The following is a 288,358-nucleotide window of genomic DNA, read 5'->3' as shown; positions in this document are numbered from 1 at the left end:
TTGCAGTTGCTTCCTTGTGCTGCAGGGGGCGCTGTGATCCTTTCACGGCCAGACGGAATTAGGATTTGCATAATTAAAGTTCCTTTGGCCAGATGTTTCCTTCAACAACCCACGCCCAGGGGGCGAGTCCTCTTTTAACTCCAGGGAGCCTGCAGTGATGAGAGTTAACAAAACAACAGTGCACAGTCCCCCAGCCATGCAGGAATAGGCAGGCAGGCTGCCCCATATGGGGATCGAACCTGCAACCCTGTTGTTATCAGCACCATACTCTAACTAACCGACTGAGCTATCTCGGCATCGTACCACTTCAAACAGCCATGGCTTCCCTGCAACAGAATCCTGGGAGGAGTCGGAGTTTGTTAAAGGGGGCTGAGAATTGTTAGGAGACCCCTTTCCCGCTCACAGAGCTACAGTTCCCCAAGTTCCCAGGGAAGAGGTACCGACTGTTAAACCACCCTGAGAACTGTAGCTCTGTGAGGGGAATAGGTGTCTCCTAACACAAGCAGGTGGCGCTGTGGTCTCTAAACAACAGAGCCCAGGGCTTGCTGATCAGAAGGCCTGCGGTTTGAATCCCCACGACCGGGTGAGCTCCCGTTGTTTGGTCCCAGCTCCTGCCCACCTAGCAGTTCGAAAGCACACCAGTGCAAGTAGATAAATAGGTACCGCTCCGGCGGGAAGGTAAACGCCGTTTTCGTGTGCTGCTCTGGTTCTCCAGAAGCGGCTTAGTTATGCTGGCCACATGACCCGGAAGCTGTCTGCGGACAAACGCCAGCTGCCTCGGCCTATAGAGCAAGAGGAGCACGCAACCCCAGAGTCGTCCGTGACTGGACATAATGGTCAGGGGTCCCTTTACCTTTACCAACTCTCAGCGCCCTTTAACAAACTACAGTTCCCAGGATTCGGGGGGGGGAGCAGTGTCTATTTAAAGTGGTATGATAGGGTCCCATCTGCAGTACATATTTAAAAGAACTAACTGCAGTAGGGCCAGAGGTTCCCCATTTCTGGAACAGACAGCTAGAGAGGCGAGTGGCCTGACTCAAGGTAAGGTTGCACCTGGTGTCTAATATCCCCACCCTCGTCCTCCATAGTTTGCGATGGCTTGGCTTGAGGAACAAAGGGTGGGTTCCAATAAGCGCCAGTGATTTTTTTGTGGGGGTGGGGGAGAACCAATAATAGGTGTGAGGTAGCTAATATGGATTAATGAATCCGCAGCAAAAGAAGGATGTGGTGACAAACATTTGCAGCGTTTCTAATCACGGGGAAATTAGAAACACAAATCATGCCGGAATCAATGGGACAAGCTGGTCCTGAGTCGGCAAACTTAATTCCCTTGGATTTGAATGGGATTCATGCATGATAGGATCTCTTGCATTCTTTCCCTCCTTTAAGAAGCGGGTGTCTTGCTTACTATACGACGCAATGGCTTTTGTTCAGGGTTAGTAAAGTGTTAGCTTTGAAAGGAAAACACATAGACGGGAAGGATTTTTCTACCTATCTACAGTATCTGTAAAATCCTCCTACTCCCAAACATGCAGGATGGGAGTTGGAAGTTTTACTAGCATTGTGCGCGCAACAGTGTTTACTAGAAACAGGTGGGAAGACTTGGGGCATGTGTATATAGAAAACAGTAGTGGAGAATAATTGCCGTCTATGCTGCCGAGGCCTGTGATAGCTGCCTCACCTTTCTTCTACCTACGGTTGCTGATTATTGGTTCCACACATTCTGGTACCAGGAGAGATCCAGGAGGGAGGAGGAGGAGGAGGAGGAGTAGTTTGGGAAATGTCAGGGGACTGGGTGTGAGAGAGAAAGCCCCACGGCTGTCCTTGCCCTGACATGCTGCTCAGCCACAACCCGCCAGCGCCCCGTGAAGGGACCTCAAAGACAGCCTTTTTGCAGCCGTACGTGCAGCAGTGTGCCAAATTGTCCACTGGGGTTGAGCTGAACAACTTGGTGCTACAGTCTTAGCTACACTGGGCTCCCCCACACACACTTTTAAAAAAAGGGTTAATTCAAAAACCAGGACCAAATTTCTGGCTTTGCATGAAAAAGTCTTGGTGACTTACCCAGACTGTCAAGAGACTAGCCAGGACTGTTTGCTATTGACGTTGATTTAACACCCCAGCTGCCATTCTTCCAGAGGTTTCAAAGGAAGCTGCCCTTTTATGCATTGTCCCCCCAAAAGGAGGAAATTTGGGGTGCCTCCAATCCAAGACTGTTATTTATTTATTTTGTTCTTCATTTCAACAGTTGTGCGCCACCTTTCAGGGCTAACTCTCCTTAATTCTTTGGCGATCACTCATATCCGAGTAAGATTGTCTTCCATAAACACAGTTTTAACGATGGGCCTGTAAGTGACTGTGGAGGCCAATTCTGGATCCACAGATCCTTCCACAGTGAGGACATTGGTTTCCGGGCGGGAGTTAATCACGGTGTGGATTTGCCAAGCGTGCTTTCCTCTTAGCACGTTTCTCCCTTGCGTCCTGAGTTCGAGCGTCTTCAAAGCCCTTGACACCTTTGGTAAAGGCTGTTCTCCAACTGGAGCGCTCGCAGGTCAGTGTTTCCCAGTTGTCAGTGTTTATATTACATTTTTAAAGATTTGCCTTGAGACAGTCTTTTAAACCTCTTTTGTTGACCACCAGCATTACGCTTTCCATTTTTAAGTTCGGAATAGAGTAGTTGCTTTGGAAGACGATCATCAGGCATCCGCACAACATGACCAGTCCAACGAAGTTGATGTTGAAGAATCATTGCTTCAACGCTGGTGATCTTTGCTTCTTCCAGTACACTGATATTAGTTAGCCTGTCTTCCCAAGTGATGTGTAAAAATTTTTGGAGACACCGTTGACGGAATCTTTTGAGGAGTAGGAGATGGCGTTTATAAGTGGTCCATGTTTCACAAGCATATAATAAGGTTGGAAGTACAATAGCTTTGTCAATAAGCATTTTGGTTTCCCTGCGAATATCCCGGTCCTCAAACACTCTGCACTTCAATCGGGAGAAAGCCACACTCACAGAGCTCTCCTTAATAATAATAAGGAGAAGGGAGCAGCTTTTGCAAATGTGCAGAATTCCTTTCTTGCACCAGTGTATACATCACCTCTGAGTTTTCAGATTTCCAGACTGGAGGCTGTGATGGCCGAACAAATATGAGTCTTGGAATTTTAGAGCTTGGTAATTATGCAAGTGCCCAGCACCTTAAGATCCCACTTCCAGCCTGGAAGATTCAGGAGCTCTTGGTGTGAACGTAAAATCCAGGGCGCCTGAAGTCCAGTCTGGGATCCTCAGATCCCAGGAGGATAATAAGTGCTAACATGCTTATGTTCCAGAGAATGGAGAGAAAGAGAAGCCCCCGTCACCTATTCAAAATAACATGTGGGAATAAAACATGTATATGGGGTGTGCATGTGTGAACCCCAGGCATATCCAGAAAGCAACCTTTGGCACTGAGTGGGAGGTCTGCCGGAGGGCTTCTCTATGCTTTCAGGTAATGCACTGAATTCCCTCTCCCCCTCCCCCTCTCCCTCCCTCCCTCTCTGGTTAGACAACACATAATCTTTCCAGAAAGTGCACTTTGCACATCTGATGGGATAGTTTAGAAACGAATGGGAATCTAAGCAAACGACGAGGCCCCGTTTGTTCATTCATTTTCATTAGTACAAATGCATGGGAATTTGAGCCGATGGAAATGAAAAACAACAACAACAACCCAGTTCATTTGTTTGTTCATTCACTTTTAGCTGCTTTGCATCGGAGGCATTGTTTTGCACTGATGAACCGGACTAGAACACTATGTGCAGTTCGCAGGAAGGTCACACAGGGAGGGAGAGGAAGAGAGAGAGAATAGTGAAAAATGAGAGGGAAAAGCTTTTTTTTTTTTTTAAGAACCTCCGCAGGTCAAAGAAAGGTTATATAGGGTGTGTGGAAAGACAACTGCGAAGCTGAGGGTTTAGAATGATCAAGGATGGGCAACCTCTAGATGTTGGGGAACCTTCACCATTAGACAGAAGAAGCTAGAGGGACCTTTTGCTACGGTGCTAGCCTGGCAGCGAAGGCACTTCCTCTCTGAACAGTGCGGAAGCTGCAGCAGCAGGAACAGGGAACTTTGCACTGCAAACCCAGTTGCCAATCAGTTGTGCGCTGGGGACGGGACCCCCACAGCATGGAAGTACAGTGGGTGTCAGGGCCGGATTTAGGATTTAGGTAGCTACTGAAGGTAATGGGGCCCTTTATATGTCCAGCTGTCCTTTGTCAACAACAAATTGTTCCTGTTTTTTGTGTTGAATATATGCTATATGGTAATTTATGGACCTAATAGGCATCTAAAGCCATTTGCACATATTGCTATGCAACCAGTCGATGCAGAATGTAGGCACCCTATAGATAGAAATGAGCAAACCAGTGATATTTTAGGGAGCAGGCGAGCAGGCGGGGCCCATTACTTACATCATAGGAGCCTACACAACACAAAACACTGTTGCTGTATGTAGGTTTTATTTTATTTGTTTTTTATCTTATATTTTGGAAATGTACATCCAGTTTTTCCCCCTTTAATTTTTTTGGGGCCTTAAGCTTATAGCTTGTTTAGCTTATTATACATAAATCCGCCACTGGTGGGTGTACATGTGTCAGTGCACACATGTGGGGTGTGTGAGTGAGAGAGAACGGGTGGGTAGGTGTGTAAAAGGGTTGTGTATGTTTGAATACCTTTATTTAATTAAATAATCTATAGCCTTTTAAATGGTGGGAGGATGGAATTGTTATTGTGTGTTGTTATGCCCTGCGTTTTTGTGTTTTTACAGGCGTCTTCCCCCAACCTATGGGGGGGGGGTTATGCTCCTGGGTACATAAGTGAAATCGCACATAGCAGGGGACACTGCCTGAAAAGCCTGCAAACACCCTCTGGAAACCCTTGAAAAAAGCCTTTAAGAAAACCAGCAGCAGTTACCAGATTGGCATGAATAGTTGCAATACTGGCTCTCAGTCTTCCTTGTCACTGCAGGCTGGCATGGAAACAACGACAAGGGTGTCGCCACATAGGCCTTGAAGGTTGATGCAAAGCCTCATGGCATTGCAGTTGCAAAGGCTTCTGGGATTGCTAGCCATTTCCCTGCTCTTTTTGCAGCTTTTTTTTTTGCAGTTTCCCTGCTCTTTTCGGGCCCTTTTTTGTGGTTTAACTCGATTTACTTAATAATTTCCCGGTGCCACACAGGCACGGGGTTGAGCGCGAGTCGAATGCGTGGAAGTGTGGGGAGATGCCTGTATATTGTAAGCCACCCTGTGATACTCGGATGAAGGACGATATATAATAATAATAATAATAATAATAATAATAATAATAATAATAAATAAGAATAAGAATAAGAATTTTTTATTTATACCCCGCCCATCTGGCTGGGTTTCCCCAGCCACTCTGGGCGGCTTCCAACAGAAAATAAAACACAATAATCTATTAAACATTAAAAGCCTCCCTGAACAGGGCTGCCTTCAGATGTCTTCTAAAAGTCTGGTAGTTGTTTTCCTCTTTGACATCTGTTGGGAGGGCGTTCCACAGGGCAGGCGCCACCACCGAGAAGGCCCTCTGTCTAGTTCCCTGCAACTTGGCTTCTCACAACGAGGGAACTGCCAGAAGGCCCTTGGTGCTGGACCTCAGTGTCCGGGCAGAATGATGGAGGTGGAGATATAGAAATTTAAATAAATAAAAAGAAGGAAAGAAAGAAATGCGGTATGTGTGTATTTTGTGTGTGTGTGTGTGTGAGAGAGAGAGAGAGAGAGAGAGAGAGAGAGAGAGAGAGAGAGAGAGAACGAGGGTGTGACTGTACATACCTCAGTTTAAGTATGCTTCGGTTTGAGTACTTTCAGTTTAAGTACTCCACGGACCCGTCTGGAACGGATTAATCCACTTTCCATTACTTTCAATGGGAAAGTTCGCTTCAGGTTAAGTACGCTTCAGGTTAAGTACAGACTTCTGGAACCAATTGTGTACTTAAACCGAGGTACCACTGTATATTGTGTGCACGCTTTGGTTCCACCCTTTTAAGTTTTTTGACCCCCACCCACTGCTAGAATGTGGCCCTTGGTGAACGCTCCCCGGCTCTGGTTCATATAATGTAGTTCAGACAGCGGTGTCTCTTCTTCAATTGCCTATAAAGCGTGGACTCTTTGTTCTTTCCTTCTAAAACACTGCGGACCCTAATCCTTTGCAGGGTAGCAGAATGCCTGGCAGTTTCATGCCGGCAGGCGAAATAAAGAACACTGAAGGTACAAGCAAGAGATGCCTATGCACCTGGGTCTCCCGTTAAAAGTAATGTGAAGATTACAGGAAGAGCACCGTTTTTTAAATTGCCTGCGAAACAGGGGGGCCCTTTGTTCAGCGTGTCTGAAATCTGGCAGGTCTGATGGCCTGTTTGGGAAAGGAGTGCTAGTAGTATTTAATCCTGTTTGGATGGATAACAAGGAAGATACAGGCAGCAGAGGATTGACTGGTCTCCCATTAAATCAGCGGGAAAATAATAATAATACAGAAACAATGAAATGTTTGCAATGAAATGTATGGAATGTATTGGGGGGGGGACACACTTTAAAAATGAGAAGCAGATAGAAAAAAGTATTTGTTTCTCTTCCCACCCTGTTGGATGGTGGGGTTTAAGTAATATACTACTACTGCTACTACTACCAGTGGTGGAGCTTCATGCTCTGGCAGCACAGGGGGGGGGGGCGGAGAGCAGGCGGGGGCAGTGCTGGCGTGCGTCCCGGGGTGTGGTGTGTGCCCTGGGGGCCTGGCATGCAGCCTGTGGGGGTGTGGTGCCCAGTGGGGGTGGGGGGCAGCCGCAATGGCACCCCACTGGGATCGCGCCGCCAGGGGCAGTACGCCCCCCCCCACTCCTCTTCCTCCGCCAGTGACTACCGTACTACTACTACTACTGAGTCCGAGTTACTTTTCTGGCATGCTTCTAGAGAAGCTTTGTAGTGCTTCTCCCCCTCTGGCAGAGCTCTGGAGGAGCTGTCACCCCTGAAAAATATTATTAAACAGGTACATCCTCCTTGATCTCTGTAACTTAATGCTCGGACGAGCTACACCTGATGAACTTCTGCTCACTATGTTGCAAGGCTCCAGGATATAAAGTGGAACATGTTGCGACCCTGGCTTCCATCTTATTTATTCTACCTCTCACTTATTATTAACGAACTAACAGGGATGGTCTAGGGTAAACCAAGCCTCCCCCCCTATTGCTCCCCATAGCCTTTCTGTATTCCTTCATGCACTCGAGGGTTTTATTCTATTTCCTCTTCTTTTATACAAAAGAGAGTCCTCTTCCAGCACAACCATGGCCAGGTACCTTTTAAAGTTCAGGGCTGTACCTGAGACTATCCCTTGTGTCCACAGTATAGGGAGTTCTGCCTCTAAGAATCCCTTTCTGTAAAAGTTTGCCCCTTCCCTGAGGTAACTTTACGACGCCCTGGGTCTGTCTGCCTGGCTCGCCCTCTTGGTGCACCCCAAAGATACAAACTAACAGTTCCACTCTTGAAGGAAATGTTGTCTTTTTAATGGGTGTCCTCATGAATGAGTTTCATGTACCTTGGCTGGAAAATAACACAGACGATTTTCTGATTGGCACTTTAACACTGGACATGGACATTTTATTTCTCAAGAACGTAATGGTTGCTTTAAGGTATTCTTGTTGTACAAGCTTAGTTTCAACGGTAATAACCTTGTTTCTCATGTACTAGATAACCTAATGACTACCTAACCTAAACCTACTCTCCTAGATCTTCTTTACAACCACCCTCACCCTCCCGCTCCCCCAGCACCCTCTCAACTCACAAAACGGCTGCCCCTTCTCTTTAAACATTCAACCATTCCCCTCCCCTCATGCAATGTCCAGTCAGTCAATACGGAGTCTGAGTTAACCCTCGATGGGTCGGGTTGATAAGGCTATAACAAACAGCGTAAAAACGTCACGCATGTATATGTCTTCCATACCCTTTTCCTCTGTCCACTAAACCCCTCTCCCTATCTGAAAAGGAAGCATTTGCTGTGTACAAGGCTGGCTCCCCCAAAGTATGGAAGCACGTTTAGCGCTCAGCTCTTTGAACCTAAGTGATGGGTTCTGCAAGTTGCACTGGGAAGTCCTCTCTTGTTATACCCCAAAGCATAAGAAATGCCGTGCTGGATCAGACCAAAGGCGGATCTTGCCCAGCATCCTGTTTTTACCAGGGACAATCTTGATGCCTGCAGAAGTTCACTAGCAGGACATAAAGATATGTCCTCAGCGTTTGGTCTTCAGAGACTTGGGTCCCTTCTGCCCTTTACATATAAAGCTGTATCATACCACTTGGAGCAGTCATGGCTTCCCCACAATGATGCTGGGAAGTGTCGTTGGTTAAGGGTGTTGAGAGCTGCTAAGAGATCCTCTCGGGATCATGGCTTGCTCCTCCACAATGAGCCACAATTATTAGCCAACCTTAAGCCATGGTTTGTGGTTGGCTTGCCTTTCTAGGGAGTAACAAACAAACAAACCACAGTCCCTGGTTTGGATGCAATGAGAAACCAAGGCTTTGTTTATCCATCTTGTGCAAAGGGAGGAATGAGGCGGGGGAGCAATTGGGCGGTGCGCACCAGCATGTTGCACATTCACAACAGACCAAAATTAGCTGGAAAGACCGTGTTCTGTCATGATCTGTGAACACCCAAGAGATGTGCATGTGCTCAGAAGGCATTTTCTGTTATTGCATGTTCCAGAGCTGAGCCCCAGCACTGCTGGTTGGGTCTGGGGTCAAACCCCCCTCTCAGGTGAAGGCAATACCTGTGCCTCACCCCTGCCCCCAAGCTACAAATGGTGCCCAGGCAGGATCTAGACTTTGGATATGAATTTTCCTCTCTGCTGTTCCTCCTCTTTCTCCAGGCCTTTGATCTCCATATGTTTTGACATCAAACACGTGCCAGGTTTCTAGGACAGCGTGAGAGCCTCTGGGATGTATACAGTATAAACAAGAGAAATAGGAGTTGGGGGTTGGTGCTGGAGATGGGGGGTGGGAGGGAGAGAGAGGCAATCTATGCCATTTGTTTACTGATAAATTTATTGCTTGCTTAGTTGTTTGCAGATAAAACTTCACCAGAGGCAAATGGGAGAGTGCCAGCAACTCCCTGAGGAGGAGGAGGAGTGGGGCGGAGATAAAAAAAATCTCAGCAAGGGGATGGGATATTCCACTTGTGGAGAAGTGACAAGGGCTGCTACACACAATTGCCTCCACACATTGCGTGAAGGAATGAACGGCTTGCAGGTCCTTGAAGCCTAGTCCATGTTGCTGCCACATCCCCGGAATGAATGCACATGGGAGCCCTCCACACATGCATCTGTGCATGCAGAGATCTCTTGCTAATGAATGTCGGAACAGATGTTTGCCAGGGGGCGGAGGTGTTGGTGTGTAGGGATGGTGGTAGGTGGAGCAACCTCACGTGCTCCCCACGGCCTCCTCCATGTATTCATTCAATGTGTGAAGGCGGTTAAGTAGGACCCACCCTCCGTCTCAGAGTTTAACACTTATGACAGAAAGAGAAATAGGCCCCTTCTACACTGTACATTTAAAGCAGTGTCATGCCAGTCATGGCTTCCCTCAAATAATCCTGGGAACTGTAGTTTAAGGGTACTGAGAGTTGCTAGGAGACCCCTATTCCCCTCATAGAGAAACCGTTCTCAGAGTGCTTTGATTATCAATTCTCCTCCTTGGGGAACTCTGGGAATTTTAGAATATCATTGTTCTGTTTAAGAAACCATTGATAATTTCCCAAGGAACCCCATTACTTCCCCTTTTAGACCAGAAACAGGACCCTCTAATTGTTCTCAGCCATCTCCTAGCCCTCCTTCCAGATTCCACTTTTGGGTCCGGAGGGCCTGGTCTTCTCTCTCATCCCCTGGCCACACAGCCCTTAAACTCAGGGAATGTACAGCACCTCAGCCTTAGAGTTGCCAATTGACCAGAAAAAAACAAAATGGCGGGTGCTGGCCCATTGCCAGGTTTGAAGTAACGTTCAACTGCTGTCCTTCACCTCAGGCGGCAAAGTGTATTGGACCAGCGCCAGCCAAAGGCTGCAAGGCTTTTGTCTCTCGGTTTCCAACAAAACCGCTGGGACCCCACCTCTTGGCTCTACCATTTGACTTGCTTAGTTTCCCTGCAGGAAGCAATAATAATAATAATAATAATAATAATAATTAATTCAAGAGTTTAATCATTCAAGCTTAAATGCTGAGGAGCTAAGCAATGCCCTTTTACCTCAAGGCACATCAGAGGCTGGGCAGCATATACAGATAATGATAATTAATCCAGTTGTATATGCTGAATTCAGGGCCTTCTCCATATTTTGTCTTTGCTGAGTCCGTGATGTACCTCCTGCATTTTCTTAGATCAGGGGCAGGGAAGTTACCCTTCAGCTGGTGTTGGTCTCTCAGCTCCCATCATCACTGACCACAGGCCACGCTGGCTGGTTCTGATGGCAATTGGGCCATACCTTCCCCCTGCAACAGGAGTAGGGAGACCCAGGTTCAAATCCTGTTTCATTGATGAAGCTCACTGAGTGACACTGGGCCAGTCAGTATCTTTGAGCCTACCTTCAAGGGTTGTATGTAAGCATGTAGGCTTATCTTGTGCTCCTTTGAGAAAAGGAAACACACACACACACACACAAATGGTTGAACAAATTAATTGAGGGTGATATATCAATGACATTTAGAACTAAAAATGGAACAAACAAGTTGCATTCTACACAGAGCAGGACTCATTGAAATGAATGAACCAAAGTTAATCATGTAGAGTGGGTCTACTCTGAGCAGTACTATCATTGAATACCACCCTCTGTGTTTCAGGCAGGATTCGTTTGATGGCCAAATCCTGGGGACAGATTATTTCTGGCATGCTGTGACGAGCCAGTGGCATCTGGCTGGCCACAGAGATGCAGTGCCAAACCAGGTATCTGTCTGAACCCATGGGAAGCACCCCTTGTGATCAATTATGTGATCTAGTCCTGGTTATAGCTATTCACTGCTTCCTGTACCTGAACTATTTGGGGAGACATTTGTCACCTTGAATTAAACCCTGGGCATTCAGACCATGATTCCTCTGGGCGATTCCTCCAGCCAATGGGTTCCATCCTCTCTTCCTGCCCATTTTCACAACAACCCCCACCCTTTTTAAAATTGTTTGCTGTAAACCCTGATTTCGTATTCAGATAACATTCCATATTGTGGATATTTCCTTCCCTCACCCCTCACTTTGAACTCATTATAGGGGGAAAGTACGCAACAAGTTACAGTATAGTGAAGAGTACAAAGGAGCTATTTCTGAATAATAAAACTGGCGAGGCTCCCAGTTCAGCTCCCCAAACAAACGTCCCAAGTTAGCTCATCAAAACCCCAGAAGGGTTTTTTTTATTGGAGGCAGAGAGGGTCTCAGCTCCAGAAGCAAAGCCTGGGAACTGAATAAACTAATAATAAAGATGACTGTGCCCTTGAGCATGCACAGAGTACCCCTACGTCACCACTAAATAACCACAGCCAACCCTACAAAGTTAGGGATTACATAGGAGCAAGATTTCAAGGTTGGGGGTTGAGGATTTTAAGAAGGTTCGAACATCAGCAAATCTGTTTTGAAATTAGTCTACATCACCTTGATGCTGGGACTTGCTCGTGCTTTTGTTACAAACTTAGTAAGTGAACTCGTGCAAAAATCAGGATGTAGTGGGGGGTTTGGGTGTGTATGTGCGTGCAGGGATAAGGAGCACTATTATGGTAGGAGGAGAGGAATGGATAGAAGTCATTAAGCAACCAAACAGACAAGAAAATGAGCACCGGATCTGTTTGCAGATACTATGTATTGTGTACGTGGTTTCAGGTACCACATACCTTCACAGAACAATTATTTTCACATGCACGGCACAGCAGAAGGCAGAATTACTTTTCCTATTCATCTGGCAACTGGAGCACAAAAACATTCGTTTTGCCCAAATGCAATCATAGGAAAGTTGTTAGCTGCCAAAGCCAGCATATATGACTCATGCCCCACCGAGTCTCCTCTCTCCTTGGCCCTTTGCTGAACCTTCTTAGTCAGAGCGACTGCGTAGGAAGAAGAGCTGTAGAATGGATGCTTAGCACACCATCAGCATCCCAGAACTAGTAACACCCTGTTTTAAGATGAGTTTCTCTCAAGGTCCCTCATCCCTGGGGCCCAAAGTGACTCTTTTAGATTAAACCAGCTTCTCTGCTTCACTTCTCCTGATTGCAGGGAATCTGTTCCAGAAGGGGATCTTGCCCTGGTGCAGGATTCCACCAGGGGCCAAGGGTTCCTTACATGATGCCAGCTGCCACTCCATTGCAATCTTCTCTACCGAAGAAAACCTAGAACTGGAATGCACTTCCTTCTGGAATAGGACACAGTGAAATGTAATGGGGAGAGGGGGGAAGCTTTAAGCAATGTTTTCCCAACTCAGATTTTCTTTAAAAATGAATTTAGGATTCTCCTAATCAGAATTTTAGTGCTGAGTCATGGGTTTAGCTTTCATAGTGGGAGTAGAGAATTATCAACATTCATAACAGACCCTCTGAGGGTCCCTATTTTCCAGGTACATTCCTGGATTTACAGAAGCAGGAATGTCCTGGAATGTCCCGCTTATCCTTAGGACATCAGAGAAATGTTGGAGGGTATGTCATAAGCTGATAGGAAATGTAGCTGTTCTCAAATTCATGGACTGATATGTTGAATGGTAGTCCAGGAATGGAGGGGCAGGAGAAATTAAATTTTGTTGGCATTTTAATGGGAAGCTACCCTAATCCACACTTCTCGGCCAATATGCAAAACCAAACCACAGCTCCCCTTTAAAATTTACACTTCTTCAAAGTTCCCCAACCCACCAATGTCTACAAAAATGCATTTACAGTCATACCTTCAATCCCAAAGGCCTTAGTACTTGGACGTTTTGGCTCCCGAACACCACAAACCCAGAAGTGAGTGTTCCGGTTTGTGAACATTCTTTAGAACCCGAACATCTGACGGGGCTTCCATTGTTCCTGATTGGTTGCAGGAGCTTCCTGCAGCCAATCAGAAGCCGCGCTTTGGTTCCCAAACGTTTTGGAAGTCAAACGGACTTCTAGAACAGATTTCGTTCGACTTCCAAGGTACGGCTGTATTAAGGCAGGGGTGGGGCTGAAACCACCCCACCCCACCCCCCATCCCTGTAGTAGGTGAAAGTGTGCATGGCACAGCAAGGCACCTATCATGATAAGTAATACCCACAAAATCAATAGAGAAACATTCTTGCAGAAATGTACTTCAGGCAAAGCTCCATTAAAAAAAAAGTGTTTATAAGGAGAACTGTGCACTAACATGTTGATGAATTTTCTGGAGGATTTCTCCCCCCCATACAGATTGCAGACCCTCCTAAGTGTCCCTATTTTCTAGTGACTTCCCTGATTTAGAGAAGCCGTCCCTGTTTCTGATCTGATGCTGGAATGTCCTGCTTTTCCTTAGAACGTCCCTATTTTCATCAGAGAAATGTTGGAGGGTATGCAGTTATCTGACCCCCGAGCCATCTGAAGGCAATCCTGTATAGGGATTTTTTTGTAATGTTTTATTGTGCTTTAATATATGTTGGTAGCTGCCCAGAGTGGCTGGGGCAACCCAGTAAGAAGTCTGGGGTATAAATAGTAAAATTATCAGTGTGGGGGGTGGGGTGGGAGGACTGAGCTCTGTGTGTGTGCTCCACACTGACCCTCTTATGGTAGCCCACTGACCTCACATGTGATGGAGGACACTGTCTCATCATGGGGAGGGTTCAACTTCCAGTGCGCTCTCTTTCCACACATGGGACACGGGTGTATTGTCCTTGGCGTCAGGCAGCAAAATATCTTGAGCCAGCCTTGACTTGATGGGCAACTTCAAGTCTCCTGCTCACCCTTCTTAGCTTCTTTCTTTATATGCCAGACCTGAACCCGGACAGGGGCGTAGCGTTTTTGGGGGCGGGCCGCCCTGGGTGCCACCCTGGAGGGGGGGGGGTGACACTTGGTGCGCCCCTCGCCTCGCCGAGCAGGTGAGCGAGCAAGCTGCGGAGCGAGGCTTTTTACTGGGCGGGAGGGCAACGGCGCCTCCCAAGCCACCTGGTAAAAAAACTTGCTCCATGGCTTGGTCGCGGTTTGCCGGCGGTGCCGCTCCAGCAGAGGATCACGGTGCTGGAGCGCCACTGCCGGCAACCTGCTATGCAGCGCGCATGTGCAGTGTCACTACGTAGCAACGCATGCGTCGTACGTAGCGACACTGCCCATGCACGCTGTGTAGCGGGTTGCCGCTCTGGGTGCCTACGCCATCGAACCCGGACTGCCCTTCCAATAGAAGATAGTGTTCTACAGATTGCCGCTTGGGCTCTCCAGGGTTTAAGAGCAAAGGCCTTCTGAAAGATGCAGAGGACTGGACACATGCCAAGAATGTGGTTTGCCACTGAGCTATGGCATCCCCCGTACCTCCCGCAGACCTGCTCTATGAAGTACAGGTGCAATTTGCCTGTCTCCGGAACCTGACACCTGAGCTCTTGAACACGCCGGGCGAGTTCACTTTTATGATGCTGGCTGTGACGCTGCCAAAACAATCACACAATTGGGAATCGTCCGGCAAGAGGTGAGCAGCAGGCAACAATTCCACCCCCACAGCCCTTTCCCTCTTTTCTTTCTGGTAGTGATTGTCTGACTCGGAGGATTTACATAATGATACATTTATAACACTTCTCCGTAATACGGAAATGGTTCCAGCATGGTTGTGCAAGAGCCAAAAGAATTCTTCCTGCCTTATTGCGTCAGAACTCATTTCCCCCACTGACCTCCTACACACTCCAGGCAACTGTGTGTTTGATATGCAACAGTCATTAATACCAACACTGCCTCCGAAGTTAACCCATTGTGAGGCCAGCTCTCAGGAAGACACACTTTCAGGTGGTGGAATTGGAAGGCTTTTAATTGCCCGAAAGAGAGCTATGTGTAGTAAATTGGATTTTGAAGGGGAAATGGGGAGTCCCTGGTTTGAGGGGGGCCATAGTGGGTCCCTTCCTCTCTTTCTCGGGTCCCGGGAAAAACTTATTTGGGTGGGGTGGCTGTCGTCCTAGATCAGGCATCCCCAAACTGCGGCCCTCCAGATGTTTTGACCTACAACTCCCATGATCCCTAGCTAACAGGACCAGTGGTCAGGGAAGATGGGAATTGTAGTCCAAAACATCTGGAGGGCCAAAGTTTGGGGATGCCTGTCCTAGATGCAATGCCAGGTGAGGAGCATTGTGGGAAACTGGACCAGCTCCCTGGGGCCACTCAGAGCACAGGGCCAGAATTTTAGGCATTCCAGGGAGAGCACCAGCAGTGGGTCTTGCCTGGGCCCTGGTAATGGTCCAAGGATGCCAGGTGACAGCACCAATCCTGTATCACTGTCACAAATCTGCTAGGAGACCTTGGGCAAGCCGCCATCTGATCAGCCTCAGACACCCTTTCTACAATGTGAGAAGAACAAAGTCGACCTACTTTGTGGGGCTCTTGCGCCACAATGAGGGAGGCAAAGGGCTTTGAACATTTGATATGAGCTGCAGAAGTCTAATTATGATTCCCAGGACTAGTTCTGTCATTAGGATGGGTGGGGTGTTTGTGCGTGGATGGGGAGGACGTCTGCCAGAGCCTGGTCCGTGAAGGCTGGGCTGGGCTGTCCATTATCAGGACTCCAGGACAAGCTTTGCCCTTCCCTATAAAGGCATACGATGCCATGATTGCTAAGCAGTTTGAGGATAAAATACTCCGTATCTATCTTGACTCCAGATGCTGCTGTTTCTACAGATAAGTCCAGACCACTGGTTGCAACCAGAGCACCATCTAGTTTTATGTTTATGGCCACAGATTCCCCATCCCTGGATGCTGTGGAAGGCCAGTGGTCTGAGAAGGTGGATTAAGTGCTTGGAGAAGGTGTGGCCCAACCACATCTTTGGCTCACCTTGGCTTTTGTTTTTAGCAAGGTGCCTGGGTCCAGGTAAGTGCCTCACTGTGAAAGGGGCCAGTCCCGACTGCCTTGAAAAAGGTGGCTGTGTGAGGCCACTCCCTGGGTGGACTTCAGAGATTCTAACAGCTACCAGACAGTTACAGAATATCACCTTCTTGGGCAAGGCAATTGGGTGAATTGGTTGTCCTTCAACTTCAGGCCTGGTTTTGGCACAGTGCCTTGGCCAACCTATGGATGGAGGAGTGTGATCCTGCTAACTCTCCTGGCGCTACCTCTCTCTCTGTAGGTTTCACTATCATCATAGTCATGGTATCCCTGGGGAGAGAGTCTGCCCTCTTATGGAACTTTCTCCCTATGGAAGCTCACCAGCTGCCTATGTCAAGCACCAAGGACTCTCCATCACCAAGGAAAGAGACCTCTCACCCCAGAAGGCTTTTGCCACTGTGCTTTTCCCCTTCCAGTTTTTTTAATATAAATAATAATAATAATTTTGCATCTGCTTTTGGTATTTTCTTTCTACATTTACATGTATAAACCGTCCTGAGAATTGCACATCGGAGGGAGGCATTAAAAACAAACAAATCTGATAAATGAATGTCGAAAAAGTGCTGAATTTTGTTTTTTCCCAGTGAAGTGACCAAGCATACAGAAGGAAGTATTGGGGTTCGCTTCACGACACACCACTGAAGTGGGTGCTAAATCTGCCCCCTGGTGACACCAGCCATTGTAAACCAGCCTGTTTCAGGCTGCAACGCCCCATTCTGCCTGTTTTCTGTATCTTGGTCACACCAGAGTGTGACGGATTGCTGGATACCCTAGAATTGTGCTTGCTTTTAAGCAAGCCGCATGTAAATTCCCACCAGCGGTTCCCTTTCTAAAAGGGGGGTGTTCTGGAGTCCAAGCCTGCCAGGAAGACATTTCAGTTGACCTGAAAACAGCGAGAGCTGGCTGTGATAAATCAGCAGTGAAGGTAATGTGCCCTGCTCATGCCTAGAATCAGGGGCAGGCAACCTAAGGCCCGTGGGCTGGATGTGGTCCAATCGCCTTCTCAATCCGGCCTGCGGATGGTCCGGGAATCAGTGTGTTTTTACATGAGTAGAATGTGTATTTTTATTTAAAACGCATCTCTGGGTTATTTGTGGGGCCTGCCTGGTGTTTTTACATGAGTATAATGTGTGCTTTTGTTTAAAATGCATCTCTGGGTTATTTGTGGGGCATAGGAATTTGTTCATTCCCCCCCCCCCAAAAAAATATAGTCCGGCCCACCGCATGGTCTGGGGGACAGTGGACCGGCCCACGGCTGAAAAAGGTTGCTGACCCCTGCAAGCATTCACCCTTGCTATCGCTTAACATAGTCTGAGGAGGGAGGCTCACTCTGCATTCAGAAAGAAAGGCAATGCAACATCGATGGAGTCCACATTTTATTCAAACAATGTTTTGAGAAGATTCTGCTGTTTGTGTGTACACAAAGCTCCCTCAGTTATCCTGTGGCAATAGAGACTTTCCCCCTTCTGCACTGTTCCAGAAAGAGAGACCCTTTCTAACCAGCCTCTCTAACCAACCTATACAGTATCAGAAAATACAGAATGCTGGGTTAAAAAGTTAAGATTAAGGTTAAAAAGTAAATATATCCTATAATTTGAGAATTATAGGATATATTTACATAGGATTGAGGGGAAGCAGTACCAGAGTATATTAACTAAAGAACCTGAGATGGAGATAAGTAGAAGTCTACCATGGGAGGAGGAGATATAGGGGAAGAAATAAAGGTGTATGATTAAAAGGGAAATTGGGAACATAGCTGATAACTATAGGTTCATTTATTGGTTAAATTTATATGTTTAAATGTATTTTGATTATTTTGATTTTGGGTACGAATGTATGTCTGAACATATGGTTTTTGTTTTTTGCTTGTTTGTGTTTGCTTTATTATTATTATTATTATTTGAATTTGTATGTTATTATTTTGTATATTATATTATTATTTATTTATGATTTTGTATTATTGTATTGTATGAATTTGTTATTATTTTTATATTATTGTTTGTTTGGTGTGTTTGCGAATGTATTTTAATTTGAATTCTAATAAAGTTTATTTTATTATTATTATTATTATTAAAAAGCGGATCGGAAACCACAGTTTATCCTGTCACACAGTTTGCACCAGCAGCCAATGGAATATTATTGTTTTATTTTGCAATCGGTTTAAGCAGAAATTATTTTGCTCTTCCTGACTGCAATTACATTTACAAACATATGCAAGCAATTATTCTTTTATCTCCCTCCCTCCTTCCCTCTCTCCCTCCCTCCTTCCCTCTCTCTGAATGATTTCATTTAATAGTGATAGTTTGTTGATTGTTCAAAATGTATAGATAAGGGTCTAAAATTTATCCAACACTGCCCAATGAATCTTAGTTCCAAACAGGCAATTTTACCTTACTTTGGGGTTTATCACCCAGGTTGTTTTTACCTGCCTGGGCTTTTTCATGCTTCCTTCTCTGCTCTTTTGGACTATACACCCATGTCTCTCTTTAATGAAGTTGTGGGCTACTCTTTAAGTAAGGAAATGTGTCCTGGGTCCTTGGCACCCATCAGTTCCTCTGGTCAACCCAAGGAAAGGAAAAGGCTATAAAATGCTGTTATCCCAGGTATTTAACCCTCAGCCAATTGAATGGCATTTCCTTTTGAACACACCCACCTGGCCGGCAGGTGCATAAAAAGAAAAGGGATGGTCCCAGTTGCACAACAGCCACAGCCTGCTGCAGAGCTTAGACTTTCTTTTCTTTTTCTCTGGTATTTTCCTAGTCCATCATTTTTTATTTTGGATCCACCAATCATGCTTTTCTGGCACAGCCAACCTGATCATTACTGGCCAAGCCCGGGGGAAATGTATCCTTGCTCTGGAAGCAACATTATAAGGTGAGAGGCCTTCTTTTGTCTGCCTTGCCCTTGCTCTGCCCTGCCCTGCATTTCCCTTCCCACCCAATGCCATCAGCAGAGGTCGGGGAGGTGGAAAGTTCATGCAGAAGCCTGAAATTTATTCAGGAAGGGATGCGTGGAATAGTGGCAGGAGTTAATGTATTTTAATCTCTGTTGGAAGCCTCCCAGAGTGGCTGGGGAAACCCAGCCGGATCGGTGGGGTACTACTACTACTACTTACTACTACTGATGCTGCATAGAACCATTCAAACAGCCTCACTATAGACCAACAGCTCATCTAGCCCGGTTCCAACAGCAGGTCTTGTGAAATCTCACAAGCCGAGAGGGATCTGCTATTCAGAGGTAGACTGCCTCTGCACAGGGAGGCTCCACTTCGACCATTCTGGCTGATATCCCCTCCCACAGATTCACCTCCCACGGATTTGCTTGTGACCTATTTTAAAGCCACCTACACTAGCAGCATTGCTACGTCTTGCAGTAGTTAAAAGTTTCCTAAACAAATTCCAGGAAATTAAGCTTCATAGCACAGAAGCCAGATTCATCCATGTGAGGGAGACTTGATGGACTTGTGAATGAACCAATAATTTGGATGGATCTCCTGTTGCTTTCCTTCTTGGGTTCACCTATGTTCGTTGGCTCTTTGGGGGTGCTTTGTATCCCCACCTGTAAGACTGCTCCAGCATGCCTCGCCAGTCTCCTCCCAAACTGCTGTCCAGAGTTTTTCACCTCCTGGTTCTCTTTCCTCTGCCCCTTTCTTCCTTTCCTCTCTCCACTCTGCTGCTCTTGGCCACCTCTGCATCTTTCCTCAGCCTCCTATCTCTGCCTTCTGCTGTGCTTGCAACTCTCGGAGGGGGTCTCCTCCTCTACTCTGCCTCCCTCTCCCTAACCAAAAGCTTCCTTTGAACCTGCTCTGAAGCTCACCTTTCCTAACACCTCCTCTGCCACTGGTATCTTTCCTTCCCCCAGATTGCAACTCTGCATGCAGAGGTGGATTTATTTTTAAAGTCCAGAAAACCACCCCAGAGGCCTCTTCAAGCCCTGAGCGTGACGATTGAGCCTGTTGAAGTCTAGATTTTGCAGCCGCCCACTGTTAAACGGTTCCATTTAAGAGTCCAAGGTCAGAGAGATGCAAGAGCCAGGCAGAAAGGAAGACTTCTGTGACGTACGTCAGGTGGGAGGAAGACAGGGACTGACCCCAAGCCACCCAGAGAGCAACCTAGCTAAATGCAGAGGGTATTGTCGAAAGTGTTTTTGCAGATGCATGACATGTGAAAACTGGCTTGCACACAGAGAGACTCACCCGGCAGTCTGGGGTAAAGAATTGCCCCCAGGACAGCAGGCAAGGAAGGGTTTTGTCAACCAGAAGAGAGCTGTTTCTTTAATTCCCCCCTTTCTTTCCCTTCAGAGCTGTTAAATGGGCCACTAACAAGTAACTCAGCTGCATTTTGGCAAGCCGGCTAAATTATAAATTGGGCAGTCTAGTAACCTTTGCTTGCTTTATTTGTAAGACGGATGTGAATGTTGTCAGTGCAGGACAGAAGGTGTGAGAGAGATGCTTTCAGACAAAAGCTGTGTTCTACCTAGGGCACACTGAACATTCAGAAGTGGGACGAGGGAACAGCGACACCCCCTCCCCCCACGCAATGCCTTATGACTCATGACACTCCTACCGGTACATAGAAAAGTCAAGGATGTAGAAATTAGCAGGTAATCTGCACATAAACAACTAGCCATACTGCACCATCTATGCACTGGGAAGCCACTGTTGGATTCGGCACCCTGACATTTGCACACAGCATGCATGTACATATGGAGTTTTCAAGTGTGTTTGAATATATATATGTTGCATTTATGCCCCACCTTTTCCTCCAGAAACCACAAGGAGGTACAGTCGGTATACATTTAATCCTCACAATAAACCTGTGAAGTAGGTTAGGTTGAGAGGCAGTGACTGACCCAAGGTCTTCCGGTGAGCTTCATGGCCGAGTGGGGATTTGAACCCTGGGTCTCCCGGGTCTTAGTCCAACACTCTAACCACTACACCAAACTGGCTCTCTGCCTGCAGGCTACTTCCTTCATATACGTGATGTCTATGCAGGAGTTTCTCTCCTCAGCTGAGGTGTAAAATCACCATTTGTAAGTGCACACTGACTCTCCCATGTCCACACCCCTCTCCCTTGCTACCTGCAGGGAACCCCTGACTTTGCCATTCCTGAAACAGGAAGAACCAAACAGTATCTCCACGTCAGCCGAACAGCACTGCCCTTCTTTCCAGTATGTTCTATGTGCCGTTACATCTCCAGCTGTCAAGCAACACGAGGAGACCCTCACCTATCTCAACCAAGGTAAGGTTTAGGGCAGGTGTGTGTGTGCTGAGGATGGAGTGAACTTTGCCTAGATGCTGACCCCTAGCGGTGAACATAAGGCATGGACAGATGTGTTGCCTCTTCAATATACAGTACGCAGTGAATAGGATGGTAAGCATCCAAGAAGCATAGCTGCCAAGTTTTCGCTTTTCTCGCGAGGAAGCCTATTCAGCATAAGGGAAAATCCCTGTAAAAAAGGGATAACTTGGCAGGTATGCCAAGAAGCTTAAAAACAAACCAACCAACAGCTCAGGATGGCTTTTACAGCTCAGAATGCTGCTATGCTAGCAGTTTGCTGAGGTTTCAGAAGGTAGGTAGGTAATTTTATTTCGGCCATTGGCCCATATTAGAACAATATCAAACAATTCCATCGACTTGGACCAAAACAATATACATTTAAAACAGGTCACACAATTCAGCAATACCCAACTTAAAACAACAATTTAAACTACTATCTGATAAAAGTAATCAATATATCGAGTAAGACTCTGGATTCTCACCAATAAAATACAGTCTATTTCTAAGACCTTTAAATGATTCTTAATTAAAATTATCAAAGACACGCAGTGATCCATTTCTCTTCTTGTAAAATAAAATATTAATCAGATATTTAGCGACCGCAAGGGATCTGCTTGGATCTTCATCGTTCAGAAGATATATTAGTTGAGCATCCTGCGTTCTGTCAGTAATTCTCGATAAAAATGGCGACAGATATTTAGCTCGGGCTTCCGAATGTAATGGACAGCAGAAAAGTATGTGGTGTAGAGATTCTATAGAACCACTCTTACAGTCGCATAGGAGAGAGATCTGGCCATTGGAGAGTCTATTTCCCATAACATTTTATGGAAAAGCGTTGAATCTGGCCTTTATAAAGGCGTACCTGTGCCTCATAACGGATAAAGAGGATAGATAGGATGGTACTTTCAAGAGTGGTGTTAGACCCAAGTTTAGTGGCGAACAGGTGCCAGCGCCTGTTGCGGTGTTGTATTGGAAGCCAATTTCCTCTAATTTTTGGGTGGCAGATCTCTTAGCTGAAGCTAAATCCAGGAGGTTTTCAGAAGGTTTTGCATGGATGCAGACCATGCTGATGGGTTTTTACCTCCAGATCTTCTTGAACTCCCAACTTCCACCAGTAATAGCCAGCATGGCCAGTGGTGAGGGATGAAAGGAAATGTGGAGGGGAACATAGCAGGGGCGGGGGATCCTTGGCCCTGCTGGTGCTGCTGAACTACAACTCCCATCAGCCCCAGCAAGCATAGCCAGGGATGATGAGAGTTGTAGCTCAGCAACATCCGGAAGACCAAAAGTGCTGCACATGTGAGCAAGAGGCTTCTCATCCACGGTCCATGTAAAATTCCTACTATATCAAAGGTGCTAGACTAGAACTCAAGTGAAATTTCAAAATTTTCAGATTTTGCAATTTGGATTTCAGCATCAAAACTGACATTTGACTGATAGGCTTAAAATTTGATGCTTTCGATGGGATGTTTTCTGGTTGATTAATTATTCAGGTTAACATAAAATGTATTGCATCATATTGCAAGCTACCCATCAGATACTCTCAAATACTAAAGCTACAAATGTACACAGGAACCTCTGCTAGCTGAACAGCTCAGTTGGTTAGAGCGTGAGACTCATAATCTCAGGGTTGTGGGTTCAAGACCCATGTTGGGCTTAGATAATCATTGGTGAAAATTTGTCCCTGATATTCCAGAATTCTTGACCAGTTTTTATACATCAGCCTCCCATTCCTGAAAGATTCTGCTCTTTTCTAGGGCAATCTTATGAGATCCGGATGCTATGCAATCCCAAGATGGGAGAGTTTGCAGAGGGGCGCAAGTTGCTGAAGGTGAGGATGGAAAGGGAGATTTGACTGGCATTTTTTAAAAACCAAAAACCGGGATGTTCATAATGCATAATTAGCTGATGAAATTCATTGACACAGTATATGTTGCAAAGGTTTTTTTGGGGGGGGGGAACAAATAAATGAGTATATAGAAGATAGGTCCAGCCACTAAGTCATAACAACTAGATGCACAATCTCTTTGTTGAGAGAAAGCAAAGGTCCCAGATGTTGGGTGTCAACAGAGCAAGGATATTCCCACCATTCCTTGCTTGTAGATGCTCCCTTCTCATTCCTGCTATTCTGTTTGGATTTCTGTTTTCTTAAGTCTGAATGTTTTCAACATTCCTAATTGGGAGTGCTTTCAGACCTATGCATTTTAGGAGAAAACGATGCGTAAGTTGTGTTTGATGAATTGCACTTCCCCAGTGGTAGAAGTGGATCCTGGGAAATCTCTGACACCTGCTTCTCCCTGTCAGAGTGTTGTCAGGGTGGTATTCCATGACCGGCGACTACAGTATACTGAACACCAGCAGCTGGAGGGATGGAGGTGGAACCGGCCAGGTGACCGCATCCTGGATATTGGTAAGTAATGATTCATTTTTTAATTGGGCCCTGGAGACTTTGCGCCCATTTAAATACTTCTAATCTAAACCTTGCTTTTTTTAAACCTTCAACCTTCAACCTGACCTTCAATCTTCCGTAATTGGGAATGCTTGACGATGATTTTAGAGAAAATCTGATTGAGTTTTTTTATAAACGAAACCTAGTCAACAGAACAAGGTTAAATTATTGAAAATAAAATATTAAAAAAGGGGAGGCTTATTAGAGTTTTGCAATGTTTGCATTTATTTACAAATGTAGAATTGTGCATAGGTGGAGGGGCTGCTTGAAGACTCCAAAGTCCACTGCTCCCATATTACATTATAATTTATTATTATAAAAGTACATTATAATATAAACAACAACAACAACCCACTCTTTCCCGTAAGGTTCCAGGGCATGTTACAACAATTTTTAAAGAACATTAGAAGCAGTTTAAAACAACTTAGGATCACAAGATCTAGGGGTCAGCAAACTTATCCAGCAGGGGGCCGGTCCATTGTCCCTCAGACCTTTTGGGGGTCCGGACTATATTTTTTTGGGGAAAGAACAAATTCCTATGCTCCACAAATAACCCAGAGATGCATTTGAAATAGAAGGACACATTCTACTCATGTAAAAACACGCTGATTCCCGGACCGTCCGCAGGCTGGATTTAGAAGCCGATTGGGCCGGATCCGGCCCCCGGGCCTTAGCTTGCCTACCCATGAGGATCACAAGAATAGGGTGCATCCTAAAAATATACACCTCAAATGTCACAAGGCCAAGGGTGCGTTTTCAGCACTCACCAAAAACTGTGTGGCGAAGGTGCCAGACACACTGCTGTGGGGAGGGAAATCCATACCTTTGGGGCTGCCACAGAGAAGGCCCTCTCCTGGTCCGCCCCACAATCTTGAGGTGAAACATCCAAGAGCATCCCCTCTGCCAATCCCAGCACCCAAGAGGGTCTGTAGCGAAAGAGGCGGCCTTTCAGGCATTTGGGGCCCAAGTCATTTAAACGCTAATGTCAGCACGTTGAATAGGTGCCGAGTGCCTTCATGTCCTTTGCCTGAGGCAGGAAAATGTTTGGGGCCTACCCTGGAGACACATCACTGGAATATCTGCTCTATCAAGGTCTTTTGACAAGACTAAGAGGCCAGGCAGGTCTTGCCTCAGGGCAGCCCACATTGGCATTAGCTCTATTCACAGAAATCTGGTGAGAAACCCGCCAGGGAAATCTTTGTCCTTTTCTCATGCATTCTGCTCCTAACCTGGGGCTGGCTGAGATATATTTATGTCTCCAAATGCCTCGACTCCCACCCTGACATTTCAAGGTTTTCTAGAGCACGCGGTCCTGCTCAGCCACTGCTTTGCCAGCACCGCTTCATGTTTTCAGCCCTCTCCACATTTCTCCGATTCTGCATTCCACTGGCAGAGACTTCTTCTTTAGGGTGAGGGGGAAAGTGTATTTATACATGCAAGACTATCAGTATTTGTTTACAGGTAGGTAGCCCTGTTGATCTGGTGTTGTTGTTGTTTAGTCGTGTCCTACTCTTCGTGACCCCATGGACCAGAGCACGCCAGGCACTCCTGTCTTCCACTGCCTCCTGCAGTTTGGTCAGACTCATGTTGGTAGCTTCGAGAACACTGTCCAACCATCTTGTCCTCTGTCGTCCCCTTCTCCTAGTGCCCTCAATCTTTCCCAACATCAGGGTCTTTTCCAGGGAGTCTTCTCTTCTCATGAGGTGGCCAAACTATTGGAGCCTCAGCTTCACGATCTGTCCTTCCAGTGAGCACTCAGGGCTGATTTCCTTCAGGGTGGATAGGTTTGATCTTCTTGCAGTCCATGGGACTCTCAAGAGTCTCCTCCAGCACCATAATTCTGGAGTAGTCGAAACAAAATAAAAAAATTCATTCCAGTAGCACCTTAGAGACCAACTAAGTTTGTCATTGGCATGAGCTTTTGTGTGCATTCACACTTCTTCAATATTTGTGGCACTCTAAAAGAACATCATAAGGGAAAACAAAAAGGGGTTTTGAGTATAAAATAGTCAATGGGGAAAACAAAAGGAGAAAGTCAGGAGGAAAATGCAGTTACGTGGACTTAAAATATGATTACTGTTGGGAATAAGGAGCAAAAGATTCTTAAGGCAAAGTCTCCATGGGAAACTTGAGCCTGGAAGAGGGATTTGAAGAAGGGCAGTGGAGAGACAGGAGGTGACAGCCCAATTTCTGCTTCACTAAAATATTAGGAGAAGCAAAAGACAGTCTGTCTTGGGAGGTGATGGGAAATTCGCTGGGGACATCTAAGCAGAGGCTGGGTTGCACCGAGCAGGGATGGTGTTGTTGCATCCTGCACTGTGGACCCTGCTCTCAGCAAGGGGCCCCAGATGAGAGGATCCCCAAGATCCCTTCTATGATTCTATGTACACTCCCAGGGAGGGAGCTCCATGCGTTCCCCCTCCCCAAGGTGGATACCAAGCAATTGTTCCGATTGTAAGCTTGCCCTGAAATCCTGACCCTCCCCCCTCTTCCTCTGATGACCAACTACAGATATCCCCATGTCCGTCGGCATCCTTGAACCTCATATCCACCCGAACTTGCTCAACACCGTGGAATTCCTGTGGGACCCGACGAAGCGGACTTCTGTCTTTGTCCAGGTAAGCAAGCAAGATGGGGATACGCACTGGTAGGACTCATTGACTCCCACAGTTGCTTTCTCCTCCTTTAGGCCTTTATTCCCTTTCCCCTTAGACCAGTTTTGCTTCCTCTGTATTTTCCAATACGTACACCATTAGCACTTAATGTACAGGTGAAACTTGGAAAATTAGAATATCGTCGAAAAGTGCATTTATTTCAGTAATGCAACTTGAAAGGTGAAACCAATATTGCAAAGCAAGGTATGTCAAGCCTTTACAGTGGTACCTCTACTTACGAATTTAATGTGTTCCGAACACACATTTGTAAGTCGGAAAAAACTTGTAAGTCGAATCCCATAGAATGCATTGGGAGAAAAAATTCGTAAGTCGAAGCAACCCTATCTAAAAATTCGTAAGTAGAAAAAATCCTATCTAAACCGCATCCAAGATGGCGGACGGAGCTCCATTCGTAAGTAGAGTTATTCGTAAGTAGAGGTACCACTGTATTTGTTGTAATTGTAATTATTTGCCGTTAGGGCGGCAGGTCAATTATAAATGTAATGTAATGAATGAAATGAAATGAAATGTAATAGTGATGTTTATTTTTGTATTATTGTAACTATTTGTTTTATTAATGTGGAATTTCCAAAAGAAAGCATTTGTAAAAATAAAAATAAAAAACAATAAGTTGCATTACTGAAATAAATGCACTTTTTGGCGATATTCTAATTTTCTGAGTTTCACCTGTAAATTTCAGTAAGTGTAAACCAACCTGTATGCCTTCAGCAACTGAATAACAAGTAGATGTTGTTAGGATAATGGCAGTCAGCGGATGTGAGCAAACATGAGCGCATCGCACTTCAGGGGTTACACAGGGCACCGCACTTCAGGCGGTGCCGAAACAATGCTGTAGAAAGGAGTGTGTTAGACATGTGTGTGTGGTGCACGTGCTGAATTTTAGCGTCGCTGAAATTTGAGAGCCCAAAGTCCACCTCTGGCAATAGTACTGTATGTAGGAGCTGCAACAAAATGTCGCAGTGCAGAAGGACCGGGATTCCAGCCACTCTGTTCTTTTCCTGCTGCCCAGCAGTCAGTTAGTATTCTGTGTTCATTGAGCATGTTTAGCCTTCATTGGGCTGTTTCATGGAGCCCCCCCCCCCAAATGGATGGCTTTAAAAGAGGATCAGATAAATTCATGGAGGGTAAGGCTATCAATGTGTACTAGATCTGATAGAGACGTTCTTCCTCCACTATTGGAGGCAATAATGCTTCTGAATGCCTGTTGCTGGAAGAGAGGGTTCTTGTGCTCAGGTCCTGCTTGCAGGCTTCCCACAGGCATCTGGCTGGCCACTGTGCTCTTAAAAAGGCCTGCTGCACTTTTGCAAGCCTTAGGGTTCCCCAAACATTCAGGTGCTTCCCCTTGTTTGTGTGTGGCAATGTTTTTGGCCCCATAAACACTGGCACGGGTGCCTGAACATTGGAACTAAAAGGGATGTTTGCTACCACTCTGGCCTTGCACATGGAATGAGCAAAGTTGTTTTGTACAGGCTCTTGACTGTAACAAGGCTCCTTTCCACTCAGCTGCCCAAACTGGAAGAGTCCTTGCTCAACAAGCCTGAGGGATCGCTCAGTTAGTAGAGCATGAGACGATTAATCTCGAGGTTGTGGGTTCAAGCCTCACGTTAGGCAAAGAATAAAATAAAATCATTCCTTTCAACTCTACAACTCTCTGAATACCCCCTATTCCCAGTTGTTGCTGCTTACCCGTTTTTTGACCTTCCTCTTCCACTTTTTTGGGTAACAGGTCCACTGCATCAGTACTGAGTTCACATTGCGCAAGAACGGTGGCGAGAAAGGCGTTCCCTTCCGAATCCAGGTGGACACCTTCCGGTCCAACGAGAAGGAGGAACATGTGGAGCATTTGCACTCAGCCAGCTGCCTCATCAAGGTCTTCAAGGTAATGCTGCCTTGCCCAGCAGGAGCTGGTGATCAAACCTAACACCCCCCACCCCCAGAAGCAGGATCCTCCCAGCATAGAAGCCTTGCTATAGAGCTCCTCCTTCGGAAAGCTGAAAGCAGGTGTAAACAAGAGAGTGCCTGCTCTGTGTGACTCAAGCAAATAAGCCAAGTTGCATTAGGCTACATAAGGCAAAACCTGGGCCCAGTGAATTTGTTGGGAGCACCTAATAAACTAGTGTGCCGTTACTAAAACTAAGGGGGTATGAATCTGATTCGGCTTCTGGATGGGATGCCCTCTAAGAGGCCCTATGAACAGAAGGCGAGACCTTGTTAGTGGTGATGCCCAGTTGGGGGCTGATCTGTGACAGGGCCTTTTCAGTGCTGGTTCCCTATCATCATCATTAACTTTCAAGGTTGTTGTTCTGTTTTTTAAATCCTGTTTACCCATGAGTTTGGTGGCTAAAGAATTGCGATCACTGGATAAAAGAATGTTTTTGGCTGCTTTTATAGTTTTGTTTGTTTAAACTGTAACCGATTTTTGATGTTTTAAATTGTCATTGTTTTTGGAATATTTTAATCTGTTTTAGAATGTTTGATTTGTCTTTGTTTTGAATGGCACCTTTTGTTTTAAATGGCAGGCTTTTTCAATGGGTTTCAATTATGCGTGATTTCACCGATGCGTGAAATTAGAACGTAAATTGGGGGGGGGGGGCTACCAGTAACTATATACAGGACCATACTGTAAGTGTTCAGTATGTGAAAATCTGATTTTATAGATATAGGAAATGTGTACTTTTCAGCCCAAAGGAGCAGACCGGAAGCAAAAAACAGACCGGGAGAAGATTGAGAAGCAGTCCCTTCAGGAGCGTGAGAAATACCAGCCCTCGTACGAAAGCACCATGCTGACAGAGGTACGGGTTCCCTTTCTACAGCAGGGACTGAATAAAAGAATTGTTGAGTTGGAAGCAACCCCAAGAGCCATCTAGTCCAGCCTCCTGCAACACAGGAATCTTTTGCCCAACATGGGGCTCAAACCTGCGACCCAGAGATTAAGAGTCTCATGCTTTGCCAACTGACCTATCCCAGCCTTATAACTTGTGGCCCTTCAGATATAATTGGTAGGGCTGGGTGATATCAGCTTTTCAACACTGTGGAATATCACCAGCCCAGCATCGCGGTATGGTGATATGTAGTGATATTGAAAGAACAAGCTGCATTGTCCTCAGTTTGCAAGGTGCCGGATGCAATTGCCATAGCTCTCACTGTGGGAGCTGAGGTGGTTTCACCCCAGTGCCTAGTGGGCTGGGACGAGGCAGCTTGTTTGTCCGGCTCAGCTGGGGCAAGGCAGAGCCATCCTCGTTGCTCTCCCCATTTGTGCAGGAGCCAGCGCCAGGCTGGGGGATCCTTTAACTGCTCGGAGGGGAGCGGCAACCACACACTCCTCAGCTGAGCAGTTTAAAGATGCAGAGAGAAGAACAAGCTGTATTGGCGCCTTGCCAATGCAGCTTTTTTCTCCCTCTGCACAATAAGAGGGCAGAGTGGGGTGGCGGTTTCACGCAGCAATATATCGCTGGTGAAACCGCCACCACTCCTGAGTCCCTCTGCTAGCAACACTTGTTGGAGGAAGTCTCTAGCAGAGGGACTCAGGAGTGGTGGCGGGTTCACCAGTGATTTCTTCTCTTTGGTGATCACTTGTAGCCGAGTAAGATTGTCTTCCATAAACACGGTTTTAACCATGAGTCCGTAAGCGATTGTGGAGGCCAATTCTGGATCCACACGTCCTTCCACAGTGGGGACATTGGTTTCCGGGCGGGAGTTGATCACGGTGTGGATTTGCCAAGCGTGCCTTCCTCTTAGCACGTTTCTCCCTTGCGTCCTGAGTTCGAGTGTCTTCAAAGCCCATGACACCTTTGGTAAAGGCTGTTCTCCAACTGGAGCGCTTGTCATATTGTTATATTGTGAAGCCGACATCGCGGTCTGCTCCTCATACCGGTCCTGGGCGATATATTTATATATCACTCAGTCCTAATTACTGGACTGCAGTTCGTACCATCCCTGATGAGTGGTCATGATGGCTGGGGCTGAAGTCCAACAACAGGCTCCCCCCATCCCTAGCTTAGAGCCAGCTTCCCCAACCTGGAGCCCTCAAGATGCTTTGAACTACAACTCCCACCAGCCCTAGCCAGAACAACCATTCTGTCGGTGGCTGATGGCCCAGGTCTCTTTCCATTCCTCATAGCCCCTTAAGTCTTGGCGTCTTTGTAGTTCTATACATTTTCTTTATTCAAATCAAAGTTCCACGAGCAGCCACATTCTTATTTCACACTGCTTTTGCTAGTTGTAGGGGCAGGTAAAGAGTTAAGCAGGGCCTTGTCCACTGGGAATCCTCCTCAGCACCTCATCTAGCATCTAGGTCTTCAGTAGGCATTGCCCACATAACTTCAAGCCTACCATCACATCCATAAGGACTAGGAACTTGCTTCTTGAACAAAAGCTTTATGCAACCATGCAGTGCCATGATGCACACAGCCCTTTGATAGGTGTTGTCTGAAGTAGGAGGGCTATAGCCCCAAGGCACCAGAGGGTGGGCGAGTGTGTGAGTGAGATGTTGCAGCATCCAAGGTCTAACATTTCTCTCTTGGCCTTTGTTTCCTCTTAACTTTCCCCTCCTTTTCCAGTGTGCCCCATGGCCAGAAGTTGCCGGCAACCTTCAGAGTCCTCCGACCACCCCCGGCCTTCTCTCCCCCCATCCATACAAGTTTCAGACCCCTGAAAGGTAAGCTGGGCAAAGCAAGAGCCTGTAGTAGCATGATAAAAGAACCTCATCCTTTCGAAGCCCTGGACGACTCCTCCACCCCATGAGCTGCATTTGTTCTGACTTGCTTGCACAAAGCTCAGACTATCTCCTGTCTTTATTGAGCATTCCTTCCAGGGCTGTTAAATGACATTGAGGATCCGTCCCAATTTGTGTCAGCTGTGCTCATACGTCTTCCTGTAAACTGTTTATCTTTCCCACACTGTCCAGAGCATTTCCCCGTCACTTTCCTAATTGTGGCGGGTCTCCCCCCCCCCCCAATTTAGCGGGTTTGTTGTGCTAGGGTGACAGGGTGCTTCTAACTGCTGTAATCACACAAACCTAAATATCTGGTCTCTGTTTGAATCCCTCCTGCAAAATGCTGACCATCTAGAGGTGGGCCCTGGCCATCGAAACTGAATAACCCACTTTTGTTTCTCTGTTTGGCAGTGTGTGCTCCTCACCTGGCTACACCTTGGATAGCTCATCAGAGAGCACAGCAGAGGTAAGCAGGACGGGACGGGGGACACACCGATAGGCTGGCTTCACCCTCGTAAAAGTTTTCAACTCTTTTAAATTTTCTAGGCACTGGTGCAATCTTAAAATGTTTTTATAAGATACATTGAGAAAGCTGCTTCTCAGAAAACCAGAATTTTAGCTCCATTTTTCTGCAGGTCCCAGCTACTTGGGCTCACCATGAAAACCAGGAGGCGTATTCTAGTAGCCTGCATTCATTTTTTTCAGATTGGGAATGTAAGAGCAGCCCTGCTGAATCAGGCCACTGGCCCATCTAGTCCAGCATCCTGTTCTCAGTGTCCAACCAGATGCTTGTGGGAAACCCACAAGGAGGATTCGAGCGCAAGAGCCCTCTCCCCTCCTGTGGTTTCTGGCACAGAAGCATTACTGCATCCAAGCATAGCGGCGGAGTGCAGGGGGCTGGACTAGATGACCCTCGTGGTCCCTCCCAACTCTAAATCTGTGGCTAGTAGAGATTGATAACCTTATGCATGCACACGAAAGCTCATACCAAAATAAAAACTTAGTTGGTCTTTAAGGTGCTACTGAAGGAATTTTTTTATTTTGCTTATTCACAATGAATTTGTCCAATCCTCTTTTAAAGACGTCCAAATTGGTGGCCATCACCGCATGAAAAATGACTTTCTTTTATTTGACCTGACAGGCCGTATTCCTACGCTTAGCGTCAGCAGCAAAAAAAAGGTCTGGGTTGTTTCACACCATGGTTTTCAAGCAATGTTCCAGGTAGCTTGGGAAATTAACCAGTCTCTCCTCCTCTGTTGAAGAACTGCAAGGTTCCCCCACAAGAACCACCACCAACTGCTGAAATAGGCAGCTGCAGAAGCAGGCTGGGAGCCTGAGAGCTCTAGGTTAAGAGGAACAGTTCTAAGACCCCAAAAACCTCCTCTGGCCTGATAGGAACCGAGGGCAGATCCACACCATTCTTGCAAAGCAAAGGCACATTTAAAAGTACATGAGTTTTCTGGGAACGGTAGTTCACCCCTCACAGGGCAACGGCCCCCAACTTCCTTAAACTACAGTCCCCATAATTCTTTGGGGCTTTAAATGTGTGCTAGATGTGTATGGGGTGGGGTGGCTCTGCCCAGAGCTGTAGCTAGGTGATCCTGCGTCCCCTAGCCATGGACGAATTAGCTCTTTCAGTCTCTCCTCCAACCACCCCCTCCACCCATTCAGTTCACCCTCTATTTCTCTATTTATAGACATGGGTTTTTTTTGTGTGTGTGTGTGTGTGCTGATTTTGCACCCCTGGTGGGGGCCCACCTCACCACCCCCTAGCTGTGGTCCTGGCTCTGCCTTGAGTGTGCAAAATGCCTGACAATCCTTGGCTAATGGGTTGATTCAGAAAGGGTTACCTGAAGGCTGTAGCACTATTTGATGGCAAAGAGATCTGAACCCCGTCCCTGCCCCATAATCCCAGTAGGAGTTATGCTAGTTTGTGCCTTGCCTTGCTTTGTTTTCTCAAACATGGTACAAGAGTGACGCCCGGTGGCAGCAGATGGTTTCACTTTTAGCAGCAGGCATCTGAAAACGGCATATGCATGCGTCACTGTGCTTAGCAAAGGACACACCACACACAACAGCACCAGATAATTGCCAGTGGCTAGTCCAGGCCAACTTTTTCTTTGTTGGTGTTGCTCTTCCAAGCAACACCAACGGGAACTGAGGAGAGAGCCCAAAGGTTGTCATCCCCACGGCACTGAGTTCGAAACATGCCACCTGCAGCTCACAACACCTCGTCCAGGCCTCTGAACTGATTGCACACAAAGGCTCTTGGGAACAGATTTTGAAGATGTTCTTTTTCCAAATTCCTGCCAATAATTTTTCCCGCAGCAGCAATTAATGCCATTAACTGCCATCTCTTTTATTTCATGCAATTTTTTTTAAATAAAAAATTGAAATCCTAAATATTCATGCAAGTCATCCAGAGACTGGGGGGATGTAGAAGGATATAAATTAAATAAATAATAGGGGCTGGTGGCATTACAGCAACCCCATCTTCTAGGGTAGGGCTTCAAAGTTCCTTGGCTCAGTCCTAAAACATCGAAGTGACACTCCGAATCCAATCATAGATGGTGTTAAACCTTTTGGCACCAGCCAGCAAAGTGTGGAAGCCAAGAAACTCGATTGTTCTGATACTTGGGCTTTTATATACTGCCTTTGATGTATTTGATTCCCAGTGCCCTCTGGGTTGCAGCCGATGTTGGTTTCTCCATGTTTCTCCCACTCTTCCTTTCAGGCCTTGAGCCCGAGTGCTTCCATCTTGGAAACCCAACAATGGTTGCACAAAAACAGGTTCCCCAATTACTCCCGGATTTTCGCCAGCTATACAGGTGAGTATTCTCCTCTTCCAACACATAGCTCGCCTCCCTCCTTAAATGTTGATTCCACCCCCCCCAAGTGCCCTTTTCTGGTCTCCCACCAGAACAACCCCCACCCTACAAATATTTTTTTAAGGCATGGAGAAAACTCTCTCTCTCATATTTTTAAAGTTCAGAGAGAATGCCACCGCTATGCACTGCAGAGCAAGCTGAGATTTAGATTGCAATCTCTACAAGGCAGACGCCTGTCTCTGATTATGTGACAATGTAAAACGCCATGTACATTGATGGTGTGATATAGTCACAAATGAATTGGTTGTGCCAGTCCCTGATACCCTGGAAGTATTTTACAGGGTGGGGGGAATTAACTCCAAGGCAAATTGTGGAGTGAGCTTTCCTGAAGCTGTGATTGGCTGGACAAAAGCATCAGAATTGACACTGGGCCAACTCAGTCTTGAGCCCCCAAAAGCTCATTTGGTAGAGCATGTGACTCCCAATCTCAGGGTTGTGGGTTCGAGGCCCACAATGGGCAAAAGATTCCTGAATTTCAGGGGGCTCGACTACATAATCTTTGTGGTCCCTTCCAACTCTATGATTCCAAGTTATTTTGCTCCTACTGCTGTCCCAGGTATATGCACCATGGATTTTACAACTTCAGGGCAAATTTTGAGCAGGGACCATTTTGCCAACAGATTCCTCTCTTTAACTTCCTCCCACAGGAGCTGACTTGCTCAGGCTCTCACGCACGGACCTTGTGCAGATCTGTGGAACAGCAGATGGAATCAGACTCTCAAACGCGCTAAAGGCCAGGTATGGAATTACGTTAATTCCCCCCTCAGTTAAAATTGGGGAAGGGGGAAGCTAAAGGGAAGAATATTATTACATCTTGTAAAGAAGTTCTCAAAGTAGCTTAGTGTTGATAAAACATACACAAGGGGTTGGGCTGCAATCTTCTACACACTTACTTGGGAGAAAGTCCCATTAAACTCTATCAGGATTATGTCTGAGTTAGCTGGTTAGCTCACGGTGCTGAAAATGCCAAGGTTGCAGGTTCAATCCCCATATGGGAGAGCTGCATATTCTTGCACTGCAGGGGGGTGGAAAGAACCCTGAGGGACCATCTATGATTCTTGGTCTAGCCAGCTATTCAACACAGCTTCATGTTTGTTGAATCGGAGAAGGCAGCTGTGGCTTCGTTTATCCCACAACCTTCTCTAGCCTGCTGAAGCAAGCAGGCCTCAAATAGCAAGTGGGGAAATGGGAATAGGAGCAAAAGGAGCAGGTGGAAGGCACCACAGCCGACTCACCTCCTAGCTGCATTTCAAAGGTTAAAGGAAAATCTCTGGGCTGTAATCTGGTAGGCCCTTTTTATCATTAAATTTGCATCTCCAAGGAGCTCCAGGTGATGCATGGGGCACCATCCCATTTGTTAAGGTGCCTCTGGCACCCAAAATTATCTATGGGGCCAGGCACCAGCTAGGGAACCCTTAGGGCAGATGCCATCAAAGATGTAACCAGCAGCTGCCATCTAGACCAGTATAGAGGGTGATGTCACTGGGTTACACTGGATGGTGGTCCCAAGGGCAGGATGCTGGGAACCAGAAGCAGGGCCTTCTCTGTGGTGGCATCCCACTTGTGGAACACCCCTTAGAGGCACGGGTGGCTACAACACTAATGGGTTTCCCTTACAGGGCAAGCCCTGGGGATGGTGTTTAGTGCAGTGGGAAAGCTACTCTGCATTAACTCTGCTGATTTGGTTTGATGGGAGACGTAGAGGATCATAAATTCTCAATCTTTGCACTACACTATCTTACTAGGTATTGGTGGGCTATAAAACTTTGCCTCCCCTCAGGTGTGTGCGCCCTCGGCTCATCCTTTACGTGTCCAGGGAGGTGGAAACAAGCGAGAATGTCTCTCCAAATGCAGAGTCTGGTAAGCAAGTGTTACTTCCCCAAGTTTATCATTAGAGACCTTTATCTGGCTCCACATAGTCACACCTGCCAGTGGGCAGGAAAAACCTCTCTGTTTTTAAATGACATTTTTATAACATCCCACAAGGGGCTTGCATACCCTCCCTGGCAGCAATACTAATGTTTTGATGTTTGTGTTTGGCCTGAACATTTGTTTTTGGAGGCACAAATTTCAATCCCCTTTGTTTTTCCTTTCCCCAAAGCCCTGTACCAGGAATTGTATCTGGAAGAGCTGACCGCCAGCGAGCTGACCAATAAACTGGCAGAACTGCTCAGCCTCCCTGCCAACCAGATTCAGCAGGTTTCCAGGCAGGGGCCGACAGGAATTCACATCCTTGTCAATGATCAGGTATGAGCCTTATTTTCAAGCCTAATACCATGGCCTCCTTCGGACAGGGGGCAGCTGTAGAGCTGCCTTGGCCCAGTGTTTTGCAACAGTGTATTCAGAAGCATGAACTAGGGAGCTACAACTGACCTTGCAGCAAGCTTGAGTGGCATGTTTAGAAATGGGACTTCCCTCCATATGAAACCATTTTACTGTATCCAGCACTGTTGCTACAACACAGGAGTGGTTTTGCTTGTTTGTTTTTTAAAAAGAGTGTGCTTCCATTAACATTACTACAACCTTGTGAAGTAGATCACTATTATCCCCTTATTAGTTTGGAGGCAGGGCAGAGGCTGGTGAGTTGATGGAGATATTTCAACCATGGAATGTCTGGTGCAGAAGACCTGAATAGGCCACATTCTTACGATCAGCTGGATAATTTAGTTGGTTAGAGCCTGGTGCTGATAATGCCATGGTTATGGGTTCAATCCCCCGTAAGGGACAGCTGCATTTTCCTGTATTTCAAGGGGATAGACTAGATCAGATGTTTTTGACCTCCAGATGTTTTTGGCCTACAACTCCCATGATCCCTAGCAAGCAGGACCAGTGGTCAGGGATGATGGGAACTGTAGTCTCAAAACATCTGGAGGGCTGAGTTTGAGGAAGTCTGGACTAGATGATCCTCAGGGTCATCTCCAACTCTACACGTTCAGAAGCAGTGCTAAACTTTACAAGCCCCATCCAAGAACCCTTAAGCATTCAAACTTAACTCTCGTCAGATTAAATTTGCATAAATCTATTTTCAAAAACTAACACTGTCTGTGCACGTACTCACATGCACCTGTTCCAATCAGAGTGCCACCGGGTCTTACGCTTGCCTGCTATCTCTTTTGACACATCATGGCCATCTGCCACTGAGATGGCCTGAGGTCTCTAGGGTGCCTTTCTTACACAAACCCAGAAACTCCCAAGTTGACTTTAAACCTGCTACTAGGGGGTCTGGCCAGCTTCTAACCTTGCCTTGTTGTTCTCTCCTGGGTTGCCGCAGATGGTCAGAAATCTTCCAGACGAATCCTCCTTTGTAGCAGCTGTAACAAAAGGTGGGTGAGCTTCCCTGTAAAAAGGAGCAGAATCTTGTGGCACCACCTTATAAGCAAACTCATTTGTTGTGAAATTGACTTAAATGGGCTAGAGTTCAGTCAGATGTATGAAGTGCTCTCAGTTGGCATTCCCCCCCTTTGCACATGGGGGGGGGGACCCCAAACCAAGGAGAGACAGGAGTAAGGAGAAATTGGTGAAAATCTGACACATAGACAATTGTTTGCAAAAGCTTGTGCCATGATAATTTGTTAAGTCTTTAAAGGAAGCTACAAGTCTCTTTACCATTTTTGTTTTTAGCAGTTTATCTCTTGCCTTTCTTCCATCATGAAGGCAGATTTTCAGTCAGTCTTCCATGCAGGCACTGACCTCAGACTCATTTAGTCCAACAAGGGTGCTGTATCACATGCACTTGGTTTGCAAATCATCTTGTCTCTGTGCGTAGACAGATGTGTTTTCCAACCAAGGATAATTCTTTCTAACAAAGTGGGTTTTAGCGGACAAATCCTTTTGCCTCAATAAATGCTAGTCTCTCAAAGGCTCTTCCCTATTCTTTCGGTGTAGTGGACTAACATGGCTTCCTCACCCTGAAAAATCAAAATGAGACGTTTTGGAAAAACGGGGGCAGACCACCCACTTGAAGGGGGTCCCCTGTAAGCCCAGGAAAAATGCCATATATTCAGTTTGGTTTACAGGTTTACAACATATGGCATTATAGTCTAGTGATTATAGGAACAGGGATCTGAGTTCAAGTAATAGCTTTTAAACAAGGAGTAATTTGACAGCCTTCTTCAAGCTACTCCCCACCTCAATTTGCCACTCCACATGGTTAGAAACTTAAAAGGTGGTGGCGAATAGTTGGTACTAGCTGAATTGCTTGGGCGAAGGCACAGAACACTCCTTTGCTGGATCTTGTGCAAGGGCCCACAAAATGCCAGAGTTGGCCCCAAACCACCCACTTTGAAATGATCCCTAACAAGCCCAGTCTAGCCTAGTCAAGAAGTGGAGGTAGCTTCCCTGAAGTGGCAGCTAGAACCCCCAAGCTAATAATTCTTCCCCCCTGGATCTGTATGTATGAAAATATATGAAAGCCACCCATTCACTGGATGAGTAACAAACACTTGGAAAATGACTAATTTGTGTTGTGTGTCACTACAGTGCAGAACACAGAAGGTTATCACTTAGTTCTAAAATAGACTCGGACATTACAGAAGATGACACAACGCTGGCCTCCAAGAAGATGAGGAGCAAAGGGATGCAGAAGCAAGCATAATAATAGAGAGAGTTATTAAAAACCACAAGTTCACTGTATCTCATTGAACGCAAGATTTTGCAATGCTGAACTCTTCAAGATCTGGAGCCAAAGGACCAAGCTGGCTTTTGTTTGTAGCAAGAGAGATCTGCATCGCAACTGAACACAGAAACAGCTTTCCATCCTGCATCTGAAATTTGCAATAAGAGGGTGGGAAGCAAGTTGATGAGCAAGCAGGATGAGCAAACATGCTTTTTCTTGCTAAAGGAGGCAGCAGAGATGCTGTTTATACGTTAGAAAGTATCCAAGGCAGATATATTTGTGTATAGGATAAAATTAAGAGGTTTTTTTTTTAAAAAAAACAAAACCACCACACCCAAACCTCACAGGTTTTTTGCTACAGCACTGAAGTTCCACAACGGTGTCAATAATTGGTTAGCAGAACTGTTGCAAAAGACATATGGCTGTTTTTTGGAATCTGTTGTCCGTACATAACCATTTTCAGAATGGAAGAATGGCTGACCTGCATCTGCCATGAGGCCTTGGGAGCAACAGCTTCCTGACAACACCCACTGCACAGATGGGCGCCAGGGATCTAGCTGGGAGTGCAAGAGGTCTCCTAGCTATCTAAACGCTTACACTGCTATCCTTTATGTGGCAGGTCATTGGTATAATTAATCAGTTCTCAGGCGCAAGCACATCTTTAATCTTCTCCAGCTCCTGCTCTCAGCCCAACTTAACACAGGGCACAATCTACTGAATATCTTGCCCCCTGCAAGCAGAGGCCAATTGTATGTGCGAGGGAGGCACCACCACCCCTCCTCCCCAAAAGTGCTTGACAACAGTTTTAGTGTGCATGCATGTTAGACTGGTTCGGTGAGTTTCTGTTGGGCAGCACAATCTGTAGTTAGAATGTCAAGCTGGAGAGATGTATCACCACCACAACAACTGGAGAAGGGGGGTGGACAGCTGCACACTTGGCAGAATGAGAATCTGTTAATGGCGCATTTCTTAAAACACCAAATGCTTGACCTCCAGTATGTATTCTAACTTTCAGGATATAGTGAGGTTGCTTTAATAGCCAGACTTGTTTGTCTGGTGCTATCCACTTACAGGAGTTTGGATGTCAATTTCTCCAATCAAACATTGAAAGGAGGTGGTTCATAAAAATCTCATGGAAGCTTTAGGCTGCAATTCTACATACTTACCTGGAAGAAAGCCCCACTGAATTCAATGGGGCTCACTCAATTCTACATACTTACCTGGAAGAAAGCCCCACTGAATTCAATGGGGCTCACTCACAAAGTTGCATAGGATTGTGCCAATGGTTACGAACTTCAATGTTGCACTTGATCTGTAGACCAGAAACACAAACTATTCCAAACCACTAGCTTTCAAATGTTTTTTTTCCAAGAAAGGTATATGCCTTTATACTGCTTAAAGCATTTGTTTCATGTATTAGTATTAACTGCAATCTAAAAAAGAAAATCTATTTGTATTTTGATGTATTTGTCTATGCCTTTTTATATTAAAAAAACCAGCTGTGATTTACTGCCATCTGTTACCAGCTGGGTGTTTTTTTTTTCATTGTTTTTAATCCTTCCACACTATAGGGGAACAGTAACAGAATTATAAAGTAATCCAAGAGTGGCTATTTTTATGTCAGATACACATAATGTATTTGTGCAACCACACTTGTGACCTGGAATTTCTCCCCTTCCACATATGGGAAATCTTCTAATAACCTGGTAAGGCATTGTGCTGAGTGCACAAGCTTGACTAAACTGATTTATAGCCTCGGTTACAAGAACCATTACAACCTCCCAGTCTCGTATTTAAATTGCACACTCCAGTTATTTTAAGCACACACCACAACATATAAACCATGAATCGGACACACATATCATAAGGACACACACTTGCCAAGGACCTGTGATTGAGAGCAGGACCCAGATGAAAATAGGCTATAAGCACAATTTGGTGTGAGTGCTCCTCGGGATCACTCCACTGTAACCCCTTCAAAAGAGGACTGGGCAAATTCATGGAGGATACAGCTATACATGGCTACATAGCCATGATAACTATGCTCTGCCTTCATGGATGGAGGCAGCAATGCTTCTGTTGCTGAAACCTGTGGTGAAGTGGGAGAGAAGAGGGCACTCTTGTTTATGCTCTTGGTCCTGCTTGCAGCTTTCCTACAGGCATCTAGTTGGGAACTGGATGCTGGACCAGATGGGCTCATTTTATGTTCTCACAGACACAAGTCTTTTAAACATAGTATTGTGATTTTCCAGTCTTTGAGTGGCGGCATGGACACATTTGATTATGCAAGCCATCTCATATACAGGCAATGACCTAGTTAGGCACATCCAAATAACACACGATTGCGCACACATGCATGGCGCTGAACCCAGAAGTAGCCCCAAAATGTCATAAAGATGTCACAAAAAGGGGTGGAGTGGGCTTGTGGTGTGTGTGTGTGTGTGTGTGTCTGGAACACAACCCCCAGTGCAAAAACGAGGACCACCTGTGCCACAGCTCTAATCGCTACGGTACATGGTGGATGGATACAATCCTCTAAAAAACTTAATATTTCACCCAGAGTACTGCTTGTATTACAGCTCCTGTCAAATATATAATAACGGCTTATTCACAAAGTGACTCTCAAAGAAATCTCCAGCTTATTATTCTGGGCTTAATTAAGGTTCACAATAAGTTCTGCCGCAAGAACAAAGACAAATCATAAAAACAAAGTTCTCACCACAGGACCCTTCACAGCCGCAATTTGGAAACTTTTTCTTTTCTTTTCGTGGCCATTTCCCCACATTACATACTTAGCCGAAACCACAATATTGTAACATGGACAGAAAAAGAAAAGATTGAGCTACATATATACATACATATTTATATTTGCTTTACTTTTAGTTAATTGGCATTATTATATTCACAATCAAGTGTCCAGGAAAGGTGAAAACACAGTTTACAGGATCATAAAAGTAGTATTTTACAGATATCGCTGTATTATAGTTACGGGGGCTGAATGGCAAGGTTCCAACCTGGGCATCCAATATAATTTTTTATGAAGAAATGGAGGGCCTTGTTAATAAAAACGACGTTTGAAGATATGCTGGCTTTTAAAACTGCTCAACATCACATGGAATGTGAGAAGAACTGCACTGCAGCAATCAGAAGTTGTGTTTCTTTTAAATTTTTGAGTAAGAAATTAGGAGGAGTCACATGTGAAGGCTATCCTAATTTTTTTTTTTTAAAAAAGCACAACATTCCTTTAAACACACCAAGAATGGTGAGGTTTGTTTAATAAAAAGTGTTCACATTATAGTTACTGTGCCAGAGGTTTCCTGATAGTGGATGGTACAGTCAATTCTACTGCAGGGGTCTCAGTGCGAATGAAATTTAGTATTTAACTATCAAACATCCAGCCTGTGGAATACCAGCTGCATCCTTAATATGTCTAATACAATTATTTTTGAACTCTAATCACCCCAAACTTAACCAAAAGATCAGATCACAAATTAAGGGTAGCCCAGGGCTCTTACTATGCTCCTTCTCCCTTAAAACAGAACATCGCTGTGTAAGCAACCATGTCATACAATTCCCTCCCCAACACCTGTCGAATCACATAATACCATGGGCCAGCCATGCCTACCATATTCAGATTAAAAGAGGTGAAACAAATACCCCCCTGGAGTTCATAGTAATAGCCACTTTGGGAATGGTTTCAGAATTGTGACCAGTGGCTGCATTATTGTACCTTGAAATCTAACGAATTCGGTTGATCCAGCATTCCTCGAAAGCTTGAGGTTTTTCAGAGAACCTGGTTGCAGATGTTAACTTCATTCCTGTTGCCTTCACGCTGGTCACAAGCTTGTCATAATATGCAACAGGATATAGCAGAAGGCTTACAACACATATAGCTTTCACCGTGTACAACTTAATACGGTTCAGATACAGGAGAAGCCAATGGCGAGGCTGTTAAGTTTTGACATCTGGAATTTTCATGATTTCCAACAGGCGAGGAAGGTAAAGAGTAAAAATTAAGAGTGATCGCAATGGCCTTCTGACAACAGCACTCTTCATACTCAGTAATCAGGGCGAGCTGCTGTAGCTGGAATTTGCGGGAGCACAGAAAATGGCATTTTCCATGTAATTCTGGATTTGGCACATCTGGTTAGAACAGACTTTGGCCACAAGGCTATTAAATTCTCGCTGTGTTTCTTCAACACTCACCCTTCCCATTGACCCTAGCAATTTGACCATCAAATGCAGCTCTCTGCCCCTTGTCTCTCCCCACCCCAACTGATCACCAGCAACCAGGTAGTGGAGGACAGACAATTATTTCATCACAAAAATAGAGTCCCTTACAAAATGGGGCATTTTCATGACACAGTGCACTTCCAGAACTCACTGTATGTACTGTACCAAACAGTCAGTCAATACACAGGGAGTTAATACACATTACTACTTCCAAAACTATGTATAATAAAAATATGATCTGATTAATCTGTCCCAAAAAGCAGCAGCCAGATGCTCCCACTGAGGCGATGGTCCTTCTGTTTATTCCCAACATCTGTTATATTTGCCTCTGAAAAGGCATTATTGACAATCACAGCTAATTCTTGCATCAAGCCATCCATGCTAACAGATGGGTATGGTTGCTTCTGGGGGGCCTTGGCTCAATAAGAAGTTATTGTGCCTTTTTGTACTCGCTGAGCTCAGAAGGCTTGAAAAATTAAATCTGCTACTATTTACTTGCAGGTTTCGTGCAAGTAAAGTGGGGATTCTGCACATGTCATGGGGAACTGCTTTATATTGTAAGCCTTCAGGGTTAATCTAACAAACAAAGGGAACCCCTTCTGAACATTTATGCAGCTAATCTGGCTTGTGGCTGACACCTCACTGGGTGCACACAATTAAAAATGGGAACCCAGGTCTCTCTCTCAATATAGCTCTATGGATCAGCATGCACTGCTGGTTGCAGTGAAGGGGAACTCGGCCTTCTTCGAAGGTGGCAATGTTTATTTACCCTTCCCCAAGAGGCACAGCTGTCTCAATGCGTAATAAAATATAAAGTGACAGGAAGGAAGTACCTGGGACTGAACACCAGAAGACAAGAACACAGGGAGCTCTCATCCTATGCAAAAGCCATTCTTCTAACAAGACAAACTTAGAAAAATGTGGTTTATTGATGTTATTAATAAATACACTGACAAGGGGGGTGGGGAATAGAAGGATTTGATTATTGGCTTTAAAAATTCTCAATCAAGTGATATGAATCAAATTATCTTTCTGTTCTGCCCCTTCCCATGAAAATAACATGGCACCGTCACTTTGGTCTCAACTTCTCTACGTTGGGAAACGAACTGCTGGCAAATTAAGGTCCATTTCACACATTTAGAGAGGCATGCAGACAGTTGCCCTGGGGTGCTATTCCACCTAGTTGGGGAGGCTGAATGCTTCAATCTGGAGAATGATTTGGTGAAAACAACCCTGCAACCAGCCCTGTCCATATGGATGAAATATTCCCACATATGTACACCCCTCAGTGGTGCGCGACTGTGAGTAAGCAGTTTCCACAACATGACGCGCATGAGATTAAAGGCAGCCCTTACGGAGAACCACTACTTACGATCGAACAAATGCAAATACACTGCATGCAATGCAGCAAGCACTGCTGCTCTACAATTCCCATTCGTTTCAAGCGGTTTGCACTGGAATAAAGTTGGATGGACTGCACTCAAGCTTTTACTCCCCTCCTTCCATTCCTAGAGGAAGGTTCTACTTTCAAGAGCTGTGCTGAACACTGACAAGCTGGCAGGACGCACGCACAAGCACAAACACACACTCCTGGCTTGTTCAGGAAGTTCAGTAACATTGCAACAGTGAGTTGTTTCCACAATGTCAGCAATTGCCACAATGATGTCTGGAATTTGAAAGATGGAATTATGCTGCCAAGTTTTAGAAACGAGATGCACGAATCATAGATGGGAGGGGAAGACTATCAACCATATTTCTATGCTGGAGTCCGTAAAATGTTGTGTTGTGTTTGTTTTTTTAAGACACAAAACTCACAAGAATCATCAGTAGATATTTGGGTTGAAGAAACAAAATCAAAAGTTTAAAAAAAGATTTTGGGGGAAGGAAGGAAGGAAGGAAGGAAGGAAGGAAGGAAGGAAGGAAAATGCATTATTTTTAAAACAGGTTTCGCCTTTTCAGATCTTTGGTAGCAGTCTGAACTGCTGGAAGGCCTTGTGAAAAACCACATTGGTGGGTTTGGGAAATTTAACACAGGTGTGTTTGAGAGAGAAACCAAAGATTGCTGTGTAAATATGTTTCTCTGGGAGTACTGAGAAAACACAAATCCTCTGGAATCAAAAGAAATCGTGATTAGTGCTTTGGGAAAATGCAGAGAACACTTCACAGAACAATTTCCATAAAACAGCGCTGTTCTCCAATTATAGCTACAATTAAAGGTGCTTGCCTGAGGTCTGCGATCTTGGCGGGACAACAGAAAATTAGTGAATACCTAATCTCATCATCCAGCACCTAGGATGCTGTCTGGGCCATACACCTGTCCCATTATATCTTTGAGACCAGCTCATATTATTTGTGCAATTTGTGCTGGGTTCCGGCTTCCAACTTTGGATGGGGACCCTGACACTTAAAAACATTTAGGCCAAGAGTGAAACAGAGCATGCGTTTCCTAGAAAGCCTCACACTCTGCCTTAAGAATCCTCATGAGCACTGCTGTTACCGTGGTGGTCTTTTTTTTCCAAAAAACAAAACAACCCCCCCCCCAATCTTCTACTCTACGGGCTTAGACAATCGAGCTTTTGAATCCAACCAAAGTGCAGTGGGAAAGTTGTTTTACAAGCCATGCGTTGGACAGTCAGAAGCCAGCACAGTTGAAAACAAAGCAGTAGATCAGAAGTGGACTGGCAACAGGCTAATTAAAAAACAAAACAAAACCAACCACTCATTAACAAATGTGGATGTGCTCACAAGCAGAGCAAAGGATTGTACGTCAGCAAGGAAGCCAGATTCCTCAGGACAGAATTCTCATTATGAAGGGTTCCCCTGTGCTTTCTGTACAACAGCCAAATCGGCAGGTGCTATTAAGAAAAATTGTGTTTGGGAACTGTTAAGGCAGGAAGGGCAACTTGTGATAGGAAGGGCAACAGGCAACCAAAATGCTGGAATCATTCAAACTGGAGGAAACTGATCTGGTGCTGTGCCTCTGCCCACAAGACCTTTAAAAACCCACCCATAAATAAAAATAGCTACCCAACCTGGCCCCGCAAGACATCAAAAAATGGCTCCGGTGCTTTTGAAGAAACAAAACATACAGTTATTTAATGCTGAAGTGGAGGAATCTGGCCAACTTCCCTATCAGGGTGGTAACTGATTTGTAGGGGAAAACACAATGGTGCCAAGAACCTCACACCAAATAAAGGAGGATTTTCAGAGGTGGTTCTAATGATACCATTGCATTACTATGGCAAATTAATAGGGCAAACACAGGATGCTATCAGCCCCACTCGGACTGCGTTATGGGTTAAAAGAACCTAGAGAAGAATCTCTATAGAAGCAATTTTGCTTTCAGAACTTCATCCCATTTCACAGCTGTGATTTCAAAGCTTGCCCTAGCCTCCTGGTGGTAAAATACGCCTTTTAAAAAGGAAAATAGCTTAACATATATTTTATGTTCAGTCATTTCATACAATCTCAGAATGGTTTTTTAAAATAAATAAAAAAAACCCGAAAATCCTGGAGATACTGAAGAAGGAAGAGGGAGGGGAAAAAACCAAAAGAAAATTAATCAGACCTGACGTTACAGATTTCTAGCTTTATCGTCACAACAATCTAGGAAGCCTCTGAGCCAAATGCTATGGAAACACGGAAGAGAAACCGCTGAACCTTCAACATGAGCATGCTCAGTGGATGTGCCGGCACAGAAAACGAGGAAGTACAGAAGCGCAGGAATCAATGTCTCACAATGGCTGCTGTTTCAACATTCCCTAACACAAGGGTGATGATTTTTAAAAAGTAAAAAATATAACCATGGGCTTTTAAAGGTTTTACGTTTTTCTCCTCTCTGGACAGTGGGGTGTTGAAGATTCAGCGTCTTATTTTGTTCCCTTCCTTGGTTATCACCGCTGCTTCCACACTTGCATTGAAGGGTTTGTCCAGTTTGCTGTTTCCAATGTCAAAAGAACAACCCTCTCCCTTCCCGCCCTCCCCAAGCAACAGCAGTTCTTCAGATGTGCGTGATGATCCCCTACCTCCCCACTTTCTCTCCCACCCACCTCCCCATGATTTCTTCTGAGCATGCCCAGTAGGAATGGTTCATAATAATACCAATCCACCTACAAGAGAAAAAAAGGGAGAGAGAGAGAGAGAAGGAGCCCACTGATCCAGCTCCTAAACTCCAAGGTCCTTCAGTTTGCTGGAACAAGTAGGTGTGAGTGGGTGTATATACTGCAGTGTGTGTGTGTTTCTGTGTGTGGCTTATGGGGCAAAATGGGGAAGAAACTTCTGCGACCAGCTCCCCCTGCTTTGCTTTCTTTTCGAAAGGCCCTTGCGAGAGACCACCGGCATCACTTTTGTCGTGTGGAGATACTGGTGTCCACTGTTACTTCTAGAAGGGTAATTTAAATACTCAGTTTTTGTTTTGCACAAGGTAGATTGGCTCCCGCGTCATAGGATGATGCAACATCTGCAGAAGCGCTGTCTGCTGCCCCCCACAGATGGTGGTGGGGTCACGGGTGCGAAGTAGGCGTGGACTTTAATATTGGGTAAGTGGGTCTGAAAAGACAAACACATATATTTCCCCATTCAGAAAAAAAAATCAGAAAGATGGGGGAGAGCATGGGTTGCACACAGAAGGACGCTGGGCCCATGAGTTGCAAAGCAGATCTCTGTAAGGAACAGGGAGGCACTTCAGGGAAGGTGTTGGTTTTTCCTCATTCTTCCCACCCTTTCCCCACCCTGTAACTGGCATATCAACATTTGCCAGTTTTCTTCCTAGCCCGCCACTGAAGGGAACCCCTTAATTCTATATAGGCTTCTAACATATTGTAGATTTGTGGGGCTCACTTAGGAAAACACAGGTGGCTGCCAAGAACTGAAAAATTCCCTGAACTCTGCATCCCGTTTTAAGTAGGCTCATCGTTGATCTGCCTCTTCCTATTCCAGTCCAACAACAGGCTGAGTATATCGTGTGCGCCCCCACCCCACTACACCAGAAAGAAATGTATCATTTCTACGCCCAGGAAAAACCAAATTTCTTAGCTTAAATATTAGGAATGTCTGATTATATTTGTGGGTTTAGGCAAGGAGTTTTAAAGGAGCACAGAAGCTGCAACTCTAGACCTGCTCAGTCTGGCCACTGGTAAGAGTGGATACTAAAGTTGAGGGTGCACAGGAACTGAGCAAAGTGGCTCGGAAAAGAGGCTACATATTGTGAGAGACAGACTAGGCCTTCTCTAACGTGGGGAATTTCCGGGTTGAAAGTTCCCAGTTGTCAATGGGCCTCCAGGAGAACCCTGCAGATAATTCCCACAATGACACCACAGAGGGCTATGTGTGAAGTTCTTTCTCACTCCCCTCAAAACAAACTTAAGACTTTGATCTACTAAGCAGCATGTCCTTAGTCTTAGCAGGGGGTAGGGAGGTGGTGCAGATTTAACATAAAACCCCACTGGGCTTCCCTGGCATCATCTTCTGAAAGGAGTCAAACGGGCCCAGGAACTAGCAAAGCGTGCACTTGTGCCTACTTAAATAAATGCCTTTTTTTTACCCTGAGTCTCTTGATTCCAGCCCGTGAAATCTGTTGACAGTCGTACAACTCTATCCTCTCCAGGCTGTGGCAGCTCTTGAGGTGCTCCAAGGAGGCGTCTGTAATCAAAGGGCAGTTGTCCAGCTCAATCACCTCCAGGCGGTCATGGGCGCAGGCACCGTTGCCCAGGTGGCGAATCCCATCGTCAGTGATCAGCTCACAGTGCGATAAACTCTGCCGCCACAAAGGGAACAAAGGGAAAGCAAAGGAGAAAGAAGCAGGCAGCATTTGCAAAGGTGTTATTATGAGGTCATTTCAAGATGGTGGAGCTACGCCAGCCTGGCAGCGCAGAACTTGATATATGCCTAAGTTATCTTCAGCTGCAGAAATTCTCCAGCAACATCTGTGACTGTTGGACCACAGTATTCCAAACCTCGGCCTACGGATTTGTTGGATTCATGGATGCTCTCCTCATCGGACGAGCCCCCAACCCCAGAGACCTATGATGCGCCATGCTGCTAGGAAGAGCTTCCCCTTCTCTCCGAATCCCTGCTTCCTCAGCCCTCTCCATTGCCTACTGCAGAGGTGGGGAACCTTTTCCACCCTGTGGGGCCACGTTCTCTGCTGAGGAACCTTCTGAGGGCCACATGGCAGTGGAGGGCGGGGCCAGAGGCAAAAGTGGGAGGAGCAATGGATGTAAATGTTACCTTTGTACGGTAGGCTAGTTTCTACACAAACTCACACACTCCTCTTTATCCTCCATCCAGACAAGCAAGAGGCATTATTATACTTCAGTGACACATTTTAGTCAGGCAAAAACACTTAGGGTGCAAAAGCAAGGCCAGTGAGGTGTGTAGTCTAGGGAGAGTCACAAGAGCCTGACAGAAAGGTCTGGAGGGCCACATCTGGCCCCCAGGCACAAGGTTTCCCCCGGCCTACTGATTCTCCAAGCCACTCCAAGCTCACTTGCTTTGTGCTGTGTGTGTATTCTGTAGTTAGTTCTCTTCTAAACCCCCGACATACTTGCTATGCCTTCATTTAGCATTCGCCTTTCCCTTCACTTATTTATATATCTAATCCATGTTATTTGTATTGTAATAATGAAAAGTGTTTAATTAGTGGTCAAGGCACCCCAAATTATCTCATGAAACCTTGCAACAATCCTATTATTATGTACCGGTATCTATATTGCAGATAGAGAGGGACAGAAGCCAAGAGGTGGTGGTTTAGCTCAGGGTCACCTAGCAATTCCATAGCTGAGGCAGTGTTTTTTTTATCATTATTGATTAACTAAAATTTAATACAGTGTCCACAAGAAAAAGAATAATAAACATAGTGTTAAATTCATAGCGTCATTTTACATAATCTTAAAACATTAATGGTCAATGTAGGCTCTCCGCATACATGTTTGCAAAATTAGTGGAAAACGTTTGCTATCTATTTCCCTTGCATATGAAAAGAAGGGGCAGGTGGGTTTCATTAAAGGTGTCTCTCTTTACAACACTTTTTGTGACCCTCCTAAGCCCAGTTAGTTGCTCTGAAATAGCCACATCTCAGATACTGTTGAACCATGTCTCAAGGGTTTAGCCGAAGCAGTATTTGAGATCAAGAAACTTTCTGGCTTGTATATCTTAGCTACCATGCTAGACCAGCTCTAAAAGCTGGGCTGTCTTGTTGACAAAGCTGCTGTCCTGTTCACAGATCCATTATGCCAATGACAGGCAAGAAGGTAGAACACTCAGGAGTTGCTTCTTAAACAAGCTGTTGCTTTCTTAATCACACTCACAACTTTGAGCTTTTTTAATGACCCAAAAATTCTGCAGCTGAGAGAAAAGCACTCAATTTGAAACTCTGGCTCTACCACATGGTTTTGGGCAAGTCATTCTCAGTTCTTTTTTCCTATCCAGATACATAAAGCTTAAACAACAGATGACCTACCTCAAAGAACTTTGCATACGAGCACATTATTTAGGGGTTCATGCATTTCAATACGCTGAACCACACATCTTATTTTCCTTTCCGACTTGGCAATACGCTGAACTACACATCTCATTTTCCTTTCCGACTTGGCAAATAATATAGAAATACAGTTAACAACATGGTTAAAATCCATGATTGGGGGGGGGGACCCTTGAAGACTCACCAAAACCTGAAGCCGTGGACAATGTATGGAGAGCTGGATTAATGTGCTGTCTGTTATCTGAAAGAGATCAAAAGATACACACGTGAAGCTGAAAGGGTTTCAGAAGATATTGCCTTGCCTATCTTGTAGTAGTACTTGGTCAGGACTAACAGCAGAATAATGTCAAAGCTTGAGGTAGGCCTTCCAGATAAAGGCACATGGCTGCTGGGCGAGTCAACTGTCTTCAGAAGGCTCCTGGAGTTTTAAAATCCCTAATATAGACATCCCCTCTCTCATCAAGTACATAGAGAAGTTCTCAAACTGTGGTCTGCAAGCTGCATTCATGAGGCCTGCAGTAAAATTGTATCTGTGCCTGACCCTGCACTTCATTGATTTTTATTTTTTTTCTGATGGAGAGCAAAGCTGTTTTGACCAGGGATGGACTTTCAAATCAGCAAACAAGAACCTGGGGTCCCTGCAGGGCCTCTGATTTCCATGATACTGTGCCAGTTCGCATTGGGATACTGGCACTGAAGAAAAAATTATATTTTTACTTTTCTTCATATTTAATTCAGAAGCACATCTATCACATTAGAAATGAAAGCCTACAGTTATTAAAACATGAGCTGTGTGCGTGCTTTGGTTCACAGAACCAAACAAGTTCATTAAGTGATCCACCGAGACCTTCAGCAATTTTCAAGTAGTCTGAGAAAACAGAAGTTTGAGAATTGCTAGGCTGGATGTTATGGGAGCCATATGGCTACTGCAAAAAGCAGCACCTCTGCACTGCCTCTTCCTCTCTCCTGTGACGATATGCAGTAAGCGAGGTCATTGCACTCCAAGTCCCCCTCTTCTTGCATGCAACAGGCAATGAAGTAGAGCAGAGAAACCTTTAGTACAATGAAGCCCTATGGTACTTTAAAAAAATTATTACTGGGCAGAGAGAAGGTGGCGGAGCTAGAGCAGCTGCCACTCATCTTACAGCAATATTTTGTCCCACAAGATTTTATTTCAAACTAAGGGGCTGTTTTCATCTAAGCACTACTATGAGTAAACCTGTTGAAATTAATGAACCTTAAGTTAGCCTTATAAATTAATTTCAATAGGTCTACTATGAGTGAGATTAGAATTCAATACCACTCTAAGTGGATAGGATTAGTGAGACTATATACTACTATGTCTCAATATTACGGCGATAGGAAGTTCAAGAACATCTTTTCCTTTGGGGTGGGGGAATGAGTGACCAAGACCCTCACCAAAGCATTCTTGTGAAAATGCTTCCATGCAGGGATGGATCTCTCTTTCCGAGCACACAAAGAGGAAAAGCACAACTCACAAAACACTTCCTGCTTGTTGGAATGTGGACAAACAATCTCAAGTAAAGGCTTCTCTTAACAAATTATGGCATTCTCTGAGTCATGGTCAACATCCATGACATCCTGCACATGCATGCACCCCCACCCCTAAGAAATGGGATGAAGATATTTCATATACCTGAACGCACTCCTCCAGGTCCATTTTTTCAAGCTCATGACAATTCTGGGGAGAATCAAAAACAAAGCAAAACACACACAAAATTAAGCATTTGTGGTTTTTTTTTTTAAGCATGTATTGATTCTTCCTTCTGAACGCAAGGTAAGATGGCTATAGGCTAGTCCCATTTACTTCAATGGGATCACTCCAATGTAAGCTGCTGGAGAAATGAGGCCAACAGGTGTCTTAAAAAGAAACATTCTTTCCACAATCAGAGACTGCAAGAAGATCCAACTGCATTACGGTGCTGCCCTTAGTGCTGGCCACTCTGGAGCAAGTTTTGCTTGGTAGAGAAAGTGTACCGTATTATCTTCCCCTCTCCCTGATTTGGCTCCAAAGCAACCCCAACTCTGTAGTTAAGAACATATTATGCAGCTATGGAAATTGTCTTATTTAAATGGCTTATTCTGCTCCCATCAACTAGATTTCTCAACGTAGTCAGACCAGTTCCATCGATGGGATTTCTCTGGGGAGAGTCACAATAATCTCTGCATTTGAGGTCTAGAACAGGGATGGGGACCCTCAGCCCTACAAATGTTGTTGGACCACAACTCACATCATCCCTGACCGTTGATCCTGCTGGCTGGAGCTGGTGTGATTCCCCACCCATAAACTCAATGCTTCATGATCTGTCCTTCCAATGAGCACAGTGAGATGCTACCATATTGCAAAAGTCTGAAGAGGTGTGTGCTTTCAGACATCAGTCCTGCCAGGTTCTGGTGCTTGTTGAACCTCCATTTCCATGGCTGTTCAATCCAGACCTTGGCTTCTATCCTCGCCCTTAGGCTCTCTCAGGGACACAAACTGGATATGGCAGTGGCAGTTACATATTTCTTTTCACATGCCCATCCCCATTCACTTATACAGCCTTATACAGGGTGTGCAGAAAAGGGCGCCAAATCAACACATCACCTCCTCTTAGTTCATTGCTCAAACCACTCTTCTCTTTTCCCAGCTTGCTTATGGTATTGAGCCAGGTATGGCATGGGGCAGGGGTGTTCAGCACCTGTCTTCTACAAGTAAGACACCACTCACTGCTTTTAGTCTATGAACAAGAAAACAAAAGCATCAGATGCTTACCCGAGCCAGCGTGGTAAACCCCACATCAGTGAGCTGAGAACACCGAGCCACTTCCAATATTCTGCACAGAAAATAAAATACAGCAAATTAAGCACTTGTGCTTTTCAGAAATCCATTTCTGAAATCTCACAAACTTGGTGCCTGTGGAGAAGCAACCCCAAGACCACCAAAGTAGTTGAGGATCTTTCACTTGATGGGCTCACTCTATAGATCAGCAATCCTAACAACATAATACATCTTAAATCCCCCAAGCTACACATTTCCCCGTTTTTAAGATTCTTACACTTCCCATAATCGCTCCTTATATAGACAGTTTTTTTCCTGTTCTCTTTTTCTGCTTGCCTGCCTGTCATATTTGACAAAACTCCTCCAGCTCATCCTTATTTACTCTAAACCCTGAACCCATCAAACCCTTGCAATCTCACTTTCTGATGATCAATGTCGCACAACTTTGTGGGAGTTAAATTGCTTGAAGCCCATCCCTATTGTCCTCTTGACCTAGCTCTGGGAAGGGAAGCTAGGTTTATTAACAGTATTTTAGGCAACCTACGGCCATTAGTCTAATTTCAAAAGCTTTCTGTAAGCAATCAGTTCAGACCTTTGGGAAGAGTGATCTGTCCTTTTCCAGGCAGCCTGCTGGGCAGGGAGGAAGAAAGTGGGGGGTTTCCTCCTCTACTTTTTGCTCTGACTCCACACACTATTTCAGCTTGGTCCATAGTGAGCATGTGGCCCATGAGGGATTTTGGCCCTTAACAGAAAAATGTTTGCTTGCCCCTGTTTTAATTGTGGCACGTTTCATTCTGGGCAATGACATTTTTCACTGCCTTGAACCTATGAGACAGATTGTAAGTATAAACAAATGAATTTCCTTTTCTATGGCCCATCCCCTTCCACATAATATGTCAACCCCTTTCTGTGAGCTTTTGATTCCCCTCATGTTACCCATTCTTACCCAGCATGCACCCCATGTTCAGATGCTAACCTTGTATCCTCTCATGCAGTCCTCTAACCCAAAGCCTACTTACCTAAGCCTTGGACAGTTTTGCCCTAAAGCATTCAAGATGGCGTCGGTGATGTTGGAACAGCCAGAGGCGCACAGAGACTGTAACTTGTGGCACCCTCTACATATTGTAATGAGGCCATCGTCTGTTATTTGCTAGAGAAGGAGAGAAGGGAATCAAAGTCATTTGCAATGTGCGACAAGGTTTTGGTCTGTTTCATCTGGTGCATGAAACCCACAGGTGAAAGCAAACTATTGTTTAATGTGAAAGAGCAGCATGATGGACCCACTGCTCATAAAATTCCCGCAGCATGCTGTGGACAAAACAATCTGCATGTTTGTCATGTTGTCCAAACCCAGGCTAAAGGTTGGTTTTTTAGATCTAAGATGGCGGAGTATCAACATCCTCCCTTCTGACCTCCGTACTTTACTGGTTTGTTTTTAAGTTTTTTACTGTTTTATACCGTGTTTATATTTTATTTTCGTTTTATTCTTATCTACTTAATTTAGCTCAGTTTTAAGTTTTAAGTTTTAGTCATAGGTTTTAAGGAATTAAAGTACAGCAGGGAGTTGTTTAAAGTCTTCCTGACCTTCACTTGGGGGAGCGTCTGGGCCTCAGCGTTTTTTAAAAGAAGAAACCTTTCAAGTTGTGACTGCTCTTATCGTTATCTCCCTGCATTTACTCCCTGCTCCACCATTCTACTAACCAAGCAAATGAACTGAAGCGAGACTTTTACCAACCTGATTTTTACCAAATAAATAATGGTGACGACCCGGAGTGGCTGTAAAACCTCGGGCCTTCCTCGGAGTGATATAAGACCTCTCTCTAAAAGAGCTACTCTAAAGGAAGCACAAACAAAAATCACTCGGCCCTATAAGAATAGGGGCAAAGTGGAGCTGATTGAGAATCAGCAGAAAATTGAAACTTCCCCCCTCTGCACCGAGTCCTCTGCCAGCCACAACGAAGGGCCGGCAGTGCAGAGAGAGGATTGTGCGGAGGAATGCCACAACAATGGGCCGATAAAGCTCAAAATAAATTCAAATATAACTGGTACAGACACCGAAGTACTCCCGAAACAGAGACTTAAACCCCTAGCTTCTCCTGAACCATCCCAAGACCGAGAAGTGGAGGAACTGATGTTAAATCAAATTGCAGAGCTGTCTTCGGGGAACTCTAAAACATCAAAAGATTCTTGCTTCCAATCCCCTGAGACAAATGGTGAGGATTTATCCGTTATCAAATGGCTTGTGCTTTTAACTGAGGATATTGAACATATAAAATCCTACCTGGGCACCTGTACAAAAATCCTCACTATAATGATGGACACTTGTAAAATCCTCTGCAGGGAACCTGGCGGAGTGACTGCAGAATTGGAAAGTAACAACAACTTCCCTCCTACCACCTGCAAAAATAGATCATCAAGGAATGTAAAGAGATCCAGCAGGGCTATCGCCTTGAAAAGGAGGCCCATAAGTGCAAAAAAGAGCAAAAATGTTAAAAATTTCAAGGCAGTGCGCTACAAAAAAATGGATTTTAAAAAGCTCTTTAAACTCCTCAAGAGTTCCCCAATAACCGGGATCAGTGGGAACACCAAGAAACTTCCTGCCAGGAAGCCTTCTAAGCAAGAACTTTCTATAAACCCTTGCCCTGATGCTGCATTGGAATGCTTGGAACCCCTAACGCCTACCCCAACACCTAACTCCAAGGAAGACCTTTTGATTCAAGATCCATGGTCTCACGTTTTATCTGCAGATAAGACCAATCCCTCTAAGAAGAGGAACCTGACAAATAATAACTGGAATCTGGTGCTGTACCGAAACAAGCTCGTTCTATCAAATTATCCTAAACCCCCAGGATTCCTGTCACAAGAAGAGCGTAAAGCCCATCTATTGAACTTTCTAAAGCTCTATATGCCAGGTATCCTTAATAACTCTACTGACTTGGCCCAAGTGGAATATCTATACTTCGACGGATTCCTTGCCAGAGCGGTGGTCTCATTTTATGACGGGAGACTGGCAAAACTGGTGTACAAATGTAGAGAACACCTGAAGACAAGTGGTGTAAGAATCTCAAGGTACTTTAAAAATGAAGCACCCCCAATTCCACTTATTCCCCATACTGTAATTTTGCCAAAAACTCTCCAACATAAGATTGACCAACATGTTCTAATTGATATAAACTCTGTGGATGACATCCTTAATAACCCTACTGGTCTGGCAGCCAAGGACCCTCAAAAGTTGGACTCCCTTGGGCCCACGTATGCGGTGAATCAGGGAACCGTCCTTGACAGCTTTGAAAATAACTTACTTCATTCTTATAGTGCTCTCCCACAAGAAGCTCAGAAAGAAATACTCCATAAAATGGACACTCTCCGCCTTTGCCTGACAAAAGTGATGAAGGAACAGCTGAGACTACCTAAACAAAACATGCCTGACTGTGTTTCAGATTCTGCCCCATTCTTATACCACCAAGAGCTGGACTTGTGGGTTGGGAAGGCACCCACCCCTTCCAGCCAACAGGTTGTTGCTGAGATGAACCCACTCTTCCATAATCTGGAGGCGAAAACCTCTCCACCAGACTCATGCACCACGCAACCCCCCTCTGAGGCAAATATGGCCACAACATCTGCCTGGGATAAAATGAGAGAACTTAATGAGGCCGAATTGGGCTCTCCATATAAAGTGCCCTATATGAGTGCGCTTACTTGCAACTTTATTAACCCACTCTCTTCCAACGTGAGCAAGCTGAATACATCCATAGATATCATCGAACTGGTAACAGAACCAGCTGAACCAGCTCAACAAATGAGAGACGACCCTATTTTATTCTCAGCCCCGAAGAGTGATCTGGTTGAAGACCCAACGGGTCGTATTAACAAAATTACTCAAACAATTAATGAAAATCCAACTAGTGGCACTACTTCTGTTGACTTAATTTCTCTCTCCCTAAGTAATACCCCTCTAATTCTACCATCTGGCTCTGAAGAGCCAACTATTTTAGGCCTAAAACCTGCCTCTAGTGAGACGAGTGGCTTGATTTTACAGTCAAACCATCCCAGTAAATCTAAACGATTGGGATGTATAACACGATTGCCACCTTCTCAAAGAAAAATAACTGAATTTTTTGAAGCTGAAATTCCCCCGAACTCAGAATCCCATTCCCACTCGATTTGACTACCTAACGACCAACCTAGTCACCCTCTGATGTCATTTCTATGCTGGAATATTGCGGGATGGAGGGGGAAGAAACTTGATCCAGACTTCTTAAAATTTGTTAACTTATTCCAAGTAATTCTTTTACAAGAAACTTGGGAAGAGGAGGTGATTGATATAAACGGATATGATATTATTTTACTTCCAGCTTGTCCCTCTCTTAAAGGTGGACGCCCCAGAGGAGGTTTGGCGATAGCCATTTCCCTCAAATTGCAAGCAAAACTTACACTTGTGAAATCACTCCCTCCTTACGCGATCACAGGCTTGATTTCAGGAGGGAAATTTGAATTACTGGTAACAAATGTTTATTTCCCCCCTGGGGGGCAAGCAGCGGACCTCCACTCCAAATGGGAAGCACTTGAAGAACATCTAGCTTTCTGCTATACTAAGTATCCGAATACCTCATCAGTCTTGGGAGGTGATTTCAATGCTCGTACAGCTGCAAACTGGGAAGCGTTAGGCAAGGCCAAATGGTGGGTCCCCCCTGATCACCAGAACTTGGACCTATCCCCCCACGTACAAAGAAAATCGAAAGATAATAGGGTCAATGAAGCAGGCACCCTCCTTTATCAGCTGATTTTACGTATGAATTTAATAATTTTAAACGGGAACTGTCCCCCGGATATTCCGGGTGATTTTACTCATTTGAGCACACATACAAATAGTGTTCTTGATTATTTTATTGTCTCCAGAGATTTATTCCCAAATTGTTCTTATTTTAAAGTAGAAAACGTTCAAATGAGCGACCATCTTCCCTTGAGTGCCAAGCTTTCCCTAGACTGGCAGCCAGTCAAGTCTAGGCACCCCATATATATGGGAATAAATGCTGCAGAACAAGTGAGAGGAACAAAATGGTCTGTAAGTCAAGCCCAGAAATATACGGAATTTTTCCAACAAGAGATAGTTCAAACCCATGCTGTTTTAGATTTAGATCTGTATGGGTATGAACAAATTATTAATTCATTCTCTCTGCTTACGGAAGATCTTATGTCCTTTTTTACAGTACCAGCTATTCAGGTAAATTGGGCCCATTTTAAGACTGGTGCCCCCTGGTTTAACTTACATTGCAAACAAGCTAGACAGCATCTTTGTGCCATTTACAAAGAATATAAATCTTCTGGTGCTTTAGTATTACCTAGAAATTACCAACAAGCAAAAATAGCATATAAGGAAGCTCAGAGAATGGCTAAACAAGAGTGGCAACAAAATCGCTGGCAGGCACTCATAGTCGCCTCTAGCTCACGTAGTTCACGGCAATTTTGGCAATTGGTTAATAGAAGATCAAAGAGGTACCCCCTAACAATTATTCCTGCCCCAGTCTGGGAATCCTTCCTTAGGAAATATTTTGCATCAACAGAACCCAATACCAACGCTCTTGATGATGTATTTGAGCATCTCCCCATTTGGTCCCCTATTGATCCTGACGAAATCTTGGATCTAATTTCTAAACTTAAAATTGGCAAAGCCCCCGGGCCAGATTTGGTTCCAGTGGAAGCCATAAAACTACATTCTGACTGGTGGGCAAAAATCTTGGCTGTCACCTTCGATGCCATTAATGCAACTGGAAGGGTACCAAAAATATGGAAGGATGCTATAATAATTCCAATATATAAAAAAGGCTCCCCAGATGATCCGGAGAATTACAGGAATATTAGCCTATTGTCAATAATTGGAAAGATATACGCACATTTTCTGTTGAGTAGACTTACTCAATGGGCTGAAGAAAAGAAACTGATAGGCCCTGAGCAAGCAGGATTCAGACCGAACCAGTCAACAACGGACCATGTTTTAGTTTTGCACCATCTAGCCCGAAAATATTCTTCTTCAAACCAAGGCCAACTCTGTGCGGCCTTTATCGACCTTAAGGCTGCATTTGACAGCATCCCCAGAAGGTTACTCTGGGAAAAGTTGGTTCGATGGGGAATTGACAGACGACTTCTGTGGCTAATAATTCAGCTGCATGAGGGGTCGGCTGCTAGGGTGAGAATAACCCCAGCCGGCGATCTGACAAACTCTGTGCCCATCAACAGAGGAGTCCGTCAAGGTTGTATCCTAGCTCCTTTTCTTTTCAATTTATTTATTAGTGACATGAGGATACCATTGGCTGAATCTGAGACAACTATTCATGCCCCCCGTCTTGCAAACTATCGATGCCCATTACTACTCTATGCTGATGATGCAGTAATTTTGTCATTTTCAAGAATTGGCCTCAGGAGAGCACTTAAAATATTTGTTTCATACTGTAAAACCAATTCCCTTACTATAAATCAATCTAAATCAAAAGTACTAATCTTCTCAAAAAGTCGAAAATCCTATAAGTGGCAATTAGATGGAAAACCTATTGAACAGGTTTATAAATTTCAATATTTGGGAGTTTTTCTCCAATACAATCTGGGTTGGAAGGCGCATATTGCATATATTTCAAATAAGGCTAAAGCCCTTTCTTTTGCGCTTCTGCGCTTTTTCTTTTCCGATGGGGCTCTTCATGTGCCATCCGCCCTGAAGGTATTTAAAGCCAAAGTGATCGCGACACTGGCATATGCTGTCCCTTTATGGGGGACCGCAGTAAATTTGATGCCATTGGAGGTAATTCAAAACCAATTCCTAAGACGGCTGTTAAAACTCCCTCAGTGCGTTAGCAATGCGGCTATTCGCTTAGAATTAAAAACTACATCTTTAGAAAATACTCTTTGGAGGCGCAGCCTTTGCTATTGGTTGTCCTTATGGCATAGGCTCCCGAATCTGTACCTGATTCAATGTCTTTGGAGGGATGATTTTCCCAGCCCATGGGCAAGAGAGATCCATTCTAAAGTAGTGACCTATGGATTGTCCCCATCAGAACTATTAAAACTGGACCTAGCCACGGCTAAAAGAACCCTCATTCAAAAACTTGAGGAGATTGACCTCCAACAAAACACCATTCTGGGTAGTGGCACTTGCTCACCACTAAATCTTGGCATAGTGCCTTCCCAGCAGATACCATCTTATTTGACTTCCTTGTCTGTAGCGGTCCACAGATACGCCTTTATTAAGGCAAGATTTAATGCCTTTCCTTCCAATGTTATGAACAATAGATTTTCCAAAGGTCAGATTTCAGCTGTGTGTGTATGTGATAATAGATCTATTGAATCCTTACAACATATACTATTTTGCTGCCCACTGCATTCAGTTTCTAGGACCAGATTTTTGTTCCCTTTATTATCGGAAACCTCGGGTGACTCCTTGGAAACACAGTTAACACATTTACTGCAAGATTCTGATCCGAGTAGGTCCCTTTTTGTTGCCAGGTTTCTGATTACAGTCTTAGCTTATAAGAGGAAAAATGGATTACTTTATGATTATTGATCTCGCTTATATAATACTGATTTATAGTGATAATCTGATATTTTAAGTGCTGTATTGCTCTTATTTTAATGGAATCTAGAAATTTATGATTTTAGATATGTATTTTAATTTTATTAATTTTATTTTGTCATATTTGCTTTGTTGTACAATGTATATTGGTATTGAATATGGGCCTATGGCCGTAATAAACTATCTATCTATCTAAGGTTGGTTTCCACCAAACAACAACAACAACAACTGTTATTATTATTTATACCCCACCCATCTGGCTGGGTTTACAGAATATTAAAATAATCTATTAAATCTTAAACACTTCCCTAAACAGGGCTGCCTTCGGCAGACAAGCAGTCAGTCAAGAACAATTTTTGGTACTGCTTATTACTTTGCTGGGTGTAAATCAACCATGAACCAGGGTTCAGAACAGGATAAGCCAAACACTGGCACATTTTGTCCACAACGGGGCAGCAAAGGTTGTGGGGGAGGAGCGCAATAGGAACCACAATGGTGCTTGTTCCCATTAAACCACAGTTTGTTTTAAACTTTGGTTTGATATGACATTTGAACTGGGCTCCAGGGGTGGGAGAACCCTTCTGAGTCCTAAGATTACATGTTAAGTATTATTTCGTAAACTCATTTTAGCAACTATCACATGAAAAAAACAGGATGCCAACTACACACAGGCTCTCAAAATCTGTTCCTTTTTTGGGCTCAACATTCCATTTTTGGCACCACCACAAAATGGTACAGGATATTTTCTCGCAGGACAAAAATGTACTTCCTCTTCCAACTTTTTAAAAATACACACACACACACAAAAGTTAAATACGGAGACAAGAAAGCATTCCAACCCAACCAAAAGAATCTTTTCCAGCTTGCCCTGCAAACAAAATTTGAAACGCCTCCTGGCCAAGGGTGAACTCAGACCAGATAGATTTGTCACATTAAATGCTAACATTAGGAGAGTTCTTTACTATATCCAGAAGGTATCCATTGTATGGTCTAGGGTGGTGATATGGTTGCCAACTTGAGATTTTAAAAATATCCAGTCAGTGAGTAGAGTTGGCAAGCTCCTAGTGATCTGAGGGTGGAGTCCAGTGGATTTTGTAAGGCCAGAGGCCAGAGCAGAGTGATCAAGGTGCCCTCAATATGTTGTTGGACTGTAACTTCAAGCATGCTGGTAGGGCATGAGACTCTTAAATGGAGAGAGCTCTCTTCCAATATCCTTTATTTCACCCACAGGAACTATACAGGGGAATATCTCGGTTTTAGGAAGCCTTCAGTGGCTTTGGGGCACCATGGAAATTCTAATAACGTCTGTATGCCTAGTATACTAGGGGCATTGAATGTCTTGCTTAACATGATTGGAAGCAAAGGGTCAAGAATGGCTATAGGCACAGAGATGCAAGCGACTACAAACACTTGCCCATCCCCTCAGCTACTGACGATTTTTATAGCCAGATTTTAACACACATTCCCATCCACCACAGAGCTGGGATTTTGCCCCTGTGAAATAAGATGAACATCAAGCTACCAGGATTGCAACTACTCCAAACCAACAGGGAGAGGCATTTCTCGGGGGTGTGAGTGTCACTCTGCATAGTTCATGGCCTCTGCATGTTAAGAAAAACAGGAGCGAATTGGGTTTTGTGTGAACCAATTACTTACCAAGCAGGTCTGCAAATTCAAAGTCACCAGTTCAGGACAGTGTGCCCCAATGTATTTGAGAGCTTCATCCTCCAACTAGAACAAAAGTGTAATGGGAGGGAGGGAGGGAGGGAGGGAGGGAGGGAGGGAGGGAGGGAGGGAGGGAGGGAGGGAGGGAGGGAGGGAAGCAACTTGTTAAAGAGTCAGAGTGAAATCATATTTTGGGTTTTCTTTTTCAGGAGAAAAATTACTGAACAGATTTTCTTTTTTAAGTCTCAGTTTTTATTTTAAAAAGAAAGGGCTGGTTTCTCCCTCTCAATGACAGCTAAGAGCCCATATGGGTCTCTGGTGTCTCGTGTCGCCATGGGACCCACGGCATCTAATAGGCTTTCAAAGCTTGGTTTCAGCAGAAACTCTCAGCATCAAGGTTGCCATGAAGGAGGGAAGAACAAGAGAAATGTTGCATTTCCGCAAGGCCTCTCCCTACCCCATTCTATACTCCCATGAGTACTACACCTTTGTGGCATCATAGCCCCAGAATTTCTTTGGCTGGGTTCTCAAAATACTTGGCTTCATTATGGAGGTGTTTGAAAATCTCATAGTGTAACCACATGGTTCTAGAATCAGAGTTTCTGAATTTTATGGACTTAAGTGCCTTTAATAATAAGAAATTTTTAATATTTAAACTTTGTCCATCTGGCCGGCTTTCCCCAGCAACTCTGGGCGGCTTACAGTACATATAAAAACATAGTAAAATGTCAAGCATAACAACTTGTTGGTTTCACATGAGCATGCTTTGTTTAAAAGAGAAAAAGAGGCTCTTTTGTTAAAGCAAAAAAAGAGAGGCAACATCCAAGTTATTTCTGCTACTAAAGATGCTACGGATGTCCTTGAATCACGGAGAACAGATGGCAAAACAACTGATAACAAGTGCCTTGTTTCCATCAATATTCTTTCCTTAGCACTCCATAAAAAAGGGGAAAGGCTCAAGCTATTTTTAAAAAAAGAAATATGCACTATAAAATTATGGCTGCATTTGCTAAACCTCTCCACTATAGCTTCTTTCTTTTAATCATATCGGTGCAAATATAAACTGAACATCCTTTATCCATGTGGATGCCGATACAGATGTGGATGTATATCTCCTGATGTGCCCTGAAGCTCCCGGATGCATATTTGATGCGGATGAACATCCTCAATCAAGAGGCAACAAGCGGTAACATGTGGTTAGCTGCCCACAACTAAACCTGGATTGGGGGCCTAGAAACATGTATTATGCTACTCTATTACAATTCCAAGCTGCTCTAACAGATCCACAAAAATGTTTGCAAAAATACAGTACAAGGAAAACTGAAACCATGACAGTGAAAAGCTCCTGTCTTGCAACTGCCTTGTGCCACAGCTGCTTTATTATTTTGCCTGGGATTACTAACAAGGTTGGGATTTTTCCTTTCCCTGTATGAGGTGCCACAACTAAGTCATGTGGCCCATCTCAAAGAACTGAAATTCTTTGAGATGGGCAAAGCACACAGAGCAATGGCCCTCAACTAGTTGAACCAGGTCCTGCCCAAAGCTGAGATCAGGGGCCATCCTGCCCAGAACAGGATTCAACACACAGCCTGATTTCCAATTCAGTTATCCAACTTGCTATTTTTACTTTTTAAGCAATTTCTAATTTCAAGACAAAACTTGGAGCATATTTGGATAAAGGGTAGGATTGCGGAGTGTGTTTCAGAATTTCAAATAAAGTGGACGCAAGAAATGATCAGCTTTTCACTAAAGATGCCCAGGTTTTTGTTTTGTTTTTTCAAAAAAGGTTGGCTTGGATGCCTTGGTTCTCTTCTAGTCCAACACCTTTTAAAATGACAAATATCCTAGAACAGAAGTAACCAAAAGTTCCTATACTTAAAAGCCGCATGCCAAGAACTGCACGAAGTACAGTGTGTCTGTTCTACTTCCTTTGTTCAAAAGTAATTTCATAGATTTCCTCCCTTCTTCCCTATCCTCAGAGAAACTCGTGTAGTGCAAATTGCCATTCTACCTCTTTTGGATAGGGTAAAATAAATAAAAGAATAAATAAAATTTGTTCTCCCTCTTGCTTTCTATGTCACAATGTATGACCCACACTCAACTTCATTCTGCTCCAAGTTAAAACAAAATGCACTTCAAACTCAAGGTTTCTTGAAGCTGCTGTGTCCTCACTGGAGACATACCTGCGTGCAGCCTTTAAGAAACAGAGCTTTGAGTCCACCGCAGCCTCTCACCAAAGCTTGGATGCCATCTTTTGTCACTTGGTCACACCATGATATATTGAGCTGCTCCAGTAGAGGGCATCCCTCGCTTGAGAGGTGAGAAGGGGGCAGAGGGGAAAGGCAGGCAGAGATGTTAACTCTTAAGGGTAAAAAATTCTTGCTTTGGAACCAAGGGAAATTCACCCCTTGTTTGCCAGTAATAATACACTAAACTCTGCTCCCTGCCGCAGCTTCAAGGATGACCACCAACTGAAAACTATGACAGGAATTGGTTAGAGCATGGTGCTGATAACGCCATGCTTGCAGGTTCAATCGCCATATAGGACAGTTGCATATTCCTCCATGCAGGGGACTGGATTAGATGACCCCCAGGGTCCTTTCCAGCTCTATGATTCTACAAATAATGGAGTGGGGGGTGGCGATAGAAGCCATGTGGCAATACTGCAAGGAGAAAGGGAATGGGCATGTTTGTATATCATGCACAAGGGCTACTATATCAAAAGGACCTAAACAGGGCAGGGGCTGAGAAGGCACGGACAGCAATGCCACAGCGGGTCTCACATCTGAATCAATGGCAAGGAAAGACCATTCTATTTCTTGGATGTCAGCCTTCTGTGGCATCCCTGGTCCACGACTAATTGGGAAGCTCATCTCTGGGCCATGACTAATTGGGAAGCTCATCCCTGGTCCACGACTAATTGGGAAGCTCATTCTTTTCCTCTGACTCTGACCCTATGGGACCAGAAAACAGCCCAAGGTTGTACTGATTGTCATCTTATGCCCAGCCTTCCTAGAATGCCCCAAGTCAGACTAAGAAAGAACAAGGTGTGCCTCTACCCCACCCATCCACCCCTGTTCCAATTCTGGTCAGCTGCTATACCATTGACACCATGAGCTGGCCCAGAGCATGGTAAAATGAAGCAGGGGATTCCATCACAAAGAAATGTGATATTTTTACATCAGGATGGATAAGAGCTACACTCACCTCAGTGCTTTGAGGGACAGGTTGGTTATTGAAGTGCAGGAAGCTAGATCAAGATGTCGGAGTTTGGAGCAGAACTTACTAAGGCTAGTACATGTCCTGGAAGAGAATAGGACACACATAGGTTCATTGCTCAGTCTTTTATTTTTTTAAGTAGAAGAAGTTTAGTGATCATGTGCTTATATCAGAATGGGTTCCTCATTTTCATTGTAGTTGACTGAAATCTATTTGTTTAAAAGCACACTTAAGATTCTCAATATTCTTCTTAATTTGGATTTTTCTTTTTAACTACATATCATTATTAAGACGACACAATGTTCTACAGTTTATATTAAAATTTTATATATATATATTTGGGTGTAGTAAATGAGAGAGATCAGATGCTCAGCACATCTGGCCCAGCCTAACCATGTGCCCTCCAAGCTTAGCCTCTGATCCCTTGGCTGTCTGATATACGCACAGGGGACCACTGCAGGTTTGGTGCAGGTGATGCAAAGGTAAGGAAGGGCTTGCTGCGCACCAGATGTCGCCCCCTACAGTGGGACAGGGGTCCCTTGACAATTTCCCCTTTCTATCTACCCATTCACAATAAGAACGAATATACTCTGACAGCATTCAAGCAATAAAACGCGCGACCAAGAAAATGGGGGAAAGTGATTAAAAAGAGCTAAAGAAATACCACGGAGAGCTGAAATAAATGCCACTTACGCATCTGTAATCTTGGTGCAGCCATTCAAGTTCAGCACTTCAATATTTCTGCAGTTCTGTGCGAATATCCTTTGTGACAGAAAAAAGTACAGTGCTTTTCAGACTTTTAATGACATAAATTTTAAATCAGTGGCACCTGACATTTAAAAGGTCTGACACACTGAGGGGCAAATAATGCAGATTTGGGGTTGGTTGGGTTTTTTTAAGTAATACTTTGAGAATATTTAGGGACGATATCCAGTTTAAAAAGAAAAAAAAGAAAACACCATTCACAATCTATTTCATGTGCTGGCTGTGGTCAAGATGGTAATGTACATGTGGATCTCCCACTGCCAACTACAGAAGACAAGGCTCTACATACATACATACCATCCATGTACACTAGCTGTAGCCTATAGGTGTGCAAGTGCCAGGCAGGTAAGTACATGCACTAGCTCCCCTTGCTAGATCTCCAAACTGCTTTCTAACATTGCCTGGAAGAAGGTCCAGCATAAAGAGAAACCCCAGCGCACACATGTTAAATGTTGGACTGGGACTGGGAGACCAGGATTCAAATCCCCGTTCAGCTACGATGCTCATTGGGTGACCATGGGCCAGTCACTGTCCAGCCTACCTCACAGGGTTCTCGAGAGAATTGAGGGAAGCCATAAAAACTGGCCTGAGCGCCTAGGAGGAAGAGATGAAAACCTAACTGTTAACAACAAGAACACCTCCTCCTCTCTGAGCACTAGGAGGAGAGAAAGATTAACTGTTTTATAGCTGTGCTGCCAACATTCTGCTCTCTTTCCTTGAAGGAGAATCTTTGCTGCCACCATGCAATGTACCAGAAAAAGTGCAATGCACATAGCCCGCATTTCATTTCCCCCCCTCCATAATATTTCTTTATTTTTTCAATTCAGCAACAATTTTGTAAACATTTTCTATACATCACATAGAAAGAAACAAAAAATAGAAAGAAAGAAAGAAAATAATGTGAAAAAAGAAAAAAAACACACACAAAAACACTAACAATAAAAAAGATAATATATAAATAATTGAATAAATAAACCTCTGGACTTCCTGTTACCTCCAGCAGCTTGCCTTTTGTTCTTTCAATGTCAAATGTATGTACAATCAATGCTGTTTCTACTTTTGGTATCTTTTCACATTCTAATTCTTTAAGTCTCCAAGTATCTATTAAATCAACCTATATCATTAACAGTTCACTCAAACGCTATCATAGTGATTTTATCTTCCGTATATTTTTTAACATATTTCTTGTATCTATCCCATCTTTTAACAAATTCTTCCTTAACTTTTCCTCTCAAACTATTTGTTAGTTGTGCCATTTCGGACATTTCCTGCAATTTGTTTTGCCACTCTGTAATTTTTGGGGCCTCTCTTTCTTTCCATCTTTTGGCAATAACCAGGCGAGCCGCTGCTAAAGAATATGACAAAATCTCTTTTGATTGTGATGGAATCTCTGTTTGAAATGTTATGCTTAGTAGGAAAATCTCTGGTCTTTGGGGGATATTTCTCCCCATTATCTTTTGAATCTCGTCATGAATTTTATTCCAGAATTTCTTAATAATTTCACAAGTCCACCACATGTGAAATAGATTTCCATCGTTTCCTCCACACCTCCAGCAAACGTTTGGATAGCCCGCATTTCAAGTAACAAAAGTACCAGAACACTATATCCTATTTTAATTCTTCACAGTCTTTATCTCATCATCCTTACAATGATCCTTCCTGTGAAGGCACTTATGAAGTGAAGGCACTGTGAAGGCACAGATTATGGTGAGCCACAATCAATGGTTTACTGTGAACACAGGGGTGCCTCTTGCTTCATTCTTCCCCTTGTGCAGGGCTGGTGCAACAAACCACAATCCCAGGCATAGAGCCCTGACCAAACAAGCTACAATCCTTAGCCAGAGATCATGGGGCTTGTTGCTCAAGCTCACACTAAGGAAGTAGGAGCAATCCCTGCACATTCACAGGCAAACCATTATCTAACAGTTCACCTGTCAGGTAAGGGCCCTGAGCGGTCAAGCTGATAAAGCATGCACTCCTCTTGCCTCTGGTAGCAGAGCTCTGCAAAGCCCTGGGACAAGCTCTAGTCCGGTCCCATGATACTCAGCAAGTCCATGTCTTTCTGGAAGGTTTTGGAAGTGGTCTGGGCAACATGCATCTTGGATTGTTCTATACTACATTTCCATAGGACTTTAGAAGCAACGTGATCAGAAAAGGAAATAGAGGAAGTTATAGGGAAACTAAAAGGGGGGGAGCCCCAGGAGCAGATGGATTGGGAACGGAATATTGTAAAGTATTTAAAAATATATTGGTTTCTAAATTAAAAGTATTATATAATTCAGTAATAGAGGGTGGGAGGATCCCTCCATCATGGGAACAATCAATAATTATCTTAATTCCAAAACCAGGAAAAGATTTGAAGGACCCAGGATCGTATAGGCCGATTTCCCTAATAAATCAAGATGCTAAAATATTGACCACAATAATGGGAAAAAGGATGAATAATTTTATTTATAAATATATGAATAAAAACCAATGTGGCTTTGTGGCAGGAAGACAGATGTTTAGTTTAATAGGAAGGGTGTTGAATAAAATAGATATAAGAAGAAGAAATAAACTGAAGCATTGGATATTTTAAAGGCTTTTGACTATGTAGAATGGCTGGCGTTAAAAATGATTATAGAAAGCTTAGGATTTGGACAGTGATTTAAGGGATTAATCAGTCAATTATATCTGAGGAACAAGGCATATGTCGTAGTGAACAATAGTGTAACAGAACAAATAACACTAGCCCAAGGTACAAGGAAAGTCTGCCCCCTTTCCCAATTTTACTTGTATTGGTAATTGAAACTCTGGCCAATGTAATTAGAGAAGATGGAAATATAAACGGAATATGCAATAATGGAAAAGAAAAAAATTAACTTATTTGCAGATGACACCTTGCTAATAATCGAAAATGTTGGAAAATATGAAGGTAATAGAGGAACATTTGGAAAAAATTGGAGAAATAACAGGGTCGCAAATTAATTGGTTCAAATAAGAGTTGATGATATTTAACTACAATGAAGAGGAAAAATAAATAGTCTTGAAGGAAATAAAAATAGATATAAAATTAAGAAATGCAATAAAATACTTGAGAATAAGTATAACAAGAAATTTAAAATTTTTAGAACAAGAGAATCTTAACAAATTAAAGAGGGAAATTAAGGGAAAGCTAGAGGAATATATATAAAAAATAATCTTTCATGGTTTGGAAGAATAGCGATAATTAAAATGAAAATTTTGTCTAGTATAATTTTTTTATTTAGAATGTTACCAATTAAGATATTGGAGACAGAGATAAAGGGTTGGCAAAGTATGATTAATACATTTTGTAATGGGATAAGAAGCCTAGAATTAATAAAAGAAAATGGTATAACCCCCAGAAAACAGGTGGACTTTGTATCCCCAACATAAAGATATTGAAAAAGAAGCAAAAGAGAATACTTAAAATAAAGAAATGGGTGGAGAAAATGAGAAGCAAAGAACAAAGATGTTTTGTTTATTGTTCATGGCTACTTTTGTAACATCTGTAGTTACATAATCTTTTATACGTTGTAAGTTGCCTTGAGCATGGTTAAAACTTTGGAAAGGCGGCATGCAAATAAAATGTTTGATTGATTGATTGAAGAAGACCTAAACTAGAATTTGAACACAGGTTTCCTCAATCCAGACTCAGGGACTGAGAGTACGCTGCAACATTTCACTGCAGACACCCACTTCTGTTCTGTAATTCTGTTCAATGGACTGTGATCCAGCAACTGTAGAACCTACCAAGGGTGCAAACGTGAAAGTTGGTGGCTCATGAGGATAGGGATTTTCAGGAGAAAATGAAAAGGGAGTGTTTCTTGTCCTTACTCAAATATTTTCCCACTGCACTACACAGTGCTAAACAGCTGAGGTTTGGGGTTAGCTGCCAGCCATTAACTTGAATGCTTTATTTATGCCATTTAGCTAAAAGAAAGATAAGCCAGAAGGGTGGAAAACAGAAAAGAGGACATGTTTTCTTTTCTCTCTTGAAACCTCTTTCATATAAGAGAGGGGTTTCTTTTAACCTCATGGCACACATCCTTTCAATGGTAATCCCCAGTTCTAGGACACTATAAATTGTTATGGACTCAAGCAGGCAAATACAGTAATATGTTTCCCATACATTTCCTCATTATTTTCTTTCAATTGATGCTCCCCATGCTCTGTAGGACCTGAAAGTCACTCTTAATGGGTTCTTATAAATTCATTCCATTTATTAAAAATTATTTTAATTTGTGAATTAATATACTTCTATATAACCGAAAAGTTATGCAAGTATGCACAACCCCCACTATTTTTGGTAGGCCCATTTTCTAAACTGATAGAAATGGGACCACCTAAGTGTGATATCAATACAGGAGCCAATTATTTTGGAAATGCTATAACCTCATTTGAAAGTGGCTCACTGCCCCACCCTACATGTTCGGGTTCTCCGCTGGATAGAAAAATAAAATTATTTGTGCTTTTTCAGTGGCAAAGCACTTGACCTCTCTACCTTAATGCGTTGTCTCCCACACCTAGGCATCCACGAAGGCTCAGCTTTCGTAAGAAACCCCCACATCTTTTAGAAATATTCTCCACTACACGCCCCTGTAAAAAGACCAGGAAGAGAATTCAATTGATGTGACCTTCCAGAGTAATTAGCTTTGCTTAACTTTCCATGTGGTAAATAACTTTCTCATTTCTTTAGTAAAAGCATGAACTCCCCCTGCTTAACCCACTCCTTCCCGGTTGATACCCTCAAATCCTCCTTAAACTTGTGCATTTAAATTCTGTATTCCAGAAACCTGCGTTCTGTAGAATGTCTAAAATCTATATGTACTTGGTCCATAATAAGCTGAATCTAGGGCAAGGTCACACAATCCCTGTGTGCTGCTCAGATTCTTCTTTGCTTGTGGCAAATTGGTCATCTGAACCTACAGGCACAAATCATGATTTGACACGCCATCATTCAAGCCACATACATGGTTGTTTGCTGCAATATACTCTTTTCCCAGTTTGCGCTGGCAAAAGACAGCCCACAGACAACTATTTTACTTAACAAAATATGAGCTGACAGGAGCCATCAGCATGACAGAAAACCATTAGCCAGCCGTGCATGGGGTCCTGTCACTGAGCCACAATAATATTGGAGAAGTTCAAAGATAATAATAATAATAATAATAATAATAATAAATTATTTATACCCTGTCCATCTGGCTGGGTTTCCCCAGCCACTCTGGGCGGCTTCCAACAGAAATATTAAAATACAATAATTTATTAAACATTGAAAGCTTCCCTAAACAGGGCTGCCTTCAGATGTCCTCTAAAAGTCTGGTAGTTGTTTTTCTCTTTGACATCTGGTGGGAGGGCGTTCCACAGGGCGGGTGCCACTACCGAGAAGGCCCTCTGCTTGGTTCCCTGTAACTTGGCTTCTTGCAGCGAGGGAACTGCCAGAAGGCCCTCGGCACTGGACCTCAGTGTCCGGGCAGAACAATGGAGGTGGAGACGCTCCTGGTATGAACAGTATAGCTTTAAAATTCATGCCAAAAGTTCCTAAGTCATATCCGATGACACGGATCTGACTGCTGCAATGGGAAATTTGACTACATGAGAAAACAGGGAGCTGCCTTATCCCATATCAGACCATTGGTCCATCTAGGTCAGTACTGTCTACTCTACATGGACTGGCTGCGGCACTCCAGGATTTCAGACAGCCCTACTTGGGGTATTTGAGGTGCCGGGGTCTGAACCTGGGTCCCTCTGTATGCAGGGCAGATGTTCCACCACTGAGCTAGGGTTCTTCCACTTGGAAGCCACTAATGTGGCTAAGAGCCCCAAGGAAACAGAACAGGTTCTTTCCACAGCAATGGTTATCACATAAAGAATAGATTTTGTGCAACTAGAAATGGACCAAAATATTTTGGTGCCCGAGGAAGGAAATCCAAATGGCATCCTTACCAAATGGGTGTTTGTTTGTTTTTTAACCCAAATATTTTACAATATGCTGCCCTTAGAAGTACTCCAAAAAGCCCACCACCCAAAATACGCTGTCTCACCCATCCTAATGGTGCATTATTCTTGCAAGTGACCAATGAACTAATTGCCCAGATCTGCTAAATGGGATGTTACCACCCCTGGATCTTTCCCCACTAAAAATATTAACAAGTTAGGGATCCATGTCTTTGCACACAGGTGAGAGTTCACATATCCACAAACCTATGTGCATACCGGTAAAATAAGTTAGCACAGTTTCAGTATCTGAAACCCTGGAGCTAGAAACTAGAAATTAACAATCCTAGCTCTGGGGAAAGATGCAAAAGATTACACAGTTTATTACTGATCTTACATAGTGTTGTAATTACAGTTTAACTAGAGAAATTGCTTCTGCACACCACTTAATTATACCTCTATGTCCCTCTGGAAATCAAACAGGTCAATGCGTTGCCAGTTGCTGCCATCCAGGGCCAGGACATTCCACGCCTGCAGTGAAAAGGGAGAAGACAGAGAAAAGAATGTAAAATGTGGGAAAATATGGCGGAAATATAAAGCAAAACTTGGGGTTGATTTAAACTTGACATCAAAGCAGCTGGCCCTTAATGAGGTGCAGCTTCCAGTGGGATGCTTCTAGCAAACCCATGCGTGAAAGGCCCCAACCATGAACAAATGATTTTCAGTTTGGCAACAGAACTGCTGAGAGAATGCTTAAATCATTGTTTGTTCTGGCTGCCATTTCTTTCTCTTTAAAGAACCACAGACAGTTGGGTCTTCCACAATTCTGAAACAGCCACACCTAGTGATTACACTCAAATGCTCAGGCTACGGTGCCATACTTTGCAGTGAATGACATGATTGTCTGGGTCCGCCTTAGTACAGGTGCTAGCACCCTCTAAAAAAACAAATTGTCTAAGTGGTACATAGGCCTATGGAGGCACGAGTAGTTGCAAAGGACATTTTCCACAATCAAGAGACATGCCAGTGTTTGCGTCCGAGAGAGGTAACAGGAAAATAATTACTGCATATTCCTGCGTCTAAGACTACTTTTTAACCCAGGAAAATCTTCTCAAAAGTCGGGGGTCGTCTTATACGCCGGATCGTATTTCTTACGGCGAGTATATCCCAAACACTCTATTTTAACTGGAAAAGTTGGGGGTTGTCTTATATGCCCAGTCGTCTTATACGCTGGAATATACATATATTTGACAGGTTAGGGACCTTCCCTTTTGCTATGGTGATAACCTTTTACCCCATTATTCAGTATAGGGCAGTTGGCAGAAACATGTAACATCTCTTTGTGAATCTCTATCCTAGGCTATTTGAAAATCTCAAAATAGTAAAAATCCACCCAGTTAGACTTCGCTGGTCGAAACTAAGACAGACCTCAGCTGGTAATATTACAAGAAAAGAAAAGTAAAAAAAAAGGGGTGGGGGTGGGGAATACAACCTGTGGGGAGGATGTGCATTCTATGTCTCTGCACTTGTACAATTAAAGCAGTATTGTACCACTTTTTACAGTTATGGCTTCTCCCAAAGAACCCTGGGTAGTTTGTAAATGGTGTTGAGAGTTGATAGGATGAAAAATTCCTATTCCCTTCACGGAGCTACAATTCCCAGAGTTCTTTGGGAAGAGGAATTGAATGTGAAACCACTATGACACCGGTAGCTCTGCGGGGGAAGAATAACAGTTTTCAGCACCCTTGACAAACAAAAGTTGCCGGGAAGGAGGGAAGCAATGATTTTTTAAAGTGGTATGCTTTAAATATATAGCGCAAATGGGGCCCCTGTTGAAATATTCCTTCAAGTGGACACTTTCTTGGCTTTGCGATATGATTACAAACTGGAGGTGCCCAAGGGACAAGCAATTAAAACCTTACCAGTACTAGTTTGCAAACATTCTTACCCTGGAGACCTGAGCGCAACGGCATAGCGTGACCACATCCAGGAAGGAGAATATTCTGTTAACAAACACATACATACAAATAACTAAACATTGGGTCATGCACATGAGATTCTCCTCCCAAATTGTTTAGCAATAATTGGCATATTTGGTCTTGTAGCCTGTTTCCAGTGCCTGGGCTCAGCCCTGAAAAATTAAAAGTGGAATAGGATTTAACATTTGACCAGTCAAAAAATATGTAGCGATTTGACCAGTCAAATACCTAAAGCACTCATCTACTAGAACGGTAACAAAGATTTGATTCTTGGAATAACAGCAAATAATCAAATATGTGTTGTTTCTCTATTAGGGTTAATTCCTTATTATATGACAACTAGAATTAAGAGACACACTTACTACAAACAGCAAAATCACTTTACTGTTTAAAATAATGGCAATGAATTCTATCACACTATTTCACACATTATGTCTAATAGCAATATTTATGAGCTCAAACAATCCTTGTCAATACTGACACGTTTTGTTAAAAATGCAGTTAAATTAAAAAAGTAAAGTAAAACTAATAAAAAAATAGTAGTATGAACACCACATAGCAAGAATAAAACAGAGATTTTAAATGTGGTTGGGGATGAAAAGAGAGGCAGACAGAGATATGATGTACTCAGACCCTTGCAGGACTCTTGCCTTTATCACTGAATGGCACTTGGATGCAACTAAAATGTAGGCTGTCTTTGTGGAACACTTGACTGTATTGAGTTTTCAGCAAGCACTGCCCATCCATTTTCAAATACATCTTCTCTGTTTAAGGGCTAGCCACTCTTAAATTTGAAAGTGGAAAAATCTCAGGAAACTGGAACCCATTCTGCACCTTTTCTGTGCTCCTGCAGTGCTATGGCACACGAACAGCCCTTCCTTTAATCTCTTAAAACGCTATGCAGCATTTACGATACAGACCACAACTGCAACACGTTGGTAACACTACTTCCTTTTGAACGCATTCCTTTTTTCTGGGATTTATATCTGCATCTTCTCTCCCTAAATCAGGCATCCCCAAACTTTGGCCCTCCAGATGTTTTGGACTACAATTCCCATAATCCCTGACCACTGGTCCTGTTAGCAAGAGATCATGGGAGTTGTAGGCCAAAACATCTGGAGGGCCAAAGTTTGGGGATGCCTGCCCTAAATGCACCTGGATACAGTACTAGAAATCTATCCTACACCTAATCCCTCAGAAAAGCTTCAACAAGTATGAAAATCGAGAAACAGCAAGGATGCTCTAGTCATTAATTTAAATGCATCCGTATGCTCTCAGGTGGTTTATGATAGGGTTCATTTGCGTTGTATCTCCAGGGATAGGCAGATCTCTTTGGGTTAAGAAATCCATGCAAACTTTCCAAGGATATTTCAAGGACTAAAAACAGCACTGAAAGCTGCCTAAAAGCTCAGTAGGAATGCCCTTTTAGGCAAGCTAGAGCAGCTTAGAGACTCTGCAGGCATTGTTTAGTTACACACCCCAGAGCTGCAATGAACTGATGACGATGAGGATGCAGCTTCTTCTTGCCAACAGTGAGGTTGGAATTCCTCAGAGCATTCCTCAGCTAGAACAGGATTCCACAACTCCATATTCCATGAACCTGGCAAAACCATTGTGCATTTGCATAATTCTTTCCTTTCCTTTTCTTTTGAATTTTAACTTTCAATGCAAAATTACAACAAAAATTACAAACATAAAATACAAACAAGCAAGCAAGCAAGCAAGCAAGCAAACAAACAAACAAACACAAAGCAAAACAAACAGAAACAAAAAAGAAAAAACCTACAAAGAAAACCATGCCATCATAATAATCTTTACGTTCATATATACATATTGACTTCCTTCGTCTGTTTTGAGACCTCAAAATTTTTAATCTTTCTGAATTGTTGTGTCTAATGTAAATTACCTCTATCTTTATACCTTTTGCATCGTTTTTCAATTTCTTTAGCTCCGCAAAACTTCACTCATTACATACCGATATACTTACTCCAGAACAATGTTTTTTCATATATTCTTTAACACAATCCCATTCTTTTGCTAATTTTTGGTCCGACTGACCCCTTAAGCATGGTGTGAATCTTGCCAAATTTATATATTCACAAAGTTTAATTTGCCATACTTTTATTGATGGGATTTCCCCCCCTTTCCAGTTTTTTGCTATGAGCATACTGGCAGCTGTTGCCGCATAGAGGAATACTTCCCTTTGATTGCCAGGAATATTGTTTGTAATTATACCTAAAAGGAATGCCTCCAGTTTTTTACTAAAAGATATTTTAAACATCTTTTTGATTTCTTCATATATTTCATTCCAAAAAAATTTAATAGGTCGGCATTCCCACCACATGTGAAACATTGTTCCTATTTCTTTCTTGCATCTCCAACAGGTATTTGATTTTGATTTATAAATTTTTGCCAATTTTATCGGAGTTAAGTACCATTGGTACATCATTTTCATCAAATTTCCTCTGATTGTACAACATGCCGTAAATTTAATATCACATTTCCATAATTTCTCCCAATGATCCAGCTGAATTGTGTAACCTATATCACATGCCCATTTAATCAGAACTTCTTTTACTTCTTCATCCTTTAACTCCCATTCTAATAATAGATTATACATTTTGGATATACTCTTTTTCAAATTTTGTAGCAATGCTTTTTGTAATTTTGATTCTTCTTTTTCAAATCCTATTATTTTGTCCTGATTAAATATTTGGGCAATTTGGTGATATTGTAGCCATGTGGTGCAATATTGCGTCACCTCTTTGTATGGTCTTAATTTTAATTGGCCTTGTTCCTCCTTACCCAGACCTTATATAACAAATGATTACATGACTTAGAAATTCTTTATGCACCGCCACTTTGCTGTAACTTTGATAGGCATGCCAGCCATATTTGTTGTTCCATCCCTCTAAGTCTAAAATATCATTATTATCTAGTGTAATCCAATCTCTGATCCAACTAAAACATGCAGCATCATAATATATTCTCAGGTCTGGAAGTCCAAAGCCACCCCACTCTTTTATGTCTGTTAATAATTTATGTTTGATCCGTGGCTTTTTACCTTGCCAAATAAATTTTATTAGGTCCGATTTCCATTTTTTAAAACATTCTTCTTTACCTATTATGGGGATCATTTGAAAAAGGAACAGGAGTTTTTAGTAAGATATTCATTTTAATAGCCGAAATCCTACCCCAAAGTGTTAAATTCAATCTTGTCCAAATTTCCATTTCTCTTTTTATTTCTTCCCAATTTTTTATAATTATCTTTTAACAAATTTATATTTTTCATTGTTATTTGAATTCATAAATATTTACCGTATATGCTGGCGTATAAGGCGACTGGGCGTATAAGACGACCCCTTACTTTTCAAGTTAAAATATAGAATTTGGGATGTACTCCAGCCCTTTTTTGGCGGGGAGGGGAGGGGAGGCTGTCTTCTCCAGCACTCAAGTCTGCAGCCGGGGAAATGGTGGTTTGTTTGTTTGTTTGTTTGCTTAGTTATTGAGAGGGGGAAAGAAGCCAGAGAGAGGAGAGATAGAGAAGCAGAGAAATCGAGCAAAAGGGGGGAAAGAAACCATAGAGAGGATAGCGATAGAGGGGCAGAGACATCGGAGGCTCACACAGCCAGCGAAAGACGCTGAGCAGCATTGAAAGAGAGAGCGGAGAGAGAGACAACGAGGCTGGCTCAGTGAGCAAAAGGGGAATAGAAGCCAGGGAGAGGGAGAGGGAGAGGGAGAGGAGAGGGAGGCAGAGAAATCGAGCAAAAGGGGGGAAAGAAACCATAGAGAGGATAGCGATAGAGGGGCAGAGACATCGGAGGCTCACACAGCCAGCGAAAGACGCTGAGCAGCAGTGAAAGAGAGAGCGGAGAGAGAGAGAGAGAGACGGAGAGATCCCTTTGCTTTGCGCTGACAAAAAGAGAAGAGGCAGCAGCTTGACACCAATGAAATACACAAAACTGTATCTCTGCGCTGATCCAGGTGACAAAGCCATGAGGGAGCCATTCTCCCTGGCGGGGAGCAGCCCCCTCCCGAGCACGCTTCTTTGCGTTCATATGGTCACTGCATACAGTGGGGATGCGGCCGTTTTTGAGCTCCCCCCACCGTATGCGGTGACCGCAGATTCTTGGACCCAGCGTATAAGACGGGCCCCCAACTTTTGAAAAAAATTTCCTGGGTTCAAAAGCCGTCTAATACGCCAGTATATACGGTAACTTTTTTTTTTACAATTTGTAGTTAAATTTTTTCTACCAGTTCTCCTGATCTCCCATGTTTTTAACCATAAGTCTCATTTTCTCCTTATTCAAAGCAAAACCTGAAACCTTTCCAAAGTTTTCCAATTTTTCTATAGCCTTGGCGATGCTTTCTTTTGGGTTTTCGACCATTAGCAATAAATCATCCTCAAAGTGCATTTACATGATTCTTTTTGTGCTCTCCATCAAAATTATTCTCTGCTCACTCTTTCTGTAAAGCAGAAAAACGCTTCACATCACTAGTAAGTTAGTGAAGGGGAGGGGCAGTGATGAGAATCACAAAGATACAAAAAAAGAAGATAATAATATATTTTACTGGATCACCACCTTGATGTGAAATACATGCAAGTTTTTGATTTACACAGACTACATCAGGATGAATGAAGTGGTTAAGAAAGGGTGGGAAGCTGTTCTAGATATTGACTTAACCCTGGGCATGAATATTATCTAGAAGAAATGAAAGATCTTTTTACTGAGGTACAGTCACGTTCGTTATTAATATTTATACACCAAAGAACTTGGAATCTACACACTGGGGGGTGGGGGGTGGGAAACATATCCACTCCTTTGTCCCATTATCACCTTCTAGACTGGGAGTACTCTACTGCATATATAAACTGTGTGTTTCCAAACCAGAGTAGGATAGGCAAACAGAAAGTAACTCTCAGGCCTTATCCGACAGCTTTCCCCTTTCCCAGTATCCAGAAACCGCCCCACTGCCAAATATAGCAATCTTGGAGGAGGGTTAGACTTGGCAGGATGTGTGTCACGAGGTTTTAAAACTCAGCTCTCTATGAACCTTTCTTTACTTCTCACTCTTCAGAAATTTCCTCTCCATGCATTTATATGCAACAAAGCATGCAAGCATTATAACACAACATTGGAAGGTTTTAGGATTGTGAGAAAGAAAGCAAAAAAGATGCATTTTTGTACTGTGGATAAGTCCTCCACAGCAATTTCTCAAATGTGAAAGTGCTTTACTGGGTGCCCACCAGAGCTGAAGAATGAGTACCTCTACAAATGTTGCTAGACATTTTAATGTGAGATAAACTGTGGTTGCTAGGAAGCAGATTTTTAATAGGTGGCCAGTCAATATATATAGTAACAGTAATAATAATAATAATAATAATAATAATAATAATAATAATAATAATAATAATAATAATAAATTATTATTATTATTATTATTATTATTATTATTACTTATACCCTGTCCATCTGGCTGGGTTTCCCAGGCACTCTGGGAGACTTCCAACAAAATATTAAAATACAATAGTCCGTCAAACATTAAAAGCTTCCCTAAACAGGGCTGCCTTCAGATGTCTTCTAAAAGTCTGGTAGTTGTTTTTCTCTTTGACATCTGGTGGGAGGGCATTCCACAGGGCAGGTGCAAATACTGAGAAGGCCCTCTGCCTGGTTCCCTATAACTTGGCTTATCGCAGCGAGGCACTGGACTTTTAATATATTATTGCAAGCAAATATCGGGCCAGAGCAGGTTGTAAAGCCCCCAAACACAATGGTATATATTGTTTAATAAAACCTTCAGGGAGAAATTTGGTTTAAAAGTCATATGCTAAGAATGTAGCACTACCACCCCAATTACTGCCAAAAAACCCTAGGTTCCCATTTGGGTAGTGGCTTCTTCTAAACCACGTTGATCTACAAAAACCACCAATGAGAGCTAATTTTGAAAGTTGCAAGCATTTAATCATACCTACCTTTCACTGAGATATACAGTGGTACCTTGGTTTAAGAACAGCTTAGTTTATGAACAACTTGGATTAAGAACACTGCAAACCCAGAAGTATGGTAGGTGTTTTGGTTTGTGAACTTTGCCTTGGAAGCAGAACATGTTGAGTGTACTGTATTCCATTTGTAAAATGAGTCCCTTGCTGCTATGGGAAAGCACGCCTTGGTTTAAGAATGCTTTGGTTTAAGAATGGACGTCCAGAACGGATTAAGAGAAAACCCACCTCTATGTTGGCTTTGTGTGCTTGTGTGATCTCCCATCAGCAACACAAAGGCCGCCTTGCCATTAGCCATTTGCTCAGCTCTGCTTTTTAAGAGTAATACGATTTCAGTCCTTTGCAGGTTTAATTAACCTCCTGACCTCTGTTGCTTAATGCCTCTACTTAAATAGCTCACTTTAGGGGAGGGTGGAATATACTACAGTAAGTAGGAGAGAGATGGACTGATCAGCTCAGCTCCAAAGTGGCCCCAAGCCACAGTAGCGAGGAAGTACGCTTACTGATTTATAATTTCTTTTTTATACCGCTTAATAAAACTCTCTATGCAGTTTACAATAAAAACACATTAACACAAAAAATGCAAACATTATTCTATAAAATTACCCCCAAAACTTGCAAGAAAGCACTAAATGGAAAGAACCAGCATAACATCATACTAGACATCTGACAGTTTCAAGTGTTTTTTCCGTTAGTTTACACTGGGGCTTTTATTGTATTGGGTAATTGTTTTATTATAGTTATATTGTATTTAAACTTTTAGCATATTATTTAGCATTATTCACTGTGTTAGTGTTTTATATTTGTATGTACCGTGGTATTTTATGCACTGTGAGATGATTATTTTTATTGATTATACTTTAGTAATTATTCAATTATTCTCGAAGCTACGAACATGAGTTTGGCCAAACTGCGGGAGGAGGTGGTTGAAGGAATGGTTTTTACTAAACAATGCTGATGTGTTAGATCTGGAGGGTCATGATAATGCATTTGGTAGGCATGCATATTTATGGTATGACAAGGTTAAGGCCCATAAAGGCTTCAAAAATCATATAATTAGGAAATCATTGTTTAATGTATGGATAAGATATAAAGACTTGTTAGAAAGGAAAACTCCCAGATGGATTTCGCCTCTCGAGGCGAAGAAACCTAAAAGGACAAATATGGACGAGAACAGGCTGAAATACAATAAAAAAATTCCTTCAGTAGCACCTTAAAGACCAACTAAGTTTTTATTTTGGTATGAGCTTTCGTGTGCACATGCACACGAAAGCTCATACCAAAATAAAAACTTAGTTGGTCTTTAAGGTGCTACTGAAGGAATTTTTTTATTTTACTTCGATCCAGACCAACACGGCTACCTACCTGTAACCAGGCTGAAATACAGACATCTTGATTGAGGTGGGAAATCAATTTAAGTTAAAGCCATATGAACAATTTTTTTTTTACAATCTATTTTTATTAATTTTCCAATTAAAACACAACTATATCACATCCATTATTCCAAATTATACAAATCCATATCTATTAAGCCGAATATTATGCCAAATCTTATAAAATTTTGGAGTTCCCATGCTTCAAAAATTGGGGTTTTCTCGCAACTGTTTATTGCCGTCTTTGTTCTAAAGTCCAAATAATCATTCAAAATCCATGATAGTCACAATCTTCCCCTGCAGTCACTAAAATATTTTCTTCTTTCATCCAATTTTTCCACCGCCGCTGAAATAAGCATCAAACGAGATTTCCCATATATTCATTCTCCTGTGTGAGTTTTAATCAGTCCGGCCTCCCCATAAATCCCCATAAATCCTCTTTGTCTGGAGTGCTTTCCTCTTGCGCCGATCTTTCAACACAAAACAGCGCCATCTTAAAGAGCTCAAATCACTTTCGTTTTCTTCTCGACGTTATTTTGCAGACGATCATAGTAAAATTTACAGCTTTTCTGGGCATAGGCACAGCTGTCACATTATGTACAGACTCTTAATAAATTTATAGCTCTCCTTGCCCTATAGCTGAACTTAACTTCAGATCGCTGTTCAAATTCCAAGTGCGTCACACCTCATAAATCCAAACGCTTCCAGCCGCACTCCGATTGTCCAGTTGGAGGGGGGGCCCTCTCTTCAACAGTTTTACAACTTCTAACCATATAATATTGATAGTTTTATAAAGTCCAACTCACACAGTTAAGTTCCATTTCTCATTTGTTCCAAACAAACAGGACATCACGTCCGGGAAGGTATGATATAACTCGTAGAGTGTATGAAAAAAATAACAAAGACTCACTTCCCTTCTCGTGGGGTCCCAATCAATCTTTCTTGCCGATGATATACTCCCTCACTCCTCACACTCAGCAGCGAAAATTCCTTGGCAATAAACAGAGGTTCTGCCCTTCCTTTTTGAAGCGCGTCCATGAATTTAAGCCCAATTATCTTCTTTAATCATGGAGATCCCGCCACACAGGTAGGCGTCTGGGGAGTTCCGCTCCTCCATAAGTGCTTTCAGCCCTGGCCCCCCCACCCCTTGAACAGTCGGGGTGGGTTTAGGGGCATCCGCGGGCCTGCGGCCCCTCTCCGTAACCCCCGGAGAGGTGGGGAGGTTGCCATTTACTCCCCTAGCAACCGCCAAGTTCCTTATGAAGGTCGGAGGGATGGAAAAAGGGTCAGCCATTCCTGCAGGCGGAACCGGAACTCTAAAGCCATATGAACAATTGAAGGAGAAGATAAGTGATTGGTTTCAGTATGTACAGATAAATGAAGCATTTAAAATAGATAAAAAAGTTGGATTTCAAACAGAGAAATCAAAATTGGAAATAGAACTAATAGAGGCAAACAGTAAAAATTTGTCCAGAATGTATAATTTATTGTTAGAGTGGCATTTGAAGGATGAGCAAACAAAAACGGTTATGATTGAATGGGCCAAAGATTTGGGTCACAATGTTATGATGTCAGATTGGGAAAAGTTGTGGAAGAAGGGTATGAAATTCACGGCATGTACTGTATTGAAGGAGAATTTAATGAAAATGATGTATAGGTGGTATCTGACACCGGTTAAATTAGCGAAAATGTATCATAAGGGTGATAACAAGTGTTGGAAATGTAAAGAGGAAATAGGCTCATTCTATCATATGTGGTGGACATGCCCCAAGATAAAAGGCTTCTGGGAAATGATTTATAATGAAATGATATACAAAAATACATTTTTGAAAAAACCAGAGGCCTTTTTACTTGGAATAGTCGGGGAAGAAATCCCAAAAAAAGATGTCAACTTGTTTATGCACGCCACCACAGCTGCGAGGATTTTACTTGCGAGATACTGGAAGAAAGAAGAATTGCCCTCTCTACAAGAATGGCAAATGAAAATGTTGGACTTTATGGAATTAGCAGAATTGACAGGAAGACTCTGAGACCAGGCGGATGAGAGAATGGAGGAAGATTGGAAAAAATTCAAAGTATATTTAGGGAATTATTTCTGAGTAATAAAAGACTGACCATCTAGGGAAATACCGAAGTTAAGGCATTAGGGAAAAAAGGAAAAGATTATAAAGCAGGAAATTGAGTTATAAATATAAGATTGAGATTAAGATGAATTAAGAAAAATATGATGATGAATTTAAAAAGTAATGAGCTAGAAACTGTTACAGATGATTTTAAAATGAAAATCAGATAGAGGGGACTTGGGGAAGCAAAAGAGACAATGATTCAAAAGATGATATAAGATGAAATGTGTTTATTGTTTTTGTTGTTTTATATTTTTATGTTCTGTAGTGTTATATTGTTAATGTGTTATGTTTTTTAAAATGTTTTTATAAAATCTAATAATTTTTTTTTTATTTAAAGGAAGACAGGAGTGCCTGGCGTGCTATGGTCCATGGGGTCACGAAGAGTTGGACACGACTAAACAACAACAAATTATTCAATGGAATTGCTAAGAGTGAATTTTTGTTTAATTATTATTTGCTGGTATGTTGAGTTAATTTTACCGTGTACTATTATATTCTAATGTATTATTGCATACATTATGCAATAATACAGGTGGCGCTGTAGGTTAAACCACAGAGTCTAGGGCTTGCTGATCAGAAGGTTGGCGGTTCGAATCCCTGCAATAGGGTGAGCTCCCGTTGCTCGGTCCCAGCTCCTGCCCACCTAGCAGTTCGAAAGCACATCAAAGTGCAAGTAGATAAATAGGGACCGCTCCGGCGGGAAGGTAAATGGCGTTTCCGTGCGCTGCTCTGGTTCGCCAGAAGCAGCTTTGTCATGCTGGCCACATGACACGGAAGCTGTCTGCGGACAAACGTTGCCTCCCTCGGCCTATAGAGCGAGATGAGCGCCGCAACCCCAGAGTCGGACACGACTAGACCTGATGACCTGATGATCAGGGGCCCCTTTACCTTTTATTATTGCATATTACTTTATTTGATATTTTTATTGTAAAGTCCAATTTTTATCATGACTTTTTGTATTGGATCAGATTATTAAAAGGTGTGTGATCTTTGCTGTATACTTGGTTGTTGCAAAACCACAGTATAGAAAGGTGGTCTACAAATTAAAAGTGAAATGGAATGGAATGACATGACATGAAATGAAGGCAATGTGTAAACCAGTCCTTAAAGGTAAAGGTAAAGGGACCCCTGACCATTAGGTCCAGTCATGATAGACTCTGGGGTTGCGGCGCTCATCTTGCGTTATTGAGTCGAACGTTTGGGCACTGCAGCAGTTTTACGAATTGTTGCTGAGCAACTAGATGTGTCTCAACCTGCTGTGTTCCAGACCACAGCTTCTTTTTTTTTTTTCAATTTAAAAAATCAAGTTTATTAATCAATTTAAAACATAACATAGAACAGAGGCATAGACGGCAACAGTGTAAGACAAAAACATCCAATCTTATAAATCATGACCATTGCCTATATCTATGCATATCTATGCGAATAAAAAAATACCCCTTCCCCCTCCCCCCTCCCCTCTTTCTTTCTAAACCTTCCCTTACCATCATCCCTCCCTCCCCTCTGTTACCCTCTTTCCATATCGTACAATATGTATGTTATATATATATACAACAATTTCAGAACAAGAAGAGAGAGAGAAAGATCAATAAGAATCATCGAAACTATAAATGTTAACTCCTTCCTGCCATTTTCTAATGTATTCTTAAACTTATGCGAACGTACTACACCCAGTATATTTCTCTATTATACATGTCTAATACGTTCATTTTTCTTCATGCATCAAAAACCATATATATAAATTCAATTTTTCTTTCCCCTTTCTTTCTGTTTAATCAATTATTACCAAATTCAGTGCACCTTTAGTATAGTTTTGAACGTATAATTTATATTTTATCCAATTTTCTGAGAAGTTTTTTTGCGATTTGCCTTTCAGGTTGTTTGTTAATAGGGCCATTTCTGCCAATTCTTGTAATTTACTCTGCCAATCCGTCAAAGTGGGGGCTTCAGTCTCCTTCCAGCTTTTTGCTATCAATAACCTAGCGGCTGCGGTTGCATATAAAAATAGTTCTTTCATTGCCGTTGGAATTTCGTTTCCAATTATACTTAAAATAAACGCTTCCGGCTTCTTAACAAAGGTTGTTCCTAGCATTTTCTTAATTTCCTCATAGATTTGGTTCCAAAATGTTTTGATCTTTTGGCAGGCCCACCACATGTGAAAAAGGTCACCCTTGTTTGCCCCACACCTCCAACAGGTGCTTGATGCATTTTTATATATTTTTGATAGTCTATAAGGGGTCAAGTACCACCGATGCTGGACTTTGAGCATGTTTTCTTTAATAGTATAACTCGCTGTAAAATTCATGTTAACCCTCCATAGTTGTTCCCAGTCTGCCAACATAATGGGTCGCCCAATATCTTGCGCCCACTTTATCATATTGCTTTTTACAGCCTCCTCCATTACGTGGTAATCCAGTAATAATTTGTACATTTTTGATATAATTTTGTTATTATTATTTATTAAGTTGACTTCTAATTTTGATGGTTTTTTCTCGAATCCTAATTTCTTATCCTTTATGAATAAGTTATAAATTTGATGGTACTCCAACCATGTTGTGAAATATTTTTTAACTTCTTCATATTTTTTAATTGTTATTTGCTCATCCTTTTCTATTAATATGTTGTTATATGTTGTCCAGCATCCGTTCATGTTTCTTTTCTTGACCGCTGTTGCTTCCGTTGGGGATATCCATTTTGGGGTTTTTGGTTCTAAGTATTTTTTATATTTCCCCCATGTTTTTAGTAAAGGATATCTTATTATATGATTATTAAATCCTGTGTGGGACTTGCATTTCTCATAATTTAGGTAGGCATGCCACCCAAATCGGGTGTCATGCCCCTCCAAATCTAAAAGTTCTGTATTTTTCAGAATGAACCATTCCTTTAACCATACGAAGCACACCGCCTCAAAATAAATTTTTAGATCCGGGAGCCCGAACCCCCCCCTTTCCTTAGTATCGATTAATACTTTATGCTTTAGTCTGGGTCTTTTCCCGGACCATATAAATCTTGATAATTCTTTTTGCCAATTATCTAAAAATTCTAATTTTCGTATGATTGGAATTGTTTGAAATAAGAAGAGTAATTTTGGTAACACATTTAATTTAATTGCAGATATGCGCCCCAGAAAGGAGAGGTGAAGTCTATTCCACAGTTCTAAATCCTTTTTTATTTCCCCCCAAGTTTTCCGATAATTATCTTCAAATAGGTTTAAGTTTTTTGGAGTGATCCAGATCCCCAGATATTTTATTTTCGAATATATCTTTAAATTTGTTGCTTTTTCTATATTCAATTGTTCTTCCTTTGATAAATTTTTAATAGCTTTGTTTTTCCTAAATTTAATTTAAATCCCGAGACTTTCCCATACTCTTTCATTACTTCTAATACTTTATTCAAGCTTTCTTTAGGCTGTTCCGTAGTAATTATAATGTCATCTGCGAATGATTTAATCTTATATTTATTTTTCCCTAAAATTATCCCTTTAATCTCTTCTTCATTTCTTATTTTTTGACATAATACTTCCAGGGCTAATATAAAAATTAGTGGGGATAGTGGACACCCCTGTCTTACTCCTTTGTTAATTTCGCATTTTTGAGACACCCTTCCGTTTATTATGATTTTTGCTGTTTGTTTTGTATATATTGCTTTGATGTTGTTATTGTACTGTTCTCCAAATTCCATATGGTGCATTAATTCTTTCATAAATTTCCAGGAGACCCTGTCGAAGGCCTTTTCGGCATCGACCGCCATTAAGGCAGCCGGTTTCTCTATCCGCAAATCTAAATATTCCAATATATTGATTATATTTCTTGTGTTATTATAGATATGTCTCCCTGGTAAGAAGCCTGATTGGTCCCTGTGTATTAATTCATTGAGGACCTTTTTGGTCCTCTCTGCCAGTATACTCGTATACAGCTTGTAGTCATTATTTAGAAGAGCTATAGGTCTATAATTAGAAATATCTAAAATATCTTTCCCTTGTTTAGGTATAATTGTAATGTAGCTTTCTTTCCAAGAGTTTGGCATTTTCCCTTTTTGTTGTATGTTATTCATTACATTTTTCAAAGGCTCTATCAATACCTCCTCTAATTTTTTATAATAAAGTGATGACAAACCATCTGGGCCTGGAGATTTTCCTACTTTTGTATTTTTTATAGCCATTTGAATTTCCCGTGTAGTAATTGGGGCGTTTAGTATTTCTCTCTGTTCTTTTTTTAGTTTTGGGAGCCCATTTTGCTCTAGATAATGTCTTATCTCTTCTAAAGTTTCTTTCTCTTCCTTATATAATTCATTATAGAATTCACCAAAGCATTTTTCAATTTCTTTAGGGTCATTTATAATTTCCCCATTATTTTTTAATTTATTTATTATTCTTTCATTCTCTTTTTTTTTCAGTTGCCATGCCAAGATCTTTCCAGGCTTATTGGCTCCTTCAAAATATCTTTGTTTCATTAGTTTTAGTTTCCACTCCATTTCCTCACTTAATAACATTGAATATTGGGATTGGAGTAATTTGATGTTTCTCTTTAACTCTACGCTATCTGGTTTATTATAAAGGTCCTTTTCATTTTTTCTAATTTGTTCTATTACCTCTTGTTTCTTTTTTTCTTTTTCTTTTCTCTGAATTGTGTTTTGTTGTATAAAGTACCCTCTTAATACAGCCTTGCTGGCATCCCAAACAGTTTCTATATCCACTTCTTCTGACATGTTAAGTTTAAAATATTCTTTTAGTGTTTCTTTTGCTTTTTGTATAATCTGTTCATTTTTTAGGAGAAATTCATTTAGCCTCCATCTTGTTGGAGCTTCCCTATTCCCTTTTAGCCAGACCATAACTGCGTTGTGGTCTGAAAGCGTTTTTGGTTGAATTTCGGCTTTAAAGATTTTTAAGGTCAGTTCTTTTGTTACCCAGATGGTGTCTATTCTTCCTGCTGAATTTTTCGGATAAGAAAAGAAGGTATATTCTCTTTGAAATGGATTTTTACTTCTCCATGCATCCTCTAAACCAAAAGTTTCTATTAGCTTGAAGAAAGTATTTGGTAATTTCATTTGTTTTTTTTCCCCGGTTTTAACTGATCGATCTAGCTCTGGTGCTGTCACTCCATTTTGATCCCCTAATAAAATTATTTTTTCACCCACATTTTCTATTAATTTAGTCTCCAAATTTTGATAGAATTCACTTTTCCTTTCATTTGGGGCATATATTCCAATCACGATTATTTTTTCTCCTTGAACTGTCACCTCTATTACAACTGTCCTACCTTGTGTGTCTTTATAGATCAATTTTGGTTCTAATTTTTGTTTAGCGTAAATTACTACTCCTCTTTTCTTATTTTTGTCCGAGGAAACAAAGTCCATACCTAATTTCTTATTGGACAGAATTCTTACATGATTTTCTGCCACATGTGTTTCCTGAAGGCATATTAAATCGAGTTTTTGTTTCAAAAGCACATGTTCTACTTTATTTCTTTTAGTTTTTTCATTTAAACCATTAACGTTCCAGGTGACTATTTTTAAATCCATTGTTGCTTTATTGATTGGGTATTTGCAGAGTCTTTAAAAAAACATTTGCTTTATTACAAGTAAAATACAATAATTTCTATTATCTTTAAATCTTTCCGGTTGTCTTATTCTATTCTTCCTCTTTCTCTGAGAGGTTTTCCTCCTCCTCCGCCCTTCCGCCCAATTGTCTTTTCCCTCCTAGCTTATCTTTATATGTTCGCCAAAACTTGTCAGCATCATCCCAAGTATTGAAATTTCGTCTCTTCCCTTTGTAAAAAAAGGATATTCCCTCTGGGAATCTCCATCTATGGACTATTGAATTCTCTCTTAATGCTTCCACCAATGGCTTATATTTGTCTCTTTTTTTCAACAGCCTAACTGGGATGATTTTATGAATTATAATTTCTACCCCTTGGATCTTTAATTTTTTCTTGCTGCAAGTCTGTAAGACTAAATCTCTAGTTTCCATGTTTCTAAATGTTACTAGACAATCCCCTGGCCATTTGTTTGCTCTAGCAAGGGCTAATTTTGATCTATACACTCTTTCAATGTTTTGTGTCATTTCCTGCTGGTCTTTTCCCAACCATTTTGCTAGTTCTGAAATTATTTTCTGTTCTATCTGCTCATCTTGATCTTCTGGCACTGATCTAAACCTTAACTCCTTCTCCCTTCTGTGCATTTCAATCATTGCAATAGCATCCAGAACAGCTTCATGTGTGTTTTTCATTTCTGTTAATTCTTTCTTTGCCTTATCTGTCTCTCCCTTCCGCTCTCTACTTTCTTTCTGAATTTTCCTTACCCCTTCCTCTAGAGTTGTCGTCTTACCCTTTAAGTCTTGAACCGCTTGTGTCACCTCCAAATTTTTTTCCTTTAGGTCATTTACATTAACTGTCAAATCCGCCACCCTCTTAATATTTTCCTCCATTTTTATGCCCATACTGTCCAGTTTTTGATCAGTACTCTTTGCCTTTTCATTCAATTCTTCTATCTTCTTTCCCATCATGTCCAATTTTTGATCGGTGGACTTGGCGTTGTCACTCAGTTCTTTCCTCATTTCTGATAAGTCTTTTTTCAAACCCAGTATTAATTCCTTCATATCTACATTCATTTCAAATTCCTATGTTGAGTTTCTTCTGGTGCTGCTTAAACTGGTTGTTGTTGTAGTTGGGTTTGTTGATTTCTTGTTTATATTGGGCATATCAAGCCCTAGTCTTCTATTGTAGAGTAAAATCTTCGAAAGATCTTAGTTTTTTTCCCCTTCCTATAGGTGGCGGTGTTGTCTCACAATTCCTTCTTTAACCTTTCCCTTCTAGAGCGTTCTCTTCCTCTGAGGCTATACACTCAATGTCTGTAATTATTGAAACTTCTTAGAGTCACGGAAGTCTGGTTTCAATAAGTCAGCAGGTTTTCAACTCTCCTTTCTGGCAAGCTTTGAGTCCTTTTTTTATTTTTTTAGCCTGGGGACTGTCGCCAAGTTATTGTTTTTATTCAATTTTTTGCCACATGGAAACTCAATTTTTTTTATTTTTTTTTAACAATTAGCAGTTTGGAGCATATCTTTTCATCCCGTTTTATCTTGCTTGGGGCTTCGGGCGGTGGTGAGTTTGTTGGTGATTTCACATAATTTTCACCCCTTTTTTCCTTTTTAATTCTCTTGTCTTCTTCCCCAATTCACACTTATTTTAGTGTTCAATTCAATAGTCAATTTACAATTTACATATCCAGTAAAACTTTCCAATCCTCAGATCCAGTTCATAAATCAATGTTGTTGTTAATTTTTCCTGTATTTATTGCATCAATCAGCTGCACCGTTGGCATTTATTTCCTTAAGGTTGGGAATTTGATGCAGTTGTCTGAATACATCAGAATTGGCCCCCTCTTTTATTTTATTTCTTGTCTTCCCCGCTGTTTGTAGATTTTTTTCCCCAGGGCGGGGCTCCCTTCTGTTCTTTTCTGCTTTCTTCCGGTCTATTTGGAGCACTAAAGAGGCGTCTCTTAAAGATATATTCCCAAATATCCTTCACAGTGTCTCTTTATGTGCCTCTTTAGGATACAAAGTCTTTATATTTCTCAGATATAAAGTCTCTTACAGTTGTTTTACTGCAGAAGGGTGCACCAACCTTTTATGCAAGTCGCGGGTTTCTTCAGTCTCTCGGAGGCTTAGCCGCTTATACGCCTCAGTAAACAGGCTTTCTCAACGCGGGAGGGAGAAAGCTGCAGCCGGCGTCTGTGACTCCCCTCTGGACCTCGCGGTCCGTTGCGGGAGCCCTTCCAACGCCCGCGGCTTCTCTTGAGGCAGGGAGTCCCCCCTGAACCTCACTCAGGGTTTTGAAGCCTCAAAAACCCCGGTTTTGCCCCCGCGCTGAGTAACGCTCCCCCAGAGCTTCAACAGGGAGCGTCTGAAGCGGTCCGCGGCAACCCGGAAGTCCCCCCCCCCCCAGACCACAGCTTCAAGAGACGTATATGAAGGTCAAAGTTGAGGTAAGAGCTCACACTTTCTCTCCAATGTTCTGGTTACAGGTAGGTAGCCGTGTTGGTCTGGATCGAAGTAAAATAAAAAAAAAATCCTTCAGTAGCACCTTAAAGACCAACTAAGTTTTTATTTTGGTATGAGCTTTCGTGTGCATGCACACTTCTTCAGATACAGTGAAATGGAAGTTTCCAGGCACTTATGTAGAGAAGGGGTGGGGAGGGGTGGGGATGGGGAGGGGGCATCACTCAGAAGGGTGGTGGAAATGGGTGATTGACTGACTGATAGCTGTTGATGACTGCAAACGACTGCAAATGGTTTTGCATGAAAAAGCAAGGGTTGAGATGGCTGAAGATCGCTTATCATGTATAATGAGATAAGAATCCGATATCTCTTCAATCTCCCAGGACATTCTATACTAGATCTCAAAGTAGCTGTCTTACTACAAAAGAATTTCAGAAATAGACTGGAAAGAGAAGTTGCTGAATTGCAACTTATCACCAAGCTCAAAACCATGGAGGGACCTGGTTTGAACAGAGATATCGGATTCTTATCTCATTATACATGATAAGCGATCTTCAGCCATCTCAACCCTTGCTTTTTCATGCAAAACCATTTGCAGTCGTTTGCAGTCATCAACAGCTATCAGTCAGTCAATCACCCATTTCCACCACCCTTCTGAGTGATGCCCCCTCCCCATCCCCACCCCTCCCCACCCCTTCTCTACATAAGTGCCTGGAAACTTCCATTTCACTGTATCTGAAGAAGTGTGCATGCACACGAAAGCTCATACCAAAATAAAAACTTAGTTGGTCTTTAAGGTGCTACTGAAGGATTTTTTTTTATTTTACTTTCTCTCCAATGGCTCTAGATGTCAGAGTAATCTTTTTGTCCTTACCCATGGATAGAATCCAAAGGGGGAGAAAAGCAAATGTTGCACCCCAACTATCACTGGCTGATGAAGGGAATTATTTTAGTGGACAAGCATTTTCTAGTCCTAATTTTGTATATTTAACCGAGAGGGGGGAATAATTTCTGGGATTGCTAGCCAAACCACAAAGAGCTGCAGAAAGGTTCCATAAACCCTTGGTGTGTGCCAATACTTGCCCCTTCAAAATGAGCAATTTTACAAGCTGTCATAACTACAGCAACCCAGTAAAGGGAAGCTACAAACCCTTCAAAAATAAAGAACATATTAACTGAAACTAAAAATGGAAAAAGCAAAAACACCCTTGGCCTGGAATTCAAAGAAATCAAGGGGCTTTCCCAGTTTCCTGTTCTGATTATTACACCTCCTTATATCCTGCATTGGAGACTGAATGCTCTCCAAAGTTCCTGTCAGTTTTGAAAATGGCTTCTTGGGCACTGCAGGGAGCCATAATAGGAAAAACAGAGGCCAAGGAACAACTATACAGGAAGGAGCTCTTCATAGGGTGCATTGGATCATACATTTGAAACCAAGAGCACTGAACTTTCTAGCAATGACAACATAATGCTGTAGATCTTTGTGTGAGAACGGGAATCTTGGGGGGGGGATTTTGAATGCTATTCTTTTGAAACAGACTTAGTGAGCGAATGGGCAGTAAAATGGTAAATGAAATTCAGTGTAAACAAGTGTAAAGCGATGCATGTAGGGGCCAAAAAACAATAATCTTAATGTGACGTATACAGTCATGTGGGGGGTTGAGCTGGTGGTGACTGACAAGGAACGAGACCTTCGAGTAGAAGTAGATAGCTCAATGAACATGTTGTCCCACTGTGTGGCACGTCTTAAGTACAGTGGTACTCTGGTTACGAACTTAATTCATTCCGGAGGGCCGTTCTTAACCTGAAGCACCACTTTAGCTGATGGGGCCTCCTGCTGCCGCTGCGCCGCCGGAGCACGATTTCTGTTCTCATCCTGAAGCAAAGTTCTTAACCCGAGGTACTATTTCTGGGTTAGCGGAGTCTGTAACCTGAAGCGTTTGCAACCTGAAGCGTTTGTAACCCAAGGTACCACTGTACGTATCTGCCTAGCCATTCCTTGAACTGACCTGTTTTAATATCACTACTATATATTCACTTTTGTTCACCACACTCACAAATGCGAATGGCTCCCTCTTCTTTCTCCAATGCAAATATAGCTTCCGAGTCATCTCCAAAAACAAAACCAATCCCCTAGAGATACAATCAGGTTGAGATTAAGCAACAAATACTTAAGCAACAACAGAAAAAAACCAGCCTTTAAGGCCAAGGGCAAACAGACACAAAAACAGGATTTCCCTGAAAACTGGAGCAGTCACCAACCCCTCTTGTCCTTCTAACTGGGAACTCCAATTCCTCAGATCATATACAAAACAGTCAGCCAAACAATTAAACAAACACCCATAATTAAAATCTTCTGAAATGGCCATACACTACATATGGAGATAGTCCTCCATATGAAGGAAAAAATGAATGATTTGCCCAAACAGAGAAACCATTATTTTCCAAGTAAGCAAATTACCAAACCCACCCAAGCTGCCCTGTTACTGATAGGTATGTGAAGGCAGGCAAAAATTAACTGAGGGCTACGTAATTGCAATTTCCCACAAGGCTAGATTAAACAAAAAGCTTTCTCACAAGAATAAGAAGTGACAAAAACCATCATTATAGAAAAGTGCTGCATAGCTTGAAGAAGTGCCTACGGTAAGGGATCAGGAACCATCGAAACATGATCTCTTATGCAGGGATGGATGCCACTGTTCAGGTCTAAGCTCTGGCCTACATTTAATGGACTGACAACACCTCTAGTTCTCAGGTGTGCTGGAAAGCAAACAGTTTCCAGATCCGTTCGAATACTAGCACCGTAACTCATCAAATGTTATGATACAGTATTGTGTTTCCTTCTTTACCACTGCACATTTATGTGGCTGCCATCTGTGTTGAGTGTGTGCATGTGTGCAAAAGAGTTAGAGCGAGAAAAAACAAACAGTGTTGGCATGGTACTCCTATCTCCTATTTTCCTCCCTTGTGTTGCCAGAGCATGATGAAGTGGCAGCAGAAAGGGCAAACAAACCTCCAGTGTCAGACACAATGTAGCAATCCCAGTGCAAAGTCATCATGATTAGAGGCCAACCTGTTGTCCACACTACTGCAACTCAATGGGAGAAAAATAATGCTTTTCACTCAACACCCCCGTACATGAGACGTCAGGACATTCTTTGCAATGAAGGAATGAGGGAACAAGAATTTACACAGCAGGGCTGTATGAAAACACACCAGCCTTTGTCTGACAGAAACTGATGCCCATTTATAAGCCTGTCCCCTTGATAAGACTCCCTTTCAAAGGCTGCCCTGCCAATGTGCATTAATGAATTTTCGCAGTATGCACAACAGAAAGTTTCCAGGTCTCAAAACTCTTGCTTATGGTTTAACTTTTTATAAACCCAATCCTCCTCGTTTGTTCCCAAGAGTAAAGTTTGGCAGAACCCTGAATGCAGAACTCAGCTTCTCAGGAGGAATTCAGAAAGACAGCCATATTAACTTGCTGCTAAATAAATAAATAAGAAGTGGCTTGCAATACCTCTAAAATTAATCATTTTATTGTGGCAAAGCTTTCATAAGCAACAGCTTGCTTCTTTACGCATTCCTTAGATGTAAAGAGGTCTCCGGGCTTCTCTACATTTTGCCTTTAAGGGAAACATCATTCCGAGGCAACTCTATTTAATCTCGAGTATGCAGCTTTCCATAATAACTTTGCCAACTGCATGAAGGATTTATATGAGAGCTAGACTACAGCAGAGTAGTGGACTTTGATTTGGGTTCAAGTCTCTGCTCTCAGTGTATGCAGCCTTATAGAGTTGTGAGGATAAAACAGGATAACTCATGTACTGATTATTTCTAAGGAGTCAGTTATACCCCTGAATATCTGAATTCTCTGATTGTAAAGAAATTCAATGAACATTTTTCAGGAGGATTCTAAAACACATTAAGTTAACAACTAAAATTTAACCACACAATTAGGCTATGAAGGATGCAACCAGGTTAGTCTCAATTGTCCCTACCTTCCCCAGCTGCAAGCAAATGGCTTGCTAGTGTGAAAACTCAGGTAACTGTTGACCCTATGGCCATACCAAAGTGTTTGGTAAAACAGAGCACATCAATAACCTCATAACAAAAAGCTGGGCAAGTAATATACAAATACATGAGCAAACAGGGGTGTTTTTGTGGGGCCTGCAAGACCAAACCCCCATGATCAGTATGGAGATTAACAAACATCCAGCAATGGAAATATATGAAAATGCAGTTTTATTATTTATATCTGAAGAGCTTCAGGCAAGTTACAATACTTAGCAAATCCTCAAAGCAACTTATGTGAAGATTCAGCTCAGAGTGTGTGATTTGCTGAAGGCTAGTCTGATATGCTTCACTGCTAAGTTGATCTTCCATATCCAAAATAAACAAACCTTCTATCCCCTTGATCTGCAATGTGGGCTAAAGTTCAAGAAACCAGAGATAACTTTAATCACCTAACGTTTTTGTACACTGTACTAGCAGAGAGGTTGGAAAAATGTTTGAAATTCCCAGAAACCAGCTCCAAAAGTCTGGGAGACAGAATCCAATATTTAAGAACTAAACAATCAGTAAGTAAGCTTAAGGTATTGACTACAGTGGTACCTTCGACTTCCGAAGGTTTCGACTTACGAAGTCCACAACCCCAGAAGTCTTTTCGCCACGCATGCACACAACGGGCGCTTTGACAACCGAAGACCTCGACTTACGAAGAGCGCCGCGGAACGGATCGCCTTTGTACGTCGAGGCACCACTGTATTCTGCTAGATGGAGAGAAAGGCCAAGTGATGCTATCTAACAGCCAGTATATGATGTCACAAGCTTTAAAACTAGCTGTAACAATGTAAAGCAGCCTATCGCTGAATTACCATGTCTGTAACCTAAGCTAACTGGATTGGCAAGTTTGTTTTACCTGTTCTTTTATCTTACGTTTAACATTAGAGTCCACCACTTTACACTTAAGCAGGTACCTGCTACTGCTCACTGGTATGCACACATACAAGCCACCTTAAAAAAAAAAACTGCTGACATTTAGTTGGCAAAGAGGCAGGTAAAACTGGTACAATCTGCAAGCCTGATGAAAGATGATCTTTTCTTCTCTCTTCTTCTTTCCCCCCTTCTTTTTCTCTTTTCTTTGTTTTTTTGCATTATTTTACATAAATAATTGTAATTTGCTGTAGTGTGTGTGATGAAAAATGTTTGTATTTTGTGTAAGGAATTTTTAAAATTAAAAAGAAAGAAGAAAAAAAGAAAGCAAGAAAGATTAGACAGGTTGGAGTCACAAGATGGTAGGTTGAACACGGTAAGTATATAGCTGTCTCTTTAATATTTTCACACTTTCATAAGGAATATAGTATCTGTCACTGACTTGATAGAATCAAATTTTAGGCAGTAGAATAGAGCATACAATCCATAAATCAAGATTTGAGAGACTGACTCAACTCCTCCTATCAGTTCACACATAGTTTATGATTTCTGAAAAGGAGAATTATAGGGTGAGTGAGTAACATCCACTAGGAAGTATGAAAATAGCATGAATGTATGTTAATTCAATAGTTTTAGAATATGCCAATATACCACAGCTCTGCATCTTTACAATGGATTTCCAGTGTCAACTTTAATAGCAAACGTTTCCCATCCCTCCTCTATTTGCATTACATTTCCCATCCCTCCTCTATTTGTATTACCAAAAGCTAACAAAATATTATATACCACTAATAAACATTTTTCTTTGTTTGCTCTTTAGGCTACGTGCATTCTTAATTCCTGAGTTTATTTGTGTGACATCTTCAGGTACCGTATATTCTGGCGTATAAGACGACTTCCTGACCCATGAAAATCGTCTCAAAAGTTGGGGGGGCCGTCTTATATGCCGGGTACTAGAATCTGTGGTCGCTGCTTATGGTGGGGGGAGCTCAAAAATGGCCGTGGGGCATGGCACAGTTTCCCTAAAGGAGCCCCTGAAGAAGCGCGCGCGGCTCCCTCATGGCTTCGACCAGATTAGCGCCTCTTCATCTAGCGCCTGAAGTGAGGGAACAAAAGGGGGGGAAGGGAACAAAAGGGAAAGCTTTCTTACACTGTCGGCTCCTGCTTTAGAGAGGGGGCTGAGCTGGGTGTGCTCGGCTTGCTAGGGGTTAAAAGGAACTGAGCAGGAGTCCTAGAGAGGATAGCCCGCTCAGCCCAGCTACCCGAAGCCTCGTTGCCTCTCTTCTCTGCAAGTGCTGCCTTCTGGGTGGGTGGAAGGTGCTAGCTGGGTGCGTTCGGCTTGCCCAGCCACCTGGGAAGGCTTTCCTGCAAGGAGAAGGCTGTTGTCTCTCTGCTCTGCTGCCTTCTGGGTGGGTTGAAGGAGCCCCAAAACAGGGGGGGGGCAAGAAGCAGTGGCGAAAGGGCAGCTCTCCCAGGAAAGGATGTGGAGAAAAGGCCATCGAGTTTCAATGAAACCCAGTTTTCCCCACAGGAGCATAGGAAGTTGCCTTATAGCTTATAGGCCACAATATGTCATTGATATACTTATGACATAAGATGATGAACAGGAGGATTTTGAAGGCTTTTAAAGGGAAACTGTCAAATTAAAATTACCATATTGAAATCAAATCTGATGTTTCTTTAATTTTTATTTGGTTGCGGTGCGGTGGAAGAGGGGTAGTCTTACACGGCGAATATATACCAAACTCTATATTTTAACTGAAAAAGTGGGGGGTCATCTTATATGCCCAGTCGTCTTATACGCTGGAATATACGGTACCTTGTATGTGCGGCAGAAGAGACACATTTAACAATAGTTCCAACTAGGGCTGCTTGAGGAATTCCATATTATGAATTCTGATATGAACTGACACCTCCCAGACTAATGTGCAGTTCAGAATTTAGTTTCAACAATTTTTACACTCACTTTCCTAATGTTACAATGCTGTCCTTAGCTCTAAAAATGCACCAATATTTGTTAGAATGTGCATTGTGCAAGAAAATGCATTTAGAAATGAGTGTTTTGCGAGATGCAAAATTTCATGCAGATCTTTAAAAAAAAAACAGATCAATGTGGAAACTGGACAGAAGCAACTGACAAGTGAACACATGTGAAGTGTCACAGACTGGAAACAGATTGATTAGTCCATTTGTAGTTCCAACAGTAAACCAGTGGTCATCCACTAAAGGATGGTCAGGAACTTAAAAACAACAACACTGTAATATTAACCATCCTGAATGGCTGGGAAATGATCCCCCTTGTATTTGGAAGCAGATGGCAGTGGCATAAAAATCTATAAAGTTAGTTTTAATTTCCTCATTCAAAGATTTGAAAATTTTGAGCTGCGAGTTGGCTCAAACTGAAGCACCTTGACCACAGTTGCTCTCTTTGGGAATCTAAAGCAGATTAGCAGTCATGCTGCCTTTCTTTTTAGGAGTCTACAGTACTTGTTTCTAATACACTGTTGCATATTGGTATATAGATTAATTACAACGACCCCATAGTCTCCTGTGCTTTTTTCAGCCAAAGAAAACCAAACCACATAGTACTGTCCCTGAACATCTCATTGCTTAAGGAAGCGGTATCAATATACCATATTTAGGTTCCTAATGCCTGTTGATTCTGCACGGCATAACCACACTCAGTAAAACTAGTCTGACTGACAGATTAAAATATTTGGGAGATGTTTGCATAATTCTGCACCACCTTCAGAATTTGTTGAATTTACAGATTTTATTGATTTATTGTCAACTATGGGCTCTGCTCACTCAGCTATTGCCCAAACTCCTAGCCTTGCACAAGCCAAAAGGCGACTTACCGAAGCAGCAGTTCTTTGGGAAGTTTTTTGTTGATTGCAGCCTCATCACTGTTTGAGAACATCTGCAACAGAGAAAGCAACAACATGCATTTACCCTGTTGTGTGGATCATTATCTCTTATAAACTTGGGGGAGCATGGCAACTTCATAGGGGAAAGCTATTTTTCAGGCAATCTGAAAAGATGGCATTTGAAGACAACATAGTGCCTTGCATGTTTGTTTTAAAAGGCTGGTATTAAAATATAGTGCAACTCACACTGAACATTTGGGGTTGTGTTGAATTCTAAATGAACTAGCCTGAATAATAAATGGCAGTTTATTTTGGTTTCTCAGTAACAGGCCATACAGCATATTGCCCCCCCCCCCGGCAAAAAAAACCTCAAGTGTTTCCCTCTTTCCTGCTGGATTATGTGGATGTGCAACAGCTAGATACAGACTGAAAAGAATGGATCAGAATTCCAAATACAATTTCCCTTTTATTAATTAGGTGTACAGGTTCTAGTCCCCTAAAATAATTTCCCTGTTTCAGATTGAACCTTGATCCTGGAGCATGTTTACTTCCTCAAATGTTACATCTTGAATCACTTGCTTGAGTCATCTTTAAAGCTTTCCTCTGAAAACACCTTGGTGTGCTGCTTGTTTGTTTGCCCCCTATCTATTAATGGAGCACTCTCTTATAACAGAGCTATAACAGATCTTGAGATAGAGAGATGTATCCATATTTTTCGTTCCATAAGACGCACTTTTTTCCTCCTAAAAAGTAAGAGGAAATGTCTTTGCGTCTTATGGAGCGAATGCATGGTCCCTGGAGCCAAATTGGCCAGGGGCTAAAGGCAGATAGTGGTTTTTTTTTTAGAAAGAGCTAAAGGCTAACAAGAGGGATAGAGAGCCTTGAAAGGAACCCACTCAGCAGCTGATTGCAAGAGATAGGGGAGGGAGACAAGAGAGCAAGCTCCCTTCCTGGCCCCTCCCATCCCCCTTGCCTAGGCATCAATTGTTGTCTGCAGAGGGAGACATGTGACTGGCTGATTAGATTATCTGTCTGGAAACTGTAGAAATGGGTCCCTTTCCTTTCCTAGAAGCTGCAGAACTTGAGTTGAACCCCATAAAAACAGGATTTTTTCCCTTAGCAAGGAAACTCAGCAACTTTGAGCTGATCCTAAAAAATGGAACTTCCCCCCTTTGCAAAAAAACTGCACAACTCTGAGCTGATCCTTTAAAAAATGGAGCTTTCCCCCTTTGCAAAAGAAGCTTCCTCGAATATTTAATGGGGGGGGGAGGCAAAGGCACCTAGGCTCTAGGAGTTGGCTGCTATGCCTAGGACAATTCAAGAAAGCAAAATATATTTTTTCTTGTTTTCCTCCTCTAAAAATCTAGGTGTATCCTATGGTCAGGTGTGTCCTATGGAGTGAAAAATACGGTACTTCTAGATACAAGAAGTCATTTATCTCCAAGTCACATCACTCGCTCATCTAGTAGGTAAGGGTAACCCTAACATATCAACTGTTTATTATAACAATAATAATAATATATTTAATGTCTGTGTCACGTAACAAGTGTGACTCAAACTAAAAGCAAAAACATACAATGCCACAAAAACCTATTCATTGGGGTTGGTTTGTTTTAATAAAAAATACACCAACACAATAAAGGAGACATCAACAACAAAGTACCATTTTAAACAGAAAAACTAAATAGACAGACCCCTCAATCAGCAAATAATAACCCCAATGAACAGTAGTAATCCACCAACATTTGTCAAACTACGCTCTTCAGGCTTTCATATCATAAACCATTTCTCAGAGCATATGGCGTAGTAAATCATGCTGAAGCTAAACAGGTCTGGGTCTGGTCAGTGCCTGGATGGAAAAATGTCTGGGAACCCTATGTACACTTCTTTGTCTTCCAATATGGAAGAATGGTGATATATAAATAGAAATGCAGGAAATTGTGTAGTCACTACAGTGGAGGGGAGCTGGCTGATGGTAAACTCAGTAGTGTGGGCCATTTCTTTGGCATTTGGACTTTGCACTCCAAATATGGAAAGTTGGCATAAGCAGTGGAAGTTTGCTGGGCATACATCAGCTAACAGTCATGTGTTTCTCTCAGCATCTGTATCCCCATCAGTGCCACATTCACATACACTCTTCACTTGGAGATCTCTCTAAAGCTACAACAGGCATACAATTCAACAGTTCAGATATTTCTACACAAACAGGAAGGAGTATGCAAACAGGGCCAAGAACTGAAGTAGTGGGCCAGCTCATATGACTTCACCAGCCATTGAAATCAGGAATTTTTAAAATCCATGTGTAGTATGTATTAAGATTTCAGCTGGCATATAAAAGACACAACCTGGCTTAAGAGAGCAAGGGAAGGGAACAGGACAAGAATTATTTGCTTCGGGTTTAAAACAGCCCAGCACGCCAAGCATTTTTTATGTGTGAGCATGCAGGTAATCTGTGCATTGTGGTTATGCCTTTGCAAGAATAGACAAATAGGAACACTGTTTCCATAGAGTTATACTGCAGGTAGGCAGCATTCGTGAAAGGCTGAAAAAAAGAGAGTTATCAACATATAACCACATCAGTTACCTAGAATTTTGATGCCAGTTCCTAAAAATTCCCCCACCGACCCAAGAAAATCCCAGAAAATGGTTTGCTCACCTGACAGAATTGGAGGCCCAGTTCAGAAAGCACATACCATGGGCTCATTCCTGATACACGGTTCCCTCATCCACTTCCTGGTTCTCTTATATTTGCTGTTAATAGCCAAATGAGAAAACTTGGGTTAGCACCTTGCCTCCAAACCGTGATTTGAAACCACACTTTGAAAGGGCTTTGTAAATCATGGTTTGGAGTCAAGACACCAGCCACATTTTGCCAATTCAGACCTCCTGCTCTCATCATCCTTGGCCATTGTCCATGTCAGCTGGGGTACATGTGCGTTGGAGTTCAATAGCCAAAGTGTAACAACAGATACCCCCACACCCAGTTTACTATGATGTTTGAGTACGTAAAAAGTTAAATGAAGAATTCCCTTGTGGTGTAATTAAGGACAGAGTCTTGCCCTTGGGGTGTAAGACCTGGGTTCATATACCCACCAAATTCAGTGGGTGACCTCGGGCCATTCACTCTTTCTTATAGGAAAACTTCTTAAAAGAGGGGGTCAATTGCCAGAAGGAAGGAGTGCATCAGTATTGTCTCTCTTTAAAGTGCTTAAAGATCTTGCCCCAACAAACCCTAGCGAATGCATCTGAGAAAAGAATACAGGTGCAATGCAGACTGTACCCCATCCAGTAAAAAAATAAAAAATCAGCACCAAAGTTTTGTTCTGCTCTCTTCCTCATGTTAAGAGCTCAGGTTAGGTCTTGCTGTATCTTATTTTACCCTTCATAAATCTTTGAAGTTGATCTGACTAGGAGCTGTTAGAACTGAACACTGCTTGATGCTAGGTCTGCCAGGTTCAAAGTCCACTGCTCTATTTATTACCCCATTTATTACCAAGCAGCAGAACAGGTTGCTACTTTCCCCACAAAAGCTGTCATTTTTTTTAAAAAAAATATATTTTTATTAATTTTCCAATTAAAACCAATTATATCACATTCATTATTTCAAATTATACACATATATATCAATCAAACCGAATATTATGCCAAATCATCTAAAAAAATTTTTTGGGTTCCCATGCTTCAAGAAATTGGGGATTCCTCGCAACCGTCCACTGCCGTCTTTTTTCTAAAGTTCAAATCGTCTCTCCAAGTTCATAATAATCCGAATCTTTCCCTTACAGTCACATAGATGTTTTCCACTTTCAACCGATTGTTTCCCAGCTGCTGAGATAAATATCAAACAAGGTTTCACAAATGTTCTTTCTCCTGTGTGGGTTAATCAGTCCAGCCTCCCCATAAATCTTCTTGGTCTGGAGCTCCCTGTTGCGTCAACACGAAGCAGCGCCATCTTAAAAAAAACTCAAAACACTTTCGTTTTCTCTCATAACCGGGTAGATTAACGATCTTTATAAAATTTACAGCTTTTCCAGGCAGAAGACCCAAACATCAAACCATAGACTCTTGGTAAATTAATGGATCTCCTTGCCCTATAGCTGAACTTAGCCTCAGGTCGCTGCTCCAATTCAAAGTGCGTCACAGCTCATAAATCCTCCGAACGCGTCCAGGACTCCTTCCGTCCAACTAGAGGGGGGCTTTTCTCGTCGGCAACTCCACATCTTTAAAAAATATGCTCAGTAACAACAGTTTATAAAGTTCAACTCACACAGTCTTTTGCTTCTCTTTCACTCCAAACAAACCAGGACATCGCGTCTGGGAAGGTACGAAGTAACTCATATGAAGAAAAATTAAAAAAAAACTCACTTCCCTTATCGCTCCGTCCCCATCAATCCTTCTTTCAGATGAAATACAGCCTTTGACTCCTCTCCCTCAGCAGCATAAATTTCTCAGCAGTAAACAGCGCTTCTTCCCCTCCTTCTGAAGTATGTCCATAGATTTAAGCCTAATTATCTTCTTTAACCATGGAAATCCCCACCATGCAGATTAGCGTCCGGGAGTCCTGGCCCTCGTAAGTGCTCAGCCCAAGCTCCCCCCACTCCAAAAACAGTCGGAGTGGGTCTGGGGGCATCGCGGGCCAGCGGCCCCTCTCCGTAACCCCCGGAGAGGGTAGGGGGTTGCCATTTACTCCCCTAGCAACCGCCAAATTCCTTACGAAGGTCAGAGAGATGGAAAACAGGTCCGCCATTCCTGCCGGCGGAAACCGGAACCTACAAAAGCTGTCATTTTAAAGAAAAAATTATCAAGAAGAATCTCTACAAGCAGAAGCCTCACCTCATACGCTGTATTGATGCACCAGATGTTAACACAGCTATATCAGCTATATCTACTTCAGTGGCACCCAGGTAAGCAAGTTTGCTTACAGCTAATCAATCATAAGGTATGAGCTTCCAACTATTTATTACATGTCACTTCTGCAGAAACCACTTCATGCAATTTAGTCAAGAGGAATCCTTCTCCCTGGACTTGAGGCCAATTTGTAGGGTAAAACACATGTGCCAAAATTATGAAGAGGATGACACCATATACAAGTGTTATATGCTAAATGCTGGAAGCTTCTAAGTCAAGATGAGTAGGCAGCAGTGCTTGGTCTTAAGAGAAGAACATAGCTAAAGCAGACATAAAGTAAAACTAGTGGAATGGAGAGAACCAGTGGGGCACAGTTATATCTGGATACAAACTACAGCAGGGGTGTGATACTTTTTTCAGCTCAAGGGCACATTCCTTTCTGGCGACTTTCTGGGGGCAACATGCCAGAGCTGGCTGGGGCCAGACACACACAAAAAGGCAGAAAAGTGAATGTATATGTTGCATTTGTACAGTCAGGTAGTTTCTACACTTACTCACACACACATCTCTATGCTTCCTCTAGGTATTAACAGAGTCCAAGGACAGACACAAACACTCAAGGGTGTGTGTGTGTGTGCAAGATCTAGGGAAAGTCCCAAGGGCCAACCCTAGGACCTCAGGGAAGGGTGTACTGGAGGTGGTATCAAAGAGAACACAATAGTTCAACCATCTAGAAGTCACACAAAAGGCAAACTCTTCTACAAAGATATCTGATTTAGTTCAGGGAATGTATGATCACCCCCTCCCAACTAAAATGCCCAGGGAGACCTTGAGATGGAGACTGAAATAAAGGGGGCACCTAAAGGATGAAGTGTCGTAATAACTGCCAACTTCAACTACCCTCATAGACTAGAGGCATTGCATAAACCCAATCACAACCAAGAGGTAAAATTAACAGATACCCTAAACGACTCTGCCCTAGAACAGTTTGGGTCATGGAACTGACCAGAGAGATGGCAACCCTCAACTCAAGTGGCACCCAAGACCTTGTGTGAGATGTAAGTGTTGCTGAACCAATTTGGAACAGTGATCATAGTCCTATGTAAGTTGACAATTGCTAAGAAAGTCCAACATGGTCACATTTGACTTCAAAAGTGGAAACTTGCCAAAAAATGAGGGGTTGCTTAGAAGACAGTGGAACGGCAAAGTCAAGAGGGTCAAATCTCTCCAGAATGGTTTGGAGCTGTTTAAAACCACAATAACAGATTGGCTAGAATGTACAATCCAGATCAGTAAAGGTACCACCAGGGCCAAGAGGATGGCAGCATAGTTAATTAGCAGAGCCATGGAAGCTATTAGAGGTAAGAGGACTTCCTTCAGAAAATAGTTCTGTCCAAATGAGAAGAACAAAAAGGAACATAAACTTTAGCAAGGATTGTGAGTAGACCGAGGGATTAAAAAAAAAAGAATTGGATGAACACTTCGTTAAAAACATAAAGAGGCCAACAAGTAAACATTTTTTAAATACATGGCTGTTGGATAACAAGTGAGTCAAAGGTGTGCTGAAGGAAGAAATGTAACTGCAGAGAAGCTGAATTAATTCTTTGCATCTGTCTTCACAATGGAAGATGTAATTCTCCAGAGTTTCAGACAGGAATCTTTACCAGTCATAACTAGAGATACCAAGGATTAAACATGGGACCTTCTGTATGCAAACAAGTGCCCTGCCATTGGCTATGGTATCTTTCTTCGCTGTGTGAAGCATGGAATATTCATTGCCTGGCTCAAGTAAGGTCAGAACAGATATTGATTTGCTGGCAAACTCAGCTGCTTCTCAGCTGAGACAGAATCAGGACTTTATTTCCTAAAAAAAAAGAAAAAGATGAAGAAAAGAAAGCTCACACAAGCCCTTATGATTAAAAGAATCAATGCCAAAATCAGCAACCAGCAGAAACTGCTAGTCTGGAAAGAAGACCTTGACATTGTAAAGAAATTATTCCAAAGACAAGGTTGCAAAGGAGAACTGGTCTGAGAGCTTTCCATGGGCTGGAGCTGGGGGGAAAAAAGCATTGCAGCTTTGTGCTGGCACATACAGATGTAGAGGTATTCTTCTAAGGTTTTTTGTTGTTTTTAATGGGGGCATTGTGGATGAACTGTTACAGCTTATAGCATTCTGGAAGATGTTTAAGAGCCTAGTTAAGTAATAGAAACAGAACTTAAATATAGGGCAGGATCTAGTATATACAAACCCTTAAAATTTGTGCAAGTCAGTGTCCAGGGAAGAAAAATGGTGAGAGTGGGCCATGAAATCAGAAGCAAAGAGACTTCTGAGTTTTCAAAAAGTTTTCAAAAAGGGATATTTTACTACCTGCCCCAATAACCTTTCAAGCAGCCTACTACAGGTACCACAGGCAGGGAGAGTTAATAGCACTCTTGGATTCCAGGAAAATATGAGAATCCACAGGCTGGACTTGACATGGCCTGCAATTCTCCTGCTTCTCTCTCATGTCATGATACTCCTTGCTTTTCAGTTCTGTGAACCAGGGGCCAAGCCATCTCTCCCAAGAGACAGAAAGGGTGCGGAAACTTGTATTATAGCTGGGATTGCTAATCGTTGGCCCTTCAGATGTTACTAGACTACAACTCTCAACTATTGGCCATGCTTGGAGGTACTGATGAGAGTCAAACAACATCTGGAGGGTCTAAGGTTCCCCATCCTTGCATTAACTAGGATGGCCCACACAAGAAGATTAAAGCATAATAAAAATCAGAATGGAATGCTTATGTTCTTTACACTCTCTTAAACTAACTTACATATATATATATATTTCTAGTCAATTATAAGTAAATAGTTTTCCACTGTAATACTCTCTTGCTGCAAAAGTTTTCCTGAGATGCTGGGTCAAGTGCATTGCAGATGCAGAACAGCTAAAATACTTTTGTGATCCATTTTTTATTCCAGTTCCAGTATCTATATCTTTTACTTCAAAGAGAACTTCCAAACACTCCAAAATATTTATAGACTGAAAGGATACAAGTGAAATACAAGGTATCCTGGGCATATACAGAAATACATTGCGTTGAAGAGGCCTTTCACCAAGAATGTGCATGGTAGACATCAGACCACAAAATAGCTTGCATATTTTTGCCAAACTTAAATCCTACCATGGAGTACCAGTCCCAAAAGAGCAACCATGATTATTCTTGCTGCTATAAACTCAAACTACCTGTAATGATCTCTTTCGCCTTTGAGTACAAAAAGAGACTGCCTCTTCCACCATGTACAAATCGCAAAATCTGAGATTAATGAAGTTATTGCTTGGTTTCCGCCACTCTTACATTCAGAAAATATAAGGGAAATGCCCATGGTCTGCAAGAGAGGGGCACTGCCTTGGAGACACATGCTTCCATCTAATCAGGGTTCTCTTTCTAACTAGGATTTGAAAAGAGAGTTTGAAGTAGTTTTACACATCCTAACTGCATCAGTGAGACATAAGCCACAGGTAAGTCAACAAGGAGAGGGATGTAATATGCACTCCCATGGCTGGTTCCTGATTTATAGATCATGGTTTGCAGGGAACCAGTGTTGGGCTTGCTTGCATCAGAACTTAATTTGCATGTGACACTTAAATCACTAACTATAACCCATCCTGAGCCTAAGGAATTGGCTTGGACTAGAAGTCTAAAAAGAAAAATACATTTTGCCCGCTATTAGCCACCCAACATGCACACAGGGAGTAACAAGAGTCTATATTTCTGTTAATGGTGCTGAAATAGTTCTTCCACAAATTGTATTTTTAAAACCACCATTCCTCTGGGAGGAGCTGTATGATGAATATTGTCCACAGCAATTTATATATAATACAAACAGTTCAGACTGTGTGAGCTTTCTTTAGAAGCTTCCCTGCTGTCCAGGGACTTCTATTTTCTTTTCTCTACTTTCTTTTTTACAGCTCACTTTATAAACTGTGTTCTCTCTGGGAAATGTGTATCTGCAGACTGCCACAGCCATGAACAAAATTATTAAAAGTCTGGTGCCTCTGATGTCTGCTCCAAGCACAGGAGTTATTAGGCTGATGGATGGCCGATTACATATACCAAACAGTGTTCGAAACTCCCATTGTTCTGGGCACATTTTGCAACAGAGAATTTCATTAGCATGAGCAGTTTCTGAGCTCTGGGTGCGGTATTGAGCCTAAGATTTCAGAGAAAAACTGCAGAGTGGAATGAATGGAGGACCTTCTTATGCCTCCCCACTTCCAGCTACTCTCTGAAGACTGAATAGTCTTAAAAAATATTAGGGGGTTGGTGGGCAGGGGAAGGACCATTTGAAAAATGAACATAATATTTTAGCTGCAGTTCATTAGTTTTCAGCTTTGTATTCTTGTTATAAAAAAGTGTGTCTTTCACATTCCGTTGTTGCACCTACAATCTAGGTTTAACGTGCCATTTAGCTCCTAGCTTTCATATCTCAGTTTCTAACACTGATACCAAACCCTTTCTCTACAACTTCTATAGGCTTCCTGAAATTATGGTGTGCGTGTTGGGCAGCAACCACAAGAAGGTCAGAAAAAGATGAGGGAAGAATCAATGAAGCACCTTGCAACTCCTGAGCCATTGCCCTGCTTGCTCCATGTTGTTAATTCTTTGGGAACAACAAGCAATTCAGGCCCAGTGTTGTAGAGCAGATTGAATACTGGCATTTCAATGGGGAAACCCAGATCCAAATACTTTAAGCCACTCACTATGCTACCCTCAATGAGCCAACATAGGGGAACAAACCTGGGAAGGAAAAAGAGAGCAAGCGAGTCAGGGGAAAACTGTGGCAGAGATCTGGCCTACCTTTAAGCCTGTTTTCTATTAAAAAACTCACAGTATACTCAGCATCTATCTACTAGCGTTGGGCATACCACTGAATCCAACCAAGCTGCCAATACAACAAGCTGTAGGAAGTTTGTAGGGAAGCTGAGTAAATAGTTAATACTATGTCAGCCACCCACCACCCACATTATCCTAGAGCCCCTGGCCATTCCCCTCAGCTATGTGCTCTGTCTGCTCAAAGCTATCTGCCTATGTCCACCTGGGCTAACAGCCCTTAGTAATAGAATGCTGCCAAGAGTCTCTTTATCCATCTTATCCATTTTACACATCACTTGAGAAGACAGGTGAACTAATATCAGTGTACTGGAAGAAGCAAAGATCACCAGTGTTTAAGCAATGATTCTTCAACAGTGAGCAGTTAAAGGCACCCCAATGCCTGGGCTGTCTCAGCTGGTGGGGGGGGGGAGAGAACCTTCCCTCCCCCAGCTGAGCGGCGCAAACAAGCAGCATTGTCCTGGCCTGTGAGCATGGGTGAAACAGCCTCAGCTTTTGAGGTGAGAGCTGAGGAGGTTTCACCCAGTGTCTCGCAGGCAGAGGCCAATGCATCAAGTTTTTTCAACACTGTGGTATACTGTCAAACCTCAATGTTTGGCTGATGATACACCACAATGTTGAAAAGCTGATATTGTCCAGCCCTAGACCAGTTAGACCAATATTATGGTATTTTCATTTTGATAGCAGATACTCAATTTTTCTCCACCGCCCTCCGTTGCTGATATGCCTTTTGAATAAACTGCTTAACTGGATTTCTGAGCTGTGCTGGTTTGTTAACACACTCAGAGGTTGGTTGTCCCAACCACCACTCCACTGCTGGCTGTTAAAATGCCTGGTAAAACATGAGGCAGATAGGATGAGTAGGCAACCAGGAGACAGTGGGAATCCTGCACGTCTTGTCCTAGGTAACATATAAGCATGTAGTAACAAGCAGAGAGAGAGAAAAAGCTGTTGCAATTTATCTCTTTTTAACCTGGAAGTCCTTGTGAGAAACTAACATCATCATGCAAGATAGATCTCAGGGTCTTATGGGTGGAAATGTAATTCACAAGAAGAGCAAAACAAAGGCCAATGTTTTTTGCTCACCTTAATACACATACACACACACCCCACAAAAAAAGGCTGACTTAGAGGGTTGTAATCTCCCCTGCTTTGTTTCAAACCCTCCACAAAATTTGCCCAAGAGTTCTCCTTTAACATTTCACCCCAGATCACAGTTAAACATTAAGGAAGAATATTTCCACTCCTGTGACAAAAGAAAATGTGTATAGTTATTGGGGTGGTGAAAAGTATGTATCAAAATTGTGACTCATTCTCGCTTCAAGTACTTTGAGATTATCCTATTTTATCCTCACAGCCGTACTGAGAGTTAGGTCAGGCCAAGTAATAATGCCTTGTCTAAAGCTGCTCACTAAGCCTCATGACTGCAAAGGGATGTGAACAAAGACCCCATAGACCAAGCCCAACAGTCTATCCATTACAGCATACTGCCAACTTTTATAGGGGTAACACTCATCCATTCTCTTCCCTACCCCCATTGCTATTGTGGGACTAGTCATTCTGAATGCAACAACTGTCCACACCAACACTGGCTCCTCTGGGATACCCAGAAGATCTGAAGGAGTGCTATTAACAATTCAGAATACCAGAACACCAGCACAGATATGCAAACTATATTGGTGTCAGAGCATTGCTGCTTCTAGTAGGTGTTCTAACAATGGTGTGAACTCTCCTGCTATTTAAGAACCAAGATGACTAAAAGTATTGTACAAAGCATTAAGCAATCCCTGTGTATAAGGAATGTAACCTGTATTTCACAAACAAGACAGGAATGTTGTCTGACTGAGAGATGGGTACACAGTAGCAATTAGAAAAGGGAAAAGGCTGGGCAACAGGTCTAAGGAGTAATCTTAGTACTTTATTGATCTACTGTACGAGATTAATTAGATTTATGACTGGCTACACACAAAAAGAATCCTGAAGCAATTTATATGGGTAACATACCACATACAATAAAAATCTATTAAAACTAAATATACTGAAAGTGTTCATCCAAATAATCCAACAGCTTCTAGAAGAAAAATTTGAGAGCAGTGCAGTAAGGAACTCCAACCAAAAGGTAACAGCAGAGAGGCTGCAGCAACTGGGCTCTAGGGCTGGGTTATATATCAATATATCGTCCAAAACTGGTTTGAAGTTCACATTGTGATAACTGTTTCATAATACAGTGGTACCTCTGGTTACGAACTTAATTCGTTCCAGAGGTCCATTCTTAAGCTGAAACCGTTCTTATCCTGAGGTGCGTTTTCGCTAATGGGTCTCTGGCGTGCAATTTCTGTTCACATCCTGGGGCAAAGTTTTCAACCAAGAGCAGCTACTTCCAGGTTAGCAGAGCTCGTAACCCGAAGCATTTGTAACCAGAGGTACCACTGTATTTGACTTGGCAATATATCGCGAATCACAATGTGTGTGAGGACTGGGAGATATCTGGTTTTCAACATAGCGATATATCACCAGCTAAACATTGTGGTGTTATCACCTGGTCCATGCAGAACTCTCTGCAGTCCTCTTCCTCTTTGCTGCTGTAGCAGTCCTCAGAAGGGGGGAGACAGCAGTTCCCCCAACAAGCAACAGGAGTCTTCACGGGGGGGGGGGAGGTGACAGTCCCCAATGAGGGGCCACAGGGCTGCAGGGTCTGGAAGGTGGAGTTCAGGATAGGCAGGCTTTATAATGCTGCCCCAGCAGCTGGTCTATGCCCAGCAGGGGCAGCAGCTGTTCCCAATGGGCCTGCCCAGGGACCTGGTCCCTGCAAAACTCTCCAAAGTCCTCAGGATGGGGGAGACAGCAACAGCAGCAGGAGTCCTCACAGCAGTCCTTCATAAAGAGACCCCCTTCCACCTGACCTGCTCTTCACAGGCCACTTTTATTGGGGCAAACCAGCATCAGCACTCTGATTAATGAGGAGCTACGGTAGCTGACGAGCAGGCACAAGTGGCCTGGGCACCCTTCCGTTTGTTAACTTATTCCAACAGGTAGGTAGCCGTGTTGGTCTGGATCGAAGTAAAATAAAAAAATTCCTTAAGTAGCACCTTAAAGACCAACTAAGTTTTTATTTTGGTATGAGCTTTCGTGTGCATGTATCTGAAGAAGTGTGCATGCACACGAAAGCTCATACCAAAATAAAAACTTAGTTGGTCTTTAAGGTGCTACTTAAGGAATTTTTTTATTTTATTCCAACAGTTTACAATAACACAGAGAGCATAACTCCATTCAATATGCAAATGAGTGTTGCATGCTGGGTTCTGACAGATTTCTCTGCACTTTTTGGTTCCACCATTGGGTGGGGTATATTCTTTTCTCTACAACTTTACACTACCCCAAAGCCCAGAATAAGAAATGTATTTGCTTGGAGATGGAAGACCAACCAAGTCCTGCAGATAGCATCCCACAAATGCAGAGTTGGGTGCATAGAGAACACCCTCTTTACAACGGTTTGAAAGGGATATATCTAATGCTAGTCAAACACAGAGTAGATCCACTGAAAATACTTGGGTCCATTAATTTCAATGGGTATACTCATAAACTAGCTGGGTACAAACCAAAGCTCTTTCACTATTCTCCTTAAATTAGTAAGTGTGAGGAATATAAAAGGACTGAAAGTGCTGACCAGTTGACAAACATGACCAACCAAGTGAGATACACCTACCCTCTTTCAGGAAAAAAAAACCTCCAGTGCCAAAATGTTGTCAATGTTCAGTTCAAACAGACTGATGAAATTTAGATATATATATTTTTGCACTTGGATTCAAGAAACTGTTACCTTTATTAACACCGGAAAATGATTTATAATGAAATAAAGCAACATTAATTCTAACCCATCAAAGATATGTAATGTCACACCACAAGTCCCATGATGAACTGATAATGTTTTTTCTATTGTATGGTGATCTAATCCAATGCAGCATCATGAAAAGGGCACAAAAGGGAAGAGATCTTCACAACTGCCCTCTTCCTGGAGAACTGCCAAAGTAAGAGCTTGAACATCTTCCAGAAGCATTTTAAGACTTTCCTTTTCAGGCTGACTTTTTGTGGCTAAGGTTAAGCCGGCATGGTGAATAAGGATGTACATACTTAAATGGGGTTTTGCAATCTTGGTTTCACTATGTGTGTGTGTATACCGGTATGTGTACCGGTATATATAAATGATAAATACACTCCGCAGGTTAAAATGTTCCTTTAAAAACATAATTACCAGGGTTGTGTGCATGCCATCATTCAATGTAAGCATGGGTTTGTTAAAAGGATATGTAGTCTGCTTTTCAATTAAAAAATGGAGAGTTAACTAATACAGAACAATAAAAACAATACAAAGGATTGACCCTTAAGAGAGTGCTACCCAAAGGCAGAAACAACAATCCCCCAATACCACCCATCAATGTAGGAGAAAAGGTTTAAGGAAAACCACTGCAGTGCAGGGTCCCCACTTCCAACCTATACGTCCAATCTAAAAGGATGCAATCATCAACGGCAACAGTTCACAAACATGCTCACTGTTCACACTGGCCAATACATCTTCCAATCAGTATCAGGGTGAGTCCCTATCCTTCTCCAAGCCTAAAGGACAGAACTCTTGCTGATGGCATGCAAAGATTTGGAGTCCTCTGAGAAGCAGCAAGGCGTCTTGCTGCTTTCTGAGCATCTCATAGACACATTATGTTAGGGGAGGCAGAGGACAGGGTTTCACCAACTGCAGTCAAAGTGCACCTCTAGGTCTGTATTTGCCAGTTAAGACCTCACCCACCTTAAGTCAAGACAGTTAGTGGTGAACACAAATCTTGGCTGGCGAATGACAAGCAGAATTTATGGACTTCTGATAGATGGTACCAAACGTTGCTGAGAAATTAAGGGAAATCAACTTATCTTTCTCCCAGCAAAGATCATCAGCCACGGTAATAAAATTAGTAGGAGTCCCAAACTCCAGGAAAAAAAACTGACTGAAGAGGGTCTTGTTAAGCAAAGTCATCTTTGGAATTGATGAGTTTGGAATTGATTGAGTCTGGAATTGCTTGGCCAGAGCCTTTTTGATCATTCTTGGTCATAAAAGCAAGCTGAACATTGGCTTCCCCAGGCTCTTTATCACTAGCCTTGATGGATAGGGGTCAGATAGGCACGTCAAATGTACTGATCCAAAAGTCCCCTTCACATCCTTGGCTGCCAGCACTTGGAACTCCTCCAATAAAACCTACCCAGACACCCATGCGGTTGACTCAGAAAAATGGGTGGAATCAATTTGGAATGGATGCAAATGATTTTATCCACAGAACCTTGGCAACGCTGTCATAGAAGGCCATGAGTTAAGCCTTCCAGCGAAGGAGACACAGAATGGTAAAGCTCCAATTGTACAAAACCTTGCACTCAGTGGTGGTGAAATCCACAGATTTCTACTCCACTGTCACTGTGAGGAAATAAACCTTTCACCGGGCTGTTTGATTGGCATTACTACAACTTTTCACCCAAGCGAGTTCAAGTACATTCCTGCCACCTCATTATTACCAGCTTGGTCTGCTTGCCAGCTATGACCATTCATGTACATGGATAGCCTGACCATGGCAGTCTGTGCACTGGCAACCTCAAAGCTAGATTACTGCAATGCTTCTATATGAGGCTGCCCTTGGACCTGGTTCAGAAGCTCCAGTTGGTGCAAAATGTGGTGGTCAGTCAGCTGATGGAGCAAATGGCCAACAACATGTGGCATCATTGTTAAAACATCTGCCCTGGCTGCCCATCTACAACGGAGCCAGGTTCAAGGTCCTTGTATTAATATTCAAAGCCCTGAACAACTTAGGTCCAGGGTACCTTAGGGACTGCCTGAACCCTTAACATCTGGTCATCCCCTGAGTTGGTGAGGCTCATCTGACAGTGACATGACACTGAGCCTTTAGCATCACCTTCCAAAAAGAGATTCAGCAGGTGCCTTCTGCTTTAACCTTTAAGTATCTGCTGAAAACTTTTCAATGCCACCAAGATTATGCATACAATTAAAAAACCATATTCCTGTAATAGTTAACTGATTATTACATGGTTTTGCATGTGTGTGCGCGCACGCATGCGTGTGTGCATGCGTTATAAACCACTTTAGATTTTTTAAAAAATGAACAGTGGCATACAAATATTTTTATAAATATATAACCCACAGTTTTCCATTAACCACCACAAGTTCACACTTCTAAAGCCACTGAATCTGTTCAGGGATAGCACACAGTAGCTGGTCAAAGGTCAGACTGGCCTTTGTCCCATGATCAGATACTGGACAATACTTTTCAACACAGCTTTTGAATAGCAAATCATTGCTACAATGTGGCACATAGCCAGACACTCATGGGGCTGTAGCCAACGAAACAGATTTGCTAGTGCAAGGATTTCTGATTGTGCAACAGAACCTCCTGCTCATGCCTTCCCTCACTGGAGGACACAGAGGGGGTGCAGGGAGAGAAAATGGGAAGTTCATTTGTGCAAGGGCAAATCCTTGTGGTGGTGGATCTATTTAGAGCAATACAGCCAAAGATAGAGAGATCTAGGCATCAGGGCTATGGAGACCCTTGAACAGAGACATGAAATTATGCACCCCTGTAATTCAAGTACTACTGGGTTTAGAAAAATGTCATCATTTAATCAATTGATGATTTGGGGTGGTATAATTACCAGAGCCTAGGAACTGCCGATCAGAATGTCGGCGGTTCGAATCCCCGTGACGGGGTGAGCTCCCGTTGCTTGGTCCCAGCTCCTGCCAACCTAGCAGTTCGAAAGCACATCTAAGTGCAAGTAGATAAATAGGTATAATTAGAAAAAAGACCTTAATTTAAGACGTCATACAGCCACATCAGAACCAAAACTTAAAGCCTGGGCAATGTTCTTAAACCAAGAATGGTGACTCTGCCACTGCTGCCAGACCACTGCTGCTTCTGCCACTGCCTCCCGCTGCCGTGGCAAGGCCTTGCAGGCTCCAATAATAATAATAATAATAATAATAATAATAATAATAATAATAATAATTTATTATTTATACCCTGCCCATCTGGCTGGGTTTCCCCAGCCACCCTGGGTGGCTTCCAACAGAAAAATGAAATAAAATAATATAATAAACATTAAAAGCCTCCCTAAACAGGGCTGCCTTCAGATGTCTTCTAAAAATCTGGTAGCTGTTTTTCTCTTTGACATCTGATGGGAGGCCGTTCCACAGGGCGGGCGCCACCACCGAGAAGGCCCTCTGCCTGGTTCCCTGCAACTAGGATTCTTGCAACGAGGGAACCGCCAGAAGGCCCTCGGTACTGGACCTCAGTATCCGGGCAGAACGATGGGGGTGGAGACACTCCTTCAGGTATACTGAATTCCTACTGAATTTGCTGTCACCGCCAGGCCACTGCCACTGCTGCCGCTGCCTTCTGCCACCGTGGTGAGGCCTCGTAGCCTGCTATTGATTTTGCTACCACCGCCAGGCCACTGCTTTAATTGCCACTGCCGCAGCAAAGTCTCATAGGCAGCTACTGCTGTTGCCTCCCATCACCATGACAAGGCTTTGCAGGCCATCAGCACTTCTGCTACCACTGCCATGAGGCTTCACAAACCACAGCTGTGACTGCTGCCACCAGGTTAAATATTATGAAACAGTTATCATGATGTAAACTTCAAACTGGTTTTAGACGATATATCTCTATGTCACTGAGTCCTTGTGAGCATCAAAATCTCCTGCTAAAACAGAGGCTTATTTACCATAATTTTAGCAGGTGACACCATGCAAATTTGCATAGCACCCCCTGCAAATGGATGGAGAACGACTCCCTTTTAGCAGCACTTTGCAAGGTGTTTTGAAGTCCCCTCTTCAGGACTTCAAAGTATCTTGAAAAGGTGGGTGACCCTGCACACCTGTCAAATTTAGTCTGCAAAGCAATTTGGCCCATGGAGCCAATTATTATAGATTTTGTGGACCACAGTCCGTTTATTTGATGCATGAAGTGTAATTGTGAATTGGTAAGCACTGGCAAACACATGGCTGAGGAGAGCAAAGTCAAATGGAAATGAAATTCATAATGACCAGTGCCTCAAAGCAAGATAATTACAGTGACCAATTAACAAAGCAGTGTTGATGACAGCGCCAACATCCTGTCATTGGTATCCAATTAACGTATGTATTGAATTGTAATTCATCTGTTTCATGCTGGACTTTCCCTTTAGAGATCTTTGGGTTTTATATTCCTGTGTGATTTACATCTAATGCTACTTCAGCCATGTCAATTAGCCACAGACCATTCCTTAAGTGACCAGGGAGAGCTGCCACCCCATTGATTTTAAAGAGTTTTCATACTCCTGTTCCTATCTCACCAATTCCCCTCTCAGTTCTGACAGTATGCGAGTTACAGGTGCATATGCTCAACTATATCAACATGGCTTCTTCACTACTAGAGTGGAATAGAAACAATTAAGTATTGGTTTTTCTCTTGCTGTAAGCCGAGGCCATTGTTAAAAAATAAGGAGGCAGCCTACTGAGCAGTACTCTATTGTTTGCTTTGCTGCAGAGCTAAGTGATTATTTTCTCCATAGGAGCCACACCTTCAGAACAGACATTCTTAACAAATGTTCTCATTCTGGTACAGAGACCAACTAGCTTTCTTCCACAAAAGAGGGGAGGAAGGGGAGGGTGTTCATTATTACTGTAATGACCTGATTGTGACAAGCAGGCATGAGGAGTAGGAAAACAATGCTTAATGGACAGCCCATATGGTATCAATTCATGATGTAAAAATAGATGATTGCCCAACAGGCTTGTAAGCATAATATTATTTTTAAAGTGTCTTGAAAACCACCTGCAGTTTGAAATATTTCACTTAACCTCTTAAGTGATTGGGAACATAAATTTCAGGAGATTTGTGTATATAACGCCATAGCTTTCAAAATATATAGACAGCCTCATAAGGGACTAGGTCACAGAAGTTAAGATTTCAGAGAGTAGACTACAATGGGTAGTCTATGACTAGACAATACATCCTGCGGATCACCAATTTGAGGAGAGTGCCTTGCTTTAAGCAGAGGCAGGGCACACATACAATGCAGTCAGTCATACCCAGCTTGAGGACTACATCTGCAAAGATGATGTCCTTGGTTTGAGGAAAAACTACTTTTAGGTGAGGCAGGGAAGGAACTGGTTTAAATTTGTATGAAAGCAGGATGTTTGCCTCTGACCATTTTCTACCCCTGCAATCGCACTTCAAATGGATGGCTAATACAATTACTCCTTTCTGGAGGAAGGTTCCACAGTGGTGCAGCTATGTACTTATAGACCTTGCACTAAATGGTCTTACGGGGGGTGGGGACACCTTATATGACCATGAGTATCATCTCTTCACCTTGCATCACTTCAGTTATTGCAAGTGGTTAAATATTCCAGGTATGTTAGAGCAAAAGCACACACAAAGCAGCTTGACAACCTTGATAAAATAAGAAAACAGAGAACATGCAGTTGTGTTATTTAAACTCGCTTAAATCACTGCACTGGCAGGACGTGGGTGGCGCTGTGTCTAAACCACAGAGCCTAGGGCTTGCCGATCGGAAGGTCGGTGGTTCGAATCCCCACGACGGGGTGAACTCCCATTGTTCCGTCCCAGCTCCTGCCAACCTAGCTGCTGGCAGGAAGTTAAATGGCGTTTCCGTGTGCTGCTATGGTTCACCAGAAGCGGCTTTGTCATGCTGGCCACATGACCCAGAAGCTGTACGCCGGCTCCCTTGGTCAGTAAAGCAAGATGAGCGCCGCAACCCCAGAGTCGTTCGCAACTGGACCTAACGGTCAGGGGTCCCTTTACTTTTAAATCACTGCACTATCCTGACTACAGGAAGAAAATGCAATTTGATCCTGCTGCCTTGATGGGAATGCACAAACTTTGTTTAGAAAAAGAATATTGTATATTTTAAAGTTGAAAAAAGAATCAAATTAGCATCTGCAATCATGTACTTGTCTGGTCAGCCACCTCAAGCACATAAAAAGCTTAAAATAAGTGGCGGGATGGAAGGATGTTACAAATCTAGTATCAGGCCTGGTGGGCTTTGGCATGCCCATGCCAGCCCAGGTGTTGATACCTGGCTTCTTTGCTACTGGGGGATCAATGGCTTCTATTCATATAGAAGCCTTTGACCAGTCCAGGAGCAGTCACACCATGCATTTAAAGCACATTCCACATCCATTTAAGGCACATGGCTTTCCCCCCAAAGAATCCTGGAAACTGTAGTTGGTTAAGGTTGTTGGGAATTGTAGCTCTCCGAGGGTGAAACTAGTTCCCAGGATTCTTTGGGGGAAGTCATGAATATTAAATGTACACTAAATATGCTTTAAATGTATGGTGTGGATATGCCTCAGGTGACCTTTCTTTTAATTCTGAAGATGTTTCACTTGGTTATTGTTTGAAATTATTTTATTGTCCAAGCATTAACAGATTTTTATGGGCTCTTCAATTCACAGGCAAAGTGTTATTTGACTAAAGTCAGTCACTGATTTCAATGGTTCTTCTCTGAGTATGATTCTGTTGGATATCACCCATCATTAAGTATTTTTAGTGTGCTTTTATTCTGGTTATTGGCTTCCTTGAGTCTGTGGACAGAAATGAAGGATACTGAAAAAACAAACAATTTCTGTCAGATCATCAAACATACGGAGAGATGTACTACCAGATGGCAGCTTCCCCTGGAGACTCAAATTCTGACCATCTTTCTGAAGAACTATTTACTCAAGTTATCTTTGGTGGCAACAGGCAAGGGTTCGCTTGATTAAAGGGTGGGGCTTAAATGTACATTTTATCTAGTTGTCTGAGTACCTCTGTGTTTTGTGTTAAGGGCTAGTACAGTGCAGTGGCTAAAATAGTGAACCTCTTAGTTTAGACAACAATGCTCTGTGGCCTCAGGCAAGCCATTAGTCAAAGCACAGTATCTGCAAAATGGGAATAATACTACGGACTTGCTGTAAGGCTCATCAAGATGTTTGTAAACACTGACAAGCTCAAATGCACACAAATGTATTGTATCTGAGGAGGACACTGTACCCAACTATTGCCTCTCAGAACTATCTAGAGTGGTGCCTCGCTAGACAAATGCCGTTAGATGAATTTTTCGCTATACGAATAGGTTTTGCAATAGGAGGTTGCCTCGCAAGACGACGAGGTTTTCTATGGCCGCCGCTTCGTCTTGCGAAGTGTGGCCATAAAAACCTCCGATCACAAAACCTACAGGGCATTCCTCTAGCGAAAGGGGAACAAGCTGTAGCGTGGGAAGAAGGCAAAGGAAGATGAGCTGTCAGCGCCTGTCAGCTGATCTTCCTTTGCCTTCTTACCGAGCTGCAGCTGGTTCCCCTTTGTGTTCTGCTGGTCTCTGCCGGTTGCTGCGAGCAGTGAGGGGCAACTGGCAGAGACCAGTGGAACACAAGCGCGGGAAGAAGGGGGGGAGAAGCGGAGGAACGGATCCGTTCCTCCGCTTCCCCCCCCCCCCCGCCTGTCACACAGCCGGAATCGGACGAGGCTTCTGAAGCCCCGTCTGATCCCGGCTCTGTCGGGCGGGGTGGGGGAAAGGCAGAGGAACTATCCGTTCCTCCGCCTTTTCCCCACCCCGCCTGTCACACATGACAAGCCCCGGCAAGTTTCAATGCATTCCTATGGGAAACCGCGACTCGCTAGACGAATTTTTCGTAGGATGAATTGAGTCTTGGAACGAATTAAATTCGTCTAGCGAGGCACCACTGTATACTGTCATCTTCATGCCAATTGACTTTGGATGCTCAGAGGTGCCACTGGCTTTCCCCACAATATCTACCAGTGGGAGAGGCGCTCAAAGGGTATGCTTCCAAAAATACATACCATAAGTGATCAAATGCCAAATATGAATGATGCTCTGGGTACTTCAGAACATCTTCCTATCAGCTGGGCAGACACACCCTGCAATTGCCTTGTTATTCAAAAAGTGGAAAAGAGAAATTATAACTGATTAATTTTACTCAGTTTTTAACACTTATCTGAGGAAATCGTCCCAGAAAACTATCTACAGTAAAAAATTTTTTTACAATCACTGTGAAATACTGTGAAAAATAACCTCAGTGTATGTACTGACAGATAGTATATATAATCCTTAAAGTTCTACTCAAAACCCTTTTTGAAAAGCAGTGGCTCACAGCCTCAACTATTCACACCACACTACTATAAAGATAAACTGCAAAGAACATGTATCAAGCACACATATTCATAAATTATATATAATCTCTCCTATCACACTGCTCATTTTGCACCATTCCACCTACAGCCAATTTATAGAAATCATTGTATGTCTCTAGATCTAATATAATGATGACTCATATATAATGGCTAGTCTTTTATGCACTATTCCCTACTTTCAAGGGTTATGTAGAGACTAAATGGTAAAGCAGATTGCAAATCATCTTTCTTTGAAAGGCTTTAAAAAAGATTCTATGAGAGATACTTTAGAAATTCCCTCTCCTCCTCTGACATCAGATGTTTTCTATGAACACAGTATTTTGGAGGAGCCTGTGCAAGTAACCTACTCCCTTCAGTAAGGTTAGTTTGTTAGAATTACTGTTTACAAGGTTCTCTTCAATACTAGATATGTGACCATATTTTCTGCCACAATTTTCTTCTTTCAACACCTATACCTGAATATGCCTTGCATAACTCAAAAGCTCAAATCTTGAACATTATCTGGTACTTTATTTTTTAACCACGATACTGTCATTGATAGCTATTTCAGCTAGCTATTGTTTAACAATAAGGGAGGGACATGATCACAAATCACCCTCCCTCAACCATGGCTTGATCAACCATGGCTTGATGTCACATCTGATAAGAACACCCCCTAAACACCAGTTAACCATGGTTACTATTTTGGGAACATTATGCCTGCACCCCTTATGACTCTGATCTGGCAGAGAGACTTATTACCTGGTTTATTTTTACTGCAATAGAGGTATTTAGTTATTACAACTGAGGGCAAAACATTCCCTAGTTTGATATGTTTGAACAGATTTGGTGATAAATGTTTTGTGATCAAGTCAGCATCTCTGGGGTTCCCTGCTGCCATAAAACAATGGGAGATCTGATTTAGTGTGTTGGTTTCACTTACATTGAATGAACAAGACTTTAAAAAGTATGTCATGCTAATTTTATGTACCAAGTACCGGTATCTGAATAGTTTCTCCAAAAGTCAGTTAGCTGAAGTATTTAACTGGAGAGAATTCAAGCTGCTACATTCAATGTGGTTTAAGTGTTAGATTCAAACAAATTTGAATCTTTATTTGGAAATTATCTTTATTAAACTACTTTTAAATAATTTATTAAAACAACTCAGTAACATATAGTCAACTCTCAACTTATGTGGGGGTAGCGCATAAAGCCAAATCATGTATAGGCAAGACACACACTCCCTGCACCTCCAAGCACTCTCCCAAGGCGAGTGCAATGGCAAGTGGGATTGCCAAAGTTTGTCTGTTTGTTTGTTTGTTAGTTTGTTTTAATGGATGCCTGCTCCTATTCGTTTAAGTTTAAATGCATTTAAGTTTATTGCATAAAATTGTATTGTCAATTGTATAAAATTATAAAGAAAAAAAAGGTACTGAAAACTATTTTTCCATATCCCTCAAGAGCTGTGTGCATAAGCGTGTGCTTTCCAGGGCTGGTCACTTCATATATAGCCAATTACAACCATGATTTTATATTTCATTAGTATGATATTCATTTCAGTTGCCAAAACTGCACAGTACTCATTTCTAAAAGTGGAACATTTTCCATGGAAAAAGTATCACTTGAAAAATTTCCAGAAATGTTTTCACCCCACACCACTGTAACAATATATTTGGTCTACAAATATTTGCATTAGTAAGTAGTCTCTCTCTGTATACAAGCTGGAAATTAGCTATCATTCCATTGTATCTAATTACATGTTCTACATAACTCAAAGACTAAAATATTCATTTACTAACAGAAATTGGTCCAACAAAACTCTCTCATATTATTTCCGGTTTCCATTTTTAAATATACCATTGTATGCACATTTCCCCAACTGGGTTATGCCTCTTTTCCTCTCCCTCACAAGAATACCATGTAGACATCTATAATTAGAATAAGCAACCATAACACACATATTTGAATGTTAAGGTTCCCAACTGCACATCTCCCTTGGACACCGCTTTTGGAAAAAAACATTCCCAGTGCTACCCAAAACACTGTTCATCAGTGGCAATACATACTTTTCACAGGGGAAAGGCCTGGGAATAGATTCCCCTTCTCATACAATTAAACAATTCATCTCAATAAAAAAAAGATACTAGTTTCAAATCACACGAACCTCTCCATGTATCTAAACTCTCCCCTCAATCTTCAGATTACAAGATGGTGTAAAAATAATGAAATTGTTATGTGCAGCTGCTTCTCACTTCTGTTCCCTGGAAGCCACAAAACCTCAGTTAGTCACCTTTTTTATTTGGACTCAGTTACCAATCAACATTTTCCTGGGCTATTTGGTCAATGGAAATTAATTCAATGAACATGCACTCTTTTTGTTTAGTTTGCATCCAGCTTCCAATAGTACCCATTAAAAGTAAGAGAATGAAACCAAAACATTGTTTTTACCTGTCTCAGTTTCTGGATGAAGATGCCACTCTTTTTCATACTGCAGAATTTATCACCTTGTGCCATACGCTGCCTAAGTCATCCAGTACTTTGACTCAGTTACTTTTATTTTTCCTTTCTAGACCAGAAAGTAGAGAAGTAGCTGTGCCCAAAGCAGAAGTTCATTTTGAGCTGAGCTAGTCTCCTCCCTGTATTCAAGTTATTCCTTGGTCACACTGTTGAAAGATTACACTTGGGCACTTTATTTTCCTCCCTCATGAAATCCCCACGAAAAGAGACTTGAACCGTCTTATTGCTCTTATTTGTGTCAACGATGCTGCCTCCTCCGCACTGTGGCTATCAATTCAGGAAAAGGGGGGGGACAGCTGTTCTGACAAAGAACTGGATGAATCTCTGGTTAGATAGGGTGCTTTTGTGTGTGCCACGTTTTCCTGAATAGTTCTTTGTTTACCCTTTGCTTTCCCTGTTTGCACTTTTTACAGCATCTTCATCCTTCAGGATTCTCCTTTTCAATTTCAGAATAGTAAAGCAACAGTAGTCCTGGACTGTACCACATTTATCTATTCTGATATTAAACACATGCACCAACTACCAGTCATGTTTCTTTTACAGCTATTTAGCCATCTGTTTTGCATAATATCCACAAACACACAAGCTCAGCACCACACACTGCAAACCAGTCACCCATCCTGTCAAAGAGCTACAGACTCCGCAATGCCCTTCAACCACATTCACATTTGTTACTTCAAAATACACCAAAGCATCAAAGGTACAGGATCTTCCTTACTCTGAACCCACTATATTGGCCATATGTCAGAGCACATGTGTGTGCTCATGTGCATACCTCCCTGACCACCGGTCAGCGTCAGAAAACAGTTGTGATTAATAAACAGCTGTAATTTGCTAAGCTGATGTGACCAATACTCATTTTGTCAGCCTACAATTCAATGAACTTTAGTCCCACATGGACAGATATACCTATTTACATATTACTTTAAACCCTCAAATTTTGCTCTTTTACAAACACACAGAAATAGACAATGTATTCCGCATCCTGGAACACTATGCTCCTCCTTTCTTGCATGTCCTTCCTTTTTTCCTTAGCTGCCCACCTTCCTTTTCCAGACCAGGAGGATCCCCTTTGTCTATATATGAATTAGGCCCTTAGTAGCCATAAACAGGGTGGGCTCCCGTTGCTTGGTCCCAGCTCCTGCCAACCTAGCAGTTTGAAAGCACGTCCAAATGCAAGTAGATAAATAGGAACCGCTACAGCGGGAAGGTAAACGGTGTTTCCATGTGCTGCTCTGGTTTGCCAGAAGCGGCTTTGTCATGCTGGCCACATGACCTGGAAGCTATACGCCGGCTCCCTCGGCCAATAATGTGAGATGAGCGCGCAACCCCAGTCGGTCACGACTGGACCTAATGGTCAGGGGTCCCTTTACCTTTTTAGCCATAAACAAACAGCACAAAACTGGTCATGCCAGCAGCATTAAGACTGGTTCCTGACCCTACCCTCTCTATTTCATGCTTTTGACCTTGCATGATTCCCTCCTCTAATCCCACACCTTTCTTCTGCTTTATCTCCCCACTTAAGTGGGACAGAAACTGGGAGAATATGACTTTTTCCTCCAGCCAGGTTAACTAGCCTCCTGATAAGACCTTTTCCTGCCACTACCTGTTGTAAATTTTAAGGTGTGTGTGTGTGTGTGTGTGTGTGTGTGTGTGTGTGTGTGTGTATATATATATATATATATATATATATATATATATATTGTTCATAAACATGTACATGAATGTACAGGCACATGTCTGAAGCAGCACAGGAAGACAGGCCTGACACCATTTTGACTCTCTCTGACCAGAATCACACACACATTTCCACATGACTATCAACTTGGGAGCCATAATCCTGTAAGCCGGAGGCTCTGCCAACTGGACATTTCCCCATCAATTGTGCAAGACTACTAGCCATCTCATTCACAAGAAGATTCCTCCAAACAAAAGATAGTGATCAACTTTTAGGAAACTTAATTTCTCTTTGTGTTTAGGAATTCACACCTGGGAGGGGTGTGAGGAGGACTAGGAGAGGTGTCAAAGGTGCTCAGATTTCTACCTTGAACCCTCCCTTTTCGTGAGGTATTGATTATGTAGCTGTGATGTAGGAATGATGTATTTTGGGGTTGTTTCTTGGTGATGGGAAAACTGATAAAAGTGGAGGTTCTCTTTTGTTCTGGGTTCCTTCCTTGATCTCTTGTGTGAGGGGAAGGACCCTGTTGCAACAGCAAAAATAAAGGCTTTGCTTCTCAAAATTCTCTGGTTGGCCTCTGTTATATTCTCCAACCGATGGAGAACCCAATAAGGGCTCTTGTGTACCCCCATAAGGGAATAAGAGCAGATTTTTGCTTATTACATACCTAGGAACTGCAGCTTTTATTTTTTTTTACATATACCAAGTAAAGGTTATCTAGACAAAACATTAGAGCTGTTGAATTTTCCACTGCTATGCTTCCTGTGGATTGCCTATATCTTCAACAACAACAACAGCCTGTGTATAAGAGTGCACTTAGGATGCACTTGAGGATAAATTGAAAATTAGTTGGACAAGTAATTGAAAAGTGCCATCCCCTTCTAGCAGTCTCTGAACAAAGCTAGAATCTTAACAGTACCTTCCAACCCTCAAGAACCGCTCAGGAGACTGAGTATATCTGTAATATGCCCCCTTTTAAACAGCCCTGGGAATCTGTTTACACACACACACACACACACACACACACACACCCTTCCCTTCATTGGTAGGGCATAAATTATGTGGGTAAAGTGTGCCTGCCTTAACACTGTTAAAGAGCCTCCACATGCCTACAACTTGTTTCTCTCCCAATTCTAAGCTAGTCCCTCCCAACACACTTCTACAGCAATTCTGCAACCTTCTTCCACTCCAAACACATACTTTCTCATAACTGATTTTTTTCTGGGTACAACCTGCCAATTCATCCCCATCCTTAAAGACCTGAAGAATAGCATTTTCAGGTCAGACCCTGCTCCACCTCACAGTCTGCTCTTCAAGTTCTTGTTAATTTCACCCCACACACCCAAAATAATAATAATGCATTAATGTCCATGTTCCTCCACTGTGTATACTGTATAATCAAGGCAGCCCCAATCCTGGGACTTTCACTGCCGCTCCCAGAGTGTGCTTAGGCTCCTCCCCTTCCTCTTCAAGCTCATTCTCCACCCATCCTGCCCCACTCCCAGTGGAAGTGGGTGGGATCCCAAACTCTGTTAACGAACCTCCTCGCACAACTTCCCTACATGAATGTACCGTGGTGCCACTAAGCACACACACCAGACTTCCTAACGTAATATTTCCTTTCCCCTCTGGTGCACATCCTTCCCACAAGCGATATCCCACAGAATGGCACGGACGGGCGGGCGGGCGGGGCGAGTGAACCCTTCTATCTGCGTAACCTATCACGACTGACTCCACCCCACCCAATATACACAGTGTTTCCCTCTTATTTGCCTCTCTACAGGCTTACCTATTCAAAGACAACTATATACACCTTTCCCAGTTTTGTTCGAGGGAAAGGATCTCCTTCAGCGGAATGCCCTCGCGTCGACGGGAGAAGAAACCACCTTACACTTGTACATGTAATCTCCCTCATTGTAATCACGACAGGCAAGCCTCCCACCCCCACCCCAAGCACACTTAGGGGAACTTGTCGCCTTCTCCTTCAGCGGCCAGTTTTCTTCTCTGGTGTCTGGTAGGCGAGGAAAGGGAATTTCCTTCAGCCTAATCTAGTCGCCTCCCTTCCCCCATTTAAAACCCTCCCAGGCAGGCTCTGGGGACCCACAAGCAGCGCTCCATCTTTTCGGCCACCGCTTTATCTCCCCTCCACATCTGGGGTCCCCCCCTTTCCTTTGAGGGGAGGAGGGAGAAACGAGAATAGGGGAAGGGAATCTCCTTCGGTGAAATCTAACGCCCCCCCCCGCCCCATTCACAACCGAACAAACCAGCCCTGCAACACCACCTTCCCTCTCCCCACCCCGGGAAACTTTGGAAAGGCCCAGCCGATGCTCCCCGCTCACCTCAAACCGGCTCTTGGTGACTCCGTTCATTTCCCTCCTCATGGTGAAGGCCCGGCGGGGGTCGGCTCGGGTGAGAGCAGGCCAGGCCGAGCCGGGCCTGGCCCCCCCGGCTCCTGAACGGCGGCGTCAGCAGCGGCCGCCCGCTCAGCCCCGCGGCCTCCCTTCGCGCTGCAGGGCTGAAGGAGGCGCAGCAGCCGGGGAGGCAGGAGGCGGAAAGCCTGTCGTCACCCGTCTGCCTCCCTGGACCAGCGGCGAGGGCCCGGGCGGCGTTAAGGCTCCTCAACGGGTGCGGTTGAGGGGGGGGTGTCGGCCGGCCGGAGCCCCCTCCGCCGACTAGGCCCACTCCAGAAGGGAGGGGGAGCAAAGAGAAAGCGAGAGAGAGAGAGTTCGGCCTTCGTCAACTACAACTACTACTTCTTCTCCTTCTACCCAAAACAAAAACACTCCGCACCTGCCAGCAACAGCGCCGCTCATTGGACGAGGGCGGCGCAGGCCGGGGAGGGGAAAGAGCACGGGCGGCGCGCGCCTCTGCGTGCGCGAGTGGTTGGAGGGAGGAGCGTGTGCGCGCGCCCCCCTGCTCCCGGGGACAAAGCAAAGAAGCCGGGAGGGTTCTGGTCTGCCTCCCCCCCCCCCGCACCCTACCCTTCCTCAACTCTCTGGTCTTCTTGGCAGGTGAAGCGACGGCCTCCCGTCGCCAACCCTGAACCTATGCACGTTTCAATGACGGTCGTCGCATCGCGCAGGATTTCGGTTCCGATCCTACGCACGTGCGCGACTCACGGGTGAAGCCGTTCGTCCCTACCGAGCTCGGTGAGGCTTGTTTTCAGCTCGCGCGCACTGGCACATTTCGGTCACGCTCAGCGGTGGGGACATGGTCCCAAGCAGCTCTAGTGACTGGCATCCTTATTGATCTTTAACGTTGTGCTGAATGGATCAACAAAAGGAGCTGCTTCTTCGTTGCCATCAGTTAATATGCTTCAAACGCAGCTAAACCTTTTCTTTTCTCTTTTTAATTTTCTCTGCCTTTCCTCTGGTTGGAATTATTATTCCCTGTGGTGCCCCCTTGCAGCAAGCTTCAGCATCCCATCAGGTGCCTTCAGATCATTCTCTTGAGCAACAAGACGAAAGCTTCCAGTTAAGAAGATTTGGCTCCTTTGTTCTTTTTTTGGGGGGGGGGGATAATTCCTGTGGTATGGTTCTCATCCAACGATTTTTTTTGTAAAATAAAAAAAATCCTTCAGTAGCACCTTAAAGACCAACTAAGTTTTTATTTTGGTATGAGCTTTCATGTGCATGCACACTTCGTCAGATATTTTTGTGTGTGTGTATGTGTGTTGGGGGGATTCTCTAACCAGGATAAATGGCTGCCCCACTCCCTTGAATCCAAATTCTGCCAATATCTGATGGATTGGTAGATTGAGCGAGTTGTGGACCACCTGCACTCACTAGGTTGGCTTTCAGCAAAACGATTATGCTATCAGCTCCATATACATTTTGGTAGGGAAAAAAACATACATATATAGAAGATGGTTGCCATATACTGGTAGTGATGATACAAGCAGTTTGGCAGTGGAACCGACTGTTTTAAAAGTTTAGAGGCTTTAAAGCAGAGAATGGAAGACTAGCTACTGGGGTGCAACAGCAGAGGATTTCTGCAAAAGCAAGGGGTTGGACTAAGGTTAACTTTGAGGTCCCTTCCATATGATCTTACTAATTTGCTGCACAAGGGCTATTGTAAGGATTATTGAAACGATTGCGTGTGAAACTGCATGTACTGGAAAACCTGAAATACACTGTATAAATGTCACACATTCTTACTAGTGCTAATTATTAAACAAAACTATTAGGCTTTTACTCCGATAGCATGCACTGAAAACGACCAAAACCAATTAAACGATACTTTTGACAGTTGTTTACTCAAACGGGAACAAAAGAAGTCGATTAACATTTAGAAATTTATCTTATTTGTATATGAACCAACAGTTCTTCTACAAACCTGCATTTTGTTTCCACTCTATATTTCCCCCACCTTTGACTAATGCAAACATTTTTGTTAAGTCAAATTGCTGGTCTGCCCTGGGTTCGTTAAGTTTCCTCTAGGACAGGGGTCCCCAAACTACGGCCCCCGGGCCGGATGCGGCCCAATCGGCCTTCCAATCCGGCCCGCGACGACCCCCGCCGCCCGCTGCCGCCGCCCGCTCTCACGGCGCGCGGCGCAGCGGCGATCTGAAAAATCGGCAAAAAATCGCAGAAAATCCTTTGTGCGCATGCGTACGGGCCTCTCCCGACCCGGAAGAGGTCATTTCTGGTGCACTTCCGGGTCGGGGGAGGCCCATACGCATGCGCACAAGCGATTTTCGCCGATTTTTTTTCCGCCCGTGTGCGTGTGCGCATGCGCACGGGCGCGCACTCCCCCGCCCTCCGGCCCGCTGCGCGCGCACTCCCCTGCAGTCCGGCCCACCGCGCGGTCGGCGCGGCGGGCACCGGCCCGCCGCTCGGTAAGTCTGGGGACCCCTGCTCTAGGAATCAATTTTGGAAATAGGAGTACCTGAGGACATAGGTGAAGTCATCCAAGCACACACAAAACACTACCTTCTCTACTATAACAAATTCAACCCTGATCTGTGATTAAGGCAATAGGGCTTCTAAGCCCATTTTAGAAACCAAGTCTGAATATTGCGCCATGTTAACTAACCCATCTGATTTGGGAGATGAAGAGAATCACACACACTTACCTAGCTAGATACCTTCCACTGTCAATACTCAGCATTAGTCCCACATATGCCATCTTCCAATTAAGAATTTCTGCTCTCAGGCAGCAACACCCTATGACCAACTATTCTCATATTACGCAAACTCCCAAAATCCACCCAAATATCTATCTACACTGTCCTTCTCAAAGTTCCCCAGAACAGTTATAATAAACCAATAGGCATTTGTACTGTACGGTATTTGTCTTCATCATATTGTGGCTTATATTCCATCCACATCAACTTGTAATGCAAATCAAAGCCTTCAGGAACTAATAGGTGACTAGGAATTAAAAGAAAAAAGCACTGAGAACTTGATCATGTACAAGGTGTGACAAACAAGATGTGGTCCTCATCTGTTCAGCATGGGCAGAAGTCCAAGAGTCTGGGCAAGCAGACTATTAGACAACTGAGCTTCCTAGACAAAAATGCCAATGAATGTTCCGCATCTACCAGTTCCTGCTAATATAAAACAGCTATGGTCGTGAGGTAAATGCACTACCAACTTTATAAGTTTTGAAACAGAAGTTTCAAAAAAGGCTTCCCTCTTTCCAAAAGAGCTCTTTCTTGACAATCCAGGTAGAAGCAAACTTTTTAAGTGCAGAAATTGAGCTGAGGCAAACATTTCTATCAAACAAAATTTATTTGCATGTAAAACAAACATGTTATTTGAAGTACCATCAAAAAACTTAAAATGCAGTCTATTCCTTCCCCACCTCCTCAGTCAACAGAAGCAGTATTTACACAATTGTTCACAAATTAAGAGTAAAGGACCTACCATGTACATGAAAAGAACCAATCTTAATCTCAGGTGAAGTACCTTCACCTGAGATTAATAGGTTTGATTCTTTCCTATTTTCTGTTTGTCTTTACAATACTGAAAGATGTAGGGTATTGTGAACAAATAAACAAGATATTTTAACACAGAAAAGGATTGTGTGATACTGGTATGTGTATTCCCAATTTTAATTTGTGGAACTATTCTTTGAATGGTTTATCTTTCTTCATTCTGTATGAAAAAAACCATCACTGCTGGACAATAAAAGGTATGTTGTATTAAAAGTAGAACTTTATTAACATCCTGCTTGGATAAGATTTTTAAAAAACCACACAATTTTGGAACCTGTTAGCATGGTAGACATTAGACTTCCATGGAACTAAAATATACAGTAACTTAATCCAGTTTATACACAGAGGACTCATAGGCCACAATAAACCTAATCTCTCCCCTCCTTCCCACATATAATTGAGTGTTCAGCATTTGTGGGAAATGGAAGGCTGGTGCATCATCCTCATCCCTCATATGTGCCAGGGAAAGAGCCATTATGACTGATAAGGGAATCCATTCATGAGCAAATTCTGCACCTGTCATACACTGGATCAAGGCTCGTTTTTATTCTGGAGAACCTTTTTGCATAACTAAAAAACCTACTACTGGCCAAGATGGATGTCCACTGAAAAACAGACAGTCTCAATGCTTGTTTAACTTTGGGACCCAAAGAATAACCCCTCTAAAAGATCTGGTAGAATTCATGGTTCAAGAGCCATTACATCTTTTAATATTTTAGACACTGTCCATACCTAAGAATTGTATTACATTGCTCCTCACAGCCTTCATCCTCCAAATACTTTCAGCAATTCCATTCCAATTAGAGGATACCAGAACTATATTGTGCGTTCCATCATGAAAACACCACTCAGATGTTGCTGCTGAGATGCAGCAAGATGTCCAAAGCCTTAAACAATAAAGCTTCTCATTTTGAGTTGCACACTGCTTTTCTCAGAACCCAGCTTCCCTAAATGAAAAGAATACTGTAAAAACCATCATAATAAAGAGAACTGCTGTGGCCTGAACATACACAGTTACATTCTGTGATGTGGCTATCACAAAAAACCTCTCAATGTTTCAAAGACCTTGTACACACCCAAGTCGTCTGCAGTTATAGGTCCAGCAACATTTGGATGGCCACAGGTTCCCCATTATTGCTGCATACTCTAGTATACCACGTGGAATTCTATGTGACCAGGTGCTACCCTATTCTCTTGAGTATCAGGTTATGTTCCATGTGAAGACGATACTGGAGAGAACAAGACATCAAGGTGCAAGACAGAGGGTGATATGCATATAGTTCATGGCCTTCAATGGAACACAGCAAGGCAAATTCTAATGGCAAATCTTAATCCACTACAATACCATCTCTATCTGGTACTATGTTGTTATGGAAAAATTCTAGAATGTTTTCCTTGCATCTAGGTGGGAGTTGAAGTGCACATTCACTAAGCATATATTTTGACCACTCACACATTATAGGCTCCTTCTTAACAGGTCTCGAACCCTATATTACGTCACTGGCCTGTGAGCTGCTCCAGTATGCTGTTCCAGTAACTGTTGAAGTCATGTGAGAGGAGTCAAAGATGCAGCCACTTCACTCTGCCTAGGATTTGAGACAACTGCCAAGGGAAGTACTTGCACTCCTGATTCCTCCCATATGACCTCAAGGTTCCTACTTTTCTGGAGTGGTATGTAAAGGAGCCATGCTGCAGTGGATCTTATACCAAGGAGGAAACTGATCCCACACTCATGCCAACAAACTACACTCACCAAGGGAAAAAAGTGTCACTCCCACTTATTTTAACAGTATTCTCTCCTAGCTGGGTTTTCAACCTACCTCAAAATTAAAGGGGCTGAAAAGTCTTAACAATCTACACTCACAGCACCAAATCCTCACTTTCTTCTTCCCCACTCAGTTTCCATCTTATACTACCCAGTGGTAACACAGGAGACATGCACGGAAGCCAACAGTTTCCATGGAAGTAAAGAAATCAATTTTATAATACAAAGATTAAGTGAAATGGCTGTAAAAGATGTTAACACATCTATGTCAAATACTTCACCACCTGCATAAGGGCCCAACTGGTGCTATCCACTGAACAGTTCCATTTCAGATTTTATTTTTAATAGGAGATGGCAGTCAGCACCTTGTGAACTAGGGGAGATACCAGGCACTGAACCAATTCCGCTAATTAATTTTTGGTGTAAATTTCAGAGTATGAATAACAAAACCCAAACAAGCTTAAATCCTGAACACTAAAAATACTCTCCAGAATGGAAATGTTCCTAAAAATGTGAAGTAAAACAAATGAAATGTTTAATATCTGCCCAAGTTTCAATTCTATCTTGCAAGTCCACAGGCATGTAACTCTGGGACAAGTGACAGAACTGCACCAAATAGCTTGGTGCATCAATTCTTTGTGGTGGAGACTCTGATTAGATGGAAGTATGCATGTGTAAGAGTCCACGTAAACTTCCAAGAATTGAAGAATATTTTTTTCACTATGCTCCATTTGTCAAAAAGGACAGCCAAAGAAAAATGCTTGTTTTTACCTGAATCCACAAGGGTGTTGTTTGCACTCACAACTTTAAAAACATTTTTAAAACAACACTAAATGAAACATTTAGCCCAGCCCACTCCCCACCTGCCAACCTTGGCTAAATATTCTCAATTTCTTATCAGGGCAACATCCATGAGATCCTCATCTTCGTCCCCAATCAAAAAATCAGGGCTAGGCCTGGATGGCCTTTCTGACGTAAGAATGGCACTGCTTGTCATAGACAAAGACTGTTCAGAAGAGATAGGAGATTTAGACCAGTTCTCCGTCTTAATGCTGTGAGTTTTCTTTTTGTCTCTCTCTTTGTCACGATCCCTATCCCTATCCCGGTCTTTATCTTTTACTTTCTTCTTTTCTTTTTTGTGTTTCTTATGCTTTTCCAAGCTATATTCTGGAAGAGGCCTAATTCCATCATCAGAGCTGGGGCTGTTCTGATAGGATTTCTCTGCTATGGATGATCCCGATTCACTCTCGCTGTCAATGTTTTGCGGGGTATATGCTGGAGACTTACTGTGACTGGGAGAACAGCGCTCATGCTTTGGAGTAGACCCACTTATTAGTGGCGATCCATAGCTTTTGGAAGATGTCATCTGAGGCCTTAAGCCATCCCCACCTCCTTCCCCAGGCTTCTGCAAGGTAACTTTGGCTTTAATGCTAGGAGAGCCACCGTCATGTTTGCTGATGATAATCTTGGCCACTCCAGTGCTTCCAACATTCTTTGAATCAGATGCCTTTTTGGAAGAGTCAGAGGAGCCTCCTGAAACAGAGACTTTGGATTTCTCCTTGTCACTCCTTTCCCGCTTCCCCTGCAATTCACCTCCAGAGAGGTTGTGTTTGGAGGACATGGAGTGACTTGAGGAACTGGAACTCTGGACCATCTGTCCATCCATTGAGTCTTCCCCACCAGGGCCACTGGTGACTACACCATGCTTGAGTTTGTCAATCACAGCTGTCAAAGATGGCTTTTTGTTCCGGCTTGGGGACTTGCCTTTTGAACTCCCGTGCTGATTCTGAGACGAAGACATGGAAGAGCTGCCAGACGAGAAGGAAGATGAAGATCCCGCTGAAGAATTTGAAGAAGGGGGTGGCTTCTGGGACATGGAACTGGAGGATCCCATCCCTGAAGAGGACTTCATGCTTGAACTTGATCCAGTCCCAGACATGTGTGAGCTTCCAGAACCGGAACTAATAGGGGACTTTGCTTTAGACGACGGGGGAGTACCTGGAACGGGTTTCATCGGAGAGGCCAGCTTGTCAGAACCGCCCGAGGGTCTAGAATGAGAAGGAGAAATGTTTGGTTTACTCATGGAAGGGTTCATAAGTGATGAAGGCTTCCCTTGAGGTTTGATCTTGGTACCTCCAGAGCCGCTGCTGAGGCCGTGTTTTGTGATGGGGGAGGACCCGGGCTTTCCCACTGATTGGGTGGAGCTTTTGGACTGACCTGATCCAGAGCCGCCTTGGCCCGAGTAGAGGCTGCTGCTCATCTTGGATCCAGAAGACCCATCCGACTTGCTGCTCTTTATTTTGCCCGAGGTCGATGAGGAAGACGAAGAGGACGAGGATGACGATGAGGAGGAGGAAGAGGAGGAGGAGGAATGACTGTGATGACTTTTGCTGCTCAAAGAGGAGACTGAGCCGCTGCTTGTGTACTGCCCATGGGAAGGTTTGCCAACAGTCACTGTTCCCTTGGGAATCTGGATGGTGATTTTGGGTATGGGAGGAGTGGCTACCCCAGGGGGTGTTTGAGACCTGCCTGAACTTCCAGGAGATTTCGAGCCGCCTGTGCTTGCTGGTGGGGTGAAAGGCCTGGTAGACGAACTATGAGAGGGAGATTTGCCTTCTGGCTCCACCTTCCTCCGCTTCTGGACCTTTTCTTTACTCTTCCCATCGCTGGATGGGGTGCGACTGCGTTTTCCACCCTTGCCATCCAGCCCAGGGCCCGTTAAAGAACTCCCGGATCCATTACCCTCTTTGACCCGCTTCTGCGACTTTTCCTTCCCCAAATCTCCCGTGCTCAGTAAGGGGCTCTGGCTTCCACTATGATGCTCCATGACATCAGAGACCCCCAGAGCCTTGCTGGCAGCAGTGATAATACTAAAGTCGACTGTGTCCGCTTGGCTGCTTGCCTTGAACTTACTCTCCCCTCCATCTCCCCCCAGCACTTGCACGCCCAGAGTACTTATCGTTTGTGATGCAAAGCCCTTGAAGTCATCAGCGTCTCCACTCTGGCTGCTATCATCAAAGTACTCTTCTCCAAAACCGCTTTGGCTCTGGCTGTTCAGGAGGTCAGGGTTGAAATCAACTCCATCAGGGAAAAACTGATTTGAAGAGTCACTGTTTGGGCTCACGGTGGCATCAGCAATCAGGTCAGCTGGATCAGTGTAAGGGTTTTCACTGTTGTTAGACTGAAAGACATCAGGATCAAACAGGGCACTTTGGGAATGCCCTGAACTAGAGGAGTCTCTTACTGGTGTTCCAATAGGAGGGCAATCTTCACTGGTGCTTGGTAGCTTGGATGCTTCCTCTGCTATGTCAGAAAGGATATCTGTCACATCAGCACCAATGCTGTCTGAGCTGGAGAGCCGAACCATCCTCTGAATACTGGGCTGGGTATGAGGTATAGACTGTGGATACGTTGTCGGTGGAGTGCTGCACTGACTGGGAGCTGGAGTAATATGAGGGGTATCTAAAGTGTCAGTGGTCATATTGACATCAAAGATGGGATTCTGAGAGTCAACATCCATGGAAAACAGCTCTCTCTGGAAGTCATCTTCAGTTTGATGCTTGGGTTTCTCCACCAGGACACGTGATTTTTTCTTCTTTTGCTTGTTGCCCCCTGGACCCATTTCCATCCTTGGGGAGCCAGAAGAGGAATTTTGCCTCTCAAGTGGGCTGTTTCCATACAGCGTTGAGAAATCTTGAGCTGGATTGTCCTTCAACAGGTTCATGAGCATGGGATGGTTCTTGGTGTTGCTTGCAGGAGATGACACAGGGGGAGGGGTATGGTGTGGAGGTGTGGGACTGGATCCAATAGTGGAGCCCACGTTGCCTGTGATTTGTAGCAAGCTTGTAAGGATAGGGTTCTGGGACACTTTGCTGAAGTCTTCCCCATGGCCCACTGAATCATGCCGTTCTTTTATACCCATGCTCATCGTGAACAACGTGGAGATGGGTCCCCCCGGGAAAGTGTTGGTTGGGGTGGTGGTGCCACTCATTGGGTTGTTGCCGGTGGTCATGCCATAACCTGGGCTGCTGGCAGGGGGAAGGTTCTTTTTCACCATGTCTTCAACTGTCTCAGCAATGAGGGACAAGGCTGGTGTGTCTGCTTGGATTGTTTCAGCCTTTCTCCGGATGGCTCTCATGGTCACAGGTATTGACATGCATCTATAAGGCAAGGTGGAGAAAAGCTGGTTTAGTGTCATCCTTGCCAGCAGTAAGTTCCCCCATGAAGCTAAAAAGCTGTACTCATTATAAACAATTATGAGCAGTGTTAGGTGCACCTCTACAGAGTGAGCCTCACTTCTGTACTACTCAGGCACACTATATACAGAAATATAAACTTTTGCTATTTTTTCTAGAGGCGAATTCTCCACCACCACAACAAAGTAGCAACTGAGGAGTAAGGAAGCCCTACTCAATTCACTAAAGTTCTCATGAATAAATAGGTGAATGTAAAAGAGTTCCTACTTTATCTTCTTATTCCAAGAACATGACAAAATCAAAGCATGTTAAGGCTTTGCTGAACTGAAGAGCCTGTTCAAGTAAATATGGCCTAAGTAAATATGCCACATTTTGAAAATGCTAAACTGAAGAACTGGCCTTGTTACAGGAGGGATGTGGGACCTGCAGTCCTTCAGATGTCCTACAACTCCCATCGGCTATGTGAGGTGGGTCTGAAAGGAGTTGGGAAGTCCAACATCTGGTGGTCTATAGGTTACCCACCCCTGAATTACAAAGTAAAGTACAGGACAGACAGAACTAGGCACTCCTTTCATACATGGCTATGCACATTAATGAAACCCAAATTCTGAACTTCAAATAAATCATTTCTATTCACATCAAGATAAATTTGGTTATTTTATTCAGTTTACTCCTTTCTCTAAAGACTATAGAGATGGCTTGAAGGCCCAGAAGAGATAGAAAACACAATTCTTCAGATCCAGTTAACAGAAGACATAAATTCTACATGTATCATTTCAGCATACAGTACATGAAAGTGTGCACAACATATAAAGACCACCATGGGTAAAAAACACATGCCTATTTTCCAGGGGGTCACTGGTTAACCACAGCTAAATGCAAGCTGTAAAATATAAAGTGCATGCACTTTTCATAAATTGTGCACATGCTTCATATACTTCTTCCTACACAAAGTGTACAAAATAGCCTTATGTCACTTTTGCATGGTCAAGCAGCTGTGTCAAACTTCTGCTTCTGGAGGAAAGCTCCTTATCCCCAGCAGTAAAAGCAACCCACAGAAGACAGGACTGAGCCTTTTCCTTTTGAAAGATAGAAGGGAGCCCAAATGCCTTTAATAATTAGAAATCAGCAGCTGACCTTAAATCCAACTCTAAATTGCAGAGAGCTTTTAATATCAAAGTACACCATCCAAGACAGCATAGTCTGAGTTGATAGGTAAGGTCTGTCAAAGTGTGGGCATGAGAAATTTTGAGAAAACCACAGAAGGATGGACTTGCTGCAGTGCCACATATCTCCATGAGGATTATTGGACATAAAAGGTAACAGAAGTTCTAGTTGCCTCTTTCTACTTTTATTTGCCATCTATTATATTATAACCCAGGTGGCGCTGTGGTTAAACCACTGAGCCTAGGGCTTGCTGATCAGAAGGTCGGCGGTTCGAATCCCTGTGACGGGGTGAGCTCCCGTTGCTTGGTCCCAGCTCCTGCCAACCTAGCAGTTTGAAAGCACGTCAAAATGCAAGTAGATAAATAGGAACCGCTACAGCGGGAAGGTAAACAGCGTTTCCATGTGCTGCTCTGGTTTGCCAGAAGCGGTTTTGTCATGCTGGCCACATGACCTGGAAGCTATACGCTGGCTCCCTCGGCCAATAATGCGAGATGAGCGCGCAACCCCAGAGTCGGTCACGACTGGACCTAATGGTCAGGGGTCCCTTTACCTTTACCTATATTTTGTTATAAATATATGTAGATAAATAGATAAAAGAAAGTGAAATGTCGAGATGGAAAACAGGAGCTCCAAGTTAATTTTGGCTGAAAGGGAAGATAGTGACTGCAGTGTGATGGAAGGCATGTGTCCCAAACATTTAAAGCAATTACCTCCCCCCCCCCCAAAAAAAGGAAAACAAAAAGGTTCAGGATGCCATTGCTTTAAGGATTAGCACAGAAACTTTCCTCCCTTGACTGGGGTAGGCTCTCATTACTGAAGAAATTTTTTTTGTGTGTAGACCTTTACTGCTGTCACCATTAGAGAAAAATATAAAAAGGATGGTAGGAAAATGTTACTGTAAAATTATTTTTCCCTTGGTAAAACTTTAATGTAAGTGGCCTCTGAGTTACCAGGTTTATATTTAACCACTGTCTTCAAAGATCAGTTTTTATTCTGGCTTAAGCAGTATGACATACCTTTGAACAACTTTAGCAATGAAGTCATCTGTGCAGATGAGTGCATCAGAGAGCCCTTTATACAATTTGCAGTTCACATGTGTAGAATCTTGCACATCCATTACCACTGAAAGACACAGAGGAATCACAGGGAGGTCAGTAAATAAAAAATGTGTCCATCTTCATTCAATGACTGTTTATACATACATTTTTCTCTCTTAAAACCCTCCATCCAGCAACTTACCACAAACTAGAGAGTCATTTACAGGATGCTGAAAGGACACACTGAAACAGGAATCCGACAGAGGGCAAACTTCAAACTGCAGGATGCCTGGGGAATCTGGAAAGACAAAGAGCTTGCTAGCAAAGGCCATGAGCTTAAAAAGTTATGTTCACCCTATAGATAAAATAAGGGAAAGAGAGAAAGATGTTCATACTATTCTTTGCAGCTCAACTAAGACATGAAAAAATACCAGTAGGCCAGGAAACATCTGATGGTACATGGGATGGGTAACAGCTAACCTAATATTTTCAAAGTTTATGTTTATTATGTTAGCTGCTTCAAGTTTACTGTGGGAGGAAGTCTTCTATTAATTTCAATAAAATAAATATTAGTTTGGTGCACTGTGGGCTTTGCCTGCTAACTGCCATGTGAGCAGTTTGCTTTAGGGCCTGCCTTCTTTTGTTTTTTATACTCTTGCTTAGTTTCCTTACTAACTGAATGGAAACCCTGAAGCAACAATACTAAGAGTGAAAGTATTACCGTACATAAATGGATAGAGAAACTGATCTTCCTAGGCGAGTGAAATAAATTGGAGGAAAAGCCAAAGGAGTCAGCTGCTGTAGTGATTCAAACCTAACAATATCTGGAGAGGAATGACATATTATAGAGACCAATATGTTTTTTAAAAATACGTCAGACAATGTACAATGGGTAGCACTCACCTTCTTTTAAGACTGTTCGCTTGACACAGCTGCCTATCAGAGTGTTGTAGGCCACCTGATGCCTGATCAAATTGAGGATGAGAGGAACCCGACTAGGATGGTGGAAAGCAATTTTGCTGAGCAGAGTTCCCTGAAGACTTCGTCCATCTGGCAAGGGGGCATCTTTGTTGAGGAAGTAGCAGTGCTGCTGTCCTGGCAAAGCCTGTTATGGAGGGGGCACACACAAACTCACATTTACTACTTGGTAAAGTATGGATGGGTGCTACAAAATCATGCATAGCCAGGAGAGGAAAACCAAACTACTGTTTTTGAAGAACAAAACTGCATTAATCATATACTTTATTCCACCCTTTCCCAAAAAGTCCTACTAGTGGCAGTGGAAGGCGAGTAATGGCTCTAACAAAAACAAATATACAGATACAACAAAAGCATTGTGTGTCCACATTAAAAGAGGTAGGAACCAGTGTTATGCTAGGCCAGGGTTTCCCAAATTTGGGTGTTTTGGGACTACAATTCCCAGCAACCCTGACCATTGGTCCTTGTTAGCTAGGGATGATGGGAGTTGTAGTCCAAAAACAACCCAAGTTTGGGAAACTCCGCTAGGTTGTATTTGCTCTCTTTGGGGCTCAATTATATGGCTTGCCTAGGTAAAGGTACTGTAAGGGGACCCCTGACCGTTAGGTCCAGTCATGGACGACTCTGGGGTTGCAGTGCTCTACTTGCACTTTGACGTGCTTTCGAACTGCTAGGTTGGCAGGAGCAGGGACCGAGCAACGGAAGTTCACCCCGCCGCGGGGATTTGAACCGCCGACCTCCCGATCGGCAAGCCCTAGGCTCTGTGGTTTAGACCACAGCGCTACCCGCGTCCCATATGGCTTGCCTAGTCAATCCTTAATCTTCTGGTACTGGGATTAAAATAAGATCTCATTATATACCATCTCATGATATATTTTTTCTAGACACCAGTATAAGTTTAGCAATATCAGAATAATTACTTTGTCTTTTGAAGAGTCAGTTGAAATTATTATCAATACATAATGCCAAAAATCCTCTTTTGCAGATCACTAATCATATCATATGAGGTTCTTAGAACAGGAATTGCCTTCATTCCTTTCAGTCCAAGGTTCAGTTTCTCTACTGCACTCCTCGCAATAATATTCTCTCTTAAAAGCAAACTTGAGTGGTGGAGCATCTATCAGTTAGGAAACAAAGTGGGGCCATCAAAATGGCTTCGTATAGGTCTCACAAGTGATCATTGGTCCAGCACACAGAGCAGGGCATACCCTAGATTTAGACTTTTGCTCCCGGTGGAAAGGGTGATGGTCTGGAAATAGGAGGGGTAGATTTCCCCCCATTGTCATGGTCAGACTACTTCCTGTTGAGGTTTGGACTTGCAGCAACAACTCTCCCCTACAAGGGTGGAATGCCATCTAGGATAGTCTATCCTCAGGGTTTTCTCAATAGATCCTGCTGAGGCCCTGGTCTATACAGGCAATTAAGAAAACAACTTTCCATAATGGTTAGTTGATGGTCTTTGACTTTTAAATTAAGTGTTTTCATTATACACAGATATGGCTGTAAACAGCTTTGATTTTTTATGAGATAGCAGGATGTAAATATTTTTATAAATAAAATAACTGGGAAGATAAAAAGGTGTCCTGGAACCACAGCCATGGGATTCCCTGTTCCAAGAAAGCTTGAGCCTATAATAGAAGTGCTCTAGTTAAGGGGTGGAAACACACTGCACTATTTTGTAGCAAATCCCCAGTTAATGTGTACTTTATGAATACTCTTCCCTGAAGCCTCAAGATAAAGAACAATGGTGGGACCTCACCATAATTTATACTGAAGGAATCATCTAAACCTACCACAAATTCTCTAACAATGTAAAGTATTCCAATGAGAGAACATAGATTTTCTATAGTCAGATCGTATAACCTGTCTAATCATGAAAAGCTATATATAGGATCCTGTATTAAAATTACTGATATTTAGCTGAATGTGCACCTAGAATTTACCAATCTTCTCACACTCTGTGGGTGAAGGTGATTTATGAAATCCCCACTCATAACTTACCGCATAAAAACGCATATTATGATTCAATGGTCCAGGGTCATCTTCCTTGGATAGCTCAAACTGCGTGATAAGCTCATATAAGGGGACATACGTTGGAGGGGTTTCAAACAATGGAATGCCTGAGAAAAGAAAGAAAAACTATAACCACCCACAGATTTGTCCTCTCATAAAATACATGTGGCTGTTACCCACAACTTGTATTTGCACTATAGGGGATCTTAATAATTTTCACTACAACTTGACATGAGAGATGCTTGTTGCAGCATCAAATTTCTATAATCAGTTATCCAGAAACCACTTGTGTTTAATATATTCCAATGTGGATATTGAATGCTAGGAACTTTGAAATTCTTGACATGGAGTTAACATGAAAATCAGTGTGATCTTATGGAGTACTGCACCTGGGAGAGATGGGTTCAAATACCTGAACACTAAATAAATTACACTAGGAATCTTGAATAGGCAGCAGGATCTTAAACAAGTATATGAGTGAGATATCCCCCCCCCCTGATCTGTGTGAAGATGAATGAGAAGAATAGTAGCATTAAAGGCAATTTTAAAAGGCCTGAGAGTAATCCAACCTCTGTGCCATTGAAAGCCATATACTGGTCCCTCCCCAATTAGGCAAATTACATGTTTTCCTGTATCTGCTTGCTCTGCGCCATTTGTTTGACTGAAAAATTAACGTCTCTAAGGATTTGGCTTGGATTTAAACAAACACAAAAAACTGGTAACAAAAACAGATTGAGAAGATTAGCTTTTAAGTGGTCAGTAGGGATATGGGGAAAAGGATGAAGACATCCATGTGCTCTCATTAATACAAGACTCTGCTTAACATTACTCTGAGTTCTTGCCTTTCCCCAATTGTATCATTTGGGTTAATCAGTTCCATGATTAACATTAGGCACTTTGTGTGATTTTTATTTATTTAAAAAAAGAGGAAGACAGTCTGAAGCTGCAGGTATATATTCATATCAACCCAAAATTTAAAATGCTTTGACTGCTGCCCTCTAGGTGTCAGGTTATGGCACCAAATATGTCACTGATGCTAGGAAAACTCTATCAACAGCTTATCTGAAGACATGACTGACCTGTGCAGTTCTGAAGTTTCTGAATGAAAGCCCGAGAAACTGGAATAGGCCTTGGGAACTTCAAGAAGAAGCAAGCTGGCAAATCAACACTATTGGCACTGGTGATTGAGGAGAAAGAAGGTGTCCTAAAGAAGAAGAGATTACAATAGTATTACGTCTGGGTTCATGCAAATACTTTTTTAAAAAAAACCAACAACAACATTAGGAAGGCTGTAAATATACTTTTATTCCAACAAGCCTTTGTTCAGTTCTGAGTAACTAATTTATGCCATTAATCTGTTATCAACTGGTGAAGAAAACTAATATAAGCATTGTCCATCTTGGATGACCTTATGGAATCATTCTAATTCATTATGGTAAAACACCATCAACAAGTAACCAACAAATAGTGCCTGTTTCTTACCCTTTGTTGTCCACCGGATGAGATCCCATAATGAGAGGGGCAATTGGAAGTTTGTTCATTGTCAGCGTTCCCTCAATTGTAACACATATGTTCATACCCAGGTAGCGAGGAACTGAAAGCGGAAGTGAGTGTTAACTTTTCAAACAGCTGTATTAAATAAAAATAAAAACCCACTGCACAGCAATGGGTAATAAACTGGATGTTATGCATTGCTTATCAGCATTATGCACTAAAACCTTGAAAAGAATTGATTGGGAGGGCCATAAGTTTCTTACAACTGCGTTAAGGAATAAGTACTTTAAAAATTGAGGGAGGGCCTATTGTACTCCATTTCTCTAATTTGAAAGACCATCAGGTGTGGTGCAATCAGAATAAGAGGGAAGAAGAATGGGGGCAGTGGCAGCAAGTTGGTCCAGGCATGGAAAAACACAAATTGGTTCAATTTGTCACTTGGCTGTTTACTATTTAGTCTTTGCAACAAGTGCAAACAAGTACTGACATTTAGGCTAGATAATTTTCAGGATACTCCATCATGCTCACAATCATTAACCAGAAAACCAGGGAGTACAAGCTTATGTTTCCTACTAATAACCATTGTCTCTTTAAAAATACTCTACTACTACTACAGTCATCTGAACTCATTATTCAACTGCCTCACTGTTAATCAAGACATGCCTGGAGTCTAGAAAAATTAATAATCCACAGGAATGTTAATAGGAGTGCTTGTTGATAAACATCAGAGTGTTGGAATATAAGAAGCTGTCAATACTCAACTGACTATATAATATACTATTTCAATATAGAAACATTGGCAGGAATATCTATACTTAGTAAAACACAAATAAACCTTATACCAAAATAAAAGAAATCTCCTGCTTGGGGTTCAAAGAAAACCTTCAATATAATCCAAAGTGTGTTCAGAATGCACATTTGGAAGCAGAAAGCATGTCTAGAAACATACCGTTGTTCTCATTCAGAATAATAGGAGCTCCAGTACCTTCCTCAATCAAATCATAGGGTGAAACATAATACTTCAGATTCATCAGGTGACCTGAAAGAAGAAAGCTTGTTAATGGGAAAGGGAACACAATGGGAATGGGAAGGTCAGAAGTGATGCCTAAGTGTTGATCTGGACATACAAGATTATGTCCACCTAGCATTCTATGTAATTAGGAAGGTCACAGCTCTTAGGACAAAGATACACAAATTTTAGGGTTTTTGGATTAATTTTTCAGACTGCACACCACCTTCTATTCTCTTTTGCATGAAGTTCCATGTTGTCCCAAATCTCATTCTCTTATCTGTGAAGCAGAAACCCATCACTATGACTTACAGATCCCAGCAGCCCTGATCAATGGCTATGCTGGTTGGGACTTTGGGGAGTTGTAGACAAAACTCAGGATTGACATGGCTGCTCTACCACAGAATAAATTCTGTCCAAACAGCTGGCTTTTTGCTTCAAATAGTGTCTTGGTGGAACAGTTCAATAAACGTGGGAAACTAAAGGTCATCAACTACATTCCTTTTCCTCTCATGTCACTTAAGATGTGGCTCAGCCTTGAGAATATGTCACCTTCATATTATGACCTTCTTACAGGGAATTCAGGGTGGCATATGTAGCTTTGTTTTTATTCTTACAACAATCCCATGAGAAAAATTGCCTTCCTAGTATCATCAAGCAACTTCATAGAGTAGGGATTCCAACAACTGGAATCAACAGAGAAGCCACAGTCCTATACTGGCTATGAGCAAAAAAAAAAAAAACCCCACCCAACAACCCAGTAATTTATGATGTGGCTCATGTATACCTAATTTACCAAATATGTCTTCAGAAGCTCTGAAGGTTCTTGGTCCTGCTGACAACTATACCTGGGGTTGGGAAAGAATTTTCCTTGAAAACACTTTGGCTGCAGATTCTGAGAATATTTTGCCTTTTCTGTTAAGAGGTGGATCACTTGCATTTATGGAGCTGTTTGCTTTGGTAGCTAGCAGTCTTCCAATATGCATCTTTTCTCTGCTTATGGCATACTGGATAGGCTGAGCTCCATAAGGGGCTAATATATGGGTGGGTATTTCAACACTTTTAACAAAAAAAAAATAGTCTGGCACCATTTCACAAGTCATCTTTCAAGGGGGAAAATGGGCAGTATTGTAAAATGGACCCCTCTTCTTTCACAATATACAATCGCCTACCTCCACTCCTTGGGGTGAGATAGCCAACACTGCCATGCAGAATCTTGTCCAAAGGGCTTGCATTGGTGGCTTGCCTACAAGCAGACAGAATCATAGACTTACGATAAGCTGGTGCAGAATTAAGACCCAAGACCGCCATAGTATAAATCTTTTGGATTGTTAAGACTGAATTTGTAACATGCCCAAACTGAACTTTTAGGTTTGCAACACTAAGATTAAAAAGAGGAACCCATTTTTCCTTCTGACACAAATTTTCCCTTTTTACTACCATATTGATAGTGTAGGTCACAGGACAGACAGTTAGACTTGGATCTGGGAGCCTTGAAATACAGTATCACCTCCTCATTGGACTTTAGCAGCCAATCTTTCAACCCCAGTTCCTCAAAAACCAAAGGTAGTTGTTGAGTTTGTTTGTTTTTTCTTTCAGTTTTAAGACTCTGGATTCCATAATGCTACCTTTGGAAACTTAAATAGCAATTCAAATGAAAGAATTGTAATATACAAGCTTCTTTATTAATAAGCATCTATTTCTATAGACTGCTTTAAGGTACACTGAGTTTGGCTGTGTTTGTTGCATTCATCTTCATGGAAGCCCTATAAACTTGATCATAATCTGCTATATTTACAAATGATGGAACTGAGGCAAAGATGTTGTGGCTTGCCTGAGAATATATAGTGGATCTGTGATTCAAGTAAGATTTGAACTCAGTTCCTTCCAAGTTCAATGTTCTACTTCCTGAACAATATTGCTGCTTAAGACATCAACAGGCACATGGTGGGTTCATTCAGTAAGGCAAACTTCTCTTACCAGTACATCCCTGCCATCTTTGAAAGATCAAGCTCCAAAGACTGAAGAGCCAAGTACATTTTGGTTTTCAGTTTGCTAAGGAGAAAAAATAAAGTATTATTTTAAAATTGGTACAGGAAAAAAGACAAAAAGATGCTTTGATCTGGCAACCCTATACACATTAATCTGGGAGTAGGTCTCTTTGAACTCACTGGGACTTCCTTCCGGTAGCTTTCCTATAAAAAAATCCCTTTTTGACAAAATGAAGACAACATTCTAAGACTGGAAGTACTTCTAAAATTTCCAATGCACACAAAGGATCCAACCTTGGCTGCACAACTCCTCTTTTTAAAAAGATGCTGATTTTAGCCCCTTTTGTGTTCTTTCTAGAGTCAGAAATACTGCAGTTCTACTTTGGCTTCCTTTTTCGAAGTTGGGAGAGATAATGGTAATGCAGTGGTAATGCAGGAAAGGGATGGGGGTGGCACATAAAGTTAAGGAGAAAAGGAGCAGGTAGACATACAATTGGGCAAGGTTTCAACCACTATATGCAATGCTCTAACAAATATGTGATTGCAGGTGCTGCCATATCACAGAAATTATGACATATAGTGGAATGCTTACTTGTCACCAGGCAGTTTATACAGATTGACAAGACCCTTCAGATGCTTAGAAAATTCTTCAAAATTTCTCTCTCTGGGAAAGAAAAACATATCAATTTTAGAGAATCTGGAGGAATCATACATGCCAGAGATATTTACAGTTAGATGCACCTAAGAGAGATGGCGAAAGGAGTCCATTTCATCATTTTATCTCCAAAAGCACATTCTACTACAGCACTCCTCCAGAAAATTCCAAAATGCATAATACAATTCAAAAGAAAAATAGAGAGGCATACACACACACAACATACTAGAGGGTTGCGTACTGAAGCTTCCCTTTCAGTAGCCTTACTTTGAAAAGTTATGGCCCAAGCTGCCTGCCTATGGTGCTGTGCCCTCTCAAGCTGCATGTAGGCTTCAGTGCTCTTTGTTGGCTACTTGTCCTCCTGGGCCTTCTCAAAACTCTCTGAGAGGACTTTTTCCTATGTGACTTTCATAGCCCTGAAACCACTATTCTGAAGGAAAATTTCTAAGAGAGAAATCTTTAGAACAAAACAAATTATTGTGAGGCCTAGGTTTTTGCCAACAACCCTATTCTCCTCATAGAAGAGAAATGACCTATATGACAATTTCACCAATGCAGTGCCTGATGATGTCAATGTGCCTGCCAGTATCTATGGCATCTGCCAAAGGTCTCAGAAAACACCCCTTCAAAAATTCACAATGCATGAGAGATATTTGCTCTTCCCCCTCCGTTCCTATTTGCACTGGCTTAGCCTCTCCTAGAAACGCACCCAGCAGCCATTTTGTGCTAGACTATGCCCCTCCGGTAGCCATTTCATAACTAACATTCACAGTGCTTTCTTAAAATTCCAAATGGGCTCACTGGCTGAAAAATGTTGGTGATCCCTATGTACAGAGTGATGCCACTCCTAACTTCTTATTAAAGACTCAATCCTGCCTTCTTACTTAGGAGCAAAAGAGTTGGCCTCTCCTCAGTGGATGAGAACAGTCTTCATATAATTCCAAAGAGGAAGTAAAGACCTTCTGCTGAAATCTTACGTTTTTAAAAACCCCAAATGTGCAAGTTACAGTGACTTATCCAATGCATTTCAAAGACCTTCATGGATAAATAGGGACCTTTCAAACATGAGCTTGAAGCTGCTTTACAATTCTGTTTGGAGGGCAAGACAAGCAGCTATTTGACAATTTGGTGGTAACAGCAAACTATGGTTTGTACTAGGGAAGAAGTAACTCAATGAATTGGAGAGCACATGGGGAGGATGGAGGGCCTTATCATAAGACCCATTCATATAACACCAAACCCGACTTGGTGTTGTTTGAACCAGCTCAATGAATACAGAATATATATTGGGTTTATGTTGCACCACTGTCAACATACTCTTCACCTGTTGTGAGAGATTTGGGTCAGCTCTACAAGGCTCAAGTCATAGCTAATTAGCCCACAAAGGCAGGAGCAACATACTACAACTTAAGGAAAACTGCATGCTTAAAAGGCTCATTTTGGCAGGGTGGTGCTTTATAACAGGAAAAGAGAACTGGAAAAAACCCTGATTAAGGTGCCCCTAAAAATTCCATATTGTCTGGATATTGGCCTTTTTTAAAAGCAAGTAAATACCGGTAAACATTCTGTTTCATGGTCTCTGATATGGGCTATTTATGCTGTTTTTTAAAAGGGCCAGAAACTGAAAACTGGATGAATATCCTCAGCTCATATACACCCACTGTTTGTTGTTAAATCTAAGCAACACTGATGCCCCACCCAGGTCTTCAATTCTTGTTCATTCCAAAATCTTCACCTCACCCTACAGAATTCCTGAAAAGCACTATGGTTGAGATCTGTACTCTATGTTCTAAAGTAGCCAATATGGTGGATGAGTAAGCCACAATAAATCCAGAATGCTGTATATAAATTGTACAAGAGACATTATAGGAAATGGAGAAATGGTTATCAACTGTTGGAAAACTGTAGCCATACAACAGAACTGCACAGGGAGAAGGTATGTAGCCAGTAATGAAAGAGACTTAGTACTCACCTTAGATGCTGCACCAGCTCTGGGCAACTCTAGAAGGGAAAATAAAAAATGTGTGCCACAACTTCATTTGAAACTGTTGCAGTTATTCAGCACAATGGTGCTGGCTTAAATTGTACATGACTATAGGGAATGTCAGCTTCATGCAGGTACAAAACCCTAAAAACTTTCCTAAACAGTCCTACAGGATTTTTGGACAATGCAGAAGGCAGGTCAGAGAAATCCAGTGTTTCTAACACTGGGTGATAAGTAAGGATGATTAGAAATGACTACAAGCATTTCGAAGAATGAGACTATAAAGTTAAAAAATGATCTCAAATCTTTACACTGCTTCGACAAAGAACAAAAAATAAGTTTGCGGAGGGGGAGAGAATTACAAATGGTACTAACTTGGTTAGCAAGCTGTTTGTACCACACTAGTAATAGGGCAAAGGGAGCTTTGACTTCTCTCCCTACTACTGAGGGAGCCAACATTTTATTAAAGGCTGGGAAATGATAGCCTTGGTTTTGAAAGAGTAGGTAGAATGTGAAAATGTGGCAGCTTGTGACTTTTTTGTTTACAAAGGACTGGCTAAGAGGACTTAAAGGGAATTGGGCTGAATAGATCACTTCCTTTCTGGAGAAGTGTAAAACTAAATGCAGTAGAAGAGATATCTGAATTTTAGGAAGCTGTTAAGCTCAGGGTTGATACATACTGCAGACTGCCCTGTGCTCTCAGAACAGAGTGGGCTGTAAAAACATGTTTCTACAAAAAGTAGAAGGCAGAAATTTGGTGTGACCTTCATACTCTACGTACCACAGGGTTTTCTCCATGATGGGCCACCTTAACATCGCACAGCTGTCCTGTAGGATCCAAATGGACTTCCACATAGAACATGTCTGAAGTTATGTAACATTCAGTGCCATTTGCACTAAGATGAGATCCAAGACTTACACACAAGGAGAAAAAAGATATTCACACATGAAAAGCTTTATCAAATACCAATCAATAGCACATCAATTAATCTGTTTGGCTGGAGGCTTATATCCTGGTCTCCCCTGGAGGCTCAAGTTTGATAATAATGGGCTGCATACAGGTTAGTAGCACTGAATTTTTACTGAGGCTGCAATCTTAACCTTGCTTTCAGGAAGTAAGTCACATTGACTTCAATAGTTCTAAACAGCCATAGATAGGATTGTACTGTAAGTCTTGATTAACTTGTCCCTTTAATTCCAATGAGAAATCTTGATTCTAGTCCAACGTGTAGAGTACATACCTCTTACATTTCTCTTTCTACATAACCACCATGTGATTGCTATTTGGCAGCATTCCTTTCCACCTGTCCAGAGCAGAGATGGAACTAAACTAAAATCTAAGTCTAATTAAATCAAACATTTGATTTGCTGGACCTGACTAACAAAAACTTGGCTTCTACATTCTTAAGTGTGTAGTATAAACAATGAAAAAAAATACAAAAAATGTGATTGGTTGTAGTCTCAATTAGTATTAATCTTACTCAGTGGTGGGGAACCTATGGCCCTCCAGATATTGCTGGACTAAAATTCCAAACAGACCCAGCCAGTGTTGCTAATCGTCAGGGAACATGGGAGTTACTCACCCATTTTGTCTTGCAATAGACTCTAAGCGATCTGTCATGGCAGGTAGTGATGTCACTAGGAGGAAGACGAGCTTGTTTAAAGCCAAGTACATAAGCAAATTTATTCAAGCCCCAATAGGTGATATCCAACCAAGCCATACTCAGAATAGACCCACTGAAATCAATGGACAGTTGATCTGAACTGAAAGGGGATGGCAGACATAGAGGTTTATATTTCCATCTGCTGGGGAGCTGGAGCTTTAACTGCCTGAGAAAGCCAGCTCACCTGCACAGCCCCTTATCAACTATGAGGTAGAGGCAATGGCCAAGGCACTACTATTTGTCACTGAACTTATGCCACATTCCAAAGATGCAGCCCAAAGACAAGACTCTGCCTCTTGGTCGACCATCCTACAACTGTAGACACTTACTCCAGAATTTGTGGAAATAAGAGTAAAAATTTGATCCTGAACTGCCCTCAGATGTGTACATAAGAGGCAACTTCTGTGTCTGTACTAATTTAATTAGTTATTTGATTGATTACAATTGATGTCAGAAAGTGACAGAATTGCCACCTCACAGCAGTGGCTGTTTTAAAAGGTGGACAACCAAGATATTGAACTATGCAGAGATTCAACACACATTAATCTGAGTGGGAAATTTCGGCTCACATGAGCCTTTCGCTTACCCATTTTTCCCATTGAAAAAAATGAGAATTACTAAGGTACAGGCTGCAAGTTTTGGTAACTGCCTGAAACAGGAACATAAACAATCTTTCTTCTTTAACCAGGCACCAAATGGTTAGGAGTGTGTAACATTAAATGTGACTATACAAACAGTGGTAATTGATTCAATTAGTCTATTGAACATGAGCATTATACATTCCCAGTATGCAGCTTACCCATTGTTTTACAGCAACACAGAGCCTAAGAATGCAGTTATAAAGATACAATGCCATGGGTTCCATTAAATACAATAGGACTTCTGAGTAAGCATGCAAAGGGCTGCCCAAAGATCTTTGAGGGTATCATAGTAATTTTTTGCACCCATCTAGAACAAACCATAGGGACGCGGGTGGCGCTGTGGTCTAAACCACTGAGCCTAGGGCTTGCCAATCAGAAGGTCTGTGGTTCAAATCCCCATGTCGGGGGTCCCTTTACCTTTTAGTATAAACCATATAAACACCTTGATTATTCGAATGTCATTTCCTCCTAGACTTTTTTTAAAAAAACAAACAAACCCACAAACACTTATTTATGTTTCAGAAGCATCTACCAACCTTTTAATGCCTTCTGCAAAGTTTCTAAGCAGCTGACAAGATTCTGGTGACCAACAGAATTCATTACAACTCGCTTTTCCTATGTTCAAAGGTGATGGAGAGAAAAAATAGAGAAACTGTTCATGCACATTCAGCAAGGAAAGCTATAACTAAAACATTGGAGCATTCAACTGCATTCCTGAAGGCATCTACTGTTTGTTCTGGAAAATCAGCTCCTATGGGTGCTGTAAATAAAAAACCCTCCACAGATGCTGGCCTTGTGCAATTTAAAGCTAGACCATTGTATGAGTCACACCAACTCAAACCAATGACAGCTTAGAATTGTTCTACTAAATAATAGCAATCAAAAGAATTATTATTCAAAAGCTAGATTGTTTTGACTAATACTTTCTGTGTTCTAAGAGTTACTGGGTTTTTGATAAAAGAATCAGCAATGACAGTTTCTTTGCAATTGTGGCCCATCACTGCCAGTCTTCCCATATAGTGCATAGTTGCAGAGGAATGCTAAGCTCCTTCTAGGGAGTATTCACAATTGATATGGAACAGCAGTGAAGACAGTGCTACCAGAATAGAGAGCATGTCATAGAATTCAACCCAGAATCCTCTGTAACTGCTGGGATTCTGTGAAAGATGCACACCTATCTCTTGGCAATTTACTGTTGACAGTTGTCTCTAAGTAGACAATCTTGACAATCACTGTTTTATGAAAATGTGCAAGGAGATTTTACCAAGTACTCCCATCTAAAATATGCTAAATCCTTACCATAACTTGCCGGACAAGCTTCATGGTTTCTGTCCAAGGTCTACTGTTAGGGTTAAACTTGACATGAAGCCTTTCTAGAAGGGAACTCATCTTATTCAGTTTCTCCGTTTCTATAAGAAAAATTGCAAGTCAGTGAAGCATACGCTATATTTGAATTTCAGGTTCACCTTCAATTTCCCTGCACAACCCCCAGGGAACATTAACTTGAGCTATGTGACCATGAATAGACTAAAGTACCTTGCAGAATAGGACCGTGGTACATGCAGTCCAGAATTCTTTACAATATGTACTGTCAACATTAGGTAACCAATGGAAGATACTGATCTATGTTCTCCATATTTCTTACATACAGGTGTAGAAAAGATCAATACTGTCATAAGTTAAATATCAAGCTCAGGACACAATAAGAGGGCTTAATCCCACATCAGTGAACAAAGCTAAAAGGGGCCTGCTTCATATTATTTAACCTCAAAACTTTCTTTATTTAAAATCCTATGCTAACAATGGAATGGCAAAATCAAATGGAGGAGGAGTTCAAATAGTTGTTGTTTTAAAGGGAAATATAGCTCAGTGGGTTTACAAGCAGAAACCCTAAAGTTTAATATTTTGTTTCCAGTTAAAGGACCTCAGGTTGATACTTTTCTATCTACTGGGGTTGATATATTTACGATTAATAGTCTCTATGAATGTGTGATTATTAAGTAATGCATCCCTTCCTGAGATATTATAAGAAGGCAGGTTAAACAGGCATTGTTTTCAGCTATCCTACTGGCAAACCAACAATGCTGTAACTTCTAAAATGCACACTGCTGCCACTTTTAACATAGGAGGCTTCGCAAGGGAGCAATTACTTCAATATTTTTAAACCTCAGAAAGCAAATTAGGCAGCATCATACATAATGAGCAAAAGATTTGTAAAGAAAGCTGTAGCAAGTATATTTACTTTCCTTTTCTCAATGGAAAGTTAAGTAACCTTTAACACAAAGCTGTAAATAGCAACTCACCTGACTGCCTGTTGTGAAGTAAGAACTACCTCCAGGTAGCAAGGCAGGAAAGCTGTAAGCCCACAAATGACTAAGAGGTGCATGTTGGCAGGCAGCCTAGAAATTTTTTATTTGAAATGATTTCTTTTTGGGTGTCGCTATTTTTCTGAAAAGCTTCAGAAATGCAGAAAGTATCAACACCCCTAAAACCATCTCCATTTAATTATGGGTATTATGTATGTCATTTACAGGGCTGGAAAAGTTTCAAATTCTTAGGCAGCTGCTGAGTGACAAGTGTTGACAGCATATTTCTAGGTCATAACACAACTGCATTTTTTTCTTTCCTTGACATTTCTACCAAGATATCATCTTTCTCCAATTTAGGATGATCATCTTATATTGTCTTATACTCAGCATATAGATCCATCTAGGGCACTTACTGTCTACTGATGGGCAGCTAAGCCTCATGTTATTTTTTGGTCAGACAAAGGTCTTTCAAAGCACTGCTAATGGTCTTCTAACTGGAGATACTAGATATTGAATTTGAGATCTTATGCACATAAAGCATGTACTTTATTACTCAGCTATGGTCCACCCTCACCAGAAACCTTAAAAACCTACTCTTCACTCTGTGTTTTGAAAAGCAACAGATCACTCCCTCTAGCATGTCCTCCATACACATCCCTGGGTCTGCTAGTCACTACTTGCAGACAAAAGGCCTGGAAGAACCTTTGGTTAAACTCAACATGGTGGTTAGCATATGATAAAGAAACAACATCCAGCTCCTTTCTGAGGTTTAAGTCCATGAAAACCCCTTCTTTTCTACAAAGCCCATCTCTTGCATGATGGAGGACTGCAAAGGCACAGCACCATCTGGAGGCCCATAGTTTTCTCACCCCCACCTTAAAAGCAAGCAGCAGAGAGAGATCGAGCACTAGCTTAAGTAAGGAAAAGCAAGCCAAACTTGTTTCCCCCTCCCCTTAAGAAGCATTCAACTCTTGCATACTTTGCAGATAGTACAATAGGAGCAGTCTTCTAGCCCCCCCCCCCCGTTGGCAGGTACCGCCATTCAAATGGCATGCATGTGCTGGATCTTGTGACTGATTGCGTTTCACCCTCACCCCCATATTTTATAATAAAAATAATAGTGATAATAATAGTTTTATTCAAGTCGACACCCCTGGATGATACATTTAAAGGGGGGCTTCTTTAAACTCCCTAACTCCAATTTGTACATAACTCCCAGAGAAGAATTCATGAATGAGGTCCGACGTCTTCCCGGAAGCTCTTTCCTCCAGTCCATTGAAGGAAAAGGAGGCGATTCATGAACCTGCGCCGTAGCTCTCTTTGAACGAGGAGCAGTGAGGCCCTTCTGACCTCTTCGCCAGAGAACTTCCGATGCTTTTCCGCAGCCCAAAGGATTGGGCGGGCGGGGGGGGGCACCTTAATGAAATCTACAAACCGCCGCTCGTACTCCCGTCCCGCTCCCACTCCGTCTAAGGGGCCTGGTCTTCCTATGTAACTCGAGAGCACCCTCACCCGCAGCATTTGCCAAAGAAAAGCGAGAGATCTTGACCCCCACCCCCGTCACTCACCCTCGGCGCCCCCTTGGGCCGCCTTCATCCCTCAGGAGCGTGGTGGGGCGGGAGAGGGGCTAGCTGCCCCCCTCCACTCTCCCTCATGTGGAGGTGGGGGGGAGAGGGCCTCTCCCGCTCTGAAGAGGAGGAGAAGGAGGCGGCGAGGCCGGGGCGAGAGCAGCAGTTGGCCTGAGATGCTACCCCGCAGCAACCGCCATCCCGCCGCCGGCCGCGCGAGACCACGTTGCGCTTCTTCTCGCGGGATTCGAAAAAAAGGACAAGGGGCGGGGAGGAAGTTCATAAGGAAATCTCGCGGTGCGGCCAACAGGCAAAGTCTCGGGGTACCTCCCGCGAGAGTTGGACACAGCTACACGCGCGCGCGCGACCCCCTTCCACCGCTTTTTAAAAGGACGCACTTTTTAACTCTTTCACGCGTATAGCTGGGCTTTGTTGTCGTCGTTTGCTTTAAACATGGAAGACTTTTGTCGAAGGATGAGAAGGACCAAGTTTGTCCACCTCTGTTGCTAAGCTGTGGTGTTTTGTCATGGTTACCAAGCGGCCCAAAAAGTATTCGCTGAAAAAGCTGAAAGTGAGAAGGCGAAGAAACGGCAATTCATAAGTTTGTTTGTTCCTGTTGCCAAGGGGGGGGAAATAAATAATAAAGTTTTGTTGAAAGATATATGTCCCCAGAACTACAGTGTGAGAAGTTTCAATAAAGTTTGTTGAACGGTACAGGAAGAAATGAATGAATGGAAGTTCATGGCCCCTCCTTATAAAAACAACATTGCATTTTCCCTTATTAAAAGTTGCCTTCCTCAGAAATGCTGTAGTCTGCGGTGACAATGAAATAAAGTTTTGTTGAAAGATAAAACCACTTCCCGCGAGATTACGAAATTTTTTTTGCTTCATCCGCCTTCCAGTCCCCCCACCCCACCCCCGCTTCCCTATTTGCTTCCAGCGCCCGGCGTCGCGAGACTTCTCGAGCCTCCTCCTGCGTTCCGACCGTGTGCGCCTGCGTGCGAGGGAGGGCGAGCGAGCGCTCACACGCGCGCATGTGCGTGTTCTCGCGGTATTTGGAGAAAGAGGAGCAGGTAGAGAGGAGTTGGGGGAAGGAACCCCCGAGCGGCTGCAAAGGAAGCCACGGCATCGGCGGCCGGGAGGACGGCGGCGGCGATTTCTCCCCACGTTCTCGCGAGAGTTGGTGGCTAACCTTCTCCCTTGCTCACTTTTCTACCTTTCCTCTTCTCCCCCAACCCCTCCCCCCACCTGAACCTGGAAGCGGCTCCGTTTCGCTCTGGGAAGTACTAGGAGAAAGAGGAAGGTCGGGGTCCCGGCTTGGCGGCCTCGCTTGAGACTCAGGCTGAGGGCAGGGGAGCCCCCTCGGTGGGAACGCCTTGGCCCAGGGGCCCAGGGGTTTTCCCACACAGCCAGGCTTTGGGGCGGGTGGAGGTGTGACCATCTCCCCGCCCCCGTGCTCTCTTCTCAGGAACTTAGGGGGTGTTTGAGGTAGGAGCTAAGTCCGACCCTCATCTTTCTTTCCACGGGGGCCTTGAGTTAGTGGGGAGGAGGTACCCCTGACCAAGAGGAGCACGTTGCTTAAATATTTGAGTGGCTTAGAAACGAAAGGGCCTATTGTTTGGGAGACCCCTGCTTCAGACAACTGGGGGTGGGGTGGGGTCTTTTTCTGAAGGTCTCTTTTTGTGGGGGGTGAGCAGCAGGTTGGAGAACTCCCAAACTCCTTGCCCATTTACAAAGGGACCTAAGAGCATCTTAGTGCTCCTGGCGTGTTTATGTTCTGAAACTGGTGGATAACTGAGGTAGGGTACTTGTTCAGGGTCTTAACAACCCACTCCTTCCATCCTACCTTTGAAGTCTAAGAACAGGGGACATTCTTGCCATTGCTGCTTGTCCCTTATTCAGAGGGTTGCGGGTAGCCTGTGGGGCGACTTCTCCCGTAATATACTTTGTCGACCCAGGTCCTTGTAAAGAAACCACATTCAGCCCCATGTAGGAGAGAGAAGGGTGGGTTGAATGTAGGAAAAGGTAACGAAAGTGAAAGCAGCCCTTCTGTTTTAGAAGCGGGTAAGTTGAGGTTTAGACTTAGGGGGTTTTGGAGGTTTCCCCCCTCTTTTCAAGCACAGTGGAGAAGGAATGCCAAACCCAGAGAGACATGGGGGTAAGAAGGATTCAGGAGGAGGGGGGTCCTTGTATCAAGAAGCAGTGTCCAGCAGTGGCAGTTCAAACAGCAAAGAGAGGCACCGACTCTCCAAGCACAAACGACACAAGTCCAGGCATTCCAAAGACTCGCCGATGGGGGCCCAAGAAGCTGGAGCACCACTCGGCAGCATGATCAAGCCATTGGTGGAGTATGATGATATCAGCTCGGACTCGGACACCTTTTCAGATGAAGCAGTCGTCAAGCTGGAACGCAGGGAGAATGATGAGAGAAAAGGGACATCGGAAAGGAGTGACCGGCTACACAGGCATCGGCATCATCAACACAAGCGAGTCCGTGAGTTGATGAAAAGCAAGCTGGTAGACAAGGAGAAGAGGCTGGACAGGAACCAAGACTCCTCAGGCAAGTTGAGTTCCACTAAAGAAAGGGTGTCGGGGGCCTCCAAAAAGCTGCATGAGGAGAATGATGACCATTCATCTAAGTCACTCAAGAGCAGCAGCAAGGAGTCCCGGTCAGCCAAATTGCACAAGGAAAAGTCCAGGAAAGAACGAGAGACAAAGTCCGGTCACAAAGACCGTAGCAAAAGTCATCGGAAAAGGGATGCTCCTAAAAGTTACAAATCGCTGGACAGTCCAAAGCGGAAATCCAGAAGTCCCCATCGCAAGTGGTCAGACAGTCCCAAGCAGGATGATAGCCCCTCAGGAGCATCTTACACGCAGGACTATGATCTCAGCCCTCCACGCTCACACACATCCAGTAACTATGATTCCTACAAGAAGAGTCCCGGTGGGTCTTCACGGAGACCATCAGTCAGCCCACCATACAAGGAACCTGCTGCATACCAATCCAATATGCGCTCTCCCAGCCCTTACGGCAGGCGGCAGCGGTCGGTCAGCCCATACAGTAGGAGGCGTTCATCAAGCTACGAGAGGGGAAGTGGGTCTTACAGTGGAAGGTCGCCTAGCCCATTCAACCGAAGGCGCTCCAGCAGTCCTTTTGTTTCCAAGCGGTCGCTGAGTCGAAGTCCTGTGTCCAGGTGCGTGGCCTTTATCCTTAATCAAAAGTGTTTGACTTCTTTGGTTCAGATGGTGCTAGTGTCCTGAAGTCAGATAAGAAAAATATTTGCTTCTACCCTGTAACGTGATTTGTTTAGGGTACAAGGTCTTTGTTGCTTGTCTTGCAGCACTTTTATGATTAGATAATTATTATTTTCACTTTATTTCATTGGGGGTCTGAGTTTGAAAGGTAACCAAATCCATTCAGCCAATGAGACATTGGCTCAGTTCAGATGTCACACTGAATCATTGTTCCCCAGCCTGGTGCCCTGCAGATTTTTTTAGGCTACAACTCCCATCATTCTCGAACTTTGACCATGCTGGCTGGGGCTGATAGGTTGGAATCCATCTATAACTAGAGGGAACTAGTTTGGGAAAGGCTGTGCTAAACCATAGTTTAGCATGACAAGAATGAGTGCAATGCACCTTGGAATAACATGCTTCCTCTTCCTGCTCCTGCATGGCTTTGAGGAGATGTTTAGAAGTTTTGGTTTAGATTAACGAGCTTGTCTGGTCATCTGAACTCAAGAAACAGGCGCTTGTTTGAAACAAAGTAACTTAAAACCATGTGTTAAGCTGCCTTGTTGAAGCAAATCATAGTTAGCACCAACCACAATTTAGGATTCAGATAAAGCACTGAACTGTGGTTAATGAAAATTGGAAACAAAAAAGCTCTTTGGAGCTACACCAGAAGAGGAGACAGGGGAAATGGAAGCTACTGCAGCTCATCCTCATCATACTAAACTAGAGTTAAATGTGACCTCTGAAAGTGAACCATGATTTGGACACAATTTCTGAAGTGGCAAACCATGGTTCCATTTTGTGGCATGTCAGTTGCTAATCTATACAGCTGGTGGAGATGCACAGAATGGGAAAATTGATGGACACCTTTTACTAAATCTTGCTTATGTTAATTAAAAAAGTAAGGTTTAGAGTTGCAGAGAACTGTTCCATCCTGATCCTAAGTATATTGAGCAGTAGAAAGTGAGGTTGAAGTCAATAAAACCAAAGTCTTAAATTGCAGTGGTATCCAAGGTACCTATTTCTCACAAGATTTGTGCCTGTTATGTGGTTACCAGGTTCCACTGGCTTCAGTAGAACTTGGTTTCAATTAAATCTGCCTTGGATAGCTGCTTTTGTCTAGGTCAGTGGTTCCCAACAGGTGGTCCGGGGACCCCCAGGGGTCCGCGAGCTATACCAGAGGGGTCCGCAAGATGCTATTAGAATGAAAAAAATATTAAATATATTTTGTATGATAACAGATTTTTTGTTTTGGCCGCTTCCTGCATGAGCAGAGTCTAGCGCAAAACTAGAATTAGATAGAGGCAGTAGTTCTGCTGTATGCCGTTAGGTGGCGCTTTACAAACACTACTATTTTGCAAAGAGGCAGCGCGCGCATTCTACTAACGCTCACCTCCCCAAGATGCTTTGCGCGCGTCGGCTTCATTTGTGCGCTACTGCGCAGGTACCCTGTCTTCTCCATTCCCCTCCCTCCTCCCTGGCATGCGCTGCCTCTTTGCAAAACAGTAGTGTTTGTAAACAAAGCGTTGTTTTTCGCGGAAGCTACAGTTCGCGTAGTTAAAAATGGACCGTTGGTTAAAAAGTGGTTCGTTAAAATGACAAAGGCCTACAGATGAAGAGGAAGAACTGTAAAAAACGTATAAAATATAAAAAGACTCTTAATTTGGCTCTCAGTTTTTAATTTTAGGATTAGGAATTAATGGGGGTCCTTGTCACAATAGCGGCTCGATGAGGGGTCCTCGAGAAAATTTTGTTGGGAACCCCTGGTCTAGGTAGAATACCGGTAGGTGAATATGAAATCTCCCTATACACGTTAGAGAGTTGTGGTATATGTAACCCAAATCTCAAGATGTGTGTGGAAATGTTTGATTGTGATCCATTACCACATTCACGTTAGATGTCAGTACTGTACCTCAGAAATCCCTTTTGAATACAGCTAGTGATCACCTTCAAGGGAATCCAGGCATCCTACAATCTGCTTAAAGTGACCTTGTGGGCAGTAAAATGTTTTTAACAATCATAAAAGGGGATCTTGAATCCACTACTAACATCCTTGCTCATCCTTTTTCAAAGCCAGTCAACACCTTTCACCTGTTCAGTTTGCTTAGAATGAGGTTGCATTTTTGTCATTTCTGAAACTTAGTTATTTCATAACAAAATAAAAAAAAATCCTTCCAGTAGCACCTTAGAGACCAACTAAGTTTGTCATTGGTATGAGCTTTCGTGTGCATGCACACTTATTCAGATACACTGAAACAGATGTCACCAGACCCTTATATATAGTGAGAGGGTGGGGAGGGTGGGAATGGGCTGATAGGTGTGGTAAACCTGTTGACGACTGTTAACAACTGCAATTGGTCTTACAGGAAAAAGCAAGGGGTGAGATGGCTAAAAATAGTTTTATCATGTATAATGAGATAAGAATCCAATGTTAGTTATTTCATAATCTGGATGTGCGGAACTGCTTTGATCACAGATCACCACAGATCACCCAACAGTTGCTCAGTGTTATAAACTGAGATATAAAAGCTACGAACTAAATGGCACCTTAAACCTTGGTTATGGACACACCAAGAAATGTCTAGGTGCGCTTTTTATAATAAGAATACAAGCTGAAAATGAATGAACTGCAGCTAAAATACTATGTTCATTTTTCACATGGGCTAGTCCTTCTCCTGCCCACCCCACTAATACCGTGTTTCCCCTTTTTTAAGACGTAGTCAGAAAGTAAGCCATGGCAGCATTTTTTAGCATTAGTGAAATCTAAGACACCCCCCGAAAATAAGACATACCTCCATGCGAGACCGCCGAGCGCCCCAGCCAGCCAGAGGGGCCTGGAACCGGCTGCTGTTGCTGCAGTGAACGCATGGAGCGCCCTGCAGCGCCTGGCCTCTTCTTTTCTTTTTTTTTTTTTTGGGCTGCCCGAGGCCTGCTGCCCCGCCACCGGAACCGGCGGCTGCAGAGCGGAGCGCTCCGAAGCAGCGAGCGCTCGGAGCGCCCTGCAACGCCTGGCTTCTTCTTTTGTGGGGGGGGAGCTGCCTGAGGCCTGCCGCCCCCGCCGCTGTAACCGGCGGCTGCAGAGCGGAGCGCTCCGAAGCGCCGAGCGCTCGGAGCGCCCTGCAGCGCCTGGCCTCTTCTTTTTTTGGGGGGGGGAGGAGCTGCCCCAGGCCTGCCGCCCCGCCGCCGGAACCGGCGGCTGCAGAGCGGAGCGCTCCGAAGCGCCGAGCGCTCGGAGCGCCCTGCAGCGCCTGGACTCTTTTCTTTTTGTTTGGCTGCCCGAGGCTGGCGGCTGCAGAGCGGAGCGCTCCGAAGCGCCGAGCACTCGGAGGGCTCTGCAGCGCCTGGCCTCTTCTTTTGGGGGGAGAGCTGCCAGAGGCCTGCCCCCCGCCGCCGGAAGCGGCGGCTGCATAGCGGAGCGCTCCGAAGCGCCAAGCGCTCGGAGCGCCTTGCAGCGCCTGGCCTCTTCTTTTGGGGGGAGAGCTGCCCGAGGCCTGCCCCCCGCCGCCGGAACCGGCGGTCTGCAGCGCCGAGTGTCCGGAGCGCCCAGCAGCGCTGGGCGGAGCGCCGAGCCAGCAGCCTGCCGCCTCGGTGCCGCGCAGAGCGCCCAGCAGCACCCCGAGCCAGTGGCCTGGCCCTTCCGAGGAGGCCTTAAGGTACAAGACATCCCCTGAAAATAAGACACCGTCTGTTTTTTTGAGTAAAAAAAGTTATAAGACGGTGTCTTAAAAAGGGGGAAACACGGTATTATTCGCCAGTCTTCACAGAGTAGTTGGAAGTGGGGAGGAAGAAAAAGGTCTTCCTTCCTTCCGCTCTGCAGTTTTAATATGAAATCTTAGGCACAGTACTGCGCCCAGAGCTCAGAAATTGCTCGCACTTATGAAATTCCCTGTCGTAAAATGTGCGTAGAACAATGGGAGTTTCGAACACTAAGCTTGCTGTAGGGCTTTGAATGTGCAAAGTTGCCATTTGACTATAAGCTCCTTGTGCTCTATCTAGTGCCCCTAGCACCTTGTCAGTGCTAAACAAACATATAGTCACCATCTTGTTGTTTTGGCTATCTGGTCACTAGATTCTAGTGGGATCATATCTGCCAAGCCATGAACTCTGTGGATAGCCTTAAGCAAATCCCTGTCTCTCAAGCACCATTCCCCACCTGTACAGTAGTAACTTCTCTTGGGTCAGGCAGGTTGATTCCTCAGTCCCTGGCAGCTGCTTCTAAACAGTGTAGAGCAAGTGCACCTGCCATTTCCTGCTCATTAAGGAGCAAGTGCTATCAGAAAATTGTCTCTAGCATAGAGCATCTCTTTTTAATGAAAAAGAACTAGATAATGAGAGCTGATTGCAAGCACTTGGGGTACCTTAAGTACTTTTAGGAAACTGCTATGAAAAGGATTGCATGGTGGAGCCTTTGTTATGTACTAGGTAGAGTAAGCTTGAACAGAGTAGATGTTTAAATATTTAAATATATGAACCTAGGAGGGGGAATCTCATTCCTGTTTGTTTTCATACACCCTTGTTCATCTCTTTGGCTTTGTCTACTCTAGACTTGTTTTTTTCTTTATGTGTATGCTGCGTTATCTCACCAGGTGCTTAAAAAAACCCTTAACTTGCTCCAGTTCACCTCCTTTTCCTTTTGGGAGTAGAAAGTTAATGTTCCTTGATAGAAAGCATGTTCTCTTGCTTCTGGACTGTTTCATTGGAACAATAAGAAAAGACCCCTTAGGGCTAAATAAATATTTCAGAATTCAAAGAAGCCCAGTATCAAATGAGCTGCCTGCTTTGGACAGGACTGGGGGTAGGGGTGTGGATCCAGTTTCTAGCCAAATTCCTAAGTGAGCAGAGACAGGTATGCTGTTTAATGAGAGTGGGGTTGAAGATCATGGGAAATACCCTACCTGTAGGAACACTTTCCCCATTGGCCCATCTACTGTGCAGTTCCTTCACACTTCAGAGGATTCTGGGAAATGTCTTAGCATACATACTTGGATTTATGGACTGCAAGTAAGGCCTGCTATGTGTAGCCATCACCTCACTGAAATTAAAGTGTGCCCGAGAATACTGCAGTGCTGTGTGCATTCCAGGGAAATACTGGTTAATGGTGAACAAACGATCTTTTCAGACAACCGTTTCTAGTCTTCTTATTGTGGAAGTTCTGTGGAGCACTCTTTTGAAGGTCCGCTGTTATAAATTACTTCTTGAAAAGTTTGAAAATGCCGATGATGGAATTCCTCATTGTCACAGTAGGTTTCTGAGGGTCGAGAAAAGATGCCCAGACATTCCACTTGCAGTTCTTTGGATGTGTCTTAGTCAAAACAAAAGGGAGGGATAGAGTTACATGTCGACATAGAGCTTTCAAACAGCCTGAAATTTTTTTAAAAAGCTCTTTTCCAGTGTATCAAAGCTTCCCTGCTTGATTGCTTGAAAGTGATTCTTACTCGGCGTGGAAAGCTAGGCAAGTGGATATTTGCATTTATGACTTGGAGGGTCCTTGAAGGAGTTACAAGAAAACATCTGGTGATTGTGTGTGTAGGATAAATGGATGTCCCCAACAGAGATGGTCATCTGCTCTAGGGATGACAATCTGATTTGTGCCCCAGTCAAGGGAGGCACACCCAGGGAAGAACCTACCCAGCAACTGGCTGGTTTTTTCCCTGATGGAGGCTTTCAGAATAGCAACTGAATAGTGAGCTAATAGTGACCAAGAGCCCAACTGGCGTTTCCCATGTCAGAGGCCATTCAGAGAGTTTGAACAGTTTGAAATGGCAGGTATGCCTGTTGTAGTTACTTATTGACAGTCTGATGTGCACACAGATTGAAGTTAGAGTGACTGGCCTGAAGCTGAATTCAGTTTGCTCCGAGAGGGGCTGCCTTCTGTGTGTGCCCTCCTCCCCAGTCTCCTGGTCTTTGCACAGCCAAATATCAGGGCCTAATTCAAACTGTCCCTGCTTGTCATAAGCAGCAGTGCATTCAGTCCTGTGCATTTAGTGAAAAATGCAGCTGGGATTTTTCCAGCACTGCCCGTGAGTCTCAAAAGTTATGCTGTCTTTCAGAAGTGGTTGTAAAATATATGCCCAAACTTTCAAATTGCCTGTAAGTAATAAGGCAACCAAATAAAACTTCACTATCTTCAGGAAGGTTACATTTTGAGCCACTAAAATGGCTCTTAGCATCATCTTGTCCTTGCCAGCTAAGACAGAGAAGTCTTGCAGTGCTTCTGCTAGGTACCAGGATTTGGTTGAGTTTTAGTACATATTCTTTTACAGTACTCAAATTCCCCCCCCCTTATGTTCCTTTCTTCCTGTTTAAGAATGATTTAGATTACGGTGATCAATTGACCTGAGATGTGATCTGCAGAACTATTTTGTCCAGCCTTAAGTGGACAGGAGGCAACCCATGGGTCATATCCCACCTCTAGCATATTCCCTCTGTGAGGAGTGGCATGAGACTCTCGGGCATGCTGTGCTGAACTTGGATCTTGCCATCTTGAGAACCAGAAACCAACACAGCTCATGGTCAGTGCAGCACACCCGAGAGTCCCATGACATTTTTGAGTAGACCAGTTCTCCTTATTGCTGAAGGAAGTAATACCACAGTGGTTTCTGTGATAATGTGGAGGCTGGGGCAGGGGTGGCTCTTAAGAGGTACCAGCAAGACATGGAGAGGAAGCTTGAGACGAGCAGTGACCCATTCAGAGGCAGCTCTGCTCTTCAGCTTATTTCCTCAGTTGTCTGGTGCTCCTTTCATCATCAATGAAAATAATACAGGAAAGAATTCTGCAGGCAAGTGGTCTACCTTGCTACAGAGGACTCTGGCACATGCTCTCCCTTTAGTGCTGAGATTTTTGTTTCCCAAAGCCTTTTCTCAGCCAAGATGCCTAGTGTGTATCATGCAGTGATACTACGGTCTAGTGTTTCTAGCCCCCAGGCAAGTTGGCTAGGAGCCGAATACACCATGGCCAGAAGTTGTCCACCTCTACTTTGGCAGTGACTGATTGTTTAATGTGTTGTAAAAAAATAATAATGTGGCTGAGAACCTCTAATAGAAGCAAATGGGGAAGCCGGTGAAGAGTTAAAATGTTCATTGGAGCCACAGGATCACAGCCATGTCTAAACACTTCAAGTATGCCCCCCACCCCTTTGAGAGCTAAAGGTTTGCGTTTTTACATAAAACGTGACTATAGCGTTCTTTGGAGATTCTGATTTTCCTCTTCTTTTTCCGCAGGAAGCCAGTGAAGTCTCGAAGTAGAAGTCCTGCTTACTCGAGGCACTCATCTTCGCATAACAAAAAGCAGAGATCTGGGTCCCGCAGTCGGCATTCCAGTATCTCACCTGCCCGGCTACCATTGAACTCCAGCCTGGGAGCTGAACTGAGTAGAAAGAAAAAAGAGAGGGCTGCTGCTGCAGCAGCCGCAGCAAAGGTTGATGGGAAAGAGAGAAAGGACTCTCCTAGTGTTTTATCTAGGAAAGAAAATAGTTTGGCTGAAGTTAAAGAGCCAGCGGTTGAGGCCAAAAAGGCAAAAACGGCTAAACCTGAGAAGTGCCCTTCTGACATTGAGTCAGCAAATGTCACACAGCACAACACAGAGACAAAAACTACTTCTGAGCCCCTAAAAACAAAGGCAATAGAGAACCACGAGAAGAAACCTCCTGCTTCAGTTAAAGACTCAAAAGCATTGGGAACAAAAGATATGAAACTTGCAGGCGGAAAGGAGGAAACTGTGACTCCAAAGGAAGCAGAGACAGCCAAGCAAGAGGTCCCACCTCTTTTGCCTTCTGTTAAGTCACTACCTCCTCTGCCAACGTCGTCGCCCCCTGCTCAGGCTCCTCCTCCGTTACCCCCTTTGCCTCCATCACCAGTTATTCCCCCTCTGCCGCCTGCCCAGTCACCTGCCACTCACACCCCTCCATTGTGTCTGCCGTCGTCTACCCACTCCAGGACATCTCTGACTACTCAGGCTAACACTCAACCCACCACGCAGTCCTCCTTAAAGACACATGTATCTGTGACAACTGCTGTTCCGCATCTGAAAACTTCAACGTTGCCTCCGCTTCCTTTTCCACCTGTCTTGCCTGGGGAAGATGACATGGATAGGTAAGGGGAATAACCATACCTCTTCCACAAAGGGTTGGTAATATTATGGACCAGGAATTGTTAGAATTCGTGTATCTGCTCATTTCTCATTGCAAATGAAAAAATCTGGTGTTTGAAATGTGATTTAGCTTTCTGAAAATGGCACAGATCGTGAAGAAAAACTCAAGGCCCCAGATGTAGAAAGCAGCTTTGGAATGTATGGAGAGGATACCAGGTATATGGAACGTGTAAAACAGCCTTCTAAATTAGTGGGATGGTTAGGATTGGGGCTCCCTTGCAGGAAATGGAAGATTAGAGCATATTGAATAAAAGATCTTTGCTTGAGTAACAGAGCTGAAAGAGGCTTTAGCCTGAAATTCTGGACAGCTGTTGCCAGTCAGGATAGTACTGGATTTAGCTGACATGAATGATTGGTTGTACACCAGCGCTATTCCTTGTATAGCATATATCAGGGGTCGGCAACCTAAAGCCCAAGTGCCACAAGCGACCCACCCAGGTCGTTTAACCAGCCCACTAGCCGCCCGCTTGGCGAGTCCCCACGCACTGTGCTAAACCGGCATGCCACGGGGACTCACTTTTGCTGTGCTGAAAATTGCGTCTGCACATGTGCAGACGGCAGAAATATCTTCTGTGCAGATGCAGATGCCAGAAATCGCGTCTGCGCAGACGCAGATGGTGGAAATTGCAGGTAGGCACGCTTATGCGTGCGCACAATCAGGTCCACAGAGGGATCTCCGCTGGAGTGAACTGGGCTAGGCAAGGTAAACCTTGCCGACCCCTGGTATATATAAAGCTACATTTTTGTTTGGGTGTTGGTCCCTTGTTCAGAATGCCTCACTTATGTGGCCAGCTTGGAAAAAAATCCCCAGTTAGCAACAGTTTAAGTGCGTCAGGTTTATGCTACTGGCCTCAATTTTGTCTCTTTAACGGACTTGGCAGTCAGGTTCAGACTACCTTGCCTTGGTTCATTCATCTGAGAAATGCATGACTGTTTAGCCCTTCAGTTTGCTGCTTTGAACAGTTAAGCTAGGAAACTTCTTGTTAACCCTAGTTTCCTATTTTGGTTTAAGACAAGCCAGCATATTAGCCTGGCTATTGAACTATGTTTAATATCCTAGCTTGTTTTGAAATTTGTAACATAGTTTTCCATTTTGGACAAAATGGGTTCAACAGAGACTTCCTGATTTAATCGTGCCAAAGGAGCTGCCTGTGCACTGAGAGATTATCATCAGAGCACGGACAGTGTGTGGCATTTGCTTCACTATCAATGTTTGATTGCCATATCTGGGGTCAGAAAGAATATTCTCCCAATACAAAGTCTTGAGTTTTTAGGGAGGTTGGGCTTCTTTTTTAGTGAGTCCTTTGGCTCGTTTGCTTTAGCTCATTTGCTTTTTCTGGATAGGTTCTCAGCCTGCTTATCAAACCAAGGCTTGTTTTAGTCTAACTCTAGTTTGTTAAAACTACAATCCCCTGAATTTGTAGATAACCACGTTCAGATGTAATGCTAAATAATGGACAAAGCTGAGGTTTTTGTTCTCCCCACTCCTTGTCTGGTGTAGTTGTAAGGAGATAAGCTCATGCCAGTCTTTGTTAAAATATTCCTAAATATTGAAGTAACTCTTAAGTCTTGAATTAACCATGAACATGGAGATTGCCCGTCTTTTTGGCCTGTGAGGTGGTTTTCCTTTCTAAGGAGCATGTACTGTGATGTCATACGCACATACAGGCAGAGTAGTTGGAAGTGGGGAGGCAGAAAAAAGGTCCTCCTTTCCTTCCAGTCTGCAGGTTTAATCTGAAATCTTAGGCACAGTACTGCACCCAGAGTTCAGAAACTGCTCGCACTAATGAAATTCCGTGTCACAAAATGTGCCTGGAACAATGGGAGTTTCGAGCACTGGATGTGGGATCTGGTTTTGTCTCTTCTCTCCAATTCAGCTAGAGCCCATAGAGGCTTCCAAGAGAGAGATTGGAATGGTGCATTGTGATCATATTCTGCGCTTGTAGAATCTAATGTTCTATTTGGTGAAAGTTATGTAAACCAGTTTCAAACAATTGAGTGGGGGTTTGCTTCATTTACAATATTGTTCTTTTTAAAAAATAACATTGACAGGACTAGGGGAGAGAAGATAGGGAGGATCAAAGGTTAGTAGGGTGGTGATGTGAGGGTCATAGTTTATGCCTGGCAGCTGTGTTGAACCATATAGCCCACCTTAGAATTGTGGGGCTGGAATATGAGAAAGAAGCCCGAGGAATCCTGCCCAGAGGAAAGGCCTTCAGTCCATCTGATCAGCTGTGTAATTAAGCAAAGATCTAGTGCACCCCTGAAAGAGAGTTTACAGGGCAGTAGATCTAGCTGACTTCGGCCATCAGAAGTCTCAAGTTCTCAGTGTCACTAGCCAGACTGACTTTTAGGGAGGGGCTTCATGCTGACCTCAAACAGGGCAGTTTGTTGGACCCCAGGTATGAATTTTTGCTAGGCTTAGCTCGGCGTTGCTCATTTTCTGTGTGTGCACTTCACACAGGGCTGATTCAAAGTTGCATATATACATTACTTGACAACTGGTTACAGGCGGCGACCACTTCACACTGGGGTTCTATTCCCACCCCTTGTGCTCGTCAGCAGAGCACATACAAGGGTTCCTCTTTCTGCCTTCTTCCGGGTCTAAAAGGACCCATGTGTTGGCCATCACACATCGGTTGGATGTTCTGGAAATGATCACTGCCTGTATTTCAAAAAAGCATTGTGTTTGAAGTAAAGTGAAAGTTCTTGTCTGTAGGCCATGGAGGAATTAAGGCCACTTGTGGTTGCTAGCATTGGAAGCAGTATGCCTCTGAGTAACAGTTGATGGGGATCATGAGCAAAAGAGTCCTTTAGTACTCGTGCCCTGCCTGCTTGTGGGCTTTCCAGAGGCATCTGGTTGGCCATTTTGAGAACAGTATCCTGCACTAGATGGGTCTTTGGTTTGATCCAGCTGATCTCTTCTTAACTAATCCTACATATGTAGTGGTGCATTCACACATGCACATTACCACTTTAGGTTGTCCTGATGACTCTGCACACGAACCAGCCTGTAGTTCTGATTCAATTTGGTGATGGTGAGGGGTGTCACACCTGTAACACCAGGTAACTGAAGACGGATGAAAATTAAATTTTAACTTGTGGAGAAAATTGTTTCATGTAAAAAGCTCATATATGCAGCGGTCAGAAAGTCAGCCCACTCCTTATAAGCAGAAATTAATATTTGCAAGTAACAGCTGGGGTGTGTTTCTCTTCTCTTTTTCCTATCTACCCCTCCCTCCCTCTCACCAACCATGGCAAAGAGGGCTCGAATTTTTCACATCTGCTGGGGGGGGGAGACAATGGACCCCAAAGGTGGCGTCCATTTCAGCCCGCAGTGCGTTGATGGAGCACGTATAAGTTTTGACTTCTTGTTTTGACTTCTTCTGGGCCCAACAGGACCCCGCATCAGCGATTGCGTGTCAGTTGGATGCTCCTAAAATGGTCTCCACCTGTATGCAGGAGCAGAAAGGGGTTAGATGGCCAGTCAATCTAAGAGATAACTTGCAAGGGAGGAAAGGAGTACCTGTGCAAACCAGCCTTTTTCTGGCTTCACTAGATATTGCCTACTCATTTTGGCCCCAAAGTTGTGACCATGAGTGTCAGAGGGACTCCCTACAGGGAGCCTCCCCCAGTCATCCTGACCAGCACTTCGCCCAGCCATAGCGTCAGCAGCGGGTTAGAAGGGAGAGAGGAGGGCTGGAGCGGTATGGAGGGAGGGCTCCGAGATGTTGCTGAGCCCTTGCACTGACTCAGATGGCCAGTAGAGGAAGGAAGGCTTAGCGACGCAGCAGAGTCACAGCAACGTCCCAGCCAACAAAGGGGAGATGGGACACAGCCCCTTCCGGTGCCCGATTAGAGGTGCGCACCCAGACGTAGGGTGAAGGGGAGGCGTTTTGGGGTCCCCAAGCTCTTATGTTGGACCAGAAACCGGAAGGCGGTATTGCCGGATTCTGGGAGCGACTAGGCAGTCATGTTTTCTGATGTATCTGCACTGTAAATAGTATGCACAATAAAACTCTTAAAGACAGACCAGACTGGAGCGTCTTTACTCGGGAGTAGCCGCAACAATCCCCTGACAATGAGGGTAGATGCTTCCTAGTGTGTGTATGTGTTTGTGTGTTAAAGTAACTTTGGATACCAAAATTGATGCCAGATACTAGATTTGGTTCTTGTATGGCGCATCACTTGGATGAGCTAAATAGCAACAAATACTCACTGTCAGTAAAGTTTGAATCCTGGTGGCTATCACATTGCCATAGCTGCCAAGTATCCCGTATCCGCCGGGAAAACCCCTTTTTTCTTACCGTTTCCCGGCGGTCTCCCGTTTGGTGAAAAATCCTGGTATTGTCCCTTAAATTGGCTTCTGCCCGGCGGCCATTTTTCTGGTGCCGCTTTGCCCTTCTATGGGCACCAGAAAATGGCGGCGCCGGAAGTCGCTTCCGCGCATGACCGGAAGTTGCGTGACGCGACTTCCGGTGGCGCTTTGCCCTTCTATGGGCATCAAAAATGGCGGCGCCGGAAGTCGCTTTTACGTGTTTCCAGTCATGCGCGGAAGCGACTTCCGGCGCTGCCGCTGCCATTTTCTGATGCCCATAGAAGGGCAAAGCGCCACCGTAAGTTGCGTCACGCAACTTACGGTCATGCGCGCACTGCCGATCCCGGATCTTTACGACCCGGACTTGGCAGCTATGCACATTGCTCCAAAAAAGAAAGCTTTTGTCAGCTTTCTGTTAGAGGGTGTTGAGATGTGACAAGTGTTTGCTCTAAATAATTCATAAATATGCCCTTCTTTTGTTGTTGCTGTTGTTTGTTTTCCTGGTGCTTTAGCCCAAAGGAGATTGTTCCCTCAAAACCTGTGAAGAAGGAGAAAGACCAGAGACCACGACACTTGCTCACGGACCTCCCACTTCCTCCAGAGCTTCCTGGTGGAGACCCTTCCCCTCCAGAGTCTCCAGAACCAAAGGCAGCCACACCACCTCAGCAACCATGTAGAAAGAGACCAAAGTAAGTGCGGGAAGCTTCTGGTCATTTTGGTAAGGTTTGGAATTAATGGGAGGAACCATAAGAAACCAGATGAAGATAGACACTTAGCTACTCACCCAAGTTGTGTAAAGCAGTTCCTTCTAGGAAAGTAGAGCTTGCCAGATCGTTGCTCAAGCCATCTCATGCCATGTTTTAGTAGTGATAAGAACAGTTGCCATTTATGTCTTGCATTCTCATTCATTCTGAATCACCTTATAGGAACCCTGTGTGACAATGGCCAAAGGCTACATAGTGTGTTGAAGGCAGAGGCAAGATTTGAACTGGGAACTACTGGTTCCCAACTCAGTTACCGTGCCATGTTAGCTGTCATGTGCAGACTGATAAACCTGTTTTTTAATTGATATACGTGATTCCTATTTAATGATTAAAAATAGAATAAACATTGCATATTATGTTGAGATTCACAGTTCTAAAATAACAATAGAAACAGTGTGCCTCCTTGGAGGCACGGTAGAATTAAAAGATCTCATGAAGCAGAGTAAAGCTTAGAAGATGCTAACCTTGTGTAGATCACAGGGGAGAGCATTATGCAAGCAAAATGTCACTACTGAAAAAGCATTGCTGTTAGCAAGGAAGGCATCTGACACAGGGCTCCACCAGAAGATGTTAAGACACAGGGAAGGTCATTGAGAAAGATGCATTTTCTATATAAATACCTAAAATATAAACTATCATGGCCTAACCAATGTGGAACCTTAAAATTCAATGTTGACACCTTACACTTCAGCTCAGAAATAGATTGGTAGCCAGTAAATATTTATTTAACTCTGGTATAACTGAGTCTGGCTGACTAGCACCAGTAAATAACACTATGATTATGTTGCAAATCTATATAAAAAATATTTTTAAAGGGAGAGGAAATGGTAGAAGAAAGGGGTTCATAAAAGGAATCCATCTCTTTGCACATAAAGAGTAAGTCTTTAGGAATCTTTTTTTAGGTGGCAAGAGAGGGAAAAGATTACTACATGGAAGGTAGCAAATGGCAAATCAGAGGGCCACTGATTTTTGGTGTGGTGCAGGAATCAGCTGCTGGTATCCTAACTAAAGGGAAGAAGCAAAATTCCCAGAGCAAGTTTATTTTCTTTGTGTTTATTAAATGAAATAAATAAAATAATGAAAACAATGGACACAAATTTACAGAAGCAAAACAAATAGCAAGCAGCTTACTGAGGATTCACTTTGTAAGAGTGCCAATGCAGAAATAGTCCAGCAACATCTGTAGAGCCACAGATTCCCCATCTCTGTGTCAAAGGAACTGTGGTAGCAAGACTGAGAAAGATCTCTCTCTGAGACTTTGGAAACCCAGTGCTTGTTGGAATACTACTGGATCAATAGCTAAACTCTGTATAAAACAGCTTAAATTATTCTCATATATGTTTAAACACCTAGTCCTGTAATGTCTCAATGGAAAATTGCCCTGAAACCATGTTTGAGGTACTTCGAACTCCTCAGAGGAAGTGTGGAGCATAAATGTACAGTAATAAATAATATATCGGATTAGAAATTTCAGGCAGTGTTACAACTTGCACGCATGCATGCTGTAAAGAATCTGTAGTGTCAGGTGTTGATATGGGCACCATGAGGGCAGATAATCGGACAGGAAGATCCACCAAAGCTTATTACTCAGAAATGTTTTGTCCAAGTCGGTAATTGGGATTTTTACGGTGCTTGTGTTTCTCCTACCCAACTCCCATCTCTCTGTCTCTCAGAATCTGTTGTCCTCGTTACGGTGAAAGGAGGCAGACGGAAAGTGACTGGGGAAAGCGCTGCGTGGACAAATTTGATATCATTGGTATTATCGGCGAGGGGACCTATGGGCAAGTGTACAAAGCCAAGGACAAGGACACAGGTGCACACTATTTTCTTTTCTCATTCATTCATTCATACATACATACTTTTCAAATTTATACATTTTACTAATTTTATACATTTCACTAATTTTACAGTCATTTTGACATTTCAAAGCTTGTCTTCCCCCTCTTTCTGTGGTTCCTTAAATTTGGTTTTAATGTCTTCTACATAACTAAATTAATTTTATTTGCTCATTTATTCATCCTCTTTAAATATATACCCTTGTAAAACTGCAGGTTATTAAAATAATCCTGCTAGTGTTTTTATCTCTTTATGAGTTATCTGTAAATATTCAAAAAACCATTTCCATTCTTTTATTTTTAAAAAATGTTACCTTGATTTCTTATTCTTCCGGTAAGTTTCGCCATTTCTGCATATTCCGTACGTTTCCACTCTTCCTTTGCTGGGACTTCTGCTTCTTTCCGTTTTGGGGCAAGTAACATTCTTGCCACTGTAGTAGCATACATAAATTAAGTTCCTATACATTTTAGGTCATTCTGTCCCTATAATTCCCAAAAGGTCATTTTAAACATCCTTTTCATTTTCATAGAAAAGTGCACACTATTTTCAGTCCGTTTTTCTCATACTGAATTCACTGGATTCAGTAGCTGTCGCAGAGCGTGCCGGTCAGCCTTCTTCCCTTGGGGGTTCCCCAGTTGATTCCTTCCCACCATTCCTCTGCATCCAACCGGTCCATGGCAGTACCCTATAAAAAACACACCATGCTGTCTAGCTGCTGTCACATTTGTTGACATCAGCTGTTTTCGTGTAGGCAGAGGCAGTATGCTTACGGATACCAGTTACTAGAAACTGCAGGAGGGGGAGAGGACTGTTGTGCTCATGTCCTGCTTGTGGGCTTACCATAGACAAATGATGCTGGACTAGATGGGCCACCAGCCCTGATACAGCAGAGCTCTTCTTACAGGGATGTGGCCGGTGGCTGTGTAATAGGCTGCTGCTTGGAGGGCTCTTTTTATTCATCATTTCTTCAGAATGTAATGCCAGTATGCTTTCTCACGTTTTCTCAAAACAAACCCTGTGCAGTACGCCACGGTTGATACCACAAGAAGAGGCCCAGGGATGTATCCAGGCAGAGAAGCTGAATTTCCTCCTTTGCTCCCCAACACTAGCCATGGCGCCACAGTCCAAAGCAATAGTCTTGCAATGATTTGTAAGAACGAAATGGGCAAGATGACTGGCAGTAGACAATAATTGTCTTCTTGGTGTCAAATTGTATAAGCGTGCAAATAACAAAATGTATCTCTTACCACTGCTACTGCTAATTATTAAATTTGTATACTTGCCCTTCATCCGTGGATCTCAGGGTGGTTTTTTCACAAGGTGAAAACACAAAATACATAATATAAACAAGAACAAAACAAATCAATAACCCTTACTTCCCCCCCTATCCCAAGTCGTGTTGGCCTTATCTACCAACCAGTGTTGAACTTGTCAAAGGTCCAGCTGAGCTGATTTGTGTAACTTGGAAGGAAGGGCTGCGTTTAAGAGGACCAGCCTTTTCGCGGCTCATTTTTATTGCAAGTGGTTGCCTGCCTTCTTACCGACTGTCATTTGTGTTTTGACAGGCGAGTTGGTGGCTTTGAAGAAAGTGCGGCTGGACAATGAAAAGGAGGGCTTCCCCATCACAGCCATCCGTGAAATCAAAATTCTCCGGCAGTTAATTCACCGCAGTGTTGTCAACATGAAGGAAATCGTCACAGACAAACAAGATGCACTGGATTTCAAGAAGGACAAAGGTATCGAAGGACATTGTGCTGAGAAGTAAGATGAACATACTTAGCGTATAAAAATGCTCCCTCCAGGTAAAGGATTCTGCGTAGCCTTGCTTCAGTTTTCGCCAGGAGTGCTAGCATGGCAAAGGCTTGTTTTGTCACAAACATTCATGTTTGCTTTCCCATTTTGAGGGTCTTTCGTGAGATACTTAGAAGAGTTTCAGGCTCTCCGAGTCCATCCCTTCTACTTGGGTGTCATAACCTTGGTGAGCAGGGAAGGAAATGTTTCTCTCCTTAGAGATCAGTTCATTGCAGTGACCTATATGATTCCAAGGTGAGTGATGGGCTGGCACATGCCAATTTTAACACACACACACACCCCAAGAAAATCATGACAATCTTCATAAATATTAAGTAAGGCAGAAAAAGGAGGGTTTCAGCTGTAAATACAGAGTCAGAGCAGAAGCTGCTCTCGCCTTTTCCTGCTCACACCATAATCCATCTTGGAAATTTCACAGACAAGTGTTTGGGCTAAAGCGCCAAATTGTGTACTTTGACACCGTCAGTATTAACAGGCATTTTCTCCTCCCCCTCCCCTTCTCCCAGGTGCCTTTTATCTTGTATTTGAATATATGGACCATGACCTCATGGGATTGCTAGAATCTGGATTGGTGCATTTCTCAGAGGATCACATCAAGTCTTTCATGAAGCAGTTGATGGAGGGGCTCGACTACTGTCACAAAAAAAACTTTCTACATCGAGACATAAAATGCTCCAACATCTTATTAAACAACAGGTAACTGCCCTTCTGGCCAGACCAGTTCAATAAAGGAAATGTGACTCCCAATCCCTGTGCTTTTTAAAGCCAAAGTGGAAAGGTTTTTGAAAGTTGCAGCTCATATAAAATGCAACAGCCAGGTTGCTTTGTGGAATATACGTGGTGGGTGATACTACACCAGCCCTCCACCAAAAGCACTTTCAACAAACAGTTGAAAGTGCTAGTTGTTACCTATAAAGTCCTAAACATTTTGCAGACAGGATATCTGAAAGACTCCTCTGATACGAATCTGCTTCAGGGGATTAAGCTCTTCTTCAAAGATAGGCTTCACTTAAAATAAGTGGTGGGATATACAACAGGGCTTTGGAGGCCCTGTTGTATATCCCACCACCAAACGAAACAGAGCCTTTTCTGTAGTGGCACCCCAACTTTGAAATGCCCTCCCTGAGGAGGCCTTTAAAACTTATTTTAGTTCTATGTAGCATTTTGACTAATTTAAATTTGATTAATTCCACTGTTTAATCCCCCCCCCAATTTGTTCTTAAATCTTTTTGTTATTCTGCAGTTTTAAATTGGGTGTTGCATTTGGGGTGCCTCATACATTACTTTATAAAAATGAATAAATAGAATTGCAGTGGAACCTCCGTTTATGAACACCTCGGTTTACGAATTTTCGGTTTACGAACGCCGCGGACCCATCTGGAACGGATTAATTCACTTTCCATTACTTTCAATGGGAAAGTTCGCTTCAGTTTATGAATGCTTCAGTTTATGAACAGACTTCCGGAACCAATTGTGTTCATAAACCGAGGTACCACTGTATAAGTCATTAGGAATTGGGCTGTAGCACTCGGGAGATTCTGCCTATATCTTGTTAAAAGTTAAGCCTCTGGTTTAGCTGTTTTTTAGCCTCTGGGATGAAAGATCCATGCAGCTCTTCGATACTCGTATTGGTGAAATGAAAGATCATTGTATTTGTCTTTTGGGGGCAGGGAAGATATATATATTGTTGGTTGTTGTTTTTTTAAAAGAACTTTTTATTTTCATTTTTTTGAAGAAAAGGCTTTGTAATAAAATTGGTCTGTTTCTTGGTTAAAAAAAAAGTTCTGAACTTGTGCGTACAGATAAAGCAGCTGCTTCTCTACCGCGTTCATGCGCAAGTTCCTTCATCGGTCCTTCTCCTATGTCTGATGTACTATGGTTCTCACCCACCACTGTCACTTGAGGAAATGGTAGGGGAAGCAGGCATGAGGCACAGTTTGGCCGCCTCCAAGCATTTCCAAGATATAGGCAGGGTTTCAGTTTGAAGCAGAGATGTGGTTGTGAATGCAAGACCACAAAATGATCTTATGTTCCTGCTTTTAGTTCTTAGAAATACATTTCCAGGCTTCTAGCCTGAAAGAAGCTATGCCAACCTGCAGGGAATCCAGGTGGTACGTTTCGTTGGGGTGAGGGGGACCAGCTAGCAATCATACATATCTCTTAAGGCTAGAACTGTTCCACAGAAAGAAGAAATGGGAATCTACCAAATAGTTCAAATTAGCAGTATTCGTAAGTTCTGCCCTTTAAATTTTAAATACGGGAAGAAGCCATTGTTAAACTTTGTTTAAAAAAAGAGCATTGCAGACGTCTCTTGTAAATGTGTGAGCTTTTTAAGTGCGAATGACTGAAGCTTCTGTTAATTTTAGTAATTCCTGTTCATTTTCTGTTTCCTATTCGTGCTTTTGTGTAAGCCATTGTTAATAAACGTCTACTTCCGCCTTCTTGTTGCAGTGGGCAGATCAAGCTGGCCGACTTTGGGCTTGCCCGGCTCTACAGTTCAGAAGAAAGGTAAGGTGTCTGCTGAGAAAATGATAGGTGTGGATTTAGCTACACCAGGATGGAATCTACACACACATATAAAAAAACGCTGTGAATTTTTTTTAAAAAAAAAGTTTTGAAAAATATATTGAATTTGCCATAGCTCACCATTGCCATCCAGTGTCACATTTGTATATTGCACTTTAGAACACACTTAAAATATTTCAGTTGCAGCTGTATAGCTGAGTGCCAGGACAGTCTTCTGCATAAATGTTAATCTTGCATGTCTGCCATCTGTCTCAGTGAGACTTATACAAGAGACAGTCCTGCTTGGGTGAACATCTCAGTAATGCCTTGGGTGAACATCCCACCTCAGTCTTGAACTCATTGGAAGCCCTCAAGCAAATGCTTCTGAGCCTCTGGTCCCTGTTGATGAAGTGAAGACTGGTGCTTTTATTTTAAACCAAAGAGGTAGCTCAAACCTATCTTTCTCTGACCTTGGAAGCTCTGTGTTGTGATCAACTAACCTTTACTCAGAGTAGACCCATTGAAATTGGTGGCTGGGAGTAGGTTAAAGGTAAAGGACCCCTGACAGTTAAGTCCAGTCGCGAACAACTTTGGGGTTGCGGTGCTCATCTCGCTTTGCTGGCCGAGGGAGCCGACATTTGTCTGCAGACAGTTTTTCCAGGTCATGTGGCCAGTATGACTAAGCCACTTCTGGCAAACCAGAGCAGTGTACAGAAACACTGTTTACCTTCCCGTCGGAGTGGTACCTATTTATCTACTTGCACTTTGACGTGCTTTCGAACTGCTAGGTTGGCAGGAGAAGGGACTGAGCAACGGGAGCTCACCCCGTCGTGGGGATCCGAACCGCCGACCTTCCGATCAGCAAGCCGTAGGGTCAGTCAGTGGTTTAGAGCACAGCGCCACCCGTGTCCCATTTCAGTGGGTTCGCTAGTTGAACGCAACCCCTTCTCCCTTGATCCCTCAGTGTGTGGAGGCTAGTGGTGGTGAAGGAACAGTGTTTTCACAGGTGATCAGAGGCACTTCTATTTCTGCTTCAGATGCTCCTGAGCTCAGTCTGTGGCAGAGTAAAGATGCCTTCCTGAGCGACACCCTAATTCATTTTGGTTCAAATTCTGTGCTGCCAAATGGCACTTGAGGGTGAAGGAAGGAAGGATCGCAAGTAGCTTGGCACAACTGAAAGTGCCGTATAAACAGCAATAAAAACAATAATTTGAATCCTTGATATTGGTCTTACATAAGCTTGACTTTCAGGATATTAAGCGCTCTCCATACACCACAAGTATTCTGGGGATAATTTATCCTACCAACAGCTTGGGGAGCGGGGTAGGTAGTTTTATCCACAGAGTGAATATCTGTGTCATTTCAAAATAGCTTGAGGCAAATTGTATTAAGTTCTGGACCAGGAGATTGGGGTGGGAATAATTTGGAAGTGATAACTGAGATGAAATGAGCATGTTTCTAATGCTGGTTGCTTTTACAGTATTTTGAAATTCTTCATTTCAGTGTCTGAGTAATGTTTTTCCAGCATTATGCACATTGGAGTGCTCCCTTTTAAAATTGCCACAATCAGAATGTTTCTCCTAGAGGAGCCAAGCCTCCAGGCTGCCCTTATGGGAATAGTTGTTACCTGCCACCACCATAAGGAAGCAAAGCTTGGAAGCTGTCCTTCTCTGGGACTAAAAATAGTATTATCCAATAACATGCACCTTTTTAAAGATTGTGTAAGTCCGCTTCCAGTCCAACAAGTGGCCTAGAATCAAGCAGATGGGCATCTGATTAACCCCTTAGGTGGGAGGCCATTGGCCTCCTGTTGCGGCATTCTTTGTGTTGCATATTTCATTGTGTAAACATCACTCAAACTTTTATGCATCAGGTTGCGTGCCCTATTAACCTATAAAGCATTTTTTCAAGCAGCGTTCGCGATCTGATGACATTTTACACGCATGACTTGTAATAGCACCTGCGACACACATCTGGACGAAATGTTAAAATCCCCCTTTCCCATTGTCTGGATTGAGCAGGTGTGGCTGTGAGAGAAACCTTCCTTGGCCTATCTAAAGCCCTTTCACACACACACACACAGACCCCACAATATGGGATGTGACTATGGAAAATGATTCCTACACAGTTCATTTTGTTTCAGCCATTTGAATCCAACCCTGCTGGGTTTGAAGCTTCAGCCTTGGCCCCAAACACGGTTTGGCTGCCCCATGCTCGCTTTTGTATGTATGTTCCGATTCGTTACAGAAATATCTCAACCTGAAGCATCTCTTTTTCCCCCCTCACTTAGCCGTCCATATACCAATAAAGTCATTACATTATGGTATCGACCACCTGAGTTGCTGCTAGGCGAGGAACGTTACACTCCGGCCATTGATGTCTGGAGCTGCGGGTAAGCCATCTTTCTAGTTTCTGATACGAGTTTACTGTTCTTGCTGAACGCTTCCCTGTGTTGTGCTTTTTCAGTGGCTTGTACGAGTGAGTGAGTGAGTGTGAACTAAAAATACTTTCTAAACATTTAGGCATACTGTGAAAACTCTGGTGGTGCCCACATTTGATGTAGATTAGAAAATCACGCTATAGGCCAGGTTCTGTCATTTGCATCATAATGGTGCACCATGACAGTGTGTGTGAGAGAGTGCCCATGGGTTGTTGTTTTTTATTATGTGATGCATCCCATTGTTTCTTTTTAAAATTTGGTAGCCTGGCCCTTTTATTACAGAAAGGGTCTTCTCAGTGTTCCATGAGCCTTGGAACTCTGAGAAATAGAAGATTCTATCTTCTATGAGTTCCAGCTTCCATCCCGATCCAACGTAGAAAATTTTGGACACCTAATTGGCGCAGAGGCCATCACAACACTGATCAGGCTTTTTGGATTTGTTTTATAGCCATCTTTTTGCATGGTAAAGGTGAATGTGTCACACATCTTCCCAATGCAAGTGGAAAATGTTGATCGTAGAGGTTGATAAAATTAGACTTTTTTTTACCGTTCATATTTGACTGGGCACTTCCCTCTCTGTTTTGGGATTCTACCACACCTCCTAAGCAACCACCGAGAGTCACCCAACTCCCCATTCAAATGCTTCATTCAGTTTCTGCTGTTCATTTCAACCTTTCTTTGTTCCTTTTCCCCTCCCAGCTGCATCCTTGGGGAACTATTTACAAAGAAGCCTATTTTTCAAGCCAATCTTGAGTTGTCCCAGCTTGAATTAATCAGGTAAATCATTCTGTGTGCCATCAACAGGAGCGTGTGCAAAGAGAGCTGGGTGTGCTGTCTTGGCGATGCCAGCAGTCATTTTGTTCCGAAATGCTAGCAGTCACCTTATGTGCAGGTAACAGGGGCCCCCCTCAGGTAGTTTTTTTTTGTACAGACAGCGGTTGTTGGCAGCTAAGTGTCAGAACGATGTAGACACAAACAGAAGCAATCCTTGCAATCAGGATCTCAGTGAGAGAGAAGAATTCTCCCTTGACTTCATTCGAGTGCCTCACCTAATTGGCACCAGATTAAAGGGAGGCAAGAATACCAGCAGCCTCCATCATAGAAATTTAGGGCTGCTCAGAGCATATAATGCCCTTAGCCTAATGTTTCACCCTTTTTTAAAAACTCTGGTCCTTACCTAAACTTGCTTCTACCTTCCAAGGCACCCTGTCTTAAGATGGAATTATTTCTAAACTCTGCTATGAGGAAGAGCCTTCCTAAAAGGACAGCAGTAATCATGGGAGTCCTTTAAAAGTTAGAAAAATGGGCACTTCTGTGCAATTAACCTGACCTTGCATGTAAACAAGCCCTGGAAACCTTTATAGAAATCTGTTTCCTTTGGATCTGCTGTGTGTCGTGTCTGTTTTGTGGCCTATTCTCCTGCAGGGGGCAGGGGATCTTCAGATAGGCTCCTTTGCCGGCGGGGAACTGTCTGTTCGAAGATCCCCTCCATTCCCTGCAGAAAATGGACCTTCACAGGAGGTCCGGTGTCACATTTTTATTCCTGTCCATCCTTGATGGGAGGCCCTGTCTCATCTACCTGCAATGTAGGGTGAGGAGTAGTGAGGGGAGTGGGAGGCTGCATGCAGGCATGTGCAGAAATAGCTTTGAAGCCATTTGACCTCACTAGATGAGAGGGAAAATCAGAAGAGGCTTAAGCCATCCACATCTTCAAGGCTGAAGAACTAAATGGCTTCTGTTTGAGCGGTTTCATTTTGATGGATGTTTCACATCACATTTTATAGTCCTTTTAACTTGTGTAAACCACGAAGAAATCCTGGACAACATGGCAATATAGAAAGGCAATACATAGTTGTGTTCATGCTCTCCCTTTTCCAAATCTCCTGCAGCCGCCTTTGCGGGAGCCCCTGTCCGGCTGTGTGGCCAGACGTCATCAAGCTACCTTACTTCAACACCATGAAACCTAAGAAGCAATACCGAAGGCGCCTACGGGAGGAGTTTTCCTTGTACGTCCTGGGTAACGGTGTTGTGTGCCTGCAAATCCTCATGTCTGTGATATCTCTAAAAAGCACTGAATTTGTGTACAACCCCGCCCCACAAGATGCACACCCCAACATTTTGTGTGTGTGTGTTAGCGATAAGGGTGGGGATTGAGAGACATGGAGAGGCACCAGAAAAATGATTTGCTGCTGAAAAACAATCCACGATAGAAATGCAACGAGGTGCTTGTGATATGTGCAGCAAGGGATCAGCCCAAAATGAGGTGGTGCTGAAATATAGAGTATAGCCAGTGTGATACCCCAATGAGAGAGTCCGTTCTGAATGTGAGATATCCAGGTTCATATCCTTGCTGAGCCATGAAGCTCGCTGTAGTAACCTTGGCCAAAACACAGTTTCTCACCCTAACCTACATTGCAGGAAGCTGCCAGGCTAGTGCTCCCCTCTAAGCTTTGGGAAGAGTAGGTGAGGTGCAAATATCCTAATCAGTACAGTGGTACCTCTGGTTACGAACTTAATTCGTTCTGGAGGTGCGTTCTTAACCCCAAACCATTCTTAACCTGAGACGTGCTTTCGCTAATGGAACCTGCCGTCACGCCGCGCAGCGCGATTTCCATTCTCATCCTGGGTCAAAGTTCTCAACCAAAGGTACTACTTCCAGGTTAGCGGAGTTTGGGTTACAAAGTGTTTGTAACCTGGGGTACCACTGTAGTTTCAAAGTGACTTACTATCTAGAAACTGTGTGCAGGTCATTATGGTCTCTCAACTCAGAATGGATTCATCATCAAATTTCAGTTTAGCTAGAAGAATACAGTGGTACCTCGGTTCTCAAACTTTTATCTGTTCCGGGAGTCCATTCGACTCCCAAAACTGTTCAAAAACCAAGGCGCGTCTTCCGATTGGCTGCAGGAGCTTCTTGCACTCAAGCAGAAGCTGCGTTGGACATTCGGCTCCCAAAAAACGTTCGCAAACCAGAACACTTCTGAGTTTGCAGCGTTTGGGAGCCAATTTGTTTGGGAGCCAAGCCATTCAAGTACCAAGGTACCACTGTGCTTGGGTTGTATTGTGCAAGCCACTAGCTCAGTCCGAGGAGTAATAATACTGGCCTGCTTTTAAAGGGTAGGGGTATGGATTCAACTAAGTCCTACTCAGAGGAAACTGGTTGAAATTAATGAACCTAAATTAATCATGTCTCCTAACGTCAGTGGATTTATTCTTAGTAGGAGTAGTGATGAATATCACCCAGGGTACTGGGGACAGGGAATTAAGAGATAATATGTGTGCAGAAGAGCAGCGCTTGTTATTGTCATAATGGGGACCGTTTGTGGGTGGTGTTGGTGGTGGTGGTTGTTGTTGTTGTTGTTGTTGTTGTTGTTGTTTTCTTCATTTTCTGTCTCTTCTCCCAGCATCCCTTCTACTGCTCTTGACCTATTGGACCATATGCTCACGCTGGATCCCAGTAAACGATGCACAGCAGAGCAAGCCTTGCAAAGTGACTTCCTGAAGGATGTTGATGTCAGCAAGATGGACCCTCCAGAGTAAGCACCTCACTGTTCCTTGGGAAAGGGAGCCTGCAAGGTGGGGGCCGAAATATGTCCTAGTCTTTTAAAGGTGCACTGAGAGTGGAGTGCTTGGATTCGTAGCAAGGCAGGGCTTGCTAACCCACAGATCCACACGGAGCGATCTGCACAATTCAGACCACAGAACGCTACTGGCAGGGAGGAAGCATTCACCAACAGGTGCCCACTTAACCATCGCAGCAGAAACTGCATACTGTGGTGACATGTTGCAGTGGGAAGGTAATCTCAACCCTGGTTTGTGAGCCAGTTTAACCTTGGAGGAATTGAATGGCTTTTGTTATGTGTTTCAGCCTCAGTGTATGCTCCTTCTGCATGCAATGAGAAAGGATATCACCTGCCTACCTGCCACCCCAACCCCACCTTGTAAGGCAAGAAGATCTAGGAAATGATTTTTTTGCTTCCTGTCTTTGTCTGCCTCATTCATATTCAGAGGCAATGGGAAGACTTCAGCCTCCACACACCCAAGCATATCTGCAGCCCCAAAATTGATTCTGCAGCACAGCTCAAAGTACATCTCTTAAGTCTTCATGAAAAGGTTATCTGTAAGAGTTCCCTAAATTTGGCTTAGCTTACTTGTGTTACTGACCTGACCCAATCCTTTGCGTCCCCTGAACCCTTTGCCACACATAGAGGACTCTGGGAAGGGTTGTGTCATATTGAGATTTTGGGCAAAAGTTGTGCAAATCTATCCTTTTGTAAGGCCTGTCAGGTAGTATGAGACTGACCTACCCTTTCTCTAAGTTCTCCATTCATGCCAAATAACTCAGGATGGGCAGGGTTGGTCTAATCCCTGAGATAGTAAAAGCACACCTACCCACACCCAGTTCTCCACAATGTGCTAAAGCTTGGGAAAGAAAAGGGAATCTTTGTGCTGAGCATTTGGGACTGGTGTGGCATCAGACAGGCAGGGGCGGTCACCCAGTGTCAGAATTTGTCTTCCAGGCTTCTGCCACAACTTCATTGCTCCCTTCTCAACAAATGTCCATTTGCTGTCTCTCTGCAGCCTTCCTCACTGGCAAGACTGCCACGAATTGTGGAGCAAGAAGCGGCGGCGGCAACGGCAGAGTGGGATCGTGGTAGAGGAGCCCCCCTCGGCCAAGGTTTCCCGAAAGGAGACAGCCTCCGTAATAAGCACAGATGCTATCAAGAATCACAGCAGTCCTGTACAACCACAGCCTGCTCCGATCAAAACACAACCTTGTGTTGTAGATTCATTCGGTCAGTGTATAGCCTGGGGTAACAGCTGTAACTATGGTTAGCCAGACTGGGCTGTCTTCTTACTACCCTTGATTCCTTTTTGCTATCCAGCTGGCTGCTGGTTTCTTTTGCTCCTTTAGACAGAGGCAACTGTGCTGAGCTCTAATGTAAAATGTGATATTCTGAAGCCAGATCTCCAGCCCCCACCCCCACCCCAAAAAAAGTGACAAGGGGAAAAACCATAAGTTTGGTGCAGGACCCACGTAGCAGGAAGCTGGGGCAGCAAGCAAAGATGCAGACAGAGATGCATTGGCAGAAGGACTGTCAACTAATTAATCAGGACTTCCAACTTGGAGAGTGTTTCCAGAAGGCTATCATGGTTGATGATATGGAAGTGTCCGAGAGGTCCAGGGGAATCAGTAGGATCACTCTCCACGTGTCTCTCTCCTGACTTAAGCCATTCACCAGGGCGATCCTATCAGATTCTTGGACAGAATGAGTCAGTTGGTCTAAGAGATCTGAGATGACAAACCCAACAGGTGATAGCTGGAGATAGCATGGACTAGTAGGAAAGTGAAATGGGCAACCCAGTCAGGTGGGCAGGATATTATTATTATTATTATTATTATTATTATTATTATTATTATTAAAAACTGGGTTGAATAGAAAAGATTCCAGAGTAGCGCTAGGTCTGTGTCTGTACAGGAGCAAGACTGAAACCACCTGTGGCATCCTGTCCACACCTGCTATCCCACCCTGTATAGTCAAACCCACGAGCAGGGAACAGAGCACTTCCTGGTCTGTCAAATGAGGGGGTACTCATCCTGGGAATGGCTCCCCACCCTGTCTCCATCCTTGGACTCTGCATGCCCTTAATAGCTCTGGTTTTGGCTGCTGTTGTTAGTCTCTTGTAGAAGGCGGAGGGAGGGAGGTGTCTGATTGCGCATGTACAGTAGATGGGTGGTTGCTTATGGACTCCCTTCTTCTATTCCATTCCTAACGCTTTGTTTTGTTTTTTGTTTTGTTTTGTTTTTGTCCTCTGGCGGCCTTCCTTGGTGTTTGCAGCAGGCCTCGGTGACATCACGCAGCAGCTGAATCAGAGCGAGCTGGCTGTCTTGCTGAACTTGTTGCAGAGCCAGACGGACCTTAGCGTCCCGCAGATGGCTCAGCTGCTCAACATCCACTCAAACCCGGAGATGCAGCAACAGCTGGAAGCCCTCAACCAGTCCATCACTGCACTCAATGAAGCCACCACGCAGCCTCAGGACTCTCAGAAAGGGTCCGAAGAGGAAGCAGCTGTTGAGGAGCCGCCCCCGCCAGCCCAGCCGTCAGAAGAGCAAGCCACCCCGGAAGTGGCGAACACTCAGGGAGACATGCAGAGCATGTTGGCGGTTTTGCTGAGCCAGCTCATCAAGACCCAGGAGCCGGCAGGAATCGTGGAGGAGAACAACGGGGAGAAGAGCAGTGAGCTGCGGGGGCCGCGGAAGACCCCCACTTTGCCTCAGGAGGAAACTACAGGTAAATAATCGCAGCACACACACACACCCCTTGCTCCTGGGACATAAGGAGGGAAAGGATGTGGGGGCTTTCCAAGCGGTAAATAAAAAGCACTTTGAATATTCTTTAACCAAGCCTGGTAGTCTTCTCTTTGAGTGTGTGTGGAATCTGGCAGCAAAATCCCCATCAGAAGTTCTTGGTTAGGCTGCTCCCTCCTGCGTTAAGGCCAAACAATAATACAATCTACTTCTCCGCGTGGCTTTAAGAGTAGGAAGCCATTTGCACATCAGAATTGCCACCTGAATTTAAGTAGCGGCAGCCACTGTAAGACCTATCACACAGGGCTGGTTCCAACATTCAGACAGACAATCTCATGTGGATTCTACCACATTAGAAAGCAATTTGGGGGCTGACCGTAAATATTCTCCAGGCCTAAACTCCCGTACACGTAAGAAGCTGACATGGCAATGAGAAGGCAAGGCTAGAGCACTTGTTCTGCCTATGCTGCCTTTCCATGTGCAAAGAAAGCATTTTCTCCCCCCGCATTCTGAAATGATAGTCACAGGAGGCTATCTGCCATGTGGGTTCCCCCCACCCCACCCTTAATGTTTTGATCGAGTGTTGCTCATACCTCTTTGCTTGCTACATTGCGTGCATGTTTAACGTACCATAACTTTCATCTTTAAATGTCATAATGCACCCTGAGATTAGGATGGAAACTCTTAAAAATTCTTTTTGAGTCTGTGACTAAGCTAGAAGGAAAAGAGGAGCTGAACTTATTTGTTGGGGAAATGGGTTAAGAGGAAATTTTACCCCACCTGGATGAAGGCACAAGTTTTCTTCCTTTCGTTTCCTTTTTAAAGGAGCAAGTTTCTACTCCTTTTGTTTGCAAAGATACTCTTGAAAGCATGTTGGCAATATTTGCTGAATCCTCAGATGCCAAAAGACGGGCTCAGCCTTATTTCCTGCGGGTGGGACTTTGGGGCTCTGCCTAGGACTTTGCAACTCCCCATGACCAGCCATAGTAAAATGAACATAGTAATACAAAGCAAATAGAATAACCTTTTTTCCCATTTCCCCTTTTTCCATTTTCTATTCATGTCACACAATGTGGGTTTCCTTGGTTGATTAAGTTTTGTTTCTGTTTCTGTTCCTTTAAAAGCATCAAGAGTACAAACACCTAGCCCTACTTAGAATTCTGCACCTCCTGCCATTTCCCTGACTTAGTAGCAGCTCTCAAAGATCTCTGGAAGAGGCCTTTCAAGCCTTGCTATCTCAGAGCCTTCTAGTGGGAGCTCACCTGGGATCATTTGTACGCAGAGCATGAGCTATGGCCCCCCTCCCCATGAGTCCATGTCTGAAATGTTTTGATGTTTGTTCACGTGTGACTTTTTAAGACGGTGTTTAAAAGAAGTAACCATTCCACAGCCTGTCCTCACATTCTCCCACCAGAGAAGAGACCCCCCGAGCCTCCAGGACCTCCTCCGCTGCCGCCGCCGCCGCCACCCAACCTGGCCGAGGAGAACACCTCCAACGCAGCTCAGGACTTTAACCCGGCCGTGACGGCCGCCCTCCTCCACCTTTTATCCCAGCAAGAGGCAGGGTTGCCGAGCCAGCCAGAGCACGAACCCCAAGCTGTGAGGCCTTCCTCGGATTATACCCGGTCGCAAACCTCATCCAGGACTTACAGCACCGACGGGCCCGAGGGAAGCAGCTTCGATGTCGACGAGCGGAATTCCAGCCAGACTTTAACAGCGGAGATGTCGCCTCAGACCTTGGGGAAAAGTAGGACATTTCTGGGCTCCACAAGTCACCTTGGGGAGTCAAGCAGCTACCAGGGCGCAGGATCGGTTGAGTTCCCAGGGGACCAGGATCTCCGTTTCGCCCGGATCCCCTTAGGGATGCATTCTTCCGTTGGCCAGTCCTTCATCAAAGCCACCGAGGGGAGCAACAACACACTGGTGCACCCAGAGGCCAAAATTCACAACTACAGTGAGGTGGGAGTGGCAAACGCTAGTTCTAGTGACACAGGAACAAGTCACACGTGGGGGAACCCGGTCCCATCCGCTGCTTACGGAAAAGCCTTTCGCGGGCAGAGTAGATTGCCTCCAAGAGGAGGTCGAGGAAGAGGGGTACCTTACTAAAAATGACTGGAGAGGGGGGAATTGGTACCTTTTTTTTCAGTGGTGTTTTACCGTCCTTTTCCCCTCTTGACCTTTCCAGCAGCCAGTTTGTTGGGGCAAGCCATTGCCCACCTCCAGCCCACCACAGAAATGGTTTATTGTTGATACTTTCCCTTCCTGCTCACCAGACTGCTGCTGCTGCTGCTGTTCGCTCCCCCACTCCACTGTGGGACTTTAGAATGAAGACCTTGGCCTTTTCCCCCTCTTCCTTTTTTTCTTTTTTTTTTACACATCTTCCCATACCCAAAGACCTACTGATTTGGGTTTTCCCCACTCAAAGATGGCGGGAGAAGTAAAGAATCCTTAAAGAAGTCATAATAATAAATTGGAAACATGAACCGAATGTGTTTGCTAGCCTTGAGCCATTTATTTGTGAGAGTGAGCCCCGCTGAGAGTCTGGAAAAACTGAATTGTTTCATCTGCAGCAGAATGAGGTGGCAGAAAGAGCCATACTGCTCCAGATTGCAGGCTGGGGAACCTCCCTTTTTTGAATCCATGCGCACGAACACACACTACAACTTGCCTCCCTGCACACAGAAAGGCTAACATACCTGGGAGTGAGATTGTAGCCCAGTCCCTCTCTCCATTGTGCTAGTCTTGTTGTTTTCCAGGAGGCAAAATGATGGGTTTTGGGGAATAGGAGCATTCAGAAAAGGACAGTTCCCCCCAATGGTAAAACTCATTCTGCCTCATCGTTCCGCTGTATGTGTAAGATCCAGCCTCAGTATTGCAAAGGCAATGCGTTGTTTTGTTTTCCTTTGCCTCCTTGAATTTCAAGATTTGTCAGATGGTGCCTACATACCTTTTATACTGAATTGGGAGGATTTGGTTTATGTTCTGTAAGATCCGGATATTTCTCTCCCCACCCCCTTCTTAGCCACATCTTCTTCACATGATGAAAAGACAGGATGCTACCATTCTTCTCCTGGCTAGCTGTCCCTTGTTTTACTGTGAAAGGCCTCGTGCTCTCTCATACTCGCCTTCCAGACCTTTAGCTGAACTGAATTTCTGTAGTGTCCACGAGTCCGTTGACTTTTGGATGTTTTCTTTTTTTAAAATTTTCTCTCTTAAGAATGGTGAGTGTCTTTTTGTTGAAGTTCTTAAGGCCAAAGTAAATGGCTAAAAATAAAGTAAAAACCAAAAGCTTTGTAATCCTTAAGTTCTTCGGGGTGCAGTGAGCTTAAGATCGAAGCTGAGAGCGGTCGGGGCAGACGGGAGCCCAACAAGCAAGATCAGCGTTTTCAATCTTCTGAATGGTTAACAAGTGTATACTGTCTCTTGTGCGATTTCGTTGTTGTCAATGTTAAAAAGCAGCCCTATCCGCAGCTTTCCTCACTGATACTGCAGTGAGGATCAGTTTATATTTATATACTTTTAACGGCTTTAGCAGTTCCACCTGCTCTGGTTAATTCCCCCCCCCATTTTTTTTGCAAGACATAGATTTTTACTGTGAAGGGCAGCAAGCCTGTTTTTTTTTTTTGCAAGGGGGGGAGTAGAAACTTGGAAGGGTGGCTAATTTCTTGGGGGGGGGGGGCAGGGAATCATTCCCCTTTTAAACTTGACAGTGTTCAAAGGGGAGAAGCATGTCAGAAATTGCAGGGGGCAGAGGGAGTTTTCGCTCCAGCTTCTGGTCTTTACAAAAGAAGAACGGAATCTTCTTGCTTTCATATAATACAAAAGGAAAAGCTGCCTCTGTATAGCATACTGCTGCGGAGGGCAGGGGAAAATGCCTTAAAACACATGGACAGGAGAGCCTGGTGTGGTACAAGGGAGTTGAAACGGCCTTTAGAAAGAGTTCTGTGGAGGTTGGGGTAGGCACTGTTAAGTATATGTGCCACCTTGTATTGACAACCCACAACCTGCTTCTTTCAATTCTGCAAAGTGTAGTAAGTTTGCAAAATTCCAAGTGTAAATTTTGTATGTGTGTTTTTTTAAATTCAGTTACGAGTTCATGCCTAACATGCAAAGAGAAAAAAGAGAGAGAGAGTACTGTACATGCAGAATATGGTAAATAAAAAGGAGAGACTTCTCCCAGGCATTTATTTAAACATTTCTCTTTTTTTCTTTTCCCTTCTTCAGTTTCCTGATGTTTGGGGCCTTGGCATTTTTAAGCTGTCATGGAGTTCTCAGACATGTCTCTCCTCTCCACCTCCCTTCCTCTCTCCAGGGGAAAACACAATTGCTGCCATCCAGCCATGTGGCCATTAATTTTCTTTCTTTTTGCTCTTGTCATAAACCTGCTCACCTGAAAGAATTTGACCACCCCTTGCATGCAGGGTCTTGCAGATTCTGACTTAACAATGCTTCCTTTACTGCCTCAGATCCTCCAAGGATAAACTACTTAGGAAGGTATACTTTGGTATGAAGATTTTCTCCCCCCTCCCTTCTAGTGTTGAGTCTCAGCAGCCATAATGTGTAACCTTTACCCAGCTGAGGAAAGTATGGAGTTTGCAGAATCCAATCACTTTTGAGTATTTAACCCAAAGTAAGGTGTCACCTTGAGTTTCAAGGGAACGAAGGGGGTGCAAAGGAGCTAGCTGATAATAAACCTCCCCCTCATTTTGGCCCCAGAGTTCCCAGCAGCTGCGTTACCAGTTTTCATACATGATGGGGTTATTATTATTCTTTTAAAGGCCCATGGTGACATTTCTTGAGCTGCTGCTGCTCAGTTAGAATGTCACATGGAACAACTTTGCACCTGAATTGTTTACTCTTGGGCCACAGCTTACTTTGAATCTATGCTAGATGGTGGGCCTCCTAAGTGTTCATTGTCACGCATCCTTTTTGGGTTGTGTGGAAAGGGTGCATCTTAAGGAGTCGTCGCGCCCAAGTTTAGCGTTTTAGGAGGCAAGAGAGATTGAAAGGGGAGTAAATATGTCCTACACATGAGGATCAGGATCCTAAAAAGTCCCGCTTGGATAAACTTGGGGACCCTCCTTTGGAGGATCTATTTTAAAAAATTGTGGGGAGATGTCTGATCCATCAGATGTGGAAAAGTGTACCTATGCTGTATTGGGCCAATTTTAGTTGCTTAACAAAATTTGAGTAGCACAAATCCTGGCTTCAGAAAATCATGTTTATGCGTGCACTATTTCTTACCTGACAGTCACATGGAACAACTTCACCCCTAACCTGTTACCCCAGGTTATGGACTTGTGAAAGACCTAACGCATGTAACAAACAGCACAGGTAGAAGTTGGTATGGCTTGGATGCAGCAGTTGAAAGCATTCAGTTGACACACGCACAAACAGGAAATAGCTAATATGTGTACAACCTGACAAAGCATGGGCGGACCTTGTCTATCAGCAGGTACAGCCTAATCAAATCTCTCTCTCTTTTTCCCCCCCAGCTTCCACTACCGTACTGGTTAATTAACACAACAGTTTTACTTGTGAAATGCCAGCAGCTGGGCAGTGGAAACCCTAATGGAACATTGCTAGAGCTCATTTTCAAAAAAATTGCACAAACTGGGGGGGGGGGAGAGAGAGAGAGAGAGAAGAAAGATGTCTCTCACAGATCCCAGCTTTCAGATTCCCGCCCCACCCTCCTTTTAAAAATACATCCCAGAATGTGGCAGCTAGACTGGTGACTGGGAGCAGCCGCCGAGACCACATAACACCGGTCTTGAAAGACCTACATTGGCTCCCAGTACGTTTCTGAGCACAATTCAAAGTGTTGGTACTGACCTTTAAAGCCTTAAACGGCCTCGGTCCAGTATACCTGAAGGAGTGTCTCCACCCCCATCGTTCTGCCCGGACACTCAAGTCCAGTGCCGAGGGCCTTCTGGCGGTTCCCTCGCTGCGAGAAGCCAAGTTGCAGGGAACCAGGCAGAGGGCCTTCTCGGCAGTGGCACCCGCCCTATGGCACTCCCACCAGATGTCAAAGAGAACAACAACTACCAGACTTTTAGAAGACATCTGAAGGCAGCCCTGTTTAGGGAAGCTTTTAATGTTTAATAGATTATTGTATTTTAATATCCTTCTGGAAGCCGCCCAGAGTGGCTGCGGAAACCCAGCCAGATGGGCGGGGTATAAATAATAAATTATTATTATTATTATTATTATTAGATACATATGAAGTTGTGCAGGGTCTGTCGGCAGAAAACTTCAATGTACTATACAGAGATGGCAGCAGTTTTTAAATGGAATTCCAGGAAACTCCTTGGAAAGCTCATTGGGGTGCCTCACTCAGAAGTTCACTGGTGGCAACCAAGCTTCCCTGAAATACAGCTGGCTCTCTGCTTCTGATTTTTTTTCTATGCAACATACAGATTTAGAAGAATATTGGGTTGCATTCTCAGTTCATAGGAGGCAAGGACAAGACCCAAAAGATGAGCTCGGTGCCTCACATGAACTTGGCCAGGAAGTTAAGAGCTAAATTTGTGGCTCAGCTTGGTTGTCCTTTATAGTGAAACAAATTACACTATTACACATGCATGTGTATGAACTAAGTGTGTGCCCTAAAACATAACCCTCATTTCTCTGGTACATGCAGGAGAACATATGTGTAACTCTGAAAGAAGTCCCTGAAGATGCAAGGTTTGAAAGCCCTTGTCTTGTAGCTACTTTCCCACAATAAGCTGCTGTTTTCTCCTTGAGTTGTACACAGCTGTGACCCACCACATATTCACATCTCTTCTGTATTGCTAGAAATATATTCAGCAGGCTACCAAATTCCGGCTAGTAAGTTCACAGTAGCCTGCAAATTGAAGCAGGGGAGAAGATGCAAGATGCACAGAGTTTCCATTTCAGTAGAAATGATCCAGGTGTAACCAGGAAGTATCTCCTATCTGCTCTACTAGGAATGTACAAGCCTGCTTTGTTGTCCAAGATCCTTGTGAATCCTTGGCCAAGGCCAGGGGTCCCCAAACTTACCTCGCCGAGGGCTGGTGCCGCCAGCGCCAATCGCACTGTGGGCCGGAGCACACGCCCATACGCATGCACACGCGATTTCTGGTGCAGTCCCGGGTTGCTGGAACACCGGAAATAGCTTATGCGCATGGGCCTCCTCCGGCCCGGAAACATGCCTGACATGATGCTTGCGCATGCACACAAGCTATTTCCGATGCTCTGGGGACCAGGAAGTGGGCAGTCGCATGATGCAGCGCCGTTAAGAGGGGCGGCGGGGGTTACTGGGGGCCGCATAAAAGAGCCTCGCGGGCCGCACCCGGCCCCCGGGCCTTAGTTTGGGGAAGCCTGGCCAAGGCCGTGTGTACACTGCATTTTTTTTTAAAAAAAGTAAATTTGTGTGTGTGTCCCCCACCAGAAAACACCCCCTACATTCTAACTTTGGTATAAATTATAATGCAGTATTTACTAATATATAACACTGGTTTTGCTAGCCATGGGGACGGCAAGGAGATCTGCAGGGCACTCTGCTCATTGCAGATCTCATATCTCATTCAGCTGCTTCGGTGGGTTCTGAGATTTTTGCCAAGCATTGTGCGTGGCATACTTCAAAAACAGTAATTCTAAATATTAACAAAAAGAAAAACCACAGGGAAATACAAGTTAGGCTCATAATTAATACCTAAATTTTATATCTTATACCATAGAGCTGCTCCCCCCCCAAAAAAAATTCCTGTGTTCATTGTTCGCCCTATCTTAAATGTGTATATGTATAGTTAGCCAATGTTGCCAGACTCCAAGCATTAACACAGCAATCTTCTGTATCTCTATTCAAAATAAGCTTGCTGCTTTTAGAAGTGGTCTGATACCCTTGGGAGTGACCGGGAACTCCTGAGTGTATCTGATTGCTGCTGAAAGCAGCCTGTTAGGGTAAGGCACCAAATTCAGACAGTGCCAACTTCAAGTCATGACTGCAAAGGAACATTCCCTTGCAGCCTTGGCTTTCTGTGTCCTGTGCCTGATGTCAGATGGGCATGGCTTGGCCCAAATGGCAAAGCAAGCCAAATTAGGAGGGCTGATCTACCACTGATTTAAAATTCAAATGAATTTAAATTTTAAAGGCAGGCTATAACAGCATCAGATCAATTACATATATATGATCTTCCCATATGCATTCACAAGGGCTAGAACGGGCATCCCCAAACTTCAGCCCTCCAGATGTTTTGGACTACAATTCCCATCTTCCCCGACCACTGGTCCTGTTAGCTAGGGATCTTGGGAGTTGTAGGCCAAAACATCTGGAGGGCCGCAGTTTGGGGGTGCCTGGGCTAGAACCATGCTTCTTTTTTTTCTTAAATGAAAGTCTAGAATCTCAGGAAGCTGAATTCTGTGCCCATAACCATATGTATTTAGCTGCTCCCGTGGAAAGAGCCCTGCCCATAGTTTCTCCCAGCTATCTTCCCAAGCTGCTGTTCACTGGTGCAGCACTTGGTGCAGCCTTACACTGGGGCTGCTACTCTTGATTTTGCATTATTTCTGTCTGCAGAATTAATTTTCCTTTATTTTAATGCAAAAAGCAGTTATTTTATTGTTACGGTTCTCGACCAGCATACACATATATACACAAAACAATCCAAAATACAATCTAAAATATAAGCAATAAATATAAACTCTAACCATTATAAAAATTATTAGATAAAAGAAGGTATCACTACTTGGGAGGGTACAGCAAATGGTAGCAATGGATCATCTTTGGCTCTGTCCTGAAATTTTTGGGCACTACTAACTAGGTCAGCTCGGATTTTTATGGCTCTAGCACAGAACTTGGCTACCTTTGCTGTCACATTAGAGTTAGCATCTGAAAGAAGCAGTGTGCATATATTCTCGACTGCTGACTGCTTTTAAGAAACCAAATAACTCTGTAAATGTGTGCAATTGACATAATGTCCTTTGCTCACTGAAATGTTGGTGAATAATCTGTGCCCTCCTCCTGGAGCTGGGGGTGTTGGAGTAATGGAGTGTTCATCCTGAATGTATCTTCTTGTTTCTTCCATGGATCTAATCAAATGAGCTTATCTGGGTTGCAAGAGTCTCACTGTAGTGAGGCTCAACCAGAAATCAGATTTCTCAAGAACAAGGACTGTACACATTCTGAACAAGTTCATTAGATATTGTTTCTTCCATCACTTGGAGCAGGTCCCCAGCCCCCCAGCCCACCCTCGAAGGAGATCACTATCATGTAATTTTCTTCTCTGGCCTATCTCCTGCATGATATCTTGTATGTGTTGAACATGTTCATTCTTCTCCCACAGAACCGGAATGATTTGTCCCTCCATAATATAGATATTATTATTTTTTTATTTTCATTATTTATTATTTATCCCCCGCCACTCTGGGCGGCTTCCAACAATTACCAAAATACATTAAAATATCACAGATTAAAAACTTTCCTAAACAGGGCTGTTTCAAATACCCCAACACTGCTTAGAGCAGGTATGAAGAAACTGAGCCTCCGGATGTTGTTGGATTCCAACCTCCATCAGTCTTGGCCAGGATCACCAATGGATGATAGGAAGTGGGAGTCCAGGAACATCCGGAGGGGAACAGGTTGCCTGTCTCTGGTTGAAAGCATTGTCTCTCCCACCCCTCCTAGAAAACTGGTTCATCCACTTTTCAGATCTAATAAATAATAAATAAACCTAATAAATAAACCACTGCTTCACAGTAACTTGTTCCTGGTTTTGTTTAGCTGGATGGTATGCTGGGGACGCGGGTGGCGCTGTGGTCTAAACCACTGAGCCTTGGGCTTGCCGATCGGAAGGTCAGCGGTTCGAATCCCCGCGATGGGGTGAGCTCCCGTTGCTCGGTCCCAGCGCCTGCCAACCTAGCAGTTCGAAAGCATGTCAAGTGCAAGTAGATAAATAGGTACCACTCTGGTGGGAAGGTAAACGGTGTTTCCGTGCGCTGCTCTGGTTCGCTAGAAGTGGCTTAGTCATGCTGGCCACATGACCCGGAAAAACTCTCTGCAGACAAATGCCTGCTCCCTCGGCCAATAACGCGAGATGAGCGCCGCAACCCCAGAGTCGGTCACGACTGGACCTAATGGTCAGGGGTCCCTTTACCTTTACCTTTTTATGCTGGGTTTATAGAAATCCATAGAAAAGATGAAAGATATACCGCCAACAAGAAGGGAACTCAGTCTTGCGAGCTGTCCTGCGGGCAGAAATCACATGTGGTAAACGTGGCACAGATCTTGTAAAACACCATGACTTTCATTTTGGAAAAATGCAGAGGGGCTGGTTTGTTCATTCTTCCGTACTTCTTAATCCTGTTCCCCAATGACACATGGTGTATGTTCTAGTCCAGGCATCCCCAAACTTTGGCCCTCCAGATGTTTTGGACTACAATTCCCATCTTCCCCGACCACTGGCCCTGTTAGCTAGGGATCATGGGAGTTGTAGGCCAAAACACCTGGAGGGCCACAGTTTGGGGATGCCTGTTCTAGTCTTTTGCACTTATTCTCATTTGTTCCTCTTGCCATTGCCATCCTTGCAGCACAATTCAGCTTGCACAGCCCTTTGATAATATTAATAATCAGCCTCCACCACCAACACACACAGAGATATTTTGCCTCCACAGTTAACAGTCAGTGTATGAAGCGAGTTTGCCCTACCCTAATCACTGGGCTGGATCACAAATGCATGTGCATCGCTTAATGACTGTACACTTGAGGGTGGCTGAATGTGAGAACTGCCTCCATTGGCCAATCAGAAAGTTCCACCTGTGCTGTTTAGACCTCCGACAGCTCCTTTGTATGTGAGAACCCTCCAGCAATTTTGCAGTCCTCAAGTGATGAATGTACGTGTGAGAATGAACCAACCCCTGGCCTGGCATGGGGACCAGTGTGGTGGTGAGTGTTGGACTGAGGAGACTGCTTCAGATCCCTCCACCCTCAGTCATGAAACTCACTCGGTGACCTAGGGCCAGGTCCTGTCATATAGTGTAACCTATTTCACTGTGTTGTGAGGATTTAAAATGAAGGGGTTGGGGAGGGGGCATTTGTGCTGCTTTGATCACCCAGGGGAAAAGGCAGGATAGAGATGTAGTAAATTAATAATCCTTGATTTCTCTAGGCACAGACTTCGCAGGGATTTTGTTCAGAATGTTTTCAGCCTCTTCTTGACAATGTCCTCCAATATACCTGGTTATTTGTTGACAATGCTTCGGATGACTTGTTGCAAGTTTTGAAAGCTTGCAAATGCTTTAAAGCAGCTACAACTAATGCAATGAAAGTGATGTTAATTTACATTTCTTATTTTATCTTCTAAAAAATTCCATTTTGCCCACCATGGCTCCATAAAGCCCATAATACATATATAGCTCTTAAGCGCTTGGAGCAGCTAAGTGCTCTCGGTAATCCCTCTAATCCCACTGCAACTAAGGTAAGGCAGTGTTGTTACACCTGTACAGAGTTACCAGGTATCTTGAGAGATTAGGGCATGTAGGCCAAAAGCAGAAAATGTCACCTGGTGACTCAAGTGTGGACCTTGGTGCCCATGGCATCAAACCAGTGTGGTGTAGTGGTTAGAGTATTGAACTGGGAGTGTTGGGGGACCAGGATTCAAATCCCCACACAGCCATGAAGCTCCCTGGGCGACCTTGGGCCAGTCGCTACCTCTTGGACTAACCTACCTCACTGGGTTGTGGAGCTGAAAAGTCCCAACTGGGGACTTCTGGTTCATAGCTCACGCTTTTAACTCCTAAGCTCATTGGTTACATCTAGCTTATATATTATAACCACCCTTGCTTTTTCTCACTGCAGGTGGCCATGCCCTGGAACCGTGTAAATGACCATGCTCTTGTATGCCTTATCTCAGCTCATTGAGGAGGCTCCTCCCTGATCTTCAGTGAGAAAAGAACCAAACTTTGTAAGTAACGAATGTGACGCGTTGCCTTACAGACACTTCAAAAAGGCCTCGTGCTTTGATACAGTGCAGTGGCTCTGGAAAATGGAGTCCCTGCTTTGGTACGCCTTGCCTACATTTCTGATTTGTTGCTGCCACTGCAAGGCCATCTGGTCAAGTCGCCATCCATATAGAGGCTCATCCCTTCCCAGTTTAGCTAACACAGTCCAGATTATGAACTGCTCACCGATCAAACACCACTCAGGCAAGTGAGTCAAGCTGCAGAAGTGAAAGAGAGGAGGAGGGTGGAATTTAGTATGAGAGGTGCCCATTAGGGTGATGACTTTTTCATTTTTTCCCCCTCAAAAATTATTTCCTGTGGCACAAATGGATGAACTTTTGACTCTTAATGACTAAAATGAGGTATATTCCATTGAAATATTTAAAAAGGTTACGCACAAACCGTTTTTATTTTATTTTTTTGTATGCCGTTTTACCATTTCATAAAATTGTATTAACAATTCTATATATATTTCGTATCAGATTTGGACACAACACCACATTCCACAATGGGGAGTGTTCTTAGCAACATAGGGTATACAAATGTCACACCTGCGCAAGGTAAAAGCCCCTTTTGGGGACCTTAAAACTCAGCCAGCAGACCCTGCCGGGCATGCTGGGGAAAGAACCTACAGGAAAGGTAGCAAAACATCGTCCTCTAGTGGCGTCTATACTGTTACTGCAGCTAAAAAAAGCTTCCTTGTGTGTTTGATGACCCTATATAATGTTGTATATATGTGACTCTAAAGCTTGGGTTCAATTTTATACAGTAGTACCTCTACTTACGAATTTAATGTATTCCGAACGCACATTCGTAAGTTGAAAAAATGTGTAAGTCGAATCCCATAGGAATGCATTGGGAGAAAAAATTTGTAAGTCTAAAAATTAGTAAGTAGAAAAAATCCTATCTAAACCACATCCAAGATGGCGATGGAGCTCCATTCGTAAGTAGAAACATTGGTAAGTAGAGTTATTCATAAGTAGAGGTACCACTGTATCTGCTTACAGTGACTTCAAAAATGGTAAAAAAAACTGATAAATAAATTTTTTAAAATCATTTTGTGTGTGAGGGTTTTTTAAAAATCAAATCTCTTTGAAAGTAAGATTTTATCTAATCTTTAATGAAAGCTCATCAAATTATGATACAGGGAAATGAGGTTGTAAAAAAGTCATCACCCTAGTGCCCATCCTAGATATTTCAAAGCAGGGGAGGCACCCTTTTTCATTGTTGCAGGCCCCACATATCAATGGTGCGTGTGACCAGAAGCACAACTGGGTGACGCGATGAAGGTAAATTTGACCTTCGTATGTAAAAATGTAAGGCTGACCTGCTGGATCAAGCCCATCTAGTCCAGCATCTTGTTCTCACAGTGGCCAGCCAGATGCTTGTAGGAAGACCACAAGCAGGACCTGAGCACAAGAGCCCTCTCTCTTCTCCCCCACTGTGGTTTCCAGCAACTGGTATTCAGAAGCGTTACTGATGTCTAGGCAAAGCTTTAGACATCATGGCAAACAGGCCAGTTTCTTCACAGGCTCCCGCACCCCTCTCTAGTCTCCGTCCAGGCAAGCAAAAGCCATGACCAGCATTGTAGGGCACTGTCATGGACTGGTTGGACGGAGAGGAATGTCACTGGGTGGCACCAGGTGGGGAACCCCCAAGGAAAGAAGGCTCAGAGCCAGGGGATTGGTGGTGGGACAACAACGAGTAGTTAGAGGGAGAATATTTTTGGGGGGGGGGGAGGTGTTGGTAGCTGAAGAAGTTACATGGTTTAGTGAGAAGGGAGAGTCTGTGGCAGAGAGAAGACCAGAAGCAGAAGCAGGAGGGGAAGGAGGCCTGGAGGCAGAGTTGACTCAGGCTGGTGAATTTTCAAGCGTATCTTCCCCTCCCAGACTTCCAGTCCTGGGAGAGGAGCGGGACATTTCTGCTGAAGTTGAATACATGCATAGCAAGGGGCACTCCAACGCATTGGACAAGGACCCCCCTAAGAGAGCCAGGAATTGTGTTGTTGGTTTGTGTTGGCTCAACCAAATGGGCAGAATTGGCAGGTGCTGGCGGCAGCAGTGGTGGACCTACGTTTTGGGGGCCCTGAAACTTGAACTGTTACGGGGGCCACTTTGCAACAGTGTCTGCATAGCCACTGTTATCTTCTTCGGCGGGGGCTGTTCCATGACAGATCACCACACCTTTACAACATTGGCTCTCAAAGTTTTGGAATTGTTGACATACAGACAGCAAAGAATCAATCGATTTGACTTGTGACATTCAAATGGGGTCTACTAGGCCCAAATTTTTAAAGCAATGTGGACTGACGTTGTTTCTGCCCCCCCCCCCTGAGATTAGGGGCCTTGAAACCAAAGCTTCATTAGTAAATGCACCCCTGGATGGTGGCACAATTCGAGGGGAGCCTGCAGGCTGCACTCTCTTATCGTCTGAGCTTTTGACACCACCAACTTACTAGGGAGATTGAGAGTGTACCCCAAAAGTGACACCACCCCCTGGGTTTCTGCTATCTGTTAAGGGTGCTGCTGAGAGGAGACCCCTATCCCCCTCACAGAGCTACAATTCTCAGAGTGGTTTAACTGTCAATCCCTCGTCACAGGGAACTCTGGGAACTGAAGCTCTGTGAGGGGAAAAGGGGTCTCCTGACAACTCCCAGCAGCACCTTTAACAAACAACAGTTCCCAGGATCCTTTGGGGGAACCCATGAGTTGTTTTAAGTGGCACGATTTAAATGTATGTTGCAGATGGGGCCGTAGTCATTAATGGGTATTGTTGAAGGAAAGACAGCCACCAGATGGCACTCTATAACCAAAGTAGAGCAGTGGAAGGTTTAGGTTTTCTATCCCAATTCGCCCCAGGGCTGCCTCATCCATAGCAATCCTTTGCGAACGTGTGATTGCAGAACGCGCACACTGCAGTTTTCAAGTCCATGCAGAAGCAGCCTTGTAATGGAAGGCTATGTCTACCCTACAGTTTGAAAGCAGATTAAAACCTGGTTTTAGCCATCATGGCTTCCCTAAGAACTTCTGGGATTTTGAGGTGTTATTTTTGTAGAAAAAGAGGTGCCAGAACTCACTATGAATGCCTCCCTTGTTCTCTTATAATAGCAATGGCACCCAGAACTGAGTTCTGGGAGATTTACTTTTAAAGGACCAGTTGACCCACGGGGTTGCTTTCAACTCTACAATTCTATGATTTTATTCCAGCCGTACAGAAACAAAAACGACAAAGGTAAAAACATCAGAAATTATTATTGTTATTCTTTATTAAATTCGTATGCCACCCTATCCCCTCAGACCTCAGGACGGTTCACAACATACAGTATAAAAAACACAAAATACATAATAAAAATAAGAACAGAAACAAACCAATAGTACTCTGTCCCACAACACATTTAAAAAGGCATCGGATGTCACTCAGCCCAAGGCCTTGTTTTCACCCGGCACCAAAAGGTGTATAAGGAAGGCACCAGGCAAACCTCGTGTGCATTCCCTTAATTTCCCACATTGATAAGAACCAAAGAGTCCTGGAGGTTAGTTGTGTTAGTATATGAATATAATAAAGTCCCACCACATAGCATAAAAATGTCCCGAATCTTCCAAGCCTCTGGAAACTTTCAGTGCCAGATTACGTACATGTTTTGGTTTTGCCACAAGGATATCTGCAGGCCTTGTCCTGTGTATATGCTAGTTACTGCCAACAGACACGGTGCCAACTCTCTTTAGATTGCCATCTTTTGAGTATGACCACCCCATATATTTAGAAGTGAAAGCTGTAGAGCAGGCATCCCCAAACTTTGGCCCTCCAGATGTTTTGGACTACAATTCCCATCATCCCTGACCACTGGTCCTGTTAGCTAGGGATCATGGGAGTTGTAGGCCAAAACATCTGGAGGGCCGAAGTTTGGGGATGCCTGCTGTAGAGTCATTTGTATGGTACTCTTTCAAACAGCAAATACTTCCTGCTCATGGGCAACTCTGGAGGGTGGTTGGGGCAGGGCAAGGCCCCTCCAAACAGGGAGCTTTCTCTCTCTCCCCCCACGTGCCTCCCCCCTCCACTGCTGGACTCCTGTCATCCTAGACCAGGTATCCCCAAACTGCAGCCCTCCAGATGTTTTGGACTACAATTCCCATCATCCCTGACCACTGGTCCTGTTAGCTAGGGATCATGGGAGTTGTAGGCCAAAACATCTGGAGGGCCGCAGTGTGGGGATACCTGTTTTAGATGCTCGTTGGTAGGCCTGATCAGGGTGCCTCCACCTTCGGAGGTTAGCGGATGGTCGGAGAAAGAGACTTTTCTATAAGGGGAGCTGAGTCTTTGGATTACCATCTCCAGAGATACCTATTTAATTATTTGATTAGTGCTTATTGCTTGCCCCGCCCTCTCCACTCATTTTAACCATTGTTGTTGTTTAAATTGTTTTGTATGTTTTATTTCATTCATTCAACTATCTCTTTAAAAATGGCAACAGTTGTTTTCAACATTAGTAATGGAAAAGCAGGCTGCAAATGCTTTAAATTAAAACATTTACAAAATAAATAAATGTGGCTGTCCAGCCTACCTTACAAGGTTGTTTGTAAGAACCATCAAGATATCACGAGGTGCATTATGAGTGCATTAGAGAGAAGCGCTGCCTAAATAACTGTTGTGCAGTTAAATACGGGCCTTCAAAGCTGGCCAGATGGCTGGTTTTGCTCTTGATGAAAGCGGCAAGCTTTCTTTAAAAGACGCAAGAGGGCAGCACATGCCAATAAACCTTCTCAGAATTTCATGGGGGGGGGGACTGGTCTGGCTTCCCTCTTTTGGGTTATCATGGCCTGTTAACCCCATCTGAGCTCTGTTTTGGTTTCATTCCCTTTTATCACTTGCTGAAGGGAGACCTTTGAAGCCAAAGAAGTCAGCTATACTGAGACAGAGGAGTTCTCGGAGTTTCGCAGTGCAGCAAAAGGTGCTCATTTCTTGCTGGTTGAAGGCATCCTCGCAATAAAATCCGAATCTGGTTCTTGAACCAATTATTGCCACGTAGCAGGGGGCATGAAAAATTGCCTGCCTGTTTCCTGGATTTTATATTAAGGGAACATAAAGTCAACCATTGAGTCAACTGCATTCCATTCTAAAAAGTATGAAGAGCAATATGTTTTATATTCAGATTATCTGATTATTTATAGAGCACCATCCGTACACAGCATTTTACAGAGTTTCCTATGTACACTGATCCAGGCAGGTCCCTGCCTCCAGTGAGCTTACAATGTAACGTAAGCAGTGGGGGAAGACCCTGGGCCTAGTCTGAGGGCCGTGGTGCAGCTAAGCAGGACTTGCTGTGGTCTGTGTCTGGATAGGAGACCTCCTCAAAACTCCATGTTGAGCCGAGCTTGTGACCTTGAGTTCCACGATGGAAGAAAGAGAAGAGAGATGTACAATATTAAAACAAATAAACAAGATGGGAGGGACGCGGGTGGCGCTGTGGGTTAAACCACAGAGCCTAGGGTTTGCCGATCAGAAGGTCGGCGGTTCGAATCCCCGCGACCGGGTGAGCTCCCGTTGCTCGGTCCCAGCTCCTGCCAACCTACCAGTTCAAAAGCACGTCAAAGTGCAAGTAGATAAGTAGGTACCACTACAGCGGGAAGGTAAACGGCGTTTCCATGTGCTGCTCTGGTTCTCCAGAAGCGGCTTTGTCATGCTGACCACATGACCTGGAAGCTGTATGCTGGCTCCCTCGGCCAATAATGCGAGATGAGCGCCGCAACCCCAGAGTCGGTCACGACTGGACCTAATGGTCAGTGGTACCTTTACCTTAAACAAGATGGGAGGGGAAGAGATGATAGGTAGCCATGGATGGATGTGAGGAAATGCAGTTGCATGTACTTGAGCATAAAGTTGGGCATAAAGATTAAGAAAAATACTTGATTGAAAAGATGAGGGTTTGAGGAGGTATTGTAAGGAAGAGAAAGAGATGGGGCACTACTTATGTGATCGGGGGCCAGGTATAAGGGGTGGAAAGGAGGCTGGGGAGAGTCAAGTTGGAAAGCAATGAGACTGTCAGGCAACTGAGGGTGAGGCATGCTTGGCATGCTTCTGGGGATATATTTTTTTTAATGAAAGTTGTGAGGTCTATTTTGTTCATTGATTGATTGATTGACTTGCCTTCAATTCGGATTCCAGCTCAGCGTTTGATTCACAGCGCTGCTTCGGGGGATATTGTTTCCTCCCAGACTACGTTTCCCCAATCAATAAAATGGGACCTTGAGCGTTCTGGTTCCCAAGATGGCGGTGAAGGTAAAAACGAAGGAGAAGGAGGGCGGGGAGCCATTTTATGTGCCAAAAAAGAGCTGCACAAATTGATTGCTGATTACTGTACTTTCCATTCATTTTAAGTTCTTTTTTCCCCTTTTTTAAAAAGTATACTCTACTCCTTGCTGAAGGCTCAAAATGGGCAGGTGTCAAATATGAAGAGTATTCTTAAAAAAATAAAAAAGTATCCAACACATTTAATGCTCCACACTAAATAAATACAATTTAACAATATTTTAATAAGCATAAATATATTGCATGCTCTTTGATGGTTGCTTTGCATCCTATCACTGTGTCTGTTATGCTACACCCTGTTAACTGGGTGCACTCAGCAATCACTTTGCCACATTGACCAAAGTCATGTTAGAACTGCTTGTCTTCCAGCTCAGTACTGAAGTTCTTGGCTAAATATATTTTGTCTTGGGGTTACCATACCAGTTAGCAGGGAGAGAGAGCTATGTACGAACGGATGTAAAGCAGATTTGTGCCATTGACAGAAAACCCCTAATCATGTTTTACTTGATAAATCATTTGCAAAGATGACCTACTGAGATGCACAAAACTTAATAGCTAACCAGCATGAAGGTCTTGAGTTGTTTCTTTCTTACCTAGGTTCAGCCTCTTGTTATAGAATCGTAGAATTGTAGAGCTAGAAGAGACCCCAAGGGTCATTTAGTCCAACCCCCTGCAAGGCCAGAATGGAGGACTAGGCCCAAGAATTTGTTGAACTACAACTCTCATCGTCCTTGTCCATTGGCCATGCTAGCCAATGCCATGCCATAGGTTCTTCAGTGCCGCTGAAATAAGTGATGCATCTGGGAATGACATGTACCATAGAGCTATATCTGCACCACCATAGGCCTATACTGCTTTAAAAGCCATTCACTCTTTTCAGGGATCATTGGGACTTCCGAACGGTGTCTCTGGTGTGACCACATTGTGATTTCTGTATAGATTTGTTCCCTCATATCTGGAAGGAATGTCACGGAGCTGGAAAACATGCTGAAATGGGCCGTTTGAATGATCCGAGAGTCAGAACAACTTCTCTGTGAGAAAAGGCCTTAATGATTAAGAACTCTGTAAATTTATTTATTTGGTTTTTCAGATTAAAGTTTTACAATCACATATGCAACATGCAGCATAAAAACAAGATTGCAAAGCATCTCCAGGACCTCCCTTTGTGGGTCCTATTTTTAGTCATTTCCTCCTGCATCTTTTAATAATAATCCAAATCTTTTACCTCTCCACTGTGTCCAAAATTCACCATTAAACTACAAGTGTTATTCCAATCCTACTAACGATTTTAGCTGTTTACACAATGGTTTTTGAGATAAATTATAAATGTTCCCCATTTCTTATTAAAATTTTGGTCTTCCTGATTTCTGATTCTTCTGGTCATTTTTGCCATTTGGGCACAATCCATCAACTTAATCTTAAACCCTATGCATGTCTACTCAGGATCAAACCCCATTAATTTAAACCATTCTGCCCCCAAATTAGCATGCATAGGATTGCAGCCCAAAGCAGAAGAATGGGAGAATGTGAAGCACAGCAGCCTTGTATTTAAGCACAAAAGCATAGATGTAGGAGTGGCCAGGTGCAAAAGGACAGTTGTGCAGAAGAGGATATCTCAGCTGGTATGGCTTGCATGGCAAGAAGACAGGGGCTCCTGAACCTTTAAATTTCAGCAGGTACGGCTTGCCATGCAGGAACTGCCTGCTGAAATTCCTTCATCTTCACAACCATTGAAGGTGAAGGTGCTCTTTTTCACCTGGCCACCTTCTAGAGGCAAAAAAGGGATTGCATGCAAGCGAATGAGTCAGCTGCTAAAGGCTCTGCACCTTGGATTGAACCAAGCAGATCGTGAGAGGAGGGGAGCGCCCTGCTCTGTGCCGTAGCGCAGAAATGCAGAGCGTGCCTAGAGGAGGCTTGTCGCGAGTAGAAGGCTGCTAGTAACTTTTCAGGCTAGAAGCATTCGTGGGCCTACTTACAAGGCGGTGAGAAAGGCTTATAACATTGGGAAAGGTGAATGCGAAGGTCCGTCCCTCTCTCTTATAACACCACCACCAGTTGGGGTCACCACCCTTTGTCGAACCAAGGAGGCCAAAATAAAGTACCGGTACTTCTTTATACAACGCGTGCCTAAACTGGTGGAACCTGCCACTGTAAGATGTGGCGGTGGCAAGTGGCTTTTAAAAAAACTAGGACAAACTCTCCGAGAAATGGTCTCTTGCCAACAATTCTTAGTTACCCAGAATGGCTGGGGCAACCCAGTCAGATGGGTAGGATATTATTATTATTAATTAGCCTTGGTAGCTGAAAATGGACCTTCTACCCGTATGGCAGAGGCAGAACGATTTTGATTTCCTGGAAAAGTGGAGATGAACAGGGGATGGTCCTCTCCGTCAGGCCCTGCTTGTTGACAAGCGCAAAAGGCGCATAAGCCATCATGACTGTATTTCACCTCCCAGGGTCAGCGACAGTGTTCTGTCTATCAGTTCAGGTCTCCTCCCACAACTAAGTCCTTCTTTTGGAGGGCGTGTGTGTGTGTGTGTGTGTGTGTGTGTGTGTGTGTGTGTGTGTGTGTGTGGACTCCCAAGCCCTCACCCCCTCCTCCCCTTGACTTACCTCCCCCTCCCCTTCCCCAGTTCTACCCCACCTTCCCTGCCAAGATGGCTTGATTAAAAAGCCGCTGCTCCTGGAATAGCTGCACAGCTGGTGATCCTGTCAGCACCCCTGAGCAGAAAGTCGCTGAAGATTAAAATCTCCAATTAGCGGGAATGTGAAGCCGGCAAGAAATGCGGCAGATTCCAAAGCTTGGGAACACCTTGATAGGGCTTCTTCTGCCCAGGATTGGGAATAAGCCCACTTTCCGGCCTAATGGCCGGATTTGGTGTTCCATGTTGGTTTATGCTGCCCACTGTTGGCGCGGATATTTATGCTATTGCTACTTAGTCTTCTCAGACATGGCTTTGTTTTCACCCTGGGAGCCCCTTTCCAAGGCTACCACTTTTAACTCTTGAAATGTGAGATTATTAACGCAAACGTTTGTTTAAAACTTGGGCGTTTCGCGGTCTGCTTTTCTGCGAGTTGCATTTCTGATCCTGGCCAGATTCTCGTGCCCCAAAGCCTAGTTGAAGGTGCAATCCTGTGCGTGTTTGCTCAGAAGTAATTCTCGCTGTGTTCGATTGGGTTTACTCCCCGGAAAGGGGACATAGGATTGCAGCCTAAATTGCTAATCCTTGTGAATGTAAGGAGTCAACATTATATTTTAAAAAGTCTTATCGAACACTTGAACCATTAGCACAGAATTTAAAACCATGGATTCCGCATGATACCTTACAATTAGCTTGGAATATGAGCCCCCGAATGTCTTGCTCCATCCTGGAGAGCTACTATAGCTGTTGTGGGTCACTGTAGATTATTGTGTGTTGATACAGAAATAAAACGTTGAAATGGAATGTTACGCAGTTTAACGTCCCCCCCCCTTTACTTCAGCATGGTTAAAGGACAAAAGCTGTCTTGGATTTGTGCCATTGACAGTGACACAAATACAGAATATCAAGAGCTTGCCAGAGTGGTGTGCATTCTGCCACAGAACCTCTGCGCAAGAGTAAATACTGTATTGCACCTCTTTCCTTCCTGCTCCCAGGCTGTTAGCAGGTTGAGGGTGATTTAAGCTGGAGGATCGGCATGAGGGAAAGGGCTAAACTAAGCTCCTTCCCTCAGAACCATAGTCCTGATCCAAATCTCTGAGTCTTGACAGCTGCTTTTAACCAAAGAAAAATATGTAGTGAGATCAAATCATGGATCTCTTGAGTCAGGTTTATTTTGGTCCAGAGAATTTGGACTTCAATGGATTGGGGTTGCGTATATAGCAGATGTGGAATAGGAAAGCTGTTAAAGATGGATGCTGAGAAATAAGGCTGGGGCTTGGGCAGGGGTGGGGCGGGTGGGGGGAGAAACTGAAGTTAACATCTTGGTTTGAAATGACAACACAAATCTTTGCTTGCAGACCCCGTCTCAAATGGAATCTGTTGTTGACTTAGCAACTGTTTCTCTGCTAGAGAATCTGTTTTCTTTTTTACTCCTCCCCTTCCTAGATTCAGGCTTAGTTACTTGGGAGAAGGAGTGCATAAAAATGGGGCCAGGCCGCAGCTGATGAAATATAATAACGCCAACCACCGGCTATGGATATCAGTCTGCCACGTCTCTTGTGCATATACACACGCATGCACACACACACACAGAGCGCTAGCCGAACAGACTGGCATGGCCTTGTGTTGGCACAGGTTCAGAGAACCCTCCTGTAGCCTCTCTCTCCCTCTCCCTGCATCTCGTTCGAATCAAAGCGCAGATGAGCCAATCGTAGCAGGATAAGGAGGGAGTTCGTGTGGCACGTCCTCACCTGCCATTTAATTGGATGTATTTTTAATTAATAGCACCTCGGGGACTGACATGAGACGCCGCCGGTCTTTGAATAGGGACTGGGGAGGAATTGGGGAACGTGCAAGGATTGGACCGCAGGGTGCTCTTAGTGGGCAAACACTGCCATCAATCAAGGGCCACTTTGGGCTGTTTGGATGGATCTCAGCACGAAGGGAAATGGATAGTGCGCATGTGTTATGTGTGTGTAGGACAGGCGAGGAATCAAAGGGAATAATTCGTCCTCCGTACTTCTAAGGACAAGCCCTGGCCGACTGGGAGAGGCGCCAGCCTCAAGAGGTTATCTTTACCTCCAAAGAGATGAGACTTTTGTTCGTTGGTAGTTAAGCCTTGTTTAAGACTTCAGGGGAAGTGGCATCTTATCATCTAGAAATTTTCATTCCTCAGTGCCAGGTGGGTGGCAGCAAATGCTCAGTATCAGGAGAGAAGCCTCAGAGGTGCCCTGTTTATACCAGGGGTGCCCCTTCTGGAATTCAGTTGGGGTGAAAGCAAGCAAGGCAAGATTTTCATCAAGGCCAATTGGATGTGCAGTATTCAGTATGAAATTGCAACCAAGCAGTGCATGTTAAGAAGAGTGGGGTATTTTATACACACAACCTGTAAGACTGCGAGTGACTACCCACCGAGGCCAAATGGGCACCATTTTTACATGCACACTTAATGCATTTGCCCTTTGTATTGACAAAATTTCTGTGGAGCACTGATCCTCTTAATTTGCTTGCGAGGAGATCAGACAATGGGTGCTTCTAGGCTGTTGTTATATTCGGGCAGGATTTCATAGAATGATAGAATTTGATCACATGTTGTCCATGCAGATTGCACAATTGATGGGGAGGCCCTGTTTGAGTTAAGGAAAGTGACACTTGCTTTGATGCAATGTTGTCCATCCTCCCAGAAACAAATCTGGGTCATTGCTCAAGGAACAGGTCGCCTAGAAGCTCCAAAAGCTGCAGATTTTGGGAAATGATATATAATGAGTTGAGAAAGATGTTTAGGTACACCTTTCCCAAAAAAACTGAAGCTTTTCTATTAGGATTAATGGGAGAGGAGATAGCAAAAGGAGACCAGAAATTATTTATGTATGCCACAACCACGGCAAGGACTTTATTAGCCCAAAAATGGAAATTACAGGAGATACCGGCAATCGAGGAGTGGCAGACGAAAATGATTGACTATGCAGAGCGGGATCCGTAACCAGGCAGAGACAAAGTTCCAAAAAGAATGGAGTAAATTCGTGGACTATATGGAGAAGAACTGTAGAAGTTTAAAGACACTTGCAGGACTGAAATAACTCCTACGAATTGGTAGTAATTAAATGGACTAAAAGGAACTGCGAGATAAGAGTGGGAAAGAAAACTGAATGATGGGAGGGAGGGAAGTCAAAGCTCGGCAGAGCAAAATGAATTTCAATAGATGAATAGAAGATAAAATGCAAAAAAAAATGTTTTTGTTTGTTGTTGTTGTTTGTTGTTGTTTATTTGGAAATTTAATTTTAAAAATCTTTTTAAAAAATAGAAGCTCCAAAAGCTGCATTGAGCAAATATTGCCCTACACTTTCCAGTGCATTTTTCAGTCACGTTCCTATTATAAGGTCCGATTTGAAGTGGGATTGGGTTTGCTGCTGGTGTGCGATTGAATCCCACCCGAAAATGGTGACAGTTTGGCCGTGCCCTCAGAATCCAAGGACTGGATCAAATTATAGGTCAGGTGTGAGGAACCTTTGGCCCTCCTGATTTTGCTGAACTACAGCTCCCATCATCCTTGGCCATTGGCCATCCTTTCTAGGGCTGATGGGAGTTGTAGTTCATCCTGAAGGGCCAAAGGTTTCTTCCGTTCCTGCTATAGGTGCTTTTAAGGAATAAGGACATGTTGGCTGTAATGTGGAGCAGGAGGAAAAATGCTGCCGTCTTCCCCCTAAATGACATTCCTGCTTCGTACGTTCAATATCTAAATGCTGGCGTTGAAAACAGGTTCGGGGGTGAAGCCATACATTCCAGGGCTTGGCTCTGCCAAGCTTCCCTGAGCCGTGAATCATGACCAAATACGCCTGGAAGTGGATTGTATTACTTGTGCAGACATACCCTAAAATCTAGCCAACTATTTGCCACAGGCAGACTCAGGGCTCTGTTCCCTCAGGCAAACAGAAAGTATTCAGAATATTGTCTCCAGCTCAGCTCCCTGGCAATTTAAACTTTCGTTAAAAGAAGAAGAATGTTTCTAAACCTTATGGCTGCGACCGTGTGCCAGAAAGGTGCCTGAACAAAATATTCAGCTGCCATGGGTACAGAATCGAGTTTTCGTTGGTACAGAATTTGAATTGCCTGGGTGCAGAATCTTAATTTCTTTTTTAAAAAAAAGAAAAGTGCAAGTACTCAGAGTTCTGGGCATACGTGTGGAAAATGAATGTACTTGTGTTAACTTAAATGTCTGGTTGCAACTCCCCCGCCCCCCCCCCCAAACCCACCCTTTGTTTTAAACAATCGCTGCTGTTTGATAGGAGGAAATTCAACAGTGAATGTGTTTCCCATCACTCTATATTTCTGTACAGCAGGAAAAGATTGCCTGCTGAATGCATGCAGCTTGTAAAAGGCATGGAAGCCCTTCCATGGGTCAGTGCCTGTGCATGAGGAGTGTGCATGTGTGCATACATAAGAGAGAATGCTAAAATGGTCCACAGTCCAGCATGATGATGCAAACCTCCTCCGTCCATCCTATTCTTTCTGCATGCAGTTTTTTTCTTCCCTACCTGGATTGCTAAGGCTTGAAATAGAAAAATGCTGGTTCCCAGAAAAGTCCCAAGTGGCTCTGGTGGGGAATGGACCTAAGGAGTGCCATGCAGAGATTTCTGGCAGGCCTGGGAGAGAGCGCAGGGACACCAAAGCCATCTATTCACCTGATTTGATGTACGGCTAAACATAAAAACAGCTTGGGGCGGGTAGAATAACCAGCCTTGTCCCTTGCTTTTCTGGCAGCTGGACTAAAAGCAGAAACGAGCGCTAGAACCCGGTTGGACCACTATTTTTCTGGTTGGCTGGCAACCCTGTTCCCGCTTGGAGCGGGAAGAAAATCTGTGCACCCCAAAAAGAAGAAGACCCCCCCCCACACACACTAGTTTGGCTGCTTCTGATCTTACTCGGTTGGGCAAAGCAATAGTTGGTCTTCCAAGAAGGTCTAATTAACTCACCTACAAAAAACAAAACAAAAACACGCACACGGCCGTTTCCCCCACCCCTTATTCTGTCTTCTTTTTTTTAATTTATTGGAAATGCTGTCTTTCCAGCCTTGACTACCACTGCCTCTGCAGAAGGGCGGCAAAGGAAGCCTGGGCTGGAAGAGAAACCTCTGGAAATGAGTGCACAGCTGTTACGGCTCTCCTCCTGCTCAGCTGCACCAGCCCCCCTTTGCCTTCTGGCGAGTCCCCAGTTGGCGGTGGTGGGGGGGAAGGGGGTGGCGGGGAGGGGGGAAGGCGGAGGGGAAGGGGAGGGAGGGTTCCTGCTGGTAGAGAAGATGGTCTCTGCGGTGATGCGTGAGGGCAGCTGCCCTGCAGAAGGAATGATGGAGAGGGAGCTGGGTGGGGGGTGGGTGGGTGGGGAGGGAGGAGAGAGTCAGGTGCTTGTGGTTTTCAATGTAGGCCACTCATTAATATTTAGTGTCATTGGAGGACTGTGGGGAAAGGGTGAATGTGTGACGGGGAGGTTTAGCCTTGCTTGTGTGGCAGCCTCCGCTTGGCCTTCTCTGCATTGGAATTTGCTTTGAACCCAGGCAAGGATTGAGGCCTGTGAGCTGCAAGGCCCGAAGAGGCCTCGGGGCTATTCTTTGGCCCAAAGGCTTTTGGACAGAGTGGGGAAAGTTGCCGCAGCTATTACTGAACGTTATTTTACCCTAACCGTGGGTGGCTGTGCTCCAGACAACCCCTTTTTTATCAAGGAGTAATAAACTATCACCTTGCTCACAGATGACCACACAAACACACACCGTCCAAGCCTGCTCCTGTGCTTTAAAACATCTGCTATATCTGCAGGGTTGAGTATGTGCAGCTTTTCATAGCGACGAGAGAAACAGTATGTCTTGCTCTACGTCTGCAGAGCAAGCCGCTGCTACAGGCAGAGGAGCAGGGGCTGGTGGGGGAAGTTGGCAACCTGACATACAAGCGTGTGCGGAGCTGGTTCTCGGTAGCACCGCTCCAGAACTTTGTCATGTGCCAGCTCTTCTGTATGATAACAGGGACATGGTAAAAGTCTTTTTACCGTCTTGGCAAGGGCTACGGACAAGCATTTATCCAGATACAAGGTAAAAAGGTAAAGGACCCCTGGATGGTTAAGTCCAGTCAAAGGCGACTTTGGGGTGTGGCACTCATCTCGCTTTCAGGCCGAGGGAGCCGGCGTTTGTCCACAGACAGCTTTTGGGGGTCATGCGGCCAGCATGACTGAACCACTTCTGGCGCACGGAGGACCATGATGGAAACCAGAGCGCATGGAAACGCCATTTACCTTCCAGCCACAGCAGTACCTATTTATCTACTTGCACTGGTGTGCGTTTGAACTGCTAGGTTGGCAGGAGCTGGGACAGATCAACGAGAGCTCACCCCGTTGCGGGGATCCAAACCGCCGACCTTCTGATCGGCAAGCCCAAGAGGCTCAGTGGTTTAGACCACAGCCACAGATACAAACACCACTCTAAGTTACTGATAGGTTTAGCATCGTCTGTATTGACTTGGTGCATTAGCAAGGACTTAATAGAACGAGGATGTGCTGTCAAAGCCAATTTTCACTGTCCATCTTCAGCCCTGGAAGATGAATTGATAGCACTCGAGAGGAGCGTCAAACATTAGCCGAGTTTATTGTCTTCCTTACTAAAACCTGCTTCACATTTCAGAAAATCCAGGTATATGTTATGCAATGCAGGGTGGCAAGGGCAGCTTACTGCATGTAAAATGTAGGGTGTGCATTTGGCCAATCCTCTGAGATAGAAAGTCTATGGGGACCGTGGTGCACCCAGTTCACACTTTACATTGCGTGCATAGCAGGGAGGCTGTATCCCACCATGCATGCAATATTCCTAGCTCCGAGAGGTATGTCAACCAGATGGAAGTAACCCATAGTCCAACCTACACACTGGTGGGATTAGAAAATAGGGCTTTGAGAAAACGGAAGTTCTAGTTTCCAGTTACTCCAGAGCCTCTCTTTTTAGAAGATAAGCTCCAGTCTTAAAAGATGCTGTACAAACCACAGATTGGTGGGGTTTGAAATCTACTTTAGATGAGTGTGATTGAGGGACTGAAAAATAAGTAGAGAGGAAGGGGAGAAAGATGTGTCGGGAAGCAGGGGGGAGCATGGAATGACCACTTCATTTGTGCGAGGCATCTCCAGCTACTTGCCAACGTTGCACTTTTCTGCAATGACTTGGTTTCTGGTTTGTGGCAAACTGCCCTGGATTGCATGTGCCAGGGGTTCATAGAATCATAGAATTGTAGAGCTGGAAGGTTGCCAAACTTTGGTCTTCAAGCTTCCATTCCATTCCTTGGAAAGGCTGTTGAACAGTAAAGAATATCTGTATTTGACACTGCACTTAATTCGGTCCCCCCACCCACCCCCTGATGACAGAGATCAAGGCTGTTTTGACCAGGTCAGCAAAAAAGGCTAACAAGGTTTTGGCAAAGGGACCATGATTTTCATAATATGGCACCGATACAGTCAAATTTTTCCTTTAAAAAGTTTCCCTTAAAAATTCATCAGCTAAGTGTAATTTTGCTGAACCTGACCTGAGAAACTTTACACTGAACTTCACAGAACTTTGCTCCCCCAAATAGGCACATCAATCACATATTAAAGTATGTGTATGTGCTTTGATCTCTCATATTCCCCCAAAAGTTTACTAACTGTTGCACCGAATTCTCCAGCAATTTTCAAGTGGCCATCCTCCTATTTTAAAAAAAGAATTGATAGTGGGGTTGGGGGGTCTCCTTTCAGCACAGGGCTGAACTTAAATGATTCTCCTAACTGTGGTCCCATGAATAATTGCAACGACAGGATATCTGTGGCTCTCAGAACTGTCATGGGGGGAAATAATATTGCCCCTGATATGGGAATGTTAGGGATGTGGATTAGGATATATTATTAGATAGATCCTATCCAAGCTTGTGTTAGCAAGCTTCCAATATCAGCAGAGTGACATTCCCCTTTTGTGCGCAGCAAAGCATGTGCGTTAGATTCGCTAGAATCTCTATAACAATATTACACTTTATAGTTCAATATTACACTTCCTGGCAAAGGTCCCCTTTGTCCCTCTTAAAAGAAATACACAACACAGTGTTTATAAAATAAGATAGAGTTTACTTACAGTTTCATCCTGAGTTACAGCATAATCTCAGAAAGGCAGGCTTGCTTAGAAAAGTTACAAGTACATATATATCTAGAGACTACTTAGTAAAGTAAGACTCCATTTGGTCTCACTCTTGGCTGCAGGCCTAGAGTGAGAACCATGCTAACTGGAGATTCTCTGGAGATGTGTCCCCATCGAAGGAGGAAGTAGCTAAGAGAGAGAGTGATTGCAGGCTAGGGCTTTTGTCTAATCCAACTCATTTGCATGTCTGAGGGAACAGGAACTGACCTGTAGTCAGGTGTCCCTCCAGGTGAGTTCCTGTTAGTGGACACTCTAGGAACTGTTGTGACTTGTCTGCCCCAGTGTTCCATCCCACAAACCCCTTCTCAGGCAATTCACAACATTCATTACATACAAAACAAAACATAAGCAACTTTATTCAACCACCCAAGAGTCCCAGCTTGACACGCAGGTTCTGGAAACTCTGTCTTGGCAGGGGTTTTGTTAGGATGTCTGCTGTCATCTCCGATGTGCAGCAGTACGACAGTTCGACAAGTCCATCTCGTATCATCTGGCGAACGTAGTGGTACCTGACCCCAATGTGTTTTGAGCGTGCTAGGAACTTCTCATTCTGCGCCAGCTTTAGACAGCTTTGGTTGTCCTCCAGCAGGCTTATAGGTTCCTTTCTCTCCACGCCAAAGTCTGTTAGGAGTTGGTCCAGCCAGGAAATCTCTCTGCACGCTTCTGTAGCTGCTACATATTCGGACTCTGTAGACGATAAAGCTATACATTTCTGTTTATAACTGCCCCATGTGATAGCTCCGCCCCCATACATAAAGACATGCCCGCTTGTGGATTTATAATCAGAATTATCACCCGCCCAGTCAGCATCAGTGTACCCAATGAGCTTAGGGTCACTGACAGCTGGTAACTTTAATTTACAATCCATTGTACCCTTAAGATATCGAACCACCCTCTTCACACCAACCCAATCATGCTCAGTGGGACTACTCACTTTCCTGCTGAGAATCCCTACTGCATTGGCTAAATCAGGTCTGCATGTGGTAACTAAATACAAAAGTTTACCAATCGCTGAACGATACTCGGTGTTGTTTGGCAGCAGCTTCGAATCCTCTTGGTTCTTTAAGAAGTCTGTAGCCATCGGGGTGTCGACGGGTTTTGCATCCTGCAATTGCATACTCTCCAACAGTTCAATTATCTTTTGCTTCTGATTAAGTAGAAATGAACCATCCTGTTCTCTTTCCACTTGAATCCCAAGGTAATACTCAACTGGTCCTAATTCCTTCACTTGCACTTCCTTGTTGAGGTGCTGGACTACATTTTTATAATCCCTGTCATTTGACGTTGCGATTAAAAGGTCGTCAACGAAGGCAAGAATATAAGAAAATTGTCCATTACTCTGTTTAGTGTACAAACACTTGTCAGCTTCACCTTGCTTGTACCCAAGTTTCACCAGCATTCCATGCAATTTCAAGTTCCAGGCTCTGGCTGCTTGTTTTAAACCATACAGTCCCTTTTGAAGCTTGCAAACCAAATGTGCCTCATTTGGCTTTATAAAACCTTTAGGCTGCTTCATGTAAATTTCTTCAGAAATTTCCCCATGCAAAAACGCAGTAGCTATATCGATGTGTTTCACCTCCATCCCTTTAGATGCTGCGATGCTTAAAAGTAATCTTACGCTACTGTATCTCACTGTCGGTGCAAAGACTTGGTCATAGTCGTGGCCATATTGCTGTGAAAAACCTTGTGCCACTAGTCTTGCTTTGTAACGTTGCACCTCCCCTTCTGAACCCCTTTTAACCTTGAACACCCATTTGCTCCCAATTGCTTTCTTACCAGCAGGTAATTCTGTGAGTGTCCAGGTCTTGTTCTTGTGCAGTGCGTCAATCTCCTCCTGCGCGGCTTTCCTCCAGAGACTGGCTTCGGTGGCTGGCATCTGCTCTACCTCTTCCCAAGTGGAAGGTTCTGGTGGAGACGCCGACCCTGCAAAGTAGGACAGTCGTAGTGGCGGAACGCCCTTGTTAGTTCTGGATGAGCATCTGACCTCTGGTTGTGCAACCGCATCAGCATCCTCATCCTCCTCCAACGCTGGCATGTCCACGTACAGCTCCTCCTCTTCGTCTCTGGTGCCGCCAGGGGTCTGGACCTCTGCGTCTTCTGGGGTGTCGCCTGTAGGGGGTGTTGTGACACTAGGAGGTATATTAGTTCCTTGTGCTAAAGGAAAACTTATAAACTCTTCATCTGGTGACTCTCTAGAACAGTCAATAACTGTGTTCTTTGTATCAAACTTTCCCTGTTCATCAAAATGAACCACATGGTATGGGTCTACTCTGCCACTCTTTGGATCTAGAACTCTATATCCCTTTCCTCCAGGAGCATATCCAACCAGGATACCTGCTTTTGCTCTGGAGTCAAGCTTGTGTCTGCGCTCTTTGGGCACGTGGTAATAACAGACACTTCCAAACACACGTATGTGCTGCAGACTTGGGACTCTCCCGTGCCAAAGTTCAAATGGTGTGCGTTCTGCACCCTTTGTAGGCAATCTGTTTTGCAAATAAATCGCCGTATTCGCCGCTTCACCCCATAGCTTCTGTGACAAGTTGGCCTCTTTTAACATGCACCTTGTCATCTCCATAATAGACCTAAACTTTCTCTCAGCAATGGAGTTCTGTTGAGGCGTGTAAGCAACTGTAGTTACATGTGCTATGCCTTCTTGTGCCATGATGGCCTTCATCTGCCGTGAGCAAAACTCTCCACCATTATCCGAAATTAAGGTGGAAGGAGCTCTCTGGAATTTGTTCTTCACCATGTTTAAGTACAGTTTGAACAATTCCGGTGTCTGACTCTTTTCTTCTAGAAAATATCCAACACAATATCTTGAGAAGTCATCTATAAATATCAGAATGTACTTATTGTTTCCTAGGGAAGGTACATTCAGCGGACCACATAGGTCAGTATGAACAGTGTCCATGACTTTTGTGCTTCTCTTCTCTGTACAACGTGGGAAGGAAGGCTTGACTGCCTTTTCAGTTATGCAAGTTGTACAGTTTGGCATTGGTGTACTGCAATTCTTTACCTGTAGACCTTTTACCAGATTTTCCTTCTGCATTTTCAGGATAAGGTTGGTATCCCTGTGTCCAAGCCTCTTGTGCCAGAGTTCCAGATCTGGTTGATCCTTTCTGCTGGGTTGTGCAACCCTTGCAGACTCATTCTCTGAAATATCAATCTCATACACATCATTGATTAGTTTGGCTTGAATAAACACTTCACCATCTTTTATCACATTGCATTGTCCATTTTTAAATATAATTTCAAAACCTTTCTTGTCCAAGCTAGACACACTTATTAGATTACAGTTCAGCTTTGGTGCATACTTAACATTACTCACTGTAGTATCAAAAGACTCATTGTTCACTTTGAAATTCAAGTTCAAAGATCCTGCACCTATTGACTTTATAACATTTCCATCAGCAATTTCAATCTCAGACTGTTTATTATTGTCTATTTCATTGAAATATTCCCTTTTATAACAGAAATGGCTGCTTGCTGCACTGTCCAGAAGCCACTTATTGTGCTTTCCTTCACAGCTCTGGAAAGCTACATTTCTTTCTTGCAATAACATTGCACGCCCACGACCCCCCTTCTTTTCGCCTTTTGGTGGAAAGGGGTGGGATTTATTCCTAGGTGCCCGGCATTCCTTCGCCATGTGCCCTTTTAAATTGCAGTTAAAGCAAATTATTTCCTTTGGCGTTTGTCTGGACCTTTGAAAATGCTTGGAAGCATAATTAGTGTCCTTTCTCCCTGTATTCCTTTCTAAAGAATCAAGGTAATCTCTGCATTCCTCTCTCAAATGATCAATCAGTTCTTCAAAAGTCAGGTCCTTTTTGTGATCCATGCAACTCTTGAATGAACTGAAGCTTGGTCCTAGAGATGCTATCAAAAATGAAACCTTTGTTTCTTCATCAAGGGCTTTAGGAGTAAGATCAATCCTCTGAACAATTTCACTAAATTTGCTGATATGGTCAGTGAATTCTTCTCTTGAGTTCATCCTCAGCGCAGTTAATTTGCTCATCAAATTCCTGTAGGAGTTCTTAGTAGATGCTCCATACCTGCGCTCAATATCTTTTAAGATTTTAGCTGCATCATCTTTGCTATTAACTGATGTTAGATGCCTGTTGCGAAGTCCACTCAAAATTATGTATCTGGCCTCGCTGTTCATGCGTTTCCAAGTTGCTATCTTGGCTAAATCCTCTGCTGTTGTGCCAGTAGGCATAGGTTTTTCAATGGCATCCAAAACATTCCTTGCATCTAAAAATGCTATCAGGCGTTGTTTCCAAAATACATAATTGTCATCATCTAGAGCCATGAATCCTGGCTTAACTCCACTATCAAAATCTGCAAAAGCCATCTTGGAATCTCAAAATTCTAAAAATTTCTCAAAATTCAAAAATTTGCCAAAAATTCCAAAATCAAAATCTCTAAAAATATCTCAAAATGCAAAATAATCTTCACTGCCTCTGAGTTCTCAGTGCTGTAAACTCTGAGGGAGGGGAGGGGTAGCTAATCCCCTAGGCACACTGGAGAACAATAGACCATGTGCTCACCAGGAAGTTCTAACTGAAAAAATCCTACTCAGTTCAAAATCACAATCCAAAGCAATCCTTCAAAAATACACAAAAATACGCAGTCCTGGGCCGTAATAACCCTTTATGGGAATGTTAGGGATGTGGATTAGGATATATTATTAGATAGATCCTATCCAAGCTTGTGTTAGCAAGCTTCCAATATCAGCAGAGTGACATTCCCCTTTTGTGCGCAGCAAAGCATGTGCGTTAGATTCGCTAGAATCTCTATAACAATATTACACTTTATAGTTCAATATTACACTTCCTGGCAAAGGTCCCCTTTGTCCCTCTTAAAAGAAATACACAACACAGTGTTTATAAAATAAGATAGAGTTTACTTACAGTTTCATCCTGAGTTACAGCATAATCTCAGAAAGGCAGGCTTGCTTAGAAAAGTTACAAGTACATATATATCTAGAGACTACTTAGTAAAGTAAGACTCCATTTGGTCTCACTCTTGGCTGCAGGCCTAGAGTGAGAACCATGCTAACTGGAGATTCTCTGGAGATGTGTCCCCATCGAAGGAGGAAGTAGCTAAGAGAGAGAGTGATTGCAGGCTAGGGCTTTTGTCTAATCCAACTCATTTGCATGTCTGAGGGAACAGGAACTGACCTGTAGTCAGGTGTCCCTCCAGGTGAGTTCCTGTTAGTGGACACTCTAGGAACTGTTGTGACTTGTCTGCCCCAGTGTTCCATCCCACACCTGAGAGAGAAATCCTACCACTTATTTGTCCCTTTGTGAACCTATAGCTCATATAAAGCCACAAGGCAAACCAGTCAATCAATCTTGAATGTGTTTTTCAAAACACGATAACTGCAAGAGTTAAACATTCAGACGTTTGTGCAGCTGTTGTTGTTTAGTCGTTTAGTCGTGTCCGACTCTTCGTGACCCCATGGACCATAGCACGCCAGGCACTCCTGTCTTGCACTGCCTCCCGCAGTTTGGTCAAACTCATGTTCGTAGCTTCGAGAACACTGTCCAACCATCTTGTCCTCTGTCGTCCCCTTCTCCTTGTGCCCTCCATCTTTCCCAGCATCAAGGTCTTTTCCAAGGATTCTTCTCTTCTCATGAGGTGGCCAAAGTAGAAAGTTTGTGCAGTTTGTGCAGTTTGTGCAGCTAGATTGAATTAAAAAACGCTTGTGCATGAAGTGGGGCAGGGGAAAACATGCAATAGTTGGCTGGTGTGTTTGGTGTCTGAAAAGTGATCTGTAAGCAGGGCAGTCCACCCGCTCACAATGAGGTCTTGAAGAGGGGTTTGAAGGGAACTGAAGCAGAAACTGACGGCAGGAGCCCGATGTGGGATGTAATCCACTGGGAGCAGTCAAATACAACTTTCCTTGTTTTGCTAGAGTGGACATGCAAGGGAATGTTTGGTCCTGTTCCTCCTGGCCTGGAACATCCTTCCTTGCATGTGACTATAGGTGGGCGTGACCTTTCCAGACCTGGTAAAAGGCCAAGTCACGCAGCCACCTCCCTCTCTTCGATCTTTTTCATCTCACAAACTTCCTGATTCACCTGGACTGGACTGCTGGCTACCAACCAGCAGCCCCCCAGGTTATCTCCCATGTGGGGTAAACCTGTTCGTACATGTTTGTAACTTTAAGCCTAAAGCCTGCCTTCAGGGATCACACTGTGCTATGCCTGATCGTGAGTAAAACTACTTTTTGTTACTTATGAATAAGACTGCTGTGTCTTTATTCTTTTAGGAGGTATCAAAGGGGGGGGGGTCTTACCTGGAATAATAGAACATATCTCAATCTGGGCAAGCCAGATTGAATTGTTTATTGTCTTAAGAGGCTCACACGAGTCTGCAACCAGTTTTCTGCTGTGTAAGAAGGGGAATGCACTCTGCTAAGTGAATAAACTTGCTAGCGCAAGTTAGGAAAGATAATAATAATCAGTATATCCTCTCCTGCCACCCTCAACATTCCCACAACCATCCCAGGCACAAGGTGGGCAATAAGACAAGAGTGGGACAAGGGAAGACAAAGAGGGGCTGATGAGCTGGTTTGGAGGCAGAGGAATGTGATATCTAAGGTATGGGGGAGGACTAGGGGCTAGGGGAGGAGAGATGGAGAAATATATATAACAGAGAACCTGGAATAAACCCAGACTATCTGGGTCAAACAGTGACAGCTGGCAAGGAGGGTGCCACAGGGAAGGACAGCTGCCATCCATCCATGACCTGCACACACAGAGAGAGGAAGAGAGAGTGTGTTTGTGAAGCCTTCTATTTCCAATATGTTGGCAATTCTATGGCGATCACCCTTGGAAACCTATTTGTTCTTCTCATACCCATCTCGTAGAGGCTGGAGCCCGTTTCTCACAAATGTCGCAATTGCCATGTCTTCCTCCGCTTGCCTTTTTCTCCTTTCTGTGTGGCGTAAAAGAACATTGCGTATCGTTACAAAACAAACAAACCCAGAATGCAGCGATTTTGGCAACACTTTTGTTGAGGGTTTTTATTTGTGACTTTTTACTTTTACCCTTGGTAGTTAATATTTACTGGAGCCAACGACATACATTGTGTCCTGCAGGATGTTCGACTGTGGGCATCTCTCAAGCACACACACCCCACTACCACCACCACTATAATCATAATATTTGAGAGTGGGGAAGACACAGGGAAGGGAAGAAAATTAAGGTGTGTGTAGTGTGTGTGTGTGTGTGTGTGTGTGTGTGTGTGAGAGAGAGAGAGAGAGAGAGAGAGAGAGAGAGAGAGAGAGAGAGAGAGAGAATGTGATTGATCCAGTTATGTCTACTTAGGCTGAGTTATGGGTGATGAGGGTTGGGTTTAAGACAGGCATCCCCAAACTGCGGCTCTCCATATGTTTTGGCCTACAACTCCCATGATTCCTAGGTAACAGGACCAGTGGTCGGGGAAGATGGGAATTGTAGTCCAAAACATCTGGAGAGCCAAAGTTTGGGGATGCCTGGTTTAAGAGGTTGAGTTAAAGAGGCTTTGTTGAAAGGCTAAGGAGGGATTTGAAGAAATAGTTATGTCCTCACAAACATAATTGATGAAGGGGATTCTGGACAGCAAGGGAGACTAAGACAGAGCAAAAAGAGCACAAGACTGTCAAACAGTTGAGGGCGGTACAGTTTCAGAATCCAAAACATAGTCCTCAAGCCTGATCTGGCCCTCCTAGCAATTTATTATGGACCCCAAATAATTTGACTGTGGAAACAAGGTACCATGGAGAAACCATGGGCAATGCAGATTTGAGCTCTCAGGAGGGAGTGCTCCAATGGATCGTGGGTTCTGGCAATGACCAAGTACCGTGGTACCTTGGTTCCTGAACGGCTTGGCTCCTGAACAAATCGGCTCCTGAACATCGCAAACCCGGAAGTAAGTGTTCCAGTTTGCGAACGTTTTTCAGAAGCCGAACGTCCGACACGGCTTCCGGTTGAGTGCAGGAAGCTCCTGCAGCCAATCGGAAGCCGCGCCTTGGTTTTTGAACCATTTAGGGAGTCGAACAGACTCTTGGAAGGGATTAAGTTTGAAAAGCGATGTACCACTGTACTCAGGAAACACTGGGGCAGATTGGAGTACTTCCTGTTTCCTGGCTGCTGGGACTTGCCTGCGTGCAAGACAGATGCTCTCACTGAGCCACAGCCAATATCCAAATATAATGCTTCATGTAAACAATGGGTAAGAAAGAAATTCCAGTTATTTAGCTGATTAATTGGTAGGATTAATAATTAAAAACAGTTTGATAAAAAGGTGTCTCCAATTAAACAGGCAGATTTTGAAATAATTAGTCATTATTTCATTAGTACATAATCACTGGGTATGTGTCATCTTTGAAAAGCCACCAGTCTCCCTCTCCCAATGCAGGTGGAGATACGTCTTTTAAAATATGTAATACATTTACTTCAGGACTGCTGCTTTTATGTCTATGCAAATGTAATTGATTGATTAATCAATATGCAAAATTGATTGATTGACTACAACTCATATACATAGCTGTATACATGTTGCAAACATATGATTAGAGTTAATCATGTACTGAGTAATCCTATACATGTGTAGTCCAAAGAAAGACATATTGAATTAAATGGAGTTTGCTTCCTGGTAAATGGGTCTGGGACTGCACCTTAGATTTATGTAATCTGGGAGGGTGGGATCAGCCAAAGTGGGGTCAGCCAAAGTGGGGTCGGCCATGTGGCACTCTTCAGATGTTTCAGGACTACAACCCCCATCATCCCTGACTATTGGTTGTGCTGGCTGTGGTTGCTGAGAACTGGAGTCCGTCAACATCTGGAGGGCCCCAGGTTGACTTAAAAAGTATTCCTAAGTAGAAGGGTATGTATTTTATTTAGAACATTTTAACACCCCTTTTCTCTCAGAAATATAAAATGACTTATGATAAACAATGCACAATAGTGCAAATTCAATGTTTCTACTGTAAATGAACAACATGATTGACTTCTCACAGTATACTTTATGTTTTCTTTTCCTTCCTTCCTTCCTTCCTTCCTTCCTTCCTTCCTTCCTTCCTTCCTTCCTTCCTTCCTCCTTCCTTCCTTCCTTCTCTGTCTCTCTCTCTCTCTCTCTCTTGCTGGATTTCACAGTTCAACATAAGCAAACCGAACAAAAGTTGCTCCTCAGCACTGTAAGGGCAGAAATTCAGAGTTAACGACACGTTCGGCCTTCACGCTTTTACCACCCATTGGAGCCACTCCTTGAAAGAGCCCTGCTCCACCCATTTAACAGCCTCGTTTTATTTGTTTCTTTGTTAATCAGATTTATACACTGCCTTTAATTGAAATATCTCAGGCCGGTTCCCAAGATCAAAACACAAGGTGCAAAAGTACAGATAAATAGTTAAAACACAAACAGCAAAACAATAACCCTAACCCCCTCCTCCCACAAACCCATTTAAGAGGCTGTAGAATATGAAGCCGCCCAAAGCCTGGCTGAAGAGGAATGTTTTTGCCCGGTACCCTAAAATATATAATGAACATGTGATCCCTTGCGTCTCTTGTGGTTTCTCACAACCTCCAGCAACGGGGGAAAGGGCTAGCTTCAGGTTTGGGAGCATCTCTTCACCCCACCCTGTTTGCAGCTATAATAGAATTGCACCAAGCAGCTGTCCTTTTAATTGGGTCTAGCCAGCCTTCCAATTTCCCAGGCTGCCTTAGAGCAGGGCCCGGGAACTGTTGGCCCTCTGGATGTTCCCGGAGCACAAATCCCACTCCCCCCACCCCCTCAGCATTGGCCAGGCTTTGCTGGGGCCAACTGGAATGAAGAGTTTCCAGAGGCTCACCGATTTCCCCACCATTGCCTTAGAGTGGGGGGGGGCATTGTGAGAAAGCAAAAGGTGGCTGGATCCAGCCTCTCTTGGTGCTGCGGGGGGGGGGAGGGGCCAAGGCGGGCTTTAGCACAGGGGGAGGGGGCTGGCAGCTGCCCAAGGACGCCAGGTGCTCGCGCCAACCTTGTATGTGGAAGATCTGCTTCAATGGCTAGATTTGAGATGAGGGCACATAGTTTACAAATTCCTAGTTACTAACTATTTCTCTCTCTCTCTTCCTCTCTCTCTCTCCCACTCCCAGTTCTCTCTCTCTTCACCCTAAGGAAAGGTAGGATCTTCCTAGACGTGGGGTCAGCTCAACCTGCCTTTGCGATCCACGTCTGTGTGCTTGTGTGTGTTTGTGCCTGCCAATTTATTAGCGTTATTCCAACATTGTGATGCAGCAGGAGTAAGGGAAGCAGATGCTCCTTGGCTGTAGTCTTTATTGTTACCTAGAGACAAGCTACTGGCGTTATCCCAGCCTTCCCCCCCACCCCACCGCACACTTCTCTAACTCAGTTCCCTCTGCATTCTGCAAAAAAAAAGAGAGAGAAAAATTTATGGTATGCCCACACCATTTAACTCCTTCCTGCTCGGATGGCAGAGAGGCAACCAACCGGGGGTGTGATTGGTGCCAGGGCTCCCTAACAGGATCTGGGGTTTTGTTTTGATTTGTGCTTCCAAGACTCAAGTGGCCATGCCAGCCTGTGCGCCTGCCCCAGAACATGCACAAAGTGCCTTCTCATCTATTGAAAGAGAACTAGACAAATTCAAGGACCCTATGGCTCCAAGCCACAATGGCCGTGCCCTGTCTCCACAGTTGGAGGCAGAAATCCTTCTGTACACTAGTTGCTGGAAACCACAGGAGGGCAGAGGGCTCTTGTGCTTGAATCCTTCTTGTGGGCAGAGGCGTCACTGGGGGGGGCGCCCCTAGCTCCACTCTGTGGGGGGCAGCAAACTCTATGGGGGACAGTGCCCCCGGCGCACCTCCACCGCCACCGACGTGACCGCAGCCATCAAGGAGAGGCCCCAATGTTGCTGGCTGCCACTCTGTGGCATAACAAGCAGCCAATGGAGCCCCTCGCCTCGCCCCTCCCAGGATCGCCCCTCCCAGGATCCGCTGCAGGGGCGTCCACAGAGTGCATGCGTTGTGCCATGCGTTGTGACTGCTGTGCCTCCCTCTTCTCTGCACGGAAAGAAAGCGACAGCTGCTTACACGCATGTAAGCGGCTGCCGCTTTCTTTCTGTGCAGGGATAAGGGACACACTAGGCTGCTGTGCCTCCCTCCTCCCTGCATGGAAAGGTTTGTCACAGGGGTGTCTGTAGCGCGCATGCAAACAAACTGCAATTTCTCAGCCCTGGTTGTTCCCTCTGCAATATGGAGATAATTATGTGGAACAGGGTGGGCTGGGGTAGAGGCAAGGGCAGAGGAAGGGGGTGTGGTGGGTGCAGGCCGCCCCGGGTGTCACCACTGAGAGGGGTGACAAAATGCCGGGCGGCCCTCACCGCGGGGCCTGCAGCGCACCTGAGTCACGCGTCTTTCCTGGGAGAGACGTGGTGGCTTGGGCGCGCGCAGGCTCCGCTCTGCCCAAACGGTTTGCCCGCTGCCTTCCCCCCAGCTGTAGGGCGGCTGAGTGGGAGGAGGCAGGCAGAGGCTCTGCGGTGCGCCCCGCCTTCGCGCCGCCCCTATGGGTGGCTCGCCCTGCCCCTGGGCACGCCACCCCAAGCGCCCGAGTGGCTTCCTCCGCCGCTGGGTAGAGGAGCTATATTTCAGTAGTACAACACACCCCTTGGCATGAGGGGGAAAGTTCCAGGTTCATTCTGCAGCATTGTCAGTTAAAGGATCTGGAGAGACAAGAGACCTCTGCCCCAAACCTTGAAAAACCATCGGCAGACCAAGTAAAATAAGAGCAGTCCCTGATGGATGAATGGTCTGATTTTGCAAGTTCACTATGAATCCATAGCAACCTCTCACAAGCCTGGAACTGGGAGCAGGGGGAGGTTTGGAAGTTTCCATGTCAACTTAAAACCAGCACCTGTTATGTTCAGGAATTACGGTTGTAGTAAGTGGAACACACTCGTCGTCATCCTTTTGATGTTTCCAAGGTACTGAAAGAAGTGCTTTGATCATAGGTTGCCACTTTCCCCCCCAGTCCTGATTACAAAATGCCACCTACCTGGAGAGCTTAATTAGAGGAAGGTGTGGTATAAATAGAATGCCATTGTGCTTTGACATTTCAAAGAAGCCGTCATCTAAGGATAGTCCTCAAAGGCGTTTTCTGGATGCAATAGTCTCACCGATGCACCTTTTGGCTGTTCCTTTGGTGCCCCCAGCGCAGACTCCAAAGGACGGTAGCCTCTCTGGGGACCTGGAAGCCCATGCCCAGCTGGACAGGTAGGAGGGAGGAGACAAAGGAGCCTTCCTGGTGTTTAGATCCCACACATTCTTCTCCACGGAGCTCAAGATGGCTTACTGGTGGGCTGGTGGGAGCTGGAAGCCAGCAACAGTTCAGCGCCTTCTGTTCCACCTTTTCAATGCCTATTGAAAACTTCTTTATTATTATATTATTATTCTGTCAGGCTTATGTAGACAATTAAGAATACATCTTTCTATAATAGCAAGCCGCTCTCTGATTTTAAAATTTGTATTCGGTTTTTTATCATGTGTGACAGTTGCTCTGGATAGTGGTATATAATTCTGTTTATAAATAATAAATAAATAAAATCCTTCCAGTAGCACCTTAGAGAACAACTAAGTTCTCTGAGCTTTCGTGTGCATGCACACTTCTTCAGATACACTGAAACAGAAGTCACCAATCCTTATGAATAGTCAGAGTGGGGGTATTACTCAGAAGGGTGGTGGGAATGGGTGATTGGCTGATAGGAGTGGTAAACCTGTGGATGACTGGAAGGAGAAGTTGCTGAATTGCAACTCATTACCAAGCTTAAAACCATGGAGAGACCTGGTCTGAATAAGGACACTGGATTCTTATCTCATTATACATGATAAAGCTTTCTTTAGCACCTCACCCCTTGCTTTTTCCTGCAAGACCAATTGCAGTTGTTAACAGTTGTTAACAGTCATCAACAGGCTTACCACTCCTATCAGCCAATCACCTATTCCCACCACCCTTCTGAGTAATACCCCCACCCCCACCCTCTGACTATTCATAAGGGTCTGGTGACTTCTGTTTCAGTGTATCTGAAGAAGTGTGCATGCACACGAAAGCTCATACCTATGACAAATTTAGTTGGTCTCTAAGGTGCTACTGGAAGGATTTTTTCAAAAAAAAATTTTTTGACTACATCAGACCAACATGGCTACCTACCTGTAACTCTCTTTATAAAAAGTAAAGGTACGGAACCCCTGGACCGTGGCCCAGAGATGGAAATAAGATAAAGTTACTACCAGAGAATAATGGCAGGTCAAATGGATGGATTATGCAGAAATGGCTAAAATGACCGGAAGAATCAGAAATCAGGAAGACCAAAATTTTAATAAGGAATGGGAAAAATTAATAATTTACCATTGTAAACAGTTAAAATCGTTAGTAGGATTGGAATAACATTTGTAGTTTATTGGTGGTTTTTGGACACAGTGGAGAGGTAAAAGATTTGGATTATTATAAAAGGTACAGGAGGAAATGATTAACAATAGGACCCACAAAGGGGAGGAGGGAAGTCCAGGAGATTCTCTGGAATCTTGTTTCTATGTTGTATGTTGAATATGTGACTGTAAAATTTTAATCTGTTATGGGGATTCGAACCACCGACCTTCTGGTCGGCAAGCCCAAGAGGCTCTGTGGTTTAGACCACAGCACCACCCGCTGTGGTCTAAATTTATAAATTGATATAGCAAACATCTGGACGACTATTGGCTCCCCACGCATGAAACGGAACGATCCAGAGAGTATTTTGTGATTTCTCTGGGGGACTGGTGGTGCGCAAACTCACTTTGCACAGGGATGTCCCTGTGCTGTATAGCCCGCTAAAATCCTTAAACTGACCCTGCATTTTGCTGTGCTCGAAGCTTATTGGGTTTCGAGGGGGTTCAAGCTGATGATGCTGTATGAGAAGTGACACTGCCTGTATGCTTGCCATGGACCCACGTATAACCTTCTACGTCTTCCTTTTTAATAGGTTGTTACAAACATGCTAGAAGTCTCCTGGAATCCCTCTTCTTTGAAGACCGCACCATCCGTGGACAGGTGAGTACACAGCAGGGCAACAGAATGCAATGGCTGTGTTCCTTTGTTTCAGCACTTCCTGTCAAACAGAAGGGATGGCCTTTGATTTTAGATGCAGCCGAGTCGCAGGTTTCCTTCTGCCTTATATTTAGGCCTAGCAATGCCTCCATTCACTCCAGTGTGGTGTAGTGTGGTGTAGTGGTTAAGAGCGGTAGACTCGTAATCTGGGGAACCGGGTTCGCGTCTCTGCTCCTCCACATGCAGCTGCTGGGTGACCTTGGGCTCGTCCCACTTCTTTGAAGTCTCTCAGCCTCACTCACCTTACAGAGTGTTTGTTGTGGGGGAGGAAGGGAAAGGAGAATGTTAGCCGCTTTGAGACTCCTTCGGGTAGTGATAAAGCGGGATATCAAATTCAAACTCTTCTTCTGCTCCAATTGCACAAATGGCATGCTTGCACACACCATTCCTACATGGGAGACCGATGACTCTTCCAGGTGGTTTTTTTTTGGGGGGGTGTCGCAACTCCCATCAGCCCCAGCCAGTATGGCCGGTGGTAAGAGATGATGGGAGCCAGAGTCCAGTAATATATGGAGGGCCTCATGTTTCCCACCCTTGAAATCCACATAGTTATGGCTCAAGCAAACAAGGTGTCTCATCCTGGAAGTTCCCTGTCTGATCCAAACTCAAATGGCTGTGTGGGTGGTTTTTGTGCGTGTAAAAAATGGTTTGAAGTCTTTGAAATGGCTCAAGCATAGCATGCCACAATCCAGTGTGGGATTTCTCATTGGAAATAGGTGCTGGGACTCAAGCCCAAGACTTCCCCCAGGAGATCATGTGCTCTAGTCCTAGCTGTGTCGGGGGCAGACTGGGATCCCTCATGGGGGAATATATGTCCATTCCACCACCACCACCCCGGACCTCCTTGGCGCACATAAGGAATTTTGGCTGGGTTCAAAATGCAGTTGATGGTTCCTGCAATTGACCGTGAAATAACAGCCACCTTCCGCTGATGCTCTCCAACACCCACCTAGGGTTTACATCACATCTTAGAATTTGGTTCAATTCCTAGTGTGCCATTGGTGTCAATGGTAGGAGTGTGTTGTTTAATAACGCAATGGCCAGTTTCTGTATTCTTTGAGGTCCTGCTCTCCTTTCGATGGTGGTTCAGAAGTGTAATTTCTTCATGCTTGCTATGAGTGGTCAGTCTCAGAATAGGTATCAGCTTGGGGCATTGTTTGGAAAACTCAAAGAGATACGTAAGCTCTAAAGTTCAGAGTGACTCTTAAATAAATGTACGTACTGTATGGTGTATTGATCCCAGCAGTGAGTTTTGGTTGGGTTTGGTCATTCTGATGGTCCCACCCTGACCACACTCTTAGCTCTCATCCTGAGACTTCCAGGGCCTTTTGCAGAAATGTGGCCTTTTGCCTCCCCTCTTGCTGACTGCACACAGCTCAGATAGTCTCAAGTACTGCACTTTCTGAGAGCACTGATAGATTTATCTTGTTTGGGCTGGCTTGTAATGGCTAGACTGAGGCAGGCAGGCACTGAGTAATTGTATCTCATTTCTAATTCTGTTCCTGCAATTGTTCTAATGCAACACATATCCACAAAGATAGTACAGTGATACCTTGGTTGTTGAACGGAATCCGTTCAACTTCCGAAAATGTTCGACAACCAAGGCGCGGCTTCCGATTGGCTGCAGGGGCTTCCTGCACTCAATTGGAAGCCGCGCCGGACGTTCGGCTTCCAAAAAATGTTCACACTTACTTCCGGGCTTGCGGCGTTCGGGAGCCGATTTGTTTGACAACTAAGCCTTTCGGGAGCCAAGGTACCACTGTATCTGTATTCTGTAACAGCAAAGAAGGTGCAATGTGTTGGAAATTTCCATGGCCCTTTGAATCAGAACCAGTCTTCGAAAATCTGGTTATTTTGAAGCAAAGCAATGCGTATGGCCGTTATTATTTTTCTTGGCAAGGCCTTGCCATGCATGGAACTGGGCTGATGCAACAGCTGTAGTAGACTCCACCCTGCGACCTCTCAAGCCAATAGCTCAATCTCTCCCCCCACTCCTGCCCCTGGGGCTCTACCCACAGATCACAAGCAGGGTCTGCTTTTATTTCTCCTGCTCCTGGACCTTGGCTGCCATAACTCAGGTGTTGCAAGGTGCTGACATGCATCATTGCTTGAAGTTATCGATGCAGCGGCATTATCAATTTTTCTTTCCTTTTTCTCCACCCCCCCTTTCCCCCCCTTTCTTCCTCTCTTCTTTCCCCCCACCCCTTTCTTCTTTCTCTCAGCAAGTTTTTATGTGATTACAAGCACTGCATGGTAATTAGTGCTAAACTCATTTGCACAACTACAGTTAATTGGCTACAACAATTAATTAATGTGTTGGAAATTTGGCACCAGAATAAAAAAAAAAGTTTTTTTTCATCAAACAAAAGACAGAAGTTAAAGAAGAGAGATGGGCAGACGGAACGGCAAATTGAGTGTGCTTGAATAGCGCCCCCCCCCCAACAGAAAAGCAAGCTTCTCGCATTGTTGTTTCCAAACTACAGAGTCCTTCAAACTTTTGTTTTGTATCCGTCACCTAAAATGTTTTAGTTGTCTATTTTCTCTTTCATCCCTTATCTGTTCTCTCCCTCCTCTTTTTTTTTTTAAAAAAAAACATTCCTTCTTTTATTTTGCATTTCCTGTAAAAAAAAATTGGGGGTAATTTTTATTTTTTAATTTTTTTTACAACTTAAGAAAACTCATTTCGCTGATAAAATATAGCATGACTAATGACTGGAGCATGTAGAAATCATTGGGAGAATGTCCTTGGAAGACGAATGCATTTTCAGCAGAATAATTAACTTAATTAACAAATTCACATGCATATTCATCAGGCTATTAATGTCTTCTCAGCTCAGCTTGATGAACATTGCGGTAATAACAATCTCATTTGCATACTGCATTCTACTGCTATACAAAAAAAAAAAAAATTAAGCAACATACACAAACACACAGAAAGGAACAGGCTTTCCCCCCCCCCTCTACCTCCTCCCACCATATTTCCCTTTGCAACATACACTGTATGTTTAGAATGAAGTTGGTCAATTTCAGCTTTGCTCCCTATGAGGCGGGAGCAGGCATAAGTAGTCCACTGTATCTCATGTATGTGAGGCATGCGTGTGTGTGCGGGTGAACTTCCCCTATGCCTGTCTCTCTCTATCTTTCCTATCTCTCCCTAGGGAATCCTTGGCACGGGTTCCAACTTTTTCTTCACTCCTTCCCCCTGCTGCCAAGCGGCGTCAACACAAAATTGCCATTTTCCCCAGCTCTCTACGGAGCAATCTTGAAAAGCAGTAAGGTGTGACGCCAAAGGACTGCCAACTCGGCAGCAGTGCCTGCGGAGAAACCGCAGAATGGAGGCAGGGAAATAGGGGTGGCTGTTGGTGGGTGCTGGGGTTTTCTCTCTCTCCTCTGTATCCTCCACACACACACACACACACACACACACACACACACACACACACACATTACTGTCGTGTGGAGCACTTGGGAGGAGGGGTGGCGGTGGGGGGAGTTGAGAGAGAAAGAGGGGGGGGGGTTGGAAATAACGTAGCAGCTGTCGGCCTAATTCCACTAACACTCTGCTTGTGGTCATATTAGAAAAACAGATTATACTCCTTTGTGGCACTCATTTATTCCTGACATACGTTAACATTCTATATCTTAATTCTGCCCGCCTTTCCTCCGACCAGTGGACTTTGGGCAGTTTTTTTCCCCCCCTCTCTCCCTCCCCACCCTGCTGGGTGTGTCAAGCAGGCCGGGAAAGCGAAATTGAGCAGAGGGACACATCGCCTTTCCCCTCTCAGAGTCGCTCGATTAAAGTGATCGGCCGTAGGTTCAGGACAGACAAAGGGGAAAGGGCGGTTTTGCACGAAACGGCGTTAACCGGTGGAACTCGCATCCGCAAGAGCTGGTGGAGGAAGGCTCCCAGCTTTGGTGGCTCTTTCAATCAGCCATGATAGCTCAGTGGAGCCTCCATTGTGGGAGGGAGTCTACCTCTGTATACCAGTTGCTGAAGGGCAAATCAGTCAGTTGAAATAGCCCAGGCATAGGCAAACTCGGCCCTCCCGATGTTTTGGGACTACAACTCCCATGATCCCTGGGCTAACAGGACCAGTGGTCAGGGATGATGGGAATTGTAGTCCCAAAACATCGGGAGGGCCGAGTTTGCCTATGCCTGAAATAGCCGAAGCAAAATTCAAGTATTCTAAACATGCTCAGCATTATTTAATGTATTGACAGCGTGTTCCCATGCATGTTTACTCATAAGTAAGTCTCGCCAGTGTTCTTTTTCTAGAAAAAGAGGTGTTGGAAAACACCGCAAACACCTCCCTTATTGTCTTAGAATGGCAATGGCGCCCACCTGAGATGTGCCGGAACTGAGATCTGGTTGAAAAAAATCCCTGAGTCTCACCAAGTTCATTGGGGCTTACTCCAAACCATGCATAGGATTGTAGCCTAAGCAACGGGCTCTTCCCAATGACCTGTTTTATTGAGCATTCATCCTGATGTGCTTCCACAAAGGTCAGAGCCCTGTCTGGTCTTTATTGAGCATTTGTTACAGTTAGCTTACAAGGTACAGGAGAGGAGGGATGCTGTCTTCATGCCCTGCAATGTGGGCATCCTGGAACTATCTGTCAGGCCACTGGTAGAAACAGGACGCTAGACTGATCCGTCAGAATGCTTCTTACGTCCTGTGCGCTGGACGGCGCTACCCGCCGTTGACAACCCAAAATGTTGGTTTTTGTAACCCTATAAGGACGCAAGTTATTCACCGCACCTCCCTCCCAAGTTAGAGCCCCAAGGTGTGGTTTGAAGGCTTGCGATGCAGCAACCTTAAAGTTAAGCAGGTCCAGCTTGGGTCAGTGCTTGGTTGGGAAGACCACCCAGGAATCCTGCATACGCCCCCGTGCATGATGCCATTACGAAAAGAGGGTGTGTGCAATGAAGATGTGACTCAGAATGAATCCAGGTCAAAAGCTGAATTAGTGAAGACTTCTCTATGCAAAAAAACCTCTAAGGGGCTGGATAGCCATTTGGGCAAAGGGACAAGTGGAGAACATTTAGGTACCAGCCCTCTTGTTTCCATAGGCCCCAGCCCCTCAGCGTTTCCACCTACTGTGTTCAAAAATCCAGCCTCTGAGCATTTGTGCAATGCCTTTAACTGGAGGCAAAGTGTGTGTGTGTGTGTGTGTGTGTGTGTGTGTGTGTGTGTGTGTGTTCCCCCCAAAGGAAGGAAGCTTCCCTTCTGAGGGCAAGCCCGTTTTCTTTAAAGGATCGCTATAAAGACAAAAGTGTCTTTGTCTTCTGCAGTGGTTCCCCTACGAAAGGTAAGGCATTTTGTTTTCAAAGGAGCGTGTACCAAGTCGATGGCATCACAACGATTGGTCCAAGCACAACGAGACCTCACCCTCGCCCCCGCCTTAATTCCTTCTGTTCTGGCAACTGGCCCAGAGGATGAGATTCTGACCAAGCCAGTAAAACCGGGGCTGCTTGGCAACCCTGCCGAGTGCATACCCCTACTTAATGCAGATGAACTGTGCCGTTTGCTGTCCTGGGGTAGCCAACCCTGCCCTTGGCTTCCATCTCTTGCTTCTTCTTTTTTTAATTTTTTTTAAAACATGGCGCATAATTGGAGGCTGAGACACAGATGCACCAAATGGCAAGGCACACTTGCCTTGCCCGTTCTTGTCCGTTTGGCATCTCGGTTGACGAGTCAGTTCTAAACGGATCGCCTCGGCCTTGATCTCCCGCCTTCCAGGTTCCCCCGCTGCAGTCTCTTCCTGCCTGCTCTATCCATCCCCTGGGGTGTGCCTTCATCTTTCCTCTCCTCCTCGCTTCCTAAAGCATCTGATGATGGTTCCTCTTGGCTCTGAACCAAGAGTCACTCCAAATTGAACCAGATGTTCCCTCAGCCTCCTTTACAGCAACTCCTGCTTCCCCATCAGTGCACACTGCCTCTCTCCTGCCCCCACCTCCACCCGCCAACCCCCCACCCCTCCTGCATTTTCTCATTCTGGTTGCAAAAGAGGGGGAAGGGAGGAATTCGCAAACACACACAGAGAGGAGTCTGAGGGCGCGTTGGAGTTGTTTTGCATGGGTTTCGGTTTGAGCTGTGTGCGTGCAGTGTTTGTGGTAGAAACAAGGTTACAGACCGCTGACGCCTCTCTATAATTTCTTTGTGCTTCTTGGGGCCAAACGGGACAACGATGGTCAGAAGACCCATGTCTGATAATAAGATCACTGTGCCATCATCGGTGCCACTGTTCAGAGCACAAGGGAGAAGTTCCCTGCCCTTAGGAGCATACAATCTAAAATCCGGCACAGAGGAAAGGGGGGGGGCATGAGAACTTAAGAAGAACCTGCTGGATTGGACCAATGGCCCATCTAGTCCAACATCCTCTTCTCACAATGGCTGACCAGATGCGGTTGGGAAATCTGCAAGTCTCCTTGCCTCTGTTTTCCAGCACCTGGCATTCAGAAGCATTACTGCTTCCGGTAAAGTGGAAGCGTAGCATAGCAATCATGGCTTAAAGGTAAAGGGACCGCTGACCGCTAGGTCCAATCATGACTGACTTTGGGGTTGTGGCACTCATCTCGCGTTATTGGCCGAGGGAGCCAGCGTACAGCTTCCGGGTCATGTGGCCAGCATGACTAAGCCGCTTCTGGCGAACCAGAGCAGTGCATGGAAACGCCGTTTACCTTCCTGCCGGAGCGGTACCTATTTATCTACTTGCACTTTGACGTGCTTTCGAACTGCTAGGTGGGCAGGAAGCAATCATGGCTACTAGCTGTCTATTGCCCTCTCATCTCTCTGAATTGTCTAAGGGCTCGTCCACGCTTTTACTTGACCCAAATTTTGATTGTATTGTTTAGCGATTAATTCCTCCAGAACCAAGAGCTTTTCTTGTTGTTCCTTGGCTGCACCTTGCAAAAATCCGGTCTTACCCACTGAATCCAATCTCATCGGACGCATGGAAAATATGAGGAGAGGTTTTCTTTAACTGAGCATCATTTCCGCAGGTAAGCTTGGATTTTCACAAGGCGCAGCCACTTTTCATGCAGAAGGTCCCAGGTTCAGGTCAAGAGGAGATCCCCGTCTGAAACCCCGAATAGACGGCAATGGAAAACTAAGATGGCATTAGTCTAGTTGAGAGATGCCCTGAGTTTCTAGGGCAGGCATCCCCAAAGTGCGGCTCTCCAGATGTTTTGGCCTACAACTCCCATGATCCCTAGCTAACAGGACCAGTGGTTGGGGAAGATGGGAATTGTAGTCCAAAACAACTGGAGGACCAAAGTTTGGGGATGCCTGTTCTAGGGTCTAAAGCCAGATCTGCTTCAGGACTGTATAATAACATTTTGCTGTTTTAAAAAATGGATCCACATTTACGTGCCCAGATCTGCAGGCTGCCATCACATATCCCTTGACCTTCACTTATCCACTCAAATGATAAGTAAATAAAATAGATTCCGAAAATCTTAAATGTGACTGTCATGCACAGATTTTTTTGTCCCGAGGTTTCTGTCTTTCATTGATTTTCACCGTCCCGCCAGCTTTCTAAAAATGCCCAACATATCTAAGTTCTCCTTTCTAAAATACCAGGTCCCCTAATTTACTCAGCTTTGATGTCTCTCGCTGTCTCTCGAAGATGCCCATATATTTTGTCCCTCTTAAAACGTCTTTCATGTGAGCGTGCCAGCGCTTATCGGCTTCTTTCCTATCCTCATTTAGATCATTAGCCCTAAGGGTTTCTTCAGACGCTGTGTTTTTAATGAGTTAACATAAACCATTTTACATGTACACATAAAAACATAACTTGTGGAAGATGCATGTTTTCCAACACATGTATGACACAGCGTATGAAGGGCAGGCCCAAGATCATTATTTTACTGTCTAGGGCAAAACAAGAGATATAGAGGTGCCCCCTTCCAACCCCATTCCCCACATCTATAGTATCCAAGGCTGGTCAATTTGTTGTGGCACCCAAATTAGAAAATCCCACAAGCAGCTCCTCTTGGGAGTAAAAATACAACAATAGAATAAAATACCAAATAATTGCCCCTTCTTGCCCCCCTCCCCAATCAGCTGCCTCAGAGAGCTGCCTCATTCTACCTAATACAGGGGGGGGGATTTTTTCAGCCCAGGGCCCTGTTTCCTTCTGGGCAACTTTCCAAGGGACACCTGCCAATGGTGGGTGGGGCCAGAGGCAAAAATGGGCAGGGCAGCAGGTGTGAATTTTACCTTTGTGAAATGGCGCCATCATCACATGTCTTTAGGTGCCAGGCAAAAACATTTCTCTTTACCCAGGCCTTTGGCCGTTAAATAATCTCTGACCTGCTAAAGCTTGGGAGGGGGAGGTCTGTTATTATGATTATTTTATTATTATGCTGCCTGTTGTTATGCTTTTTATTATGTTTATTATGTTTTTATTACTGATGCTCCGTAAACTGTGCTCTTAATGTTGTACACTGCCCTGGGATCTTTTGATAAAGGGTGGCATATAAATTGAAATAATAATAATAATAATAATAATAATAATAATAATAATAATAATAATAACAATAATAATAATAATTCATTGTTTATACCCCACCCATCTGGCTGGCTTTCCCCAGCCACTCTGGGCGGCTTCCAACAAAAGATTAAAAATACACCCGTTATTACAAACTTTCCTATACAGGTGTCTTCTAAAGGTTGTATAGTTACTTGTATACTTCCTTGACATCCAATGGGTTGGCACCACTACCAAGAAGGCCCTCTGCCTGGTTCCCTGTAACTTCGCTTCTCACAGTGAGGGAACCACCAGAAGGCCCTCAGAGCTGGACCTCAGTGTCCGGGCTGAACGATGGGGGTGGAGATGCTCCTTCAGGTATACTGTGATAATAATTACAACTAACTGGTTTCTGCGCGCGCACACACACACACACACACACACACACACACACTAAAGTATAGTTGGCAAATGAAATAATTAATAATCTTCTGCCTAAAAACTTTACGTGGACCTCTCTGCAGCACCTCCTGCTGTCAGCAATTCCCAGGCCTGTCACATCCATTGCCCCCACCCCCACCCCGCACGCTAACAGTGTTGAGCACTGGGTGCTTCACAAATGCCCGAAACCCATTCACTAGGCAGGCAAGCTGCCACGCGGCCAACACACCTAGCACACAGCCAAGCAGGAAGGGCTGTTTCCTCCCAGATTCATTACATGCAGGTGTGATGCCATTGCCATCTTCCAAATGTGCCTTATGGGCCCGCTGCACTTCGGCAACTGGGGAAAAGCGAAATTGGGGCACGCTTTACATAATTACATGGAAAGGCCCGGAAAGACCTCCGTGCCCAGCTTCGAGGCTGAAACTCGGTTCTGGGCAACTTTTCCAAACGCATTTCCCACCGGGGTCGCCAGCACTCTGCCTCCGCTGATTGTCCTGTGCCGAGACCTGTTGCTTAGCAACAACTAGTACATTCGTCCTTAATAAATTGCTGGCACGGCAATGGCCAAGACTGCAGGGAGGGGGCGAGAAGAGGATTTGATTTGGGTGCCATTTTTTTTATTACAAAAAAACAAAAAACAGAACACCATGTGGTTTGCAAAAATAATAATAATGGGAGAGGGGAGGTGCGGAGAAAAGGAAGGAAAATGCAATCTGTTGGTGCAGACTGGCTAGGAGGCTGAGTCAGCCCACAGACTAGACAAGATCACCTTTCCATCAGCTACTTGAGAGCAACTGGGAACAGGATTTGTGCAGGCTCGTTCCAAATCTCTGCTTGTTTTTTTTTCTTATGTGTGTGTGAAAGAGAGAGAGAGAGAGACAGACGGACAAATGGACCGAGGTGTGATGGGTTTATTCCAACATTACCATCCAACGGGTGGGGAACCAGTAGCCCTCTAGGCATTCTTGGGCTACAACTACACACACACACACACACACACACACACACACACACACACACCCACCCATTGGCCATGCTGGTTGGGGCTGTTGGGAGTTAAACAACAACATCCTAAGGGCCACCAGACCTGCCTTGGCTGTACAGGTAAGAGTCTGCAGCCTGCTTCCCCTGTGGATCAGGCAGGTGGTATGCCAGGAAGGTGCTGCTTGCCGCGCGATGAGGCCAGCTTGTGCAGATACCAACATTGGACACAGCAGCCATGCCCAGAAGTGGTTTTCATCGGCAAATGCAGTTACCACTGTTGCAAAAGTTCCATCCAGAGAGTATGATAGACCTCCTGTGTCAGCCATGAAGAACTGGTGGTTCTTCTGTTGGATTCCAGTTCACCACAGCCCAACGGTCAGGGAAGATGAGAATCACAACTCAACTTCAGGAGTGCTATGGGTTCCTTTGCCATGATTACCGTTAAGCAGGCATCCCCAAACTGCGGCCCTCCAGATGTTTTGGCCTACAACTCCCATGATCCCTAGCTAACAGGTCCAGTGGTCGGGGAAGATGGGAATTGTAGTCCAAAACATCTGGAGGGCCGGAGTTTGGGGATGCCTGCCGTTAAGCCTGAGGAATGAGAGTCAAAGTACACCTTCTTTCCTTTTGTTGCTTTTCTAAATTTCACCTGGTTGAACTGGGTACCTGAGCAGTGTAAAAAACTGAACATCCGGCAATGGGATACCATGGCAGCAATGCAAGCTTCTCTAAGGAAGGCTCCAGTAGGTTAGAACAAGGTCCAGGTGCCTTATTCTTTCTGCTGCTAGCTCACGGGGTTCCACCAAGGTTTGTTAACTAGCAAGACTATCAGGCCAACTTTGGGTCCTGTTTATTTAAAACTAACCCAGCCAGATGTGTGGGGTACAATTATTATCATAACCCTGGTTTGTTTCTTAGTTTTTGTGAAAAGTACCTTGAGTTCACATACATGCTGCTGAACTGTGGTTTTCCCCCTAAAGCAGAATCCTTCCGTTCTGTTCCTCTTGCACACAAAGGAGCTCAAGGGCTCAATGAAGTTTGTTCCCAGTCACCTAAACCAGGAGTGGAGGTTGCCAGGTATTGCACCTTTGACCATCAACCATGTTGGTTGGGGCTGATGGGAGCACAACAACATTTGAAAGGCAACAGGTTCCCCACCCTTAGGGGTAGCCGACGTGGTGCTCTCCAGATGTTTTGGATTACAACTCCCATCAGCACCAGTCATCATGGCCAATGGTCAGGGAAGATGGGATTTGTAGTCCAAAAGTCTGGAAGACTTGATGTTTCCTAGCGCTGGTTTAGGTCAGTGTTTCCCAAACTTCGTTCTCCAGCTGTTTTTGGACTACAACTCCCATCATCCCTAGCTAACAAGGCCTGTGGTCAGGGAGGATGGGAATTGTAGTCCAAAGACAGCTGGAGACCCAAGTTTGGGAAACACTGGTTTAGCTGATGATATGGGACTGATGTGATAGAAGACTTCCCTCATTGCTTTTGGTCCTATTTATTCTGAACAAATATTAGAAAAGAGTTGCTTTATCCTTATCCCGAAATAAACAGTAAATTGCAAGAACTCGGAGGAAGATGAATTGCAAGTAAGTCTTCAAAAGGTTTTATTTATGTAATGATAGGATGAATTCAAATAGGAATCAGTTCCAGTATGATAGTGAGGCAAATAAAAATTAATTCCAGTGAAAAAATCCCAGGACAAGGCCCTGTTTCGCTAATTCTTCATCAGCAATGTTTTAATGATCAGAGTGTAAATTAGCAGAACGTTTCATTCATCCATAGGTTACAAAATGGACTTCTAAAGCATGGTGGTCAGGAAATCTCACTTCAGACTGGGTGGGCTCAAGACATGTTGTTGTTGTTGTTTATTATTTATTGAATTTACAGTATATACTGCCCTATACCCAAATGTCTCAGGGTGGTTCACAGAATTTGTTGCTTGAGGGACCCAGGTGGCGCTGTGGTTAAACCACTGAGCCTAGGGCTTGCTGATCAGAAGGTCGGCAGTTCGAATCCCTGTGACGGGGTGAGCTCCCGTTGCTTGGTCCCAGCTCCTGCCAACCTAGCAGTTCGAAAGCACGTCAAAATGCAAGTAGATAAATAGGAACCGCTACAGCGGGAAGGTAAACGGCGTTTCCATGTGCTGCTCTGGTTCGCCAGAAGCGGCTTTGTCATGCTGGCCACATGACCTGGAAGCTATACGCCGGCTCCCTTGGCCAATAATGCGAGATGAGCGCGCAACCCCAGAGTCGGTCACGACTGGACCTAATGGTCAGGGGTCCCTTTACCTTTATACCCAAATGTCTCAGGGTGGTTCACAGAATTTGTTGCTTGAGGTGAAGGACAAGATGGCATATGCACACCCACAATAAATAAAGAAGCTGTCTGGATGGGCAACTGAATTTTTCAAATCCTTAAATGCATCTGAAGGCAGCAGATTAACTTAGTATGTGCAGGAACAGGCCATCAGTTTCCTGCCCACCAGTTTCTGCTGCCAGAGGCAACTGCCTCTTTTCTGCCAAATGGTAGGGCCGGGCCTGACTTCAGATATCACATTGCAACGTTTTTTGCATCTGTTCTCTTCCCCTATTCTGTGAAACAGATACAGGGGGTCAAAGTGATGCTCAAACTCAAAAGGAGAGTGGTGCTTTGAATGTGTATAGCAACTTTCATTTGGATCTCTGTCTTCAATGGAGCTGTGGCATTGCAGTGCAACAACATATTTTGTGCATGGCCCTCTTTTCTTTGAAAGCTGGCATTTGGGAGGTAGGTAAGCTGGTGCTTGAAATTGAAACTATGTGCTGTTGGTTGCAGTGGCTCAAGGATACGTGAGAGGCACTCTGCCCATGTTCAGAAGCTCTCTGGATCACTGCAGCTGTCAAGCATGTGGTGTTTGGCACTGAAAACAAATTTGGCTGTGGAGGCAGGCTAGTTTAAATCAAGCCCTGGAGAATCATCCCCCCACACCCCTCAAACATCATTTCCTCTCCAAACATGCCAACTCTGTCTTCACTCCTTCTCACATAACAGAGAAGCAGCGACCCTAAGGAGGCCAAAGTGTGGTAAATTCTTGCCACGTTCCTTGCCTGCTGGAGGAAAAAGGAGCTGTCGGATGAGCTGGGGTTTGGGGTGGGGGAGAGAGAGAACAGGGAGAAAGATGCAATATTATTGTTAGCGTTTGACTGGGTCCCTTCTGCGCCTTGCCATTCATTTAAAATTCCGATTTAAAAACCAAAAGAGGCTCTTTAAAAATTTCCACATTAGCATGCCGTTTGTATGTTAGGCCAAGATGCTCGGGGATGCTTTTTGGCAGAAGTCGCCCTCTGACAGCTTTTGCCAGCAATAAAACAACACATGAATAAAAGAAAGTCGGGAGCTCTTTTCAACAATTTCTTCCCAATATGCAGTGTGGAAGGCGGCACAAGGTTTGAAGGGCACCGAAGCCTGGAACTCTGTCCATCGTCTGCATTTGGAAGGACAGGGGATTCTCTTGCGCTGCTATGGAATGCATGATTTTTTTTTTTTACAAAAAATAAATATTTTTTGCAAGGGTATCAAAGGCAGAATTCCTCCCTTCTCTCTCTCCCTCTCCCTCCCCCCCCCCCCTGATTTCCTCCCTTTCCTCTTTCCCCTTGGGGGAATCTCTTACTTCTTCATAAGGACAGATGTCTCTTTTGATGAGGACACGAGGATTTGGCTGCCTTCCTGGGCCAGCCCAACTTCATTAATGGGCTTTCGTGCAGCTCGGGAACAGGTGGGGTCGGAGAGCGAGCGTTCTCCGAAGGATGTCGCGCCACATAAAATACGACGGTGCTGGCGGGTGGGTGGGAAGAGAGGCTGGCAGACGGCAGGGCAGAAATGAGAGCTGGCGGGGGCTGTTTCTCGCACACACCCATACGGCCATTTGAAGCAACCTCCTTGCACAACCAGCACACACGTTTACGCATCTTGCTTTGCAGCCGAGATATGGGGGGGGGGTGCCTGAGCACGCCCAATTCCAATTCCAGCAGAGAGGGAGAGAGAGTGTGTGTATATATATATATATATATATAGTGTGTGTACGTACACACACACACACACATATATAATTGGGACACAGGTGGCGCTGTGGGTTAAACCACAGAGCCTAGGGCTTGCTGATCAGAAGGTCGGCGGTTCGAATCCCCACGACGGGGTGAGCTCCCGTTTCTTGGTCCCAGCTCCTGCCCACCTAGCAGTTCGAAAGCACGTCAAAGTGCAAGTAGATAAATAGGTACCGCTACAGCAGGAAGGTAAACGGCATTTCCGTGGGCTGCTCTGGTTCACCAGAAGCGGCTTTGTCATGCTGGCCACATGACCTGGAAGCTGTACGCCGGCTCCCTCGAGATGAGCGTTGCAACCCCAGAGTTGGTCACGACTGGACCTAACGGTCAGGGGTCCCTACATATATATATATATATATATATATATATATATATATATATATATATAGTGCCAGGACTGTATGCATGCCCTGCAAACCCCTCTCCTTTCAAAATTCCACAGCACCAACAGAAAGGCTGAATTCTGCAACCTGTATAAAGTCCAGGCATTTGTGTAACTTTGCATTCTTCTCCTCCTCCCCTCCTCCTGCCATGGAAGGGAAGGCGCAGGGAAGCAACCCCCTGCCGGTGGTAGCAGCAGGAGGAGGTTAAGGAAATAAATATGAATAAAATCATAGAATAGATCATAGACGTTGGAAGGGAAGCCCAAGGGTCATCTAGTCCAACCCCCTGCAATGCAGGAATCTTTTACCCAACATGGGGCTCGAACCCACAACCCTTAGATTAAGAGTCTCATGCTCTACAGACTGAGCTATCCCAGGACCATCGGAAGTTTAAAAACAGTAGAACATAATAATTTATTTTTATTTTATTTCCCACTCTTCCCCATAAGTTCCTGGGATAGGTTACAACACTTAAAAAATTATGCAGTTTAAAACAACTAACAACCACAGAAATAAGGTGGGTCCTAAAAACATACATATCGGGTATTGCATACCCTTCAACATTTCTCTGATGAAAATAGGCACGTCCCCTTCCATAATGATAATTTTACTATTTATACTCCACACATCTTACTGGCTTGCCCCAGCCACTCTGGGCGGCTTCCAACATATAAAAAAATGTATTTAAACATTTAAAAACTTCCCTATACAGGATTGCCTTCAGACGGTTCGGGGGTCAGATAAAATTCCATACCCTCCAACATTTCTTCAATGAAAATAGAGACATCCTAAGGAAAAGTGGGACATTCCTGGATCAAATCAGAAACTGGGACAGCTTCGCTAAATCAGGGACATCTGTGGAAAATAGGGACTCTTGGAGGGTCTGGTATTAAAGGCCAAAATAATGAGTTGTGTATTCAGCATTCACCCAGAACTGTATAGTGAAGCTGCCACCCCCTCTAAGCTTTGGAGGGTGGTGAAAGAACCAAGAGGCCCCACCTTCAATTATCCTAGCACCCAATATGGTCTTTCGGGAACCACAGAACCATCTAGTCCAAACTCCTGCTGTCTCCTATGGGGATTTGAACCTGCAACCTTGGCATTTTAGCACCGTGCTCTAACCAACTGAGCTATCCAGGTGGTCTTTCAGGCTTGGGGGTGCCTAAGACATTGCAGGCTTCAAACACTAGCATGCGTACCTTGAAATGGGGCTGGAAATGAACTGCCAACCAATGCAGCCGTTTTAAAACATGGGTTGCGTGAGTTCTAAAGAGAACGCCAGCCAGTAGTAAGCTGGGCACTCCTTTTCAGACCCGTTGCGGTTTCTGAGTCGTCTTCATGGCCAGCCCCACTCAAAGCTCATTGCAATAATTCAGTCTGTAAGCCACTAGAGCATAGGGTACGGTGGCCAAATCATCTCGGTCCAAAAGGGGTTGTAGCTGGCGAACGAGCCGGAGCTGGGGAAAGGCACTCCTAGCCGTCTAGGCCACCTGAGCCTCCAGTGAAAAGTCTTGAATCCCAAGCTGCAGACCTGCTCCTTCCAAAGGAGAGGAACCCCACCCAAAACATGCTGTCTCGCCAATTCCCTGAGTTGAGGACTCTGGACACACAATACTTTTGTCTGCTCAGGGTTCCGCTGCAGTTCATTGGCCCACATCCAGCCTATCACCGCCTCTAAGCACCTCTTTGCATTGCAGTTAAAGAATTTAAAGTGGATTGGTGACGTGTTCTTTCAAAATCGTAGGAAGGGCTTCGTATGCCAGCATCACCATTTCCTTTGTTTGGTGAGGGTGTTTTATTTTCAGGATAAACAGGACTCTGTTTTTGCATCTACACGCAGGCACCACTTTTAATTGTTCTCCGAGACGTGGAGGGGAGGAAAAATGGAAAACAGGGACATTATGGGATCAAATCAGAAACCGGGACAGCTTCTGTAATTCCGGGACTGTTCCTGGAAAATAGGGGCACCTGGAGCATATTTTAGGCCCAAAATGCTCCTGCACACTCTCCCTCCCTTATACAGTGGTACCTCGGTTTAAGTACACAATTGGTTCCGGAAGTCTGTACTTAACCTGAAGCATACTTAACCTGAAGCGAACTTTCCCATTGAAAGTAATGGAAAGTGGATTAATCTGTTCCAGACGGGTCCGCAGAGTACTCAAACTGAAAGTACTCAAACCGAAGCATGCTTAAACCGAGGTATGACTGTAGTCACTTTTAACCGTTTGTCCTTGTTTATCTTTTTAAGTATGTATGATATAATCGCCTTTTAATTACTAGTTTTCCCCCCTTACCTGTTTTAAGTCTTATGTGTTCAGTTTAACCATATATTTTATCTTATGCTGGTCTGCGGCCGAAATAAAGTTTGATACCGATACAGAGGGCATGCAACTGCTTCTACTAATTCAGATAGAAGAAGAGAGAGAGAGAGAGAGAGAGAGAGAGAGAGAGAGAGAGAGAGAGAGAGAGAGATGGCTGGGTGCCATCTGCCTATTGAAGACACTTAACTCCCAGTCTCTTGATGTCCTCTACCAGCAGCTTCAGATAGATATTAAATAACATGGAGGGCTAGTCAGAACCCGACAGGGCGCTACAGGGCAACTAATGACTCTCTGCTAGTTTGCCTTTTGGTGGGCACCATTCTTCAATGGTGGTTGCTGCTCCATGGGATCTCGTAGAGTAGAAGGAGCAGAGACCAGCCGTAGATGGAGATGGAGCCAATGGAAGGCAGCGCCACACCTGATTGGTTGTAAGACAGGAGGCAGGCAGGTGGGGGCTGGCTGAGGTCGGTGCCCCTTTTGCCCTAATGGACCAGCTTTTGCTGCCATTCCTCTCCACTGTGATTGTCAGTCTTGATAACAGCCTTATCAGTACAACACTCCCTTGAGCGGCCCAAAGTGGCCCACTCCGCTCCTGGTTTCCAAAGCCGTGTATCAATATCTTTAAAGACTCCCATGTACAACCGTGCCAGCTGAATTTCAGTGTCGCCAAGGTACAGTTGCCATGGCACAAATGAAGTTATTCATATTCCATCAGCCGCCTCCTTCTCAGGCGTGCTTTGGGCCCAGCATCTCTGAACCGTCTGGAAACGCTGGCACCGGTTCCAGTCCTCGGTGCTCCCACGGTGAGCCGGCACGCATGGCAGGCCGCAGTTCCATTAGCATGATTGATTCCTTCAGTAGCTCACACACAGTGGGGCCTCAGCAGCTACCAATGGGGGGGGTAGGGGGTAGGAAGGAAAGCGTGGAACAGCAGCTTCCGCAAAATCTTCCTTGGCACCTCTTTGTGGACATGGCTCCCCCGCAAGAGAGGAACATGGTTTGGTTTGGTTTGGTTTGGCTAAAGAGGAGGCCAACATGGAAGCTAAAGACTCATGAGAATGGTCAATGACTGGTTCTCATGGTTTGTCCTCTCTTTTGTCTCAGGGTGAGTTTGGGACAAGTCAACTAAGGCCGAGAGGGACATCCCTTCTTGGAAGGATTCTCCTACCTTCAATGTACTGTGTGTGTGACCTCGAAATACCCCAAACTCCCCTGAAGGCTGTCCGTGGAGAAGCCAAACTGGCTGCTTTCCCATCATTATGGATACTTTTCTTGAGGGACCTCTTGAGAAGTGTTTAGGGAACCTCCCAGCATCTTCCAGAACAGAGTTTGCGAGCAGTACAGTAAATGAATGCCCCTTAACTTCCTGGTGAAATCCTGTAACTTTTTATACCACAAATGTTCCAGGCAGTGTGTTGCACTACAGCCTCCAGGCAGCAATAATTGCAGAACAACTAATAAAGCAAAATACGGTGGTACTTTGGTTTATGAACTTAATCTGTTCCGAAAGTCGATTCTTAAACCAAAGCGTTCTTAAACCAAGGCGTACTTTCCCATAGCAGCGAGGGACTCAACATTTACAAATGGAACACACTCAACATGTTCTGCTTCCAAGGCAAAGTTCACAAACCAAAACACCTACTTCCAGGTTTGCAGCGTTCTTAATCCAAGTTGTTCATAAACTAAGCTGTTCTTAAACCAAGGTACCACTGTAATGCGGGGTTGACGGACCTTTATAAATCCACCACTAATGCATTTTACTGCATTAATGACATGCTGCAGAATAAACCTTGCAAACAACACCAGTCCAGAGAGGTCCACACATACCTGCTGAAGATGTTGGATTCCAGGTAGGTGTCTGTGATTGGCAGGCTGTGTGATGCCTCTAGATTCACCAGGTGGGCCATATATGAACACTTAAGCTAGTTCTATAATATACAATATACCTGAAGGAGCATCTCCACCTCCATCGCTCTCCCCGGACACTGAAGTCCAGTGCCGAGGGCCTTCTGGCGGCCCCCTCGCTGCGAGAAGCCAAGTTAGAGGGAACCAGGCAGAGGGCCTTCTCGACAGTGGCACCCGCCCTGTGGAACGCCCTCCCACCAGATGTCAAAAAGAAAAATAACTACCAGACTTTTAGAGGACATCTGAATGCAGCCCTGTTTAGGGAAGCTTTTAATCTTTAAGAAATTAGTGTATTCTAATATTTCTGTTGGAAGCCGCCCAGAGTGGCTGGGGAAACCCAGCCAGATGGGTGGGGTATAAATAATAAATTATTATTATTATTATTATTATTATTATTATTATTATTATTATACAAGGATATTTCTGTCATTGCCTGGTCAGCATAGCAGTACCTTCCCAGCTTGTTTCACCAGGGAACGAGATGGGAAATCCCCATCCCAGGTCCAGTTTTTGGGTACTGCTGCCTACAGCTTAGCTTTGACAATTTCATTCTTTAATAATAATAATAATATGTGTGTGCGCGTGCACATAGCAACAACAACATTGATATTTTGAACAAATGAACAAGCACACCCGCAGCGTGCCAGATTTCCTCCTTTTTTCCCTTCTTGACATTTTTATTTTTTTAAAAAAAGGTACACCAAACCACGGGTCCATTTTCTCTTTATGACACACATTTGAAAAATCTTCAACATTACGTCAACAGCGAAGCATGCAGCTGGGGCTCAAGGCTGTCTGTCTCCCGTCCCCAGCTCAGCTCAGAGAGCCGTAGCTCGCCAGCGCGAAGGTTTCTCGCCCTGCCAAACTAAGTAATTAAAGCCTCTATCACAGTCTATAAAGATGTGCTCTTCTAGCAACAAGGAGAAGGGAGAGGCAACGTCGGAGGCAGTTGCAGGCCCTGGCTTCTTGTTTAGGGCTAAAGGACCAAGGATGGGGTAGGAAAGCTTCGGCATGGGTGGTTTCACCGCCTGAGGCAAAATGGGAAGGCGCTGCCCTACCCTCACTGAAGCCTCCCTTACCATGGTTGCACAGTGAGGCCCACAAAGCAGCGACAGCAATGGCAGGTCCCAGCAAGATCTTTTGAGATTTCTGCAAGATCTCATGATATCTCGCCGGAAGCCACCGCCACCACTTCTCTGCTGGGAATGGTGGTGGCAGGGCTTCTGCCGTCTGAAGCAGCTACCTTAGCCTGCCTCATGTTTGGGCCGGCCCTGAGCCTCCTTTTTGAATATTAAAACCACACATTTCGCAAGCATACTGTTACACACCACCTCAGTCTACACATAGTAAGAGACCCTGAGGGTTTCAAGTTTCTTAAGGGTGCTGACTGAGAGTTGTTAGGAGCTCGCTATTTCCCTCAGCTAGGTACAATTCCCCGAGTGGTTGAACAATCGACCCCTCTTTACAAGGAACTCAGGATATTGTATCTGCGCATAGCTGCCAAGTTATCCCTTTTTTACAGGGATTTTCCCTTATGCTGAATAGGCTTCCTCGCAAGAAAAGGGAAAACTTGGCAGCTATGTATCTGCGTGGGGTGAACTGGAGCCTCCTCACAACTCTCAGCACCCTTAACAAACTGCAGCTCCCAGAATTCTTTGGGGGACGCCACAACTGTTTAAAGTGGCACTGTAGGGCTTTAAATTCATGGTATGAGTGTGGCCTTTGTTGCCGTTTTCTGCACATCCTGTGGTAGGAGCATATCCAGAAGAAAACTTGGTGGGAAGTGCACTTAATCGAGAAAGAGAATCACATTGTAAAGGATTTCAGGTGTGGGTGTTACGTGTTTGATACATAGCTGTCAAGTTCTCCCTTTTTTTAAGGGGAATTCCCTTATGCTGAATAGGCTTCCTCACGAGAAAAGGGAAAACTTGACAGCTATGGTTTGAAAACGCCCCCCCCCCCTGGGAAAAACCTTCCCTTCTGGTTTTCGTTTGGTATACATAGGGATTTATGTGTGCATGCACACACAGAGAGAAATCTTTCAAACATGGGATTCCCCCTTCTTCAGCTTGCCCTGAGTTCTATACAGGTAAAAAGGTTTATCATCGCTGTGCAGTCGCTGGATCTTAGTACAATGAGTGATTTGCGAAGCATTAATTCTCTGGGGCTGGAGACATTTGTTACATGGAAGCTGACTTTTTAACACAGTAACTTTTAATTAATTTTGAAGTGTGGGTATACCATGTCTCTGTAGATCTGACTTAAGTGAATTTAGCAATGAAACTGCAGCTCTCTCGATCTCTCTTTCTCTTTCTCTGTAGCGTCCCATGGCTATGACATAAAATCCTGGTGTTTTTTCAGCCATGCTGTGGGGAAGGGTGATGGAAGTTCTTTTTTCTTTTCTTTTTTGAGAGATCTTCATTGTGAAAAGCAGCAGTATTTTAACAGGATGTTTTCCTTTTAAAAGTAAGAACGCCTTAAATTCATATGCAGTGCTTTTTTTCTGGGGGGTACGCAGGGGTACGCATACCCCTAAACATTTTGTGAATAATTGAGGGGCAGTATTTCAGTATCAGTAGGAAAATTAGAGTACCCCTAAACATTTTTTTAGGGGGAAAGCACTGATCATATGATATTTGCAATGATCGGCTTAGCAGCCCCCTTATCTCTTTCCATAAGAATGCTAAATCCCCAGGGCCCCTTTTAAAACATCTTCGAATCCCCCTAGTGGCCAATGGACCCAAGTGCAGGCACGTGTTTGCCCCAGAGAACCCTCAAGCAAGATTCCAGGTGCCCTCTCTTCCCAGGCTACAGCCGCCAACCTTTTTTTACAGGCCCTGCTCTGCTGCTCTCAACAGCACCCTGATGTGGTGCAGCAACTTTGCAAATTAAACTTTTCCTTTTCTTATACACACAGCTAAACCTGCTTGTTGTGTTGGTGCATATCAGACCACCATTAAAGATGCAATAGCCAGCCCAGCAAATCCCTTATTCCAGACTAGAGTTGCCAGTTTTTAAACACATCTAATTTCTATTAGATTGCAAGCCTGTGGACAGGGATGGCCTGATATTTTAATATGTGTACAGATGAAGAGGAGGGGGGTGCCTTTGAAAGCAGTTTCAGATATTAACGGAGGTGAGGATATTTTGTCTCCAAATCACAAAGAACAACTGCTGGTTACTGTTGCTCCAATTGTTGTTGAAAGGAACAGAAGCCGGCCTGGGCATTTCTTTACGGTCAGCTGACAACCCTGTCCCAGACTGATTTTAATGAAAACTAGTTCTCTCTCTCTCTCTCTCTCTCTCTCTCTCTCTCTCTCTCTGTGTGTGTGTGTGTGTGTGTGTTTTGAAATTTAAAAATACCTTACTATTTTCTTATACAAAAGATGGCAATATTATCTTTATTTGGTCTGGGAGCAGAGAATTTTTAATCTTGATTAAGCACTTATGGCACAGTCAATGTTCTGGTCTTCAAAGTGCCATGGGGTCCTGCTGTTTTTGCTGCTAACATGCTACATCACTGGAAAGGTGATTAGGGAACTCTAAATAGATTTTTTGGGTGTGGTTTTTTTAATTGCTTGATTTTGACTTCTAGTCTTTCAGTAACCTTGACCATGCTTTCAGAGGAAAGCCCTGTCATAGTGGCTTATAAATATAGGGTTCATTCAGATGTGAGGGTTATAGAATCATAGAATTGTACATTTGGAAGGGAACCTGAGGATTGTTTAGTCCGAACCCCTGCAAGGCAGGAACATGCAGCTGTCACATACGGGGATCGAACCTGCAACCTTGGCGTTCTCAGCACCTCATTCTAACCAACTGAGCTATCCAGGCTTATTTGAAAATAGATCTCCAAGAAACCAGCAGAACTAACTTCTAAACGGCTGGGTTTAGAATCAAAGTTACAGTGTGTCGTCACTGTAATATGTTAGCAAGTGTGTTAAGCTTTTCACTTTGCATGGCTTTGTTTAGTGTCAGATTCATATCTGGTTGTGCACCCCCTCAGGAGGGGGGGTGTTAACAGGAGGGGGTGTCTTTTTCCCCACCCCACCCATGCAAAGGTGCTTACACCTTGGCCCGAGACAAATTAGGAATGGTTTAAGGAGGACTTCAGTCAGTGTGAAACTGGCTTGAGAAACAAATACTTCAACAGTAGTACAGTGGTACCTCGGAAGTCGAACAGAATCCGTTCCAGAAGTCCATTTGACATTCGGAAACCAAAGCATGGCTTCCGATTGGCTGCAGGAAGCTCCTGCAGCCAATCGGAAGGAGTGGAAGCCCCGCCGGATGTTCAGGTTCCAAAGAACGTTCGCAAGTTGGAACACTCACTTCTGGGTTTGCGGCGTTTGGGAGCCAAAACGGACAAGTACCAAAGTGTTCAGGATCCAAGGGACGGCTATATTTTATGACAAAGTACAGCATACATATGCATTCTGTGTGAACACGGATTAAACACCCAGCACTGACAGTGAATGCATAGTAAACAGGAGTGTGGACACAGCCAAGGACTTGCAAAGAGTTCTACCATGACCTTGGAGCTACCTACTTCCTGGTCTGCCCACTCCAGAGACATCACCTGAGACCATAGCTGCCAAGTTTTCCCTTTTCTCGCGAGGAAGCCTATTCAGCATAAGGGAAAATCCCTGTAAAAAAGGGATAACTTGGCAGCTATGCCTGAGACTGAGCTCTGCTGCCATTCAGACCATTCCTCTTGAGCAGGTGTCTGACTGCCGAAAGCACTGCCCTTTCAATGACTGATAGGATTGGTTATACAAGTTGTGGTTTTCTATGTTTCCTACCCACTCACTTCCAGCAATAGATTCCATGTCTTCAATTCCTTTTCTGTTATCCCCAACCCATTAACATCACAGTCCTATACTTTTGCTTTTCAAAAGTAATGGTTTGCAATAGAGCTTACTCCTAGGTAAGCGAGTGTCTGCCTAAGCGAGCATTCATACAGGTGAAACTTGGAAAATTAGAATATCACCGAAAAGTGCATTTATTACAGTAACGCAACTTAAAAGGTGAAACCAATATATGAGATAGATGCATGACATGCAAAGCAAGATATGTCAAGCCTTTATTTGTTGTAATTGTAATTATTTGTCGTTAGGCGGGTCAATTATAAATGGAATGGAATTAATGAAATGTAATAGCGATGTTTATTTTTGTATTATTGTAACTATTTGTTTTATTACTGTGGAATTTCCAAAAGAAAGCATTTGTTAAAATTAATCAAAATAAAAAATAATAAGATGCATTGCTGAAAGAATTGCACTTTTCAATGATATTCTAATTTTCAGAGATTCACCTGTATGTGTGTCTACTCAGAAGTAAGTCCGACTAGAGTCTTCACCACGTAGGATGCCATTCTAACCATGTCCCATTGAATCCAATGGGCATTACTGTCAGATAAGTGAGATTAGGGTACTTCCACACTTATTCATTTTTAAATGTGGGATTTCCCACCCATTGGACCACTCTGGACATCAGTCATGCTTTGTGCTTGTGATGCTATCAGGGCAGTGATTGTGCTTTCAATACCATCTGTGCCTTCTGGGAGAAGGAAAAATCCTGAGTTGGTTCCAAATCAGTGGTGGCTGGCGCGCTGGTAGGGCAAAAGGCAGGGAGGCGAACAGTAGGGGGAGCCAGAGCCAATGAAAGGCGGAGCCAACTCATTTGAGTTCCGTCTCTATCCTGCTCCCTGCTGAGTTCCACAGGGACTGAGGAGGAGGAGGAGGAAGCTGGCAGGCAAGGCCACCCTGGGAGTAGAAAGGGAGGCAGGTGGAGGCTGGCTGAAGGCAGACTGAGGTTGGTGGGGCAATGTAGCGAATATTGCTCATTGCTCTGCGGTTCTGTGAAATCACTGGTTGCCATTCAAAAGCAAGCAGGGACCCCTTTAAGATTTGTGCAGAAGAGAGAATTTGCAGCAAGTTAAGTCTTCTGCGGCATGCTGCTCTCGCTGAAGCGCCCTCCACTGCACGAGCACTCAAAGTGCAGGAGCCCTGCCCTCTTTTTCACCTGGCTACCTGAAGCCCACCTGTGGGCCAGCGCTTGTCCCTATGGGGGTCAGATAGGACCTGAGAGCAGTTGTGAGCTGGGTCAGCCACCTGAACCATGAATCGCGGTAACCCAAACTCTGCTTCGAGAAAGGCGGGATTCTGCCACCCGTTATAAATTATGCAGCTCAAGCACACATTTTGCCTTGCATAATTCATTCTGCTTCTCCTGGTCTGGAGAACTCGAGAGGCCTGTTGGATCAGACCAAAGGTTCGTCTCGCCCAGCATCCTGCTTTCCACAGTGCCCAAGCAGATGCTTCTGTGAGGCTCATAGGGCAGGGCATGAAGACCACACACAATCTGAGCCACAGTGACTGGTATTCAAAAGTAGACTGTCTTAACCTAAGCCTGGAAGTTCTGCATGGTGAATAGTTGCCGATTGCCTTATTCCACGTGAATTGGCCTAATCCCCGTGAAAGGAGTGTAAGCCACGGGTCCTCGTTGCTATTTCTTGTGGTTTTGAATTCCACAAATGCTGTTTGCATAGCGCTATAATGTGATTTCCTATTGTCAGTCCTCTTCCTCCTCCAGTGCAATAGAATTTGCAAGCTGGCAGAACTTTCCTCGCTAGGTATCCAAAAAGATACAGAGCCCACTGGTTTCAATTGCTATGGCTTTGGCTGATTTATTTATTTATTTTTAAAAAGCAGGTGTTCCTAAGTCAACCGTTGAGAGTCTGTGACTGGAGCTGTTATTTTTAATATCCCCGTTGCAAAAGCAAACAGGTGTGCTGAAGGATTGCGTGGGTGAGCCCCCGGCAGGTATCTGGCGGAATTCAGTGAGCTGCCCTCGGTGCTCACACCTGAGAAATGAATGAATGGTTTCTGAGATCATTCAGAAAATTAGTTGTGACCAGGGAACCACGTCCCTCCTAGAGGTTCTTGTGGACAGCTGTGTGTTTAGAAGAAATTCTATAGGTGTCGTTTCCCTCCACCTTAGCAGTCAAAGTTGCACCTGTTGAATATGTTATCGTTTTATTTATACCCCGCCCATCTGACTGGATTGCCCCAGCCACTTCCAGCATATATAAAAACATAACATAACATTAAACATTTTTTAAGCTTCCCTATATATAGGGCTGCCTTCAGGTATCTTCTAAAGGTTGTACAGTTACTTAGAATCATAGAATCGTAGAGTTGGAAGAGACCATAAGGGCCATCCAGTCCAACCCCCTGCCATCAAACACCATCAAAGCATTCCTGACAGATGGCTGTCAAGCCTCTGCTTAAAGACCTCCAAAGAAGGAGACTCCACCACACTCCTTGGCAGCAAATTCCACTGTCGAACAGCTCTTATTGTCAGGAAGTTCTTCCTAATGTTTAGGTGGAATCTTCTTTCTTGTAGTTTGAATCCATTGCTCCGGGTCCGCTTCTCTGGAGCAGCAGAAAACAACCTTTCTCCCTCCTCTATATGGCATCCTTTAATATATTTGAACATGGTTATCATATCACCCCTTAACCTTCTCTTCTCCAGGCTAAACATGCCCAGCTCCCTAAGCTGTTTCTCATAAGGCATCGTTTCCAGGCCTTTGACCATTTTGGTTGCCTTCCCCTGGACACGTTCCAGCTTGTCAGTATCCTTCTTGAACTGTGGTGCCCAGAACTGGGCACAGTACTCCAGGTGAGGTCTGACCAGAGCGGAATACAGTGGTACTTATCTCTTTGGCTTAGGGGGTCCTCCATACCCTCCAACATTTCTCAGATGAAAATAGGGGCATCCTAAGGAATAGCGGCATATTCCAGGATTGAATCAGAAATGGGGACGGCTTCTTTAAATCCAGGACTGTCCCTGGAGAGTCACACCTGGACACCTGGAGAGTCTGTGTGTCATCCCCTGGACTGGATGTAGGGAAGAGGGCAGAGCAGGTGAGGGGGCTGGCCGAGGGCCGACTGAGGTGGGTGAGGCGGTGTGCCCCACTTGCTCAAACGGACCAGCCACAACTGTCACTGAGCTACGTGTATCTGTTTCCTTCAAAGGCTGGCTCCCGTAGTGCTCTGCCATGGCGATGAAGCCCAGCTTGGTTGGCGGACGTCAGAGCCCACCCCCCACCCCACTCCCCACCCCCAATGCATCCTTGGGCCTTCCTGACATATGGCTGTAGCTGCCCCTCTTCACTCATTTAGATTCCTTCTTCTCAGAGTTGCTGTTGCATTAACATTTGCCTTTAGGCGTCTCGGAGTTCAGATCGGCGGGCACCATAAGGCCTCCCTTTATTTATTTATTTTGCCACCTCAAACCGCCCCCCCCCCACTTTGCACTACATGCACACACTGCAAGAGACATCTTGCAAAGGAAAAAAAGAAAAGGAGGGGGGGTGGAGGAGAAGAGAGTAAGACACTAGCGGTGCTCATCCTAAGCATGTCAGCATAAATCCTATGCAAGGAAAAAAAGTTCCACAGAGTTCCACAGCAGGAAAGTCCTACTTTTGTTTATGACAACTGTCTGTTCACCTCTCTTAATGATGCTCTCACATTTGCATCTTTTTCCATTTCAGGATTCAGGGGAGTTGTTAGCATAAATCCTATGCAAGGGGAAAAAGCGGCATGTGACTGATTGTTTACTTTATAAGACCGCTGTATTTTCCCACACACAGGAGACACTGTAACTTGATCTCCTGTCATGCGATGTTTCTTTGTTCTGTTTTCTACTTTCACTTTTGACTGGAGAGTGATGAAGTACTACACACTTAATAATCGCTCTCTAATAAACGTAGTTAAAAAGCTACGATTGTTTGCTGTCTTCTTTACCGAAGCCAGTGGCAAGAGGAAGAATATTGGGCTTTACACCCCGATATTCTAACAGACCCCCGTGGTCCCTTCCAACTCTGTAATTCTGCGGTTCTGTGTCTACTCAGAAGCGAGGCCCACTGAGATCCATGAGACCTCTTCCCAGGTACAATGTGCTTGTAGGATCACAGCCACATGGAAACAGTGTCCAGAAGCTGCTGAATCTGGGTTTAGATCTGAGGACTGAAAATGCCCCATCATCACCCCCTCCAGATTGCCCCCTCCAGATTCTCTCACCTTGTTTGCGTGGATGCCAGATGAAGGGGTTGCACACAGTGGTAATGGCAGCTCTGTCCCCTTTGGATGCTGAGCAGCTGTGCCTTTTAGAAACTATTCTGCTCTACCCACTGACTGCTACTGCTGCTTTCATCTTTTTCGCACACCCCGCTTTTGTCGAGCAATGGAAAGTTTTGGGGTTGAGGGGGAAAGGTGCTTTTCTTACATGGTCAGTTACCTTGGGAGAAGGAAATACCAGGGATTAAATGGCATTTTCATGCCATCTGTTTATTTACAAATATGCAGGCTGCACATAAGGAAGCAGGGAACCGTGCAGGCAGACACGGCTCATCTTCAGGTACCATTCGTTTCCCCCTAAAAGCAAACACCATGCCCGCAGAGTAATGGCTCCTTCCTGCTAGCCAGCTGCAGCGTGTGCACATGCGTGTGTGTGTGCGCGCACACACACACACAGGACTTCTATCTTCTTTGCTGGCTGCATTCCAACTGCCCAGGGTGTTTCTCCTCTGAGCGCCAACCTCACCTGGAGAGATCTGGGTGATAACTAGTAGCCACCAACCACCAATGCTCATTAAGGAAATGCAAAAACCTTAGAGGAGGGGATATTTTTGCATAGCGAATTTGTTTTCCTTCACCTTTTACAAAGAGATTTCAGAGCAACCATTCCGGGATCAGATTTCTTTGGGAGAGAGAAGACTCAATGATCATTTCTCCACAATCCATTTACTGTGCAAAGCATTGGATTTCTACAGGCCTTCTGACGAGACACTGCTTCTGTTGCAAACATAGTGCATTTCGCACAAACCAAAGTAATTTGGGGCTGGGGGGCAGCGGGGAGGTTATTTACCCACCCCCTACCCCAAGAGACAGGGACGCGGGTGGCACTGTGGGTTAAACCACTGAGCCTAGGGCTTGCCGATCAGAAGGTTGGTGGTTCGAATGCCTGCGATGGGGTGAGCTCCCGTTGCTCAGTCCCTGTTCCTGCCAACCTAGCAGTTCGAAAGCACGTCAAAGTGCAAGTAGATAAATAGGTACCGCTCCGGCGGGAAGGTAAACGGCGTTTCCGTGCGTTGCTCTGGTTCGCCAGAAGCGGCTTTGTCATGCTGGCCACATGATCCGAAAGCTGTACGCTGGCTCCCTCGGCCAGTAAAGCGAGATGAGCGCCGCAACCCCAGAGTCGTCCGCCACTGGACCTAATGGTCAGGGGTCCCTTTACCTTTAACATAGCAAAATATGTCTTTGTTCCCCTTTCTTTCCTTTACTTCTAATAATGTAATATACATATATTTAGGTGTGATATAAACATGCGAGGGAAATGTTGGATATGTTTCTGTAATCCATCTCTCATATAGACTACAGTTGCCTCTTCAGTGCATCCATTGAAAAGGAGAGCGGAAGACTCTGACTGAGAGGAGAAGAGGTCTGTTGAAGTACAACTAATTTTTTAAAGCTGTCTTGACTGTGAATGCAGCACACAGTGCAACATGCTTAAGATAAAATGTACATTATTTAGGTATAGAAATAATAATAATAATAATAATAATAATAATAATAATAATAATAATAATAGCAATAGCTGCTTTCTAGATAAAGTGGTGCCAGAACTCCCCAGAACACCCTTGTTCTTTTATAATGGGAATGGCGCCCACCTGAGAGGTGCCGGAACTGAGCTCCAGCGAATTCCAGCTGGAAAAAAGCTCTGAAAATAACAATAATTCTTTAACAGAGAGAAGAGCAGGGCCTCTTGCTGGGGTAGGGGATTATATGGCCCTGGAATTGAAGCGGGGGGGGGGGGGAGAGACGGAGACAGGACACAAACCTAGCATCCTGTTCAAGGAAAGATTCCAGTCTGTTTTCTCTGTTGTCTCTCCTTGTAAGGAAGGATGGAGGGCACAAGGTCAATTAAAGGTCAAAGGAGGAGCATTGAGGAGGAGGCAGATAGAAGTTCAAATGTGCATCAAAAGGGGTGGAGGGGGGGGGAAGAATTGATGATAACGCAACATCACAATCTGTCAGCAAATGAGGAATGAAAATAATGCTGCGGAACGAGCACACACACACACACACACACACACAGCACAAGGCACATACCAGGTTTTTTTAAATTAAAAAAAACTTTTAAAAAAGAACCTTTGGATGGGTGCAAAACAGCAGCAGTAAGCAGTTAAACTGAGACACAAAGAGAGACGGAGGGAGCACACAGCAAGGAGGTGGTGGGGAGGAGGAGGAGGAGGAGGTGGGGTGGGGAGAGAAGAGAGAAAGTTGGTCCCAATCCAAAGAGTTAATGTTGCGCACCATGATCGATTAGATGTCAGATGTGATTTCGAACCAATACAAGATGAATGGCATAATTTTCCTGCGCCCATTTTCCGACAGAATTAAGAATCCATTAGCTAACACAATTTTTTTGGCAACTTTAATAAAAAAGAGCCAATAGACATTTGCGGCAAATGCTCCCCGAGGTACCTTTCAAAGATGTGAATAACCTTTTATTCTCTCTCTCTTTCTCTCTCTCTCCTCCCCCTCCCTGTCTTTTTCTCTCTCCCCCCCCCCTCTTTCCTAATCTTTTTGTAACTGCTTTCTCTAAGAAATTGCCTGGTACGGTTCTTCTGCCTTGCCCACCTCACCAGTTGTGTTTATTTGAATAATTGGGGTGGGTGGCAGGCAACCTTCTCTCTTGTAACCACCAAGCATTCTTCACTGAACAATACTTCTAAAAATAGGGCAGGGCGGGCAAGAAGCAGTTTGTGATTTTGGGGTGCGACGGGGAGGTGGGGGGAAGGAAGGAGAAGAACCAGCCAAAAGAGATTCTCCGAGCTTGCTTGGAAGATGAAGCTTCCCAAAGAGGAAATCTCCAACCACAACACAATGATAACAGATTGAGACCTCCCAGGCCTTCTGAAAATTCATACAACCTCCCTGTCTACTCAGCAATTTGCCCTTGAGGAGCCGGCAGTCTGAGTGGAAGGAGGCCAACCTTGTGAAATTGGATTCATCAGGATTTTGCTTCATTTTTCCTACAGGTTTTGTGTTTACTAGAGCACCCAGAATAAGCATTGACTTGATATGCCCATGTCAAGCTTCCTCACATGCCATTGTGCCACACGAGTGCCAGATTCACAGTTTTGTGGAGCCGAGGACAAGATATTCTCAGTGGACTCTCTCCAAATTCTCCTGCTTTTTCTGTCCTCCCTGAGCACTCAAAGTGAGAATGAGTTATGGGGTTGGAGAGATAAGCCCTTTGATCTACCTTGCTACCCAATGGGTCTGAAAAATGCAATATGAAGTAATCATAAGGAAAAGAAGGTTTAAAAGCATGTGCGGAGTGCATTTCCCACAGACTTCATTTAACCCTCTGTTAGGAAGAATGACTCCCCTGTCAATGACTTTCAGTTTGGCACAAACTCCAGCACTGAAAAGCTTGTGGTCTTGAACCTTGGTCGTTTTGGGCTGCATTTGAGGAATGAGAGATTTATGCAGTGGAGGGCCAGAAAATAATCAGGAACTCCTAATCATATCTGGTAGCAGTCAAAGGCCTCTTGTATGGGTGAGTACATTAGCCAGCCTCATTTTCCTGTGCGGGTATAGAGCCCAGAAATACAAGAAAATGTCGTTTGAAACCAAGGATCATAAAAAGATAGCTTGCTCTCCTCCCGCCCCCACCCCACCTTTGTCAATGGTATTGAATGACTGGCTTTAGGGATAGAACGGAGCTGAATTTTTGCAAATTTCAAGCAAGTCCTTCCTCTTAGCATTTGCTTGCAAAAACCTGAACAGATATCCTCCTAATTTGCCTTTTTTTAAGGTTTTATTTTGGGTTTTTTTCCTGCTAAACTGCCAGTACCACACAACAGAGGCAGCTGTGTGATGGCTAATAGTCTGTGCAGAGAACTCTGCATACATTGTGTTCTGCACACTATCACCAGCAGGGCTCCTTCCTGGCCATTTTGGGGGGGGGGGGCAGGTGGGTGTTCAAATTCAATACACATAAAATTCCAAGGGCACCACCTCCCAGGTCACAAACAGGGACTTCCGTGTCAGAGCTGGTTGCGCACATGATGTCTGAAAGATGCCCTGCTCTTGTGGTGGTGTCAGTCACAAAGAGATGTCAGCTAAGAGTCCTGTCCATTGGGCACCCAATTCTCTGCTTCCTATGCAATTGCAGCCACTGACCCAGAAATGCAGGCAGCCCAAGTCAAGAACATTAACACCAAAGCCCACAATCCTCTTGGCCCATGGAATCAGGTGATTTCAGGGAGCCAATCCCACGCCACTGCTCACTATAAAGCTATACTGTGAGACAGGCATCCCCAAACTGCGGCCCTCCAGATGTTTTGGACTACAACTCCCATGATCCCTAGCTAACAGGACCAGTTGTCAAGGATGATGAGAATTGTAGTCCAAAACATCTGGAGGGACGAAGTTTGGGGAGGCCTGCTGTAAGACCTTCTGTGTACCTACAGCCTAGGTCGACGTATTGACTGCCTTAACCCAACGCCAGCTACTTCCCTCTTGATACTTGCCACATGTCTCTCAGCCTAACCTACCTCACAGTGTTGTTGTGGGGATTAAATGGGGTCAGGGGGAACCATGCAGTCCACCTTGAGCTCCTTTGGAGGACAAACGGTGGGCTATAAATGCAACAGGGCAGATAAATAAAATCTCTAGCTGTGGGGCTGGCCTTTGCCTGCAATCAGACCAAGGCTCCAGACAATTCATTCAGATGCTTGACAGTTAAGCCAAAAGGTGGCATGGCAGGGCGATTCTGCAAGTCACAAAAGTGTCTAGACTTTGACCTTTTTAAAAATAAAATAAAATACTGTATATTCCTGCGTATAAGACTACTTTTTAACCCAGGAAAATCTTCTCAAAAGTCGGGGGTCGTCTTATACACCAGGTCGTATTTCTTATACGGCGAGTACCGTATATCCCAAACTCTATATTTTAACTGGAAAAGTTGGGGGTCGTCTTATATGCCCAGTCGTCTTATACGCCGGAAGTCTTCTAACTTTCTAGTTCAAAATTTGCACTGTTGGAAGAAAACCAAGCAAAGGCGCAGAAATTGTACTGATTGGCAGGAAATGATTTGCAGGACGTCTGCATTTGGGAAGAGGGAATGGGTAAGTTGGAACAGGTGTTGTTCCTTGGGGTGCTTCCAGACTGGGAAGGTTTCACATGTGGCCTCAACCACCATCAGTAGCCCAGTCTCGGGCTCTGCCTGTGATTTTTACAATGCAGCCCTGGTTTTGACAATGCTGCTAGCCACATGACCCAAAGCAGAAGAAAGGATTTGCCGAAAGAAAGGCCAAAAGAGGACACAGATTAGCCTACGTTTTGCACACACCAGTTTCGACGATAATTACTATTACCTATGGAAACACATCACGGCTCACCATCGAGGAGGAGAGGGTCACCAGGTAACCTTCTCTGTGCCTCCTCAGTCTGGCAGGTGCCGCTAACAGGTGAGAGAGGCAGCTTCACATTGCCATTGGCTGTGGGCTCCAGTACTGCTGTCCTCCTTGCCTTCTGCTCCACCGGTCCTTCAAATAGAGGACTTGGCTCTGTCAGCCCCTCGGATAGAAAACTGTCCTCTGTCAAGCCGGACACTGGGCTTAGCCGAAGGAAATAAGTTTAATCAGTGGTGTTACAAGACCCCTGGCAATGTTCATGAGGCCTGTCGGAGACTGACTTCAACTAGCTTACATAGCTTTGAACATGGAACGTTAAGGAAGGCTATTTTAATGTTCTTTTCCTTTATTGGGTGTGTGCCTTTCTTGCAGGAATGGTATCCTCCTAAAACCCACCTGATTTCCCCCTTACCCCACCCATCCGCCAGCCTTTCGTGACATCTGTCCGATGCGGTGGTGTCTCTGGGTGCGTAGCTCCAGATTCCTGCCACCAAAAAGGATCAGAATTAGGATTATTGTCACATCTGTTTGGAGCGGGAAATGTGATTAATTTGGCAGGAGTTCATTTGCTCTTTTTGCGGGGAGGGGGCCAGGATCATATTGCATCCCCTGGACTAATCTGACCGGCTCTAACTTTAAATAGGCTTAATTGTTGCAGTAATCAAAGGGGAAGCCAGGTTAATGTAATTATTTGAAAGTTGTATATGTTTCTCTTTCTCTCAATTACTTTGTGGTGGGGGTTATGGGGGCTGGCAGAAAGATTTATAGTCCTGTGGAGTTTAATTAGGAGCAGGCAAGAGGACTGAGTCACCTCTCACTTTCTTCCTGGGTGAATTCTGCTTTCTAGGGCTTTGGCTTAGTCACTCTGACCCACTTCTCTCTGAGAAGGCATCCCTCCAGAAATTTTCTGGTGGGGGGCAAGACATCCATGATGATTTCTGCTGGGTTGGTTGTGCACGACCTTGCCTTTCAATACTGTTTGAGCCTGCAAAAGTTTAAGGTTGGACAGTTACTACTACTCTGTTTGCAAGCAGTTCATGCCCTGCTGAAATCCTGCAACTGTTTATACCACAAATGTTGGGCTTGGTTGTTCGCTCCAGAAGGAAATAATGCAGTCACATGGGGAAAGGATTTCAGAGCAACTAAAGCAGAGCAAGGTGTGGACCAGGCATCCCCAAACTGCAGACCTCCAGATGTTTTGGCCTACAACTCCCATAATCCCTAGCTAACAGGACCAGTGGTCAGGGATGATGGGAATTGTAGTCCAAAACATCTGGAGGGCCGAAGTCTGGGGATACCTGGTGTGGACTGTCCAGCATAAATCCAGCACCAATGTACTCTTTTGAACCACCCTGAGACCTTCGTGTATAGGGCGGTGTGTGTGTGTGTGTGTGTGTGTGTGTGTGTGTGTGTGTGTGTAGTGACAACGACCTGCAGACCTGCAAGACATATAAGTGCCCATGTGCATGTATAAACACACACAATCTGGAGGGGCACAAGGGCTACTTGTGCCCAGGCTGTCAAACTTCAGACTGCAGGGGGATGATGGCATGTGCTGTGATGGCTAGCGTGTTGGACTAAGACCTAGGAGACCAGGGTTCGAACGAATCCCCATTTTGGCCATCACACTCCCTGGGTGACCTTGGACCAATCACTGCCACTCAGCCTGTGGGGGTTAAATGAGGCGGGGAGAACCAGGACTTTTTTTATACCAGAACTAGCTGAAACTCTTGGGTTCCATGATCACTGCAGATGGTGACAGCAGTCACAAAATTAAAAGACACCTGCTTCTTGGAAGAAAAGCAATGACAAACCTAGACAGCATCTTAAAAAACAGAGACATCACCTTGCCGACAAAGGTCCGTATAGTTAAAGCTATGGTTTTCCCAATAGTGACGTATGGAAGTGAGAGCTGGACCATAAAGAAGGGTGATCGCCGAAGAATTGATGCTTTTGAATTATGGTGTTGGAGGAGACTCTTGAGAGTCCCATGGACTGCAAGAAGATCAAACCTATCCATTCTGAAGGAAATCGGCCCTGAGTGCTCACTGGAAGGACAGATTGTGAAGCTGAGGCTCCAATACTTTGGCCACCTCATGAGAAGAGAAGACTCCCTGGAAAAGACCCTGATGTTGGGAAAGATGGAGGGCACAAGGAGAAGGGGATGACAGAGGATGAGATGGTTGGACAGTGTTCGCGAAGCTACCAACATGAGTCTGACCAAACTGCAGGAGGCAGTGCAAGACAGGAGTGCCTGGCGTGCTCTGGTCCATGGGGTCATGAAGAGTCGGACACGACTAAACGACTAAACAACAACATCAAGCTGGAACTCAGTTCCAGCACCTCTCAGGTGGGCACCATCGCCATTCGAAGAGAACGAGGGAGGTGTTTGTGGTGAGTTCCGGCACCTCTCTTTCTAGAAAAATAGAGCTGGGGAGAACCATATAGGCCACCTTAAGCTCCTTGGATAAAAAGTTGGGATATAAAAGGAGTACCGTAACTAAATGATAATATTAAACAGTGTGGACAGAGAAACATTGGGATTGAGGCAGAGTTCAGTTGAAAGTCCAGTGTATGGATGACTGCGTACCAAAGCACCTGTGGGGGAAGTGGATCTGTGTGACCCACATGTGCATGAACACTCTGGTGCATGCACAGCTCTTGGCCTCTGGAGTGGGGGGTGGGGAAGAGAAATGGTACACTTGACTGTTCCTTGTCTTCCTCTCACCTCCCAGCTACATTCTGATATGTAGACTTTATCCTTCACCACCACCACAAGCTGGAATAATGAATGCTGTTTATAGGACAGTTTTAAAATAATTAATTAAAAACCGATTTGAGGTTTAAGCCAATCTTAAGGGATTAGAAGAGATGAGACTGTCACAGAGGACCAACATCTGCTGTTGTGCTATGGTGGGCTCGCTGTCCCTCTTTGGACATCTGGCACACAGCTGGCCTCTGCTTTAATGCATGATGGGTGATACCGAAATGGAATAGACCCGGGGTCAGAGCTGATTCAGCTGGCCTTTTTGGGTTTGGAAGGAAAGGGTTGAACTGGCTCAGATTGCTGACCAGGGCCGGCTCTAGGGGTAGGCTGGGTGGCGCGGGGCAGCAGGGCGGGCGGGGGGGGCGCTGCACTGCGAAGCCGCGTGAAAATCACGCTGCATGCTGCGCCCGCCCACCAGCTACGGGAAGAAACGGGGCGGGGGCGGCGGAGCGATCCACGCACCACGGCGCCAGGGCGCCCGACCCACTTAAGACGGCTCTGTTGCTGACCATCGCCATTTATGTTCTTCGTGTTGAAGCAATTATCTGAGGCCTTTGCTACAGCCCTGGGGAAATCAAAGGGATGGCATTTCCTAGCAAAAGGGCAATGGGTATATTTTGTGCATGCTCAAAGGGCAGGTTGGCAGGTGCCCATCCTATCAGTTTGCATTTCTTAGTGCAGAAAGTATTGATCTGATGTGTGGAGATCTTTCCTGTTCTGATTAATACAAGAGGATTCTAGAAGCTTCTCTGTGTGAGAGAAGCAGGTAGAAGGGTTATGATTGTTTGGGTTATACCTTCTGGGAAGCTGGCTTGAACTAGTTCTCTTATCTCTTTCAAATAAGGTCATGCGGACTATAAATATAGGCCAGAAGGAGTCTGGGATTTACTTTCTCTTTCTATCGCCCTTCCTTCTGGTGTGGTATTCTGTACATAGTATGCTTAGTGTTAAGGTTTAGTCTTGTTATAAGTTTATAAGTTGTTGTAAGTGCTGCAACTGGATTTCTTATGGACTGTGCCAGTCCTGAATGTATTTGGATTTCTGACCATTACACTCATTCAGCACAAGTAAAGCTCTGCTGGATGAAGTACTATTGTAGTTGTTTAGTCGTTTAGTCATGTCCGACTCTTCGTGACCCCATGGACCAGAGCACGCCAGGCACTCCTGTCTTGCACTGCTTCCCGCAGTTTGGTCAGACTCATGTTCGTAGCTTCGAGAACACTGTCCAACCATCTCATCCTCTGTCGTCCCCTTCTCCTTGTGCCCTCCATCTTTTCCAATATCAGGGTCTTTTCCAGGGAGTCTTCTCTTCTCATGAGGTGGCCAAAGTATTGGAGCCTCAGCTTCACGATCTGTCCTTCCAGTGAGCACTCAGGGCTGATTTCCTTCAGAATGGATAGGTTTGATCTTCTTGCAGTCCACGGGACTCTCAAGAGTCTCCTCTAGCACCATAATTCAAAAGCATCAATTCTTCGGCGATCAGCCTTCTTTATGGTCCAGCTCTCACATCACCTTGCCAACAAAGGTCCGTATAGTTAAAGCTATGGTTTGCCCAGTAGTGATGTATGGAAGTGAGTGAGTGAGAAGTACTATTACCTTTGGTCTATTTTTGGAAACTCTGCTGCATGTTTAAGGTTTTCCTCCACACATTGGCATGTCTACCATTTGATTTCTTGCCACTCAGTGCAACCGCTGTTGATAACTGGCAGCCGACTGTGTACCTGACTTTATTGGAGAGTACAGTGGTACCTTCGTTTAAGTACACAATTGGTTCTGGAAGTCTGTACTTAACCTGAAGTGAACTTTCCCATTGAAAGTAATGGAAAGTGGATTAATCAATTTCAGACGGGTCCACAGAGTACTTAACTTGAAGTGTACTTAACCCGAGGTATGACTGTAAATGGTTCTGGAAGTCCGTACTTAACCTGAAGCGACAGGTCTGCGGAGTACTTAAACTGAAAGTACTCAAACCGAAGTGTACTTAAACCGAGGTATGACTGTATAGCAGGGGTCAGCAAACTTTTTCAGCAGGGGGCCAGTTCACTGTCCCTCGGACCTTGTGGGGGGCCGGACTTTATTTTGAAAAAAAATATATGAATGAATTCCTATGCCCCACAAATAACCCAGAGATGCATTTTAAGTAAAAGGACACATTCTACTCATGTAAAAACACCAGGCAGGCCCCACAAATAACCCAGAGATGCATTTTAAATAAAAGGACACATTCTACTCATGTAAAAACATGCTGATTCCTGGACCGTCCGTGGGCCGGATTGAAAAGGCGATTGAGCCGCATCCGGCCCCTGGGCCTTAGTTTGGGGACCCCTGCTGTATAGCATTTCAGCTACCATAGAGCTTGGAGATTTAGTTTTGAACATATATTTGTTTTTGTTTTTATTTTAACTAAAGAGAATTAACTCCCCCAGTCTGAACAATAACCCTCAGTGTCGTTCAAAAAACAAACTCGAGGCAGCTTGCAATAATAAAAAAACTTTTCTCTATGGTATCTGTGGTGTCTCATTTACAAATGCATGTCCTACCTTGGTCTTACACACATCTGTTGAGGAAAGTATATACTTGAACCAGCCCAGAGGAGAATCCCTATCATCATGTTCCAGGGTGAGTAAGAGATCCTCTCCACTCTACTTACTTGGTGTCCATTTCTAAATAAGTTTTGTTTTGTCTACCCTAGCAGTATACAGCTTGACTCACTTACAGAAGCTGTCTATTTTGCATTGTGGCAATGAAGCCTCTGGTGCCATTTGGCTGAGCTGTGTTCTAAAGTGAAAGCAAAAGGTGTAAAGGGGGAGATGTGGGGAAGAGAATGTATAAATCGAAGACTATCCATTATTCATTCTCTGTCACCTAATCCATGGTGAGAGGGTTGTCTGTGATCCATGCCAAATTCAGTTTTCATATCTGAGTGAAAACTGGGTCTCTCCAGTACAAATCCAGCACTCTTGCTGTCAAATATCAAATAAGAAACCTTTATCAGAATCACGTACTGCTAGTGTATGTCAGTTAATCAAGCATTTGTTCAAGTATCGGCTTGGACAGATATCTGAATATCATGGGAATATCTGCGGTATATTCTGAAGAGAAATTTTGAGCAGAGTTTATTTGGGGGGGGGCAATCCCTTCCTAGCTGCAGTAGAAAGCGAAACTGATGGTGTGATTTCAAATTCCTCCCACTTCATTCATCCCATGAGATCTAGAAACTTCAAGTGAAAGTAGAGAGAGCCTGATTTATGGGATGGCGTCTGCAGTTTGTTGGCACAGCTCACGCAGATCTGTAGATCTCCCTGAATACATTCAGAAGATTATGTGCAAAATCAATCCAGTGAGGAAGTTGAAGTAAGCGTAAGATGGGGAGGGGATTTGGGATCTTGTAAAACTGGTTCCGTCTGCCTGTATGCAAAGGCGCTGGGTGAATATAGTGTGCACCCAACACACACACACACACACACACACACACACACACACACACACACACACAAGTCTTATTTTTCTGTGCTCTCTCAGTGCTTGACGAGATTGTTGCCATATTAATGGGATTACAGCTGAAATAACAGATGTTAACTTTGCAGTGGAAGCTCCAGAGATATTCAGGGAGCTTAGAACAGGAAACGGGTTTAGTCACCTCCTGGGTTTCAAGTTACACACAAACACAAGCGAGAAATAAGCTACCAGTGGCAGTCTGTGCCCTTTTGTCAACAAGGATCAGAGGGGAAGGGCAGGGTAGGGACAGAGCTTGCGAGGAGCCAGGAAAAGACGAAAGGATTAAGAGGGTCCAGCTCTCCAAAGAACGAAATCTGTGAATATCACAGATTTGGGTGGAAATATTCACCATCCAGAACTGGCAAGTGTTGCTTGTCTCTGTGCACATTCACGTAGCCAACAGGTGAGTTGTTGAGATGACCCTGAATATTCACAAACATTCAAATGACATGGGGAAAGGGCAAGGTTCAGTGATGGGGTGCTGCTCAACACTGCAAGCAACGTGAACATTTGGTCGTTTGTTGCAGGCAAACTCGCACAGGACTGAGGGACCAGAGGGGGCTGTGTGCTACCTCTTCTGAAAAGGAGAGAAGGATAAAGGCCGGGGCATGCAGTAGTCAGGATGTTTGGGCCGAGCAATTGGGTTGGAAGGGAGGTAGGAAGAATAGTGAGCAGAGAGTTCAGGAGGTTGGTTGAGTAAGAGCAGATTTGGAAGTGGGAAGGAGGTAGGGGGTGCTGGAAAGTGGTGCTGAGGTTGCAGCATGAAGTTTGGAGAACCAATGGCCCATGTGGGAGGTCGTCGCTCAGTGGTAGAACTGAGTTCTGCATGAAGAAGGTTCCATGCCCATCTCCAATTTAAAAGATCAGGTAGCACATGATGTGGAATTTCCCCGCACAAGACCCCAGGCTGAGCCACTGCTAGAGGAGAAAATACAGAACTAGATGGATAAAGTCTGACATAGTAGAAATCGATATGGTTGCGTGCATCCCAGTCTCAGAGCAGAGAGACTCCAGGGGTTCCAATGCTTACCAGTGATTCAATTTCCTTGGAATAAAGGTCACCAGAGAGGAGACTGTGGTATCTTTAGGATAAATGGCTTTGTACAACCTGAGCCTAGAATGGAAGGTCTCACAGCATTTGCACCCCAACAGATTTTGCTTCCCCTGTTTCTAGAGGGGGCCCCAAAGGCATAGCTTTGTGGTCAGCACACAAGGCAAGTCAGACTTCTTGTGTTTCTTTTCAGCTTCTAGTTCAGGCCAGACTAAAACAAACAAACAAGGCTACAGGCTCATCCACGCTTCTGCTTGTCCCATACCTACGTAGAAAGCATGGGCCTGAGCGGTTTTCAGCTTGTCCCATGCTTTCCCTGGGGAAGATCTGCTCTTTAGTGCTGAATCGGAGGAAACGTCAATTCACAGAAAACCCAGCTGAACTTTGCTCCAGTTCAGCGACAAAGAGCAGGTTTTCCTGGCGGAAAGTGACAGGAGCAGTAGAAGTCTGTCATGCAATACTGTGTCCTGATGCATTCCACACACACCCCAAACCGACTTCAATCCGAATTAAGAAAAAGAGCCAACCTTGCTGTGTCTTGTGAACCGCCCTGGGATCTTTGAATGAAGGGTGGTATACAAATAATAATAATAATAATAATAATAATAATAATAATAATAATAATAATAATGGGGAAGGAGTGGAACCTGTTACCTGCCCTTGACGACCCCGGCCCTGAGGATGCAGCTCATCCCTATTTGCATTTCTCCATCTGGGGTCCCAATCCTTGGACAAAGAGTGTCATGGAATGGGGGAAACTGGCTTTTGTTATTTGCGTGTAGGAATGTGGGTACCTGTGATGTGTAACTCCACAATATGAGACCTACGACAGACCAGACCCAATCCGGAACGTCACAACAAACCAGAGCCATCACTTTACTTCACAGGAAGCCATGCCAGGGTTTCTCATCTGTGTGTATACTGGATAGGTGGGCCGAGGAGCAGGAAGCACAGATGAGTCAAACCCCACTTGATCTTTCATGACTGAGACCTTTAGCATTGTTCTTCTTGCTACTCCCACCTTTCCATGGTGCTCTTCCAAATGTAATTGGCCCCCATTGGACTTGCAACCAGCCAAATCCCCTTCCCACTCTGAGCTCAAGAGTGTTGGCATAAGACCCCATGGATTTTGCTCATCGGATGAACTACCGAGAGTGGAAGGGAAGAAAGGGAGAGGGCGATGGAAGGCTGACAGAGATGCAGCCAACTCATTTCAAAGGGATCTCTTTTTTTGCCTCTCATTCTTCTATTGGTCACTGTCTGTTTACAGACCTGCTCTATCATATACAACCAGAGCTATTCCATTTAGGTATTTATTTTCTATTGCAATCTGTAGCTTGGAAAATTGGAAGGCAGCTAGCAGAAGAGGCACCATATGCTGGAGAAGCCTCCTTCTTGAGCAAAGGAGGGAAAAAACACACAACATCGAGCAAATGGAAGCAAAGTAGTGTGTAAAGGTAGAAAGCCCAGTTGGCTGAATGGATGATACCATGTGATCCCTGTTTTGAAACTGATTGAGCCTATTGAGATCAAGAAGATTCCCATCCCCAGGCACAGGAGCTCCGTTGTTTCTGGTAAATAGCAAATAATTCAGGAGCAAAATGCTATTTGCAATTAATTATTTTCTTACATTTATAATCCCACCTTTCTCCCATCATGGAATCCAATGTGATTCACAAGCACCCATCCAAGTACTGGCCAGTCCTAGATCTTCAAGGTGGCCTCCTCAGCTGCCTTCAAACCATACCTCATTCTGATGGTTGGGAGACGTGTGTGAGAGGAGGGTTCTTACGTCATGTGGGTGTACACAGAGACATGTTGCCCACTACCAAATCCCTGTGAGTGAGGACCAGGCTACCATGGCCAGAGGGTGGGCGCCCACCCCGACACCAGTCATGGATGGGACCTGTTGGCATGTGCTTCCCTAATAGGTGTTCACTGTAGAATGACCACTCTTAGTTCACTCTGGCTGTGCACAAATGACCGCCTTAAAACGCAGTTAGCTTGTTCTTTTCCTCAATTCAGATTGAAGTATGTTGGGGGGGGGTGCATCAAAACAAAGTGCTGCATAAGAAGCCACAGGATAGATCTGGATTGTTGCTTAACATAGTGTATACACTACCCAAACCAGCGGCAGGAGGGCTCTGGATGGAAAGTAAATGGGTGTACACAGCCGCTTGCTTTTTTTTAATGGAACATCAACTTCACACCATCAGATTGTTCCCCTGTGGCTCCCCGGCAGTTTTTCTGTCTCTTTTGAGACCACTGAAAATCCGACACTTTTGGAAAGTACAGAAGAGTAGCACAAATGCCATAGGTGTGAGTCACCTTAGCACAGCTCTTCTGTCTTTTTGAAGAGCCCTGGTTCTGGAGTGTAAACCTAGCTCTACACCCCTAAACTTTGACAAGGAGCGCCATTTCGGTTCTTACATTTTTATTTGATCTTAATTTCTGCTAAAGTAATTTTTTGCCAACTTTATTCTTTTCTTCCAAAATAGGCCTTTTAATATTCATGCAATAGTGCTTAGATGGGAGAGGGGATGTTTCAGCACATATCTTTAAAGTGGGTTTTAAAAAATAATAATGAACTGCTTTGGTGTACTGCCAATCATTCACCCACATGGCTATGTCACACCCATGTGAAAAAGAACATACAGTGGTGCCTCGCTTAACGAATGCCCTGCTTAATGAAATTTCCGCTTAACGAAAGGATTTCTTGAGCGGAGGTTGCCTCACTAGACGAATTCATTTTATGAAAAATTCGTCTAGCGAATCGCGGTTTCCCATAGGAATGCATTGAAATTCAATTAATGCGTTCCTATGGGCAAAACAAAATTCAAAAAAAAATTCAATGCATTCCTATGGGATTCGCTAGACGAATTTTTCGTTATAAGAAAAGACCCGTGGAACGAATTAAATTCGTCTAGCGAGGCACCACTGTAGTGGGATGTTGATTAGACTGGCCACCACTTTGTCTCCTAGAGAATATCATCTGGATACATTGTTTTTCTTCTCCTCACTGATACAAAGAGGATCATTACAGAAACTGTACCTACATTTCTATTGAGCACAATGAAGATACAAGGAAAACCCTTACCCAAATAAACGTGACCGTGTTTTCCTCTCTGCCAGAGATATTCCATAAACTTGTGTCTTGTTTTATATGATCATGGATGTCTACATTTTATTGTGAGGTTTATTGACCGGCTGCTTCTTCATAGGTGGGCTGGGTCTGCTAGAAGGGCCTAGACTGAGGGCTGTATTTGCCTTCCTCCCGGGCCTGCGGTTCCCCATCCCTGAACTAGCACATGTGAAGGGCGAGTCTCTAACCCCCAGACAGTGGTTCCCACTGTGCTTTCAGCAAAATCGGGATTAAACCTCCAGTTTCACAAAAGATAGGGCTTGGCTCTAGGTTACCTCAGGGCACTTTATCCAAAGCCTCTCACCACCTTACTACCAGTGGGGTTTTCCCTCTCATGGATCCCTACTGCTCTGGTTAGCCTCTCCCTCGGGCCACTTTGTGGCTTTCTTGGCTTCACTGACCAGCCCTTAGTTTGTCAGAAGTACTTTGAACTAGCTTCCTTTCCTGACCCCAGGGAAGCTTGGTTCTCTTCTTAGTCACACAACTAGAGGAACTGACACGCTGCTGGAGTCAATTAATGTTTAAGCACATTTAACTTTATTTATTAACTTGAGAACATGGATTTCACTGGTAACTTATACCTGTAGTGCATTCCTTTCATTATAGGACACAGTCTTATCGGAGCATTTCTTCCCTCCAAAACCTAACCTCCCACTCCCCACTATCTCACTCTCCACCTTCCCCAACCAACTCCTCTCCCACCAACTGACTCCTACTAACCGTTATCCCTCTTTTGTTTTCAAACACAGTCTAGTTCCACCTCCTGTAGAACCGCCTATCACTGGAGGGATAGTTTAACCCCCAACGCACCGGAATCCTCAGCAGGCACTAATCCGCCACAGCACACATTTGCTCCCTCTCTTGAAACCACTGTGAAGGTGCCTTGCATTTCTGATCAATAAGCCCCCAGAGCAGGCATAGGCAAACTCGACCCTCCAGATGGGACTACAACTCCCTGTTGGGATTGTCCTACTCTCATGTAGGACCCTGGCAGAGACACATGCCTGACCGGCATGTTCTCTCCCTCCTGGCTGATCGTTCAGGAGCTTCAAAAGCTTTCTTCAGCCCGAACATCACAGCGACTGATACCAAGAAGCACCATCACACTTAGGGATCTGCAGATTATCCGCAGCTTGCGTAACAGAACTCAGTAGCACAGCGTTTTGGCTAGTCTATTTTATTTACATATAATACCCTCAGAGCATTCTGACTTAGCTCCTTCCTCTTTCGCATCAGACAGCAAAGAAAGAAAGAACAAAGGACAATAGTCCCACTTCAAGGAACACAGTAATACCAAAACATCCTGTCTCCGTCACTTCCCACACTGTGGAATGAAAACACACACCGTCATGTGATAGACAACAATCACATGACTGCAAACACGGAGCAGGAATCCTAACATCCCCATCATCCCTGACCACTAGTCTTGTTAGCCAAGGATGATGGGAGTTGTAGTCCCAAAACATCTGGAGGGCCAAGTTTGCCTATGCCTGCCCCAGAGCTCCTGCTGATCTCGATGTTTTGCTGCTGGTGCCTTATTCCTGGCTGCCATATTGCATTTGTTGTTCTGTCTGTCCAGTGGGCCAGGTGTGTTTCAAGGGACCTTTCCATGTTTAGAATGATCCCAGATGTCAGGGGCGGGCCATGTTCAGCCTGCAGCTGGGGCCAGGGCACCAGGTGTCCCAGCAAAGCAGCACAGGCATGGAACAGGTGACAACCCAATGCAGTGATCTCGGCCAACAGGTAAGAATTGGTGTGACCCTACCTGGCATCACTGGGCATCCATGCTTTCATGCTATTGTTCTTCCCTGTGGACTGGGGTGTGGGTTGCACAAGTCTGTGTCAATGATTTGAGAAAATAATATTCCAGTAAGACTGGAAATGCAATTCTGCTTCTTTTGCAAACCTACTCTTCCCCTTCCCACACACCTTTCGCCCCCTGCACCTCAAAGTTCCAGCCGCTTCCATTAATAGTGAAAGCCCACCCACCCCCACCCCTCGTTTTGCCGCAGCCAGTGCAAGCAAAAGGAGGATGCTTCAAACAGCGAACCTGTCTCATCAATGTCAGCATTCAATCAAAGCAGATGGGTTGCAGCTGTGAGTACCAGCATGACGACCAGCCTGCTTATAGTCACTTGGGAGGAAGAGAGAGAGAGGGAAGGAAGATGAGTGAGGGGCTGGATGAGGAAGCCTGCAGGAATGCAGTGCTAGGGAAAGGGAGAGAGAGAGATACAATCAGCAACCCCAGGCCTGGACCAAACCAGGGCAAAGGATGTCACCATCATGGGAGAAAGTGAAGGTCAAAAGCAGGCCAGTGGCACATGGTGGCAAATCAGTTTTTAAAGTAAAATAAAATGGTTTACATTACCCCTATGGAACTGCACTTTATTGAAAACATTTCTATACTGCCTTGCCATCCTGTTTGGATTTCAGGGCAGCGTACAGCCAATTTGTAGCACAATTCAAATAATAATAACAACAACAACAACAACAACAACAACAACAACAATAATAATAATAATAATAATAATAATAATATATTATTTATACCCCACCCATCTGGCTGGGTTTCCCCAGCCACTCTAGGCGACTTCCAACAGAAAAATAAAATAAAATAATTGATTAAACATTAAAAGCCTCCCTAAACAGGGCTGCCTTCAGATGTCTTCTAAAAATCTGGTAGCTGTTTTTCTCTTTGACACCTGATGGGAGGGCGTTCCACAGGGCGGGTGCCACTACTGAGAAGGCCCTCTGCCTGGTTCCCTGTAACTTGGCTTCTCGCAACGAGGGAACCGCCAGAAGGCCCTCGGTACTGGACCTCAGTGTCCGGGCAGAACGATGGGGGTGGAGACGCTCCTTCAGGTAGTCCCTCCCAAATACTCTGGGCTTCTAAAGCAATACAAATCTGGGCCCTGACATACTCAAACACTTCCCTTCTGTGTTTTCATGCTGCTGTAGGGCTGGAAACATCTTCCCTAGCATGGAGGGAACAGTAGCTAAGACCTGGGGAGGGAACCTTCTCCATCATTAGTCACCACTGCCTTTTAAAATAGAATCTCATTTTGGCTATGCATAAAGTTTCACTTGTTGTCAGCCGCCTTCTTGGAGACCTCTTGTCAGGAACAAGAGCATAATATGAGCCTACTGGATGAAGCCAATGGCCCATCTAGCCCTACACCCTGTTTTCACAGTGGCCTATAGGAAGCCTGCAAGCAGGACATGAGTGCAGCAAAACTCTGCCAGAGAGTGGAAGGCAGGTTTCTGTTCAATGGATTTGGATGAGTAGGAGATGATATTTTATTCAGTAGTCTCATTTGTGTGAGAATCCACATATCTGTTTCAGCGGAGTTAAAAATCACCATCCATGTGCAGCTTGCCTCTAGAAGCTATTAACAAGGCATGGCCGAACTTGGCCCTCCAGCTGTTTTGGGACCACAGTTCCCATCATCCCTGACCACCGGTCCTGTTAGCTAGGGATGATGGGAGTTGTAGTCCCAAAATAGTTTGGCCACGCCTGTATTAGGACAAAGGCTGCATAACCTACTACCATAGAACAATTGCAATATCGAAGGATGCTTTAGGCAGACTTGGATTACCTTCTCCCTTTTTAATGTTTCCCTCTTAACAAAGAAATCATTCTCAGACTGTTAAGTCAACATTTAAAATACAGTGTTTACTCACATCAGAGGTATTGCCAGGTTTCAACAGTGACAGTGATTAAAACCAGGCAGGCAATAATCCTTAAATGTTACAAATATCCATGGTCTAGCTCAAAACTGAGATTGCTAGATACATTTTTTTCCTCCTGCAGGTAGGGGGGGGGGCTGGGGAATGTGTAGCAGCAGGAAGGGATTAACCCGTTGTCTTTGTCCTCCTACCAGGTTTGGGGGTATAACATCATAGAGTCCCCTCTATACAGGTTCTGAAACTCCATGGTGCCATTGTCCCTGCTTGTGACTCTCTAGCAATCAGGCACTTGTGAATTTGTCTGCACATCCTCCCACAGAAGCAGAGCAGAGCCATCATGGCTAGGAGCCACCAAAGGCACCATCTTCTCAGGTTGATTGGCAGGGCCCGATGCAATGTCCTGATGTGCCGATGTCACACTCACGATGTTGTGCAACATCGGTGAGGAGCCAGGGGCGGAGCTGGATGTCCTCTGAACATTGAGGGGGCCCAGCCCCCTAAAAAATAGCTGGGAAATGGCAATGTATGGGAAAGCCAGATGTATGGCAACTGGCATAAAAAATGAAAAAAAAAACCCAATAGATAGATATATTTTTTGTCTTTTTGTCATTTTGCATTTTGGGTCTGGATTTTCACTTTTTGAAATATGGCAACCCTAGTTACAATTCCGAGCAACCCTTAACAAACTACAGCGCCCAAAATTCTTTGAGGGAAAGAATGTGCTTTAAAGGTATATAGCAGCTTTACTCTGAGATGCAGAAACTGAATGGGCCGGATGTGACATTGATGGTCTTCTAATGCAGGGGTCCTGTTCAATGGCCTCCCTAGACCATTTTCATCTAGCCCCAGATTTTAGTTTCTCTTTTTAAAAAAACAAAAACCAAAAACAACTTTGCTTATAGGGCAGCTGTATGGGTTGCAAATCACTGTGCTGGTGAGAGTCAACTACAGAGGCTCAGAGAGTAGAAACAAGAGAGAGGCCCTTTTTGGTTGTACGCACCTCTGCCACCTGTAGAATACTCTCCTGACCGAGGCCTGCCTGGTGCCTGTGGGATGGAACACTGGGGCAGACAAGTCACAACAGTTCCTAGAGTGTCCACTAACAGGAACTCACCTGGAGGGACACCTGACTACAGGTCAGTTCCTGTTCCTCCAGATATGCTGAAGAGATTAGGTGGGACAAAAGCCCTAGCCTGCAATCACTCGCTCTCTTAGCTACTTCCTCCTTCGATGAGGACACATCTCCAGAGAATCTCTAGTTAGCATGGTTCTCACTCTAGGCCTGCAGCCAAGAGTGAGACCAAATGGAGTCTTACTTTACTAAGTAGTCTCTAGATATACATATACTTGTAACTTTTCTAAGCAAGCCTGCCTTTCTGAGATTATGCTGTAACTCAGGATGAAACTGTAAGTAAACTCTATCTTATTTTATAAACACTGTGTTGTGTATTTCTTTTAAGAGGGACAAAGGGGACCTTTGCCAGGAAGTGTAATATTGAACTATAAAGTGTAATATTGTTATAGAGATTCTAGCGAATCTAACGCACATGCTTTGCTGCGCACAAAAGGGGAATGTCACTCTGCTGATATTGGAAGCTTGCTAACACAAGCTTGGATAGGATCTATCTAATAATATATCCTAATCCACATCCCTAACATTCCCATAGTGCCTACACTGATATCATTTCAGAGGCAGGTTAAGACTTTCCTCTTCACCTGGGCAGAACTTAAAATGTTTTTAAACCTGATTGTAAGTGGCCCAGAGACTTCCCTGTGTCAGGTGACTAACAGATCAAATAAATAAATCATCTTCATTTATACAGATGTACACATAAGTAATCACATGCAAATTTATGTCATGGGCCAATGGCCCCCGAGTCCTTTATGTACCTAGCAGTGTCATTCCCCAAACTTCTCTTCCTCCCACCCCCACTGTATAGATTAGAATCATAGAATCATAGAGTTGGAAAAGACCACAAGGGCCATCCAGTCCAACCCCCTGCCAAGCAGGAAACGCCATCAAAGCATTCCTGACATATGGCCGTCAAGCTTCCACTTAAAGACCTCCAAAGAATGAGACTCCACCACACTCCTTGGCAGCAAATTCCACTTGAACTGTTGAACAGCTCTTACTGTCAGGAAGTTCTTCCTAATGTTTAGGTGGAATCTTCTTTCTTGTAGTTTCAATTCCTTGCTCCGTGTCCTTCCTAACTTGCACTAGCAAGTTCCTTTGGTAGCAGAGTTACATACCCCTTGTCACGCACAGCAGAAAGCTGGTTGCAGGCTCGTTAGAACCTCTTACTATTATGCAATTCAATCTGCCTCAGATTGAATTCTACATTCCTGGTAAATTCCCTTGAATCCCTCTTAAAAGAATAAAGACACCACAATCCTATTCATAGTCAACAAAAATACTCATGTTCGGTACACAGTATCAATCCTGAAGTCAGGCTTAAAGAATTAAAGTTACAAATAGCAACATGTGGATTTACCCCATATGGGGCACAATCCCTGTCCGGCAAGCCAACCGAGCAGTCCTAGCTGGAAGCAGACGAAAGGAGAAAGAGAAAAAGGGAGGGAGTGATGCATGACTCATCCTTTTGTTACCTGGACAGGTAAGGTCACGCCCACCACTGGTCACATGCAAGAGGAAGGAGGAACAGGAAGTTTCCACTGGCTGGACCAAACATTTCCTTGCATGTCCACTCTAGCATTACAAGGAATGTTGTACTTGACTGTACTGGTGGATCACGTCCCACAATATTCCCAAATATGCCCCGCTTCTGTGAAAGACACCAGCTTGTTCGTCCTAGCCTGGCATGTTTAGGAGTCAAGCTGTCGAGAGGTCTTAATAACGTCCGCGACAAAATGAACCACAGTGAACAGAAGGACCCGACTTTCCCCTCCGCGCTTCTCCTGACCCCCACCTCCATTTAGCAGGGACTTCCTAACGCAGCTTCGCGAGCGAGAATTGATCAGGTGGAAGCCACCTGGCTCCCTGGACCCGCTCTAAGCGCGTCTGGTGGGAGAACGCGGGCAGGCCGCAGCTTGGGATCTCACGCACTTCACAAGGGGCTAGATCTCTGTGCGCGTGCGTGTATGCTCAGGGGGAAGAGAAATGCAGGACCCCAAGTCATTTGTTCCTGTATAAGGAGATTCTTTATCATCCCGAGAAAATAAGACGAATGATCGAGTTCTTCGGAAGGAAGGAAGGGAAGGGAAGGAGAAAAGCGAAGAGGAGAGACTCAGATCCACCAACTTCCGAAGTGGAGTGGAGGAAGAAAGGGGCGGCCTAATATGCCATTATTTTGCAAGTTGGTATTAGCGTTATGATTATACCCTCCCTCCCAGTCAAAGCGTTGCCAGTGTTGGCGTAGGGTGGTGTGTTTTAAAGCTTCGGCGTCTTTTGCTTTTGCCTGTACCTCTGCCTCGCTCCTCTGTCCGAGAGAGTTCAGGCACTAAAGAAACGATGGGAAGCAAATTTATGTCCTGGAACCAGCCCCCCCTTTCGCCTTCGAGCTACGGAGGAGCCCGGCGCGCCGAGCCCAAGAGCCCCCCGAATCCCGTCGGCGGCGAAGCGGCGCGCAAAGCGCCTCCCGGGCTCAACCCAGTAGCGCCTTCGTCCTGCCCACATGCAAAGCTCCGTGCCCGAAATGCCAGCTGCTGCTCTCTTCTGCATCTGCCCCAGGAACCTCGTCCTCCAAGGGACAGGTGCTTGTCTTTGCTTTGGGGAGAGAAGGGGCGTCACAGGGACAACTTCTTTTCCCCCACCGCCTCTCTCCCGTGCGCAAATCGCCAGGACAAATCTTTGAATCTTGCTAATGATAAAAGTAACTTTTCCCTATTGTTGGGTTTTTTTTCTGGGGTGACCTGTCACCTGACCAAGAGAAGACTGGGCTTAAAGGGGGAGGGAGGGAGGGAGGGAGAGAAGGAAGGAATAGGAAAGAGGAAATGACAAGGGAGGAGGAAATATAAGAAAAGGAAGGAGAAAAGGGAAAGCGAGGGAGGAGAAAATAAAAGGAAAGGGAGGGAGCAGGGAGGACTGGAAAAGGGAAATAAAAAAATTAAGGAAGTGAAAGGGAAAAGCAGGAGAAGGAAAGAGGGATTAAAATAGTGGGGAGGGAAGGAAGAGAAGGAAGGAGCGGGAGGATAAATAAGGAACGAGATGGAAAGACGGGGAAAGGCGGGGTGAGAGACAAGGGAGGACAGTGGGAAAGGCAAGCGAGAGGGAGACCGAAGGGCCTTCTTGGTTTTCGTTCCTTCCTGCCTGTGTGGCGCCAGGCGGATTCTTCCCGTCTAACTCCGGCAGCTCCGGCTGGGGGTGCAAAGTGGCCGCCAGGAAGTTTGAAGAGGCGCCTCCTGGCCACCGCTCTTCTTCTCCCAGGCTCCTGAGCGCCTCCATCCCCAGCTTGGGCCGGGGCTGCCGCTGCCGCTTCCTCCCTGTACACACACCCCAAATCCCAGTGCTGCGAAGTAACAGTCCGTCGGTCCGCACGCTCGCGCATTTCAGCCCTTCTCCAAATTAAGCGGGTAATAGGGGCGCGGAGTAATTGATTCTGGCTCCGGCGGCTAGGCTTGTCCTCTCACCTTTGCCGGGGAGAGCTTGCCAGAATCGTGGCTCTGCCAGGGAAGAGGCGGGCCGGCAGCCTCAACTCCATCGCCTATGCAAGGGCGCGGGGGGGGGGGGTTGCGGCTGCGCCCGAGTGTTTTTTGTTTGTTTTTTTTACCTACAAGAAGGCCAGGGAGCCCTATGGGAACGGCTGAATTTCGAGAGCCATCAGTGCAAATAAAGGAAGGCTGGGATGTGTCCACGTCATGGCGAGATATCCACCCCCCAAAAATCCGACCAACCACCCTTCCCCCCCCAAAAAAAACCCCAACCCCTTCATCTTCTCCAGGAATATTGACAAGGGAAGGATGCTGGCATGCACAGGTTAGAGGGTGTTTTTTTAAAAAAAAACAAAAAAACAAGAGCACTATCTTATATAGCGAACAGATGTCCTGGAATTTCAGATGTGCTCCCCTCCCCCTCCGTACCCTCCCTGATTTCCCCCCTCCTCCCCCCAGCTGGCACCGGGCACCGAATGGCACCAAGATCCCCCCTGGAGCGAAGCTTCACATTCTTGGCTGGGGGTGGGGTAGAGGAAAGCAACGCAGCCTACGGTTTTGGCTAGCAAAAAACCAAAAAGACAAAAACGGCTAGCGTGGCCAGTGGCAGATCCTAGGCTCAGTCTCCCCACCCAAAACCACACTCCTCTTCATTTTTTTTAAAAAAATAAGTAAATAAAGAGGGAGAGCTTTTTTGGGCGCGTGTGAGATCGTTAAATGGAGGGGAGAAAGAGATGGGCTGGCTAGCGGGGAGGCAGAACTTGGCAGGAAACGCAGGAGAGAAACGTTGTCTCTGGTCGCATAAGAAGGGCAGGTGGGTTGCACTGCAGGGCAAACTTACACGGCAGAGGAAGCCGTTTTTTCCCTGTCCGTTTTCTCAAGCATGGATTGTAGGTGGCTGACTGGCTGAAGAATGAATAGAGGCGAGGAAGCGAGTGCGCGCTGTCTCTTTCCCAAAATAAGACGCGCCGGGGCAACCTCCCCCCGTCCCGAAGCCGCCTCTTCTCTGACCTGAAAAACTATCCCCATAGACTCCCCAAAGACTGGACGGAGAGGGTTAATTCCCGTGGGTGAGGGAAGGCGCTCTACACATGCCTGGAGGGTAATCTCTTTGGATGAAGCTTGATACTAGAAACCACCTTCCTCCGGGGCCTCTGCCATGGGCCTAGCCAGGAGGTGAGGCTTTATACTAGGGGGGGTGGGGGCAGAACCGAGATATCTGCGAGATATCTGCGATGCGATTGGTCAGTTAGTTACCTATATTTATTTATTTACTTGCCCCCCCCTCCAGCTACGCCCTTGGCCTCTGCCCTGGTTATTCCCGAACCGAATGGAGATCTCAACCTACAAACACTATTTCCTGGCGGATTCCACCTCCGCTCCCCGAATCCACATCTCTGGATTCTTCTTCGTTCTGTTGTAGATTCTATAAATTTACTAAGACCCTTGGATGCTTTCAAAAAGTTCCTTCAGCATTTCACTGTAGGTTTTAATTAATGTGTTCATTAACGTGCGTGTAGACAGACAGATATATAGTTACAGTATAGATCTTGACCCATTATTCTAAGAACACGTCCTGCTTCTTGACCATAGTTTCCCTGGTTAAAGGAGAAGCGTCAGCCTCTCCTAGCCTGCGATCTCCCGTTTGGTGATAAGTTTGGTCGGCCTGGCTGAGGCCAAGCGCAACCTCCACCCCCACCCCCCCACCCCAATAGAAGCCAGATAGGTAGTGAAGGAACTGCGGGGGTGGGGGGTGAGGGGAGCATCTCTTTGCAAATAGGTCCCCTGGGCGTGTGTGTGTGTGTGTGAACACAAAACCTGCCAAGCGACTCGGCATTCCAAAGTATCAAGCATTTGTTACACGGTTGATGCCAGCCCTCATTGGCAGGTTCGGATATTCCCCACAATTCGCAGACACAGATGTCCCTACTTTAACTCTTTCGAGGAGGAAGCTGTCAGATCGGAAGGGTGCATGAAACAAAGTAAGGGTAAAAAAAGAAGAAGAAGACAGCCCACGTTTAATCCTGTTTTAGGACTTGGGATAATTACCTCCATCCCCTTCCTCTATCCAGGTGAAATTTGCATTTCTCTCTGCCTCCAACGTGTCTCTCTTAAATGTCAATCAAGGGATACGGGCCCATTCCCTTTGCTGCTTTTGACAGTCCCTCTCCACCCCCCTCTCTCTGTATGTGTGTGTGTGTATTTGGGGATGTGTGTGTGTGTGAAGATTTCTCAGCGTAAGGAACATATAGGTTAATTCTTCAGGCAGGTCAACTGCATTTCTTTATTTCCCTACCTGTAATACCCAGCAGCTGTTTGCCTGCACAGAATCGGCTATGATTAGTGACAGTATATTTTGGGGTATCATGAAAGGACAGGAAACGATCAATTTATTCAGTTTATTATCCTGTTTTGGCCAGGAGCGTGCGTGCGTGCCCATTTTTATTTTCTGCCTCCGGCACTCAAAGCTCCTGGGCTTCTCTTCTTGTGTAAAAAGAAGCAATGCAACTCCTTTGAGTTACATCGCAATCCTAACTACAGTAGTCATGTTATTCAAAAGTAAGTCCTATAGAATTCAATGGGGCTTACTCCCAGGCAAGTGGGGTTAGACTGGCAGCACGTGTCTATTTTTCTTCCTCACAACGACCCTCTCAGGTAGGCTCAGGTGAGAGATGATGACTGGCTCAAGGTCAGCCAATGAGCTTCGCAGGGAGAGGATTCATCAGGAAGCCAGATCACCTCCTTTCCCAACTCGCTGTGACTCTGCTCCCGCGCACTGACTGGGGGAATGTTGATTTTAGGCCCGTCTCGTAGATTTCCAAGCGCCTTTGGAGTTGACCTTTTGTCAGTCGTGGGAGAGGTGGGTGCAAATGGGTGGATGGGGAAAGGGGGGGAAATTAAAGGATGCACCCATATAAAACAGCGTAAGAGATGAGTGGAGAGAAATAAATCTACACGAGATCCGTCAGAATACAGGGCGAAATCACAGACGAATGAAATTGTAGAATAAAATAGTCTAGCGATTTATGAGACTGGAATCGGTGGGCAGGCAGTGGAATTGATGAAAAAAATCTTATAGACAGACCATCTAAAAGCCACAAAAAACAATAAGATAGCATATATATATATATTTTTTAAAAAATAGGCGAACAGATCGGATCGATATAATTATTTTGCCCATTATGGATGGATGGATCGATTTCTCCTCCGCTGTAGTATATGAGTGTGTGAGTATGCAGACCCACACGGACCCACACCCTGATCTGAACTGTGTTAACAAGGTGTTAATACAGATATATCGCCCGCACAAGAGTGAGCGCGCACTCACCTTAGTCAACCTCTAAAAATGGTCAGGGAAAATGCAATGCGATTATTTTTATCCTGCGTGCTTTATGCCTCAAACCACCCACCTCTGAAATAAATCATACTAAGCGGTTCTGAATCCTCCTTTCTTTTTCTTTCTCTCTCTCTCCCCCCCAAAAAATTCAGTCTCTCCCTCTCTCTTTTAAACGATATCTGCAATTCTGGCAGAAATCTGTCTTTAATTTAGCTGTCCATATAAAAATCTACACTGTATAATAATGAACAGATGCCACGAAATTTAAACTGAAGCAAGGTCTCCTCCTACCCTCCCCAGCCTCCCTCTCCCCCCCACCCTTCTGCTTAGCCTGGCATCCGACTGGCCACTGGGCAAAGAGGGAGGCATGGGGCCGCTTGGCAGGAATGGCTGATGTCGTTGGAGTCTTTCTCGCTCCCCTCCGTCCCTACTCTCTCTCTCTTCCCCCCACCCCGGGTTCTGGAGAGGAAACAATAATAAACGCAATGAGTGCAGGAGAAAAATAGGGAAAGGTCCCTCAGTTTGGGAGAGGGGGGCGGATTCGCAGTTGAGCCTCTCGCCTCCCAATAAACTTCTCCACTCAAACTCTTTTCAGGCGCGGATTTTATTTCCAATGCAAATAAAAAATTGGAAAAAATAACAACACCAGAAATACAGTACTTAGGCTTGAGCAAGTCTAGGGAGAGCCAGTCGTTCGCTTGGCACAGTGACCGGATTTTTTTTAAAAAAAATACAAAAAGGAAATTAGATTGCCCTGTTGTAATTGAGACATTGAGGAGAGGGGCAATGGGAAGACGGAGTAAGGCTGCGTATACGATTAAGGAACATCTAAAGCACCGCGCGTTTCCCCCAAACAATTCTGGGAACTGTAGTTTCTTTGGGGGGTGCTGGGAATCGTAGCTCCGTGAGGGCTGAACTACAGTTCCCAGGACTGTATGCTGTTGTCCGCTGCCTAAGATATATACCGGTAGCTTCCCACTTTCCCAGCTCGCCACCGCAGACGGTGGAGAGGAGAGGAGAGCGCCTATAGCGCCAGGCTCGGAGACGGGGGACTTTGTCCCTGTAGTCTTTTTGGCTTGCCTCTGTTAAGAAATCTGGGCTTATCTGTTATATGTCGTCTAATCGATAAAGCACTCTTTCCATTTGACTGGATCTCTCCCTCTCTCTCTCTCTCTCTCTCTCTCTCTCTCTCTCTCTCTCTCTCTCTCTCTCTCTCTCTCTCTCTCTCGTACAGTATTCCCATGCACTCATTCCAGCCCTCCTCTCCAGAAATACACCAGCATTTTCCTCCATTAGAGAGCAGGGACCCAGCTATAATTTTTCTGCTCCTTTCTATCCAACCCTTTACTTCCTCCCTCTTCCTCTTTTCCTCTCCTTTTTCTTTCCTTTTGCTCCCCTGACTCTTTGTGGCAAATTTACTCTTCTGTCAGAAGCCTATTTGCCTCCTGGGCCCCTTTGGCAGTGCGTGGTAGATGCCAGCGGAGTTGGGGGGCAACGGGACCATAGTGCCAGAAATCCACGCGGGTAGGAAGAGTTGTTGTAGGACTGGAATTGAGATCATGACTGGGACCATCTTTGGACATGTCTTCTTCTCTGTTTCCCCGTTGCCGCCTCGTTTAGCTTAAAATGTCCCCATCCAGGGGCGGTTCCTTCCTTTTGAAAACCTGGATGTGGGCAGTGAAAAAGAGTTTTTTCGGAATTTTTCTTCTTCAAGAAAGCTCAGTGAATGAATCATATAACCCGCTTAAGCAGAGTCACGCTTCTCTCTCACACGCACACCCTTCTTTTCCTCGATTATATACCTCCAAATTGAGTACGTAGCGTATCTGAACCTTGTATCTGCCCAGTATATTTATTCCTTGCTAGCCAGGGGATGCTATGCCTGCCCGTGCCCGTGTGTTTTCTTGCTCCTCAACAAGCTTCTCTCTCTCTCTCTCTCTCTCTCTCTCTCTCTCTCTCTCTCTCTCTCTCTCTCTCTCTGTGTGTGTGTGTACATTTGCCTTCCTTTAATACTAGGGGCCTTCCCCTTTAAAACTGCTCTGGAGTGAACAGATGTCCGACACTCAGTTGTAGCAAGCTAACCACTTCCCTTCAGTGGCCCTTGGCTGGCAGTTGGCACAGACAACAGCCTGGCATCTAACTCCCCATAGAGAGCCTCTCTTTTACTACTGCGGAAATCAGGAAGCTGGCACTGCCAGCCAGAAGCATGCCAGCTAAGCTAGCTTCAGCTATCGATAGAGCACACACACACACACACACACACACACTCTTTCTCAAAAATCTGTGTGCTCCTGCATAAGCTCATACGGAAACTCGGGTACTGTATTTATGGTTTATCCTCATTTGGAGGGGCTGAAAATGTGACTTGGGGGGGGGAGCCACCCAGTGTTTGGTAATTGACTAAGCCTCAAAACGGACTTTAAAAAATAAGGTTAGAAGATATGATCCATC

The 288,358-nt window shown here is 44.3% G+C and overlaps 5 protein-coding genes and 2 long non-coding RNA genes across 20 annotated transcripts; 5 read left to right on the top strand and 2 right to left on the bottom strand.

The window, feature by feature from the left end:
- The first annotated feature begins 14,402 nt into the window (after positions 1 to 14,402).
- LOC148683838 (uncharacterized) lies at positions 14,403 to 17,858 on the top strand. Its single transcript, XR_015946577.1, has 3 exons — positions 14,403 to 14,659; positions 15,853 to 16,042; positions 16,299 to 17,858. It is a non-coding gene; the product is annotated as an uncharacterized LOC148683838 (long non-coding RNA).
- An 889-nt stretch (positions 17,859 to 18,747) lies between these two features.
- Positions 18,748 to 40,192, top strand: LOC118095305 (transcription factor CP2-like protein 1). Of its 2 annotated transcripts, none has more exons than XM_035136439.3 (15): positions 18,748 to 18,931; positions 21,143 to 21,297; positions 23,094 to 23,167; positions 23,641 to 23,746; positions 26,297 to 26,403; positions 28,187 to 28,339; positions 29,142 to 29,252; positions 31,020 to 31,117; positions 31,586 to 31,640; positions 33,909 to 34,002; positions 34,710 to 34,800; positions 35,843 to 35,922; positions 36,164 to 36,309; positions 37,334 to 37,385; positions 38,542 to 40,192. In XM_035136439.3, the coding sequence occupies exons 1-15, from the start codon at positions 18,849 to 18,851 to the stop codon at positions 38,577 to 38,579; spliced, it is 1,443 nt and encodes a 480-aa protein (XP_034992330.1). In that variant the 5' UTR covers positions 18,748 to 18,848; the 3' UTR covers positions 38,580 to 40,192. The 2 variants fall into 2 exon arrangements, with proteins under 2 accessions (XP_034992330.1, XP_088512404.1); XM_088656278.1 differs by having other exon boundaries at positions 18,768 to 18,931; positions 23,591 to 23,746.
- A 5,239-nt stretch (positions 40,193 to 45,431) lies between these two features.
- Positions 45,432 to 128,524, bottom strand: FBXL20 (F-box and leucine rich repeat protein 20). Of its 4 annotated transcripts, none has more exons than XM_088656279.1 (16): positions 128,072 to 128,524; positions 116,019 to 116,128; positions 99,588 to 99,649; positions 74,271 to 74,325; positions 72,779 to 72,853; positions 70,887 to 70,981; positions 66,311 to 66,379; positions 65,606 to 65,701; positions 64,582 to 64,708; positions 62,390 to 62,464; positions 54,192 to 54,322; positions 53,167 to 53,227; positions 52,048 to 52,092; positions 50,575 to 50,631; positions 48,453 to 48,665; positions 45,432 to 47,458 (listed from the first exon to the last, which is right to left on the bottom strand). In XM_088656279.1, exons 3-16 carry the CDS (start codon positions 99,647 to 99,649, stop codon positions 47,351 to 47,353), a joined length of 1,269 nt encoding a protein of 422 aa, XP_088512405.1. In that variant the 5' UTR covers positions 116,019 to 116,128; positions 128,072 to 128,524; the 3' UTR covers positions 45,432 to 47,350. The 4 variants fall into 4 exon arrangements, with proteins under 4 accessions (XP_088512405.1, XP_034992331.1, XP_034992334.1 ...); XM_035136440.3 differs by lacking the exon at positions 116,019 to 116,128 and adding an exon at positions 102,253 to 102,347; XM_035136443.3 differs by lacking the exon at positions 116,019 to 116,128.
- LOC148683837 (uncharacterized) lies at positions 54,625 to 58,014 on the top strand. The gene has a single exon (XM_088656277.1). The coding sequence runs from the start codon at positions 54,929 to 54,931 to the stop codon at positions 57,338 to 57,340; it is 2,412 nt and encodes an 803-aa protein (XP_088512403.1). The 5' UTR covers positions 54,625 to 54,928; the 3' UTR covers positions 57,341 to 58,014.
- On the top strand, positions 128,466 to 129,317 carry LOC148683836 (uncharacterized). Its single transcript, XR_015946719.1, has 2 exons — positions 128,466 to 128,881; positions 129,141 to 129,317. It is a non-coding gene; the product is annotated as an uncharacterized LOC148683836 (long non-coding RNA).
- A 2,128-nt stretch (positions 129,318 to 131,445) lies between these two features.
- On the bottom strand, positions 131,446 to 156,398 carry MED1 (mediator complex subunit 1). Of its 2 annotated transcripts, XM_035135467.3 has the most exons (18): positions 156,142 to 156,381; positions 154,568 to 154,663; positions 153,564 to 153,673; positions 152,801 to 152,879; positions 151,543 to 151,597; positions 150,741 to 150,873; positions 149,948 to 149,976; positions 147,913 to 147,984; positions 147,310 to 147,384; positions 146,502 to 146,575; positions 145,270 to 145,359; positions 144,309 to 144,420; positions 143,906 to 144,030; positions 142,815 to 142,933; positions 140,739 to 140,940; positions 140,038 to 140,133; positions 139,815 to 139,920; positions 131,446 to 137,595 (listed from the first exon to the last, which is right to left on the bottom strand). In XM_035135467.3, the coding sequence occupies exons 3-18, from the start codon at positions 153,651 to 153,653 to the stop codon at positions 134,322 to 134,324; spliced, it is 4,731 nt and encodes a 1,576-aa protein (XP_034991358.1). In that variant the 5' UTR covers positions 153,654 to 153,673; positions 154,568 to 154,663; positions 156,142 to 156,381; the 3' UTR covers positions 131,446 to 134,321. The 2 variants fall into 2 exon arrangements, with proteins under 2 accessions (XP_034991358.1, XP_034991357.1); XM_035135466.3 differs by lacking the exon at positions 154,568 to 154,663 and having other exon boundaries at positions 156,142 to 156,398.
- Positions 156,399 to 157,154: 756 nt separating this feature from the next.
- Positions 157,155 to 274,266, top strand: CDK12 (cyclin dependent kinase 12). 9 transcript variants are annotated; one of them, XR_015946677.1, is made up of 17 exons: positions 157,155 to 159,335; positions 166,597 to 167,466; positions 172,355 to 172,531; positions 174,280 to 174,419; positions 176,008 to 176,178; positions 176,761 to 176,950; positions 178,706 to 178,762; positions 181,050 to 181,151; positions 181,899 to 181,976; positions 183,089 to 183,205; positions 184,604 to 184,735; positions 185,781 to 185,995; positions 187,040 to 187,492; positions 199,325 to 199,430; positions 230,606 to 230,673; positions 248,526 to 251,792; positions 257,881 to 258,110. XR_015946677.1 is itself a non-coding variant. In XM_060281507.2 (14 exons), exons 1-14 carry the CDS (start codon positions 158,275 to 158,277, stop codon positions 199,351 to 199,353), a joined length of 3,792 nt encoding a protein of 1,263 aa, XP_060137490.1. In that variant the 5' UTR covers positions 157,155 to 158,274; the 3' UTR covers positions 199,354 to 207,137. The 9 variants fall into 9 exon arrangements, 5 of the variants coding, with proteins under 5 accessions (XP_060137490.1, XP_034990372.1, XP_034990370.1 ...); XR_015946678.1 differs by lacking the exons at positions 248,526 to 251,792; positions 257,881 to 258,110 and adding an exon at positions 272,470 to 274,266; XR_015946679.1 differs by lacking the exon at positions 248,526 to 251,792.
- Positions 274,267 to 288,358: the final 14,092 nt, after the last annotated feature.

Source organism: Zootoca vivipara, chromosome 12 (assembly GCF_965207765.1).
Source record: "Zootoca vivipara chromosome 12, rZooViv2.hap1.1, whole genome shotgun sequence".
Taxonomy (NCBI): domain Eukaryota; kingdom Metazoa; phylum Chordata; class Lepidosauria; order Squamata; family Lacertidae; genus Zootoca; species Zootoca vivipara.
This window is presented reverse-complemented; position numbering and strand designations above follow the sequence as displayed.

What these genes read in the sequence shown, in the direction of transcription:
- CDK12 (XM_035134477.3), top strand. Translation starts at nt 158,275, where the DNA reads ATGCCAAACCCAGAGAGACATGGGGGTAAGAAGGATTCAGGAGGAGGG. An exon ending in GGATTTCAAGAAGGACAAAG is followed by an intron (nt 176,179 to 176,760) that starts GTATCGAAGGAC and finishes CCCTTCTCCCAG; the next exon opens with GTGCCTTTTATCTTGTATTT. An exon ending in CTCTACAGTTCAGAAGAAAG is followed by an intron (nt 178,763 to 181,049) that starts GTAAGGTGTCTG and finishes CCCCTCACTTAG; the next exon opens with CCGTCCATATACCAATAAAG.
- FBXL20 (XM_035136440.3), bottom strand. Translation starts at nt 102,300, where the DNA reads ATGAGCCCATGGTATGTGCTTTCTGAACTGGGCCTCCAATTCTGTCAG. An exon ending in TGGGCCTCCAATTCTGTCAG is followed by an intron (nt 99,650 to 102,252) that starts GTGAGCAAACCA and finishes TCTCTGTTGCAG; the next exon opens with ATGTTCTCAAACAGTGATGA. An exon ending in ACCTGGAGGAGTGCGTTCAG is followed by an intron (nt 50,632 to 52,047) that starts GTATATGAAATA and finishes GATCTCTTTCAG; the next exon opens with ATAACAGACAGCACATTAAT.
- MED1 (XM_035135466.3), bottom strand. Translation starts at nt 156,169, where the DNA reads ATGAAGGCGGCCCAAGGGGGCGCCGAGG. An exon ending in CATCCGGTGGACAACAAAGG is followed by an intron (nt 144,031 to 144,308) that starts GTAAGAAACAGG and finishes CTTCTTCTTTAG; the next exon opens with GACACCTTCTTTCTCCTCAA. An exon ending in ATAATATGCGTTTTTATGCG is followed by an intron (nt 140,941 to 142,814) that starts GTAAGTTATGAG and finishes CCTCCATAACAG; the next exon opens with GCTTTGCCAGGACAGCAGCA.
- LOC148683837 (XM_088656277.1), top strand. Translation starts at nt 54,929, where the DNA reads ATGGTGACGACCCGGAGTGGCTGTAAAACCTCGGGCCTTCCTCGGAGT.
- LOC118095305 (XM_035136439.3), top strand. Translation starts at nt 18,849, where the DNA reads ATGCTTTTCTGGCACAGCCAACCTGATCATTACTGGCCAAGCCCGGGG. An exon ending in TCAAACGCGCTAAAGGCCAG is followed by an intron (nt 34,801 to 35,842) that starts GTATGGAATTAC and finishes GCCTCCCCTCAG; the next exon opens with GTGTGTGCGCCCTCGGCTCA. An exon ending in ACATCCTTGTCAATGATCAG is followed by an intron (nt 36,310 to 37,333) that starts GTATGAGCCTTA and finishes GGGTTGCCGCAG; the next exon opens with ATGGTCAGAAATCTTCCAGA.